General features: G+C 40.0%; 14 protein-coding genes and 4 pseudogenes across 22 annotated transcripts; 10 read left to right on the top strand and 8 right to left on the bottom strand.

Moving 5' to 3' along the window:
- The first annotated feature begins 13,186 nt into the window (after positions 1–13,186).
- LOC105044460 (uncharacterized) lies at positions 13,187–18,798 on the top strand. The gene is given in 6 exon segments (XM_029264407.2): positions 13,187–13,711; positions 16,055–16,139; positions 16,634–17,177; positions 18,076–18,127; positions 18,130–18,352; positions 18,441–18,798. Coding segments are annotated over 5 exon segments (1,035 nt in total). The 5' UTR covers positions 13,187–13,711; positions 16,055–16,083; the 3' UTR covers positions 18,601–18,798.
- A 1,826-nt stretch (positions 18,799–20,624) lies between these two features.
- On the top strand, positions 20,625–25,109 carry LOC105044459 (small RNA-binding protein 11, chloroplastic). The gene is made up of 3 exons (XM_010922369.3): positions 20,625–20,873; positions 24,368–24,436; positions 24,556–25,109. The coding sequence occupies exons 1-3, from the start codon at positions 20,696–20,698 to the stop codon at positions 24,789–24,791; spliced, it is 483 nt and encodes a 160-aa protein (XP_010920671.1). The 5' UTR covers positions 20,625–20,695; the 3' UTR covers positions 24,792–25,109.
- A 2,191-nt stretch (positions 25,110–27,300) lies between these two features.
- On the top strand, positions 27,301–27,954 carry LOC109505833 (small ribosomal subunit protein uS8-like; annotated as a pseudogene).
- Positions 27,955–30,149: 2,195 nt separating this feature from the next.
- On the bottom strand, positions 30,150–39,030 carry LOC140857818 (uncharacterized). The gene is made up of 4 exons (XM_073257010.1): positions 38,953–39,030; positions 36,576–36,812; positions 35,703–36,401; positions 30,150–30,212 (listed from the first exon to the last, which is right to left on the bottom strand). Exons 1-4 carry the CDS (start codon positions 39,028–39,030, stop codon positions 30,150–30,152), a joined length of 1,077 nt encoding a protein of 358 aa, XP_073113111.1.
- Positions 39,031–41,149: 2,119 nt separating this feature from the next.
- LOC105044457 (actin-depolymerizing factor 7) lies at positions 41,150–42,955 on the top strand. Its single transcript, XM_010922368.2, has 3 exons — positions 41,150–41,322; positions 42,216–42,481; positions 42,564–42,955. Exons 1-3 carry the CDS (start codon positions 41,320–41,322, stop codon positions 42,712–42,714), a joined length of 420 nt encoding a protein of 139 aa, XP_010920670.1. The 5' UTR covers positions 41,150–41,319; the 3' UTR covers positions 42,715–42,955.
- A 4,876-nt stretch (positions 42,956–47,831) lies between these two features.
- LOC105044456 (pentatricopeptide repeat-containing protein ELI1, chloroplastic) lies at positions 47,832–51,222 on the bottom strand. Its single transcript, XM_029264404.2, has 2 exons — positions 48,852–51,222; positions 47,832–48,561 (listed from the first exon to the last, which is right to left on the bottom strand). Exon 1 carries the CDS (start codon positions 50,835–50,837, stop codon positions 48,957–48,959), a length of 1,881 nt encoding a protein of 626 aa, XP_029120237.1. The 5' UTR covers positions 50,838–51,222; the 3' UTR covers positions 47,832–48,561; positions 48,852–48,956.
- Positions 51,223–59,216: 7,994 nt separating this feature from the next.
- On the top strand, positions 59,217–59,989 carry LOC105044455 (histone H2B.11). The gene has a single exon (XM_010922366.3). The coding sequence runs from the start codon at positions 59,321–59,323 to the stop codon at positions 59,783–59,785; it is 465 nt and encodes a 154-aa protein (XP_010920668.1). The 5' UTR covers positions 59,217–59,320; the 3' UTR covers positions 59,786–59,989.
- A 137-nt stretch (positions 59,990–60,126) lies between these two features.
- LOC114914184 (uncharacterized) lies at positions 60,127–67,752 on the top strand. Its single transcript, XM_073257153.1, has 4 exons — positions 60,127–61,806; positions 62,722–62,801; positions 65,624–65,769; positions 65,963–67,752. Exon 4 carries the CDS (start codon positions 67,231–67,233, stop codon positions 67,606–67,608), a length of 378 nt encoding a protein of 125 aa, XP_073113254.1. The 5' UTR covers positions 60,127–61,806; positions 62,722–62,801; positions 65,624–65,769; positions 65,963–67,230; the 3' UTR covers positions 67,609–67,752.
- Positions 67,753–67,875: 123 nt separating this feature from the next.
- Positions 67,876–75,429, bottom strand: LOC105044453 (short-chain dehydrogenase TIC 32 B, chloroplastic). The gene is made up of 8 exons (XM_010922364.4): positions 75,039–75,429; positions 71,625–71,856; positions 71,349–71,428; positions 70,976–71,129; positions 70,714–70,792; positions 69,986–70,070; positions 69,843–69,889; positions 67,876–68,250 (listed from the first exon to the last, which is right to left on the bottom strand). Exons 1-8 carry the CDS (start codon positions 75,154–75,156, stop codon positions 68,080–68,082), a joined length of 966 nt encoding a protein of 321 aa, XP_010920666.1. The 5' UTR covers positions 75,157–75,429; the 3' UTR covers positions 67,876–68,079.
- A 43,484-nt stretch (positions 75,430–118,913) lies between these two features.
- Positions 118,914–126,153, top strand: LOC105044452 (probable ADP-ribosylation factor GTPase-activating protein AGD6). The gene is given in 4 exon segments (XM_010922363.4): positions 118,914–119,990; positions 123,300–123,389; positions 125,446–125,485; positions 125,488–126,153. Coding segments are annotated over 4 exon segments (1,395 nt in total). The 5' UTR covers positions 118,914–119,156; the 3' UTR covers positions 125,919–126,153.
- A 4,511-nt stretch (positions 126,154–130,664) lies between these two features.
- Positions 130,665–136,979, bottom strand: LOC105037277 (cation/H(+) antiporter 20). Its single transcript, XM_073257151.1, is given in 5 exon segments — positions 130,665–131,299; positions 131,393–131,976; positions 131,979–132,324; positions 135,600–136,619; positions 136,709–136,979. Coding segments are annotated over 5 exon segments (2,511 nt in total). The 5' UTR covers positions 136,889–136,979; the 3' UTR covers positions 130,665–130,918.
- A 12,862-nt stretch (positions 136,980–149,841) lies between these two features.
- On the top strand, positions 149,842–162,343 carry LOC105044451 (THO complex subunit 4B-like; annotated as a pseudogene).
- A 582-nt stretch (positions 162,344–162,925) lies between these two features.
- LOC105044450 (uncharacterized) lies at positions 162,926–176,544 on the bottom strand. Of its 8 annotated transcripts, XM_073257149.1 has the most exons (13): positions 176,127–176,544; positions 175,815–175,899; positions 175,109–175,203; positions 172,613–172,709; positions 168,238–168,320; positions 166,209–166,254; positions 166,044–166,100; positions 165,868–165,922; positions 165,680–165,780; positions 165,524–165,587; positions 165,236–165,369; positions 163,578–163,777; positions 162,926–163,300 (listed from the first exon to the last, which is right to left on the bottom strand). In XM_073257149.1, the coding sequence occupies exons 2-13, from the start codon at positions 175,827–175,829 to the stop codon at positions 163,210–163,212; spliced, it is 1,038 nt and encodes a 345-aa protein (XP_073113250.1). In that variant the 5' UTR covers positions 175,830–175,899; positions 176,127–176,544; the 3' UTR covers positions 162,926–163,209. The 8 variants fall into 8 exon arrangements, 6 of the variants coding, with proteins under 6 accessions (XP_073113250.1, XP_010920659.1, XP_073113249.1 ...); XR_831907.4 differs by lacking the exon at positions 175,109–175,203 and having other exon boundaries at positions 163,440–163,777; positions 172,613–172,809; positions 176,127–176,529; XM_010922357.4 differs by lacking the exon at positions 175,109–175,203 and having other exon boundaries at positions 172,613–172,809; positions 176,127–176,528.
- Positions 176,545–182,913: 6,369 nt separating this feature from the next.
- LOC105044449 (uncharacterized) lies at positions 182,914–206,778 on the bottom strand. Of its 2 annotated transcripts, XM_010922352.4 has the most exons (19): positions 206,345–206,778; positions 202,123–202,202; positions 200,460–200,510; positions 199,811–200,344; positions 199,417–199,671; positions 198,658–198,723; positions 195,039–195,218; positions 192,247–192,298; positions 191,867–192,154; positions 190,281–190,391; positions 187,859–188,050; positions 187,097–187,372; positions 185,623–186,237; positions 184,512–185,020; positions 184,364–184,424; positions 184,193–184,261; positions 183,831–184,068; positions 183,429–183,599; positions 182,914–183,330 (listed from the first exon to the last, which is right to left on the bottom strand). In XM_010922352.4, exons 1-17 carry the CDS (start codon positions 206,585–206,587, stop codon positions 183,982–183,984), a joined length of 3,669 nt encoding a protein of 1,222 aa, XP_010920654.1. In that variant the 5' UTR covers positions 206,588–206,778; the 3' UTR covers positions 182,914–183,330; positions 183,429–183,599; positions 183,831–183,981. The 2 variants fall into 2 exon arrangements, with proteins under 2 accessions (XP_010920654.1, XP_010920657.1); XM_010922355.4 differs by lacking the exon at positions 182,914–183,330 and having other exon boundaries at positions 183,470–183,611.
- Positions 206,779–211,742: 4,964 nt separating this feature from the next.
- LOC105044448 (serine carboxypeptidase-like) lies at positions 211,743–220,467 on the bottom strand. The gene is given in 10 exon segments (XM_010922350.3): positions 211,743–212,160; positions 212,484–212,617; positions 215,466–215,724; positions 215,809–215,897; positions 216,469–216,619; positions 216,886–217,029; positions 217,130–217,249; positions 218,252–218,385; positions 218,388–218,419; positions 220,070–220,467. Coding segments are annotated over 10 exon segments (1,569 nt in total). The 5' UTR covers positions 220,453–220,467; the 3' UTR covers positions 211,743–212,037.
- A 4,556-nt stretch (positions 220,468–225,023) lies between these two features.
- Positions 225,024–228,113, top strand: LOC140857816 (uncharacterized; annotated as a pseudogene).
- Positions 228,114–229,033: 920 nt separating this feature from the next.
- LOC140857815 (uncharacterized) lies at positions 229,034–230,052 on the top strand (annotated as a pseudogene).
- A 6,027-nt stretch (positions 230,053–236,079) lies between these two features.
- On the bottom strand, positions 236,080–240,010 carry LOC105044447 (ACT domain-containing protein ACR9). The gene is made up of 6 exons (XM_010922349.4): positions 239,691–240,010; positions 238,846–239,061; positions 238,649–238,754; positions 237,659–238,001; positions 236,506–236,790; positions 236,080–236,409 (listed from the first exon to the last, which is right to left on the bottom strand). Exons 1-6 carry the CDS (start codon positions 239,842–239,844, stop codon positions 236,263–236,265), a joined length of 1,251 nt encoding a protein of 416 aa, XP_010920651.1. The 5' UTR covers positions 239,845–240,010; the 3' UTR covers positions 236,080–236,262.
- Between the last annotated feature and the right edge of the window lie 48,348 nt (positions 240,011–288,358).

Here is a 288,358-nt window from a genome sequence, read left to right as displayed (position 1 = left end):
CGACTCTCAACTGATCGTGGGGCAGGTCAAAGACGAATTCGAGGCACGAGATTCGACCATGTTAAATATCTTCAGAAAGTGAAGGACCTCGTAGCGCGCCTCAGGTATTTCAAAATTTCCCACATCCCTAGGTCAGAGAACGCCCGTGCCGACGCACTCTCCAGACTGGCGACTTCGGCCTTCGCTCTTTGGGTCGGACGTTCGTGGAGAACCTCGAGCAGTCGAGTATCGACAGGGTCGAGGAAATACAGCAGCTGGCAGCTGAACTAAGCTGGATGGATCCGATTGTCCGGTTCCTAACTGACGGAATCTGCCCTGAAGATCCCACGGAGGCCAAGTGGCTCCGATGGTCGGCCTCCCAATATGTTATCATGGACGGCCGACTCTACAAAAGGTCGTTCTCCCTCCCCTTGCTTAAATGCTTGGGACCGACCGACGCAGACTATGCCTCCGAGAAGTGCACGAGGGGATCTGCGGGAATCACTTGGGGGGCAAGTCTCTAGCCTACAAAGTCCTGCGACAGGGTTACTACTGGCCCACCATGAGGAAGGACGCGGCTGAGTTGGTCCGGAGGTGCGAACCCTGTCAGAAGTACGCCAACGTGCAGCACCAACCGGCCGGCCAAATCGCTCCCATCGTCGCTCTATGGCCCTTCGCCCAGTGGGGGGTCGACATTCTCGGTCTTTCCCTCCAGCATCAGGTCAGAAAAAATTCATAGTTGTCGCAATCGACTACTTCACCAAGTGGGTGGAGGCCGAACCCCTGGCGCAGATTACCGAGCGAAAGATGGAGGACTTTGTCCAAAAATCCATCATCTTCAGGTTCGGGTTGCCGCATACTATCATCACCGACAATGGCGGCAATTCGACAACCAAGACTTCAGAGATTTCTGTGCAAGATTTCACATCACGCACCGACTGACTTCGGTCGGGCATCCACAGTCCAACGGCGAAGTCGAGGTGACCAACCGGACCTTACTCCACGGACTCAAAACCGACTAAATGAAGCCAAAGGCCTCTGGGTCGACGAGCTAGGCTCCGTCCTGTGAGCTTACCGGATGACCCCCCGCATTCCGACCGGGGAGTCGCCTTTCAGCTTGGCCTATGGGACGGAGGCGATGATCCCACTCGAGATTGGACTGCCGTCTACAAGGGTCGAGCGGTATCAAGAGCGGACAACTCCGATTGTCGGAGGGCCGACCTAGACCTCCTCCCCGAACTGCGAAACGAGGCTCAACTTCGCATGCTTTTTACCGACAGAGGTAGCCCGGTACTACAATGCAAAGTCAGACCAAAGCTTTTCAGGCCTGGTGACTTAGTCCTGAGAAAGGCAGAGGTCTCGAAGCCCCTGGACCAAGGGAAGTTGGCTCCAAACTGGGAAGGGCCCTACACGGTCGCAGATACCTATGGTCCGAGGGCCTACCGACTGGAGACTCTGGAGGGAAACCTATTCTCCGGACGTGGAACGCCGACAATCTGAAGTTGTATCACCAATGAACTTTGTACCTGTCCAGTCGGAATACAAATCCAGTTTGAAATCTTGGAGTTTTAACTCTTGACTAATGATCGACGCTCACCAAGGTCGAGCCCCGACATGCCGACTCGACTTGGTATCGCCTGAAACCGACGACCCCATCGTCGGTGACGCATCGGACTCTTGCGAGGACCGATATATCTACATGGACGGGGGTCACACTCCTTCGACCTCCGACGACACATCGGACTCTTACGAGGACCGACACATCCATATTGACGGGAGTTGACACTCCTTCTACGGTCGAACTTTCGGGCCAGACCATCGGCTAACATGCCGATCGAGCCCCGACCAAAGAAAGGTGGAATGCCTGCGCGACCGCCGTCGCGACTCCCGACCGAGCTACGGCCGGTCGAAGGATATTCGGCTTGCCACCGTCTATCGCACAATGCGACCTCAGTCGCATTCATGATTCACCGACCGGGCTACGGCCGGTCGGAAGATATTCGGCTTACCATCGTATATCGTGAGGGCAGTACAGATACCGACACAAGGGTATCGGGGTCCGACTTATCGGTGCTCCCTCGACTAAATGCGCCGGACGACATTCGACTGAACGCGTCGGAAGAGACCCGACTACCGAACCTTTATCACGGTCGGTCGGCTTCCAACCCAACAAATGCGCTCGACTCACGGTGGGGGAAAGAACGCCCGACTGACGACCTTGACTATCAAAGGCCGATCAAAAGTCGGGACTTGTCCTACCTTCGTGGCGGCACGAGTTGTCAAACGTCCTAACCGACCTATATGAGTTAGCGACTTACGAAGGCATTCTACAACACATAAGAGAAAGAAAAACAAGCAGAGAAAAAAGGTTCAAGTCCATTACTGATTTCATTCAAGATCAAAATAGACCTTACAAAGATAGGCCGAAGCCCGATTACAAGCCGGAGCAAAAAGCAAAAAGGAAAATCAAAGCCGACTAATCATCGGAGTCGGCCTCTTCCACTGGAAAGCGATGGGGGATAGTCGGCGGATCCGCTCTGACTTCAGCAGTCGGGGCCGACTGATCTTCGGTAGCCGGCTCTGCATCTTCTTCGGCTTCCGCCCTGGTGGAAAGGCCTTCCGACACTGGTTCGGCCGTCTCCTCCGCAGCTGGGGCCTCCGACTCTGGCAGAATACGCTGCTGAGATCAAGTTCGCGTACAGACCTCGAACGGCTTCCCGAGCATCCTCGTACCCGACCCGATACGAGAGGAAGCCGCTCTCCAGAAGTTCTTCTCGGTACTCTTCCGAGTCCCGAAAGTCTTCGACGGCCCGACCCAGGGCCTCCTTCGCCGACTCAGCCTCGGCCTTTGCGATCTCCGCGTCGGCCTGGGCGATGGTTAAGCCTTCTTCGACCTTGGCGAGGTTTCCGAGACTTACTCGGAGTTGCTCGCGGTCGGTCTCCAGCTCCTTAGCGAAGCTGTCTCGCTCATGCCGAAGCCGGCGAATGGTCCGGACTTCTTCTTCGCGTCGTCCCTGGCCGACTGCAGCTCCGACTCCGACGATGCCAAGGCTCCCTTGAGTCGGGAGACCTCCTCCGTAAGTCGGGAGACCTCCCCCTCAAGTCGGCCCTCCCGGATCGGTCGACTGTTGCAGCTGGTCGACCAAGATGACTTTGTCGGCTTCAAGGCCCGCGACCTTGTCTCTCCAGGCCGCACGCATGTCGCCGAACTTTCTGTATCCGACCTCTAACTCGGATATGTTGAAGACCAGCTGTACAGAATAAAAATCGACCGTTAAGGACCAAACTTACGGAAGCTGCATTAAAAAGCAAGGGAAAGGGGAGCTTACCCGAATCATCATCGGATAAAATGAAGACAGCATGTCAGACACACGCTGGTTCTTCATTGCATCGATGTTGGCAGGAAGGAGGAGCGCTGGCACAATTTCATGGCCAAGTCGTGGTTGGCCAGGCCCGACGCACCTTCGGGAAGTGGGAAGTCGGTCGATCCTCCGCCAGCCAACCGACCTTCGTCGCCCGACGCCATGGGGGCCTTGCCTCGATCGGACGACCAAGCCCTGACATCGGAGATCGACGGCAGGCTTGAGCCCGATCGAGTCTCCGCCGACGGTGCGGTGGCAGCAGGCGCCGGTCGCTCGGGTCCGCGAGCCTCCTCCCGATCGTCATCCGCCTGCTGGGCGGTCGGTGCGCCGTCTACGGACTCAGCAGCCCATCTTTCAGGCGAAACGGCGCCCTCGCCCGACGGTCCCTCGGACGGGACTTTGACGAGCACTGTCAGTGCTGACAGTGCAATGACCGGCTCCGCCTCCGACCCAGTCGGTTCGCTCGGCGAAGCCGCACGGGGCCTCTTGGGAGGCTGCGACGGCCCGGCGCCTTGCGCCGGCCTCTTCCTCACGGCGTACTGACGTACGTCGGCTGCCGTCAGTCGTGTCCTCGGCGGCATATCTGAAAAGGACGGTAGATGGTCAGTGCCGAAAAGAAAAAACAAAAAGAAGAAAGAGGGGTAAGGAAAATGAAAAACCGACCTAAATGGGGGATCGGGCTAAGGCCGGCGTCGTACAGGGCCTGCTCGGTGACAAGCTCGCTCTGCTTCGGCATCGAGATGTCCTTCAGCCGGTGAAAGTCCTCCCGATCTTCAGCCTCCACCCGACTGTTCTCGTTCGGCTCGGTTCGGGGATTCTCCCAACGGACGGGAAACCCCAAGAAGCGGAAGACGACGCAAAGAAGAACTGGTTCTTCCATCCGTGAATGGACGATGGAAGACCAGTAATGAAGGAGAGCCTTTCCGAGGAACAAAGTACCACCACCCTCGGGCTTTAGGATGGGGTCGGAGGATGAAGAAGACTCGGAAAAGAAAGATCCGAGGTTCGGTCGGCAAAAGCCGACACAGGAGTGCAAAGCTGACTATCAGCCGAACCGAGTTCAGCGCGAGTTGTGCCGGGCACAGCCCGTAATAGTCGAGGATATTTCGGACGAACTCCAGAACCGGGAAGCGAAGGTCGGCCTGGAGGTCCTCCAAGTAGAAGGCCACCTGGCCCTCGGGCGGGCTGTTGACCTGACCGTCGGCGCCAGGGGCGAACAGCCGAAACTGCTCCGGGATGCGGTACTGCTCCCGGAGCCGATCGACGTTCGCCCCGAAGTGAAGAAACCTCCACCTCCGGGGTCGATCGAGTATCGTCGGTCGGCTCTCCCGACCGACCACCTCGTGGAGACGTCCTGGCCATGGGTCCAGACGAATGGCAGAAAAAGAAGAAGAAGAAGAAGGAGACGGAGAAGACGATGGAGAAGGAACTACAAAGGAAAAGAGAAGCAGAGGAGGGTACCTGGAGCAAGGACTCACGCGGGCAGAGTCTCGACAGTGAAATGAGGAGGGTAAAAAAAAAACTAAGTGGGGACGACCCTGTATATATAGTGCCCCCGACGGTCGAGATGAAGGCACGACCAACGAGGACTCCTCAGATCCTGTCGCGTGGCGTCATCCGGGCCGTCGTCCGACGGTTCGACGCACCTGCCTTCAGATCGAGCCACGTCACCTCCATCCGCTCCAGCGAACCCGTCCCAATGGCCGCACGCCCCATGGCGTAAAGGCCGCGACGTTTCGTATCCCCGAAGTGACGGCGGGAACGGCGGTTCCCCTTCCCGATGGGATGAGATGTCTGACACCGACATGATGTCTGACACCGGCGGGACGTCCGACACCTGCAGGACGTCCGGCACCGACATGACACCTGACGCCGATGGGACGGGGCATCTGACACCGACTGGACATCTGACGCCGATGAATCGCTCGGCATTCATGAGACGCCTGACATCGTATCAACCCGTGGTACGGTCGGAATTTGGCATACGACAAATTCACTCCTTTTCGTCCGGCATTGCTGCCCAAATGAAGGCATCGGTCAGCGCACCGTCCGACTTAGGAGTGGAGGGAGGCAACTGTTGGAGAATACCGACCGACCCCGCCCGTACCGACTTATAATCGGACCGACGGCCGACCGACTGACCGACCGACCGACCCGACCGACCGTCCGACCAACCGAACGCCATCACCGGCCAATTAACGGCCCTTAACCGACTGAGGATGTATCGGTCGGGCATACTTTTCTCATTCTCCCGACCGACTGAACCTGAAAGTCTGATGGCCGACTCTCACAACACGCCCGGCTGGCCTTCGGAGGAACCCCAATCTCCATCCGATGCCACACAGCTGGCCACCGACCTAGGGTCGGTCGACTCTTCCGATCGCCGTACGACTGCCACAAACTGTCAGCCCTGACAACGGCATGCGGCACTGCCGCCTAGGGGCATTGTCAACCCTAGTGATTTGACAGTCCCACGGCGATGTGACACTTTTACGGCGACTTTGACAGTCTACAGTGAGTTGACAATTTCTCAATTGTTCGCGCTATTAATGACGGCGCCATACCACGCTCCACTATATAAATGGGGAAGGCAACAGTGCAGGGGACTTCGACCTCGACTTCGACTTCGAAACCACAGGCTTGCTCCCCCTCTCTCTCTCTCGATTGAGCTCTCTGTCCTCATTTCACTGTTGTCCAGTCACCTCTCTGACTTGACCGTCGGAGGGTCCTCGCCGGAGCCGCCTCCGGTCAGTGTGGACTTCCCTTTTTGCAGGTGCTCGTTTCCCGACGATCAGGCGACGAGGGGATTGGCCGCAACAGTAAGCAAAAAGGCATGATATAATAACATGATCGGAATCTTCACCATATTAGTATAGAGATCACAATAAAGCATATTGTCAGCAATAATGCCCCTTTGATTGAGAGAAAGTTTGCAAGGTAAATAATTCCGTAATAGTTTCCAAAGAAAGCATTTCACTCTCATTTGAACTGAAAGTTTCCAAATCCATTGAAAATTTTGTGGGTCATGATTAATAGAATTTTGTGCTGAGATTACTGTAGCAATATCTGGTACAAAAACTTTAGAAGAGGCTATATGAAACCAAGTAAGCTGATCAGGTCATGGATGCAAGAGAATCGGTATTTGCATGATGGCACATATCATATCAGCATTAAAGCAAGTTGCGAGGGCCTGAACATCCCATTTATGATCAGTAGATATGAAATCAACAACTTGAAGAGAAGCTCAGTCAATTTCAGCATTCACAAAAGTAAGAGATCTAGATAGTGACACATTTGAGAGCTAGGGATCATGAAACACATTGACAGAGGTGCTGGTGCTCACCATCCAAATTAAGTTTTGTTGCAGCTAGGCTCCAATGGTGCTAATTTTAGACCAATTAATCGAAGATCTGTGATAGCCCATCCAAGTGCTTATAAATTTGTACTTTGAGGAGACTAATTGGGCCTAAAGTGAGGTAAGATGAAGGATGAGATTAATAGCAATTTTTTCTATTAGGACCAATTGTCTAATGCGCAAGGATTGCAAACCAAGGCCACCTCTATTTTTAGGTTTACAAATCTTGCCCGAAGAGAGAAGGTGGAGAGCTCGTTGTTAGATGCATGGCCCTATACGAAGGCATGAAATTTTTTTTTCCAAGAATTAAGAACAGAAATAGGCACATGGATGGAGGCCATGGTATATAGAGGAATGGATGCTAGAACGAAGTGAAGGAGGGTAGTTCTGCCTGCAAAAGAAAGAGATTTTCATTTTCATGCAACAATTTTGCTCTCCAAATTTCTTATTAGGTAGCCAAAATCAGTTGAAGATAGAAGAGAAGCAGATAAAAGGATCCCTAAATAGTTCTAAACTCCTCTTTTAACCCCAACCTAAAAAGGTGAAGAATCTGATCTTTAATAGCTAAGGCAACTGAAGGGCTAAAATATATATGAGATTTGGACAAGTTGATAGCTTGGTCAAAAATAGAGCAATAAGTATCAACAATGAATTTTAAAGTGATAGCATCTCGAACTATGGCTCTCATAACAAGAAGACAATCATCAGCATAAAAAATGTGAGAAATATAGGACCTTGAGTCTTTGGTTGATATGTTCGAAAAAATTTGGCTTGGATAGTACTGTGAATATAAGACGATAATAATTTAGAGCAAAGAATAAATAAATATGGTGAAAGGGAACAATCTTGTCAAAGCCCACATATAAAAGAAAATCATTATGTCGAAGAGCTATTTATGAGAAGAGCAAGCAGAGGATGCATGATGCAAGCAAGAACCTAGAAAATAAACTTACTATGGACATTAAAGCTTTGAGGAGTTTAACCAGAAAATTCCATTGAACCCTGTCAAATACCTTTTCCATATCAAGTTTAAGAAGCATAAGGCAACATTTGGGTGGAGTATAGTGTAGGGACTATACTATATCTTGAGCCAATAAAGTATTATCAATAATGCTTCGACTTGGTACAAAGGTAGCCTAGGAGGAAGAAATAAAATGATGTGTAACCTTGGACAACCGGATTGCGAGAATTTTAGCAGCAATTTTATATATAGTGTTGCATAGACTAATAGGCCGAAAGTCATTAGCAGCCCGAAGATTAGAAATTTTTGTAAGTAGGGCTATACGATTTTGAAAAAAATGAATGATGGCAGCAATAGCTTTGAATTTAATGAGATCTCAAAAAATTTGAAAAAGAATGACTGAAATCCATCTAGTCTAAGTGTCTTATCCAAGTGCAGAGAGAAGACAGCATACTCAATTTCATCAGATGTAATGTCAGAAATTAAGATATCATTTAGAGAAGTTGTGAGAGAATGAGACATATGAGAGATATCTAACTCCTCAACTTGCAAATGGAGACCCAACGATCTATAAAATGATGAAGAAGTAGGTTTCGGATATCATCCGATCGATTGAAGATGTAAAATCAAGTTTTGATGATGCCTTAAAATAGTGGATCGATGGAAATAGTTGGTATTTGCATCACCATCCTTGAACCAAGTAATTCTAAACTTTTGCTTCCAGAAAATATCTTGCATACATAAATTTTTGTGAAAGGCCCTCAACAAAGAAAGTAATGAAAGATGTTGGTGTAGAGGTAGACCACCTTGTTTGGCCTCAAGGTCTTGAAGGGAAAGGATACGAGAGTAGATGTGATCTGCAGTGCGGAGGACATTGTCAATCTTCTTTTATTCCAATGACCAATATGCTTTCAAACATTTTATAATAGTAAAGAAAGATGGTCTATAGGAGGACCAACAAAGTCAGAGTGCCTAGCTTATTTGACTATATCTCGGATGTCATCACAAAAAGTCAGAATTTTTCAAATCTGAATGATGGTTTTCGATGCTGCTGCTTATGAGTGACAGTGAAAAGGAGAGGACAGTAGTCTGAAGCAAATTTAGCCAAATGAGCTATCTAAGACTTAAGATAAAGACCATACCAAGTATTAGTTCAAACACCTAATCAAACCTTTCCCAAATCCTCGCCAGCCCAAGTTGGTTGTTACACCAGATATGCTTAGGCCCTTCAAAACCAAGATCAATAAGATCGGTTTCACATATGACTAATTTAAATTCCTTAATGTCCTGATTTGCTTTGAAGGGTTTGCCTCTCCTTTTATCTTCAGTAGAAAGAATAACGTTAAAATCACCAATAAAAAGAAGGGGAAGATAAACTTGAAGAGCTTTAACAATTAGATCTCATATGATATGTCTTTGAATACTACTAGTACTAGCATAGACAACAACAATGATCCATGAGGAGTCTTGGGTAGGAGTAATAAGACCAAAGTAGATTTGTCTATCAACATGAAAACAAAAAAAATCTGATCCAAAGATTTTTTCCATGCAACAATAATTCCTCCTGGGAGGCCAATGGATGGCATCATGTACACATTCCAACATTCCAAGAGGGGCCCAAAATACGATTAATGCATGGTAAGGCCTGAAGAGTGAGCCTAGTCTCAACAATAGCCCAAATCATAAGATCATGGTGCATAATTAAGGACTTTACATTTTGAGCAAAAGAGGGTTTCACTGCACCTTTGTAGTTTTAGAAGAGAATATTCATTAAGGAGTAAGGAAAGAGGAGGAGAATTTACTCTCTCCAACTTTCATCAGAAGACATAATAGCTTCTTATAAGGATAAGCCCTTTTTTAAATGTCCAAAAACATGAAGCACTTAAGGAGTAGATGAACCTGAGGATCTATCTTTAGTGGAAGGCACAGTCAATTGATGATGAAGATCATGTAAATAAGTTTGCTGAGCATAGGCAGAAGCAAAAATATTTTGACGACGAAGATCATGTAAATAAGGTTGCTTATGATATGTTGCTATTAGTGGGCTTAAAAAGACTTTATATATAAGCATTATATGCTCAAGCACAAAGTAGATGTAAGGCTCGAAATCAATTATATATTGTTAACAACCCTGAAGAAATAAGGATGGTGATGTTAATTAAATCTTGGACATATTTGGTCGAGGAGAGTTGAACTTAAGAATGGCAATGAGAATGAATGAATATTATTCTATTTGTTTGATTGAAGGAAATTCCATTCCTTTATAGAATTTGATTTTAGAAGAAAATAAAGATTGTTCAAATCTTCCAAAACCTAATCTCTATTCTTTCTAGTATTCAAATTCTATTTTGATTTAGATTTAGATCACAAACCAAATACTTAGGAGATATGACCATTCCAATTCAGATTCTGACCACAATCCAAACATGCCCCTTATAATTTTTATATGCAATAAAGTATCAATCTATTAAAAAAAAATTACCTTCATCTTTTTTTTTTTTGCTGATTTATCTGGTAGATCAACAGCAAAATAAAAAGGCATAAGTAATCTTTTTTTTGGGGGGGTTGATTCATCTAATAGATCGACAGTACAACAAAAAGGCATAAATATTTTCTTGAATAAGATACTAGATAACTATAATATTATTCTTTTTAGATTTCAGGCTTCTCTCCTCCGCATGAAATATTATTTGGATTGATTTATATAATGTCAGTTCATCTTTATCGGGTTCTACATTATACTAAATTATTTGCAGTCGTGCTTTTTTTTTTAGATTAAACATACGGGTCTAACGTGGAATCATTCACAATGTCTTTGTTTATCCTTTTCTTTTTATCAACTTTTACGACTCATTTGGTTTGAGAAAAAATAGAGGAGAAAAGAGGCAATTTCTAAGAAGTGAAGAGGGTTCTCTTGTTTAGTTGGAGTTTTAAGAGGAGAGAGAATAAAAAAAACTCTTTCAATGAAAAATTACTTCTTACATTTCATGAAAAGTAAAAATCTATAGAGAAGGTAGATTTTAGAACTTTCCATGGGATGGAAAGTGATGGTGCTTTTTTGTTTTCCAAAATATTCTTTTAAAATCTATGACTAAGATTTTACAAAATATCATAAATAGTTAAGATGAAATATTGAATAGCGATAGTATAATATTATATTAATATTTATATAAATATAAAAAAATATATAATATTATATTATTAAGATATTAATAAATTTATTTATATTAAAATATTAATATTATTTCAACATAATATAATATATATTAATATTATATGAATATAATAACATATTAATATTATTTTTATAACACATTAATATTATTTTTATATTAATATAAATATAATATTATTATTTATATAACATTTAGGAGCAAAAATATATAGTATTATATGGGTATAATAGTTATTCTATATAGGCTTTTCCATAAAATGGGCACTTTATAAGTTACTCTTCAATAAGTTAGTTTTTCATGATGAATCAAATATATCAAAATTTTATTTTTAAGAAATAATTTTTTAATAAAAAAATTTTTTTCATGAACTAAACAAATTTTATAGGATTGAGCTTTCATATGGTTTGTTTGTTTTTATTGCGGTTCAACAGCAACTGCTATCTTGTTACAATTGGACTAATATTTTGGACACCAAATTCAAAATCCAAAATTTAGCGGAACCCACAAACTCAAAATCCCTCCTTAGCACATTTCATAACAACTTTCTAAAATTTCTTCAACTAAAAGGATTTAACATTTTTTGATCAATATATTATACAGATTTTAGGTTCAGCAGAATGCAGAACAGTGATTTGAAGCATTCTTTGGAGATTTGCCGGTCCGGATGGTGACTTGGGCTCCTTGCCGGCCTTCTCCAACTTTGAGGGCAACAGCACCAAGTTAATGCTTGGAAGAACCTCTCCATCGGCAATGATCAGCCTAGCTAGCAGCTTCCCTGGCTCCTTTAAGTAAATCATGTATCTTTTTACTTAAAGATTTGTATCAAATACTAGTAGATATGTATTTAAAAAAATTTACAGTATATATCAAAAAGTCGATGAGTGCGTATTACTTTACCATATAGTATATATTGATGAATATAATATTTTAAAAATTATATATGAATTTAATTAGAGATATATATTAGATTGCTAGATGGCTAATTTATTAATATATATTATCTGATTATGTATTATGTATTGATGAATTTTATATTTTAAAAATTATGTATTAATTTATTTGAAAATATATATTGATTTGTTGGATGATTGATTTATTTAGTATGTATCATTTCACCGTATAATATGTATCAATAAAAAATATATTATAAAAATAAAAAATATCATATTTTTTTATTTTTAATTATAAAATTAATAATTTTATTAATAATATTTTAATTTATATATATATATTTTAAAAATTAGTATCAGAAGAAATGTACTAAAATAGGAAACGCTCCTGTATGTTATTCAATAGTGCTCGCGCAATATGATTTTTGTTCTAACAAGCGGGCGGGAGAGCAGCGAGAGTTTTGAAGCGATCAATGTTTAATTAATATAGGCTGACATGGCTGATCTACATGAGCAGCCACATAAGCACGTAATGGGAACGTGCAAGAGGCGTTCGTCGAGCATAGCACTACTGAAGCAGTAATTATTGTCTAGGCCACGTCCAGATAAACCATCCAAATCCCACGGTGGATAACACGCCATATTAACCCTTGTATGCACGAATTCCCGATTTCACGTTAGCCACCATGCACGTGCCGAGATTTGTGCTGATCATGGGCGTGGTCCAGCAATAATTCTCGAAGGAAACGAGTAAGTGGCGTTCGTAAGCATGGCGCCACTCAAGCAAACGGCAACAGTTCTTCTCTCTCGACTCTCGTGCTTTTTTTCACTCACCGCCGGTCTTCACCTATTTAGGTCACGCGCGATTGCTTGGTGAAACCCTTCCACACCGACGCGCGTCATCATCTGCAGACGTTGACCTTGGCGCCTTATACCCGCAACGCAGGTGGGCCCGGCAATTAGTTGCACGTCAATGTCATCACTTGCTCACATCTCCTTTTGTCCTCGCGACCGTAACATGCTATACCCTATATATTTTTTTTGATAAAAACATGCTATACCCTCTATAGCCGAGCTCACGCTATCCGAGTCGCCAAAAGCGCTAGCCTGGGTATCCCGGGTCGTTTGCAGCGCGACAAAATATCCAAGCACTGACATTTCTCAGCTATAAAATACTTTTATGCGGACGTTGACTTGATGTATGCGAGAACACATCCAAAACTCCCGTTATTCTGCAGTTCTCACCGACGGTAGATCGAATGTCCGTATAAAAAATTATGTGGTTCATACGCTCCTGCGAGTTATCCCTCTATCATCTTTTTTTTGGTAAAAAGTTATTCTTCTATCATCATCCAGCAAAAACCGACCGTCGAGAGCCACGTGTCGGTCTCTATAAGGCCACTGAACCGGCACTTGCCGGTCGTCTCGTCCGAGATTCCCCTCCTTTCATAAACCCTATTCCTCTTCTCCGCCGCTATCCGCTTTCTTCTCTCCGTTCTGCCAGTCGGAAGCGCTCTCGATCGCTTTTCTTTTCCCCCAAATTCTCGATCTGTTCTCCTCTCTCTTTTTTTTTTGGGTGATTTGGAGCAGGGGAGCATCGGATCAGGGCTTGTTGGATCTTCTGACAAGGTTTCTGCTCTGCGAGCATCGACCATGCCTACGATGCTCGGGGAGTTCCTCCAGCGGCTTGCAACCCTGATCCCCTCAGCCACCTCCTTCCATGGCGGTTCTTGCTCTCATCGCCTGAAAAATCTCGAGAAGTGGAGTCGGCGTGGTAATTTGAGTCAGCAATAGCTTCTAGGAATGGCGGTACGGTTCTCTAGGTTTCCCCCCCCTTTTTCTCTCAGTTTTCTTCTCCAACGTCTAGAAATCTCTGGATCGATCTTGGGATTAGATCTTGGTGGTGAGGTTTGAGTCCGAGGAGTGTCTGGTTTGGATCTGGTTCCTTTCTTCAGCTGTCGGGAGGAGAGCGCGAAGTTTGGCGTGAGGTAATTGTCGATCTCTTTTTTATTTTCTATTTCCTCTCTTCCGGTTCCCGGTGTGCATTCTTATCTTCTTTTTATTCTGCATCATTATTCTGTTCTCTGTTTTCAATGTTCTGCTTTACGAGGTTTATTTTCTTAGGAAGGGTTCACTTTTGTCGGTTGTTGAATTCAATAACCTTCTTTCAATCTCTTTTTCTTTCTTTCTTCTGTTAACAAAGAAAATGTCTGATTACTGTTAAGGTCTAATTTGGCGCAGCATTGACTGTTGTTAATTTTGTTATACGTAGGTTTCCATTTTTAATTTCTCTTTTTCCATGCCTTTTGACCTCTTAAATCAGATATTTCTTTCAAGTAATCTGAGCTACATGGGACTCATGGTTTGTGCATTTTTTAGATTATCGGGGATCAATATACTTGATTGTTCATTGTTCTGCTATCAACAACTAGCATTCATATCGAAGATTTCTAAATTTAGATATTACCAAGAAGCGGTCCAATGTGGGGCAATTGTTTGTTCACATGCTAAATGACGTAGAACGGACATGTACATAACTTGATTTTTATTATATTTTTTGATGATCTGAAGTCCTCCTCCTTTTGATGTTTGTTTACACTTAATTCTTTACTTCTCAGATGGTCAGTTTAACGTAGTTTTTGAATGCAATAAGTTCATTCGGTAAGAGTCCTACAAGTGTGAAATGCACTCACCTGCATTATATGCTGTATCTCTTTTAAACAGCCACATTCTTCTCTTATGTAGATATTTTATTTTCTAATAATAGATGATTGCCCTTATTTATTTTTCTTTGTTTATTTGTCACAATCTTTAGACTGTCGATGCTTAGACCTATCTGAAACTGTGAAGATACTTGTGCATGAAATCTGAAACCTTCTCCTTTGCTGCCATCTCTAAAAACTATTATGATTCAGCTTTCCAAACATAGAAAACCAATGATCTCCACTACCATGGCCCACTTTTGCATGTTGCTGTGTCATCAATTTGCATTCTGTTTTGGGTTGTACATATTCATATATGTACATTATTCCTACATTATCAAATATGATATGTGCATGCATGTATGTATATATGCATCTAAATACTCCAGAGCATATATATTGTCCAAAAAAAGTGGATCTCGAGCTTGTGTTTGTATGAGTGTCCAGCAAGAGCTGTTTAATTTGTTAGAGGCATTGTGCAACTTGTCTTGTGGGTGCACAATATCAATCTCATGAACCTCGTACCACCAGTGGCATGCTAATATGTGAATACATTATATAAAGGCATCAACGGAGTAACAAACATACCCATTTCTGAAAATATACAAGCAAACATTGCTGGGCAATATTGCTTAGACATTTCAACTATTGTATTCATTTGTTCATTCATTAGCTTAAAGTGCTACCTCTCAAACTCCTGACACATTGATAACATGGTATACCGAGACACCACCACAACCTTTTACTTAAATAGTAGTTTGTTTAAGGCGGCCTCTGTTTTTTTAGATTTGTTCTGTGGGATTTTTTTTCAACCGATCCTATAAATTCGTGACTCTTTATCTGAACTGTTTACAAAGGACTAGTGCTTTGCTAGGATGAATGCAGCACAGCAAATTTGTTGTCTGAAAGATCTTTAATTCCAGTTGCTTGTATTTAAGGCAAACCTGCTTCAAACATGACCACCGCTTTTATCATGCAATAATGTTATCATTAGAAGCTTTGCTACATTTCTTTAAATTAAATATAGATGGCAAGTTTACTTGCAAGCATAAAAACAATAGCAGACATAAGATTGGAACTGTATGTCATATGTGATTTAGTGAATGTAAATTTTGTTGGTACAATTAATAATACTTTAGTGTCCTCTAGTTCTAGTCTTCTACTATTTTCTTTGTGGGACTAGTTATTGTATTTTATTCCACTCTCTGACTGGATCTCTTCACTGCCCCTAATATACACATCATGCATGCATACTGTAATTAGCATATGCCTGTGTGTTATTCAATGTTCTCTGTAACCACTGTCTATCTGCATGACATGCATACATAATAACATGTGCTTTCAGGTATGAGTTAACATTTTCTATCCAGAAAAGGACAGCATTACTTATGTAATGTCCTTTAGCTTCGATCTTCTACTGTTTCTTTTGAGGGCCAATGATTACTTTTCCATCTCCTATTTGAATTGCCTATACTTGGTCGGTCTATCACCATTTGATTTTTGTTTGATAGTAATTGAACTTAGAAGTTATTTACTACTTATAACTGTATTTTGCCATGTATCATTCTACCTAGCATGATCTGCTTCATGAATGTTGAGGTAATAAAATCTTGTATGGTCTTCCAATAGGAATTGTATCATCTAGTACGGACCACCCTATGCAGAGTCCTATGAGTGCGAGAAGGTTGAACTGGTCTCTTCAACAGGAAGCATGGTTATAACACTTCAAGATTTGTTTAAATCATTTATGTGTTTTATAGCATTTGATTAAGCTTCTAACAGTTTATCATCATTATTGCCTATCTAAATTTGTCATTCTTGTAGAATTTTTTTCTGTTATTGCATAACTATTTTTGCCATTTGGGTTATCATTTGTATCTGGATCTTTCCTGTTCTGATGCTGCAAGCTTTGTTGTTAATGCCGATGTACTTGATTTTCTTGCTGATGATTTTCTTCCTTTATTTGCTTCATCCTTCACAACTTGTGGATTAACAGTTTCTGAAGTTTATTAAAAGGGTTATTCGTGAATTGATCGTCTTTTATATGTAACAGGAATTGATGTATTTATGGTATTCACATTGTCGTGAGAATCATATTAGATGATTTTTTGTGCAATTTTTTTTTTTTAAAAAAAATATCTTTGGCTTACTATCATGCTACTTTGAATAAATAAGATGGATCAATTTTTAACATAAATGCTCTGACAGTTCTCATTACAATAGCATCTGGATGGACGGTTCCACTCCTTGCGCTAATGTGGTTTCTGGAGATATTGGTTGTGGGACATATGTATATAGCCTTACCTGTGAGAAATCACATGTAGAACTTAAAAAGTGTGCATGTTGCAATATGAGAGAAACTGCTAAGATCACACATCAGGAGGCTCTTGACATTTCTACTGTTAGCGAGGAAGATCATTGTGTAGTGCAGGAGGCTGCCTTTGCTCCCAGTGCATTCCTGCATGTTCCAAATCTTGATGGAGGACTATCTGGCCCTAATGCAACTTCTGATCAAGATAAAGCACTCGATTCAAAGGAAATCAAAAGCTGCCAAGAGTCCTGCCATTCTGTTTCGTTTGATGCAATCAAATACAAAAGCTTGAGCAAATGTGCAACATTTCCTTGCTCGTTGGAGATACCATTGGTTACTTTGTCAATCAAGGAAAATAACAAGGAATCGAGCATAGAAGTACAAGGCCTATGTTGTTCCACATTCGAGAGTCCTGCTTATGCACGTTCAATGTCTCTGCCTGTATGTTACTCTTATCTAATTACTTTTTATTTATTTAATTGGTAACTACAATAATGTAGGTGTACTTGGTGCTCTCCGTCATATGATTCACCTGTCATTCTTGACATACTGGTTGATTTCTAGTTTTATGAGCAGTGCAAGAGAGGTCAAAAATTCATAAGATACCGACAAATATGTCAAGAATAATATGAATGAATTCATATTCAGTTGACTTTTATATCTGTTATGGAACAAATTCATGGCTAAATGGTAAGAAAAAAGTAATTTTTGTCTTTTATGTTAGGAACTGCATATAACTCCTCCAGAAGATAATCTATGCATACAACCTCCATGACCTTTTCATATTGTATCCTAGACACCATCTATATGTTTGCTCCATGCTCCATTGTCGGTGTATGTGTGTGTGTGTTGAGATAGATCTTGTGTGTTTTGGGGAAATCTTCGCATTTGCGAATTGCAGATAATACAGAATTATGCCAGTACTCCAGTACTGAGTTTTTCTGTCTTCGCTACTTTCCTTTCTGTGTATTTTTATTTGTTTAATTACATTTTGACATTCTCTCTCTCTTCTCTCCTCTCTCTCTATCTGTGTGTGTATGTGTGTCATCAATAATGTCTAGTGAAGTCACTCTGCAAAAATGGATTTGTGAAGTGCCAATTGGGTTATCTATGCATAATCGTGTGCATTTTCTATTGTCGAGTCACAGTGTATCATGTGATTTATTATTATTCATAATTTCCATAAATATTAAAATCAGGTAAATCCTGTACAAAGCATTTGTGCATCAAAAAGTTGTCCATGGTTTTAATCTTGAAAGGCAGCATACGTGCAAGGTGTCCTTTGGAAATTTCAGATTTGTTATTCCAAATTTATTGATGACGCTGACGTTTGTTTCAGAGTTCTTTGAAGCTTGTTTCTGCCATCAAGGGAGGTCGTGCACAAAATGGGATATCCCCACAACGAAGCCACATGTGAAATGGGCGCCTGAGGTATATGATCCACCTGCCACATCCATGTCGCACACCGTAAAGAAGAGCCATCAACAACGTCCCAAGGCCAAAAAAAAGAACCACAAGAACAAGCACAAGGTCAAGTCCTCTCGAGGAGGTGGTACTGAAAGGAAACATGCAAATCGCTGCAGTACTAGCAATGCGTCCGAGCCTTTGGATCGGAGGTTTCTTTCCAGCTTTGTTTCTTTAGATGGCATTATGTCCCCGCCGTGCATCTGAATTATGATTTCGAACAGTCTTTGTATTCTTCAGGTTACCAGCTGCTGGAGAAAGGTTATTGTCGGATGGATGTGGCAATACTAATGCGGAAGTCTTAGAGTATGCAGTTAGCACTTGCGAATCTAAGTGCAGAAGCAGCTTCCTGAGGGAGGCAATTGCTAAAGTGCATCTTTCTACAGCTGAAGCCTCTTGAATAGACTTAATTTTGGCAATGTGGACGAACTATCAACTTGTTCATTGTAGATAAATAATGCATGATAAAAATCGTTTGTGTACCTGATAGTTTTGCCGTGATCGTGAGAAGTTGCTATCTGGAAGGTTATTAGTGGCTTGAAGACGGTAAAACTGTATATACCCACAAAAAAAAAAAAAAAAAAAAAAAAACAGTAAAGCTGCAGTGATGTTTCATGCTTTCAAATTTAGAAACTGAACAATGCGTTGTTGTTTTCGGATGTTTGATAGATGATGGATTTTTGTTAAGCGGATGTTTGATAGATGATGGATTTTTGTTTAGCTGGATGACCGGTAGTTCAGGAGCTTTTAGTTGCCACCTGTAATGCATTGTGTGTTATATATCCTCACGCCTTTTTATTACTGCCGACGCACCTGTTACATAATTATCGGTGGGCCGGGGAAGATGACCCCCTCCCATTGTAATTACGCTGGATGTGTTGCTTGTAACTGGAAGGTTGTGACCGCTGATAACAGCCTACATAATGCACACCAGGTCCAGTTTCTTCTACTTTCCTTCTGCCTGCTGGAAGTCCGCTATGGGAAAGCTTGTACATAGGATAATAGGAGTGTCAGGCGTCACCCATCAGCAGTCGCTGATGGGCTAGTCTGAGATAATGACATATCCATGCTTTTTTTTAGGGTCATTCACATGATCTATACCACCGCCGTGCTGTTGTACAAGTCAGGGAATTCCTCTTCTGCCCAGGCAAGAGGCAGGATAGCGGTCAGACAACCACATCTACCTGGTTGCTCCCTCTCCATCGCCATAATCTAGGGTCCGTTTGGACGAATAAGCTTCAAAATCTTATAGGAAACATAGGTTTAGATCAATAAAATCACTTAAATGAGGTTTAACCCAGTCCGTTTTTATAAATATAAAAGCCATGGTGCTGCTCTGAATATTATAGGGAAAAAAAGATCTCAGTTGAGACTTATTTATAAAGACCGGTCTCGGTTTTATTTAAATGAGAAATTTTTTATACACTGCATACGTTGTTAAAAAAATATCGTTCTATATATATAGTCACTGTTTTTCAACATGTATATAATATTTATAATTTTATTTTTATATTTAAAATTTTGAATGATAAAATATTTTTTTTAAAAAAAATTATGACGATCATATTATGACATTCTACAGTTAAATTAGGATTTTTATTTATAATTTGGCTATAGGATGTTACAAAAAGAGAATCGTCATTTAAAAATTTTATAAATTTTTAATGACAAAATATTTTTTTTGTATGATTTTTATAAAAAAATTATGATTTTTTGTATGTAAAAACTTATAATTTGATTACAGGATATCGCAGGATGTTATAATTTTTTTAAAATTGAAGGGATATTTTTATCATTTAAAATTTTAAATAAAAAAATAAAATTATAGATATTAATTATATTATTAAATATATATTAAAAAATAATAGTTATATCTTACATATTTTAAGATAGTTGGATGATATTTTATATTATTTTATTAGACCATATACGGTGCATAAACGTTTTCTCTATTGAAATAGGTGTACTGGTCCAAATTTATAGATCCATGGGATTTTGATCCAGCCATCCTAACAGATCCAAATATCTGCCGTTCTATCACTTCATTTGTTTGGGCCGGTACTCAATTAACTTTTCCCTAACTGATCTGGGGATGGTAGTGATCAGAGCCGTCCATTCTTTTTCCCGGAAACAGTCGGCTGGGTTCGGGTTGTATTTTTGGCGCGAAAGCATGATTGATCTTCTTTTTGTGCGATGCCGGCCGTTGGATCGCGTCCCACTTTCATCTCAAAGGACTCCGAACTCCCCATTCATCCATTAGCACAGACCTCCAATCGAACGTTGTGAGATCCAACGGTGGGTTCGCACTAAAGCTACAATCCCTGTACGCAGTCGGCCCACGTCGGTCGGTGTCGGCTGCACAAGATGAGCATCTCTCTCACCGGATGGTGACCATACCGAAACCGGTGTACCTTACCATATTCGATAATTCGAAGAAGGGGCTGGAGCCTAGGGTTTTAGCAGCTTAGCTCCTCTTTCTCCGCCTCCACTCTGCCATGGCGCTCTCCTCCTCGCTTGGACTTCGCCGCCTCCTCCTGAGGGCATCGCCTTCCTCTCTTCCTCAGTGGAAGCGGTCCTTCTCTCCCGTCCGTCAAAGCTCCTCCTTTCCTTCGGACGACGATGCCGCCGGCGGCAACCTTCCTCCCCTCACTACCCCCAAGCTCTTCGTTAGCGGTGAGCTTTAGGGTTTCTCTCTCTTACCGTATTTCTTGTGATTGCGTCCCGAAAATCTTTTATTTCCGTGAGTTCGCATCATTCGTTTCGAGAAAACATCGGGCATTCCTTGTGTTCTTCAGATTAAATAAGATTTACATCTTTGTTTGCGGATTTTTTTTCTGCTTATATTCTGGTTCTTGTTAAAGTTATCGCCTTTAGTTTGTTAAGCATTTTGATTCTTCGCTGTAGTGGTGGATTTTGGATTTTAATTTGCAAAGAGTGGTTAGGGTCTCTCACCATGTTTCATATCCCACTTTTTGGGGTCTAGAATCTTTGTTTCTGACCGAGGATAGTCATAGCAATACATATAGTAGTTGCTTCTCAGCTTCTCTTCGTGAACTATTACACTTGCTTACTCGATTTTTCTTTCTTATAAATGGATGCTATTTTTATTGGCATGACCTTTTCCAGGCCTCGTACCTCTCTCATGGGCATAACTGCGTTTTGAGCTATTGATACTAGTGATATTATATGGCGTTATTCTTTTGCTTTGTTGTTGGTGGCATTCGAATTTTTGAACCAATTTAAGGAACTTGATATGTCAGGACATAAAGGATACAACAGTTATCAGAAAAACTAAATGAGGCAAAAGTCTGATGGGAGAAAAAAGTGGCAAACTTGTACGTCATGAAGCAACAGAAAAGAATAGAAAGAAAATCTTGTTGCTTGGATGTGGCGTCTTTGCATCTTGTGAGCTTTAGTTTCAAATTTAAAAGCAAAAAGAATCAGGGAAAAGGTTGAACTATTTCTACAGTATTTCTATGATTAAAATGTTGAAATTTTGGTTTACTTAGGAAACTGCGCTATTAAGTTGCATTAAAACTTTGGAAACTGGGATACCAAGTTGCATCTGCAGCAGAAAACAATAATATCACCAGGTTGCAATAAATAAATAAATAAATAAATATTTTTTTGGCAGCCATTAGAAGTAGATGATGAGTGATCTTGTCAAGATAATTAAAACATTTTAACAAACAACTTTATACAAACTTTTAGAGCATTTGTTATATTTGAAGGGTAGATGAATTTCTTGACACTGGAAAACCTTATAACACAACTGCATGTGGTGCTGCCCCAACAATAGCAATTGTCTCTCAATTTGGGGGAGAAAAGAAATTTAGGCATACCCATGCTGGTCTTCTATAAGATTTAAGTTTATACCTATGGGAAAAAAAAAAGAGACTGAGGAAGCATAATATCTCACAGGTGTTTGCTTGTGAATAGCGTTATGTTCTGCAAGCTAATGCATATGCTCTCCATTCGAATGTGATAAACAAGTTATAATAGTAAAAACAAGAATTACTTTTCTGAAAACCAGATTGCATGTATCTGAGGCAGAAGTTTGCAGTATGCTGGATTTACTGGGCAATCCCGTAAATTATGTCAGAGCAAATCTTTTGAGAATGATGGAGACAAAATCATTGAGGGGAAGGCACTGAAGCTCAATTATTAGATCATCTTTTGTTGTATTTAGGGAAAAAATGATTCATACAGGAAGCTGATTTTGTTGGGATGCTTTGGTTGAAGGAAGAGGAAAGACCAATATTCTTAATTGCTTTGGAGTAGTTCATGCTGGATAACTTGTTGCAGGCCTGTGGAAGGGTTGCTAGCATCAGTTTTGTTGTGCATTCATGGCCATGTACTGTTGGATGCTTAAGATGATAATATAGTATTGCCCATTGAAAATGGGATACGCGAAGTCATCCAACATTATGTCATTATATGCTCATCTTGATTGTGTATGTTAATTAGAATTAGAGGTGTATTCCCACCTTCTTTCCAAAAGAAAGCAAAATTGCTATGCCACTTATCTTTATCATATATCTATATCACATATAGTTGTCAGGCTGTAAACAAGATCCTTTTATTGGAGCATCTTATCATATTGATGGAGTTATTGTCAAGATGGAGGCATGCGAACACTAATTGAGGGTTTGCAATCAGCATAAAAAATATCAGTGTATTGAAATCTTGAGCATGCTTTGAAAGTGTTTGAGTCGGTTGACTATAGCATGTTCAAGTCTTGCAAGAGAAGAACAGAAATTTCCTTCTTTTCACTAAGTTCGAAGGGGGACTTGGATTCAAAAGGCTGGAATCTCTTAAGGGGTGCTATGTATTAACTTATTCTTAAATTTGAGAATTGTTAGGAGAATTTTATCTTGACTTGATCTCATGTCCTAATCAATTGGATTGGACTCTGTCCAATATTTCTGCTTAAAAAAAAAAAAAACTTGATGTCATGTCCTAATGAATTGGACTGGTCTCTATCCATCTTTCTGCTTAAAAAAAACTTGATCTTCATGTATAATGGTCCAGTCTAGGTTAATAAATACAAAACAGAGATCCAATGTCGTAATATTTCATTGGAAAATCATTCTTCATTCCTATTTTTTTTTTGCATTGACTTCTTTATTTCACTTTGTTGTTTGGTTTTCTCTGAGCTTGCAATGACAACATTTAGTTTAAAGGTTCTTCTTCATTTGATGTGCTTCTAGCGGGAAACAACAAATTGGACCTGATACCTCTTATGGGACAGCAACATCAACTTTAATGAAAATGCTCTTATTTGCTCCATACCACTATGTTTGTTACCCAGTTTCTATTGTTTTCATTAGAATCATAGCAATTTCTTTGGATCTTAGAAGTAGCATGTATGTCTTTTGCCGACAACTCATATGGTTTAATATTTTAAGTATTTGCAACATTTAAAACTTGAAAGATTGCTGGAATCCATTGGTTGTTGCAATTAAGAACTAACATCATCAGGAGCAAAGGGGAAAAGTTCTGACATAATCAATTGGCTTTCAGCAGACCACTTTGCTTCTAATAATTAGATGGAAAACCTTTCAAGTTTGGGACTATATGAATGATGCTAGCTTTCCTCTCAAGTTTCAATGTTTGCTCAAGATAGATGAATGCTTGTTCAAAGTGCACAATCTTTTCTCCCCTGGCATGCGATGAACTCAAACTTCTATGATCCCCTTCAAGTGCTTGCAATTGGGACCATCCTGTTAAATAATTGTGCCTTTGAGATGTCTAGAGAAAAGAAAAATATAAACTCTATATAAGATCCATTGTAACTGTTATGTAGCCCACTTTCCATGCTTTATATTGATTGTCACCTAACAGATGCAAATACTCGCTCCAAATCTACAGGGCAGATTAGTTTGGACTTCATGCTCTAAATAGTTGCATTTTCGTCATTTGACTAATGGAGCTTCACGAAGCAAGCGGTTTTGATTTCTCTCTTAGATCATGAAATCATTTCAATCTAATTTTTTCAGCAATAGCTAAGCAATGTAATGATAGCCATGAAGTCAATTAGAAATTCTTCTTAATATGAGAATAAGCATTCTTGTGCCTATGCAAGGTCTCACATGTATTCTGCAACATATGCAATAAATCCAACATAATATTCCACTTGCTTTAATAACTTCTTCCATGTGATACAGGGCTTTCAAGGTTAACAACAGACGAAAAACTGAGAGAAGCATTTTCTCCTTATGGCCAGCTTCTTGAAGGTACATCAATTTCTAAGCCGCAGCATGCTTATATGCTTCAATTCTCTTTTTTCTTGTACACAGGAACCTGAAAGTATTAGCAACATGGCTATCCTTTTTTTTTTTCTTTTTTTTTTCAGCAAAGGTTATTACCGATAGGGTATCAGGGAGGTCCAAGGGCTTTGCTTTTGTCAGGTATGCTACCATAGAAGAGGCTGACAAAGCACGGCATGGGATGAATGCTAAATTTCTGGATGGATGGGTTATTTTTGTTGATCCTGCTAAACCGAGAGAACCAAAACCACCACGTCCAGCGGCACCGGAGCCTTCCGAAACTGGTATAAGGACTAATAAAACAATTGGATGGTGTGGATGATTACGTCTGCATTCTCAAATTACAGTAGTTTTTTGCAAGGAGAGATGGAAAACAATTTTTTTTAAAAAAAAAATAGTGAAGGCATTATTAAGATACTGATGGACCGTTGGAGCATTGAAATTTCAGCATCATTTGACTGGGATTGATGACTCTTGAAATCTCTTTCTTTGTATTTTTAATTCAAATTGATTGTGTTGTAGTATTTGTAAGTGGAACTTCTAGGGGTTGCATTTACCTTTAACTCCTTGTTCAGCCTCGTGCTAAAAATTGGAGCTTTTTTTTTTCCCCCGCAAACAAATTGGATCCATATTTGCTGACTGGGACGTGTGTATTGGTGGTGATGCTTGAAACAAGAGTGCAAAATAAAAAAAAAGAACTGCATTCGTCGGAATATGCAAGACTTTTTGGAGACAGATGATTTGGATCAAGTTACTAATTATAATTTTTTACTAATATTTAATCTTAAAACATTTGATGTCACTGTAGAAATTCAGTTCCTTGCCAAGCTATTAATTTTATGGAACCAAATTTGGATAAAGTCCTATAATTTTCTCATAGGGGTCGTTTGGTTGTAGGTAATTTGGTATGGAAAAATGATTTGTATGTTAAATTATTATATTTAATATATATATAAAAAAAAGAGAGATGATAATAAAAATTGATGGGTCTAATACTTATTTTTCGAAGAGAAAATGTAAAATAAATATCATGATATTTGATAAATTTTGAAATGATAATAATTTATATTTCATAAAAATATCTCAATAAAATTGTATATGTAATTATTATATTTATTCTCATATCTTTATAAATTTAATCAATAAAAATTTTTATAAAAAAATTAAGATAGAAATGATATCATATAAAGGATTATATAATTATAGTCATTATATAAAAATTTATTGAAGATGATAATATTATTTTTATATTAAAAAATTAATTTTATGTCCAAAAATATATTTATAATTTTGATCATATCTTTACATAGATTTATCTCTAATCAAACGTAATAATCTTTTTTTAATATCATTTTTTAGGATAATTTTGCTATCAATCAAATATAATAAAAATTATTTTCTTTCATAATTATTTTTAAATAAATAGTTTTTAAGAATAAATAAATTATTCTATAATCTGACGTATTCTAATCAAACGGATCCTTGGTAATTTGTCTTCAAATGTTTAGTATCATCAGAAAAATAAGTTGCTAAACAAGCCAATAAACTCATGGAACTAATCATTTGAGTGATAACGCAAGCTCTCATCTATTTATATAAATATGATATGGTCTACTTCATTTAATTAGGAGAAAATAGGAAAGGCAAGATTCTGTAGGTTCTATACATTTGACATCCATGATTTATCCAGGCAATTGATCCATTGTTCTAGCAATGCGAACTTGTATTCTCAGTGCCTGGACTGGTTCTTGAGAGACTGACTATATCTGCTGGTTCCTGCTCCAAGATGTCAAGTAACGCTCACTTGGATCTGGTTTGAAGAGCCAACAAGCTTCCTTGATGAGCACCTAACAGGTGGCAAATATATTAAGGAGTTATGCTCATAGGTGAGGATATCATTTATCTAACAATGAGAAATGATGAACCCTCATTGAGATGTGATATAAGAATTAAAGTATTCCATCCGTGCTTCAGATTCATGAACAGTCGATCCTGGTTGTTTATTACAAAAAACAGCTTGCCCACCCTGTCAGAGTACCAGCTTTCCTGTGACTGTGCTGCTATAGCATCCATGAACATTGGCAGCAGAAAACAATATTATTCATCTTTTTTTTTTTCTCTCCGTGTTTTCTATTACTAAATCCTATTCATTTTTTGCTTGCAGTACACTAAATAGCTATAAAGTCATGACCTTTTGATTGCAGCCCCTTACAGCTCATGCCACCATGGTCATTCCTAACGTGACCACTACAAGATTGCTTATGTAGCTAATCTTTTGTCCCTATGCTCTTCTCACACTCCCTAAGAACTATTCTAATATGTCGTGCATGGTTCTGTGTAAAGATGGTAGCATCAAATGAAAATTGAGCGGTAGAGTTCGTTTTACTTTTTCAGCCACATTCTACAAATAAAAAAGCGGTTCTTGTTTATGATCCCTGCTTGGATTTTCATCAATAGTTAAAATCATTTGTGAATTAGAAGCGATTGGCAGATCATTCTATTTTCAGCCTATTGGTAACCGTGCAAATATTACAGTCTTGATAATAGGTTTCATATTTGCAGCTGTCATGCCTCCTTTCCCCGCTCCTTTTAAAATTTATCCATCTGCTCCATACGCATTTGAGCATAAATGGTACTGGTGAGAGGTATATTTCCTGCACATTAGTTGTAGAGTTGCATTTGTATTGAAGAATGACCAAGATAAATGCTAGAAGTTCACTTCTTGCTGCTTCTACTTTTCAGAGGAGAAAACATCGTGCTATCTTCTTCCACTATAGTTCTTGATAAATAGAATGTCATCAGGACATCAGTTGCCAGTGCTTGCAGAGAAAATGGTGAGAGTTAGCGTTCTGAATGATGCCCCTAAAATCATGTACAATGTGGGAGGCGGGGAAAGCGGCGAGTAATGATTACGCCATCCTCCAAACCTCTTCGTCACGCAGAAACATGGTTACCTTTTTACCATTCATCATCTATCTTATGCCTTTTTATTTCTTCTTTGAAAGAAATCAAGACCACATGAACCAGTGAACGGTGCATACTAGAGGTCGATCCAAGGAAAGTTTGGGTGGGGGAAGGTGACTACCTGATAACCTTTGAATTCCCCTGTTTATCCATGCAGGTTATATTTCTACTATGTTGATGATTATAGGGCTTGTGAAATAGTGATTAAATTAAATGGAATTGAACAAATGTGGTGTCATCAGTCCTCGCTTCAATGCTGGTGTGAAGAAAACTGAACCCGGGACACCAAGGCTGCTCCCTTCAAGACAGCTTAGTTACAAGTACCCAGATTACAATTTCAGAAATGATTTCCAGGAGGATGTTTAAGCTTCATACGCATTCCCGTGTTTCAATATGCACGGATTGGTCATATTGTTCAAACGACTTCTACGGGCATTATGGGTCATGAGGATGCCAGGTGAAAGAATGTTTGGGGTAAAGTCCTAGGTTTCTTTTATCAGATCAAGTTTTCACCAATTTAGACTTTTATGATTGTTAATGTCTAAGAAAGTACTTGATTGTTCCTGCTGAGTTTTTTCTCTCCTGCACCTCAAAACCTTTGAGGGATTTTGATTATTTGTGTTCATCATGGATTTAATTTCCTAACTTCAACAGAGGCATCCCCCCTATATATCAGAATTATTTGCTATCTATTTTTACTTTAGTTCCTTTTATAAGGCTACAATTTGTTGATTCTAAATCGTGAGCCACCTGGGCATGACCCCACTGATTTACTTCTTGTCAATATGAACGGATGGCAGGTTCAATGCAGATGGAACTGTGATGCCAGCAAACTGATGTACTTCAGAAGTTGGATTGTAAAATCTCTCCTAGTTTTTTCAAGAACAGCTATACTGAGTTGTCTTAAGACTTTAAAATGATTAGAAGTTTTTTTTATTTTCCCCCACTTTTCCTTTATTTTCAACATGGTTGATTGTATGAAAAATTTATTAGCTACAACTTTCTTTTAGAAAAGTTGGAAGGTAGGGAAAACTATTGGCAAGATATGAAGATGGCTCTAGCTGTTATGTCTGAAACATGGCTTAGAGATAGTTGGACAAGCGAATCACTCTTTCTATCATGATGCATACCACCACTTCAGTTTTTGCACCTCATGTCCAGGCTGTGGTAGCTAAACCAATTGCCATTACACTAAATTAAAGAGTCTGTCTTGGAATCGGGAAACCATATGAGCGCTTGGCAAGTGAACCTTCCCTCTCCCTGGGTCTCCATTTCATCTTTATAACCAGCCACATCCTCTTGCGGGTTATTGCGGCTCTGCTATCGGATTGTGTAGATCAAATCATAAAGCATATTTTTTGGGAGATGGAACACGGCTGATTGGATAGCTGTTTTTGTTGCGGAGCATTCAGGATCATTTTTTTGGGCCAACATGTTCCTAATCTGTTTAAAGATATTTTATTTTCTAATTATTTTGAATATATCGGTGCTAGAAGAGTTTGAATAATCTATCTTAGAGAGAGAGAGAGAGAGGACTAGCTCTAACATGCTGTCGGCTCTGATATGTTGAAGCGGCTTTTGCAAGATCTATAAGTCAGTATCTTTTGTTCTAAGAAATGTTGTTCGAATTTTTACAGCATGTTAGAAGTGGACCGGTGGCCTTTATTGGAGAGCTACAACAATTGAATGCCCGTGCACGCTTGGACCGGAAGCATGCAGCACCGAACCATCCGTTACGAGCAAAAACATGATTAAGTAATTAACATACAAAATCGCCGAGTCTTGGTCGACCTGGACGAGTGTTCAAGTCCAAGGCATGGTTAGTACTTAGTCGTTGTTTACCTTCTTGTTTCTCCGTATGGTGGCAACATGGTTTCCTACAAGAGATATGCTAACGAGGTCTGTGCTCATGCTTACGTGAATCTCATTCAAATGATAGAAATGTTTTCTTACCTAATGATACTACAAAAATTACCTCATAATCATGAAGCATAGAAAATAAAATATCTATTTGATTCAGTTCAAATTTCCTTTTTTTTTTTTGGTAAAAGAGCATCTTATGCTATATTATCATTAGTGTAATGCTGTTACAGATACATATTGATATAGTACCCAAAATAAGCAGATCATTACAAAGGATTGAATCAATAATATATATAAACATAAGCCACCATTCAGATAGACAGAAAGCAGTATGTAACAAGGCTGCATATTCTCATAGACCTGAAACAAGAGATAGCCAAACTGTTGTGGAGGTAAAGGATGACGATTGCCAAACTCCAAAAGATGATTGCTTGAACAGTAATTATTGAGGACGTATAAGAAGATCTTCAGAAATAAGCCTTCTGAGAATCTGTTCATATACGAGCAAGCAACTAACTGAGGTGCCATATATGCAAAGTATGATTAGAAGAGTCTCCCTACTTCTGATAATGTAGCAGTGTTCATAAAATGACGGAACAATTAGTCTTGAAGTATAACTTGTATGATGACAGAGCACAGCATTAAAGTTAGTCCCGTTAATTAAGTTGAATAGAGGAACCTCAAGTTTAAAGCTAGCATAGTAATCAGGTTCTGAGATGCTCAATGAAAATAACCAAAAGCTCATAATATATTGAGAGTCCAAAAACAAAAACCCACAAGTATGAAGAATCCATGCAAGAAGAAAATATGTATCTTCCCAGAAACTGCAAATCTCAGTATGTTGTGTTTTAAACTAAGTGAAAGTATGGAATAGGAGGACCATAACAAGAGATAAACAAGGATTTACCAATGAAACCTACAACAAAACCCAAAAGAGGTTAGTAATAAACTTTCCTATTTTCATGTTTCTCTTTTGCTTTTTTATTTCCTTTTCTTGTTTCTTTTTTTTCTTCTATGCTTTTCATTTTTTTTTTTTCCTTTTCTCCTTTTTGTCTTTGCAATTATATGTGGTATAGACCAACAAAAATCCTTCTTAACTACTCAGTGGCAGGAGTCTGTACAAGGTAGATACCACTATGAAGTTCATATAATGACAGAATGATCATACATGAAGCATAGCTTGCATGAAAATAGAACGCAGCTTTAAATTTAGTCCTATAGAACAAAACAAGACGTGAACATGGATAGATGACCTCTGAAGAAAATCCATAAAACCTCCAGATATGAAATGAAGATAATACTCTTAACTATATGATGCCCAATAGTACCTGAATTCTGGAATTTGTATATGTCATTTAACAGAACAACAGTAATCAGTGCTGAACAATGATGAAATGGCTGATGTAAGGTGATAAATGTGAAGCTCGATACAAACGCCAAGACTGTTGAAGGAGACAGTCGAACAGCAACAATGAGAAACATGATATTATACCATAATAAGAGCTGATATTCCCATGTGTTGAGTGTATTGAAAAGTAGTCACCAACAATCCGATGTATGTAATATGTCATGATAGAAATATGTAGAAGTATACATAGGTCCTTGTGAACTAAGAATAAAGCAGCAAACATCAAGTACAAGATGATTGGAAGACTTCCTGTAGCGACTTTGTTAAATATAATGCAAGAAGGTTCAAACAATCTCCTTTGAAGAACATGGAACATTGGAGTAAAACTTTGAAGATCACCCAGCAGCAAAAATTTAATAACATGAATGATAAATTTCATAGTGCAAATAAGTAGCAATAAAGTATCATAAGCATCAGATAATACCTGCACATATAGAAGAACAAAGGTTAGATATTTCTTTTTCTCTTATCTCTCTACTTTTGACTTTTCCTTTTTTTCTTTTTAAATTATCCTTTTCCACTCAATTTCTTTTGATCCTCTCATTTTTTTTACCTCTATGCATCATTGTTTTAGATAATCCTATTTTTTCCCTTGTTCCTTCTTTCTCTCTTTTTCTTCTATTTGTTTTCTTCAATGATTTCTTTTGACAAAAATACATGAAACCATCAATAAACATCCAGTCCATATACAGCTCAAGATTAAACAGAGAAAGTAAGATCAAATATGAAAAGATAGAGAGATCGCCACAAGCAATATGATGGTCCAAGCACCCAGGTGCCATCCAAACACTCTTTTGAATATAGTAGAAGAACACATCTATTAGATTTTCATCCTTCAATCCTTTTCTGGAGAATGAATTATATTTGTTCGTCTGAAGTGAAGTTCAAATTCCTTTAAAGCTTGCATTGTCTCTTAAAATGCTCGCAGCCTCATGTTAAGTTACAATGTGGATGCGAGCTAAATTGTTGCCCCTTCGTAGTCTCCCATTTTCAAATGAGAAGGCACCAATTGTAATTTTTCTTTGTATAAAATCAAATCAAATATCTACTTATTTTTTAAAAAATAAAATAAATTATAAAAATATTTTTGAGATTTATATTCATTACACCTACACTTCATAGTTTATAAAATTTATGTTTACACCAATTATAATAATAATGTTAGCAAAATCATTTATCTTATGTGAAAAAGTTGACTTTGCTCTTGAATGGAAAAAAAAAGCATATATTTTTATGTTTAGATGATTGATATATCACTTAATATTTATTTTTTTATTTTAGATTGTTTTGATATGATATTTCTATCTCATTTATGATTAGTGGTTTGATTAACATCTATTATAAATTCTTGAATAAAAATAAACCTCGGGATGACTTTGGTTATTATAAATTGTTGGATATAACTGTTGTTGCGGCCAATCCCCTCGTCGCCTAGTCGTCGGGAACGAGCGCCTGCAAAAAAAAGTCCACATTGACCGGAGCAGCTCCGGCGGGGATCTTCCGACGGTCAAGTCAGGGAGGAGACTGGGCAACAGTGAAATGAAGACAGAGAGCTCAATCGAGAGAGAGAGAGAGAGGGAGCAAACCTGAGAGTTTTCTGGCCCCCCTAGCACTGTTGCCTTCCCCGATATATATAGTGGAGCACGGTATGGCGCCGTCATTAATGGCACGGACAATTGGAGAATTGTGAATTCACTGTAGAATGTTAGAGTCGTCGTAAAGATGTCAACTCACCATTGGGCCGTCAAATCACTAGGGTTGACCATGCCATAGGCGGGATAATGCCGCTAGGCAGTAGCGCCGCATGCCGTTGTCAGGACTGACAGCCTCTGGCGATAGTACGGTGCCTGGAGGAGCCGTTCGACCTTGGGTCGGTGGCCAGCCGAGGGGCATCGGGTAGAGCTTCGGACTCCTCCTACGGTCAGTCGGGCACGTCGGGGGAGTCGGGCACGTCGTGGGAGTCGGGCACCGGACCCCCTGGTGCAGTTTGTCGGTAGGGCAGAAAGGGTCTGCCCGACCGACGTACCTTCGGTCGGTCGATCGGTCGGTCGGTCGGTCAGTCAGTCGGTCGGTCGGTCGATCGACCGGTCAGTCGGTCGGTCGATCGGTTGGTCGGTCGGTATACCCCAACAGTTGCCCCCCCACTCCTGAGCCTGACATCGCATTAGCCCGCGTCACCACGCAAGCGAAAGGAGTGGATTCCTTGCTGCGTCCTGGACCGAGTTTGCCGATCTCACCGACAGATGGTCCGGTCAGGTCGACGTCAGACGTCCCGTTATTCGATGATGGGACTTCAAACAATCTGGTGCCAGGCGATCGGGTGCCGGACGACTCGGTGTCAGGCGGTCGGGTGCCGGACGATTCGGTGTCAGGCGGTCGGGTGCCGGACGACTCGGTGTCAGGCGGTCGGGTGCCGGACGACTTCCGTGGCTCCGACCGGTACCGAGAGGAGCTATTGGAGTCCGGCTTCGCGTCGTACCGGGTGGGGTACGAGGATGGTCGGGATGCAGTCCAAGCCCTGTACCCAGAGCTGGACCTCAGCGGCATCGTCCCACCGGGGGTCGAGGACCAGGCTACTGAAGAGATGGCCGACCCGTCGTCGGGAGGCGTCGCCGTGGCGGGAGAGGCCATCCAGGAACAGATGGCCGTGACTTCTGGCCAGGCCGCGACCCGTGATCCGGTGCCGACCGCCAGTCCATCGCTGATCGACGATCCTGTTTCGGCCATCGATCCAGTGCCGATCGCGGTGGACACACCGTTCATCCCCGAGCTTCCGTCAGTCGAGAAGATTGACTCGGAAGGATGATCGTGGCCTCGTCCTCTTTTATCGTTTTTGTTTTTCTTAGCACACTTGTAACCGGACTTCGGCCCGATTTTGTAACTGAATGAACTTAAGAACTTTTTAGTTTCTCTTTCGACTTCCTTTTCCTGTCTGCTGGGATGTGCTTGTAATCGCGGGGTCATAAGGTCGAAGGGAGCAGTCTCGGCGTGCCGCATTAGGACACCCAATCATCACCCCGGGTCGTTAGTTGAGATAGTCGGTGGTTCAGTGTGTGATAAGCAAGATGAACCCCGACCACTGATCGCCCATTTCAGGACCTAGACCGAACATCCGTCGTTAGGCCGTGAACCGAATGCCAGAGTCAAACGTACGTCGTCCTGGCGTGGGTTGGGGGTCGACCGACTTTAAGGCACGAGTGCGCCGAGTCGGCCGCACTGGCGGAGTCGAAGGTCGTTTGTGGGGAAGAAAGTCGACCGACTTTTGGGCGCATCCCGATGACCCGAATGTCGTCCGATTGATCGGTCAGACCGCGTCTGCTATATTGTCGCACGCAGTCGATGCGTCTGGTCGGGAAGGCGATGGTAAGTCGAGTTCCCCTCACCCAGACTTTGGTCGGGCGGTTGTGTGGCGCCGTGTGACAATCGGCGGTAAGCCGAATATCTCCCGACCGTCCGTATCTCGGTCGGTGAGTCATGAATGCGACAGTGATCGCTTCGCATGATAGACGATGGTAAGCCGAATATCCTTCGACCGGCCATAGCTCAGTCGGTAAGTCGTGACGTCGGCCGCGTAGGCGTTACGCCTTTCTTTGGTCGAGGCTCAGCCGGCAGGTTAGCCGATCGTTTAGCCCGAAAGTTTGACCGTAGAAGGGGTGCTAACTCCCGTTGTTGTGGGCGATTCGGCCCTCGTGAGCGTCCGATGTGTCGTCGGCGATCGGGCCGTCGGTTCCACGTGGACATTAAGTCCGAGCCGGGATATCGAAACTCGACCTTTTTGGCGAGCGCCGATCGTCAGTCGAAGAGTGAAAATTTCGAACCTTGGAACCGATTTTGCATTCCAAATGAATAGGTACAAAGCTCATTGGTGATACAACTTCAAATTATCGGCATTCCAGGTCGGGGAATGGGTTTCCCTTCCAAAGTTTCCAGTCGGTAAGCCCTTGGCCCGTAGGTGTCCGTCACCATGTAGGGCCCTTCCCAGTTCGGAGCCAGCTTCCCTCGGTCTAGGGGCTTCGAGACTTCTGCCTTTCTCAGGACTAAGTCCCCAGGCCTGAAAAGCTTTGGCTTGACCTTGGCATTGTAATACCGGGCTATCCTCTGTCGGTATGAAGCCATGCGAAGTTGAGCCTGGTTTCGTAGCTCGGGGAGGAGGTCTAGGTCGGCTCTCCGGCAATCAGAGTTGTCCGACTCTTGATACCGCTCGACCCTGGTGAATGGCAGCCCAATCTCGAGTGGTATCATCGCCTCCGTCCCGTAGGCTAAGCTGAAAGGCGACTCCCCGGTCGGAACGCGGGGGGTCGTCCGGTAAGCCCACAGAACGGAGCCCAGCTCGTGGACCCAGAGGCCTTTGGCTTCATTTAGTCGGGTTTTGAGCTCGTGTAGTATGGTCCGGTTAGTCACCTCGACTTCGCCATTGGACTGTGGGTGCCCGACTGAAGTCAGTCGGTGCGTGATGTGAAATCTCGCGCAGAAGTCTCTGAAGTCTTGGTTGTCGAATTGTCGCCCATTGTCGGTGATAATGGTATGCGGCAATCCGAACCTGAAGATGATGGATTTTTGGACGAAGTCCTCCATCTTTCGTTCGGTAATCTGCGTCAGGGGCTCGGCCTCCACCCACTTGGTGAAGTAGTCGATGGCGACGACTATGAACTTTCTTTGGCCTGATGCTGGAGGGAAAGGACCGAGAATGTCGACCCCCCACTGAGCGAAGGGCCACGGAGCAACAATAGGGGTGATCTGGCTGGCTGGTCGGTGTTGTACGTTGGCGTACTTCTGGCATGGTTCACACCTCCGGACCAACTCAGTCGCGTCCTTCCTCATGGTGGGCCAATAGTAACCCTGCCGCAGGACCTTGTAGGCTAAGGATTTGCCCCCCAAGTGACTCCCGCAGATTCCTTCGTGCACTTCTCGGAGAGCATAATCTGCGTCGGTCGGTCCCAAACACCTGAGTAAGGAAAGGGAGAACGACCTTTTGTACAGTCGGTCGTTGATCATTACGTACTGGGAAGCCACCCACCGGAGTCGTTTGGCTTTCGCAGGGTCTTCGGGGACAGATCCATCGGTCAGGTACTGAGTGATCGGGTCCATCCAGCTCTGCCCTGCCGCTAATTGTAGTACTTCCTCGACCTCATCGATGCTCGGCCGCTCAAGATTTTGCACGAAGGTCCAGCCCAAGGCGCCATAGTCGGACGTCGCGAGCCTGGAGAGCGCGTCGGCCCGAGCATTTTCCGCCCTGGGGATGTGGGAGATCCCGAAGTACCCGAAAGGCACCACGAGATCTTTCACCTTTTGGTGGTATTTGGCCATGGTCGGATCTCGTGTTTCGAACTCGTCTTTGGTCTGTCCGACGATCAGTTGGGAGTCGGAGAAGACTTTGAGACGATCTATCCCGAGCTCCAGTGCTAATTTCAACCCCGCGACGAGTGCCTCGTACTCGGCCTGATTGTTGGAGGCCTTAAAGTCGAATCGGAGGGCGTGTTCAGTGACCACCCCCACCGAGTTGGTGACCAGGAAACCGGCCCCGCTCCCTCGAGCGTTGGAAGCCCCATCGATGTGCAATACCCAGGCCGGATCGGGGTCACAGTCGGAGGTCCCGACCTCCACGGGGTCCCCCTCCTCCGATGGCAGGTCGGTCGTCGGACATTCGGCGATGAAGTCGGCCAGACCCTGAGCTTTGAGGGCGGGTCGTGGCCGGTACTGGATGTCGAATTCGCCCAGTCTCACAGCCCATTTCGCCAGCCGTCCTGATGTGTCAGGGCGGTGCAAGATGGCCCTCAGGGGCTGGTCGGTGAGGACCACAATGGCGTGTGCTTGGAAGTACGGACGGAGTCGCTGTACCGAAATGACTAGAGCAAAAATCATTTTCTCTACCTTTGAGTACCGAGTCTCAGCTTCGTGGAGCACCTTGCTGACATAATATATTGGTTGATGAACCCGGTTCTCGTTCTCCCGGACGAGCACAGAACTAACCGCCTCCGGGGAAGTGGCCAAGTAGAGGTACAGGACCTCCCCGACCTCCGGTCTCACAAGGAGTGGCGGAGAGGTGAGGTACTTCTTCAGTTCCTCGAAAGCCTGCCGGCACTCGTCCGACCAAGAGAATTGCTTGGCCTGCCGCAAGGTTTTGAAGAACGGGAGGCATCTTTCAGCCGACCGAGAGATGAACCGACTGAGGGCGATGATTTTTCCATTCAGCTGCTGGACTTCCTTCTTGATGTCCGGGTGCCGCATGTCGATGATGGCCTTGATTTTCTCGAGGTTGGCCTCGATTCCTCGTTGCGAGACGAAGAATCCGAGGAACTTCCCCGAGGTTGCTCTGAAGGCGCACTTGGTCGGGTTCAGCTTCATCCGGTGTCGTCATAGAGCGCGGAAAGTTTCTTCAAGATCCCGGACATGATCCGAAATTCGCGCACTTTTTACCAGCATATCGTCGACATATACTTCCATGTTGCACCCGATTTGGTCTTTGAAGACCTTGTTGACGAGTCATTGGTAGGTGGCACCGGTATTTTTCAGCCCGAAGGGCATTACTCGGTAGCAGTAGAGGCCCTTGGGGGTCACAAAGGCAGTGTGCTCCTCGTCCTCAGGCACCATCCGGATCTGATTGTATCCGACGAAGGCATCTATGAAGCTGAGCAGTCGAAATCCGGACGTCGCGTCCACCAGTTGGTCGATCTTTGGAAGTGGAAAGCTGTCCTTCGGACAGGCCCGATTCAAGTCGGTGTAATCGATACAAATCCTCCACTTTCCGTTGGCCTTCTTGACCATGACAACATTGGCGAGCCACTCAGGATATGCAGCTTCTCTGATGAAGCCCGCCTCGAGTAGCTTGTCCACTTCTTCGTCAATGGCCTTCTGTCTTTCGGGAGCAAAAGACCTTTTCTTCTGCCTCACCGGCCTCACCGTCGGGTCGACGTTGAGTCGGTGCGTTATCGTCTCCAGGGGGATGCCTGACATATCTGCCGCCGACCAAGCAAATATGTCGGCGTTGGCCTTCAGCAGCTTCGCCAACCGTCGTCGTTCTGGGTCGGGTAGCTGAGACCCGACCCATACCTGTCGGTCGAGATTTTTCGCTATCAAGATGGGAACGAGCTGTTCGGCCGGTGAACCCCGTTCTTCCTCCTCCCGTTGGTCCAGTTTGTCGATCGTCAGGGAGCCCTTCAGCTCATCGCTTTGGGCGGAGATCTGGAAGCATCGACGGGCGAGCTGTTGATCTTCGCGCATCTCCCCGACTCTGTTTTTGGTCGGAAATCGAACCAGAAGGTGGTACGTCGAAATGATCGCTTTCAAAGCGTTCAGTCCGGGCCTTCCAAGTATGACATTGTAGGTCGAAGGCACCTGGACGATCGTGAAAGTCAAATGGACCGTACTTTACCGTGGTTCGATGCCGATCGTCCCGGGCAGGGTGACTTCCCCTTCTGTTGTGACAACGTCGCCGGCGAAGCCTACCAAGGGCGTAGAGACCCTCTTGAGTCGGTCGATTGATAGTCGCATCCGGGAGAAAGTCGAGTAAAACAAAACGTTCGTTGAACTTCCATTATCCACAAAAATTCTTTTTATATCATAGTTTGCTATTGTCGCCGAGACAACAACAGCGTCGTTGTGGGGAGTTTGGATGCCCCGAACATCTTCCCTGGTGAAGGTGATTACGTTGTCCGGGCGCGGCCTCTTCGTCGGTTCCCCTTCAGCAGACGTCCCCAGGCCAAGTCGTTTGGAAATTATATTGATGACCCCGGTCGTGGGCTGATTAGTCATCGCTTCTTCAGTCGGCTGGGGTTGTCGGTCGGCAACGGGTTGAGTCGGCGGGTTCCTCCAGAATTTATCGAGATATCCTCGGCGGATGAGAGCTTCGATCTCATCCTTAAGCTGGATGCATTGCTCGGTATTGTGGCCGTGGCCCCGGTGGAATCGGCAGTACTTCCATCGATCGAGGCCTTTTGCCTTCAGAGGCGGAGGCCGTCGCAGGTATTGTTCCCCCTCGATCTCCATCAAAATCTACGCACGGGGAGCAGAGAGAGGAGTGTAGGAGTCATACCTGGGGCGTGTCGGCCTTGGAGTCTGCCGTCGGGGTGACTTCTGGTTCCGTCGCGGAGGCGAGACCCGACCGCCGGTCGGGGGCCTGTTAGGTTCGGCGGTGTCCCGACCCTTCCTCCGCTTTTCCTTCGGGCCCTTGAACTCGGTCGAGCACCGGTCAGAGACTCCTTCGTCCGTGCGCATGTACTTGTGCGCGCGCTCCAATAGTTCGGCATACGTTCGGGGGAGGGGTTTTGTCTAGGGAGTAAGTGAATCGGGATACCCTCAGTCCCCGTTTCATGGCCGAGATGGCCATGTCCTCATTGAGGTCCCGAACCTCGAGCGTGGCCACGTTGAATCGCATCACAAAGTGTCGGAGCATCTCGTTTTCTCCCTGTTTGAGGGAGAAAAGGCTGTCCGACGTTCGCAGCGGCTTCCGACTGGTGCTGAAGTGGGCCACGAAAGAGTGCTCGAGCTGCCTGAAGGAGTGGATACTTCCCGATCGAAGATCGGAGTACCAGGCCCTGGCAGCTTTGCGGAGAGTGGCGGGGAAGCCGATGCAAAAGAGAGCGTCGGTTGCCTCGTGAATCGTCATGAGAGCTTTGTAGCTCTTCAGGTGATCGATTGAGTCGGTGGAGCCGTCGTAGGGCTCCACGTGCGGCATCTTGAACCGACTGGGGATCGGTTCGTCAAGAATGAGTCGGAAAAGAGGTTGGGCGGTCTGGAAGTCAACGTCATTTGAAGACTTCTGCCCGTCCACCTGCAACTGTGCGAGCCGACGGTCGATTTTCTCGAACCTGCGTTCGTAGTCATCGATCCGTCGGTGCTGGGAGACCCCAGGAGTGGAGTCTCCGGAAGAGTCTGAGAGAGAGGCGGACGGCGTTCGCGGTCGCTTCTCCTTCCTTGCTCGTTCTAGCTAGGAGGGAGAAAGCTGTTGGGACCGATGGGCATCGCACCGCGGCCGCCCCTCCTCCTCTCTGTGGGAGCGCTGTGGCAGGCGCTCCCGCGGGGGCGACGGAGATCGACGCGGGCCCCGGCGGCTGCTCCTGGAGGGCATCGGACGCGCCGCCGGTTGCCCGGCGGGTGATGGCGGCAGCCGGACCGGCTGTTGCTGGAGGCTTTTGACCGCGTCCGTCAGCACGGTCATTTGCCGCACGATCGCCGCGATTTGCGCCTCCGTGGTCACCGTGGGGTGTGGAGAACTGGGTTCTGCCGCGGAGGGTGGAGGAGAGGCCTCTTCCTTACGGGAAGAGCGCCTCGCCGACCCGGTGACCCTTGATCGTTGGGCTCTTGTCTTTGTCATCTCGAATTCCATGGGGACAAAGTATCGTTACGCTGCCTGCTGAACCCTCCCCTACCTGGCGTGCCAATCTGTTGCGGCCAATCCCCTCGTCGCCTAGTCACCGGGAACGAGCGCCTGCAAAAGAAAGTCCACACTGACCGGAGGCAGCTCCGGTGGGGACCCTCCGACGGTCAAGTCAGGGAGGAGACTGGGCAACAGTGAAATGAAGACAGAGAGCTCAATCGAGAGAGAGAGAGAGAGAGAGGGAGCAAGCCTGAGGTTTTCTGGCCTCCCTAGCACTGTTGCCTTCCCCGATATATATAGTGGAGCACGGTATGGCGCTGCCATTAATGGCGCGGACAATTGGAGAATTGTCAATTCACTGTAGAATGTCAGAGTCGCCGTAAAGATGTCAACTCGCCGTGGGGCCGTCAAATCACTAGGGTTGACCATGCCATAGGCGGGATAATGCCGCTAGGCGGTAGCGCCGCATGCCGTTGTCAGGACTGACAGCCTCTGGCGGTAGTACGGCGCCTGGAGGAGCCGTCCGACCTTGGGTTGGTGGCCAGCCGAGAAGCGCCGGATAGAGCTTCGGACTCCTCCTACGGTCAGTCGGGCACGTCGGGAGAGTCGGGCACGTCGCGGGAGTCGGGCACCGGATCCCCTGGTGCAGTCGGTCGGTAGGGCAGAAAGGATCTGCCCGACCGACGTACCTTCGGTTGGTCGATCGATCGGTCGGCTGGTCAGTCGGTCGGTCGATCGGTTGGTCGGTCGGTATACCCCAACAACTGTAATTCATCTTTTATTTAGATGAGATTTTACTAATTTATTTAAATAAATTATATATATATATATATATATATATATATATATATATATATATATATATATATATATATATATATATATATATATATATATATATATTAGAAAATAACAAAGTTCACCGATGATGCTCTCGACTTGTCTGCTCCCACCGCGGCGCCGTCCACCGCGAAATGATGGCACCAATTGTAATTAACTCAATAACCGCAGGTGTTTGATCTTAAAAAGCAACGCCATTTAACAGTTCCCCCCGCAACGTAGCGAATCTGGATTGGACGTTGCTTTGCCGCGGGCCCGCGAGCGATTACCGTGACGCTATAAATCAAGACCCAACCGACCGTCGTCGTCCTCGTCTCATCTTGGACGCCCGCCCCGAGCCCCTGATTTCGGAGCCTATTTTCCTCTTTGGGAGCCCTAGATTCTCTCCAGATTTCCCTCGCTTTCCTTCCCGTCGCGTCCCTCCGTCCGCGGTTCTCGCTCCGATCACCGCCGCCGAAAATGGTATTTTCCCTTTCTACCCTCTCCTTTCCTCTCTCTCGGACGCTAGGGTTTGAGTGATTTTCTGCCTTTTTTAGAAATTTTTTTTCTGGAATTTTTTTCGCGATAGAGGAGACATCTGTGATCGATTGTCCGAAATTAGACGATTTGCTTCGAATCGATATGCATTTATCGCAATTTTCTTTCGTCGCCGGTGGCGGATCCGATTTGCTTGAGCTGGGATTTATGGTTAGACATAATCTCATTAAATTTCCAGGGAAGTGGTTGTTGGGGGTTGGCAAGTGTCTGATTAATGTGTCTTCTGTTAAGTATCGTGCTATCTGGTTAAAAATGTGTCTAATTTTCGGTAGATCTTTTCAGCGTATGATGAGAGTGAAGGATTCTTCGGTTTTATGGATGCACTACTTGAGTTCTTTTGGAAGGGAAAAAGGGTTAGTCTCCGATCGATTTCAAATTACGATGACATTGTGGTATATAAACTACTGCCACATGTGTAAGTCTAGATAGAGTTGTTTGGAGATCAGTGTCCTAAGCTCTACATCCTTGTCTGTTTCTCTTCAAAAAGAAACCAGATCTTTCTAACTTCTTTAATATTCTTTTCTTAGTGTTTTTTTTTTTTTTTTGGCTGATAAGCTTCTTTAATTTTCGTAAATGCTAGTGGATGATCATCTCTTGAATCTCTTTTCTTTTTCCTTTTTTTTAATAACCCATTCTATGTGGCGTTATAATGCTCAAGCTCCTGTTTGTCGTCAATCTTTTCAGAGATACAGAGTGCACAACTCTTTATGCGCAAGTGTCTGTTGATGCTTGCAGTCAGTTTGGCTTCTTTCACATAGTAAGATTTGTCTGGCCAATAATATTATGACATATTATTTATATTTCGTGTAAAATTTCAGGCCAATGCAGCATCAGGCATGGCTGTGAATGATGATTGTAAGCTGAAGTTTTTGGAATTAAAGGCAAAGAGAACTTACCGTTTCATAATTTTCAAGATTGAGGAGAAGCTGAAGCAGATCATTGTGGAGAAGGTTGGTGAGCCCACTTTGAGCTATGAGGATTTCACCGCCAGCCTTCCGGCAGATGAATGCAGATATGCAATTTATGACTTTGATTTTGTGACTGAAGAGAACTGCCAAAAAAGCAAGATCTTTTTCATCGCCTGGTAATTTTTTATATTTTTTTAACTAAACATTAGACTTTTATGTCATAGATTACAGTTCTCTTTTTCTCGCTTTAATGTGAAGGTCTCCTGACACCTCAAGAGTGAGAAGTAAGATGCTTTATGCCAGCTCCAAGGATAGATTCAAGAGGGAGCTTGATGGCATCCAGGTGGAATTGCAAGCAACTGATCCTACTGAGATGGGCCTTGATGTTATAAGAGGCCGTGCAAATTAAGTATGTGCTACATGGTTGTGCGGTGGGGATATACTCCCTGCAGTCCGGTTGCTTTATTGTATATGTTTATAGTTCCATGGGGTGGTGAATTCACTAGATATCATATGCGCTTGTTTATAGTTCCGTGCAAATTTGCTTTCATGGGTATATCATATGATTTGTTGTTTGTTGAACCAGTGACAAGTGTCTTCTTGTAGGTTGACATCTACAGGCTAATGATATGCGATAGTTTGTGGGGTTAGACTGGTAGAACTCTGTAATGGATACTTGACCGATCTAGTGTTTTTTCATTTGGACTATGGGTGTGCTTTGATTTAGTGCCTTAAGACTGTTTGTGTGGGTGGGTGGGGGGGAGGAGTGGGGGGTTTGTTTGCTGTTTGATGCTCCTATTTTTGTCATTGTTCTACCAATTTATTTTCTTGTATCTAGTGGATTGGCTTGTATTTGCTGTGGAATTGCAAGATATTGTTATTATAGGGGAATTTTTAAGTGTCTTTTTTCATGTGCTATGTGTAACAGGATGATAGTAATGATCTCTTAGATATGTTCAAAAGATATCATGTTTTAGATGGTGCAGGGCCACTTGCTTTTCGATATTTTTGGGACTTTATCCTTGATTTGTGCCGGTATGCATTCATTCCTGTATGTTCAGCTTGCATCATTATGGAATTAGAGAGGATTAATGCACTTAGCAGTTGGCTTTTTAAGGTTTTCATTTTTCTCTTTAACTTGATGCAATTCAGTCCACATGTTAGATGATTGTGGTGGAGAAATGATTTCAAGGTTGATGTTTTGTCACCTAGGAATCATGAATTTAGAGAAGTTGACATCCAAATCAGCTCAATAGAAGAGATAAGAAGATATACTGGAATGGTTGAGATTCTATAGAAGGATGTTCTGAGAAGTTATAGTTGACAGCATGCTATTCAATATGTGGAAGGGTTTGAATTTTGGATAGAGGAGACTGGAAAAAAATCTGAATGGGATTCTCAAGGAGGTCCCTCAGCAATGCAAGTTTAATCTTGGACATTAATAAATATCAGATTTAGAATAAAAAAAATTTGGCAACAAGGTTCGCCGTTTTGGTGCTAGATCTTGTACTGGCACCATCCTTTTATAATGTCGGTATGTGGTACAGACGTACCCAGTGTTTGTATGGTACGAGACTATATACCGGTTTGGTACTTGATACAATATGCCCAGTATGGTATGGTGTAGATTATTATGGTGTACCTTATTTGGCAACAATTATCTCAACTTGCATATATGGAATGCTGGCATAATCTTATTTTTATGTAGAAGCTGATTAAGGTTGATGCCATTTGACTAAACGTTGCCTTGTTATATGTGAATTCAGATAGAATTGTATCAAGTAGTTATGTGCCTTTAAGGTAGATTTACAGTTGTGAAGCTATTATGGCAAAACAATTGATGTCTGCTTGCCATCATTTTTATACAATGCCAGGAATGTTTTTGGTAGCCAAGAAGCGTGTATGGCATCTTTCCAAACAAAATATAGATAAGGACGATGTTACTTGCATTTCACTCTCTCCGTCAAGCTTCACAACTCTTTTGTCTTTTGTATCATGTGATCCTTTCAACAGGAAGAGTGATTAGGTGTTAGCTAAAAGGAGCTTTTTGGTGTCCCGAGTTTTTCTAAAACATACCATCCCGAATCATGATTTTCTGTCCAACAGGTTTTATGAAAAAGAGGGGGACACCTGTTTTTGATAAAACTCATTTTTCAGGTTTTATGATGTTGATTTGGCATCACAGGTTTTATGAAAGACTGCCAAACGACCATTTCTGTAAAGCTTATTCATTTGGAATTTTGTGTAAACATGGATCGCTAAGACTTGTTATCCTAAAGATGATCAACTAGGGAATTTGGAAGTAAAATATACAATTATTTGATGATAAGGGGCTTACCGGTGGATAGGACTGGTAGACAAGCCAAACATCTTATTCTTTGAAAGAGATGATGTAAAGCTTCTTGTGACTTTAGTACATCAAGCAATGATTGATCAAATTGTGCTTTGATGGTATTTTGATTATTATGGATGTATTGGAAGTGAAACATTTGATGATACATACGCTTATAGTTTTAAATAGAATGTATACTTTTTCCTAGAGATCATTTCATCAATAATGTCTGGATGGAAATTTCCATGGACATCATGAATTGGCATTGCAAGAAAATGCAACAAAAACTGTGCAATAACCCTGGTGAAATTAGTGACATCATGTATTAAGGGACCAATTTTACGTGTTACCCGGTGTTCCATAGTGGTAGACAGTGGAGTTGAACACTGTATTCCCTCATGACTGGGATTGTGAGTTCTTGCAACTATTGTTGCCCTGTAATATGATGTAATTTTGTTATATTGTATTATAATGCCGATGCTATAATTATACTATCATATGAATTGCTTTGTTGGGTGGAAGCTTTTGTGTTTCCTGGGTACCTCATGCAGTTCTTTATCTTTGGCAAAGCTTTGGCTTTTATGATTCCCTGGTTAAGTTGTTTTGTTTACAGAATCTATGTTTCAAATGAAAATGTTCTGTCATGGCTTTGTTTGTTCTTGGTAATGATGAGAATCATTTGTGGGGAGCAATTATTCTGCCGGAATATTTGCCAAAAAGGAAAAAAGAATGAAGGCCTAGCATTTGTTATACTGGAAAAGAAGTTCTGAGGCATTTTGAAAGGGTGTGCTTTTCCACTAGAATTGGTTCTCAGGATTGGAAAAGTTTGCAGGGTGTTATTCTTTATGGATATGTGGTGCTAGAAAGTTGCTTTAATTAACAGGTTCTGGAAGCTATTCTTTATTGGCTTTGATGGTGATGCTGCAGTCTTCTTTTAAATAAATAAATAAACAAACAAAATGATGTAATTTGAACGAAGATATCCAAAGGCCTCTATATTCTGGAAAGGACTTCCTTTTTTATTTGGAACTGAACTATTGTATGTATTTTTGTGGAGACTCTTTCAAGGTGATACAATTTGGAGATTGGAAAAAGATAGGATTGTTTACTATTAAAATTCCTTTCTTCTATGTATTTGTATCGAGCATCAGGACCTTGGATTTATTCCTATGCAATGATAAGGAAATTGTTTGAAAGATGATGATTAATTTTCTGACAGGCAGTAATGCACGGTTGCTAGTAGATGTGCTGTTCCGTAAGTTGGCATTTTACTCGGTACAGATGGCTTTGGCTTGATCTGTAGGTTCTAGAGTTTCATTACCTGAAAGGATTTATGTTATTATTTGCTTTAGAAGGCTTCTGGAGTAGGGAACATGCAGCTTCTCTGCAATAACTTCAGAACTAGGGAAGATATGGTGTTAGCTACTAGGTTCTCGGTTGGTTCGATAGTTGAGTGCATTGGGAAAATGAGTGTTCTTTTGCTGAAAGTAATGCAGCATTTCCTAACTTTAATTAAGTTTGATGGCAACCTTTTGGAATAGCAGATGCAAATGCATAGTTGGATTGATTATTGTGAAGAGACACCCTTTTTTGGTATTTCTTCAGGAGAAGAAATTCGCTTATATTAGTCTAAGCATCTCATTATATAGTGAATTTTTCTCCTAAAACCCTTAGCCTGTATGCTAGTTTACTTTATTTAGTTTTTATTTTGATGTCATGTGGCTCTAACCGTTAGATTGAAATTATCATGTTGAGGAATGACAGTGAGCCAATAAAGTTCAGTGACCAAGCTAGATGCTGAAGAGGAAGCCGATCATCCTTGAAGAACTGTAGAGCGGTCGGGACAAGATACTTTCAGGAGAACTGTTGATTGAATGCTATGACGCTAAAAACTGCTTGTTGTGAATGACAGGTCTTGATCCGAATGACAAAATGTATGATCATAACTTTATGACAAAATTCAGAAGACATTCCACAGGATGGTTCATTAAGTGAGAGTGGTGGCCAGGCAATTTGATCTGATGGAACTCAGATTTTCATAGTTTGATTTGCTAAGAAGTTACACATTCTGATTTAATTAGCGTTGTGAGCTGAGAGTTTTGCTTTTCTTGAAATTGTTGTAGAGAATAGGAAATTTGGTGTTGCTTGTATTGTGGAGCAAGTAGACAGTTGAAAATGCTCAAAGACTTGTTTTGCTTCATAGACCAAGAAGTGTCCATACTTCAGTGGATTACTGGAGAAAATGATGCTGAAAGTGTTCAATGCATACCTAGAATGCTCACTGTACATTGTCACTTGATCTTCCGTATCGAGTGGATGACTGCACTTCTGATGCTACTGTGTATTTTGCCTGAAGTGGTGATGACAATGAAGAATGTTTCTTTGCATTTTTTTTTTTCTTTTTCGTGTAATGAAGGTTTGCAATTCATAAATCTGCTCGCTCATCTATAAAGGTGGATGTGCAGAATTAAGTTTGGCTTTGGCATGTACTGGCTGGACGTTTTCCAGGGCCTTTCTGAAGAAATTTATCTTGCACGATCCTCTTAGAAAGTTGACATCATGCAGCTGGTGGTGGTCTTGAAATTTGTGCTATTGTTGATCAGAATTTATCAGGGTTTTGAGCAGTACGTGGTCTGGAGCATGGGTTATGAATGAGCTTAGATCTAAATTCTAGGAATATAGTTTGATTCGTTTGCTGCTTTGTTTATCTTATGATTCCAATAGTAGAGGTTAGCTTATGAGCAGTTGAAATTGTTACGATTCAAATTTCCATGGGCTGCCGTTCTCCAGAACTGCAGTCAGTATACGCTTTGTCATTTGCTGCCCATTTTAGGTACATGACATTTTTAATTGTATTGTACTGTATATTATGTTTTACTATATGTTATCTTATTGTATGTATATTGTAAGATAATATTGTATTGTACTATTATTATATTATATACTATTTTATTATAATATATTATATTATAGTATTAAGATGATATTATATTATATTATGCTATATTTTAATTACATTATAATATAATATAATAATAATGTGATAATATGATAATAATTTAATAATGTCAATGAAGGTAATCCAAACATGACAATTGCAGTGTAATAACACTCTCTCTAGATTAAACAACCAAAAACAAAAATTGCAGATATAATTTTCAGATACGAGCAAACAAAATTGATACTTGCAAATGTAACATTTTGAATTGTAGCTGCATCTAGAAATTCAGGCAACCAAACAATTCCTTAGCCTCAAAGCCTGCACAACTTCACCCTTCATTGATGGTTTGATGATGATCCAAATATAGTTTCAAATTTATCACATGATTGTCCAGCTTCAAAAAGCAACATCAAAGGTAGCTCTAAACTACAGCATCTGGCAAATGATATACATACCATAAACCCGACTCTTAATAGTTAGCAGAAGGTACTCATCAAAAAAAGGATAGTTGGCAGAAGGTTGGAGGGTAGTCAGTAATGATTATGATATGATCATAATTTCTTAGAGTCCAACCACCAAATTGCCTGCACTGTCATAGATTCTTATAAAATCAATCAAATAGGTAAGTATGCTCTGTTACCCATTCCCGTTGCTTTATGTGCTATCGCTGCTCCATTGCTTAGGCAATTCTCTCCCCGTTGCTACGCCGCCTCCGTTGGGGATCATTCTTGGGATCCCGACTTACAGAAGTTTCCTTCCTGAGTTCAGATTTTAAAGGTGCCATTCGAAAGAAATTCCTGAACTCCTCGAGTAGGGAATAAATTCCTCATTCATACATCTCAGCCCTACGAAAGAGAGCAGGGTGAAAGGCTGGACCGCTGCAACATTTTGTGCCCAAGTTGATGCTTGGGCTTAAGTACACTGCTTGTTGGATTGAATGGAGAACCTTCCCCCCAAAGTCGATCGAGCCTACTCGTAAAGCACTATCGAGAGGCCATACAGAATAAATATATCAATGAAAAAAAAAAAAAAGAATTACACAATAATGACCATATGTTCATCAATGAACAAATCAGTTCTCATTTTTTCAGTGGATATGATAATTAAACCTTTAACCTTCATTTTCTTTTTCTCAGTATCATTCTGAGATGACAGGATCACATTTTTCCATGGAAAGAAAGGCTCACATGTGCTTATTGATGTGTCATAAAATGCTGCATCCAACCTGAATTGAACATACATCATCTGATAAAAAATTTAAGAGATGGTGTACCTGAAAGTGGCCCAGAATGATGTTTCCAAGGATGATGTTTTGCATATGCCACAGGGCAAGGTAACCTCCTACCCTGCTCATCGCATCCAATACAATGATCTTTCATCACCAATAGTCTTTACAGGAACACCTCCCCTCACTGAAATGATGGAAACGGCTGCGATCACGCAAGACAATCTCCCGCTCAACAATTTTTGAGACAAACTTCATGGCTTCATGACAATCATTACAAACTCGCAAATTCTTCACAACTCGAATTGTGGCTCCCGCCTTCGTGCTGATGAGTCCGAATGCCACAGCCAACTTCTCACTATGCATTGAGAGTGCATCCTCCTTTTCTTCCTCATCAATACTCTGAGACACAACAGTTGTATCTGGGATATACCCGGCCAGCTTCATCCTCAAATTCAATGCATTGATCATGGAATAAATTTTTTCAGACTGGGGATGAGACCGATCTCCCATAAAGAATTCATACACTCTGTTATCCACCTCAATCCAACTGCAACCAGGCATCTTCACCACCCGTTTCTCTCTCATCCTTAGCCGACATTTTGCTGCATCCTCCAACCTACCGATTGAAGAATAGACATATGCTAGATAAACATAGCTACCAGAGTGTCCAGGATCTAACTCAAGTATATGCTGAACTACTCTCTCCCCTCTCCATATATCACCATAGATCCGACAACCACCCAGCAATGCACCCCATACTATAACATTTGGTGGCACCCGCATTGAATTGATCAAGTTCTCGGCTTCATCAAGTCGTCCGGCACGGCTGAGAAGATCTACCACACAACCATAGTGCTCAACCTTTGGATCAATCCCAAACTCATCACTCATCCGATTGAAATATTTCAACCCCTCATCCACCATACCAGCATGAGTGCAGGCTGATAAAATGCCCATGAAAGTGATGTCATTCGGCTTTATCCCACATTGTAGCATTCCATGAAATCCAGAGATTGCCTCCTCTACGTGGCCATGCATGGCTGACCCACAAATTATTATACTCCATGAGATCACATCCCTCTCTTTCATTTTTTCGAACACTCTTCTAGCCTCACCAATGCACCCGCACTTCGCGTACATGTCGGAAAGAGCATTCCCCAAGAAGAGGCCTAGCTCCATCGACCTCCGCTTGATGAACCCATCAATCCACCTCCCCAAATCGAGGGCACCCAGGTGGGCGCAGGCGGAGAGGACGCTCACGAGGGTGACATCGTTGGGCGGTGCACAACCTGACCGCAGCATCTTGCGGAAAAGCTCAATGGACTCCAAGAACTTCTCATTCTGCGTGCACCCGGCAATCATGGCATTCCAACAGACCACATTCCTTTCTGACATGTGATCGAAGAGTTCACGGGCGGTGGCCACATCGCCAGACCGGGCATGACCAGCTATCATGGCGGACCAGGAGACCATGCTCCTCTCGGGCATCCGATCGAACACCTCTCTCGCGGCGGTGATATCACCGCAGGAGGAGTAGCCAGAGATCAGAGTGTTCCATGAGACGACGTCCCGCCCAGGCATTTCGTCAAACAGGCGGCGAGCGACAGCGGGGCAGCCGAACTTGAAGTACATGTCGACGAGGGAGTTGTGGACGAAGAGGTTGGCATCGAGACCTCGCTTGAGGACGAAGGCGTGAGACATCTCACCGTCGGGGACGGCGGTGAGGCCCGCACAGGCCTTGAGGACGGAGGTGAAGGTGAACTCGTCGGGGAGGGGGTGGCGGGAGGCAAGGAGGAGGTTAAAGTAGCGCAGAGCGAGGGGCCAGAGGTGGTGGAGGGCGAGGGTGCGGAGGAGGGAGTTCCAGACGAATAGGTTTGGGTCGGGAATGAGCGAGAAGACGAGGGCGGCGTAGCGGGGTTTGGCGCGGGCGGCGGAGGCAGAGATGAGCTTGACGGCGACGAGGTTTGGGTCGACGGTAGGGGGAGGGGGGTCGGTGATGAGGCGACAGTGGACTTGCAGGAGCTGCCGCATCGTGAGTTCGGTGGCACATCGTAGCAGTAGTGTGGTAGCGTCGTGGCGGAGGCGATGGGTTTGAAGTGCCACGTTGCCAGGTTGGGTGATGGCTGAGACGGAGACGGCGGCCGCAGAGACGGAGGTGGTGGTGCTTCTACCTCCTGGCGGGGCTCAATTCATACAAATTTCCACCCAAAAAATTCAAACAAATTTCAACTGCGACGCTGGCAGAGATATTCCCATTTCATCTCTTTAGGACCGTTGAATGATTAGGCTGAAAATCCTATTGATCGATCCGTGCGACCGGCCAGTGATCGATAAAATAATAAAATTACGAACTAGATCTATATATATAAATATTTTAAACTAATTTTATAGCAAATCGATCCAAATTTTATAGGAGGGAAAAAAAAAGCTACTGAGATGTATGAGTTAATGGTATCAACAATTGCACAACCAAGTAGCCATGGGATGACAGACATCCTGTATCGTATACATTTAGATTACAAGAAGTCATAATATTTCGAATGTGGAAATTTCTAAGCCAGTTTTTTTTTTTTTTTTTTGTTCCACCCTATTATTTCGAATGTGGAAATTTCTCAGCCAAATTTTTCGTCCTACTCTATTATCTCTTTGCCTGCATTATGTGATGATGGATCTGCATGTCTTAGTACATCCTATGATGACTCTTATTTTCTTTTTCTAAGCATAATGCAATCTTTTATTTGGAAGGTTATTGCATGAATCACTGTCTGCATTCGCTGATTTATTATTTGGCTGGACACAGAATTCCATCATTTCCGCTGGCTGCATTATGCAATGGACAATTTTGTAATTCCAAGATGCTCTTGTGCTGACCATTCTTCTCTTTAAGTTTTAATGCAGCCCTTTAATCGAGATCATATGATGCAGTCTATAACACGATGATTATTGGAGAAGAGAGATAAAAAACGTACGAAATAATGAAATACGGAGAAAACAAAAAAAAGCACTCTTTTCTTACGAGTTTAGTCCAATAATCTCTCAAAAAATTAGATTACAATGACGGTCAAAAATTTTATTTATAATATAAAAATTTTAAATTAATTAAAAAAAATTAAAAAAAAATAAAATATGAAATAAATCAAAAAAATAGACTCTATGTCAGACTAGAACTCTCGCATACTCCTGTAAGTTTGTCAAACGATTGAATTAGACTCTAAAATTCGCAGTAATGGCGAAGCACCAATCTCTTAGAGCTCGAAAAGAGTTTTTTGGAATGGAGTTAACTTAAGGATTCTGATATCGGATGATAAAGTTGTAGCCGTTCTAGCTCAACAGTGTCAGAACCTTGCAGGAATCGATACTATTAGGATATCCCAGATTAAGATACCTCGAATTAGGTGCTATCTTCATGATTGCCAATCCAAATACCGAGTTGAAGTACATGGGGCTAAACTATTTACATCCAATCTGATGTGCAACCCATCTGACACGTGAGCTTCTTTCGTTACCTTGGTCAGCTAGTTTCTAATCGCTATGACATCTGCATCATCCTTTTCTGGCTGAAAAAAACTCATTCTCGAGTTAGGAACCTTCTCATCTAATGAATCACCTGCATAAGTAAATACTTCATGTTGAATGCATCAGAGATTCGAAAACAGCATGGTAATTTCAACTTATAGGCATTGTAATTGATTTTCTTGAGTATCTCGAAAGGTTCCATCTTGCGTCGGCTCAGCTTGTTATATTCTTCCATCGAATATCAATCCTTGGTTAAAACAATCTACACATAGTCGTCGACTTCAAAAGTTACCTTCTTTCTATGCTTGTCCGCAGCCTCTTTGTACTTGGTATTGTTAGCTTCAATCTGTTCTTTTACTGATTGATGAATAGCTTGAATATCTGTAGGCAAATCTTTAGTTTTTGCACTGGATCATCCTTTGAAATTAGTGGGGGTTAAGTATAAAACACTATTCGAGTTCAGTCTATAGACAATTTGAAATGGACTGTAGCCTATAGTCCTGTTCACTGAATGGTTGAATGCGAACTCAGCCTGTACTAAGGCCAAATCCCATTGCTTCGGACACTCGCCAGCAAGACTCCTCAATAAATTTTTGAAGCTCATGTTAATGGACTCGGTCTGACCATCTGTTTGAGGATGATAAGTTGAACTGAACTGCAAAGTGGTTCCCAAACTCCTCCATAGGCTCCTCCAAAAGTGGCTCATAAACTTTGTGTCTCAATCAAATGTAATGAATTTGGATACTCCATGGTGTCGTACAATCTCTTTGAAAAATAATTGAGCAATGCTTGAAGCATCTATGGTCTTCCTACAGACGATGAAGTGAGCCATCTTTGATAATCTATCTACCACGACCAGCATTGAATCACATTGTCTCTGAGTCATAGGTGGACCCAAAATGAAATCCATGCTGATCTATTCCCATAGACGATCTGGGACAGGCAAAGGGGTGTATAATCCTGCATTCATCGCTGTTCCCTTCGATACTTGGCAGACTCGACAACAATCCACAAATTTGGTGACATCACGCTTTAATTTTGGCCAATAGAATTTACTTTGAATCAGCATGAGAGTCTTGTCTCTGTCAAAGTGTTCTTCATTATGAAGGTCTTGTACAATCTTCTCTAATAAAGAGCAATAGGGAACACAAAGCTGCACACCTCGAAACAAAAATCCATCATGCAACTGATAATCAGTTTGGATATGAGAATGTATCTCCTATAGAATTCGGCCAAAGTCAAGGTCACTTGCATAGTGATCCTTCAAGGTGTCAAATCCAATCACCTCTACACGAAGAACTCCTAGCAGCTCGACTGTCCGGCTTAATACATTTGCCATTCGATTCTGAGCATCAAATTTGTGCTTCAGAATAAAGTGAAACTCTTGCAAGTAGTTCACCCATTTGATATGCCTGTGGCTCAGCTTTTCTTGTCCATTGATATACTTCAAGGCTTCATGATCAGTGTACAAGATAAACTCCACATCATAAGTTGAATAATTCAACTTGGATCCAGACAACTTTTTGCTGTGGAAGTAAACAGGCCGCCCCTCTTGACTTAGAACTTCACCGACTCCTATGGAAGATGCATCACACTCCACCTTGAAAATCTTAGTGAGATCAGGAAAGGCAAGGACATCAGCAAAGGTGATCTTCAGTTTAATTTCTTCAAAAGCAGCCTATGCTTCGGGAGTCCACTAAAATCGCTTTTCTCTCATACTATCAGTCACCGGAGATATCACCAAAGAAAAACCATGGATGAATTTGTGGTAGAAGGATGCCAGGCCATGAAAATTTAAGACTTCAAAGATGTTGCGCGGTACCGGCCAATTCTACATAGCTTGAATTTTGAATGGATCAGCCCGCAGCCCTTCAGAGGAGACGATATAGTCCAAAAAAGTCAGGCTATCCATCACAAAGCTGTACTTTTTGAGATTGGCGAATAACTTCTCTCTCCTTAGTGTGCTAAGAGCCTCCACGAGATGCTGCAAGTGATCTTCTAAAGCAGGGCTGTATATAAGTATATCATCAAAGTAAACCACAATGAATTTACCAATGTATAGTTGCAGCACATGGTTTATCAGCCTCATGAAGATACTCGATGCATTGAAAAGTTCGAATGGCATCACTAGCCACTCATACAGACCCTTCCTTATCTTGAAGGCTATCTTCCACTCGCTCCAGATTTGATGCGCAACTGATGGTAGCCGCTTTTCAAGTTGATTTTGTTGAACACTTTGGTCCCAGCAAGTTGATCAAGCATATCATCCAATCTCGAAATCAGATATTGATATTTGATAGTGATCCAATTGATGGCTCGGCTGTCTATGCACATGTATCACGAATCATCCTTCTTTGAAACTAGTAGAGCATGTACTACACACAAACTCATGCTCAGACGGATGTATCCCTTGTCCAATAGCTCTTGAACCTGCCACTGCAACTCCCCATGTTCAGCTGGGCTTATGTGGTATGCTAGCTTGTTTGGTAGACTCATCTTAGGAACAAAATCGATGTAGTGTTAAATATCTCGTTCTGGTGGCAACCCTGCAGGCAAATCTTTAAGGAACATATCAGCAAATTTTTGGAGTATAGGACGTACCAGAGATGGGATGTCATGCTCAGCTAACTCATCCTTCTCTACCATCGCTAATAGATAGCCGACCTCTATTACCTCCTTTAAATAGGTGTGCTTCATCAGAAGGTTGATGCTGCTCTCTACCTTTAGTTTGGATAAGTCTTCTTCCTTCATCGATGCCAGAGTGATATTCTGATTATTCTTTCAAAATGTATAGGTGTTCCATCGGCCATTATGGGTAACACAATGATCATACTGCCATGGTCTTCCAATAAGCAGATGACATGTATCCATGGCTACTACATCACATCATACATTGTTGAAGTACTTTTGTTCGATGGAAAAGGATACAAGACAATGACCATCGACAACAACTTCGCTTTCTTTTTTGAACCATGATAGTTTGTATGACTGAGGCTATTTTTCTGTCAAAAGATTCAGCTTCTTGATGGCCTCTTGAGAGATGACATTTTCACAGCTTCTATCATCTATGATGATTTTGCAGACCCTCTTCTCAATGGTGCAGTAGATATAAAAAATATTGATCCATCTTCAGTCTTCTTTTCTCTCTCTTTTGGGAGCAAGTAGGTTCTTTCGAATAACTAGAGCCTCTTCGCTATCGTCAAACAGCAAGAAGTCATCCTCTTCATTATCCATTTCATCATAAATAGGCTCTTGTTCTTTCTCAGATGGTTCTCTTTCTTCAATTAGCAGCTACTTCCTGGATCGTCCAACGGGCTTTTTATAATTATTCTACATGTGTCCAATTTCACCATAATTGTAACACCATAGATTCGATGATCCAATCGGGGTTGGATTTGAGGTTCTTGTATCAGCAAAACGAACAGGAGGGTTAGTAGTATTGCACCGCATAACCCTTTGGTTTTCCATCGCTTGATTGTTTCATTGGATGGATTAGATCTGGGCACAGATCAGCACCGCAGCTACTCCTCAGCAACAACAATATGGTGGTACTCTTCTTTGATTGTTCACAGGATATGGAGCTTCAAAGCATCCTGAATCTGCAGTCATACTCCCTCCAAGAACCTCACCACCATCTGTTCCTCGTTTTCTGTAAGGTCGTTCCTAGCCATGAGTTGGTAAAACTCTTTCATATAATCATCCACAGATCTAGGACCTTGTCGCAGGTTCTGTAGGTGCTGATACAAGAATTGCATGTAGTTGAAAGATAAAAACTGCTCTCTCAATGCTTTCTTCATCGTCTTTCAGTTCTGAATTTTTGGTTTGCTCCCGTGCTTCTTGGTTTTCTTCAACTATTGCCACCATGTGGAAGCTCGACCTATCAATTTTAAGGCAACAAGTTTTATTTTTTTATCATCAGGTACCTTCTTATACTCGAAGATGTGCTCAATCTGATCTAGCCAATCAAAGAACACCTCTATATGCAGACCATCTGAATATTCAGGTAGATCTACTCTTATGGAATCAAACCAGTGGATTGATCGTTCGAATAAGTCACCACGACCTTCTCGCCGGCGTGTGGGAAGACCCCTGTAAAAGGGGTTTTCGAAATCTGAAAGCTCTCCTTCAAATTTGCAATCATCAGGTTTCGCCTCAGATCTCTCGCATCCTCAATTTCTAACTGCGTAAGGTGCGCAGTCAGATCTGATACTTGTCTCCTCAAATCTTCGCACTCCAACATTAGGTCCGTTCCCGTTGCATGATTTTTTCATGGACTGCTGCTTAATTCACAGGTTGGTCCTTCTTGCGATCACCACCCGTCATTTGAACTACAAAAAAGAATCAGCGCTCACGGATCTGAAGGCTCCGATACCAACTGATACAGCCTATAGCGTAACGATCGCTGGGGAAGCAGGATGAAAGGTGCACGAAATAATGAAAGACAGAAAAAAGAAGAAGGCACTCTCTTCTCATGAGTTTTAATTCAATAATCTTCCAATAAAAAATGGTTACAATGATGGCTAAGAGCCTTATTTATAGTGTAAAAATCCTAAGTCAACTAAAAGAAAGAATTCGAAAGAACATAAAATATAAAATAAATAAAAAAAATATATTCCATTTCAGACTAGGACTCTTGCATGCCCTTGTAGGCTTGTCAAACGATTGAATTAGGCTCTGAAATTTGTAGTGACGGTGAAGCACCAACCTTGTAGAGCTCGAAAAGAACTTTTCGAAATAGAATCAACTTAAAAATTCTAACATCAAATGATAAAGTTATGACCGTTCTAGCTCGATAGTGTCAGAATCCTATAGGAATTGGTGCTATCAGGATATCTCGGATTAGGATATCTCGGATTAGGTGCTATCTTTGTGGTTGGCAACCCAAATACCGAGCTGAAGTATACAGGGTTGAATTATTTGCATCCATTCTGATGTGCGGTCCATTTGATACGTAAGGTTCCTTCGTTATCTCTGTCAATCAATTTCTGATCGCTATGACGTCTCACCTCTCAATTTATCATTAATTAAGGTACATATTTTTGTCCTCTTTATTTTTTATATTGCTTATAATTAAAACTATCTCTTCTATCTATTTTCTTTTATTCTTTTTCTTTGTTACTGTTGTATATATTCTGCATTGAACAAATTTGATGTCCTATAGAGCTCATTGCTCCTATCAATCTTTTTTATTTAAAAAAATAATATTTCATGAATATGATATTTTTAAATATAATAAATTTGATTTTTTTGACTACTTATTTCTATCTATGGGAGCTTATTCATCAACTTTTATTGCAATAATTGACGGTCTAGCCTGCCATAACCGTTGACTATCGGAATTCAACTATATCGCATGGAATTCTCTTTCCGTTTTGATCCAGGAACATAGCTTGTTGCATGAAAAAATAAATTTATATCGTTTGATGGAAGGCTCATACTTGTTAATGCTATTCTTTCATTTCTTTTGATTTACTTCATATTTATTTATAAAATGTCCACATAAATTATCAAGAAGTTGGATAGAATAAGAAGATGCTTCCTTTGGAAGGGGTCGATCTCGACGAATGATACCTGTTGCAAGGTCTCTTGAGATAAGGTATGCCTTCCTAAAAAAGAAGGTGGGCTTCAGATCAAGGATTTAAGATCTTTCAATTTATCACTTTTAGCCAAATGGGATTAAAAATTTTTAAAAGATAATCTGGTTGATGGAAAAAAATTGTGGCTAGAGTTAGTCCAATTTAGCGCTAATCTATTACTATAGATTCCTAACTTAGATCGGCTTGATTAGAGATAGACGGCGATTGTAGGGTAGCGATAGCGGTACCTGTAAGATAAGTCCTTGGTCAGAGTTGGCTCCGAGTCCACCGGGGACATATAGATACTTAAGTAAAAAGTCTGAAATAGATAGAAAGGAGTGAGCGTGTATTAGAAGAGAAGGGATTGCATACCTTGAGGATTTCAATAGGTTTTTATTCATAGGTGGAGATTGAAAAGTTGTGAGAAGGAAGGAGATTAGGTGGTTAGCCTTGCTTTATTAGACGAAATATATTTGTTATCTTCTATTTTATCTGAAGAAATAGTTTATTATCTTTTATTTTATTATTTTTTTCTTATTCATTTACAATAGATTGTCATGTAGATTCTAAAATTTTTCCAACCAATATAAATTGAATAAAAACATCAAGTACAATATTTTTTTTGTAGTATCAACTTGGTTTGATTATCATCAAAATTATATCAGGCCCAACTTTAATGTGTATCGACTTTAATTGAAAAAAAAAATTTCTATCTATATTATGATCTTTATTTTTTATCCAACGAATAGATAAGAGCAATAACCGAAGGTCCATTATTTGGAGTTATCATGTTATCTTGTTTCGATCCTGGCAGACTAGAACGAGTATGTCGGACCAATCTCCGTTGTTTAATTGCGGATTATCTTCAGAACATCATACATCCTTAAGGTAAGCAGGGTCAGTTACGTTACGTTACGTTACGTTAGAAGTAACGGGTCGCTGGGTTTGATACCACGGCACGGAGCAGCCTGGCTTCGGATTTCCTCGTGAATCGTGACTGCTTTCGGTCGATTCGCGGTTTCGCCATTCTACTGCGTAAAGTCGGCAAGAGTTTTCTTTCCCGCCCGTGCCAGGCGGCTTCCCTCCAACCGGGATTTGCTTGGACCAACGCCACCTCATCGATCCGAACCAATCCCCCCCGCCGCCACCCACGAGGAAACAGAAGAAAGGCCATCGAATAGTAAGGAAACTATTGCAAGCCGTCGATCTCATGCAAGCACTCGACGGCTAAGATCACGCACAGCTCATCGATCCGGAACCCTCACTCCCGTCCAATCAAAACCGATTGCCTCCATCTATAAATATGAAATCCCCCCTTGTTCTTTTCCTCCATCCGGTGACTGGTTCCCCTTTTCCCTCTCCTAAAGACCAATCCCCCGCTCGCTCCTCCCCTCCTCGGACCCTCCCCTAACCTCGATTCCGATGGCACCCAAGGCCGAGAAGAAGCCGGCGGAGAAGAAGCCTGCTTCGGAGAAGCCGGGGGAGGACAAAGAGAAGAAGACGGTGGCCGAGAAGGCCCCTGCCGAGAAGAAGCCCAAGGCCGAGAAGCGTCTCCCATCGAAGGAGGGGGCCGCTGGCGACAAGAAGAAGAGGAAGAAAGCGAAGAAGAGCAGCGAGACGTACAAGATCTACATCTTCAAGGTGTTGAAGCAGGTCCACCCGGACATCGGGATCTCCAGCAAGGCTATGGGCATCATGAATTCCTTCATCAACGATATCTTTGAGAAGCTCGCCCAGGAGGCTTCTCGCCTCGCCCGCTACAACAAGAAGCCAACCATCACCTCCCGGGAGATTCAGACCTCCGTCCGCCTCGTCCTCCCCGGCGAGCTCGCCAAGCACGCCGTCTCCGAGGGTACCAAGGCCGTCACCAAGTTCACTAGTTCTTGAATGATCTTTGTTTGGGTCTGCTGGCTTCGTCTGGATCCTATCTGGGAATTTAGGGTTATGCTTGGGTGCTTCTTTGCCCCTTCTGCCTTCTTTTTTTTTTTGTTATCCTTTATATCTTTTCCTTTTTTATTTTGTTTGAAGTTGAATAGTCTGATGTAAAATTCCTATCTCTGATCTGGAAATTTGAAGTTAGATCTTCTTAGACGTTCCATCTTGAATTTGTCTGATTTACTTCTTTGATTTATGTGGCTTAATACCTTTTTGGTATCTGGACAAATTCTGGTAATGGGGAGGGACACACACACACACACACACACACACATACATGAGATCAAGATGTATTATGTTTTTTAAAAGAAAATTTCCCCAATTTCTTCTTTTTCATTTTTTACCTGATGTCATTTCTGGCATTTTGATGCTCATCTTGATGTTAGTGTCCTGTCTTTATGCGAAGATGTTGTGTCAACTTCAGCTGGGGTCTAATGCTTCAATCCTGTCTTTCAGTCTGTTTCCCTGGATGAATTAATTCTTGAATGGTGGACTAGTGCACCAAGATTTTCAAGCATTTTAGATAAAATGCCTGTGTAGATTAAAAAAAGAAAAACACGAAATTGTTTCTTAGAGACATACGAACAATAGTCCGTGGGTGCACTCAGTCTGACATTGTTTTGAATTCATGTGCCAGATCTTTGAATTCGATTTGATGGCTTTGCCCCTTTGTTACTATAGTCTGACAATGCTGAATCTATGCGATATAGTGTTGCTCGAATGGTATATGCATTAATCAGTATGCCAGGAGTAATACAGTATTGATAGTTTTTACTATTTTACTAAATATATAAAGCTATAATGTGTATTGTTCTGGTGATTGATGGGAACTGAGAAAATTTGATTGTCATTTTCAATTTTGCTAAGATGGTTTCCAAGCGATATGATGAAACTATGCAGAATAGACCTATAAATAGCTCTGCCTTCTTGAACATCAGGAAATGACTTGCTGTCTTTGCAAAAGTTGAGTTCTGCTTGAGATAAATTAATTAGTTAAGTGACAGATGATGTTCAGTTATATGGAAGACATTTCATCTCTAACCTTTATTCATTGCATACACAAATTATTAACATATTTTGTCTCCTCATTTTACTATAATGCTTGATATGTGTGGAAATTGTTTCTGACTCTTGTTCTTATCCTTAGTAGATATAATAATCTTCATCTTTAATGAATGTCTGCTTCTTTCAATTCTGGGGTTTCCCTTTATTGCAGGTGTATTGTGGAGCCAGCTTCTATTTATTTTCGGCAGGTGGGCATGACTATAAATTCATTTTTTCTGAGTATTTTCAGATAAAGTTTTTGCTCTTTCCTTCTCAAGAGATTGATGGATGTCGAAACTTGATGGTATTTGAGGGAATATATCTGCTTGTGGTTGTGATAGGTAGCCAGTAGCTTAAAAGCAAAAGTAATTGGCTACTCAATGGGTTAATTTTGTGTTATTGCAGGTATCATTGTTATTCTGTTTTCACCTAAGTGTTTTACCTGTTGAAATATCTTTAACAATTAAATATTTAACTATAAATGGATATGAATAATGTATATTCATTACTGATCTAGTTGGACCTTGATTTTGAATTTTTAGCATTCCAATTTTTTGTGTTTACAATAATCCCTTTAAAAGTATAAAGTAAAACTTCTAGGTAATTCTCTATTGCTATATTCAGATTCTAAGGCCAATCATGAATTAGATGCAAGGACATCTTCCATTTGCTGCTTTGGGAGCATGGCGTTTTTCAGTTATCTGGCATGTTATGGGTGCACTAGGTTTTTGGTTATGTGCTTGTCTATGTGTCTGTTTCTCCTTCAAGCGGTGATTGATTTTTGAAGGATGAAACCTTTTAATGTCAGCAGGAGTCAACCTGCATGGGAGGAAGTACTTTCTTGTAGAACTTTAAGGAGGCAATGTTGGAGGCCATTGGTGCACAGCAGATTGGATACTTCATATTGTTATTTGCTACGAGATATTAGAGTAAGTGCTTGCCACCATACAAGGAAAAAAAAAATATTCCTATTCTATGTTATTCTTTGGGTGTCATGCCTGTGCATATGGTCTAGTCATTTGGGGTGGGTCTATTTTTAACAGAGTTCTGTAATTGATTGGCATGTACGTGCAAGTATCTACTTAAATGAATACTTGTTGCTTATGGTAAAGTGTCACGGCATGTGCTTGTTGATGGAGGCTCACTGTAAAATCATGATTTGTGCACAGTAGCTTAGTGCTGATGTAGAGTCTAGACAGTGTTGATCTAATTTACTTAGCTGGCTAGTGTCTGCTTAATTTCTTTAGTGGTTGGCGCTTTCTTGTTTCTTTGCCTCTTTTGCTAAAATAGAGCACTTCCTTACACTTATAAATGTGGATCACATGCATATTCTCAGATATGACCACCAAAGTTCCAGGACATGCTGATGGTTCGTGTAGATTTTATACAGACACAAACTCACCCTAGCAATGACAATATACTCCTATCCTCTGTTATTGTTCTTTTGAGAATGTCGGGGATGATGGAAGGTTTAGTAGATAGCTTCAATGAAGATTGTCCTGTTACTCTATTATCACTTTATCTTTTCTGATGTTTATACTAACTAGACGTGCTGTATTCTAGTGGTCGATACTGGTGGTAGTGGTACCAATCTTGTGTTGCTCTACATCAGTACTTTATTTCCTAGCTGAATGATCTGATAATGGGAAAAATTCATGCACTTAGAAAATTGTTGGTACTACTTCTATGTGTAGCTGGTTTTGGTATTATCCTCATGCGGAAAACTGATTTGAGACCCAGCAAATTCTCATATTTCAACATACTATACTGTTTTGTCATATAGTCTCAGGAGCGTTTGAAGAATTTTATATTTCTATAAACTGAAACCTTCATTTTATTTTCAGCTTCTTTTGCACATCCTCACTTCACTGCAGAAAGGAGGAGGGTTTTTGCAGGGGAACCCTCGCTGAATGAATCATCTTGTGTAGGTGTATTCTTTTGCAAGTGATATCGTTTTGCTTTCTTATCTACCAAAAATATAAAATGGAAAATGATTTCAGTATGCGCAAATATTCTACAAATGCCATCTCGTTCTACAGCTCTTTAGGTTGAATTAATTTCAAATGAAGTACAATGTGCATGGATCGACTCTCATAGTGTTTATTAGTGCTATCATCTGTTCAGAAATCATAAATCTCTTCTATTTGGGGGATCTTGTTGGTAAAAGTTATGTAGCTTTTAATCAATGGCGCGTTGTTGCACTAGATCAACTTATCTTTTTTTCCTACAGGATTGTTTCATTGATGGATATTAATGGGGACAATTATATATTCTATGTTATAGGAACCATATGTCAAGTTTACTGATCTGAAGACTGGCTTCTTCTGTTCAAAACATCTAGGGTGCAAGTACTTGACATTTCTGAATATGCTCTATGGTGGTAAGAATTTGAAAAGATTGAGAAAATGAAAGATCCTCAAATTATATTTGAAACTGGAAGTAGAGAATGTGATAACATTAACAAGCAATAAATAGGATGGATAACATTAACAAGCAATAAATAGGATGGATTGTTTTGTTGAACTTCATCAAGTAAATTCTTGGATATTTCACATGATGGTTAGAAGGTGATTGCAATGGTTGAATATGGAGAAAGAATTCCTAGGAAGAACATGTTGGAGATGCTTCTATATCTTGGTGGCATGACATGGGGATAGAATTACTAAATTTATGTGTTGTGATTTGATAATTATTCTCAAATTTAACGGGTTACGCTTCCCTCAAAGGGTCGAGGTTGCAAAGCAATTTCTTCCCCGTCTTTAACTAAGAACTGCTCAGAGCGAAGAAGCATATACCAACCCCCCCACGGAAGAACTTTTAACAGGATGGGCTTTGAGTGCAATGCTTTTGAAGTTATTCTATAAAGAAGTGAAAGATAGGGAGTTGCATTAGAATTACACATGAACTTGTTCCTGGGGTCGTTTAGTTCCTACCATATGTTCTATGGGACTTGGATATGATTAACATATATTCTTGTATGCATTTTCTATATACATTATATTACGATACGTGATTTGTCCAACATTCTCGACTTGCGATTTGGTTTAATTGGTGGCCTGATTTGCTTGTCACATGGTTGAGATCGTATAGCGGCTGAACTATATTTCTTATGAAATCTGGAGAGCAATGGAATAATAAGTTGAGATTTGGTCTGTAAGGACTGAGGGACGATCAAGTGAAGATTTTGGCTGGTGTATTAACCTTGTTCAAGAATAGGTTTGTAAAAGATTTTGCCAGTATCTCGATTATCAGTCACATGCGTGTCATTGATGCTGCAGATCGCACTTCAAAAAGCCTGGTAAGCTGGCTTTCGAAGGTTCATTTTATTTCATGACTATGATGAATGTAATGGTGGGGGGGGGGGGTGTGGTTGTTGAGAGGAGGGGGGCGCACCGGACGTAAGGTCAAACTATGTAATCGTTATTTTCATGTTAATCTGTTCTTATTTATAATGATACGGTCAGGTGCTTATGGTTGGAGCTTCATTCAACGACACTTTGCTGGATGCTCAATTCTGCCTCATTATTCTGGGATTTGACACTGCATATGAGCGGTGCAATGGTAATGTTACGTGATACACTGCCGTGCTGGCTGCTCTTATGAAGGGATGGTTCAATATATTGGGAGGCCTAAAGCTGAATACTAAAACCAGGGGTGGAAGTTGGATCAGACACAATTTTATTTTTTTCATCACATCGTTGCATCTCGACTCGAGAAAGAAAAAAAAAAAAAACCGTCGTGTGGAGATTCAAAATTCTTCCGTCTTCTTTTCCATCGTCCAACCATCGAAAGCCTGGAATCTTTTTACCATCGGAAGTTTGAAATTCCGCTTCCGTCGGAGACGCCCTTCAAGTTTGGAATGTTCGTTGTCGAAGATCGGATGACGTCTCTCAAGTTAGATCGTTACTATCGGATGGATCCATATCCTCTCTATTGATGATGGTACCTTCGATGGTCTCTTTGTCGGTGTCATCCTCATTCATCTCGAGGTCTCTCTGCAAGCTCTTCGACGACCTCACCACTCGAATCGATGATTTTTTCACTTGTGGCTCCCATTTCATCATTTTTCGTCTCCCGTCTTGTCGTTTTCGTCTCTGGCATTATTTATCTTCTTGCGGATGGATGGCTGGATGCGGTGGAGATGGCAAGGGAGCTCGAGGATCTAAAATAAATATGGGTCTAAAGTCCTTGCTTTGGTGGTCTTATCCTTAAGCCGGTCTTGCTGTCATGGAACCATTAAAGCGTGAGAAAAATGTACTCTTTTCAATAATAGCCGGCACCATTGTTATTGGGCCTAACTTATACAGTAGATTGAGAGAAGCCTCTGATCAAATTATATAAGAATAATTTTTATTTTGCATGTCGTGCTCTGATCCTACCTACATAGTTCATTATAATCATTGTTTAAGTGTGAATTTGATCAATAATAAATAAAAAAAATATATATTTTTTTAAATTTTAATCATTAAATTTTTATGTGTTCTTGAATTGCTTCCGTGATTTCTTTTAACACAGGCACACTTGGTCTGCTCTATTTTTGAGGTTGCAATTTAATATTTCAGTTGAAGTGGCAATTCTGAGACATTAATTATAGGTCGTGCATATCATAAATCTTGATGTTGCTCTTTATCTCCCGATGCCGACTGAACTGCAAATGAACTTATGGCCGTGAACTTGCTTTTTTCGGACCGCTAGTTTTTTTTTGTCGGAATTTGGTGAAGATCCACCCTGTAATATCTCGTGCAGGTGAAGCAGATAAATTTCCAGAATGGATCTGGAGTGTGAAAGGCCAGGTAGGAGGACAGAAACCACTATTATATTACAGATCCTCGTAATGATGTTGGTCGCCCGTCTTCATGCTGCAGCAGCTGAATTCTTATTTCTCGAGCTATGTGAGTCACTTTTTTTTTTTTTTTGTGTTTTATTTTCTTTTTCTAATTTCAGAATTTGTACTCATAGCATAAGGCGTTGTTTTCATTGATGCTAGGATTTGGATGCTTTTAATAGAGCTGGCTTCTTATTATAACTCCGTATTAATTAGTCGTATGTCAACCTTTGGTAATTTAATTTTGATTTTTGGAGAAGGCAATAACTTTTCCAGATCAATCAGATGGTGAAGTAACAAGAGGGATTATGAGAAGCGATATGCTACGGAGAGTCTTGGTGCTGAAGGAGTGTGGTGAAATGGTTGTTCAACCAGAGGTTTATCGTCCCATGCATTCTCGGAGACCCGGTGTGCTTGCGTATGATGCTATTATTGGTCAGAGATTGCTGAAAGCTATGTTTGATGGCATGGATCAGCTGAGCCAGTTATTGGGTTCCCAGGTCTAGTGGGATGGGCCATTGTTTTTATAGGAGTCTGCTACATGTGGCTTGTAATTCTCCTTTCATCAGCACATTAAGCATACCAAGGACCACGAGACACACTCTTAGGACATGGACGAAGAATTTCGTTTCAGTGTGATTGGGCGTGACACCTCGTGGGTCATGTTAATCACGCCAGAGTTACAGTGGCATCTTTTGCAGGATTCTGTATGGCAGCTCTTTGGTCTCTAATATTTTTCCTGGGTAATGATATAAACGTGCAAGGCTATCTTCCTGGTTCGTCCAAGTAATCATGAACTAGCTGTCTACTTTCTCTAATGCAAAACCTGTACAATTTAGTTACACATGTTGGTAGTTGCGACACTTCAGTGACATGGATAAAATTGGCAGGTGGATCATCCTGAAGACTGAAGTTTGGCTGAATGGACCATGCTTAATCTGTCAGAATGGTCAATGCTTTTAACATCAACTGAGCGTGGTGAAGTAGCTTGTGACAATGATTAGGCCATATCTAATTTTTCTCAGAGAAAAAAAGGAAAAAGAAAAAAAAATAGCTGATATGGCCGGAGACTCCTTTATTCTCATTGGCCGAGTATTAGCAATTTGCAGTTGGCTATCCGACAATGTTCAGTCCATAAATTGATCTGATCCTGGATGATCTTCTAACGTCGGATCACCAAGTCTTATAATTTATAAAGCAGACCTGGCTGGTGTCCTGGATGTACATTTTCTTTGTTTTAATATTTTTAATATAGATTTATGATTTGACCCGAGATCAAGGTGGGAGGGTCGCGTGGCGCAACTGAACCAACGACCATGAGGAGTCGTTGAGACGTACTCGTCGAGTGCCTCCGGTCACCTACTCTTTCAATCCTTAATTTAAACCTGTTTCTCCCCTCTCCTGTATCCTTGAAGAAAATTAGTTGGAGCTTCCCTTTTCAAAGGTCTACGGTGCCGTGTCCCCCCCCATATGTATATGTATCATCTCTCTCTCTGCCTCATTCGCTATCAAACTCCAGCTTCCATCCATGGCCCTGTCCTTCCTCGCTATGAATCTCTGGGAGATGGTCGTCCGTTGCAGTCCGACGTTCATCTACATGGCCACGTGGACGGCGCTCATAACCGTGACGGTGGCGGTGGCGGCTTTCTCTCCGGAGTTGGCGTTCGTATGGGCGGTGTCGCCGTCGTCGTCCTTCGCGCTGGGTTGCGGGGGCGTCGGTGGCGCCGTGAGGCTCCCACTGGAAGGGCCACCAGGGGAGGTGGTGTGCGTGCCCGTCCACCTGTTCGGCCGCTCCAAGGCCGATTTCATAATCCCTCCACTCTTCGCCGCCTTGGTCGTCGCCAGCTCCATTTGCTTCACCTGGGCTGTCGGGCTGTGGGAGGCCGAAGAAGAGACGCTCAGCTAGCACAATCAACAATCCAAATGAAGCGGTTCTAGAACGGTTTCTTTTTTTGGATTCAAGTGATGTATGTAGCGAGGGATGGACTGGGAGAGAAGCGCGCGCGAATAGGCGAATTCTATTTTCGTTGATTCATATGGCTTAATGCCTGTTTATACCTAATGTCTTTCCATGGCTCTTTTAGCAAACAGTGTACCGGTCTTTTTTTTTTTTTTTTACCAATACTCGTTCCAGGGAATCAGCAGGAGCATGTGGATGCAAACTGGGTGCAGATTCAGGAAACAAATGGCACATTTTTATTTTTATTTTTTCCAAGCGCAAAGTGGCACAGTTTCGCCAGGAAATTAAGCCAATAGTACAACAATATTCGATATTTATGCTGACTTGCAAAAGCATATAGATCGTCCGGCCAACAGCCCAACACCATATTAGCAAGAGAGTGATGTAATATTTACATTGGTAGCTCTTAGTCTGATCTTACTTGGATGCTGATTTAACCAGCTTTTCGCTGAAGTCCCAGAGCCTCCTGCCCAAGGTTTCTTCTCTGGCCATTTCACCGGGCTTCTCCTCATTGCAGTCAAGGAAGTACTTTCCTGTCACACCCTTGAGACTCGGATGTAATGCAGCATAGCATGTAGTAGCTGCTCCCTGCAAACAAGTACCATTCATGAATGCCATATAATGCTGCCATTCATCTTCTTATTCAAATCAAAAAAAAAAATTCAAAGAATAAATTGTAACCAGAAAATCTTCTACTTGAGGGAGGCCATGGGCATAAAAAATTCAGTAACGTTTCAAATTGAACATTTCAGGTTTGACCGGTGGTCTATATTGGTTGAATACTGCCATCTCTATGATTGTAAGCTATACAATGGGAGGAAAGCTCATGTAGAGATATGCCAACCTTTGCCAACATCTTATTGCAACCACTCAAGGCTCACACTGATATAGAACAATGCTTCATTTAAATGCAAATTATTATTGATACTTGAGAGGCAAACAATTTAGGGGCCATTTGGTATTGCTTTTGTTCTCCCTTTTTTTTGTTCTCCAAAATCCAAGAAAATTTGACCTAGACTGAATGGGTGGGTTATGAAACCATTTTATTTGTTAAATTGCGCGTAAAACCTAAGAGCTTTTTATCAGCCCATGTTATTGCTTTTTTAAAGAAATGGCAGAAGTTTGCAAATGCTATCTCCAACATAAATCTCCATGATATATTGTGCAGGTGAACGAAAAAATAAAAACAGTATCAAACAGTCCCCTTGTCAGATTTTTAGTACATGCAAGAGATCTCAGTAGGGGAAGTCACTGATTAGATATTGGTAATGAAACAAACAAATATTAAAACTCCTTACCAAATCCACTTGGGGTTAGATATGTGAGGCCTTATGTGGAAAAAACAAAGTTCGCCATAGAGAGAAATGCCTTCAAATCATCTTCATTGCTCACTTTTAGCTTTGCTGTGTTCCTATTAACTTGCACTCAGGTCAGTTCTCAATGGGGCATTATCAGGCCAATAATGCAAATAACCAAAGTATCCTTATGATGTACTTCTCAAGCTATCCTCTTCTAGTTCCACTTCTAACCTTCTTTGCTATACTTGTTTGTTATCCCTCATAACTAACAAATTCACCTCAATATATTAACTCCATTATGCTCATCTTACATTCATGTGGACCTGTGCATTGTCAAACATTCTTACCACAAAATAGACTTTTGTCTGACAAAGTTTGTTGTAAAATTGAACACATTTCATCATCTATGTAATTTAATGAGAAAATTTCCAGTATATAGAATCTATTTCATCAACAAAATGAAATCCATAAAACTAGAATTTGGTGAGTGAAAGTTATGCATGTACCAGAAGTAACATGATATCTTTACTGTAGATATATGAATGTGATATTTAATGCTCAATGAGAAGCTTTTTCTAAAACCGCTCCTAAAAGTAAATCAATACTGCATTTCCACATATTTATGGATCTGAGTGTTCAGCAGCTGCGGCTGCAATGTACTCAATAAGAGATAAACTACTAAAGCTGAAAATCTAGAGGTGAACAAATTCAATTTCCATTTCAAATAATCTTTGAAATAGATGGTGAGAGAGAGAGAGAGAGAGAGAGCGCGCTTAAGGATGATGTGGATCAAATTGAATTTTATCTACAAATTTATTTATTAATGTCATGGGAAAGAACACTTTCTCGTGTCATTAGACTAGTGTACAATTGGTTGCATACCTGTGGTACACTCTTCCAAAATATGTAAGTGAATAATCTTAGAACACCTGGAAGACAACAACCAGTGTCAGGCAAAAAAACAAGGGTTATTCATGCTTAAACAAGTGGTTGCTTTATGAAGTATGATAAACTAATCAACATACTCATCAAAAGAAAAGAATGTCTCCACAGAGCTGTCACGATCAATCCCGGATGGACAGAATTTACAGTAATATTTGCACCTTCTTCCTGTCATGCAAAATGTGGAGATTTGTCTAGCATCTTCATGGAGGTCTGACAAAACTTATGCTAATGGACACCTGGGATGCAGATCAAAGGCAGAACATGCATTCCATATATGCAGCCAATATAATACACACATATGGTAAAATCATGGGGAGATAATGCCTAGATTTTTCCTTGATAAGGACAATATTTGTCAAACAGAGCACCCTGAAACGCACTATATGCCTAATCTGCACAGGCATTGAGCACTCATCCCAGCATTTACACACATTAGAGGCATGCTATATTATATTCAATCAATGAGAAATTGAACCAAACCACCCTCTCTGCATTGCACCATGTCTCATTGAGTCGCTCATCTACAGAGGTCTGTAGTAAAATCACATGAAGAACCAAAATTTCATATATCAAAAACCTTTCACGAGAAGAAATTAGTTATGGATTATGGAAATTCGCTTCTGTAGTGCACAACAGAATCTCATGCCTTGGTGGCATGGTAGTTTACTGCAATAATCATCATCCCTCTGTTGTGCATTTCTTCATATAATATGAATACAAGGGTCACAAAACAGAGAATGCACTGCAAAAACTGATTGAAATGCAGAGAAAGCCGAGTAGATGTTATTGGAAAAAGAAGCATTAGTACCTGCAAGCGTCTTGATAGCTCATTGGCATGCAATATATTTGCCAGTTTCGATTGACCATATGCTCTTTTATCAGAATATCTGATAACATAGGGGATAAGCAGAACAGTTAAGTGGATACACTTAAAAACTATTGTTTACTCCATCAAATATGCAGGTACTGCAATAAAATAGTCTAAGATATTAATTTGATTCCTCACATACTGCTAAATACAAAACAACTAAAGTATAAGCCACAACTAACAGATTTAAGCACTGACATACCCATTATTGTCATTGAGATTATCAAACTGTATTCCTTCATCATATGAACGAAGGTGTGCAATAGATGAGAGATTAACAATGCGACCTTCGATCCCCGTCTTCCTTTCTGTGTTTTTCATTTTCTCAAGAAGAAGGTTTGTCAACAAAAAGTGACCTGATGGAAAGAAATTGATCAATCCAACAAACATCAACCATTCAGGGAAATACAGCTATAGGAGGTTACCCATTAGAATGCAACAAAAATTACGATCTCCACAAAATTGCAAAGATAAGTTTTTTTAGAAAAAACAAGCTGATGGTTACTCCTAGGACGCTCAGTTTGTTTTACTAAAAGCAGATATCGTAGAATCAGATCTGGGTAATGTATGATTACCAAGATGATTGGTGGCAAAATGCATCTCTATTCCATCCTCTGAAAGTTGGTACGGACAGAACATGACACCAGCATTGTTTCTGAAATATAGAATAAGAGTGTCAAATTTTAGTTCAATGCAGATCTTAAAAAAAGTACCATGAATCATCAATGCTCAAAGACATCAAACTCTCTCCTCCAATAATTATGTAAAGACATGGTTGAATGGAAAAAAAAAAAACAATGATCTAGTTCAATGGAAACGCATTTTCATGTGATAAGGACAACAGACATTACATTAAGATGTTAAGAGGAAGATCCATCGATATGAATTTATCTACAAAGGCTCGTACAGACTTTAATGAGCTAAGATCAAGCTTCAAAACATCCACCCTGGCTGCTGGATTGCTTTCGAGGATGAGCTCTTTTGTATCATTTGCAGCCTCCATGTTCCTTGCAGCAATGATGACATGGGCTCCACGAAGTGCCAAGACTCTTGCAGTCTCTGCACCAATCCCACTTGCTCCTCCTGGATCATATATAGATACACATATAATATCAATACAGACAGTAAAAGAAAACCTATGATCTCGCTTTAAGGCATATAATCATTATACGTAAGTATTAGTAGCCATTCAAATAAGCTACTTTAAGACTTATTTTCTCAAACCATCATCTAAAAAGTATATTTCCCAAGATAAGCACAAGATAGTTGGCACCAAATTAAAGTCTAGTGGTGTAAGAGCAAAGAAGTGTTTATGGCTGCGTCCAAAACAATTATCATCGTCATGATGAATTTACAGTCATTCATCTGACCATGTCCCATAATATGAGCCTACATGATATAGTTCAAGAAGTTATTCAGAAACTAGAAAGTTGCACCAATATCTAATAATTATTCACATCAAGCAAAAAAAGCAATTATTTGGTGGGCCAACAAGGGCAAGTAACAAATTAGTTGTCAAAACCATTATTGCAAGAGGCTCCTCATCCAACCAAATTTGATCAACAAGCAGGTCTTAACCATTTAACAGACATAAGCTCTCTTCTGGCTAGGGAAAATTACAGATAGAACTAGTGGAGGCTAGGGGTGCAAATGAGCCGAGCAGCTCGCAAGCTGCTCAAGCTCAACTCAGCTCGATGAGCAAAATACTCGGCTTGAGGGCTCGGGAGCCTAGTCTAGTATATATATTTTAATAATATTATATTTATTTATACGATATATTATTAATTTAATATTTTAATATAATATTATGTTATATTTTGTTTTACCATATTTTTTAATTATAACTAGGGCTCGAATTTGAGCTCAAACTCAACCTCCAGTATGGCTCTATTAATATTTAAGTCGAGTTGAGTTCAATTTTGAGCCCAACTATTTTGAATCGAGTCAAGCTCGACCTTTAACTACTGGACTTGGCTTGACTCAATTTACCCCTAGTGGAGGCCTTAATGATGATCAAGAAAATACAACATAAGATGTTAGCTGACCGCAATTACCAAAACTTCAAACACATATCGATTGAAAATCCTAAATATTTTTCCACCAGTTGAATAATACAAACAAACTAAGAAGATAAAGTGTGAAGAAACTTAAAGATCAAAAGCAAACACATCAAAACATTCTAAAACTTAGGGTTTGTTTAGTTCGAGTATGTCAGATCTAATAATTCTATGAAATTATTTATTTGAAAAAATTAATTGCTTGGAAAAATAATTTTTATCATGTTTGGTAGGTGGAGAAATTACTCCAAAAAATATTATCGAAAAAAGATTACCATGTTAGGTTGGAGGCCATCTTATTATAGGAATTTTGCCAAATTTTTAATAATAACCTTGAATCAATAGTTCGAGTAATAATTTTTTTCTCAGTCCATTTTTTGGCCATTTATAGCCCACTTAAATAAACAATATTAATATTAGCTATTTCAAAAATTGAATTATATTTACATGAATAAATAAATATTTTTAAATTAATTATATATATTAAAAATATATTTCTTATTATAAATAAATTTTAGTATGCTTTGGTACATAAATAAATAAATAAATTATTAATAAATGCTAGGTTAGATTTATTGATAATTAATAAATATTTATTAATTATTAATTAATATTTATTAATAAATATGTTAATATATTAAATATTTTATTATCTATAAATATTATTAACCAATATATTAATAATTTTATAACGTATTAATATAATCTTGACATAACTAGTATTAATTATATAACATCATTAATACAGTATTAGTATAATATGAGTGATGGAATTTTCACCAAGAAATGGCAATTTCATATCACCTTCACTTGGTAATTCAGCATAAGAAAATAAATACCACCCTCTGGTGTTATTTGTTTTACCTTTCTGTCATAAAAATAATTGTGGATTCATTATTTATTTTACCATCCCTCTTATCTATTTTTTCATGCCAAATATGATAATATGATTGGATTTATCTTTCCATACCAAATTACACCCAACCAAATAAGCCCTCACAGTAAATCCCAAAACATAGCTTGTTGAAAAGGTGAAGATACCAAAGCAGTAATGAAATGCTACAGGAAAAAAAGACAAAATAATAACAATAATAATTCCTAAGAAGTCATTTCATGACGAAGTTATTGTAATCCGCCCAATTGCTAGCTAGCACCATATGCCTTTTATATTTACGGTTACTCAGTGAGTTACTCCGAAACTACTACAAATACTGCTGTTATTTAATAATCATTTGCTCAGCAAGCAAGAAAAGTAACCAAACAAGTGGCCAAACCCATTTTCTGCCACAGGCTAATTAAGCCAACCAATTCGACCAATAAGCAGGTTTTTAATGCATCACAAATCCTAAAACCTCCCCGTTGAAGACCAGCAACAAAGAACCAATGAGGCCTTGATGATGGTTGGTAAGAGTAAAACCAGAAAATTAAAGCAATGAATCATATGGCTTCAAGTCCGTAGAAGCAGCAAGCCCGTAAAGTGACCCAGTTGTGGTGGCTGGGTGTGTTTAAATTCAGAAAGTACAATTCTTCATAGCTATGGCAATGTATTAACGGGGAAAAAGTCAAGAAAACACCATCTGTTAAACAACAAGAAAAATAATAGGATGATAAAAGTAAACGAAACTAAACGATAAAAAATAAAAAAATAACGTACAGGCCCAACAGAGACTTTGTTTAAAAAGTGGAGTCTCCAAAAGCAGTAGAAAAATTGTACTTAAAGAAAAGACAGCAAATGACAGAACTATCCCCAGACGACGACGATACACAAGCATGGAGATTTGGCGAACCACGTAACTTTCCCAGTAAAAACAAAACAGAAACATTTTCCCTTAGATTCTGTCTATTCTGTACTTTCCTTTTGTTTTCTTTATGAAAGCGACTGGCTTGCGGAAAAAATAACAGACTCAATGATAGTTGGGAAAAAAAAAAACGGTACATGAATTTCCCTTCATAACCGAAACAAGAGCGATGACCAAAATCCAGAAAGAATCCATATCAAGAATCCATGAGAACAACATGCCAAGAACTCTCATAGTGATCTTAAGGGTATTAAACCCAAAAAAAAATTAAAAGAGCCCAATGACTGAGCTAAAAAACCACCCACAAAAAAAAAAAAAAAAAAGAAGTAAAAAAATCCCCATCATCTTTCAAGAATTCGGAAGAGAAAGAGAACAAGAAAGAAAGGAAGAGAGAAAAGAATGAAGAGACCAGTGACGATGGCAGTGAGATTGCTGGCGTCGATGCCGTCTGTGACCTGCTCCGCTGTGGAAGCGGATCCGAATCCACTAGGCCCCGGCCACCCCGTCACCAGCGAGAAGATGCCCATCTCTATATCTCGCAACCAAGAGAACAGAAGCGAGTGCGAGACAAAGCCCACTTCCAATCAAGTATCCTGGCGCCCCTTTATAAGGTAAAGAAAAGAAAGGCAAAAGAGAGAGGGGGAGGAGGTGGAGCGCAGAAGAAGAACTGGAGAAGTAATTTATGGTTGGGAATCTGATGGCTATCTGGTTTAAAACGGAGAGGTCGTGGGGGTGGGGGGAAAGAATTAATGCGCGACGGTGGGAGCTTGATGGGTGAGAGAAGGTTGCGTCGTAAGGACCAGGCAACGCGAAGGTTAAGGCTTTAAACCGGTCAAGAAAATTTCCCGAGTTTTATTAATTATTATTACTTGATAGATAGATTTGGTTAGTGTTTGTTGAACGACGTCTATCTATGAAAAGGGCTGGAGGTTTATGAAAAGGACTCGAGGTTTATCTTGTGGCGGCCAAATTCTTCGTGCATCACGAATAGTATAGAAAATCTGACGTGGAGTACACCATCTTATTTGAATGATTCACGTAATAATCATTTTTCAATGTACATTTCATATTTATAATTAATTTTTTTATTTAAAAATTTTATATAATAAAAATATTTTTATTTTTTTAAAAATTATAATATTTTATATTCATATTATGACATTTTGTGTGTAGAAAATCATAAATTTTATTCACTAAATATCATAATATAACTCAGGATGTCATATATGCACAGAATGTTATAATTTTTTTCAAAGAACAGGAGTATTTTTGTCATTCAAAATTTTCATACGAAAAAATAAAGCTGCAGACATTAAGTGTGCATTGAAAAGTGGTTGGACAAAAATATTCAATTCATATTATAATATCTTAGATCATATTATGATATTCTGGATCATATTATGTCATAGATATTAAATATATATTGAAAAATAATGACTATGTGGATCAAATGGATAAGATGGTATGTTTCATATTGAATTTTCTCTTCCTGAGAATGAGAGTTGCCTCTGGCACACGATGGGGCTTCCAGACTAGGGACCATTATGGTCCCCGATACATGAGCCCTTGCCAAGGATCCAAATCTTTAAAGCCCACCATGTTCGGCAGGTGGGCCTCAAGTGGACGTTTCCCATGTAGTTATGGATGGATCTAAACGGTGCTTAAATTGAATTGGGTGAGGAACCCTTCGTTAGGATTTGCAAGTAAATATCACTCTAAAATTTTTTTATCAAAAAAAAAAAATTCATTCTCAAATTAAAAGATTAGGTGGCGCTTTCACCTCCCTTACCATCCAAAAAAAAAAAAAAAAAAAAGGTTTTGCCATCATCAACCCGTCAATCATCATTATTATTTTCCTTTGCTCCTTTATAGGATTTTCTGGCTGTAGCACGTAGGAAGATTGTTTCTTTACTCATGAACTTAACTTTTACATGACATTTAAATATGCATCTGGTCTGATGATAAAAAGACTATAAAAATGTGGCACGATCAGATCCGTCCAACTCATGATTTATGTGGCAGTTTATATATGTCCAAAGACTCTTCAAGGCATTTTGGTCAAAGCCCTTTAATCAACCTAAGCGATGGAACGAGTAGATTAGAAGTGGCCGACCGTTGGAGTTAAAATCTTTTAGCTCGGCTTGGTAGTTTGGCAATCACTTCATCCGATGTGCATGAGGTCTTGATAATTTTGTTACATGCCAGGTGATTGTGGCACATTCTTGGATTATTATGCTATGTTAGCAGATTGTTAAAATAGGACCTTGAGTTTGTTGGGGTTTGATTCATTGAAGAATCAAGATTCTAATTATAAATAGACCCAGAGATCCTCCATAAATGGTAATGAATCAATCAATCCTCAATCCTTCCAGAGCATCTATAATACCGGTATTATTGCAACTATCCTCCTGATTCCTTATTCTGCCTTATTTCCCACTAAAAACCTTCTTTGACTTAAGCGTCAAAGGCCCAGCTGGCGTCAAGTTGACAATTTTAAGATCAAAGATTAGCAACTAGATCAAGGTCTTGCAAGGACAAATGATTGAAACAGGAGATAATTTTGAGATATGGATAAATCTTTGTTCACCAAGAAAATTATAGAGAACACCCCACCAAAGGAGTTTAAAATATCTTAATTTAAGCCCTGTGATGGTACCAAAGATCCGATGCCTTGGAAACCATGATATGTCGGACTTTCTTGGCCATGATTAGAAAAGCATCTCGACTCTAGTAGTTGAGCCTTCGACCAGACTCGATTCGCTCTTTCAACTAGATTGCCAATTTGTCCACCAGTAAAAGATGAAGAAAAGCATCGACCAATTTATTTGCCATCAAATAGAAGAAAGATGAGTCCTTCCGAAACTATATTAGCTAGTTCAATATCGAGGCATTAGAGGACCACGAGCTGGATCACTCCATCATGATGTTGTGATGATAATGGGCTAAAAAGATCTTCTCTTTAAAGAAGAGGCCCCTAAAGGACTTAGCCAAGCTCTTGACTCGAGTAAACAAGCGCATTAGTTGAGGAGATCGTTACTATCTGAAAGAAAGTCATGGGAAAAGATAGCAACAGCGTGAAAAGCATGAGGAGAAGAATGAACCGAGAAAGAGATATAATTGAGAAGAGTAGAGCACCATGGAACTTGGAGTCTGCATTGGAGGATAGAGGAGTACACTCTATCTAAACTCACTAAGGATCCAAATCTTCATGGAGGTCTAAGATCAAGGCTACGTGCACTACCCCAAAATATGAGGAATTTTTTTGAGAAGAGGAATACAAGTATTGTTAATTCCATAAAGGTCATGAGAATAGCATAGAGGAGTGTATATAGCTAAAAGAGGAGATCGAGATTTTTATCCAACAAGGGCATCTCGGCCGACACGTTGATGGGAGGAATGCTAGTCAGGGCAAGAGAACCCCTGAAAGCTAAGACGAAAATGGATTGCTTGATGGGATAATTGTTGCTGTTTCTAGAGGATGTGACGATAAATGACTATGATGATGAGGCACAATCAGATTCAGCTAGCTCATGATCTATGTGACGGCCTAAGCATATCCAAAAATTTTTTAAGACATTTTGGTCAGAACCCTTCAGTTAACCTAGAGGATGGGATTAATAGATCAAAAGTGGTTAACCTTCAGAGCTGAAGCCTCTTAGCTCAGCCTGACAGCTAGACAATCATCCTAAGCTAAACAAGACCTTCCAATAGTAGGGACAACTCAATCCTTTTGCCCAAATACACACAAGGTCTCGATAATTCCGCTACATGCCAAATGGTTGTGGCATATATCTAGGTTGTTACACCATATCAACATGTTGATATTGTACAATTCAGCCTTTGTTAGGATACGATCTACCGAAGATTTGAGATCTTAACTATAAATAGGCTTGGAACCTCTCCATAAAAGATAATTAATTAATCAATCCTCAATCCCTCTAGAGCATCTCTAACATCAGCATTATTGCAACTATCCTCTTGATTCCATCTTTTTCCGTACTTCTTACCAAAGATTCTTTTTAACTTAAGTAGCTCGGTTGGAGCCAATCCAGTGAGCTCTCTAACCTTCTCTTGTTGCTCTATAGATCAACCATGGTGGTCTGCATTGGCATCCCAGGATTGGGGGCAACAAACACCCATGTGTCTATATATATAGGAGGCTCCTATAAACACTGCACCATGCATAACCAATGACCGCACAGAGCCTACACCAATTTTGGTCCTATAATCAAATTTACATGTTGATAGAAAATTTTCATCTCACATGCAATACAAGTGTAGGAACACTGAATAAAGGTGACCTTGATTAATTGTCCTAGTTTCTTATTCATTTTTAAAAAATAAATCCCTCAATTGACCGTCTATTTGCCTTATTTGTGATGAAAACTCTTTAACTATTCTCAGTCTTCTATTGTCACTCCAAAGCTGGAAAGGAACAAAGTGACAATAGCAAAGGTAATATTGTGACCATCACGTCATAACTTCTTGAGTTTTACTACGATGCTCCAGAAGATATTTATTAATTTTTTTTATTTTTTTAATATATTTTTGATCATTAGATTAAGTATGGATCATTTATATTTCAATTGGATGAGAGGTTCATGTACATGACTGGTGTAGTAAATATTTTAAAGATAAAAAATTTTTCTTTTTTTTCTTAAAATTATCTCGTCTGAGTCACTGAAAGTTGAGGAGCGAGAGGGGATGGCAGTGGGCGGTGTGGTGCGGAGAAGCAACGAGCGGTGGTGGCACGGGAAGGTGCAGGGGGAGGGAGGGCGGAGTAGTAGAGGGACGACCACCATCGGGGGAGGGGAGAGGGGGAGTGCAGGGGTGGCAGGGGCACAGTGGACGAGGGAGGGGAGCACGGTGGTGGAGCCATGAGGAGAGGGGAGCACCAACAAAGACTTGGGGGCTGCAGGAGGAGGGCGAGCGCAGGACGCATTGTGGTGGAGAAGACGAGAGAAAGGGTGGGTCGCAGTACTAGCACCGATGAGGGAGAGAGGGGAGGGAAGACAGTCAGGGGGCATGAGGCGTGCATGGGGTTGCTGGTGCAAGGCGCACTATGGTGGAGAAGATGGCGAACGACGGGGAGGGGGGAGCGTGGTGCCGGGGTGCGGGGAGGGGGTGGCGTGAGGCACGCTACGATGGAGGAGACTCGAGGGAGGGATGGAGCGGCACGAGCACAGGAGAGGGTGGGGGAAGAGGGGGTTTTGTGGCGGCATGAGTATCGATGAGCGGAGGGAAGACCGTTGGAAAGGAGGCCGGCACAAGCAGGTGAGGCAGTGGAGGCCAGGCTGGCACAAACGTCGGTGAGGGGAGGAAAGATTGTCGATCGGGAACGGGGGGTTGGGAGGCGTGGCGCGGAGGTCGGACGAATAGAAGGAGAAAGCAGATATCTAAAATATTTTTTATAATAAAATATAATAATGGAGCATCGTAGCAAAATCTTTGCTTTTTCTATTGTGCAGGAATATCATGTACTCGGCATTTTAGATTTGAGACCACAAGTGAGGAATTCGATAAGGATTAGGAGGCATAAAAGTACTCGGAATTTTAGATTTGGGACCACAAGTGAGGAACTCGACAAGAATTAGGTGGCATAAAAGTTGGCCATGATAGCATTACGCATGGTATATTGTCGTTGAATTAAGAATAAACCTTTCGTGGGACCACAAAGGTTCATGTGGTAGGTTGCCGACTCTTATCACCTTATCATTCTCTTTTTTTCTTTTTTTATTACATGCTGTTCATTCTAAGAAGTATTATAGAAAATATATGAAATAATATATATATATATATATATATATATATATATATATATATATAATGGAACCACAGGAAAAATAAAATTACAAAAAAATAAACTAATTAAAAAAAAATTGTATTGAAGAGTAAGCTTAAGATGGAAAAATGGTGAAATAGACTCAAAAAAAACTTACTTGTAATTTAGATGCCAATCAAAATATATATATATTATATATATATATATATTAAAATATTTTTTTCTATGATGTGTGTGATATAATTAAATATGATGTGATAAAAATAAAATAAATAGAATCTAGATCGGGAGGCGGATAAACCACTGCTCTAAAGGAGATTTCAGCTCCTTCTCGTGCGAAGATCTAAGCTGCACATCCTCCTCCAAAGTACAATCTGGAAGCCAAGCACTCCAACATCCGTCGGTGGTACGATCTCGAACGAACATCGATCAATTTCATCCTTAGCTCAATCAACAAAATGAACGAAAGAGAGAGAGAGCATGAAGAGAGAATTTTTGAAGATAGGAGAGAATTTTTTGAAGATAGGAAGACTCTTGATATTTTTTTTCATTCGAAAATTGAGAAAGGAGGGCACCTTTTATAGGCACAGACGACCGCAGAAGCTCCATGTGCGAGAACGGCATGCGGAACTGCCGTCTGCGTGCGGAGAATTCACAAAACGGCTGCACGGAACGTTGCCGTGCAATCCTCTCATAGAACGATCGAACAGTGGAATGTTCATATGCACTCGATGTGGATGTCCACGCATGTTCGACATTCCATGCGAGAGGAGGAGATTTAAAACTCCAGAAAGATTCCAAAAAGCCAACAATCCCCCACAAGTTTCAAAACTCACAAAATATTTAAATTCAGTAAATATTTAAAAACTTTGATTGGGCTTTTACTGTGCTTAGTACAAATACTTTCTAAATTTGAACTTATATTTAGTATAAAATATACACAGTATGAAGATAATTTGATCAAATGTGGGTTAGCGCTATTTAGGCCATACACTTATCTTGATTTTTATGAGAGTTACTAGGGATTCGTCCTAATCCCATAGTCGACACCTCATGACTACTCCCACTAAGATAGATCCTTCAAGGGTACGTGGAACGGAATCGTACCTTGCTGAATTTTTAGCCTTGGATCTATTAAGAGCTACGCTCAGCCTAACCGTTACATATAGAGTATTACACCATAGGGATAGGTTGGAGACAGAATAAAAAAAAAATGGTGCTCCCAGACGTTACCTCAGAGGTCGTTTTTCTTTAAACCTGGACCTTGGAATCTTCAATAGCAAAGGTAGAGGTCCACTCTAGTGACTAATATACGGGCTTAAGCCCCGTCTCCCTCGATGTCTCAAATACCAAAGTCTTTGAAAGATTTTTGATTAAAAAATCAGATAAATTATTCTTTGATCTTATAAATTGAAGTGATATCATATTTTTCATTTTATTTCTCACAGTTTTATATCTGATCAGAATATGATTGTTCATCTTTTAATTTGATGTCGGCTGATTTAACAGATCTATTAGAGCTCTACAATCATAATTTATTAGTACTACAGATATTTTGAATGGAAGAATTTCAATATCATTAATTAAATCTTTTAGCCACTGTGCTTCAGTGCAAATGGTGTCAAAAGCAGTTAATTCAGACTTTAACATGCTTCTTATTATTGTTTGTTTACATGAACCCCAAGATACTGCATCTCCTCCAAACATGAAGAGATAACCTATGATAGACTTAACATCTAAATTATCTGTCATCTAGTTAGTATCACTATATCCTTCTAGTATTTCTGGATAACCGGAGAACAAGAAAGAGTAATCTAGAGTTTCCTTCAGATATCTAAAGACTCTTTCAAGGACTTTCTAATATTCTTCACTAGGATTGCTAGAATACTGACTTAGCTTGTCTACTGCATAAGCTATATCAGTACAGGTTCTATTTGCTGCATGTAACAGTGATCCTATCCTTTGGGAATACTCTAACTATCTTATAGGTTCTCCTAAATTCTTAGTTAAATGTGAACTATGATCATATGGGGTAGAGATAGGATTTAGATCAAAATATTTAAATTTTTTAAATATTTTTTTTATTGAATGTGTTAGGTTTATGGCTATTTCATTATTTATTCTTTTAAGTTTCATTCCTAAGATTATATCAGCTTCTCCTAAATCTTTCATATAAAAATTATTTGACAAATAATCTTTAGTTTTTTGTATTATTTTTAGTGATGTTCCAAATAATAGAATATCATCTACATACAAGCATAAAATGATAAAATTTGAGTTATTTCTTTTATAATACACACATTTATCATGTTTGTTAATCCTAAAGTTATTACCTAAGATAATTTCATCAAATTTAACATGCCATTGTCTAGGAGCTAATTTTAATCCATAAAGTGATTTAATTAATTTACATATCTTATATTCTTATCCTTTGACTATAAAACCTTGAGGTTGGTTAATATAATTTTTTTTTTCTAATTCTCCATTTAAGAATGCAGTTTTTATATCCATTTGATGAATCATTAATTTATGAACTGATGCTAATACTACCAAGATTTTTAAGGTGGTTATCCTAACTATAGGAGTATAGGTATCAAAATAATCTATATCTTTTTTTTGGCTGTATCCTTTAGCTACAAACCTAGTTTTATATCTTTCTACTGTTCCATCTGGTCTTAATTTCTTTTTGAAAATCTATTTAGTTTCTATTGCTTTATTTTCAGGAGATAAATCTGATAAAATCTAAATTTTATTCTCTAGAATTGATTGAATTTTACTATTTATAACTTTCTTCCAATATGATGAATCTGATGATGATATAGCTTCATCATATGTGCAAAGATCACCCTCTATAAGATATGTAAAGAATTTTTCTCCAAAATTCTTTTCAGTTCTGATCCTTTTACTTCTTCTTAATTTAGTTTCAATTTCAAGTTCTAAATCCATAGATCTAGAAGAAGATGGTTCACATTCTAGAGATCTTAAAATTTTAGTTTTAAAAAGAAATATATCTTCAAAGAAAGAAGCATCTCTAGCTTCTAGGACTGAATTATAACTTATATCACTAATATCTGATTTAATCACTAAGAACCTATAGGCATTACTATTTTGGACATAGTCAATAAGACTGCATCTATAGTTTTAGATCCTAGCTTTCTCTTTTTGGATTCAGAAATATTCATTTTAGTTAGACACCTCCATACCTTGAGAAAATTTAAGTTAGGAGCTCTACCTTTTCAAAATTCATAAGGGGTCTTACCACTATCCTTAATAGAAATTCTATTTAGGATGAAGCAAGAAGATAGAAGAGCTTCTCCCCATAAGTTCTTAGGTAGACCTAAGCTAATCAACATAGCGTTCACCATATCCAAAAAGATATGATTTTTATGCTTAGCCACACTATTGGACTGTGGAGAGTAAGGAGCAGTTACTTCATGAATTATTCCATGTTCTTGATAGAACAGAAAAAAATTATTTGAATTATACTCCCATCCTCTATCAGTCTTAAAAATCTTAATTTTCTTTTCTTGTTGAGTTTCTACCTCACTCTTATAAATTTTGAATTTATTAAAGGTTTCATCCTTAGATTTCATTAGGTATTAGTAGCAGTATCTCGAATAATCATCTATAAAGATTATTATATACCTATTGCCACCATGGATTGCAGTTTTGAAAGAGTCACATATATCACTATGTATCAATTTTAAGATTGAAGAATTTCTTTCAATTGATTTGAATGATTTTCTTGATTGTTTAGATTCAGCACATATTTCATATTTAGATATATCTAAGATTGATTTGGGAATTAGCTTTAAATCTATTATATGTTTGATTTTTCTTAAGTATACATGACTTAATCTATCATGCCATAAATTTTGATTAGATTTATTCACAAAATAAACTTGATTCTCATTTTATTAATAAAATAATTTATTATATTTAATTTGAATAAGTCTTCACTTACATATCTTCTTCCTATGAAAGTATTATTCTTAGTTATTACAGTTTTATTACAATCAAGGATAATTTTATATCCCTTCTGAACAGCTGAGACCCACTGACTAGGTTCTTCCTAAGGTCTGGAACATACAATACATCCGTCAAGGTGAGAACTTTTTCAAAAGTCATCTTCAAATTAATTCGTCCTTGTCCTTTGATCCTGACGGCTGTATTGTTTCCAAAGATTACACCTTCTTTGCTTGAGTTTTGAATAGTAGTGAAGCAGAAGCGGTCAAAATAAATATGAATATTAGCTTCTGAATTCAACCACCAATCAAGATTAGAGGAAGTAATATTAACTTCAGTGTTAAAGCTTACTAATCTAAAGGTGGTATCTTCTGGACCTTCAACTACATGAGCTTGAGGTCCTAAGGAATCAGAAGATTTGCGAAAGGGCTCCTTTCTGTGACAACAATCTCTCACAAGATTATTAGTCCTTCTGCATACAAAGCAAAATTTATTATTTGGACCTTGGGTAGGTTTGATGGATTTAGTGTTATTGACCTTGAAATTTTTTTCTTTAGGCTTGAACTTATTTGAGTAGGATCGATTAAGATGGTTTATCTGGTATTGTTGGTTTGATTGAAAATTAGATTTTTGATTTGGATTTGGTAAGGGTTAGGTTAGCTTGAACATCTGAAACTCTGGTTTGTTGGATTTTGGACCTATGTTGGTCTTTTCTCCTAATTAAATTGAGAAATTGAGTTAGGATTAGTTCTCCTTGCTTGTGGAACTGATCTTTAGCAAAGCCATCCCAAGAAAGAGGCAATTTATCAAGAAGGCTCGAGACCTTAAATTCTTCAGAGAGAGATGTTCCATTGGTTTGAGGCTTCCTAAGATATTCTTGAAATTGATGAAATTGATCATTTATAAGTTTATCATCTACCATAATATATCTAAGAAATGATGTGATTTTAAATCGCTCAACACCAACATCATCTAGGCCATACTCAAACTCTAGGTTATCCCATAATTTTTTTGCACTCTTTGTAGATAAATAAACATCATAAAGTGAATCACTAAGGACATTTAGAATTCTACCCTTACAAAGATAGTCTTCTTCAGGGGTGGTAGGAGAGGTTGAACTAGAGGAGGCGGAGGATTGATCAATAATTGACCAGAGCCCCAAAGTGGTTAGCCAAAATTTTATTTGGCTTTGCCACCTCTTAAAGTTGGCTCCATAAAACTTATCGGGTTTAAGACTAAAGGTTTCATTTCTAAGAGTAGCCATTTGGTCCAAATAAGGTTCAGAGAGAAAAATTGGTATTAAAAAAAAATTATTAGTTTTTTTTAAACTAGTGGGCTTAATAAGTTTTATTAAGGTTGAGCATGCAGCAATACAAGTTCTGAGGGATCTTTAATTAATTTGTACAATATAAAACTATAAAAAATAATGCTGGTCAATTAAAAATAATATATAAATATATAAAAAATATAAGTCCTAAATATATACAAACAATTATATTAAATATGCATGTACTACAAAAATATTTTTCAGAATCTCCTTTAGACTGTTATAGAAAATATATGAAATAATATATATATATATATATATATATATATATATATATATATATATATAATGTAACCATAGGAAAAATGAAATTACAGAAAAATAAACTAATTAAAAAAAATTATATTGAAGAGTAAGCTTAAGATGAAAAAATGGTAAAATAGGCTCAAAAAAAATTTATTTGTAATTTAGATGTCAATCAAAAAAAAAAAATATATATATTAAAATATTTTTTTTGTGATGTGTGTTATACAATTAAATATAATGTGATAAAAATAAAATAAATAGAACCTAGATCGGAAGGCGGATAAACTATTGCCCTAAAGGAGATTCCGACCCCTTTTCGTACGAAGATCTGAGCCGCACACCCTCTTCCAAAGTATAATCTGGAAGCCAAGCACTCCAACATCCGTCGGTAGCACGATCTCGAATGGATGCCGATCAACTTCGTCCTCGACCCAATCAACAAAATAAACGAAAGAAAGAGAGCACGAAGAGAGAGAATTTTTGAAGATAGGAGAAAATTTTTTAAAGATAGAAAGACTCTCGATATTTTTTTCATTCAGAAACTAAGAAAAGGAGAGCGCCTTTATAGATGCAGACAACCGCGGAAGCTCTATGTACGAGAATGATATATGGAACTATCGTCCACATACGGAGAGTTCGTGAAATGATAGTGGAACGGCCGCACGGAACGTTACCGCGTGATCCTCTCATAGAACGGCCAAACGGTGGAATGTCCACGCACATTTTACATGGATGTCTATGCACATTCGACATTCGATGTGAGAGAAGAAGTTTTGAAACTCCGAAAAGGTCCCGAAAAGTCAACAAGAAGTTTTATTGCTAGCTTGTTGTTTGGCAGTGACAAGTGACAAAGATGGTGCAACTAAAAGACCAAACAGGGTATAATAGTTATCAAATGAGCATAAAATTTATAAAGACAATTACAAATACTGAAAAGGATCTGCATTCAGACTGAGTTTTTAAACTGCAAGGGAAGGTAAAGTGCAGTTCATGGACACGTGAAAATGAACATCTACGCATAAGTTCTTTTATTTTATTTTTCTAAATCCTTATGAAACCTCCCTATATCTATATGCTTGTTTGTTCTCCTTTCCATGCAATCAAATGTCCGTTCTGGGCACATATTCTTTTTATTATGATGACACTCCTATGTTACACCTTTAAGGTTGCACGCCAGCTATTTTATTTTTGAGGGTATTCGTGCCACCTTTTTTATGAGGATTTCGTTCCGCATCATTTTGTCCTATTTCTTACACAACTTGAAGTAGGAGGGGATCATCCCGAATTGATCTTATTACTTCTCTCCTTCAGGTATTATTTCTTTGCACCTAACACAATATATTCCTTGGAAAAATCTTCCGAAGTGTACTTACGGAGTGGGAGATCATCTAATATATTCGGTGCAAGGTCTATTCACATTACGTATCTTAATTAATTACGGTCAAGGGACCATGCAACTGGCCTGGCAATGTCAGCACACTTCAAAACATATATTATGACTCGCAACTACTTGCTTTGGCTCAAGAAGTGCAATGCTTTAAATGCCAAAAAAACTATAGGGCCCTAAAAATGGTGAATAACACAGGAGAGTAATAATAGAAGGAGAGAATTAAATTTTATTTTTTTAAGAGAAAAAAAAAATCTTTTATAGAGTTTGCAGAACATCTTATAATATCTTTTATAAAGGGAACCAAACGCAACAAACGCGTATAATATCTTTTATAATAGCTTTTATAGAGTTTTCATTGGATTTGCAGTCGCAACAAGGCAAGATCCGATCTTGCAGATTTTTCCCCAAACGCGTAGGCTGGAAGTGCAGTCCAAGGGAGTACAGGAAACAAACCCATATTGGTGAAATTAAGCTCGTTGACGCTCGTGATAGTTACTGGCTACAAGTCCTGCTATTACGCACTTCATGGAGCCACCGCAGATAGTTTGAGCCACACTACATACCTACGCATATATATAATTGGTTGATGGAGACTGTGGAGCCTAATGTAAGCTCCAAGCTTACCTAGCAAAAGAAGTAGTGCAAGCTATGCAATAAAAATAAATTTACACCTATAATTTTGAAAGCAATTATGATTTTTTTAAATTAACAGCCATGATTCTAAATGTTGAAAAAGAAACTAGAAGAAGGAATAACAGCAGCTTCTCACTACCAAGAGGACCTTATTATTGCCAAGGACTCCATCAACTACCTATGCCTTCAAGACAGTCTATGAGTAATGTCTCAATTAACTAGCTACCTCATTATTAGATAGAATCTACCAAGATCGTGCAAAATTCATCATGCGAAAAAAGAGGAACTTCATTAATTTTTAATTACCAAACTAGATATATAAGGATATTTATATATATGGATGCGTTCCTCAGACCTATAGAAATACTATATATTTTCATACAGATAAAAACTTCCTATAAAAAGATAAGATTAGAAAATATTCTCTTAGGTTTTGCAAGACTCGCAAACCAATATTAAGCGTCTTTATTAGAGGAAACCAAGAACAGTTGATTAAAAATATAGAAAAATCATTTTTAATTCAATAAGATTGTGAAATGACTGTCATTTAGCATGACAGGTTTTCAATAAAACGGTCATAACCTCCTCCTCCTTGTCTCAGCTATAATTGAGGTGACTGAAGACGGGTCTCGGATGTATGAGATATATTGGAAGTGGTTTGCACTTGAAAGTCCATTTGTAGTAATAAGGGCAGTGTAACTTGACCTATTATTGTCTTATTTGCAAAATCACAACTCATCGGACACTAATAATTTTGTATCGTTCCTTCGTCAAGCCTTGGAAAGGTCTGGGAGCTGTCTACATGATCAGTGGAAGCTCTCTAGATGATCTTGTATTGTCCCTTCATCCAGCAAAGCTTTGTATTCATGACTCTCTCCTCAGTTTTAATGATATTGACCTTACATGTTTACCGTATATTGAGACGTCTTTCTAGTATAAAGCTTGTATAAAAATGTTCAGAAACTAATTAATAACTATAGTATCCGACATTTCTAGCCTACGTCAGTGACAAAATTTAAGCACTTCTCATTTTGGCCCAATATTCTTAAAAACTCCACGTCGTGGTTCACACCAATTGAATATCAAGCATGTAACTTATTAAGTTAGGCAACTATCTAGAACGAGGGAAGTAACACGCAGCCCTGTACGTTGAGCGGTGTTGTTGCTCTTGCCCCATTTACTGCGATGTTCCAGCATGACATACGTCGATCCGTCCGATTGCCGATAAAATCACCATCTACCTAAAAAAAGGCCGTGTTGATTGTATTAGCGACATGCGCTATCGGGTCAATAAAGAAATAAATCAGACTAGTTGATTGACATTGACGGCCAACAAAAATATTTTTATAATTTAAGACAAATGACAGTACTCTCATCTCATATTAATTAAAAATTTTAAAAAATATAAAAAATAGTAATTATTAACTTTATTAATATTTAAAAAATTATAAAAATATTTTTTTATTTTAATCTAATTTCATTTATATCACTTGTACACTAAAAAGTACCAAACTGACTCTTCTAATTATGGATACGTTCTGATATGATCAACTATGTATCTTCATTAACAGAATGATGTCATGCGACTATCACATGATACCAATATTTTATAAAATGATGAAAATATCTTTATCTCTCCACCCTCTCCAATTGATCCCCTCCTTCATTCTCTCTTTCTTCCTCCTTCTTCTCCTTCCTCCTTTTCCTCCTCATTCATTTCTCATCTTTTATGGTGACTCCCTTCATGCATCTTCATCTATCCCTCACCGACGACTCCTCTTCTCCCTCTGTCCATTTCTCCTTATCTATTTCTCCTCCTCATTCTCTTCCTTCAAACTTATCTATGAGCCCTTCCCCTCCACAAGTCTCTCTCCACCTCCAATCATTCTTCATCAGTGATCTATCCATCTCTCTCCTCTTTTTTCTCATCTATTTTTCTCCCATCTTCCTCCTCCAAACTGTCCATAAGCTATCCCATCCTCTCCTTTCTTCTCACTCATTTTTTTTCTCATCTTCTTCCTCCTTCAAGCCGCTTATGAGCCATCATTTTTCCTTTCCTCCCTTCCTCATCCTCTTCATCCTTTAAGTTGCCCATGAGCCATCCCTTATCTCCTCCTCCCCTTCCTCCTCAACTCCTTCTTCTGCTCCTCCTCCTCCATCCAACTCACAAAGCCTTCGATATCATCCTCCCCCTACACATCGACCTTCAATGATCCTATCCTCTCAATCTTTTTATGGTGGCTTCCTCTATCTCTATCAATCCATTCTATTTGAGTAAGGGATATTCGCATTCATTTAGAGAGAGAAAGTCAATACTGTTTGTTGGTAAGTGAATGATTGGACGATATTTGAACATATTGATAACTAGAAGGATTAATTTAATATTTTTTAAAATACGTAGATATAAATGAATTGGATTAAAAAGTTATGGTGATGTTCTTATAATTTTTTTAATATTTTATAATATATATATATAGAGAGAGAGAGAAAGAGAGGGTTCTGATGGAGCCTTTGTTCGCCGTATATAAATCTCCATCTAACGTGCATGCGAATGGCATTAAACTTGGTGTTTGTATAGTTTAAGGGACATGAAACTCTCATCCCACGTTAATTAATTAACGGAGTCTAAAATAATCTGACGGCAATTATTAACTCTATTAATATTTTATGGAAGATAAACGAATGATGATGTTAATCTCAAAAAGAAGAAAGACCTCCGTGATAAAAAAATGGAACAGGGGTGGAACTTCCGAGATGGGACATGTTCTCAAACTTTCTTATAAAACTATTTATCCATAAAAAATATTTTAAAATAGTACACCTTTTAAATACAATAGGTGGTATCGACAAATCCTCCCTCCACCATGTGACATGTCTACAAATAAGTACTCACATCCACGAAAGGATTTATGAAGGATGTTTTTTCTTTTTAGAAGAATATTTCAACTTTGAATTCTGCAAGTCTCCAAATATTTCTGTGGTTGATTTTGTTGTAATCCCCGTGTGACAATTCCAATAATATTGACAATAACAATAATATTTTAATAAAAAATATATTCAGTAAAATAATATTTTTAGAAGATTAATAATATTCAAAAATATATTGATAAAATAATTATTTATATATTAATGATATATATTATTTTTTAAATAATTATGTCCTTAATAAAAATAATATTTTAACATAAAAGATATATGCTGCATGTCGCATTTTATGCTACGATCTTTTGGTTCGTTTAGAAATCATTTTCCATGTCGTTCATCATAGGTATTTAATTTTTTTGCACTTGAACTCATGTTTTTCATTTTTTTTGGGTACAAATAAACGGTCACATCAATCTGATGTGATGTTTTCCAATCTTTGCCGAACAGCAATTAAGTCCTCCGGACTTTTGCCATCAAATTTTCAAACTACGCACCGTATCATCGGGCAGGCTTCCTTGCACGGCACTAATATTCACAACGTTCCGAGATGACATTACCTTGGGCAGCTTCCTCTTCTTAAAATGATGGGTTTGGCCGTGACTACACTACTCTCTCCTAATATTCACCCAATTGACACCCAACTCGTCCACCTAATGGGTCTCATCCAGGTACGGTGCGTTTATGAGCCACGTCGCTTGCCATATTCACCAACCGCCGCCATGTTCGGTCTTCCACTTAATTTATACGTGCACTCAGGTGCCATGGACGGTCCTTCACAAAATAATTCATATCACATGCATCCATCAAGTGTGTGTCTACATATATATATATATATATATATATATATATATATATATATATATATATATATAATATATATATATATATATATATATATATAAAGCAATTGATGGGTGGCCTGATGGTACTGGTGCTGTCTGACAGCCACCTGCTCTTATGTACCGTAACATCATTCGACGGCCTTTGGCATTGTTCCAAAGGACATGCACATGTAAACAATAAGACCGATGGATGACGTGGACTCGGCCTGCCTCCTAAAAATTGAATTTAAAAGTATTCGCTGGCAGCATAACGATTTTAGAAGATATTTGATTGAAAAAAAAATGCGGTCTAAAATTGAAGTAAAATTGAGGTGAGGATGAATGATTTTTAATTAAATAATTAAAAAAAATTATTTAAATTTTAATTTTAAGATGAAATAAGAATGATTCAATATATATAGAATTAATTTTTTTTTATAAATTTAAATTTTTATTTTTATTTTGATTTCGATTCTGAATTCATTTATGAATCAAATATTTCGAAAGATTACATCATTTCGATTTTATTTTTATATTATTTTAATTTTTATTATTATTTTAATTTTAATTATGAATCATGAAATTTTTATCGTTGGGTCTGCATTGCGGCCTCAGAAAAAATTGAGGGTTTTGAAGTACAAACTTGATTCAGTTGAAATTTGGACAGTCTGGGAAAGCCCACCCTGCCTCACCAAAGCCCACCGGCTGAACGGGCTCTCAATTAACAAAGTAGGTCCATCAAACTCTTACTGCTGCAGCCTCAGAACCGAAGATATTGATCTTCCATTTAAATCAAGAACTCTTCATACAAATTAAAGCGTACTGTTGCCGTTAGCGATAGGAGCACGAAATGTCAAAAAGGTCAGATGGAATGAAGAGTTGTGGGAGGAATAAAGATGTTTGCTAGGGTGGCCTCTCAAGGTGTGGAACCAACCTTGAAAATATGAAGTCTAATTGTTAGAGAATTTCCAGTAGAGGGCCCTCCAATGTTTGAGTCTTTCAAGTTCTAAGAGAAATAGTGGAACAGAGAGCGAGAGGGAGAGAGTTTGTAAAGAGAGTGGAGCCAAAAATAGCTCACCAATTTCCTCTATTTAAGGACTTTGGAAGAGAAAAGAGGTACTTTCTAAAAAGTGGAGGAAGAACCTTTTATTTAGTTGGAGTTTTAAGAGGAGAGCAAATGAAAAAAATATATTTCCTATAGAAAATCACTTTTTATATTTTATGAAAAATAAAATATATGGGAGAGATGGATTTTGACACTTTCCGTGATATGAAAAGTGATGGTATTTTTTTCTTAAAATACTTTTTAAAAATCTATAGCTAAAATTTAGTAAAATATCAATGGATGGTTAGGATGAAATACTGAATAGTAATATAATATTATCTTAATATTTATATAAATATAATATTAATATTTATTATATTTTAATATTATTTTAATATTTATATTAATATACTATTTATATTAATATTAATATAATATTTATATTAATATTATATTATATTCATATCTGTATTAATAAATTTATTATATTAAAATATTTATATAATATTAATATATTATTAATATATTAGTATTATATTAACACAATAAATTATTATGGTCTAATATTATATTATAATATATTAATATTAATTTATATTAATATAAATATAATATTTATATTTATATAAAGTTTATGAGTAAAAATATACGGTTTTATATCTACTAAGGATAAAATAGGTATTTTACATAGTATTATCATGAAAATAGGTGCTCATCTCAATATAAGCTACTTTATAATAAGTTATCTTTCCATAGTCAACCAAACATACCAAAATTCTATTCGTAGGAAGTAATTTTCTGAGAAGTAATTTTCTATGAAGTTACTTTTTGAAAGAAAAATTTTTCTTACGAACCAAATGAGTCCTAAAGGTGAGGGATGGTATCTGTTACTGAAATAGATGGGGAGTGCATTAACTACACAGCAATGGCTTTCATCCTATAATAACTGTATAGTGAAAAGATAATCGGTTATAATTGCTTTAAACGTGCAATGATAGTCAAGATGATATAACCGACTCTGAGATCATGGCCATAATCTTAATGAGTATTAATCACTTTTAATATATTTTTAGTTTGGCAATCACTGAGGTCAAGTACATTGGACAATACTAAGGTCAATGGTTTTGACTTATCCTGAGATTAGGTAGATAAATATCAACCATACCGCTTGCCCATCACTCTTGAGCTTGAGGTTACTTTTGACTTGGGTTTAGGGAGTGGTATTGTTGATTTGACCAAAGTCACACCAGAAAATTCTATAAGCGATATTTGAAGCACTGATTGAATTCTTCAAAGTGCCATTATTTTGGCACTATTTTTTGGATGCACGATAATAAAAATGACTTCAACGATATTTTTAAATATCATTATAAGTTAGAAAAGATGCTGTAAATATCTTTTTAGTATTTCTATATTATTTTTTTATGTACCATCTTAAAATATTATTGATAATTAATTATCAAAAAATATATTGATAAAAATTTCTATTTAGCAACAAGTAAGGAAAATTTCGAACCAATGATTTTTTTTTGTTTGAATAGCAAACTCTCAATCATCAAGGTACAACTTATCGATTTATTTTACTTACTAACATACATTCATATCATTAAATAAATATTTAATATATATTTTAATATTTTTCAAAAGATTTTTTTTATTTTTTTATAAAATAAAAAAATTTAAATTACTTAATTCTTTATGTTCTAAGTTTTCTTGTTAAAATATTTAAAAATTAACTTTTGAGCTTTACTATATTCACATATAATTTTTCACAAACTCTTTAATAATAGTTAACTTATGATTATATTTTTATGCTATAATAAAACTAATAATATTTTTGATGCAAAAATTGTTAATATTCTTATATTATATTTTTATCTTAAATATTTTTTATTCTTAATATTTTAATACAAAACCAATTGAACCAATGACCTATATATAGTAATACTAAGAATATATGTATTACTGTGTACAATAATATATTTGATAGGATTGACGCAATCAAACCAAACTTTATATAAAAATTAATAATTTAAGATTTAACGGCAATCTTTCAAAATCTAATACATTATGATATTATTTACTGATATATTAATTAGGCTTAATTATTTTAAAAATCTTAAATATTTTAGGAGTTTTCATTTTTATGCTAAACTTTAATTTCTTGCAATCAAATTATCAAATTTTTAAAATATTGTAATTTCTCCCTAACTACTATTTCCATCAAAAGATTGTGATAGAAATAGTCACGTGACATCCTATGGCACATAGTGGAAGCTAATATTGCATGAAACTAGCTGATATGAAATCTTAAACTTCTTTTTCTCTAATTTCCTTCTCTTTTGACTAAGATTTAAACTCTTTTTCTTTTTTCCTCCTTTTTTAACCGAGGTTTAAACTTTTTTTCCATCTTTTCCTTCTCTTATAGCTAAGATTTCTATTTTCTATTTTTCTCTATTTTCTGCCACCACTATCTTCTCCAAAACCTCCATCATTTGTACATCATTTTCTAGATGTTTAGGGAGAAAACAAACATATGCATAGACTTAGCATAGTTAAAAGAGTTTTATAACTTCAACATGCTATTATGTAAGAGGGATTTATCTTTTTAGAACATACTCTATGAAAATGATTTATTTTTCAAAGGTCATAAGGGGCAGTGGTGGTGGCAGTAAATATGGTCTTGGTGGTGGTGGTGGTCATGATGGGGGCTTTGGAGTTAGTGACGGTAGAGGTATCGATAGTAGTATAGAAAATGGAGAACTTTTTGAGAAGATAGTGATAAAGAATAAAGGATGAAGTGGAAAGTGGAAACCTAAGCTAAAAAAAAGAAAAAAAAAATTAATAAAGATTCCACATCAGTTATTTCATACCACATCAATTTCTATTTTATGTCATATGATAGTATGTGATTATTTCTATAATGACGTTAGATGGAAGTAGCAACTAGAGAGAAATTATAATATTTTAAAATTTTGATAATTTGATTGCAACGAATCGAAGTTCAGAATAAAAATAAAAATCTTCAAAAAATTTAAGATTTTTAATATAATTAAGCCTATTAATTAAATATTATGAAACCAGTTATAGTTTCCAATACTTCAATTTATATATATCATAAAAATATAAATTTATGATGATATTTTTAATAAAGATCGCAAATAGAAAGATATTTATGGAAAGATAACCATATTTTTATTATAATATAATAAAAATTAATAATATATAATAAAAAATATCATAAATAATCTATTATCAAAAATTATTTTTATTTTAGTGCCGATGACGGGACTACTGAAAAGATTCGAAGTGACGATCTGGAGGGGTTTGCTTTGCTGTATCATGAGCTCGAAAAAATTTAACTGAATTTTGCTACAATACTCTTTTATTATATTTTATTGTAAAAGATATTTAGGTATTTCATTTTCTTTTCCCCTCGCACCCATGTCATGCACCTCGTGCCGCCCCCACCCCCACTCTTCGATGATCGTCTCACCCACTCGCCTCCCCCCGGTGCTCATGCCGCCCTACCCCTGCCCTCCCCTCTCTCCCAACCTCCCTCCCCCCAACCAGCGCTCGTGCACCCACCCATCGGTGCTCTTGCACACCCCCCACCCCCCTGTGCTTGTGTGGCCTCACCTCGCACCGCAGCCCCACCCCCACACCCCCCGCACCCCCGTGCTCATGACGCCCCACCCCTTCCCTCCCTTCTCTCTCACCCCCACCCCCACCCCCAATCGATGCTCATACACCCCCTCCCTTCTCTCTCTCTCTCTCTCGCCCACGCCCTCACTCCAATTGATGCTCGTACACCCCCCCGCGCTTGTGCCGCCTCACCCCTTTCCTCCCCTCTCTCTCTCTCCAACACCCCCCCAACAACCGGCTTTTATGCACATGCCCACCCCCTGCCCCCCTAGTGTGCTCGTGCCGAAGCCCCACCCCCCGCCCCAACCCTCTCTTCTTTGTTCTTCCCACCACAACCCCCCACCGGCACTCGTACCACCCACCTTCCCCTCCCATAACCACGCTGTCTCCTTGCTCGTGCTGCACCCTCCCCTCGCCCCCCACCGACGCTCATGCCCCCACCAAGCTGCACCCCCTTCTCTTCCTTCTTTTTCTCCATTGCCTACCCATGGGTCCTCCACCCATCGATGCTCTCCTGCCCCTGCGGCTCAATCACCACACCCCCTCCCTTGCCCATGGCGCCTCCAGTGTGCCTCCACCATCGAATCCTCCGCCATCATCCCACCCAACTCCTCCGCCTTTCGAGATGGTGATTTTGAAAAAAAAAAAAAACCATCTTTTACTATCTCAAAATAATTTTAATTTTTGAAATATTTACTATATCAGCCATGCATATGGGTCTCTCATCTAGTTGAAATCTAGATGATCTATATTTAATCCGATAGTCAAAAATAGATAAAAAGTGAAAAATGCTAAAATATCCTTTGGAGCACCATAGCAAAATCCAATTTAATTTCATTGATATGAGAGGGTCGGTGGGAGTTATTGGAGTCTTAGGATGGGGTTAGTTGGAAGAATTGCTGGACCTCTAACTGCTTGATAAGGCTAGAAGTGGGCTCGGATTAGGCTGGCTTTGGGCTCATCCCGAAACTATTCAAGCCGGACTCGGGCAGACCTTTGGTTCGGCCCAAGCCCGAGCCCGAATATAAAGGTTAAAGCCCAAGCTCGAGCCTCTTTTTCTTTCCCGCATTCCTCTCTCCTCCTCCTCTCTCTTTCCGTCCACATCTCCACCACTGCATCCTGCCTCAGCATCGAACCTCACAACCTGCCGCATCGCCAACATCACCCGCCACAGTGAGTCTGAGGATCCCATCCTCACCCACACCAGCCACTCCGACGGCATCATATCCGGCTGCATCTCCCTCGAGATCGGTCTCTTCGACTGTCTCACCACCCTCGTCCTCGTCGATTGGAAGTAGATCTCTGGCCCCATCCCTCCAGCATCACCTCTCTTCCCCTCCTCCGCATCCTCGATGATCAAGGCTCGATCTCATCGGCAACCACCTCTCCAGTCAGATCGGTCCCCTTCCGACTGACGTCAGTCATCTCTCCCGCCTCACCATCCTCAACATCTCTGACAACTAGATCTCTCATCAGATCCCCACCTCTCTCTCCTCTCTCTCTCTTCTCTATGATGCACCTTGATCTCATCATAAAGGAGGGGTCAGCACTACGATGATCGTTAGAGAGAAACTTGCGGCAGTGAAGGATTGTTGATCTCATCGTCCAAGTAGCAGAGGTAGTGCTCGCCGAGGCTCTCATTCTGGATTCCGACGTGGTCATGAAGGATGTGGTCGTGGAGGATCTCGGATTCTTGGAGTGCCATCGATCAGCCTCGATGTGGTTGCGGCACTCGAAGGTGACCTATCAGACATCGTCAACGTCGTGGCCGGCCATCAGAATGGGTGGGTGCTCCAGTGGCAGTAGGTGGATGCAACGACGGTCATGCAGGTGCAGCTGCGGCAATCGTCGTGGGTGGCGGCCGATGGAGTGGATGTAGAGAGGATTGGTGCTGCAAAGGGTGGATTTGAGCTTAGGCTCAGATCTATTTTTTTTTGAAATAATTGGGTCTAAGCTCGGACTAAGTCCTAAAAACTTTTTTCGTGCCGGGCTCAGGTAGAGGTATGGCCCTGTCCAGTTCCAACCCTACTAGTTAATGTAGGACATTATGATATTAGAAGCTTAAATGAATAGATCCACCAGTCTACGGCAAGTCCAAAGATCGAACGCAGGAAGGAGGGCCCAGAATCTTGCAGTGAACAGTTCATTAAAAATCGGAGAGCTCGGGTTCTCTACTGTGCACCGCACGGTGCACAGTGCACCATCCATCATGCGATAGACGGCTGCGTGCGGATGCACGTCCGTTGTGTATGGCCTTGCACGGCCGTCTATCACGTGATGAATGGGGCATACTGTGGTGCATAGTAGAAGATCCGCATGAAAAATCTGATGGCCGATCAGCCCATCAACTACCCCTGCGAATGTTGACGCATTTGCTCTTCACCATTGTGAAGTTCATTTGTCTCTTCCGCAGTGGACCATAGAATATATTTGTGGTTGCTCGGGATTTCTTTTTTTTTTTTACACAGAAAACAAAAGGACTATGATTTAGAAACTGAAGCCCAACCGGGAGCCGCAGAAATAGAAGTTAGGTGGTAGTTTACCTCCCTTGTCATCCATCAATAGTGACAACAACAAGAACAAGAACTTCATCCGGTTTCAGAACTTCATGTTTTGTTAATCAAAAACTATCACCCACAGCTTGCATTTGTTGAGAGACTTCCTCCCTAGCCAGCATCACAAGAGCTTTGAGCCGAGATTTGAATTTACTTCGAGGGCCATCTCCTACCCAGGCCTGTAGACGTTCAGATATTTCGACTGAATCAAGAAAAAAGAAATGAACTTGTTGGGGGATACCCACCGACCGACCGACCGACTGTCGGAGGGCCCGACCGACTAACGGCCCGACCGACCGACTGGTGGCCCGATCGACCAACGGCCCGACCGACTGGCGGCCCAACCGACTCCGACTGGCCGACAGACCGACCGATCGTCGGTCGGGGCGACCGACTGACGGATGCCATCACCGGCTAATTACCGGCTCCCGACCGACTGAGGATACGTCGGGCGCACCTTTTCCCGACCGACCGAATCCAGAGGTCCGATGGCCGACTCACGGAGAGCTCGCCGACCAACGGAGGGGCCCGACGCCACTCTGCTGGCCACCGACCTAGGGTCGGCCGACTCCTCCGATCGCCGTATGGCCGCCAGACCTTGTCAGCTCTGACAGCGACATGCGGCACGGCTTCCTAGGGGCATTGTCCCGCCGAGGGCATTGTCAACCCTGGAGATTTGACAGCCGCACGGCGACGTGACGTTTTCACGGCGACTCTGACCGCCCACAGTGAGTTGACAGTTCCTCACTTGTCCGCGCCATTAATGACGGCGCCATACCGTGCTCCACTATATAAACGGGGAAGGCAACAGTGCAAAGGATCGATCCGCTCCGTCTCTCCCAAAAATGCAGGCTCGCTCTTCCCTCTCTCTCTCTCTCGAGCTCTCCGTCTACATTTCACTGTTGCCCAGTCACCTCTCTGACTTGACCGTCGGAGGGTCCCCGTCGGAGCCGCCTCCGATCAGTGGACTTCTCGTTTTTGCAGGTGCACGAGCACGCTTCCCGACGGTCGGACGACGAGGCGATTGGCCGCAACAGATTGGCATGCCAGGTAGGGGACAGCATGACAAAGACAAGAGCTCAACGATCGAGAGTCACTGGGTCGGCAAGGCGCTCTTCCCGCCGGGAAGAGGCCTCCCCGCCATCACCGGCGGCGGAGCCCAGTTCTCCGCACCCCGCAGTGACCACGGAGGCGCAGATTGCGGCCATCATACGGCAGATGACCGTACTGACCGACGCAGTCAAGAGCCTCCAGCAGCAACCGGCGGCCCGACCTATGCCTTCCAGAAGCAGCCGCCGACGACCGCGTCGATCCCTGTCGCCTCCAGGCGAGCACCCCCAACAGCGCTCCCACGGAGAAGAGGAGGGACGGCCATGGCGCGACGACCGACGGTCCCAGCGGCCCTCTCCCTCCCCGTTGGAACGGGCAAGGAAGAAGAAACGGCCGCGCACACCGTCGGCCTCCCTCTCAGAATCCTCCGGAGACTCCACTCCTGGGGTCTCCCAGCATCGACGAGCGGACGACTACGAGCGACGGTTCGAGGAAATCGACCGTCGACTCGCCCAGTTGTAGATGGACGGCCAGAAGTCTTCGAACGACGTCGACTTCCAGACCGCCCAACCTCTCTCCCGACTGGTCCTCGACGAGCCGATTCCCAGTCGGTTCAAAATGCCGCACGTGGAGCCATACGACGGCTCCACCGACCCAGTCGACCACCTCGAGAGCTATAAAGCTTTCATGACGATTCAAGGGGCAACCAATGCTCTTCTTTGCATTGGCTTCCCCGCCACACTCCGCAAAGCTGCCAGGGCTTGGTACTTCGGTCTCCGATCGGGAAGTATCCATTCCTTCGGACAGCTCGAGCACTCGTTCGTGGCCCATTTCAGCACCAACCGAAAGCCACCGCGAACGTCGGACAGCCTTTTCTCCCTCAAGCAGGGGGAAAACGAGACGCTCCGACACTTCGTGGTGCGATTCAACGCGGCCACGCTCGAGGTCCGGGACCTCAACGAAGACATGGCTGTTTCAGCCATGAAGCGGGGCTTGAGGGCATCCCGATTCACTTATTCTCTGGACAAGACCCTCCCCCGGACTTATGCCGAGCTACTGGAGCGCGCATACAAGTATATGCGCGCGAACGAAAGAGCGTCCGACCGACGCTTGGCCGAGCCCAGAGGCCCGAAAGAGAAGCGGAGAAAAGGTCGGGAGCCCGCCGAACCAAGCAGACCCCCGACCATTAGTCGGGTCTCGCCACCCCGACAAATCCAAAAATCACCCCGGCAACAGACTCCGAGGCCGGTATGCCCCAGGTACGACTCCTACACTCCTCTCTCCGCTCTCCGTGCGCAGATCTTGATGGAGATCGAGGGAGAGGAATACCTGCGACGGCCTCCACCTCTGAAGGCAAAAGGCCTCGACCGTCGGAAGTACTGCCGGTTCCATCGAAGCCACGGCCACGACACCGAGCGATGCATCCAGTTGAAGGATGAGATTGAAAATCTCATCCGTCGGGGGTACCTCGGCAAATTTCGGAAGGGTCCGCCGACCCAACCAGTTGCCGATCGATGCCCCCAACCGACTGAAGAGGCGGCAACCAACTAGCCGACGGCCGGAGTCATCAACATGATCTCCAAGCGGCTGGGCCCGGGGATGTCTGCAGGAGGGGAGCCGACGAAAAGGCCACGCCCGGATGACGTAATCACCTTCACAGAAGACGACGTTCGGGACATCCAAACTCCCCACGACGACGCTGTTGTTGTGTCGGCGACAATAGCCAATTATGATGTAAAATAAATTTTTATTGATAATGAAAGTTCGACAAATGTTTTGTTTTACTCGACCTTCTCCCGAATGCGACTGTCAACTGATCGACTCAAGAGGGTCCCTGTGCCCTTGATCGGCTTTGCCGGAGACGCCATCACGACAGAGGAAGAAATCACCCTGTCCGTGACGGTCGGTGCCAAACCACGGCAAAGCACGGTCTCCCTAACTTTCACGGTCGTCTGAGTTTCTTCGGCCTACAACGCCATACTTGGACGACCCGGATTGAACGCCCTCAAGGCGATTGTCTCGACGTACCATTTTCTTGTTCGGTTCCCGACCAAAAACGAAATCGAGAAGATGCGCGGAGATCAACAGCTCGCCCGACGATGCTTCCAAATCTCCGCTCAAAGCGATGAGTCAAAGGGCTCTCTGACGATCGACAAGCTGGACCAACGGGAGGAGGAAGAACGGGGTTCGCCGGCCGAGCAGCTCGAGGCGATCTCGATAGGAGAAAATCCCGACAGGAAAGTTTGGGTCGGGTCTCAATTGTCCGACACCGAACGACGCCGACTGGCGGAGCTGCTGACGGCCAACACCGACATATTTGCTTGGTCGGCAGCAGATATGTCGGGCATCCCTCCAGAAACAATAACTCACCGACTCAACATCGACCCGACGATGAAGCCGGTGAGGCAGAAGAAAAGGTCCTTCGCCCCAGAGAGGTAGAGGGCCATCGACGAAGAAGTAGACAAGCTACTCGAAGCAGGCTTCATTCGGGAATCCACGTATCCCGATTGGCTCGCCAACGTTGTCATGGTTAAGAAAGCCAACGGAAAGTAGAGGATCTGCATCGACTATACCGACCTCAACAGAGCCTGCCCAAAAGATAGCTTCTCACTTCCGAAGATCGACCAGCTGGTGGATGCGACGTCCGAATTTTGACTGCTCAGCTTCATGGATGCCTTCGCCGGGTACAACCAGATCCGGATGGTGCCTGAGGATGAGGAGCACACCGCGTTCGTGACTCCCAAGGGTCTCTACTGTTATCGGGTGATGCCCTTCAGACTGAAGAACGCCGGCGCCACCTACCAGCGACTCGTCAATAAGGTCTTCAAAGACCAGATCGGGCGCAACATAGAAGTGTACGTGGACGACATGCTTGTGAAAAGCATGCAGATCCCGAACCACGTTCAGGATCTCGAGGAGACCTTTCGCACCCTTCGACGACACCGAATGAAGCTCAACCCGATCAAATGTGCTTTCGGGGTGGCCTCAAGGAAGTTCCTCGGATTCCTCATTTCGCAGAGAGGGATCGAGGCCAACCCTGAGAAAATAAAGGCGATCCTCGGCATGCGCCATCCGAACACCAAGAAGGAGGTCCAACAGCTGAACGGAAAAATTGTCGCTCTTAGCCGATTCATTTTCCGATCAGCTGAAAGGTGCCTCTCATTCTTCAAGACTTTGCGTCAGACGAACGGTTTCTCTTGGTCGGATGAGTGTGAACAGGCCTTCAAAGACCTGAAAAAGTACTTGGCTTCTCCGCCGCTGCTCGTAAAGCCGCAGGTCGGGGAGACCTTGTATCTCTACTTGGCCATATCTTCCGAGGCGATCAGTTCGGTGCTCGTTCGGGAAAATGAGTGCCGAACTCATCAGCCCATCTACTACACCAGCAAGGTGCTCCACGGGGCCGAAGCAAGGTATTCTGAGATGGAAAAGATGATTTTCGCCCTGACCGTCTCCGCGCAACGGCTCCGACCATACTTCCAGGCCCATGCCATAGTGGTGCTCTCCAACCAGCCCCTGAGGGCAATTTTGCACCGACCGGACACGTCCGGTCGACTAGCCAAGTGGACGATGAAGCTCAGCGAGTTCGACATTCAGTACCGATCGAGGCCTGCCCTGAAGGCTCAGGTCTTGGCCGACTTCATCGTCGAGTGCACGACGACCGACCTATGGTCGGGAGCTGAAGACCCAGGACGAGATGCGGTCTCTGAGCCAGACCCGATCTCCACCTGGGTACTCCACATCGACGGGGCCTCGAACGCTCGGGGAAGCGGGGCCGGGCTCCTGCTCACGAATTCAGAGGGGGTGGTCACCGAATACGCCTTCCGGTTCGACTTCAAGGCCTCCAACAATCAAGCCGAATACGAGGCGCTCCTCGCTGGCTTGAGGATGGCGAAGGAGCTGGGCATCGACAGCCTCCGGGCATTCTCCGACTCTCAGCTGATCGTGGGACAGGTCAAGGGCGAGTTCGAGGCGCGAGATCCGACCATGGTCAAGTACCTTCAAAAAGTGAAGGACCTCGTGGCGCACCTCGAGTATTTCGAGATCTCTCACATCCCCAGGTCGGAGAACGCCCGTGCCAACGCACTCTCCAGATTGGCAACATCGGCCTACGACTCTTTGGGTCGGACGTTCGTGGAGAACCTCCAGCAGCCGAGCATCGATCGGATCGAAGAAGTGCAATAGTTAACGTCCGAACCAAGTTGGATGGACCCGATCGTCCGATACCTGACCGACCGGAGCAGCCCCGAAGATCCCACGGAGGCCAAGCGACTCCGATGGTCGGCCTCACAATATGTGATCATGGACGGACGACTCTACAAAAGATCATTCTCCCTTCCCCTGCTTAGGTGTTTGGGACCGACCGACGCCGACTACGCTCTCCGAGAGGTTCACGAAGGGATTTGCGGGAACCACTTGGGGGGCAAGTCCCTAGCCTTCAAGGTCCTGCGACAAGGCTACTACTGGCCGACCATGAAGAAGGATGCGGCAGAGTTGGTCCGGAGGTGCGAGCCATGCCAAAAGTATGCCAATATTCAACACCGACCGGCCAGCCAAATTGCCCCAATCGTCGCTCCATGGCCCTTCGCCCAATGGGGGGTCGACATTCTCGGTCCATTCCCACCAGCGTCGGGCCAGAGGAAGTTCATCGTCGTCGCCATCGACTACTTCACGAAGTGGGTCGAGGCCGAGCCCTTGGCGCAAATCACCGAGCGAAAGATGGAGGACTTTATCCAGAAATCCATCATCTTCAGGTTCGGATTGCCGCACACTATCATCACCGACAACGGACGGCAATTCGACAACCAGGACTTCAGAGACTTCTGCGCCAGGTTCAACATCAGGCACCGACTGACTTCAGTCGGGCACCCACAGTCCAACGGCGAGGTCGAGGTGACCAACCGAACCTTGCTCCACGGACTCAAGACCCGACTGAATGAAGCCAAAGGTCTCTGGGTCGACGAGCTGGGCTCCGTTCTGTGGGCTTACCGAACGACCCCCCGCATCTCGACCGGGGAGTCGCCGTTCAGCTTGGCCTACGGGACAGAGGCTATGATCCCGCTCGAGATTGGCCTGCCATCTTCAAGGGTCGAGCAGTACCAGGAGCCGGACAACTCTGAGGGTCGGAGGGCCGACCTGGACCTCCTCCCCGAACTACGAGACGAGGCTCAAATCCGAATGGCTTCGTACCGACAGAGGGTCGCCCGGTACTACAATGCCAAGGTCAGACCGAAGCTCTTCAGGCCCGGTGACTTGGTCTTGAGGAAGGCGGAGGTCTCGAAGCCCTTTGATCAGGGGAAGTTGGCTCCAAACTGGGAAGGACCCTACAAGGTTGCAGACACCTACGGGCCAAGAGCCTATCGGCTAGAGACCCTCGAAGGGAGGCCAATTCTCCGGACCTGGAACGCCGACAACCTGAAGCTGTATTGCCAGTGAATTCTGTAATTCAGTAGTCGGAATACAAATTCAGTTTTGAAATCTCGGAGTCTTAACTCTTCGACTAACGATCGGCGCTTGCCAAAGCCCCAACGTATTATCGTGGACTTAGTATCCACCTAAAATCGACGCATCTACAAGAACGGGAGTTGACACTCCTTCGACAATCAATGATGAATCGGACCCTTACCAGGACCGATGTATTCGTATCAACGGGAGTAGCACTCCTTCGACTTTCGATGACACATCGGACCCTTACAAGGACCGATGCATCTACAATGACGGGAGCTGGCGCTCCTTCTACGGTCGAACTCTCGGGCCAGACCATCGGCTAACATGCTGATCGGGCCCCGACCAAAGACAGGCTAAAAGCCCACGCGACTGTCGTCGCGATTTCCGACCAGGCTACGGCCGGTCGAGGGATATTCGGCTTGCCACCGTCTATCGCACGACGTGACCTTAGTCGCATCCACGACTTACCGATCGACCTACGACCGACTGAACGACATTCGGCTTGCTACCGTATGTCGGAAGACACAGAACCCGACGCAAGAGCATGGGGACCGACTTACTATCGTTTCCCCGACACTGCGCCGGACGATGGCCGACTAAACGCATCTATGGAAGCCCGACTACCGAACCTTTACCAGGTTCGGTCGGCTCCCGACTCAACAGAGGCACCCGACTGACGACTTCGACTATTGGAAGCCGACCCAAAGTCGGGACTTACTCTTCCTCCGAAGCTGCACAAGTTGTTGAAGTCCTGCCGACTTACGTGAGTTAGCGACTTACTTAAGTTAGCGACTAACGTTCGACATCGCAGAAGTGTTCGGCATTACAAACAAAAGCAGAAAGGGGAAGTTTCATTCATTATTGAAAGAAAATTACAAAGTCGGGTCGAAGCCCGATTACATGTACTTTTTCAGAAAACAAAAAAAGTAAAGACAGTCGGCAGAGCCCGATCATCTGTCCTAGTCGATTTCCTCGACCGACGGAGGATCGGGGATGATCGGCGTGTCGGCCATAAGTGCTGCTGGGTCGGCGGCTGAAGAAGGTGCTTCGGTAGGTGATGGGATATCGGTCGGCGCCACCTGCTCCGGGACGGCCTCCTCCGCTATGACGACGCCTCCCGAAGGCTGGTCGGCCATATCCTCGGTTCCTTCCTCCTCGGCTAGCGGCGGGACGACGCGGCTGACATCCAACTTCGGGTACAAGGCATGGACGGCGTCCCGACCGTCCTCGAACCCGACCCGATATGAGGCGAAGCCCGACTCGAGCATCTCCTCCCGGAATTGGTCGGAGGCCCGGAAGTCCTCCACCGCCCGATCGGCCGACTCCCTCGCCGACCTTGCCTCGTCCTCAGCACGGGCGAGCACCTGCCTCGCCGACTCCGCCTCAACCTTCGCCATTTCGACGTCGATCTGGGCGATGGACAGCTCCTCTTCGGCTTCAGCGAGCTTCTCCAGGCTGACCCGAAGTTGCTCGCGTTCCCCTTGAAGTTCGGCGGTGGCACTGTCCCGTTCGCGTCGAAGACGACGCACGGCCCGACCCTTGTGCCTGGCCTCCTTCTTGGCCGACCGAAGTTCGGACCCAAGCCAGGAGACCTCGTCAACTAACTTGGCCTCCCGGTCGGCCGATTGTTGAAGTTGGTCGGCCAACATTGCCCTCTCAGCTTCGGCCGCTGCCGACCTCTCCTTGAAGGCTGCCCGGACGTTGCCGAACCTTCGATACCCGGCCTCCAGTTCGGACATCGTGAAGATCAGCTGCCGATGAAAAAGCTTCGTCAGGATCACATAACAAGGAAAATTTTCTAAGGGGAAGAAAAGACGATGCGAAGCTTACCTCCACCATGGTCGGGTAGAACCGCGACAACATCTCGGTCACCTGCCGAGATCGCAGCACCTCTACGTCGGCTGGGAGGAGGATCCCTTGGCACAACCTCCTCGCAAGGTTGTGGTCGGCCAACGCCGACGCACCCTCGGGGTAGTATGCGCAGGGAGGCACTGAGCGGCTCCCCGATCTATCCTCCTCCGCGGGCTCCATCGGGGCTTTCCCCCGATCGACTGCCCCAATCGACGGGACCGGCAGCGAGGGGACGCTGGAGTTCGACCCGGCGCCCCCCATTGCGCCAACGAACGCCGCCGGACGATGTTCGGTTTCCCGAACGTCATCCGGCTCCACCCGCATCAGCGAAGCCGCCGATGTTCCCTCGGCCGCCTCCTCGGCCGGCCTCTCCTCAGTGTGGACCGTCGGAGCGGCGAGGGCTATTACCGGCTCCGACTGGTCGGTCGCCGATGCCTCGACGGTCGGCGGAGCTGGAGCTGGTTTCTTCGGAGGGCGCGAAGGGCCGGCCCCCGATGCTGGCCTCTTCCTTGTGGCGAACCGCCGAATCTCAGCATCCGTCGGCCGCATCCTTGGTGGTGTCCCTGCAATACCGACAAGAATATTAGAGATCGGACCAAGAGCCGAACAAAAAGAAAGGCCGGGGGATCGGGCGATACCTATTCGGGGGACCAGACTCAAGCCGGCATCATAGAGAGCTTGTTCGGTGACAAGCTCCCTCTGTTTCGGGACCGACATATCTTTCAGTCAGTGGAAGTCCTCCCGATCGTCCGCCTCCACCCGACTGTTGTCGTTGGCCTCGGTTCGGGGCACACCCCAGCGGGAAGGAAAGCCCCAAGGAGAAGAGGAGGAAACAAAGAAAAACTGGTTCTTCCACCCATGAATGGACGATGGAAGATCAGTTATGAAGGCAAGACCCTTCCGGGGGTTGAAGAGCCACCACCCTCGGGCTTTAGGGTGGGGTCGGAGCACAAAGAATGCCCGGAAGAGTGAAACGCGGGGGTTGGTCGGCAAGAGCTGACACAACAGCGTGAAGAAAATGATTAAACGAACAGAGTTCGGTGCCAGTTACGCCGGACAGAGTCCGTAATAATCTAGTAGATTTCGGACGAACTCCGGAATCGGAAGCCGAAGACCTGCGCGAAGGTCTTCAACATATAGCGCCAGATCGTCAGGCGGAGGGTTGTTAACCCGACCGCCGGCCCCTGGAGCGGAGAGCCGAAACTACTTCGGGATGCGATATTGCTCCCGAAGCCGATCGACATTCAGCCCCGAAAGCGAGGAGGCCTCATCTTCCGGAGCCGATCGGGAGTCGTCGGTCGGGTTCCCCGATCGAGCTCCCTGAGTCGGATTCCTGGTCATTGTGCCGGAACCGAATGAAGAAGGAAGAGAAGAGGAAGAAGAAGAAGAAGAAGAGGGGACCACGAACCAGATGGATCCCTCCGGAAGCAAGAGAGCTCTGCCCGCGACGACTGAGAAATCGCCCGGACAGAGTTTCCCCAGCGAAATGGCAAATGTGGGGCATGGGTCCGGAAGGTCCTATATATATAGGGCCGACCGACGGCCGAGATGCTTCCGCTCCAACCGAAGACCCGCAGATGCTCGACGCGTGGCGGCCGCCGGTTGGCGGAAGATTCGGCGCGCTTCATCCCGGGACGGCCGCACCACCCACATTAAATGCAGGAGGCGCCGGCCAACTACCCTCGACATGCGGCACGCGGGGCGCGGCTCCGCATTCATGCGCCCGCGCCGATTCACGTTCCCGATGGGACGCCTGACAGCGGCCCACTCTCCCGCGATCGGTGCCGAATAACCGGTCGTCTGACGCCGTATCGTCCGGCGCCCGATCTTCTGACACCGACGTAACGCCTGACGACGACAAGACGTGACGTCTGACACCTGACGCCGATGTGACTTCTGACATCGACTAGACGTCCGGATCGCTTGGCATTTATGAGGCGTATGACATCGGATCAGCCGGCGGTACGGTCGGATCTACGCATGCGACAATTTTACTCCCAGTCGTCCGGGGTTGCTGCCCGAATGAAAGCATCGGCCAGCTCACCACCCGACTTAGGAGTGGAGGGGGGCAACTGTTGGGGGATACCCACCGACCGACCGACCGACTGTCGGAGGGCCCGACCGACCGACTGGTGGCCCGATCGACCAATGACCCGACCGACTGGCGGCCCGGCCGACTTCGACTGACCGACAGACCGACCGATCGTCGGTCGGGGCGACCGACTGACGGATGCCATCACCGGCTAATTACCAGCTCCCGACCGACTGAGGATACGTCGGGCGCACCTTTCCCCGACCGACCGAACCCAGAGGTCCGATGGCCGACTCACGGAGAGCTCGTCGACCAACGGAGGGGCCCGACGCCACTCTGCTGGCCACCGACCTAGGGTCGGCCGACTCCTCCGATCGCCGTACGGCCACCAGACCTTGTCAGTTCTGACAGTGACATGCGGCACGGCTTCCTAGGGGCATTATCCCACCGAGGGCATTGTCAACCCTGGAGATTTGACAGCCGCACGACGACGTGATGTTTTCACGGCGACTCTGATCGCCCACAGTGAGTTGACAGTTCCTCACTTGTCCGCGCCATTAATGACGGTGCCATACCGTGCTCCACTATATAAACCAGAGAAGGCAACAGTGCAAAGGATCGATCCACTCCGTCTCTCTCAAAAATGCAGGCTCGCTCCTCCCTCTCTCTCTCTCTCTCTCTCGAGCTCTCCGTCTACATTTCACTGTTGTCCAGTCACCTCTCTGACTTGATCGTCGGAGGGTCTCCGTCGGAGCCGCCTCCGGTCAGTGGACTTCTCATTTTTGCAGGTGCACGAGCACGCTTCCCGGCGGTCGGACGACGAGGCGATTGGCCGCAACAGAACTAAAGAAAAATAGGCAACTTGACTATCCTAAGCAACAAGCCTTGACCAATCTATTTGGATCCGCTTGATTAATTCTTCTTCAAAAGCACAGCAGATCGGATTGGTAAATAAAAGAGAAAAGGATTTTGCATCCTTTGAACCTTCCAACACGGATTTCTTCCACCCTTGGGGAGTGAAGTCCAGAACAGAGGCAACCGTTATCTTCTCTAGTTTTCGCCTACTTTAGTACTAGGGCTTTAGGAGGGATGGTGCTGGAGGAAAGGCGATCAACCGTAGGACGATGTAGAGTGTATTATCTTGTCCGATTGGTATACGTAGTCACCACTTTAATATTTAGAAGTTAGTTTTTTTATTTAAAAATTTTGGATGATGAAAATTTCTGTCTTTTAAAAAATTTATAACATTCTGCTGGGACAATCGGATTTGCTCCCCCCGATTTTATGCCGGCTCCTATATTCGAGATTGGTCTTTGTTCCATACCTATATAAGAAGAACCAAGAGATCCCAAGAGGAGAGGCTCTGGAAAAAAAGAAACTTTTAGAATTCAGCTCTCATGAGAGTCATCTGGCCGAAAAAGAGTCATTATGGTTGAACCAGAGTCATCTGACCAAAGCAGAATTATCATGGCTGAACTTGAGTCATCATGGCCGACTGAACATCTTCATGACCGATTGATCATCTTCATGTCATGGCTGATCGATCATCTTCATATCATAGCCGACTGATCGTTTTCATGATCGACTGACAATCTTTATGTCATGGCCGACCAACCATCTTCATGTCATGGTCGACTGACCATCTTCATATCATGGCCAATTGATCTACATAGCCGACTGACCATCTTTATGTCATGACCGACTGACCGTCTTAATGACCAACTGACCATCTTTATGACCGACCAATCATTTTCATATCATGACCGATGGACCGTCTTCATGGCCGACTGACCGTCTTCATGTCATGACCGACTGATCATCTTCATGATCGACTATCAAACAACCGATTGCCAAATATATAAATACGATACTATAATCATGGATAATAACTACGTGCCACAATCATTAGTGGGTATAAACTGCCCACTAACTTTGATTATGGCCTAATAATCAGGGTAACTACCTCTTAGTGCCATAAAAAGTGAGATCATGTGCTCGACAGTTACACCTGAATCACTTATAAAAAAGAGATAAATGAACAGTATTGGTAAGACATTTCTGGACTGATATTCTATCTTTCTAAAAATTTTATCTACTGTTTACCACTCCCCACTGACTTAAGCATCGGAGGGTCCCCACCAGATACAACTCCGATCAGTGCGGACTTCTTTTGCAGGTGCTTTTTTCCGACAACAAACGTAACAGGGATTGGCCGTAACAGATTGGCACGCCAGAAAGGGGCAGAAAATCCAATCATCATGGCAAAAATCCAGTTATTATGGTGAAAATGAGAGCCCAGAATGTTTCCACCAACTCCATCTAGCAATTTTTTCATCGAAAAAATCCTCCACCTCCACCGACAGAACCCTGTTCTTCATGTCCAGTCATCACCGTGGATGCTTAGTAATTTGCTGCCTTTGTACAGCAAGTAAAGATGTTGACAAAAGCGGTCCACATCTTCAAGTAACAATAAACACAGCCACAATCGATGATGGCGCAACCTCGAGGCAGTCTCATCGGTGGGATGGGCCACACCACTCAGCCTATCACTCTCAATGCACCGATCGCCACCTATTCCCCTCTCTCCTGAAAAAAATTGATAAGAGAAAATGATGATGTTCTTTTTGTTCTCATCCAACAAAGATTTTACTCCGGAGTGTTCTTTTCAAGAGGATTTCCAATGCATGAACAACTACGAGTGGAAGCTCCAGGAGTTAGACCATCAAATTAAAAAGCCAATAAATGACTAAGCAATGAGACTTCGGGGGGCAGACATTTGAAAAGCTTCTCCAAACAACAATTTGGAAAGTTCCTCCAAATAATGACTATATTTCTCTATAATGGAACGGCTTACGATCATATTCCGAATCAACGGAACAATTTACAACAACATTCCTCTACAGCAGAATATTGCTGACTCTACTTCGATAGGATGAAACATGTTGACTCAACTATGATCGATCAGAACTACATGCCGATTCGACTACGATCGGACGAAACAATACGGTGATTCGACTACGATCAGATGGAACAAAATACCGACTCGACTACGGTCGGATGGAACAATATGCCGACTCGACTACGATCGGACAGAACAACATACCGACTTGACTACGATCGGACAGAATAAGATGCCGACTCGACTACGGTCGAACAAAACAACATGCCGACTCTACTACGGTCGGACGGAACAACATACCGACTCGACTACGGTCGAACGAAATAACATACTGATTCGACTATGATCAGACAGAACAATGTGCTGACTCGACTACGGTCGGACGGAACGTGTCGATTCGACTACGATCGGACGGAATAACGTACCGACTCGATTACGTTCGGTCGGAACAATATACCGACTCAAATATAATCGGTTGGAATAATATGTCGATTTGATTACGGTCGATTAGAACAACATGCCGACTCAACTACGGTCGGACAGAACAACATGCCGACTCGACTACGGTTAGACAGAACAACATACCGACTCGACTACGATCAGATAAAATAATATACCGACTCGACTACGGTCGGATGGAACAACATGCCGACTCGATTTCGATCAGGTGGAATAATATGCCAACTCGACTACAGTCGGATGGAACAGTATGTCGACTCGACTACGGTCGGACGAAAGAATATGTCGAGAGGAAGAATATGCCAACTCAACTCTGATCAGTCAGAAAATATTCAATAATTATCTATGATAAATGATGATCATATTCAAAGAGACAACACAGAAAAAAAATTTTCACTACGAACTGGAGGCCACAAAATCAGACTAAGGTCTGGAAACAAAAGAAATTTTTTTTTCACTATCAATTGAAATAACCATAGAATCGGGACTCGAAGTCATGGCAGAAGATATGCTGACTCCGATCGTCCAACGCGTCAAGCCACCTTGGACTTGAAAGTGGGGGCAATTGTTGGGACAATCAGATTTGCTCCCCCCGATTCCATGTCGGTTCTCACATTCGAGATCGACTTTTGTTCCATACCTATGTTAGAAGAGCCAAGAGATCCCAAGAGGAGAGGCTCTGGAAAGGAAGAAACTTTCAGAATTACGCTCGAGAGTCATCTGATCGAAACAGAGTCATCTGGCCCAAGCAGAATCGTTATGGCTGAACCAGAGTCATCTGACCAAAGCAGAGTCATCATGGCTGAACTTAAATCATCATAGCTGAAGCAACATCTTCATGGCCAACTGACCATCTTTCTGATCGACTGACCATCTTCATATCATGGCCGATCGATCATTTTCATGTCGTGGCCGACCGACCATCTTCATGTTATAGCCGACTGACCATTTTCATGACCGATCGACCATCTTTATGTCATGACCGACCAACCATCTTCATGTCATGGCCAATTGATCGTCTTCATGGCTGACTAACCATCTTCATGTCATAGCCGACTGACCGTCTTTATGACCGATTGACCGTCTTCATGTCATGACCGACTTACCATCTTCATAACCGATTATCAAATGACCGACTGCAAAATATATAAATATGATACTATAATCATGGGTAATAACTACATGCCACCATCATTAGTGGGCATAAACTGCTCACTAACTCCATGATTATGGCCCGATAATCGGGATAAATACCCATTAATGCCATAAAAAATGGGACCACATGCTCGACGGTTATACTTGAATCACTTAAAAAATGAAGGTAAATAAATAGCATTGGTAAGACACCTCTGGACTGATATTCTGCCTTTCTAAAAATTCTATTTGCTGTTCACCACTCCCCATTGACTTAAACATCGGAGGATCCCTGTCGGACACAACTCCGATTAGTGCGGACTTCTTTTGCAAGTGCTCTTCTCCGGCAACGGGTGCAATAGAGGATTGGCTGCAACAAATTCATTATTGCGGACAAGGGCCACAGTCAGTTGAGACGAACCTCAGCCCCAAAGAATCGAGGCGGACCTCGACCCCTATCTGGCACGTCATTATTGCAGACAAGGGCTCGATCCATCGCATGAGATATTGTCTGCTCTAGCCTGTGGGCCTCACGATTTTGTCCTTTAAAAAATGCCTCACGTGGAAAGAATTTTTTTCTCTTTATAAACGAAAGTCCCCCTTGACTCACAACTGATGTAGAACTATTGGTGCCCTCCACATTATTAAAACCACAACACATTTTATGTCTATATTATGGCATCATGCGTCTATAACATGCACAGGATGTCATAATTTTTTTCTAAAGAATAGGCGTATTTTTGTCATTCAAAATTTTTAAACGAAAAAGCCGACCTGCAAGCATTAATTACACATTGGAAAGTAGTTGAACAAAAATAACCCTCTTATATTATGAAATCCGAGACCATATTATAACATCGTGGGCTACATTATGCTACAAGATGTCATAATTTTTTTTAAAAGATGGATATTTTTATCATATAAAATTTTTAAACAAAAAAATCGGCCTACAGATATTAAATATGTATTGGAAAGTGATAACTATGTGGACCAATTGGATGAGATGATATACTATATATCGGATTTCTTACACCGCCTGTAGTATATAAAGAAATTCTTATTGATGAGAACTGTAATATGAAATTTACTGCACGAGTATATAAAACCCATACAAAAAAATGGGCCAATAAACAAGGGCCCATAGATAAAAAATGCAGCTCCCAACCTGCATAGATGAGACATAAAAGAGGCAATTGAAGACCAGAAACCTACGTGTTTACAAAATATGAAAGTAGATATGATACAGGCTTGAACACTATAACTGATGTTAGGACAATTGGACCTACTTCCCTCCCGATTCAATGATAGCTCCCTCGATTTGTGGTCGGTCAACTCGACTTAGTGTCGAGAATAGATGATGGATCATCAAAACGGGACCTTCAAAAGAGTTACTCATTCGGCGATAGCATCTATAGAGTTCGTCATCTGACTTTCTATCGACATCGCGAAACACAGATAACCGACTATCAATAGATAAGCTGATTGCCTATCGATAACTCTTGATCGTCTTCCTAGGCAGCAACCCATCTCGACGACTCGATTGATTGTATAATCGACGGCCAGTCGATTTATCAGAACTATCGATCGATAGCCAGTCGGTATACCAAAAGCACCGACATACAGTCGGTATATCTAGATTATCGACATCCAGTCAGTATCAGAATCTACAATTATGATATTACAATCGTAGATAACGACTTCAGACTACGATTGTTAGTGGGCACAAATCGCCCACTAACTTCATGATTATGGTTTGATAATAGGGGTTAACTATTCTGTCGTGTCATAATAAGCGGGGTTCCATGTGTAAGACAGTTACACCTGAAATATCTATAAAAAAAAGTTAGGGGGCAATAGTGGTAAGAGGCTTTTTGATTGGGCTAAACTTTGCCGATTTCTATATTAAATCTACTGTTCACCATTTTCTGCTGTCCTAGACATTGGAGAGTCTCCGTCGGACATAGCTTCAATTAATGTAGGCTTATTTTGCTGATCGCTTGTCATCGAACTCAAGCACATTCGGGAATTGACTGCAACAACTGATATATACGAGGCAAACAAAGCAATCCTCTTCAAGATATGAAAATAATAAACCTAGGACCTGAAGTATAGGTGATTACGTAATAAGTATGGTAGTAGACGGCAGCAAGCAACTTCAAAGATGCAGAGCCATATATGGATAGTCCAAACAGCCTGTAAGGTGCAGAACCATATAGCGGTAATCCAATAATAAGAGCCATTGAAAGGGATAGCCATTAACGATAGCGGGCTTGTGGGGGATGACCAGTCGGTGAACCTCTTGGACAACTTGTGAATTGTCAATTTGTCACTGTGCTGATGGCCGATATTCATCGGCATTGACATGGATGAGTCGAGGAGGATATCTTTGATCTCCTCCATTCAGATGGTAGAGGATGAGATTAGGAGGAGATGATCCAGCTCTCTGGGATGGCATTGGCTAAGCGAGTGCAGTCTCCGTTGATTCATGGGTTGGACTAAAACAATCAGTTGGGATAAATGTATATTTATAAAAATATAGAAAACTAAAAAAATTCTTTGTTCACCGCATGCGGTGTGTGAATTGACTCGTGTGGGCCGGCAAAAAAAATTTTTTTACCCATGCGCTACTTTTTCCCATGCGTGAGCCAATCATCGCACGTGATGCATGCGTTTTGCACCGCACGTGGTGCATGCTTGAATCCAACAGAAAAAAAAAAAGCCCAACAGATCTCTTCATTTTTCTCTTTTGAATTTGGGCCAGCCCACTCCAATTTATCTTTGGGTATTTATAAAGATGGATCTAATCTACTCTGATTTAGCTGGTTGTGTTGATCCATCTCATGAATTTCATAAAAGTTTGAGCCCAAAAATTCAAATAAATTCTAAATTGACTGAGCGGGTGGGTTTGGGTTCAACCCATTCCCGGAAACGAACCTACCAGCGGTGAAGTTTTATGACTGGGGAGCTGCCACAACCACTCAGATGCACGCTCTCAAAAGTAGGTAGGGTGGATTTGCGAGAAAATCCCACGTGTATTCATGATCCATGCCAAGTGACAATTAGGAAGCTGGTGGTGTGATAATGGAACAGACTGGATTCTCTATTCCTGTACTTTTTGGCCTGCGGATCTGGACACGAATGCAAAAAATACCATATGCCATTGGGAAGAAAAAGTCAAGGAAAAAAATTAGAAAAGATAAATTCGAGGGACAACCGATATGGACTTAAAAATGGACTTTGCTTGGGCTTAGGTCACATGCAGTCCAATCGGGTCTCATGCTGTCGGTCTCCCTGGCACTTCGTCACCCAACAAAGCCCACCTGTCGCGACCAACAAGTGGCCATCTCACGGCCCACCCACACTGACTGCCGCCCAGCGACCGCATCATTTCTCCGGAAGATTATTGGTCTATTCAACCATATTGATTTTGAACATCTAATGAAATATTATCAAATCAGTAATTCAAAATTTAAAAATCTTGTTTCGTTGAAAAATAAGAATTTTTAAATTTTATTGGATGGTATAGTGATATTTTATTAAATGGTGTAAAATTCATGTTGTAAAACCGGCCTAACCAATACTTTCTCCATTTCTCTGCTCCAAGGAAAAAATTATCGGTTGTGTCAGGTCCACTATATCAATTTTGGACGATCAACCACGACTCGACATGTAGGGAGGAAAAGAAAATCATCGAGGAATCCATCGTGATTTCCTATTCTCGGATGCAAATCGCGATTTCAGATTTCCATTGAGGTGTCCCCCTCCTCCACCGCCACCTCGCCATCCTCTACCTCCATCAGGACCCCCGCCTTCCCCTTCTCACCACACACTCCCCTCGGTTCCTCGGCGTCTCCACCCCTGCTGCCTGTCTAACCTAGGCCGTTGAGGCTGCCTCACAGGATGTCGTCATTGGCATCCTGGACATTGCCATCTGACCGGAGCCCCATCTTCTCCTCTGCCCCCCACTCTTCCCCATGTCCCCTCTCGTTGGCATGGTGCCTACAAGGCTGGCATCGACTTCTCTGCATCCCCCTACAACCGAATTCTCATTGGTACCAGGAGCTTCTTCTAATGCTTTCAAACGGCTACCACCGTGGACGGCCGCACCAGTGGGAGGCCTTTGGAGTATGCCTCCCCTCTCGACCACGACGGCACAGGACCCACATGACATCCACCACTACTGGCTTCACCATCACCACGCCAACCTGTTGCGGTATGCCGGCGGTGCTGCCCAGGGCAAGGCCACCGGTGCTCGCATTGCCACCTACAAGATCTGCTAAGCCTTCGACTACTTCGGCACTGACATCCTTGTTGGCATAGATGCCGCCCTCGCTGACAATGAGAATGATGTTCTCGCAGTCATCAAAGAGATCTAAATCGACTGAGGGGAAGGAGATGATGGGGAGGCGTCACCAAGGGACATCTTCGCCCTCCAAGGCGGTGATCGATGGTGCAACTGCCGAATCAGGCAAGGACGAGACGAGAGGAGAGGGTAGATGGATTGAGGAGGCCGGTGATCTGAAAGATAAGGTGAGGGATGCTGTGATCGGCGGTGAGGGACATAGTCTAGTGGAAGAGGGCATCTAAGACAAGGGTGGTGAGGTTCTAGCAGCTGTCGGGGAGGCCAAAGTCAGCGGCGAGAATTGATTAGCCTTGACGCCATGTTCGGTGGCGTCGTGGCGATGCGGGCGGTATCCAACCGCAACCAAAATCACGATTGATTCAACTAATCATGATTTCTTTTCAATTGCATTGGTGATTTTCTCTCTTCATCGTTAGTTGGATATATGTGCATCACTGATTGAATTGGTCTGAAAATAAAATGGTAGATGTGGTTCAACCAAAAATTTTTCGCTCCAAAAGGTCCTGTCTAATTATTTTAAGAAAAAAAATCCAACTCGACCACCTTCCATAAAGTCCCAGGGGCATTCTTGGAAACGGGTACTAATCCACGTATTCACTCCGCGATTCGAGCTGAACGTTTTTCCTACTTCTAAGTGTCCAACGCGCTTCTCGTTCCCGTGTCGGCGACCCCCAATTACCACCGTACCCCACTCCCCGTCTTTTGGCTACCCAAGTCGAGAAAAGGGTGAAAAAAGCAGGAAGAGGCGGCCGCCTCCTCAACTTCAACCCCTCAGCCTCATCTCTCTCTCTCTTTCCTTTCTTTTCCCATCTTGCCCCGAAATCGATCGAAACGATCTCCAATCCCTTGATCTCGTGGTCTTCTTGATTTCTTTCTCCTTCCCTCGTTCCAATCTTGGGGTCCATTCTATCTTGTTGGAATCGGAGATCCAGATCCTGCGGATCGGGATCGGGATCGGGATGGCGGCGACGGCGTCGCGGCGGCTTCGGGATCTCCAGGCCCAGCCAGGGAACAAGACGTGCGTGGACTGCGCTCAGAAGAACCCGCAGTGGGCCTCCGTCTCCTATGGCGTCTTCATGTGCCTCGAATGCTCCGGCAAGCACCGCGGCCTCGGGGTCCATATCAGTTTCGTCCGCTCTGTCACGATGGACTCCTGGTCCGAGATCCAGCTCAAGAAGATGGAGGCAGGCGGCAACGACCGCCTCAACGCCTTCCTCGCTCAGTACGGCGTCCCTAAGGAGACCGACATCTCCGCCAAGTACAACACCAAGGCCGCCGCCATCTACCGCGACCGGATCCAGGCCCTTGCCGAGGGCCGCCCCTGGCGGGACCCTCCCGCTGTCAAAGAAATCCTCACGACCGCCGGCGGTGGCAGCGCCTCCGGGGCGAGGAAGCCGCCGATCGGTGGTGGCTCCGGTTTCTCGGCTGCGAGCAATGGGGGATGGGATAGCTGGGACAGCGACGATTTCAGGTCGTCGTCGGACATGAGGCGGAATCAGTCGACGGGTGATTTTAGGGCTGGGGGGATCGGCGGTGGAGGCGGGAGAGGAGCGCAGCCGGCGAGATCTAGGTCGACGGAGGATATCTACACGAGGGCACAGCTGGAGGCGTCGGCCGCGAATAAGGAAAGCTTCTTTGCGAAGAGGATGGCCGAGAATGTGTCCAGGCCGGAGGGGATACCGCCGTCTCAGGGGGGAAAGTATGTGGGGTTTGGATCGACCCCTCCTCCATCTGCTCAGCGGAATAATCCACAGGGAGATGTGGTTCGAGATCCTGTTTCCGTGGTTTCTCAGGTGAAGATATATTATTGTTGTTGTTGTTGTTGTTATTTTTAATTTTTAATTTTTAATTTTTATGATATTTTTGTTTGTTTAGTCTGCATGTTCCTAGATAGCCAACTCTATGTTGCTGGAATAAGTACATTTGGTTAGACTTATTCAATATTTACCGTTGAAACTTAAATAAGCGATATATGATTTGTTAAGGATGCGTGGAAGGTCGCTGCGTATGTTCCGTGCTTTGGAAAATGTTCACTACCCGTTTTTATATTAAATAATCGGTGTAGATGTTTCAGAAAACATTGTTGGAAAGAGGTCAGACCCAAAAGTTTGAAAAGACATGTATCTATTGTGAAGGGGTTCCCTGTATGGGGGGGAACTTTTGCACCTCCCTTAGCTAGGGACGTTATGATTTTGTCATTACTCTTAACGATACTGATGGCCTTCGCCCAGAGGTTTAAGGGGAGAAAATTTTTCAAACCTCATTATTGTAAGAACATTATTGAAATGAAAACCAACCTTTTTGGGATGTAAATGAGAACCATGCCTCCGCATTATCACACGTAACTGTCCCAATGAACCCCAAGAGGCCATTCTGAGCACCCAGCACATTCTGACTATTTTGATAGTAGTATGTGTTCCTTGAACATTTTTGATGTTGGCTATTCTTTCTTATGAGACAATGGGAATCCAAGAGCTATGTTCCTCTATGTACCTTCTATAATGGGATTAAGAGGTATGGATTTTTCTTTCTTCATCTTCTTTTTAGAATGTCCTCTAAACTTTTGATAATTGTTTAACGAATTTAGTTCCAGAGATCTGTTCTGATGTTCTGTCATCAATCAGTGAGATCCAACTTTTCTTAAGATAAAGGATGAATTGTAGCCACTGCATTAACCGTTTAAGAAATATGCTCAGTCATGTAACCACCTGCTGAGAATTGTGTGAATTCAATACCTTAACATATCCAACAAATGACACATGCATGTTGATCAAAGTTTTTTTGGAGCTGCATTTTTTGGTTTCTTAGTTTAGAATAACGTAACACCTGTCTTGGATCAGGAAAAAGCAGTATGTGAGGGTTTGTTTTAATGGCTGGTGGCAGTATTATTTGATTTGTAGTTAAGGTGTTGGAGGCGTATAACATAGTAGGAGTGACAGCAAGATTTTATTGTTGGTTTATTGCCACAAATAGGTGGTTTGGGCTATCATTGAATTTGATGACAACATAGGAAAATATTAACAGGGGTCATAGTGGAAGGGTGATGGGAGGTGGTGGTGCTGGTAAACTAGAAGAGTGGTGATTTTGGCAGTTCTAGTGATGACATTTATGGTTGTCTTGGAGATGGAATTTGGCATCAAAGCTTTTGGTCTTGGTGGTGGACTAGAGATTGTTTGATTCAATGTATCGGAGGCAGGTTGAGGTTTGGGGTGTGGGCGTGTTGCGTGAGAATATGAGACAGAGAGCATTCTGTTTAGAAAAGTTCTCATTAAATTCCAATTGAAAAGACCATGGACTTATGTTGACCATAGCCTATATGATGAAGAAAAAGTTCCTTTCATTCTTGCTAATATGCAAAAATGTTACTATTTTCAGGTGACTGTCTTTTATTATTTATTATAAAACTACTCAATATTGTTGTTCTGTTGATGTATGGTGAGCTTGTAGGCTGCTAATGTGGTGCTTAGGAAGAAGGAATGAGCAAGGAAAGGAGGGGAGAGAATGAAAGAATGATGGACAAGGAGGGGAGAAGAAAGTGAACACATAAAAGGAGGAAGTGGTAGAATGCTTATGGGAGTCCAATGAAAAATAAAGGCAGGGGTGGAGTGGATTATATGACAAGGATTTGCAATGTTTATATGTGGTGTATGAGGCTGCATATGCATTTGCAGTCCCTTAACAACTACATACCCTATACGCAACACGTGTTCGGTCATATGTGGGCTGAAAAATGATTTATTGTGAGCTCTTCTATATGCAACATGGTTTGCATTGTGCTGCTACCTACGCAGCCTACTTATTATTGTATGGCTTTATATGTGAGCCTTTTAACATTGTGTGACTGCATGCTGGTCCACTCTTGTGCAGACCTATGCAAAGAGTCATGTTCAACCTAATGGTTTGGTTGGATGTAGGTTTTAATCAGGTTGGATATTTTTATATTAACAATGTCCATATGTTGCTATGTTATCATTATTGTTAGTAAGATTTAGGTACTAAGTAGCAAACACAAATTACCAGATATTATTGTCCATAAAACATATTGATATTGTTATTGCATTTAATACATGTTATTTGTTTTTTAAATATTCAAACTACCAACTGTCTATTCACCCGAACATGCAACTGGTATAATGCATTTGTGCCATGCAGTCCGCATATTGCAGCTGCCTTTTAAAATATTGAGGATTTGAGTTCATATTCTACTACTGGAATCACATAATGTGTCATTAGAAACCTCAAAAGTATGATTGATTTATAGGCATCTAAACTGTTCTAGAACAATAGTCATATTGCACAATCTTAATAAAGATGACCTGTCATATGTTGTTGACTTTTAGACTATGGTTTTAAATTTTTTCGATAGGAGTTCAGTTCAATTCTGTAAGTGTATATGTATTCAGATATGTGTATGCATATGCATTATATATTCTTACATGTGCTTATGTGTGGTTGGTTTATATTTTGTTTATTATACCTGCAGAATCACACACACACACATATTACACACAGACAACATGCGTACAATTATGCACCTACATTCTTGCATATAGATTTTATGTGCAAGTTATATGGTTAGATTTATGCACCCTCATCTAGGCATTCATGCATATATGCATGTATATTTTTAGCTACTAGTATCTGCTTTTTTTAACTAAATAAAGGGCTATTATAATTTTTGCTTTCATCTATACTTAGCCCTGTGTTTTGGTCCTAAGATAGATGCATATTATTAATCCATTTGCTACTTCTAGAACTTTCATGGCTTGATATGGGGTTTCAAAATTAGATTACAGATCTAAACAGTTCTGTTTGTACTTACCTTTGTTTAATGTCATAGGCCATTCTAAAATATTTTATAATAGTAAATTTGATCGTATTACTGTGTTCTTTTTTCTGCTAAATTGTTGTTCTTCAAGTTCTAATCGTTTATATTTACCTTAAAAGTGAAAGGTTTCTTTGCTTTCTAGGAAATTTCCATTTTCATCTGTCATGAAGCTTTTTCTTTTTTTCCTTTCCACATTGTGATGTGGTTGTCGCCGCACATCATATGCAGTATTTTAATTGCTGGTAAGTTAACTTGTTATCATTTATTTTGTTAGGGTCTTGGTCGTCTGTCCCTGTTTGCAGCTTCTGCTGCACAATCTGCTGCCAATGTTGTCCAAGCAGGCACAAAAGAGCTGACATCCAAGGTACCTTTCATTTTCTTATTGGTATTTTAGCATCTTTAACAGTCATAAATGTTCTCATATTCAGTTCAAGCATAGCTAATTCACCTCAGTGCTATACATACATGATTGTTTCCAGCCAGTGATAGTGAAGAAAACTTTGATCAGGTTCTGAATTTATACTTCTCATTTTTTTTTCCAGTTTATCATTGGTCTTTTAATATCTGAGGCTTGCTTTACAAATCAATGAGAAAATTTGATAATAAAATGAGAGCATGTCTCCTATTTTCGTTGTGTTTGCTCACAAGGGTCAGCTCTTTTAACAAGCTTGTGTGAAACAAGAACATGTTAAACATGATTTGAAGAATATCATATTATTGGTTATCACAACCCTTCTTGTTCCTTTAAATTCTGCTTTATAATTTTCTGATGTATGAGATACAATAGATATGATTTATTCATATGCCCTTTATAGCCTATCGTTTAGCCTCTGACTTTCTTAGTCATTAATTTTCAGTAGCATATTGCCATTATTATGTTTTTTGTTACATTTACATCAATTTGAAATTATTGGTATACATAATTTTTTGCATAAGACTTGGTCACCTGGCCAAACTATTTTACCACTTTATGCTAATTTCAAGTAGTAACAGCCAGCAGAGGTAAATAAATGTTCTGGGAAAGCCATATATATGAGAATAATAAGCAAATAGGAATTCATAAAGCCAACCCAGATAGATGGTTTCAACATTGCCTAAATTTCCATGGTTTTGTGATGTCATAGCTATGTTTGTATTACATGTTTTGATTACGATAGAGACCCACTTTTTAAGAATTTTTTTTTTCCTAGTTACTAGATGTCCGGTCTTTTACAAAGTGACACAAGAAGGTTATTCTTGGGAAAATTGTATACTTGTTTATCATATCTTAGTTTTTATATATGTATATGAATTAGGCAACACAAGATAGAGATATCCCAACCTATTCTGGCTATATTGAATTTAAGTTATACTCTTATAAAGGAAGAGGATGGGGAGATTTAGGTAGGTTTAGGTGAAGTGATCTGTTATGATTTGAAGATGTTCCAATTTGGAGGTGATGCTTGGGTGGGAAAGAATAGCAAAGTATACTTTGTCATCTTAATTTATTTGAAAGGGCTTGCAGTTAGTGTCTTGTATTTTGAAATCTTGTCTTCTGCTTGTTTCGTACAGGAAAGTAGATGCAATTACTTGCACCTAGCTCAATTTCATTGTTCATCTGTTTCCTTGAATCTTCCTTGTCTAAACTCTAATGTGCCTGTTAGAGTTACCTATTCGTAGTGTGCCTGTAATGAACCAATATTACCCCAGGGTATCATCAATAGTCCCAACTTCATATCAATGATATACTGAATAGAAATTATGTGCAGTTCATGATGCCTTTGTGCACCAAATGGATTAGGAAGTGCTACTGATTCTTCATCCTGACTCTTGTTAATTATTGTAAGATTGTTGGTACAGTCTTTTTCCTTAATCTTGGTATCCCTTGAAAAAGGTTTTTTGTTTGTGAAGTTCTAAAAATGTCAGAAATTGCTAGGAATCTCTAAGAATAGATATATGATGAATTTGAAAGGGAAGTTTGGTAGCATTTCTGTGCTGATGTTGGTGTTTGTGGATGTAAACTACTGATGTCATTTCCTTTGGAAGCCTTTGATGTTCCTATTATTAACTCATATCCAACAGTCATCCTCCTCTTATTCAAGCTTTAATGCTATTATTTGATTGACGACATTTTGGCTTTGAATGTGCTTTCTTTGCTAACCAAGAGTCTGTGTTTGACATCTTCAAGATGTAAATTGCTCAAGGTCTTTTCCTGTCAGGGTCAGGTAATTATCCCACCAAGTGGAAACGTGGTTAATTTATTGTTCTTCGGTAACCGATTGTTACATGCATACTTGAAAGATCTGAAAAGATTATTGTTTACAATACTCCCGTACATTCAAAAATAACATTTTAAATGGGATTATCTTTTGCATTAAGCACCTATTAAATCCTTTTATGATCCCTGTTTGATATGTTATATTGGATTCTTTAAATTACAGGTGAAGGAGGGAGGTTATGATCAGAAAGTGAATGAAACTATGGTGTAGTTGCCACAAAAACCACTGAAGTTGGGCAGAAGACATGGGGAATCATGAAAGGTGTTATGGCGATGGCATCACAAAAGGTTGAGGAGTACACCAAGGATGGGATGAACTGGAAGGGTGATGATTTGCAAAGGCAGGAAGGGGAGAGAAATGGGTATTATCAAAATTTTGGACAGGAAAACAAGGGCTGGAATTCCTCGGAAGGGAATTCCCTCAAACATTACAACGCTGCCAGCTCCTGGGATAATTGGGATGAGGAAGAAAAGAAAGAACAGCCAGGGAAAGGGACCCAAGGTAGTGAAAGCTGGGCTGGGTGGGATGACGTGAAAGATGATGGTTATGATAATTACAGTTACAGCCCGTCCAGCAAGGGTGCCAACCGGAATGGTAAATCTAGTTCTTTGTGGACGGAGGGCGGCTTTCTGTGAGGTTGGATTGCTTGTCACAACCCGTTTTTCTTTTTTTAAAATATTAAATATCAGGAAAGTTGTTTTTTTATGCTAGTTTATATTGTTGATAGCTTTGAGTTAGTGGCCAATAATTTCATTTCTTTTGTAAACAATCATCTGAATATTCGTACTTTGTACTTTATTTTTTGCAACTGGGACGGTTGACTATATGTATGATGCTTGGTTTTTTTAATACCATTTGATTACTGGAGTATATACAGTATGAGAGACATTCGAGGTCCGTTGTGGAGCTCGTAAAAGCGATAGCCTGATGCATTCTACTTCAGCTTTTCAATGGGCTATCTTGGATCCTCCTGTGCGAGGCATGTTTAAGGTGCGCCTTCATGTGTCGGCGCGCAATAATACTGCCGGACGGGCGAAGGACATCCTGCTGCTCCAGCAGACGAGCTGATAGCGGCCGATGAGGAAGCTCGGTTCGCTACGAGGACTTGTCTGATTGACGGAAAACGGAGAGTGGAAGAAGAAGTTTTTGAAAAGTGAAGAGGGATCTTTTGTTTGGTTAGAATTTCAAGAGGATAAAGATGAAAAAAAGTTTACTTCTCATATTTATAAAAATAAAAATTTATGAGAGGAGTAGATTTTGATATTTTTATGAGATGAGAAGTGTGGTATTTTTTTTAAAAATATTTTTTTGAATCAACGGTCAAGATTTTTAAAATATCAATGATAGTTAGAATAAATATTGAGTAGTGATATAATATTATATTAATATTAATATTATCTATATATTTATATAATATAATATTAATATCAATATTAATATTATAATATTATTATATTTAATATTTATACTATTAATATTTATTAATATTATTATAATATTTATATTATATGTTGATATTTATATTGATACAATATTATATTTAATATTATATTTATATCTATATTAATAAATTTATTATATTAAATATTAATATTATATTAATATATATTAGTATTATATTAATAAAATAAATTATTATAGTTTTTGTTATATTATAATATATTAATATTATATTATATTAATATAAATATAATATTTATATTTATATAAAGTTTATGAGTAAAAAATATGGTTTTATATCCATTAGAGGTATAATAGGTATTTTATATAGTTTTTTCAAGAAAATGAATGTTCAATCAAATATAAGCTATTTTATAATAATTATTTTTTCATGATCAATCAAATATATCAAAATTTTATTCTCAAGAAGTAATTTTTTGCAAATAATTTTTAAGAAGTTACTTCTTGGAAAGAAAAATTCATCCAGCGAACTAAATGAGTGCTGAATATTCTTCAATCATCTGCATTGGGCAGAGGGCGCATGAGGCAGCAGTCCATGTGGCTATATCTGTTGTCAATCAAATCAAGTCGTGGGCGGTGACTAAAGAGCTGCCTCTACATTCAACTAGTGTTGTGTTGGGCCTAGCCCATTGTGCTTGCCGAACCATGAGACTATAAGTGGTAAATTTTTTTCGATCTAGTGGGTACTGGCCGGATCGACTTAGAGTTGGAGAGAGAGAGGGGAGGAGAAGTATGGATTTTAGAAAAAATATTCGAAGCAGATTCAGATCGGATACGGATAATCATATATTCATCCTCATATATTTTTTATTTAAATTTAAAACACCTCCCTTCTCTCTCTATCATTCATGTCAAACCTATCCCCACCTCTCTCTCTCTCTCTCTCTTCTCTCTCTCTCTCGCTCGTTCACATCAAACCCTCCTCCCTCAGGCCCTGACTCTCTTTCTCTCTCTCTGTCACTTCGCTTGGTGGTCGATGGTCCTACCCCCCCCCCCCCACCCACCCCACCCCTAGAGGCAGCCGACCCCCTCCCTCCCCCCTAGGCGGCGATTCCAATGTCGAAATCCTAGCCATCGTCAAGCTTCCCTATTGGCCGCTCAAAGCCTCCTCCCAATCGAGACTCTTGAGGATAGAAAAATTAGAGGAAAAATGAGGGAAATCATAAGAAAAATCAACGAAAAACAAAGGAAAGATGGAAAGAATTAATGGATAAGACCTTTTTCCATAAAGATTGATTTTTTTTTTTTTCAATTCTTTTTCTTTTCATTTCATTCTTTTTTTGAGATTTATGGGGAAGGAGAGCACCTAGAGAGATTGGAGGGGTTCTTTAGGTTTGGTTGGGGTTTTTTCTTGAGCATTTGAGATTTTGTGTGAGTTGCAACTGTGTTAGTCTCGATTAGAAAGGAGAGCACCTAAAGAGATCGGAGGGTTTTTAGGCTTCGATTGAGGTTTTTTCTCAAGCATATAGGATTTTGTGGGAGTTGTGGCGGTGTGAGTTTGTCCCTTGAGGTCTAGAGAGCTTAAACTTGCTGGAAGCACGATATTTTGTAAGATTTGGGGATGGCCAGATGGGATCATGCACGGTGGTAGAGATGGGGAAAGGAGAAGGAGAGATCGATTTGATATACCTGATGCAATCCAATCTATCCTTGGAGCCCATATGACTCAAGATGGGTACGGATGGGTACAGATATAATTTTTTTCTATCAGGACGGATATGGATATTGATCGATTCAATCTTTATCCGATCTGTTGCCATCTCTACATAAGACTAGCTCATGGAAGTTGTCATTCATACCATGTAGCAAGAGTGAGAACCATATTTTTTTTACTTCTAACTTTCGTTCAGCCGATCTTGACAGCCGTCTCATCCATACTGAGCAGGTTAGCTGCTTGGGTGGTTGGATCATACAGGTTGACGGCTAACAGCTAATTCTAATTTAGTTCAATCTTAGTCAATTTGCTTTTAAAGGATGCTAATGGAGTAGAATGTCCTTAGGTGCTAGAGTTGCCCTACACTGGATTAGTTTCTCCTTGCAGATGATTTAGGGTGTGTTCAATATCATTTCAAGTTCGTGACAAAATGCTAGGAAGAGCTCCATTATTTGGGCAGGTTAGGTAGCATTGAGGGTTATATCTCCCAACTCTGACCCAGTCCAATTCAATCCATCTTATTTCTTTGACCCTATTTGATCCGATCTCATTTTAAACCAAATTTAGATTATGTCACGGTGGTTAGGTTTCGTTATGTTAGGTTATTATATAATATATAGGACTAGATGGGGGCAAATTTGCAATATCCAAGATTTTTTAAAAAATTAAAATTTGTTGGAACAAGTCTTCAACCATTCGTTATTTTTAATGATAAACATATATAATTAAATAAAAAATAGGAAACACAAATAAAAAATATAATAATTTTATTGTTTATATGTGGACTTGTGTTAGGATCTCATCAGGTTTAAGCTCAAATCTAACCAAACAAACTTGAGATTGAGTCAAGATTTTTGACTCTAGGCCCAATAAATCTCAAACAAGCCATACCAAACAAGCAGGTTGTGTTTCCTGGTTTACATGAAGCCCAATCCAAGTTACACTTTTAATACTAGGTGAATTATTTTATGAGATAAAATCTCATGGAACAGCTGATTTATCATGCAATTGTAATAAATTATATTTAAAATATTATATAAGTTTATCTAATGTATCATGGTGCCATTACAATATTACAAAAGCTATTACTTACACATAGAGAATACTAAATTTTAAGCCCAAAGTTGTATTGATTAGCTTAAGCTTGAATTACTTGAGTGAAAGTAGAACCACTAATCAAAGTGACGATACTTAACCGTTTAACTTGATTAACTTGGTTCGATTTGGTGTAAGTTGGGTTAAATTACCTATTTGATAAAATAATTTGATTTATGTATTAATTTTTGATTTGTTTAATAAAATAGTTGGATTTAAGTTGATAAATTTTTAATCTACAATGAAGACGACTCGACTCGCATATATTGGAGCCTGATTTGATTGCCACTCTTATCCCTAATAACTCGACTATATCGAATTTAAATATCTCCTGTAGACAATATGTTTCTATTTTTTATTATGTTCTTGATCTTATTATTTTATGATTATATGTTATTTTACTATGCCAATAGAACTTAATAAATCTAAGTGTAACCTAATGACCCCATGCAAGATAATGGCACTAACGAAAGGCATTTTACATTAATATTAGCATACATTAAGCAAATATAATTGTTAATAATATCATTAATTTCTAATATTAATTTAATAATCCTAACAAAAATTTTTTAACATGATTTAATAATATTATAATATTATATTTTGATTAAAAAATAAATAAGAACATCACTTTTTATAGTTCTATCCATCAAGATTTTAAATTTTATAGGATGGAGATTTTCGATATCTTCATGGAATGGGATGCTCCATTATCACATCTTATTCTAGCAATCATCCTGGCTATATATTCAATAGATATCTTCCATCTGTCTCCACTTTTTTTTTCTTTTTTTCTTTCTTTTCTTCCACCTTCCTTTCTCTTTTTTTTTTTTTCTTTTTCTTATCTCTTCCTTTCTTTCTTTTTTCCTTTTCTTCTTTTTTTCTATTTCTTCCTTCTTCTTTTTTTTTTTTTTTTTTGTCTCCCTTCCTTCTTTCTTTCATTTTTTTTTCTTTTCATTTTTTTTCATCTTCTTTTTTCATTTTTTTTTTTTTTCTTTTCCTACAAAAATATGTTTCAGAATCATGACCCCATCTTGATTTTATTATTTCATAGGAATGAGGCCAAAGGACTACGATATCACCGATCCCACCGAGATCAAAAATCTTGCATTAATAATATTATTAAAGGTGTCTGCATGACATATTAAATACGTATAGTTAATAGGTAATATTTAAATAAAAACAACAGATTTTAAGTTGTTAATGTTAAGAATAAGCAGAAAATTTACATCACCTTCAATTAGTGTTCGCCACTGTTCGCACATCATTTGAACAGGGACATTGCCCCTAACGAGCGCGTGTTTGAACCGACCATAAGACCAGTTGGTGTTAAAACTACAGGCAACAAGGAAGTAACTATATATGATTGATGGCAAGTGCCCTATAATGACGGTACTTCTTAGACCCACATAGATCATCCAGCCCTTAAGAGGTTTTCTGGGCGCTGCCGTCATCGACATCAACAATGGTGGCATCCCCGCCGTCAAGGACCATAGAGACGGGGGTCTCCTTCGAGTGGACCACGTCGTGCTGCTGGATCACCAGCACGGACGACACGACCCCGTGGCTGGACGACGCCAACGCGTCCCCGACGGGCCCCAGCTCCGGGTGCTCCGCCTGCCGCCCGGCCAGCTCCGCCACCATCGACGACGGGAACCGCCCCTTCCCCACCACTATCAGCTCGTAGGCCCCACTCCTCCCGATCGCCAGCACCGCCTCCAGAACATTCCCCGCTGGCCTCTCCTCATATGTCGCCGTCTCTTCCGTCCTCCTCCGGAACTCCGCCACCGCCGCCTCGTCCAGCTCCTGCCACCCAGAACAGCAAACATCAGATTCCCCACCAATTTGTTACTTGACACGTAGTCGTATATGATTAAAAAGGTAATTTGAACAAGTGACCTTTTCTTGCTCGCGGTCCATGACGGCGGTGGAGAAAGTATAGCTGTCGTCGGCGCTCTTCATCGGAGAAGGGCGCAGCATGATGTTGGGTCGATCCTCCTTGCCCTTGTTACCGTCGACGAACCTCACCGCGGTGACCCTCACGCCGGGATGCTCCGCCATCCTGCTGGCCAGCTCGAGCGCCTCCCGGTCGTCGGGACCTCCGAAGAACAGGACGCAGACGCCATGCGCCACCTCGGCCGGGCCCACCTGCTCGCCGCCTCCGAAGCCTCGGTCCACGAGGACGGCCACGGAGCACGGAGCCTCCTTCATGACCCTCTGGTTCACGGCCCGCCAGCTGGGCCCCACGTTGTCCATGTGGCCGCTGTCGTGATCACCGCCGGCAGCCCGGTGTTTGTGGAAGGGGACGACGAGGAGGGAGACGCGCTTGTCCTCGGCCACGTTGCAGACGTCCTCGTGCATCGTGGGCATGGCGGAGATGGCGGTCATGGGGCGGACCCGAACGCGGCCGAGCTGCGCGTAGGCCTCAAAGGCGACAGAGACCTGGTCGTGAGTCTCGCGGTGGAGGGGGCTGCGGAAGGGGAGCCGTTGCGGCGGGCACGGCTAACCATGAGGATGGAGGAGGAACGCTCGGTGAGCTCGACAAGGTGGAGGATGTAGAGCTTGAGGGGGGACTTCTTGGTGCCCCCGCGGATGGTCTCGATGAGGTTGATGATGGAAGGGGCATCGCGGGGGCCGCGGGCGCAGGCGAGGATGCGGAGCTCCCTGGCGTCGGCGGATTGAGGGGATGAGGAGGCCTGGAGTTTACGGCGGTTGTCGGAGTTGTTGACCGCGCGGGCGGGCTTGTAGATGGCCATGACGCTTGGGGTGGTGATGAAGGTGGTGAAGAGAGCCATTAGCACCAAAATGGCAAATGTTTCATCGTTGAGTACCTGCATGCGTGTATTAATTACCAAAGGAAACAAGACAAGGTTTAGAAATAAAGCTGGTTATCATTTGCTCAACAGACGCTGGAGATCGCTACGTAGTTGGTTACATGTTGTCCTGATGGAACATTATATTACCCTCTATTGCTATGGCATTTGCTCGAAATAAGTCAATAATTCAGGAGGAGGTGGAGGAGGAATGAGATAGAATAGGTGATGCGTATATGGTAAAGAGGCAGCACGGTGATAGGGAAATATGTATTGATGACTCGTCGAATTTTCTAAAAGGAAGATCATATATTTGGAGAGGCGTAATTTCCTTTCCAAAGCCAGTGATCTTTGAGAAATTAAAAACTTGAAAGGCAAATTGCAGGCAAGGCCAGGTTTGAAGCATGAGTGGGGAGTTGAGCTACACAGTCAGAGAGAGAGAGAGAGAGTTAGTTCTAAATGCGTCATAACAAACGAGAGGGAGACAAATAAAACTAGTAGTAGAAAGCAGACAAACATAGGTCCCAATTTCAGCATTTCAATGCCCACTCCCTATCGGATGTGGAGGTCGGAGCAGGCACGTCGGGCTAACGTTGGAAATATCTCAAACTGAATAAAAGACCGAGTCAAGATAAGTCGACACGATAAAAATAAAGAATAGAAATAAAAATAACTAAAACAACTAATATTTCTTTTAAAGAAGATAAGTTTAACCAAAATTATTAGAAGACTGCTTTGATCTGGTTCTCCCACTTTCTAGATCGTTTGCTACAAGAGAAAAAAAAGGAAACATACCTTTAGAGTCCTAAGAGGCTGGGGCTGTTATAGAGGAAATCCCCTTGTTTGGTCCCCATGTCCATTAAGGCAGAGATTATGATGGAAAGAAGTTACCCACATCTTCATCCCTTCATCTACTATATATGTCATGATGGTAATAATAGGGCTGGCCTAAATCTTTCGATGGAAAGAAGTTTTTGTTTATTGCTGAAGAACAGTAAATCTAGAGAGAGATGAATGTTTTAAAAATTAAAGATCAGTTTAGATAAATAGACTAAAAATTTCATTAAATTTATAGATTGAGCTAGTATAATTATTTAGATAATATAATTATAGTATCGGCATGCTATATCCATCAGCATTTAAGAATGATTTTGGAGTGGATCGGTCTGAAATTTATAGTTAAAAAAAAAATCTGCTGTTAAAAAGAAAAAAAAAAAAAACTGCCATATCCCCCGTGCATTGCGGTACCTCACCTCATTTACCCTGCCGTATTCTATTATCCGAAAAAAAAAAAAAAAAAACGTCCTCTTCATCATCTACCATCCGCTACCACATCCTCGAATGACTATAATATCCCGCGACTTCTCTCATCTTCCTCCGGTTACAGGCGTTCAAAGTGGCCTTCGACGGTGAGAGAAAAGACGAAGCCCGCTTGCGGTAACCGGCTCCGACTGGTTTCGCTTCGTTTTTAAAATTTATAAAATACTAAAAGCATAAGCCACATGTCGCTCCCTCCCGATGAGTACCTTGCTACATGCACTCGTGAGCACGTAGCGGCCTGATTTGGACTCGCCGCAAGGTCGTGACCATGCACGCGCTTACCTAGGGGCTAGGGATGAAGACCATGCTATAATTAGTGTAAACAAAAATAATCTAGCTCATCGAATTATCATTATGCACGTCTTTAATGATAAAGTTCCAAAATCTTAGAGGGCCTTTGCGTAAATATAAAAAATTTAAACCCTTTGTATTTGAACAAATACTTTTTAATATTTATAAATGATATTGCAGCGAACATAACATACATATTAGCAAAGAAAGCAGCAGGGGTATACACGTGAGAGGCACGTGTTAGAGGGTTTTTGCCAAAGACACTATTTTCTATGAACATGATGCAAGCGGCCTACGACCTTCCATCCTGCAATTAGTATAGCAGGATCTTTTCTAGTATAAACGGATAGTGTCGTTCTAAATGAAGCGCATGAAGGTTGGAAGTTTTGAAACTCGGCAAGATGAAGAGAGGGACGAGCGTCTGCAAAATTTATTGTTCACCACCAATTTATGGCGTTATATGGAAAGGCCGTGATAACTTTTTCTTCCCTCGAATCTGCCATCGTGCGTGGTTTTTCTCCTCCCGTAAATGCTCACATGAGCAAGCAAGGATAATCTCTGTCGGGATCTGTTATTTCTTTTACGTCGTTGAAGTCTAAATTTCAAATTCTAAACCGCCTAAACTGAAAGGAATTATAAATATAATTATAAATAAATAAAATGAATTATTAATTCCAATAAAAGGTGTTACTTCATTGCCATATTATTCATTATTTAATAATATTATTAAATATAGTTGATCTTTAACTTTCCTTGGACATATCAATAATCAAGAAAGAATTTATCATCATATTACATATTTATGCATACTTGCAATCCATATTTATCACTTTATCTCATGTTCATTATGGAATCACATAAGTAAAGATAACAACTTATGACCTGATCTTTCAATCTGATGTGTGATCCATTTATTTGATATAAATATGTTTAGATCATAAATGAATCAACTCTTTATACCTATTTATCGAATAGATTGGATTTGGATTTAAGTCTCTGGCCTATTTTAATTCATTTAATAATTAAATCGAATCATAACTTGACTCATTTAAATTGTTTAAAATTTATTTAATCTGATCTATATCACTTGTTTAATTTATTTGATGTGATCTAACCTATTTAATAAATAATTTATATGAAATGAGTTGGATTACTTGTTTAATAAATATATCGGATTCAGATATAAATTTTTGATTCATTTAATAGATTAAATTCAGATTGCAAATTTTTGATCCAATTCAGTCCCATCCAATCCATATCTGATCTGATACGATTGTCCCCCTTGCACAGAAATTGCCTCTTAATTAAATAAGGTCTCTCTCCCAAACCAATAAACTTAGGATCTCAAAAACTTATTCTTTCAACTATAAATAGAAGATTTATTGCCTTACCAAATACAAATATTTGTAGGTGATGTTATCTCATAAAAAAAAAAAAAATTATTAAATATATAATACTTTGTTACATTCCTTTTTTTATTAAATATATAATACGATTATTTTTCTTTTAGAAATTCCAAAAACAAAATATCTCATGTATCAGTATCCACTGGACTCCTAGAACTATCTGTCGTCAAATACACTAACCTAGCTCTTTGATTATAACGAGTTTAGCGCTAGCAATGCAAGATGATGATATGAAACTCCATCAAACAAATATACATTAAAAGAAAAGAAATTTACCTTCCTCTCCTTGCCGATGTTGAGAACGATAAGCTCGACCAAACCCTTGGTGTTCATGAGCACGCCAAGCGCCACCGACTCCCTCGGCGCCATGCCGCACGCCACCGCCACCAAGAACGTCCCCAGTATCTTCCCGGCGCACGCAGTGCTAATCACCAGCGCCAGCAGCCCCCACGCCTTCCCTCCCTTGATCGTCGCCACGTTCGTCTTCAACCCGCTTGACGCGAAGTAAAGCGGCAGCAATAGCCCGGAAACGAAGTCCTCGATCCTCTCTATGAGCCTCCCGGCGAACTCCCCCTCCTTCGGCACCGTCAAACCGAAAACAAACGCCCCGAAGATCGAGTGGATTCCGATGAAGTCCGTAAAGAAGCCCGATACGAGGACGCCGGCCAGGGTGAGACAGATCCACACCTCGCTCTCACCACCCTCTCCATCGGCTCTTTTGGCTACCCACGACATCGCCGGCCTCACCACCGCCATCTGCACTGCGACGAAGGCGACGCCGCACAAGAGGACCCAGAGGGAGACCAGGGGGCTCTTATGGCCGCCGGCATCGCCTCCGGAAAGAGCGACGGCGAGGGCGAGGAGGACCCAGGCGGCGACGTCGTTGAAGGCGGCGGCGGCCATGGCGATCTCGCCGACCTGGGTCGTCAAGAGCTTGAGCTCCGCGAGGATGCGAGCGAGAACGGGGAAAGCAGTGATGGAGAGAGCCACGCCCATGAAAACAAGGAAGGGACCGTAGCCAGCGGAGTCGGCGCCGGGGAGGCTGCTGCGAAGGACGAAGGCCACGCCGACGCCGCTGACGAACGGGAGTGAGATCCCAGCCGCCGCGATGAAGAACGCCCGCCGGCCGCTCCGCTGGATGGACCGGAGGTCGAGCTCCAGACCGACGAGGAACAGAAAGAAGAGGAGCCCTATGCTCGCCACCGTCTCGAGTATCGGCGTGCTCCATGACGGGAAGATGCGGTGGAGGTACGACTGGTTCCGGCCCAGAGCCGAAGGCCCCAATATAATTCCCCCCTACCACAAAAACACTTGAATTAAACTATAATACAGAATTAAATAAGGCAAGTTAAACGGTAGAGTTCAAAGAGAGATGGAGGGCATACGACAATCTCGGCGATGACTTTGGGCTGGCGGAGGGGTTTGAGGATGAAGGCGAGGGAGCGGCTTAGGATGAGGACGAGGGTAGTTTGGACGATGAGAAGGGGGAAAGCGAAGTGGAGGGGGTTGTCGCCTTGCCAGATTCCATTGGAGGAGGTCTTAATGGAGGTTATGTTAACCGCCATGAGAGCTATATTTTCTTTGGTGCTCTCCTCCTCTCCGCCACCTTTCGTTGTTTGTCTCTACCAGCAGAGGAGAGGATGGGCGGGGATTGGATATGCGAGGCCTTTATATAATGCAAGGAGGGGAAGGAAGTGGTGGAAGAAGAGGAGCGTTGGGAGGCAAGTAGGAAGAGCCGGGTGTTGAAATGAGCTGTAAATATCTCTAATTAGGAATGTAATGGTCTAATTAGAAAAAAATATATTTGTATAATTTTTATATTAATTTTTTTGATTAAGAATGCAATCGTCTAATTAGAGAGAAATATATTTATATAATTTTAAATTGAATCTCTCTGATTAGGAATGCAATTGTCTAATTAGAAGGAAATATATTTGTATAATTTTTAAATTGAGCCTATAAAATTAATAAAAAGGATCATTTTGGTCTTAGAGAAGTATTCTTCTTCCTCTGAATCCTCATCTTCACCTTCTCTTCTATTTTTTCTATTTTTCAATATGGTACGCTCTATTCGCCTCATCTCAATCCCTAAACTTCTTTAACTGCTGACCGTCCGCACCTCTTCAGATCTTTTCAAATCTTTCCCGGATCAGGCATCTCCCACACCCTGCCATCACCATCGTTGTTTCCGTCGCTGCCGCTGCCATCGCTGCTACCGTCGTTGCCGTCGATGCCACCGATATTGCTACTGCCGTCGATGCCACTGCGTATCCATCCGTGAACCACGGGATTGAGAACGGAAGCGGCTGACGCCTTTCTCATTTCTTATTAGGTGCTGGGTCTTGTTCTGAAGCAACAATGGAACATCTTTTTTGGAGTTTCTGAATATTATCGAGGTGCCTTTTATGCAAGCAGATATTCGATATTTTTTATTCATCATCTGAGTTTATCTCAGATCGTTGGTGAGAAAAATTCAAATACTTTTCCTCAGATTGTTCTTGTTTACTTGATCATTTAAGTGTTTTGTTTTGACAATGGATGATAAAAATTCTTTAACCATGGAGGATTTAGAAAAGTTAATAGTTAGGATGATGGAATCTCGTATCGTGAGTAGTGAGTTTTCAAAGATCATCCTAGAAACTAACTTGGTCAAATTGGATGGGCTGGGTACCTACTTAAGTTGGACGCAACATGTTCGTCTAATTTTAGAGTCTCACAATCTTGAGAGATTTATAAGTGGTACTGCAAAAAGGCCAGAAGGAGATGTGATAGCTATTAGACAGTGGAATTCTAATAATTCTCGAGTGGTAGCATGGCTCCTTGCCTCTGTGGTACTGAGTGTTGCTCATACGGTTGAGGCACTGACGAATGCTTATGAGTTATGGCAGGCTGTAGCCACAACTTATTCCTATAAATGTAATAATATGCATGCCCATAAGATCCAACGAGAGCTTCGGAGACTTACTCAGGGTTCCTGATCTGTAACAGAGTATGTTGGATAATTAAAAAGGTGGAATGATTTTGATTTTTATAGTCCCTTTACCCCTACTCATCCTAATGATGTTGATGTGTTCCGCAAATGGATAGAGCGTCAATGCCTTGTGGATTTTTTGGATGGACTAAATCCAGAGTTTGAGTATCGATGCTCTTCTATTCTTAGTACACAGAATGGCCAACTCTTGATGAAGCTATTTCCTTGGTTCTTAGTGAAGAAACTCGATTAGCCACTATATCTTCTTCTACAAACACAGCTATACAATCTGCACTTGTAGTACAGCCAACTACTCTTGAAAGCTCTTCTCCTATTAATTCTACTCAAGAAACTCAGTCTCGACCTCGCGGGGTTAAGATTTGTGACCATTGTCATAAGCCGAGCCACATCAAAGCTTACTGCTATGAGCTGCATGGTCGTCCAACTAGAGTCCATGGTCGTGGAGGTGGTCGTTCTGGTAGAGGTCGAGGTCAGTATAATTAGGCTCATTTTTCTTCTATGGAGGATTTATCAGTCGAAGAAATGCAACTTTTGAAAAAATTCAGATCTGGTGTAAATATTTTTGAAAGCAGCACTTCCACAGAAGATTCTTCAAAGCAACCAACCAGTTCTCTCTATCAGGATAATTTTGCCCAAATAGGTATCGATGATCAAATTCATGCTCTTAACTGTAGTAATTTTTCTCCATGGGTAGTTGACTCTGGAGCATCCAATCATATGACTGGATCCTTTAGAGATTTTGTGTCTTATATTTCCTGTTCTGGTAGTGATAAAGTTTATCTTGCTGATGGCTCTTTTACCCCTATTTCTGAGAAAGGATCTATCAAATGCACTTCTGAATTATCCTTATCATCTGTTCTACATGTCTCTAGATTTTCTATCAATCTTCTATCCATTAGTGCTATTATGAATGATCTTGATTGTGCCGTAACCTTTTTCAAAATACATTGTGTCTTTCAGGAGCCAAGGACAGGAAGGAAACTTGGGACTGGCATAATGCGTAATGGGCTCTACTATTTGGAGGGAGGAGTGTCTGGAGGCTACTCAGAAATCAGTTTGACAGTTTCATCCTCACGAAAGGAAGATCTGTTACTCCAGCACCGCAGGCTTGGTCATCTTCCATTTACTCTCTTAGCTCGTATGTTTCCAACTATTTTTGAATCATATAATAAAGAGAAGCTTGTATGTGATGCCTGTGAACTAGCTAAACACACTAGAAGTGCTTATCCAGGCTCAGGCCTGCATAGTAAAGTAATGTTTGAGGTAGTTCATTCTGATGTATGGGGACCCTGTGGGACCACCGCTATTTCTGGTCATCGGTGGTTCGTTACTTTTATTGATTGTTTTAGTCGTTGTACTTGGGTTTATCTATTGAAAAATAAGAATGAAGTGTTTCAGTCATTTAGAGATTTTCATAAAATGATTGGTACTCAATATAGAGCAACTCTTAAGATTTTTCGCTCTGATAATGGGACAGAGTATCTTAATAAAGAATTTGAGGAGTATACACATAATAATGGTATTATACATCAAATGACTTGTGTTGACACACCGGCTCAAAATGGAGTTACTGAAAGAAAGAATAGACACCTACTTGAAGTGACAAGATGTTTGATGTTTTCTATGAATGTTCCTAAGTCCTTATGGGGAGAGACAGTGTTAACTGCAGCGTATCTAATTAACCGAATACCACTTCGAACTTTGTATTATAAGACACCTCTTGAATGCCTGCAAGAAACTAATTCTTTCATAATTTCCCCCAAGGTATTTGGCTGTGTTTGTTTTGTTCGGGATCATCGACCTTCAATTGGCAAGCTTGACGCTCGTGCCCTCAAGTACATTTTTGTTGGTTATTCTTCTACTCAAAAAGGGTACAAATGTTGGTGTCCGAATGAGCAAAAGTTGTTTATCAGCATGGATGTAATATTTCGGAAGTCTGAGCCATTCTATATATCTTCTGTGTCTTCTTCCTCTCCGTCACCTCTGGAACTGGTCGAGAGGGGGAGTTCTCTGAAGGGAGTCCTATTACTGTGGATGTTGGTACAAATGGTGGATCTGATACTCAGGAAGAGTTTATTACAAATAGTGGATCTGATACTCAGAGAGAGTTTATTTCTATTAATGCTAGTTCTGACACTCAAGAAGAAGCATCTAAAACTGCATCTGAGACTCTCTCACAGCCTGCTACTTCAGTTTCATCTGATTCATCTCCTCTCTCAGAGCCTATTATGCATTCTCCAGTCTCCAGATCTTCATCTCCTGTCCTGATGGTTTCATCTTCTACGACGAATGGTAATTCTCCTGTACCTCCCATTCATTTTATATTAGATAATGATGATCTAAATGTTCCTATTGCTTTACGTAAACCTACTCGTCATGCTGGTATTCTTGCTCGACTTAAGGATTGAGTGGGGTACAAACATGACATCACTAACTTTGTATCCTATGAGTCTCTCTCTCCATCTTATCAGAGTTTTATAGCTTCTTTGTCCTCTGTCCCCATACCCAAGAACTGGAAGGTTGCTAAGAAAAATCCCAAGTGGAAAGCCGCTATGCTTGAGGAAATGCGAGCACTAGAAAAAAATAATATATGAGAACTTGTATCTTTACTAGCTGGTAAACAAACTGTGGGATGCAAATGAATTTTTACAGTTAAGCAGACACCTGAGGGTACTGTTGAACAGTACAAAGCTCGTTTAGTAGCAAAAGGATATACACAGACTTATAGCATCGACTATGATGAAACTTTTACACCTGTTGCAAAAATGAACTCTGTTAGAACCCTTATATCATATGCTGCTAACTTTGGATGGGATCTATTCCAGCTCGATGTAAAAATGCCTTTCTTTATGGAGAACTTCAGGAGGAGGTATATATGAATATTCCTCCAGATTTGCTACCGCTCAGACAGTGGGCAAAGTATGCCAGTTACGATGCTCTCTTTATGGTCTGAAGCAGTCACCTCGTGCTTGGTTCGATCACTTCCGACGAGCAATCATTCAGATGGGATATAAACAGAGCAATGCAAATCACACACTCTTCTTTCGGCACAACAAGGGTAAGATTGCTGTTTTGATTGTCTATGTTGATGATATTGTGGTCACAGGAGATAATTCTGAGAAGATAGCTCATTTGAAAGCTCAGCTGGCACAGGCATTTGAGGTGAAGGATCTTGGACATCTTCGATATTTTTTTGGGATAGAAGTTGCTTGTTCTTCAAAAGAAATTTTTCTCTTCCAAAGAAAATATATTCTAGATCTTCTTACAGAAATCGGTATGTTGGGATGTCGACCTATTGCTACTCCTATTGAACAAAATCATCGACTAATAGCCGATACTGGTGTCCCTATTGATTGAGAATGTTATCAACGATTGGTAGGACGCTTGATTTATCTATCTCATACACGGCTTGATATTGCGTTCGCCGTTAGTGTGGTAAGTCAGTTTATGCATGATCCACGTTCAGTTCATATGGATGCTGTGACACGGATACTTCGTTACCTCAAAAGCTGTCCTAGTCGTGGTTTACTTTATTCTTATCATGGCAACCTACGGGTGGAGTGTTATACAGATGCTGATTGGGCTGGATCACTTGATGACCGTCGCTCTACCTCAGGTTACTGTACTTTTGTTGAAGGTAATCTAGTCACTTGGCGAAGTAAGAAACAGAATGTAGTTGCTCGATCTACTGCTGAAGCAGAGTATCGAGCTATGGCACATGGCGTGTGCAAAATTTTATGGTTGCAGATCTTATTATTGGATCTAAGTCTTTATCAGTCATCGTCCCTTATGCTATATTGTGACAACAAGGCAGCAATCAATATTGCTAATAATCCAGTACAGTACGATCGAACGAAGCATATCGAGATCGATCGACATTTTATCAAGAAAAAGCTTAATGCCAGAATCATTTGTATGTCTTATGTGCGATTTGCTAGTCAACTAGCAGACATTTTGACCAAAGGTCTTAGTGTGCCTTCTTTTTCATTTATTCGTGACAAGATGGGTTTTTATGATATCTATAACCCATCTTGAGGGAGAGTGTTGAAATGAGCTGTAGATACCTCTGATTAGGAATGCAATCGTCTATATAGAGGAAAATATATTTGTATAATTTTAAATTGAATCTCTCTGATTAGAATGTAATCGTCTAATTAAAGAAAAATATATTTATATAATTTCTAAATTGAATCTCTCTGATTATGAATGCAATCATTTAATTAAAAAAAATATATTTATATAATTTTTAAATTAAGTCTATAAAAATTAATAAAAAAAATCTTTTGATTCTAAAAAAATATTTTTTTTTCTCTGAATCCTCGTCTTCACCTTCTCCTCTATTTTTTTCTGTTTTTCAACACCGGATTTCTTGTTCTCACGCCAAGGAGACGGAGCCCACAGCGGCAGGGAAAGCGGTGTTTTGGTCTTTCATGTATACTGTCTCGACTTTTCTCATCTTTACATGTGATCTCGGGCACGGCAACTCACAACGAAATGTCGAAGCTGTACGTGGAAGAGTCGATCGCATATTGCAGCTGGGTCAATGCAATTGTTCGAACATGTCGAGTCGTTGGTGAAATCAGTTTGCGTCGGTATATCTTTAACTAGTTTTTGGTCGTTCTTCCGTACAAGGTCCAACGACGGCCGTTAGGGCTTTGGACGAGGACTCCTCTCCTCCAGCCATGGGGCTAGGCACCATTCGGAAGCCCACCAATTTTGTCCATGTCTCGATCTTTACGATTTTGTGCATGCACCCAGGGGTCCCAGGTGCTCCCGCGGAAACACGTCGCGAGTTGTGATGTCAGGAGGAGGCATCTCTTGCCACCTCCTCCTGCCGAAGATGCTCAGCTAGCGGAACCATGCGGGCGGTGGTTATTGAGCTGCGCACCGGAGACCGAGCGCCGCGGCCGTCGGGAACACACGATTGGAGGTATTTCTGCTGTCGGTCTGATGACTTGAATAAATCACAGTTGGCGAAAAATTGCATAAAATATACGTCCTCCCTGAACTTGAGAATTTGGCACATCCAAGTAGAAGATACACGACAGTATATTATTTTATACCAATTGAGATACCAAGAACCGGTAATTCATGCATATACCATATCGATTGCTCAAAAAATGTTTGGTATATTGACAAAATGCCCATGTAAATGGACGCCTCACTAAATTTAGATCTCGAGGAGAGGCGATGACGATTTGTTAGGAATGCGTACTGCTTGTATTAATTAACAATTTTATGCATAACATAAAGACTGATAAAAAAGAAAATGAGAGTAGAAAAAAGCAGCGTGGGCTGCGTGGCGTTGCTTTAACTCGAGATAAGATAAGATAATTATCATTTGAAAGTGGTGCATTGACCGTACCGCTGAATCTTCCAGCAGGTGATGTCCATTTTCCTTTGCCCTTCATAAGGGCATCATCAGGTAAAATAAGATGCCTTTATAAAAAGACGGCAATCTTACACCACCAAATGAAGTCCTTCCATGTGACTTTGCTTTTTTTTTCCTCCCCCCCGCCCCCCGCCAACTAAAAGGGCCTAGCTAGTTCCTTCCAACTAAGATGGATTAGCAATAATTGAGGAGTTCCTCTTGGTTGAATGTGCGCCTTTTCTCAACCAAAGATGCCAGTGTTGAGGTAGAAACCCCACCAACTAAAAGTCACGCTTGTCCATCCCATTCTTAGCGCTTTAACTGAAGAATCAACAACAGAGTCCACGTCAAACACTTCAATTAAAAAGAAAAAAAAAAAAATCTACCATGCGATGGGAAAACTGAAATCCAATTGGGCAAGAAAATGATTTGATCGGATTACATAGACTTGTCTAAATGCATTTCTATCTCTTGCCCCCGATTGCTTCTCAGTCTCTCAACCAGCTCAGCCATCCTCATCATTTTGATCACCTTTGCTGTCTAATGTGTGATCTTGAGTCACGCAACAACTATCAGACATCTTGAATTGTTAACTCCTACTAAACACCGCGCGATCTTGACTTTGACATTACTTGGTTGCTAGGCTTCAAAGCAAAGGATCGTTCCAATTAGGACTAGATTATGTTTCCTTCTAAAGAGACCTGAATACGATGTGGATCTGATGGTATGGGCCCAGCTCCCGTTCCAAGAGCCAATTGGGTTCAGTCCACATCGTGCCATGCCTGTTTTAAGCCGACCAGGTGGATGTCAGGCATCCCATCGTACCAAAAGAATGCTTCAGTGCTAAACCTTGGACCAAACAAAGCTCACACCAAAAATTTGGTGTTCCATGCTATATTCACACGCATACCGGCCCCATGAATTGCACCAATTTTCCCATTCCATGTTTCTATACAGCGTGAGAGTATGGAACTTCTTTAGGTTCCATGTTTGGGCCCCGTGGCTGGGGATGGTAATGCGAGATTGGGTCAAACTGCTTTTTTTTTTTTTTTTGGAGGAGTCAAATTGCAAACTAAACACGGGACGATTACCTTCCGTCACAAGGAATTGGGGAATGCTCGTAGGCCTCTCGTGATCACATGAGAGAAAAGGGACGCCGGCACGTGATACCGTCGCGCCTTCAGGAAAGGAAAGGTTGCTTTCTTGAGGCACTGCGGCTATAGTTGCGGCTCAAAACTGGATGACCAGCCAACGCCGAGACCACCGTGACTCCAACCGCAAGTTGGAAGAATCACAGACATTTTGATGGAAAAATTGATAAGAAGTCACGGTTTAAATAGCACCATTTTATTATGATGATCATCATTTTTCCCTGGAGAGGAATTCAAAGGCACTATTTTGATTCGTCCAGGAAGCATATGGTGGATATATAGAGCCTTGGTTTAGATCAGAGTGAGTGCAAAATCTTCTAAACAGTATAAATGTAGGCTTGCAGGTGGATCCATATCAACCATAGGTTGCAGCGATTACTTGGACCGGGGCAAATCAAAGAAATCTATCCTGCTCCCCAATTGGTTGGGTTCGAAAGAAGATGCCTAAAATCCGAGTTCTTTGGGTGCCCAAAATCTATGGCAAGGAGCGTCTTTGCCAAATCTATTCATGATTAATTGGGATTTTTTTTGTTTAAAAAAAAAAGAAGAAGAAAACAGTTCTGGGATAACTCCAGGGGAGAATTGTAACAATTGCCTTGTTTTATTTGATCTCCTTTCATTTTCTCGACACAGGTCAAGACGTCAGACTTTTTCAAGTGACATCAACTGCAGCAACATAGATGCAAACACAACAAACAATTTTGATCAGATATTGCGGCATGAGCTGGTTACAAAGGTCCGAGTGCTGCTCCTTAACTGCCACAGTTGGATGATTTTGGACATCTAAAAGCTACAAAGATAGCCACAAGTAGAAAATAGTTGACGAAGTTTTATAGATGTCGACAGGGTCAATGTGATAACAGCATAAACGACATAAAATAGGAACTATAAGGGCATGCCACGTATGTTTCTGGGCATTTTGTTATATTTGCGTTTTCTTTTCTGCTGCAGAGATTTTCTGCCTGGTTCCCACAATGGTAAAATTACAAAGGTATATAAGAGGAGATGAGAACAGAGGTTGCAACAGATTTCAGTAGTGATCTCAGTGACAGCCAACTTCCATCAAATTAAGTTGACAATAAATTCTCGAGTCTTGTATGGTTATCCAATGATTTTGCCGAGCATAGGTTACACTACTTTCGGAAGATATGTATGGTTTAACTGAGTTGGCTGAAGCCTTCGTACTTAGAAAAATTCTTGAATTCCGCTCATGCCGCATTTGCCAATTAAGCACCGTTGGGAGTTGATCCCAACCTTTTCTTTGTGACGACTGGATCAAGTAACATCTCCAGGAGGTTCAGAGGGCGTGAAGATTTGGAGGCCAGTCAAGATATGATTTTAAGAAGATCACACACTTCTTCTGAAGGGACATCTAATTGAATAGATGGAATGTACGTAGTATTAACAAGTGCATCCCAAGGAGGACATCCAAAGCTCACCATTCATTCTTTCTTGCTACCAACTCACCTATACATGATGTGCTCTTTAAAGCCCTTTCTTTATAGATAAACATCATGAAAAAATTGATCAACTTTTCTATTGATCAACTTGTCCTCACACTTCTTCAGATAGATAGATCATTTTCCATGAAATAGAAGAAAAGTCTTATCCACCTAGGAGGTGGGTAAGTCATTTTCCAATCAACTCAAAAAATAACATTTTTATTTCATTCCTAAGATACCTCTAACCCAATAATAATATAATATAATATAATATAATACTATTATATATAATATAATATTATATTATTATTGAATAATAATATTATATTATTTTCATATAATATATCATATTGTATTATTATATATAATAAAAGATATTATATAAAAAATGGATAGATTTTAGCAACTTATCCATGAATCTAGTAATGCAAAAGAACATGGATAACAAATTCTTGAACCATTTTTCAATGCATAAAGAACTTGGATAAACTATTTTTCTATCTAAATATATTATTTACAAAATATTTATTACTCAAAAAAATATAGATTTTTAAATAAATTTTTTATCCTCAAAAGAACGGACCTTGAATATAAGCTACAAAAAACTTCATTCTTTTTTGGTATACCGTAGTTTTCTAAATAGCTTTGTGATGGGGATATGGAATACCGCTATTACAAATAGCTCGTATTTGTCCCTCCAACTTGACACTATGATTGGATTGTAATTTTTGTTATCTTTCAAAAGCTTGAACCCAACTAAGATCCTTAATGACTAAGTGATGTCTTTGGATGATGAGACGCATATGCAGAAAGAATGTTACATCTTATCATAATCAAAGGTAATGGTTGTGGGGTTGCGCCACCTCAGTCATGGATCTCAAAGCTCATCCTTGAAAATCCTCGGCTAACATAAATGAGCACTACCGGATCCACTAGAGGAAGCTAAGGTGAAATGGCCATACTTGTTCGGATGCTCACCGACCTCCAGATCAACTTCTAGCCGACCCTTAGGTCGGAATTCCTTCGATCATCAGGTCAACATCTCATCATCAGTGGGAACAAAGCCCGCAACTGACATCGACCTCAAGATTGAGATTCTGCCAATCACTAAAGGTAAGATTCCATAGTTTGTGCGGATACAAACCTAATCAGGGCACCACCTCGATCACGAGTCAACTCCGACCTGACAGCTTATCAGTTCATGAGGGCAGTCAATTGGAATTTCTTAATAAACTTCCAAAATGTGATCATATGGGCATAACAAACACTCACGATTAACTACCTATGGGCCCAAGTTTGACAATCCACAGGTCTAGGAATAACAAACTTTGATATCTTCTTGTATAAAAAGGTGATAAGGGAATTTAGGAAAAAAAGGCTATGGTATGCCAACCCGAGTCACCACTAGCTCTCATACTCTCTCTCTCTCTCTATCTACGCTCAAGCTTCGATTAACTTAATCATCAGAGTATCCTCTGTCGGAGGCCCCACCTCCGATGTCAGTGGGCTTCTTTTGTAGATCCGTCCAACGTCATGGCGTCTAAGTCGCCCCCCACCTTCGGCCACATCAGTACCACTGGAGCCTTGATACAACATTAATATTTAACGGTGGGTGGCACTAATAATAATTACAACATTAGTTTTATTTGTGATCGACAAGAGAAAAGAATAGATCTAGAGAATTGGTTGTGATAGCAAGGGTTACAGACGTGCTTGTTTAAAAAAAAAAAAAAACAAAAAAAACTAATGCAAAACACTAGCTAGCATCGAGAGGGGCCAATCTTGATGGGGAAAGACCAATATATGTTTAAGCTGTGAAAGTCATGAGTAGCCCAAACTTGTCAGAATGCAGAGCAACGCCAAGAATTAACCTACATTTGACATGAGAGATAATCAGAAAATAGATAGACAAAAAAATTAAGTTAGCTATCAGTGCTAACTTCTTTTATTCTTCTATGTCCTCGCAACGGTAATATACAGGGTTATGGCCCAACAATAATCGTGATAAAATGAGCTGAACACAATGGCACAAACTTCAAAGCGTGGCTTGCGACCTTTTAGTACCGGTAGAGTCCACGCAGCTCAAACCTACAATAATAAAAATTGATGGGCTTGCAGATATCAACACCTGAAATCTCTGAAAAACCAGCAATACAGAAGGCTTATTTTCATTAATCAGCTAAATAAATCAATAGATGGATGCTCACTGCTTATATTGAGTAATTTCATTTTAAGAAAAAGGTAGAGACGCTCCACCCACTTTATTTCTACTTTTTTTCCCAACTATTTTTGAAACACAATGTAGGTAGTATGTCCTTGTGGTTCATTTTACTTGCAATCCCTACCATCTAACTTTATTGAAATCAACTTCGACAGCAACAAGAAGAACAAAAGTAAAATGGTGGAGCAAGCTTTATCATTTGGGACTCTAGGTCAACACTCATTGTAGCGGATAGCTTTTTCCTTTTTGATACAACAGTCTCATTAACTAAATTAAGGGCAATATAAAAAGATTTGGTATATGGATCATACTGTATTGGAAGAGGATTTTAGAACAATTATCTCTGGATCACCATAGAACTATGGAATCAACGGCCTAATCATCTTCCACCGATGTATATTTAGAGACAAATCGAGCATCACTTCATGTGCTATGAATCATGCTTCAAGGAGGCTAACATGGCGGCTTTCTACATGGTCAATCTCAGTGATTTGAAGTTATAAGAGATTTTTTTTATTTACTGAGTTATCTTTGAGATTATTTTGATGATCAATGTAAGTAGATATATTTATTCAATAATTTTATAAAAAAATATAATATAATAATATAATAAATTATAATATATAAAAAAATTTAATGATTAAATCGGTGCTGTATATGAAGCAATCAGAGTATATTATTAATTAGTATATTAACCTGCGTGATGCGCAGGCCTCCTTCGTCTTTCTTTTTCTTCCTTACAGCCCGAGACTTCCCCACCCCATCCCGATCCAACGGTTCCCACCACGGTTGTGAGGACACCGCAGTGGATCCGGACATCGCAGTGGATCCGGACATCGATCCCCTTCAGCGCGGTGTCAATCTCTTCTTCTTCATCGTTCCAAACGAACGCTCCATTTCTGACCTTGATGACGAGTCTGTCCCCATGATCATCACTGCCATCCAGACGCTGGATCGTGTCCTCCTCCAACTCGCCGCTGGTCATATACGCATCGAGGTGCTCCAACGAGACAATCGTCTGCGAAGCCGTGATGAGGTTCCCTAATAAATCAAGTGTCGAACGGAGGCTTTCCCATTGAGAGGCCTCCGTTTATATATATATTAATATCATTAATATATATTATATATTAATTAATAAATTTTAATTGTGGTTAAATGTATTAACAAATTTTAATAATATGCACCATGAAGAAGAAAGTAATTATATTGAAAAGATAAATCCACAAAAAAACAACCAACTAAACATGACACCACCAATCGCAATGAAAACTAAAATTAACTTCGAGTATCTTTACTACGCTATTGTGTACGCCTTCGGCGAAGCGGTCTCAATTCCTCCGTCTATATACGCGTTTCTCTAAGGCGGCATTGTTCATTCTGGTTCTCACCGGGTCTTCTTCCCCACTTTACCCTCCTCTTGCTCTCCTCTTCACCCACTTCCAAACCCTAGATCGCCCAATCTCCTCCTCCGAAATCCACCAAACTCCTTTGCGAAACCCTTGCTCGCCGGTCCCATCTCCATCCTCCCTCTCTCTCTCTCTCTCTCTCTCTCTCTCTCTCTCTCTCTTCCCCCCTCTCCCCCACTTCTCCAAACCCTAGATCCCCCAATCTTTTCCTCCCAAACCCACCAAATTCCTCTGCGAAACCGTAGCTCTTCGCCCATCTCCGCTCTCCTTCTGTCCCTCTTTGGTGTCCTAGACATGAACATGCCGAGCGCCTTGGACATATCCCTGGATGACATTATCAAGAAGAACAAGAAGTCCTCCGCTGGAAAATCCCGCGGCCCGGGACGAGGATCCGGCCAGGCCCTGCTCGCCGATTATCTAACCGCTTCGGGAACCGCTCGGCTCCTTATTCCGTCGGGAAGGTACGATTAGCTTTCTCCCATCCCGGCCGGATCTCTAGATCTCCGTCGGATATAGAATCGCGGTCTTCTCCTCTTGAATCCAGGGTCTCTGAATTGATATCCGATCCAGGCTCCGACTTCGGCATGGCAGCACGATATGTACGCGAGTTTTCCGGCGCCGGCGACTAGGGCATCAGCTATAGAGACGGGGACCAGGCTCTGCATCTCCAAGTTGGACTACAGGGTCTCCAACGAGGATGTCAAGGTTATTATCTTTACGCTTTTTATTTGATTTGGTTTATTTATTAAACTTTGCGATACTTCTGTAGGTCTATAGTTCTTTTTTGTCTGTTCTTTCAAATTTTATTTTATTTTTTGGGCCAAAAAGTTCCATGTTGAATTTGAAGATATGTTCCATGATATGTTAATAGAACCTGACATCAGTTTGACAACTGACATATTGGATGGATTCTAAAGAACTCTGTTCCATAATTTTCTTTAGGGGCTCTTTTTGGATTTTTTTTTTTAAATTTACTATTTTAAACTAGGATAACGTTCCAGAAAATTTAACACCCAAGGTATACGAAAAGTTGAAAATCTTTGATTATTCGATATATATCTTAAGGGAACTCGATTCTTGACTTTTCTATCAGTGGAGTGATGAATTCAGCTATCCTAAGTTAGTAGCCGGTTGGACAGCTGCCATTTGGTACACCTTGGCCATGGATTTGGTGCACGATCTTTCTTGTTTGGTATAGCATGATCTTTCTTGTTTGGTATAGCATGTTGGATCATCTGAATGCTTCTTTGGCTTAATAGCATTGTATGTGGTATGGTCAAAATATCAATGCAGGAAGCATGTAAGAGATAAATATGTTTCTATAGTCATCATTATAAGGATAAGATATCAGGAGTCTTCAAATATAAGATTAGGGGATGGGAGGGTTTAACATCTCTTTTCTTAGGCATCCTGTGTGATGCTAATAGATGGAAGGTATCAACCTTAAGATATCACCGTCCACACAAGGTCATGCATGCAATTGTTCATGGACTGATTGTTTGAGAGTGGTGTGTGTGTGTGTGTGGAGTCTTTGTTGCCCATGAACATAGATAGGAAAATCAGAAAAAAAAAATAGAGGAACGGTAGGCAAAATTAAGAGAGATGGAGAAAGGTTCCTTGGACATTCATTGTGTTAATTTGCTGCACAGAAGTTGAGATGTATCCTAAAAAACACATTCCTATGTCAACATGGGTGGTTCTGCGAAATTAGATGTACAGTCTGGCTGCAATGCAAGCAAGCTCTTTTAGACTCATGTCATGCCATTTGGTCACCTCACCTTTCTATCCCAGCTTGACATGATATTATGTGGCATCCATGGAACAACTTTGATCTTTTCTGTATCCTGTGCATTGGGAGTGTTGCAGGTTGTATACTGGCCTGAGCATCTCCTCAACTTTTAAAGTACTTGGAAAGAGTTCTTTATTCCTCAGAAAATCTGTTGAATGCTTCTATTTTTTGATCAGATCTCTCAATCCGTCATTGTGTTTCTCTTGATGTCATGCCAAGAGAAAAAAAATCTTTTTTTTTTTTTTTTGCTTGCTTTTACTGACTAAAACTTGCCTGTTTGGTTGTCTAAAATTTTTATTAATCTGGTCCAGGAACTCTTTTCAGAGGCTGGCAATCTGAAGCGCTACTTAATTCATTACGATAGGAGTGGAAGATCCAAGGTATTTCCTTCAACTTGGTCTTGGCTTGTAGTTTTAATATTTCATTAGTTTTTCCTCATATTTTGAAAATGTTGTTCTTAAGGGAACGGCAGTTGTCTTTTCAAGGAGAGGAGATGCTTTAGCAGCTGTTAAAAGATACAACAATGTGCTGCTAGATGGCAAGCTAGAGATTGTACGAACAAACACTGCGATGCCAACTGTTGTGTTTCATGTTTCGAATGGGGGCTGTGGAGAACTCAATGACATTTTTAAAAGGTTTGAGAGTTTTGCCTTTATGAGGTGCATGCCATTTAATTAGTTCCATCATTTATTGTTGCTTATTGTTTGTGAGAGCGGTTGTTCATATTTTGTTTGACATCTACTTATTATAAGGAACTGCCTCAGTTAAGCAACCATGACATGCATCACCTTGTCGTCCTAGAAAACATTACCTTTCTACATTGCCTTCAACTAATAACAAATTTCCTTTTCTATGGTATTTTAAAATACCAAGGGGTTTTTCAATTTTTGTTTTACGTCTACTTATTATAAGCAACTGTATGACATGCATCAGCTTGTCATCTTTAAAAACATTACTTTATATATTGCCTATAACTATTAACAACTTCCTGTTTTTATGGTATTTTAAATTACCATTATGTTTTCATGATTTGAGCGCAACTTTTATGATAGGCATGAAAAATGTTACAGTATTTACATGTTTAACCTTGTTATATTCCAACTTTATTTTTTAGAGAAATATATGTCTCTCCCCTCAAGTTTTGGTGGGTAACATTTAGACACCAAAACTTGAAAAATTTTCATTTAGACCCTTGAAATTAGTTTATCACGTCAATGTAGTCCAGTCGTCCATCCCCGTTAGATTAGTGTTATCATGTGGCCATCACGTAAGAGCTAATAAACTTTTTTGTTCCCGAAATACCAAATATCCTTCTCTCTTATGCATAAAGGATCCTTTAATTATTTATTTTATTTCATCCTTGTTGACTTTGAATCTTCTAAACTATGACCCCCTCCCCCATCACCACCTCCTCCTCCTCTTGCAAATGGAGGCCCTCAACTACTCTGGCCTCTCCCACCACTATTGCCCACCCTCATTCCTCCCCAAACTCTCCTCCTTGTCTCATTGACTATCCAAGCCTTCCTTGCCTTTCCTTGAACCCAACAAGAAGCCTGCTGTCATCCTATTGCTGTTGCTGGCGCCACCATGCTAGTTATAACCCAATACCACCATGGATCCTGAGACCACATTCCTCTCTGGCATCTCTCAAACAATCCAAAAGCCTTGTAAGTCTCTTTCGAACCATACATACCAACATAGCTATTCAAGATATTCATTTAATGATTTTCTTTTCTAAATGAAAGAAATGATGGGTTGCTTTAAAATTTTCTCAAAGTAGAAGTTGGATTTCTTTGACTCTAGGGCATGCTTTTTGGAAATAGCAACTGGGCCTTTCTGTCTGTTCCATCTCTTTATACATATATAGTGGATTTTTGCACAACCCATTTCATGGTACTTTATCTCTAAGAAGAATAGCTTAATGAAGCATTTTGCAATTGCGACTTTAGCATATATGTGAAAATGCTGATGTTCCAAAACACTTTATAGGAAGGTGAGGAAGTGGATAATCAAGTGCCATTTCGTTCCAACTCCAAATCCTTGAATTCTCTTTCCGCAAATATTCATTCACCAACTAATAAAATGTGTATCTTTAACCATTGTTTACACCAACTATTTACAAATAGGCCCTTGGGACATATCCAACTTGCTTGAGGTGCTGCCCCAACCTATCAAGCATTTTGAAAATTCTTTCACTATGTGGGTGTGTTCTATTCCAACTCTAAACTTATGAAATGTATTACTTAGCTAAATCTGATTGGCCCTTTTTGGCTCATGTGCTCCTAAGCCCTTCATTTGAATCCTTGCCTTAGCCACACCATCCTGGTTGCCATCTGCCACATAGATATTTGACAAGATTAACACCAATTTGAGCAGCCAAGATGCTTACAATTGCAGCAGCATCTGGTTCCAAACCTACCTCTTCCATGTGATCTAACAAGGGTGTAACCTCCTTTGCCAGGTCCTTCTTAACATACCTTGATTTCATTATGATCCAAGTGACTAAGTTTTTAACCAACATCTTATCAAACAATAGCCTCACCATGTCCATGTCACACATCTCAGTAACCTGATACCACCATGTACCATGAGGCAACATTTCTCCCCAGCATCCTCTCAAACAATTTGAAAGCCTCATCCTTTTTCCAGCCTATGCATGCCCATCCAGTACAGTGTTCCAACTCAGCATATCCCTCTTGTACATATTGTTAAAAAGTCAGCATGGCTCCTTCAGATCCCTAACTTTTGTCAACCAACAATCATAGAATTCTAGGAGATGATATGTCTGTGGTATTGCATAAAAATTCCACCAAATATCAGCTTTACAGAAGAAGGTTTGGGATGAAAATTATATGAAGCATGAGGGGCTTTTGAACAAGGTCTTCTAGTTGGTGAAGTTAACAAGGAGTCTATGACCTTGGGGGCTTGGATTTGCTTGACATGGTGGAGTTTGGAGCACTGGTGGACGTCAGCGAACTTATGCTTGAAGGGGTAATGGCAGGAGACCCATCTAGGGGTTCAGTTGGAGCTAGTTGTGGGTCCTGGAGAGACAATGGATCTCGTTATCCATCATGGAGATGCCAAGGAGGCCACGCCCATTGCAGAAGAGGTGGAGGACTGAAGGAGGTCAAGAATGGCATGGAGGTTGGACAAATAGAGAGTGTGAGGGCAGATGAAGTGATCGGGATCGGTAATCTCTTGGTGGGTGTGATGGAGGGAATTGCAGGGCAGCAACACTAAAGCAGATGATGGAGATGACTCGGCATCGTGGAGTGGATGTGAGGAGGGCATCAAGCATGATGACAATGGAGAGAGATTAAAGACTTTTGTAAATAGCCAGCAGATAGAAGGGTGTTTTAATCTTTTAGGATTGTTTGTTATGGCATCAGGGATAGAAAATGGACTCGATTATGTCACAATAAAATAATTTGTGGGGCTAACTGAAAACTAAAGGTTTTGGTGTCTAAGTGTTTTTAGCTAAAACTTGTAAGGCCAAAATGTATTTTTCCCAATGTTCTACTGTAACTGCTATTGTGACACTAGCAGCCAATAAAAAAGTATATGAAAGTCTTATTATGGCAAGGTTTTTGAAATTTAACAAAAGGTTTAAGCATGTAATGTGAAAGAATAGCACCGTCTATCTAATTTTCTTCCATTAAAACATATTATGACCATACCTTAGGCCTAACAAACAATCAAGCTGCCAAACCTTAACCTAAATGATCAATGGATTACAATGTTTCTTTATAGGCATAATGAAGGCCTCAACCATTTGTTCCCATGTTTTCTGATTGACTAATAAATTAGTGTCCAAGATCAAAATGGTTTAGCTTCTATATATTCCAGCTTGTCATCCCCCCGTATATAACCTTGACAAGCATGTTATGCAGAGTATGTCATGATTGATGAATCATTTATATGCATAAATATTGACAAAGAACATGACATCCTTTTGTTGCTCATTTTTCAATACCATATTTTTTTAAAAAAATATTTTGGAGATATATTCAGAGGTTTTTTTACCCACCATTGGTTTTGTCATACCCACATGTTAGTTTGTGGTTTAAATATTTAAGGTTGGCTGTTAAGAGATATAGAAAGTGTATGATGTGCTTATGTTTTCATTTTTCTATAGCATTCAAATGAAAACACATTTAGACTTTAATAGTGGTTTGCCCTTTGCTAATACTTATTGAGAATTCAACCATGGGATGCAGCAAAGGAATAAATTGGTTTCCTTAATATGCTGATTTTGTCAATTACTCATTTGATAGTTATATTGACTGTCGCAGTTGCTATCTATGTAATGAGGCTGCTATTCCTAGTAACTAGGTTGACGACTGCAAGTCTTTTCATGTTCCATGCATACCAAAACCGTGTCATCCTAATATCCAGGCCCCCCAAGTATGTTATCTGATGTGTAATTTACAGGTGCATGATACTGTGTACTTACTGGAGGTAAGCTGTTTGTGCTTGTGCGCATGTATAGATAGTGTTCTATCAAGAATCCTTTCCCAAAGCCGAAATGCAAACATAAGAAAATGCATTTAAGACCAGTCAAAATTTATCTTCATGTATGGATTCATATTGTTTGGATCTTGACCTTCCTTGAAGAAACGTCATAGAAGGTAGCACATCTCCTTTTTGAATGTGCATGTGTTCATGCATTATAAGAATTAAGGTAGCCTTGGAATTCATTTCTTTTCTTTTGAATTGAACAACATATATTTGAGACAAAATGTTATAATATTTGAAGTATAAAAGTATGCATATGATTGCCTACATTTTCATTGTTTCCTATAAAGATTATGGCTCTATTTGGGATTGTTGTTGGCAGTAGAGCTTTTGGAGCTTTTGAAAGCAGAGCTTTTGAAAATAGAGTTTCTGCAAAAAGTTATTTGCTGTTTGGTAACTACATTTATAAAGTGTTTTGGAACTTTAACATATATTTGGTAACTAAAATAAAAGTGCTTTTGGTATGATAAAATGGTAATAAAAGCCATTGCATGGTATTGTATAGTGAAAAATAATATAATATAATATTATATATTATTATGTATTAAAATATTATTGTATTATATAATATTATTATCATATAATGTAATAATATAATGTAATATAATTATGATTATAATATAATTATAATGTAATATAATATATTAGTACTAAATCTAATCTAATAATAGATTATAATGTATTATTAAAATATTATTATATTATCTTATTATTATAATATAATAATAGATTATAATATATATTTATAATGTAAATATTATTATATTTTAAAATATTATTTTATTACATAATATTATTATCATATAATGTAATATTATATTATATTATAATATTATTATAATTCTGATGTAAATATGATGCAATATAATGTAATGGATTATAATCTAAGCTAGTAATAAATTATAACATAGCAGATTATATTATATTTTTATAATATAATAATATTCTATTAGTATTAAATATTGTCATATCAATTATATTTTTGTGGTATAATAATACTAAAATAGATTATATTGTATGTTTATAATATATCATAAAATTAATTTATTATTATATTATATTATATTTATAGTATAATAATAATATGATATGATATAAGATATAATTATGAGATTTGTTAGTGGATATTTTGATCATTAAAAAGTTTATTTAAATCAAAACAGCTTGCTGACATTAGCCAGAAAACACTTTCGGAGAAAGCTTCAAAATGGAGCTTTTGCCAAGAAGATCTTTCAGCTTTCTGACAAAGCCAAAACGACTTCCTAATTTTTTACCAAACATTACTGTACTATCCAAAAGTACTTTTGGAGGGTCAGAAAGTGCTTTTTGACACTCTAAAAGCTGAGCCAAATAAGACTTAAATATTTCAAAAATTGAAGCCTTTTTTTTTCCTTATTTCAAGATGTTATCAATTTACACTTAGCATATATTATCGTTGTGAGATTGAAAAATTGCTTACACGTGGAGATGTGGAATTGGACATCTTACCTGTAGTCTAATTTTAATGCTTCTAAGCTTACAATGCTATACCAATAACATATTGATGATGAGCACATGGTACATCACATAAAGTTACCTTCTCTTAATGAGGATTGCAATCATCAATTAAGGTTTTTAAAATCTCTGTGTCACACCAATCTAAGTAGGTCATGCAATATCAATGTAAACATATAATCGTTTTATTTTAGCCAAGTTGGAAAGTGAAGAGGGATTTGAGTGAATTGATATTACTCTGATATCTTGGTGAATGTCGAAACATTTACCAATATATGGTAAAAACATGATAGAAATCATATAAAGGGTTTGTTTCAATGATTGGGCTGAAAATCCTCTAGAATTTGCAGGTTGGGCCAGTATAACCAGCAAAATCATAGGATTACAGGTTGGGCTAGGCTTATATTCAAAAAAAAAAAAAATTTGGATCTTTTTCCTCCCTATGGGATTCAGTTTGCCCCACTCGAAAGCTAATCCTGGATATTTATGAATATTGGCCTAGCATAGCCTGTAATTCTATAATTTTGCTGGTTGTACTGGTTCTAACCGGGAATTCTGTAGGATTTTCAGCCCAATCATCCAAATAAGCCCTAAGAAGCTTGAAATCCCCAAATCATGGGAGGTTAAGGAGGGAGGAAGGAGGAAGAAGAAGTCACATATAGAACCCATTCATTCGATGGCTGCCATTGTAGGGTAATAAAAGCATCTTAGTAGCATCATTCTCAATTGCAGGAATCTTCTACCATGGGTAATGTAGTCGCTTCAAAAAATTATTGGAATCTTGTACCTGTGCCCTCTTCTGTAGCCTCTTCCTTGAAGATGAAATACTTGCTTCCCCACACCAATATTTGCTTTGATTCTGGCAACTAATGTATGATCCATGAGTTTAATGGCCTTAAGATCATGGTGAACATGAACTGCAACATTTTTTGAAGAGGCCCTCGATGACACTGCAATGGAGTCCTAGGGCGCTGTAGCGGTGACTTTGACATCTTCGGTAGTTGGGTTAGATATTGGTCTCTTATCCCTCTTCCAATGCCAAGAAAGTTCTTGGGCAGACTTTTCTCTAAGGTTAGGGTTCAGTTTAGTGAGGATGGTGATTTTTATGTTATTCTATTTTATTATTGTTATTATTATTTGGGTGGGTGTTTTGAAGGTTGTAGATGATCCCAATCCTTCAAAATGCAATTGAAATGTTTGTCATTTCATAAGGAACAGAAACCAATCTTGGTGGGGATACCGATATCATACTAGCCAATATATAGAGATATATAGGCTTACATCAGGAAGGCTAATACTGGCCGATATTGCTGTTGTATTGGTGAGCGGCTGATACCAATGCGAACTGTTACCTTGGCTGGGACAAAAACTTTATGTCCAACTGCATGTGTACATATTTACCACCTTCTCACATTACATGCCTTTTTTTATTGTTGAAGCAAGTTTTTGATATTTTGAATAGGTTTGGTTAAAGATACTCAGAATCTTAAAAATTTGACATTGGTCAAAACAAGATTAGATGGCAAAATATAAACATGTTTTCATTAATTAAATCTTTGCTGAAGATTTGAATAGGGAGGTTCCATGATGTGTCCATCAGGGATTTGTGGTTCTTCGATATGTTTGGTAGGCAGTGAAGCACATCTTGATCAATATTGAAAGGTGAAGAGGATTACATGGAACAAATGCTTGTACTCTTGTAAGGGAAGAGGAAAGGTGTAAAGATTCACAACTAAACTTCCTCTTGAGAGACATTATTTTGGACAGATAGATTATATTCTGCTAGCAAATTCATCTGTCAATTGATTTTCTTCAGCCTTTAAAATCTAGGAAATGAATATATGGTACTACTGGTTTGGTTTAATCTCCCATCTCAGAACCGTCTTTTCTATTTCTTCAAACAATGCTGTCCCAAATTTCACAGTGTAGCAATCCCCGTTTCTGACTGTCGCGGTTATGTGCTTGCTATGGCAATGAAAGGCTTATCGATCTTAGAAGCAGGATAGCTACATTTTGAAGTCAAACTCGTTCCTGATCACCATTCAATACTCCCTATCCACATTCCCTGTGCCACTCTTACCATTTCTTGTGCAATTTGGTCTTTGAACAAAAAAAGAACCTTATGTCTCTGCAATTAAATTTCACCACTGCACATGATTCTACTGCTAGTTTTTAGGATACTCACCAGTTGGTTTTTTGCAGGGAATTTACCTATAATTGCATTTCATACTTCTAGATATTTGAGTGATGTGAAACTAATTCGCTAGTAAAACGTCAAGCTTTTGACCATGTTTTGGGCCTTCCATTATTTACTCTTCATTTTGTCTGAATTGTTTTGGCATTAGTCTCATCCAATTGATCACTTCATGCCTAGGGCAAAGTTTTTAATCATAATTGTTTATTTTATATGACATTTTTTGTTTATGAAAAGTAAAGTTTCAATACAGTGAGGTTATTTTACTTTAAACTGGAAAATAGTATGGATAGAAAGGCAGGTTGTATTCTCTTTCTGTAGGAATTCTTAAAGACACTTGGAATCTTGATCTTGTGTGATAAATCGGTGTCAGTGAGTTAATTAAGAAACAAAAATGGGCAGCGAGAAATCCTTAACCAACATACTGTATCTACTTCATTTAGTTTTCGAGTATCCCTTGCAAAAAACAGCATATAGAGGTTGAGGTCCATAGTGTGTTTTATCATTTGACTGTGATGTTGAATAATCATGGCATGACATTTGCAGTAATATGATTTTGTTGTGACATTAGACCAATACACCTTGAAAACATCTTTTTGGTGATCTTTGGAGGAAATTCTTGGCATCTGGTAAATGCTGATCCATCACCTTACGAGATTCCTAAGTATACTAAGATATCCAAAGTGATTGTGTTTTGCTTCCTTTCTTAGTTGGAATTTTTTCAAGCCTAGCATTGGATCAATTCTGCCATCTTGTTTCTCACTTAATAAATTTTCTACTGAATTTTGTTTATCCCTTAAATTTTAACTTTTGCTTGTATTGGCATGATAATGTAACAGTGCACCGGGAAGTGGCTCCACAGGATGGCCAAGAGGTGGTGACTGTGGAAGGTGGAGGGGCCATGGCCAAGGTAAAGGCCGCAATGAACCATTATCTGCTGCAGAGCTTGATGCTGATCTGGAGAAGTACCATTCAGAAGCCATGCAAATTAATTGAAATCTAGTATCTGGATTTATGTGCTCCAGTTGCTTGCGCAATGCTGCTCAATAGTTTTCTGTATTTCTGCTACTCTGTATGGAAGGGAAACCACTCTAAAACTTAATGCTTGGTTTATGGGGCTTAGGTTTTCTTATTATTACTGTTCCTTTTGATTTCAGCATGCCACCTGGATTAAGTGGACATCTGGTGACTGCCCTCGAGGATCAGTTCATTTGGCTGGTCTAGTTTTTCTCTCTCTTTCACTAATGCATCCTGCATCAGTAGTGCAAGCTGTTCAAGTCAGCTGCAGAAGGGAAACTGCAGTACTTGAGCATATGCAATCTTAGTTTCTCACTCTGAATTGTTGGACAGTCCAAACTGGTTGAAGGTGTTTCTTATTTCTTAATTATCTATTTGCCTAATGCTGTGTAATGTTACTGAATTATGCACTTGATAAATGATTGTTGCCTTGTAAATCTTTTTTTTCTCTTTTCACTTTTTCTCTCTTGAGCACTGAAACTTTCTTTTAGCATAATAATATTAACATGCCATGCAATTGCAGCCTAAAAAGTCGTTTGCATTGTTTTGCAGGTGGTTAATGACCAATGTCTACCTCTAGTGTTTTGGGTTCTCTTTCAGGCATCTACTTAGTTGATGGGATGTCAGGTTCCTTCACCCAGCTAAACCAAAAATTATCTGCGGGCCACTTCTGATTTGTTTCCAGGTAGCATGTGTGTCCATGAATATTGAAAATACTTACAATGGTACATCAGATATCTTTGGAATCGTGCATCAACTGAAGGCAGGTTGATGCCTGTGGTTGTGGACTGACAGGGCATGGGGTATCAGAAAGTGTCTAAACCAAAAATTATCTGGGGCTGCTGTTGATGTCCAAAGTGTCAGTACCTGTGAATTTTGGAAATATGCATATGATGGTACATCATATATCATTAGAATTGTACAACTGGAAGCAGGTTCGGGCTTGTGCATCAAGGTACCTGAACCAAATGTGTGGACTGCTGTTGATTTCCAGCTGTATCAGTGCCCATGAATTTTGAAAACATGCATGATGGTGCATTGGGCACATCATTAAAATTGTGTCAACTGAAAGCAGACTGTTGCTTGTGGTCTCCGGTTACGCCGAGCTTACGGTGTCAAAGGTGCATAAACCTTGTTTGTTGAAGAATTAACTCAATGGTATTATACCCGCATGGAGATGCTCGCTGGTTTTTGTATCTATGCTGCGCTTTGAATTTTTGATTTTTTAGACTATATAGCAGTTTACAAGGTATTTGCTGCTTTAATGGACCTGGTATAGGGCCACATGATGAGACCAACTGGATGGAACTTGGGAATTGTTATACCTTCTGTGGTAGCCTACTATTAAGTTGGAAGCCTCTCAAATGTTTGATGACTCATATTGGTTTACTTGACGAAGTGAGATAAAATCCATCTCATTTGCATGAACCGTGAGTTATCATTTTGGAAGATATGGAATGTTGCAGGCTGGCCTTCAGAAAGCAACGAAAAAAAGGACGTAGAAACCAGGAGCGGTTCTATGCTTGCTTTAGAGAATCGTTTGCTCTTGGTTGATATGAACGTGCTTTGCAACTGATCTCTTGATGGAAACAGAATTGAAATGCCGTTCCATGTGACTCTCTTTTCAGTCATAAGTTTTATCTATTTATTTCTTTACTCTTGTGGCAGAGCTGATCTAGTTTGACCACACGGTCGCCAGGCAAATGATGCTAGCGAGCTTTGGATGCACCTATCATTTGAACGTATATGGTTGACTTATGAAAACAAATGACCAGCAAAACTGGGCTAGATATTGTGGCATATCAGAATATGACGCTTTACCGTTACCTATGACCTGCACAGCTTAATACAAAGATAAGATTATGCCAACTGTTTTGCCGAGGTACAAGAAAAAGCTTTACTTTTGGCTGCGTTTCTTCAATCATAGTTTGGGAAAAAACTAAAGTTGCAATAGGGCTGTACATCACTCTTGTTTCATGCAAGTATCCCAGTTTAATATGGTAAGTCTCGTAAAGCAAATAGCTGCTGCATTATCAATTTAGCATTGACCTGTCAAGAAAATTTAACAAGTACCTCAACAAACAAGGGAACGATCAGCCGTTATGATGCTTGGCAAACGTGTGAGCACATCAAGCAAAATCCACAATACAACATTGGGTAATACAGATACCCTCCCAACATAATTCCAACTCTCCGGTTCTATATATTCTGCTATGCATTCTTAGATCTCCTCATGCTTTCCCAACTAGAAAGAATCAACCGCAAAATATAATACATAATAGTTCTGACACACGTCATAATGAAATTCCAGCAAGATGAGGGCCAACACCAAGGATAAAGCAGTCGGAAGAAAAGGCTAATAACATGCCGCGGGTACCGTCCAACCTGTCACCCAAAAAAGTCACCAAATCACAAGTAAATACCAACAAAGGGAGAAAAAAAAAATCAATACCAAAAAAAAAGGGATTCTATCGTGCAGATTTTAACCATATCTTCACAAAATGCAAACGTATTCCAACCTTACATATGCATTAATGGTCAAGTTAGCTGACATATTACGTCTTCCAACATTTGACGCAACTTCTACGAAGTTGAATGATAATCTCACATCGGTGATCTGAAATATAATCTACTACATCTATACTCCCAGAGCATATCACACCTGCATGCCTGATTCATAGGATTTCTGGCAAATGACATTTGGATTGCCGCAACAGCCACGCAAAATCCGCAACGCGCCATTATTTCAGTCCAAAAACAGAGTTTATTTTGGTGCCTCCTGGTTTTTTTGTTTCTTATATCTTCATGAAAGTGTTCTGTTCTGGCTTCTTGTAACTTGAAGTCAGTCAAGCTGCAGAAGGGCTGCGGAGAATCAAAGGGGCAGAAAGGAAGTAGGGTACAATTGGGCACAAACATCACATTCCTAGATCCCATTAGTCCACTCAAAGAATCTTGTATCCCTAAATTTGCTGAGACTCCAGAATCCACATTAACTACTTGTTTTGGCCATTGCCAGCAACGTGTACAACGATGTGATATAGACATCCAGCTAGGCCCCACAAGAACTAGGCATCCAACTAGCTCTCTCAAAGAACATGTATGCAACAAAGACACACCTGACAAGAAACTTACAAAAATGCACGTAGAAAACATTTTTGGTGATATCGAATTGGAAAATAGAAGCAAACAAGAATCGTTGGCAATTTTATATATTTTAAGATTGCTAAAATACTGACTAACGCAAAGACTGCTAGTTATTAGCAAGACTATGTCTATGAGCTTGGCAGAACACACTTGACGCACCACAAGCATCCACCTATCATGCGCCACATAATTATTGTATATACCATGATTTTAACAATTTACACCTCACTGCAAGCGTTCAATTTCTATGTATGTGCACAGATGTGTTAATTTTTATCAGGGAAACAAATTGAGGACTGTAAATTCAATACAAGCATCTGGGTTTCATGCATGTGTGCAAAAATTAAGTCACCAAGTAACTACTACAGAATGACAAGGTGCATCTTTCCAGCAAGGATTTAGATCATTGACACTTTAAATGGAAATGTCAAATCTCTATTATGTTTCCGATCATCATTTAATTATCAATAAGCATTCTAAAAAATCATCATTTGAGTTTATATATATATATAATAGTAGTTTAGGGCTCAAATTCAAGCTTGAACTCAAGCTTGAGGGTATGGTTTGGTTGATATTCAAGTCAAGTCGAGCCGTTCTCAAGTTTTGCTCTTTTCTTATCGAGCCGAACTCAAGCTTCGGATATGAAGGCTCGATAGATCTCGAGTTGAGTTTCGAGCCCAAGTATTTTGAATCGAGTCAACCTCGAGCTTTAAGTTACTCAGCTTGACTCGCTCAATTGCACTCCTAGCAGACGTTAGTTCACTAAAACCCGTTCAATTCTCTCAGAAATTGAGATTAAACAAACTTCCAGAATTGATTCCATTATGCTCAATTGCTTAGCTACCAATGCACCCTTTTGGTGCACATTACATTCATTATCATAAATTGCTACACATAACATATTTTTTACAAGATATTACCGAAAAGCTGGCTGTTTGTTCTAGTTAATCAAAGTTCATGGAATAAATGGTACCATAACATAGGACAGGATACGGCTCATTCACAAAATGATAGGCACAAAAATTGTAAAGATGATATGATAAACAACATGGAAATCATGCCAAAACAAGCTATACAGACCCACTGGTGGATGATTAACTATGTAATACTTTATAGATTCTTCAGCATCTATCCAAATCTCCTATTTGTGTACAAATAAGGTACAAGGAAACTTACAGGGAAAAGAAAATCCAGTATATCCCAGGCCGCATGACGCACAGCTCTTGTTGGATACATAGGACCCCCAGGAGATGTGAAGCTGTATAGGCATGACTTCAATCTTGTGCTTGTACTCATCCTCAGTTCTAATCCTACAAAATTTAGTTGCCATTGAATTTAAAAAGTAAATATTACTGAAAGAGTGAGCTGATTTAACTTCAAATTAAATAAAGGTTGGTTTAAATTCAAAAATCATTTTTTTGATTATGGCATAAGTAGTGTATCAAATCTTGGGCTAATTACAACCTTGTAGGGCACTCATGTGAGAAAGGTAATGCAGAAGCACTGGCTCCACTTTCAGCTTCTGAAGCTGTCAATGTAAACAATGCAGGTACAATTGATATTATCATTAGCACCAGAAAATCGTGTGGCTATGGCTATTCATCTTGCAAAAGCATATACCTGATCTGTAAGCTCAATAACAAATATGTCTGCTGGACCACCAACAAAAAAAGAATTTGGAAATGTAGGAAACTGCTGTAGAAAAATTTCAAGAAAGTCACCTGCATGTCACAACAACATCACAGAACATCACAGGATGGATGCAGTAGTTTAATTCAGAGGGTGATGGAAAGCTAATAATTCCACACCTAAGTTGTAAAAAAATAAGAATCTGGATATGAGTAAAAACAGGTCTCGACGGGCCTGAAAGAAATAATAAAACAAAGGTGAATCAGAAACTGAACCGGGACTTGCAAGCTTACAGGACAATATGAAAGACTGATCATATAAAATGACTACATAAGTTGGAAAAAGGAAAATGAACCTGCAAAGAAATTTTATTGCTCCGTTCTGGGACCAGTGCAACCTCTTCAAGAAGATACTGGTTAAAGAGATGGATTTACCGGATAAGTTCACAAAATATGACACAATCGAATAAAGGGAAACAAAGAATAAAATAAGTGGTTACAGGTAACAATATATATCTTACATGGAACAATGATAAAAATCGCCTTGTATTTGTTTGTATATCAATCCTGCCAACAGACGTAACGAAATGATCTAACTCCTCTTTCAAAAAGCCATAAGACCAAACAAATTAATATAAGCAAAGCAATTTTATTTTATGAAGAGTTACTTCAACCGTAGTTTCAGACTAGGTGATCTAGTGCACCATTTGAACCTGTTGATCATGAAAATTGGACCAAGGTTGAATTAGAGGAGTCATGAACCAAATTGCTTGGTTATGACTAGGTCCATTCCGAGGTCAAAGATCAAACATGTTTCATACTATGCATGAACAACTTCATCGAGGGACCAGATGAATAGTGGCAAAATTAATTGCTCAGTAAAATTAATTTCCACAAAATCTTGAAGACCGCCATCACAAATTACTCTCACGAAGCCCACTGCAAGAATCGTGAGTACCGTCAGCATGGCCATGCATGATGAATAGGCTAATTGTGATGACTCAGAAGTGTATAATTCACCAGTAGATGTCTTACTGAACCAATCTGTCTTGACCTGTACCATTATAATATTAATGGGACGGTTTTACGCTGGTTTTGACTATCTGAAACAACATTTATGTATGTTCTGAAGCTTCCCTCATTCCTTCCATACCTCCTTTCTCTTTGGATTTTTAGTGTGCCAATGAAACTAAGTTATTGTACTAACAGAAATTCAAGCAGATGAATAGAGGCATTCTTCGTTTCCCTCACGTTTATTGGATTTGCCGAAAACTCCACTACAGTTTGTTACATTTCCTTTCCAATCCATATTTCTACATGCTAAATGAAGAATCTCCTCATTCATGGCTGGTCTCAGTTGGCTTATTTGATGGATGTGTCAATATTTAGTAGCCAACCTTCACATAACCCAAAATTTATTTAAAATATTAAACTCTCAACATCAGACTTTTTGCTGCTGAAAACAATGAGAAATATTTTATTTTTGTACAAGGTATAATCACTTTCAATAAATTATGCATCACTTACTAACAAATGTACATCTCAGTCTATTAAGTGTTTCAGACGAGTATTATACTTTGGGTAGTAAATTACTATGCATATTTTATTAACATAAGTAATTCAAGAAAGCATTATCATAAATAAACAAGTTACTACAAGTGAGCAAACAGTGGTCTCCCCTCTCTTGGAGCTTGTTCAATATTGATGTCTATCAGTGACCATTCTTGGATACATGCACGCATACATATACGTCTACATATGTGTGTGTATATATAGCAAGGCACACACACACACACAGAGAGAGAGAGAGAGAGAGAGAGAGGACACCCTTTTGCCTACCATTTTTCTAAGTAGAATAAAATTCCAAATCAGGACATACCTGAAATTTCTTCTTTTATGACAGCCAAAACAATAAGAGAGTAAAGAAGGGGACAAATAAGGATTAGGATAGAAGAGGCAAAAAGTACAAAGCGAAAGGACATAAGAGCTGAGGAGAAGTCCATGAAGAAGCCACTTCATCCAACATAATCCACAAATTTTAAAGAATTCGATGTCTCAAAATCTATCCTAATAGAACCTATATCTAGTAAAGGACATGTAGATAGGACTTGAACCCACTAGAGATTGTTTTGGTTTGTTTTGGCAAAAAATGGTCCTGAAAATTAGTATGAAAATTTCAAGAAATCCTAAACTGAAACCAAATGTAAAAAATTCAAAGATAACATCTCTCTTTCTCTCTCTCTAAAAATTTTTATATCTCAATCATCACATTCTTAAACACCATGTAACACATTGTTGATTTCCAACTTAGTATAGCACAAAAGATTGATAGATTTCATGCATGCTTATCTTAGCATGACAATGTGCATTTGGCGAGTCTTTTGCACTTTTATAAATTTCACTTTATTCCCTAAGGGAATGGGGTTCCTAGTCCAATATTTGCTCCTCTCAAATTCCTAACATATTAATCATAGGCCATACATCATAAGCAGTTAAATCAAAGTAATCAAAGGATAGTTACTACAAAAAAAAATGACTTCCGACACATACCAGAAAACATTTCTAGCACCTTGAACAAGTGCAGATCCATAACGTAGCAAGGCTTCAGTATTTTCAATAGGAACTTCAAACAACTGCAAAGAGTACCAATGTAAAGCAGCTAGGTCAACTAAAAATATATATGTGCAGAAAACAACCTTTTGATCACATACAATTATAAAATACTGAACTTAGATGACCTAAAGTGCTTCAACTTGTTTTTCAAATTAAGGATGCTATAGAAAATATATGTTGCATTTGGTTTTCTTAGAAATAAAATTAACCCGTGTCATGTTTCCCTTCAACCACCTCTATGCTCCTCTAACTGAACCAAAGCAGAGTATGTAAACATGCCAATATTTTTATGTACTTTTGTTCTTAATTTTTCTTTTTTTTTTTTTGATAAAAATGGGCCCCGTTGGCATTGCTGTAGGCAATAGAGCACTTGTTTGCAAAGCTTTGGGCGGTAGAGTTTTCGCTAGTAGAGCTTTTAATAAAATATTGCTTACTGTTTGGTAATTACAGGATTTTAACATCTGTTTGGTAACCGAGCTGAGAAAGTGTTTTAGTATCAGGAAATAATAACAATAGACATTATATAGTGCCTTCAATCATCTAATTGTTTGTACTATCAAAACTGCTAAAGCATTCGTAATTTATAAACTTTGATATTTAACCTAAATAACGTGATCAGTAATAAAATTTTAAATTTATTATAAAAGATAATAATACTTTTATTATATTATTATATTATATTAATAATAAAATGATATTATTTTTTCATCATAATAGTACTACATTGTAATATTATTATAGTATAACAATATTATATATTGTAATATGATTATTATAGCAGAATAATAATGATGATATTATATTATACTATATTATAGATATTAAAATGGAAAAATAATGATGATAATAGTGGTGCAATATTATTATATTGCACCATTAAAAACTATTATTATAAAGTATTGTTAACTTATAAATTATTTCAAAATTAATCTTTTAAAAAATTTTATTGCCAAATGACTTCCCGAGCTTTTGCCCAACAGCTACAAATTGGAGCTTTTCCATAATAGACTTTTTTTCAATTTTTTGAGGAGCCAAAAAGCTATTACAAAATTTTTACCAAACACCTCAAAATCACCCAAAATAGCTGCCAAGAAGCATTTTTCAGCCCTCCAAAACCAACGCCAAATGGGCCCTTTGCATTTATCTTGTTTCATTAAGCAATAAGCCATCATCTTTTAGCCTGAATTAAGTCATCTTTCTGATCTGGTATCTTTGAGCTAAGATTAGCCCTCTATTTTGCATTATCTTGATTATGACCCATACTCATTCCCTGTCCTGCTGGTTTTCTTGGTCCCTCCTCATTCCTTGAGGAAGAACAGCCTCCTCAATGCATCATCTGATCATCCAAGGCATACTAAGTCCCACCTTCTATATAACATTCAAGATCCATTCTTTTATTACTATTATTTGAAATAACACATCAAATCACATCCCTGATTTGTAGAATCACTTGGATATCTTGTCTCTTTAGGGAAATTACTTTAGTTGTGACTAATTGTCTCATAAGAACTCCTTGTCATCAAAATGCCAATATCTCCTCTTTCATGCTATTTCTAACGGCTGGTGATTTATACTCAGAAGCCCTTGTCAGCCAATTCAAGATTCTTACAGCTTCAAGTATCCCAACTTCTTACACATTAGCTTCTTTTCTGTGGTTCTCAAATTTCCTTGTTTGCAGCTCTTTCCCTGTGACTTGGCCATAGAGCATTTCTTGATAGCTCACACTATCCTCCAAATTCCTATCACCATCAACTTGCAACATCACATTGTCACACAACGTCCAATCTAGTAGTCTGGCTGAGTGCTAACTGTATTAAAAAACATGCTTTTGTCGATCAATTTATCCCCAAACTATTCAACTCATTGCTAGCAGCATCATGACCTTTTTTTTCCTACAGTCTCACATTACCAAGATAACCAATATTTTCTGCTACACTCTTAAGGCCTGATTCTCAGATAGGACATATAGATACGAGTATGACCAACAGAACAAATCTGAAAAAATTAAATATAAATAGTGGAACTGTTAATAATAGCATAATATTTTGACCAATGTTGCTATATTCTATACAGTGAATATAATTTTTTGGGTTAGTTTGTTGTGATATTCTAATGTTCTACAATGTCTCTCTCACACTCAGGTCTCACATGATGGACGAAGGTTCAACAACTATTATTTACCTTATCAGGTCATCGATCTGACTGTTGAATGACCGAATCTGCTAGTAACCCATCTAGTCCCATTATTTGTATCGGCCATGGTCACTCTTGATACGTCACCTTTGTAAGGCTAGCCCCACATATCACCAGTTTATTTTTGGGTTGCCTTACTAGCTGCATGTTGTTTCATTAAATATTGATGATGCCTTGCAAAAACCCCTAGCAGTTTTCATGTGTGTTACTTTGTTTTGCATTGGAACAAACACAACATCTACACATTGAACATCGCTCCTCATTTGTGCCTGTCCATCTATTAGCATCATTTCAATTTATCTTTTGATGACCCAGCCACCTTGCACATCTCCAACCCAAGAATTCCTGTATATTTATTGTTATATTATGGTTTCCATTAGATAATTTTTATATGCTGCATACAGTCATGCATATGCACAAGCATACGTGATAGAGCACATGCACATATATGATTCATTAATAACTTAAAGGAGGAAGCCAAGACAGCTAGCTTCACCATTATGATTTTGCATATGGCATCTAGCCTTGTAGAATCAGCAATATAGTTACTATTCTAATGGAAATAGAGACAAAATGAAACCACAAACCATCAAAATGTGGAACTTCAATTTGTGAATCATCTCAAACTTAGACATGTTCATACATGTTCAGATACGACACATATAAACATGCATTTTGGCACACACGAGGATGCACATACATGACATGTAGATAGTTTTTATCTATATTCTATTGATGGATTGGTTCTTTCAACATGATTTTGGGTTCATAATTCAAAAACCACTAATTGTCGATGAACTTGATTCGATAGTGTAGGATTAGAAACTAATTTTTAAATATTAATAAAAAATTTAACTTTAATTAGGATAGCTAACTCTTAGAATTTACAAAATACAAAACAAATAAATCAAAACCTTTTGATCCATGAGCAAAGGAAGTACTACATGTGATTAGATTTAAAATTTATGTATTAGCCAGTTTATATTATATTTGGCATCAAAATAAGGTCACTTGAGAGATAATAGGAACTCTATTTTTTTTTTCCTTCTAACCGACTTCTCTTCACCTTCCCAATTTCTCAAATAAAATCCAAAAATCTTGTCTCCTTGGATAAATAATCCCACTTATGGAGGCCTCCTAACAGGCATGTAGTTTAGAGTCTTAATAATCAAATACTCCCAGATTAAAATACACCAGCTAAGATTGAACTCCGAATTGTGTTGAATTGTATTGTGAATTAGGTACAAATTGTAATGATTTGCAAGTTGCCAGCACAACCAGCGAGTCAGGTAAGCTTGGACTTTAGAATGCACAAAGTCAACATAATGCCAAATGAGTTCAAACCCATCTCACCAGTTACTATAGCAAGCCTTATCAGGAAAATAGTCCAGATATTAATCAAGATTCTTTATCTTTTTAATATATTACAACTTTAAAAAACTTGGCTGAAACAGGTACCAGCTTAAACAGGTACCAACTAAATCTTGAAATACACCCTTTAAAGATAGCTTCTTGGTGATCTAGTGTATATCTGAATCTTATAAATGCACCTTATACTATGGCATACCATAGCATGAGATTTTTCGTCGTTCTTATAAATTTTCTGTCAATATATAGTTGGGTTTACTCTCTAATTATTATATACACAAGCTTTAAAACATATTTTTATTCCGTGAATGTTGGATGCAGTTGTGAACAGTTTTTAATGATACCACAAGCAATCATAACTACATCAAGATCTCAAAAATTCAATCAAGAGAACATCTAAATTTGTACATGCTTGCCAGTTTTAGAGGGCTAGAAGAAAGCTTCAAAAAGAAATGAGGATTACAGAATGATAATGCTACATAATTGGTATGTAATATGCAACACAAACTACAAATAGGTAAGTTACAACTAACCCAAAAAGAGCATGACAAATTAGTTTTTTTATCTTTGCAATGTATACAAACTGGCTACAAGGACTAGAATAATCATCCAGATAAATGGTAATACCTTTTTAACAGCATCTTAAAAATATATTGTATTAGCTTACTGCAATAAAGGACTTACTGCGATAAAGGATTTATAAAAATGCAAAAGAAACCAAGCAAAGGCTTTCTACAAATGCAAGACATACCCACTTGTGGAATAGAAGGGCAAATATATGTGACACAAAAGACTGGCTCCAAAGTTGAACAATCAAATCAAGAATGTGCTTCCCATCTTCAGGAACCCTAACATAGTGATCAGCAAGAACTTCATAAAAACACAGGCAGTTATCCATTCTATCTTCTGCTTTGGCAATTCCATCTTCATTCCTACTGACAATTATGTCTGTTTTCAATGACATTATGGAAAAATTAAAACACTTGCACAATTCTAGATGCATTGTTCATTCAAAAAAAAAAAAAAGAGGCACTTTGATTAAAAATGATTTTCTATAAAATATCCATCTTACAGGCAAATGTAGTGAATCTAGTGATGGGTTAGAATTGCATTTGCATGAGCAAATTTGTGCAGACATGAATATGCACATGAGGACAAACAAACAACATTTTTCAAATCCCAGGAAATATAGCATATCCAATGTACACTTGCCATTGGAAGTGCATACAGGAACATGAATCCATGCGTGTGTGAACATGCACATGAGGAAAAACCAACAATACTTTTCAAACCCCAGGAATAAAACATGTCTAATGCACACTTGCCATTGGAAATGCATATAGAAACATGAATCCAAAAGCCAAAGCTGATATTCTACATAAGCTACTGCAACCATAATAAATTTTGTTTAAGCCCTCTTTTCGCATCTGACCAATAAATCTGATGAATCATCATCAAGTCCTACCACAAAGCATTTATTTTCTTCATTATATAAATGCTTTAACAATTTTTTTTTTGTGTCTTGCTTTTCGATTTCTCATGCATGGAATCTTGCTTTTCGATTTCTCATGCATGTTCCCTTGTATCAGGAGTCCAATATCAGTAAAAGAGTTCTGAGATCCTGTTTTTGACATAAAGAAAAGTTTACTTTCCAAAGTGAGGCACATGATATTGTGGGTTGGATGTGAATTGCATAGCTTCAGAACATCTGACTCTTAACATAGTGACAACAGTGGCTGATAGTGTATTTGTACCTACTTGTCAAAGTTTAACAGATGCTCGACGCCCATGTTTTGAGAACATTTGCTATCTATATCTCCAATGTTCATATAACAGGATGAATTTGCAATTTATTTTCTAAACAAAAGGATCCAATTCACAATCTTTATTACTCAAGCCAGATTTAGAAATACCTTTCGTCACCAGAGTCAGATTTAGAAACACCTTAACTAAAGAAGTGTTTAGAAAGCAGGTGCCATTTCAAGATACCAGCAATATTCTGAAGTGGGTACTCTACCTAGATAGAAGATTCTGGATAATAAGTTCACAATTGAAACAACAATTTATTGAGCTTTACTGTAACAAGGTCTTGATGCTTTATCTTCCTGACAGCTATTTGTTTTCCAGATTGCGGCAAGAACTAGGTTTTGCATTTGACAGTCAGATTATTTGTATTTTAAATGATTAATGATGTAACTGAAGACCCTCTTGTACATATTGTTTTGTGCTTAAGCAGCCTCCAGCTAGCTTTACTTCTCCTGTAACCTTTTTTTTTTTTTTTTCCTTTGGCATTTAGACATTTCTGTTTCCGTAAATCGTGGCTAAAGAAATTGCGATAGATTGATATTTAAACCTTACAAAACAGAACAAGCTTTGGAAAAATATGCAGGACCCAGTCAACAACCAAGAGCACACAAGGTACATGTACAAAAGCACAAGCATTACCATTATAAGCAATGAACCTGCATTACCTCCTGTGTGGTTCATGGAACTCATAACACCTAGGCTGCCTCTGCCTAGATTATGACTTACTTATAAGATTAAGCTCCCAAGCTTATGGTTGCTAGCTTAGGTGCATGTGCAACACCCATGGGGTAATCAATTAGTTGATAACGACCTTCAGTTATACGTACATAAAGTATATATTGTGCATGTGTTATGCAATTCTTTTTTCTTTTAAAGGGTCTGACCTGGCGTATCACTCACATTACCATCCATGAGTCATTTATTAAAAAAAGAAAATTTTCTCAAATTGTCATGAACCATATCGTAGAAAGAAATAAGAAGTTGACCTCCACTTCCAGAGTGCCAGAACTCCACCAATGTCTCCTATTCCTTCATGCATTTGTATATATTCCTGTGTCCCATGGCCATCATGCATTACATTCAACAAGATAGTTATCATGTCTCCTACCTTCTATCTAGATTCCCTAGTACAACCTCTTTTACCAGCATGCTTTCTCTTATGGCTCATTTGGCTTATAGGGTCTGTTTTCTTTCCCTGGGTTCTCAAGATAAATGGTCGTGCTTGTTAATCAATGTCAATACTTCCTATTTGTTGGACGAAAATGGTAAAGATATGTTTTAATGATCTGAATAAGATAGTTTAATGCTTGCCCTTTTAGCATGAAGTGGTTAACTTTTGGAAAAGTTATTCAGTAGACTAAAGTCTGAGAGCTCAAAACTGAAAAAGAGAAAGCTTTGGAGGCCCCCTGTTATGTGCACATGAAATGTTCATCAGGCTCACCATTGCTGATTTGGCAACTCCATAACCAACCTCCCATGTTTGGAGACAGGAGTTGCGCCAATCCCCTCTTGCCACATAGCAAGTGGATTGTTTGTCTGCACATAAAGGAAGACACGTAGCATTACTCCCCAGAAAAAAAATAATAACAAAAATAAAAATCCTTCGACCTAGGTTTATCTATGAACTAACGCTGGGCACGAACAACATGGAAAAGCATAGGACTTCAGCCACGTCTTGAGAAATGCCCTCATAATCCAAGTTTTTGACGTCTTCTTCCTATGGGATTTCTACAAATGATACCATGCGAGTCCATAGCGGTAACTTTTGGACTAGTAATTCAGCAGACTGAGGTCTAAGAGCTCATAACTGAAAAGATACCTAACAAACTAGGCTCGTCCACAAACTAGTACTACACAAGAACATGATGGAAAAGCATATAACAAAAATCCATAAGCTGGTTTATCAAGGCTTCATCTAAGCAGTTTCATGAAATTGGAGTCCAAGTAAGGCCAAAAAGTCAAAAACACAACGATGCAGCATATCTTGTCCCCATCCAACCAAAGTTTAGTTACTCTCAAGGTTCCGTTTATCATATATCTTTAGATCAAGAAGAAAACGTGAAGGAAAAAAATAAAGTACATGAAAATGAGAAACCATTCAGATTTGAGACATTCACATGGACATGCTACAAGCTGCAAAGCCGTACCTCGAGCTCGATCATCTATCTCCAAAGCTATATCAGCAAGCAACTGCTGTAACAGGTCAACTCTCTGCGATGGACAGTTCAGTGCCTGCAACGACAGACAGAAACAACTCCTCGCCATCAGCTTCTTGATCTTTATAGAAGTTTAAACAGTTAAAACAAGAATGGACGCGATACAAAAAGTGCAAGCAGAGCCCATCCCTCAGAGAAACAAAGAAACCATCGACTCAGGGTTTCAAGAATCGAATTGTTATCATCAGAAACCAAAACACGAAAATGGCAAACAGGGCTTCCAGTCAGACATCAAGATCTCACCCGCTGAAGCTTTCTCTCGATCTCTTGGGTAAGCGCGGTAAGATAAGCCGATCTCCGATTCGCCGAACCCTGGTTCATTCTCCCGGACGCCCGAATGGAAGAGCATTTGAGAAGCAACAGAGAACCCTAACCCTAATCTCCCACTGCCTCTCGTCTTCGCGGTCGGTGATCCAAGGTAGGATTCGAAAGAGATCGCACAAGAAATGCTCAGAGAATTCGAAACCCTAGCTAGATTGGGGGAAAAAGAGAGAGGAGCCGTCCGGATTTTCTCGAAGCCGTTCGGAGAAGAAGTCCATTAACCGATTCTTGGATTCGGTTACACGGAACGACCCCCTTCGCTTTTCCCACCTCCCTTCCCCCTTTATTTATTGGAGCACAGTGGATATACGCGTCAGCTCAAATCCGAGGGCCGACAGGGGGAGAGGGATATGGATAACGGACGGAATATTTTTAAATAACCAAAGAATCGCAATAAAATAACAAATTTGCCACATTCCCTGTGCATAGGCTACGCCAGTGTTTTCCAGAGTTGAGACTTGCGAGGGAAGGGTGGCATCTATTCCGCGGTAGTGGCGGGGCCGCGGGGGAGCTCTTTCTCTTCCGGAACGTCACCGTTATGGTGCCGTGAGTGACACGTGTCTCCGATGGGTGGGCCGTGAGTGACACGTGCCTTCGATTGGGACAAGCTGTCGTGCATAGACGCCGTAGAATGACCGCGTGTCATGTTCGATAAAGACATTTTTGCCTCATCTAGATGATGAAGTCATGATGATGGGTAGGTTCGCATTTTATTGGACCAGGGTTAAGATAACGAGCCAGAATACCATTTTGATTCTATTTCTGAGCGGCAGTTTGGAAAAAATTAGAACGAGCAGACATGCAGTGATGCACCTTCCTCCTATCTTATATCTACACTTTATATATTATTGAGACAAACCGATTGATCTTCAAATATCGATCAATCTCTAATCAAATTCGATCAACATCCGACTATGTCCACCAAACAGACGGACGATCATGAAAGCAACTACTGACTGAGTTTCGACCAAGCAAGCCGACCGACCATTTTCATAGCCAACTCACTATGGCCAACTTACCATCTTCATGGCCGACTCACCATGACCGACCGACCGTCTTCATGGTCGACTCACCGTGGCCGACCGATCATCTTCATGGCCGACTCACCATGACCGACCGACCGTCTTCATGGCCGACCGACCATCTTCATGACCGACTCATCATGGCCGATTACCATCTTCATGGCTGACTCACCATGGTCCGACTTATCATCTTCATGGCCGACTGACTATCTTCATGACCGACTGTCAAATGACCGACTGCCAAATATATAAACACGATACCATAACCATCACAAACGGTTATTAGTCGTATATCGCGATATAATTAGTGAAGATTAACAATCCACATGTAATTATGGCCCGATGATTTAGCACCATAAAATGCGGAATCATGTCCGACGGTTACAATAATCTCATCTATAAAAAAGAGTAAGACAACAACATCGATAAGCTACTTTTGGCCTAAGCTCTGCTCCTCAAATCATTCAAACTTATTGTTGCCCAGTCTCCCTCTCTGACTTAAGCATCGGAAGATCTCCATCGGAGGCAACTTCGATCAGATGGATTTTATTTTGCAGGTGCTCGTTCCCGACGAACAGACGATGAGGAAATTAGCCGCAACAGATTGGCGCGCTAGGTAGGGGGAGAAAACAACTCGCAATGACAAAAACTAGAGCTCAACGATCAACAGCAATCAGATCAGCGAGACACTCTTCCCGTCGGGAAGAGGCTCCTCCCCTCCCTCCGGTAGTAGAGTCCAGTTCTCCGTGCTCCGTGCTCACCACGGACGTCCAGATTGCTGCAATCATGCAGCAAATGAATGTTCTCACGAAGGCGGTCAAAAGCCTCCAGCAACAGCAGACCTAGCCACTACAGCCGCCGATGGAGCCACTGATGACGCATTCAGTGCCTTCCAGGCACAGCCACCATCATCCGTGACAATCTCCATCTCCTTCACCAGAGCAGCCGTCTCGGCTCTCTCATCGAGATAAGTAGCGGCACTCACTGCGCTCTCGATGCATCACCCATCATTCACGGCGTTCCTATCTTTCTCAGTTAGATCGACCAAGGAAGAAAAAGTGATCGTGAACACCGTCTGCTTCTCCCTCTAATTCATTGGGAGGTTCAACCCCTAGAGTCTCCCACCACCAGCGGCTCGACGACTATGAACGTAAGTTCGAGGGAATCGACCGCTAACTTGCCCAACTTCAGATAGACGGTCAGAAGTCTTCGAATGACTTCGATTTTCATGTCGCTCAATCTCTCTCTCGATATCTCTTGGATGAACCAATCCCAACTTAGTTCAAGATGCCGCATGTGGAGCCCTATGACGATTATACCGACCCAATTGATCACCTTAAGAACTACAAGGCTCTTATGACGATCCAGGGGGGCAACCGACGTCCTCCTATGCATCGGCTTTCCGACTATACTTCGGAAGGCTGCTCGGGCCTGGTACTTCGATCGGGAAGCATTCATTCTTTCGGGCAGCTGAAATATCCCTTCATGGCCCACTTCAGCACTAGTCGAAGGCCACCACGAACCTCAGATAGTCTCTTCTCGATCAAGCAGGAAAAGACCGAAACACTCTGAGATTTCGTGGCCCAATTCACGTACTCTTTGGATAAGACCCTCCCCTGTACTTATGCCAAACTTCTAGAGTGTGCATACAAGTATATGCATGCGGATGATGAAGCTTCTGACCGACGCCAAACAGAATGTAAGGGTCAGAAGATGAAGAAACAGAAGAAGAGAGAAGCTCCGATCGAATCAAGTTGGCCACCTTCCAATGAGTGAGCTTCGCCTCGACGATGGAGTCCAAGACCGAACTACGATAGGTATGGCTCCTATACTCCTCTCTCTGCTCCTCGTACGCAGATCCTCCTAGAGATCGAAAGAGCAGAATATCTACGACAACCTCCATCGATGAAAGCAACACCGAGAAGCCACGATCAGAAGAAATACTGTTAGTTCCATCGTGATCATGGTCACGATACAGAACAATACATCCAACTTAGGGATGAGATAGAGGCTCTGAAGGATACTTGAGGGATAACTCCCGAAGAAGAGTCGGCGAAACGACAACAACTCAATGTAATAACTTTCTTGGAAAAGGATGTTCGGAGAATTCAAACTCCTCATGACGATGTTGTTGTTGTTCTGACAATTAGCTAATAAAAACATGATAGATATTTTGTTCTACTCGACTTCTTTCCGAATGTAACTACTCAGAGAATTCAATATATTGCATCACTCTTTAAGTTCAGCCGACTATTAAATGATGAGTAGTCAATTCCTATCAACATCAATATTTTGGCTTTCACTGTAAAAGCCAGAAGATCGACTATCTCGACTTCGAATATACTTCAGCTTTCATTGTAAAAGTCAGAAGATCGATTATCTCGACATTGACTATATTTCGATTTTCACTGTAAAAGCCAGAAGATCGACTATCTCGACATCGACTATATTTCGACTTTCACTGTAAAAATCAGAAGATCGACTATTTCGACACCGAACATGTTTCATCTTTTACTGTAAAAGCCAAATAATCGACTTTATCTCGGTACAGAATATATTTCGCTTTCACTATAAAAGCCAAAAAATTGACTATCTTGGTGCAGAATATATTTCGACTTTCACTGTAAAAGTTAGAAAACCGACCTATCAACTACAACTGGAGGCCAGTGCCGGCGACGCAGACTTTCTACACAAAAGTCGTGCTGCCCTCATAGTCGGCTGTCCATCGAAGCAGCTGGCTAAGTTACTGACTTAGCATCAGCTAAGAAAGGCAAAATGCCAAGATGACCAAGGTCAGATTGGAATCATACTGACTCAGCCACGGCCAGTCGAGGGATATTCAATTTGCCACCATTTATCATAACAATACGATGTATAAGCCCGACCAAGGTCCGGACAATGGATATTCGACTTGCCATCGTTATCCTAACTAAATACGTCGAAAACTATACGACTAGCAGATTTCGAAGTCTGCGAAATAGTCGGATCTACAATCTACAAATCAGAATTAAAACGCATGACGCCAGTTCGTCTTCCCGATATAACGGCTGGCGTCGGCTCACCTTCGCAAATGACGCCTGACACCAGATCTCCCTGCTGATACAACAACTTGAGGATGACAAAGTGAATGATCGATAGTATTTTAGAGAATATGGCGGTAGAGTCAAGACTCGACATAACAGATAACAACTCCTTTCATCCAAAGCAACTGACCACGTGGCTACGCACGTGACAACTCACCATTGGACTCAGGAGTGGGGGGACAACTGTTGGGACAAACCGACTGACCTCCAAATATCGATCAATCTCCAGCCAAATCCGACCAACACCCGACTCTGTCCACCAAACAGACGGACAATCCTGAAAGTGACTACCGACTGAGTTTCGACCAAGCAAGCCGACCGACCATCTTCATGGCTGACTCACTGTAGCCGACCGACCGTCTTCATGGCCGACTCACCATGGCCGACCAATTGTCTTCATGGCCGATCGATCATCTTCATGATCGACTTACCATGGCCGACTCACCATGGCCCAACTTACCATCTTCATGACCGACTTACTATCTTCATGACCGACTGTCAACGACCGACTGTCAAATATATAAACACGATACCATAACTATCACAGGCAGTTATTAGTCGTATATCGCGGTGCAATTAGTGGGGATTAACAATTCACATGCAATTATGGCCCAATGATTTAGCATCATAAAATACGAGACCACGTCCGACGGTTATAACAATCTCATCTATAAAAGAAGGTAAGGCAACAGCATCGGTAAGCCACTTTTGGTTTAAATTCTGCTACTCAAATCATTCAAATTTACTGTTGTCCAGTCTTCCTCTCTGACTTTAAGCATCAAAGGATCCCATCGAAGATAATTCCAGTCAGTGTGGACTTCGTTTTGCAGGTGCTCATTTCTGACGAACAGACGATGAAAAAATTGACCGCAACATATATATATTCTAAGATATAGAAGAAAAAATTATGCATCAATGACATCAGATCAATAGCTGTCTCACAAACAACTGTGTCTTTTGCAGGTATTCCCCTGATTAGCGATAACAATCTAATGGCTTGTAAAATATAAAACTTACACAACTATTATCTGCTCCAAGTATTTAAGGAATATAAGAAACACCATTTATCAATTTTCTTTTCATGGTTATGTACTTACCAGTCTTCCAGAGGGCCTCAATCAAGATCGACAAAATCTGTAAATGAAATCAACAACTTATCCTGCTCATTGTCCCCCTTTGAATGTATTTTCCTTCCATTTTGTCTCCTATTATCTTAGAGTATCCAAACAAACTAAAATGCACAAAAATTATCTAAGACATCTAAGTTAAAATAAAAAAAGCACCCAGCCATCATAAAATTTATCAAAAACATCCGAGTTAAAACACAAGCACGCAACCATCCAACTACAATGCTGCATCTAATTTACATGGGTCTTTCTTTTTATTTATTGGAAAGCATTCAGGTAGTTAAGTAATAGTTTCATATACATTATTATATTTCATATTTTACTCCCTATTTGCTAAGTTTTTTCTCGTTGATAAAAATAAATAATTAATTTTAGATATTTTCAGAGCTTTATTGTTCAAAAATATTTATAAATATGAGTAACTTCTATGACTATATTTATTTGTAATTTTCTACATACTCTCTAAAAAAATAGATAATTCATTATTTTTCATAATTATTTTTTTATTCTACAACCAAAGAGTACTGACAATATTTGATAAAAAATTATTAATATTTGATAAAAATTATTAATATTTTTTACTCTAAACAATTTTAATTTTAATATTTTAATACAAATTTAGTTGAACTAATATCTTAAATTCTTGATCAGATCAAACTTCATGCAGATTTAACAAGTATGACTTAATCTTTAATTATCTTGTATTTCATGCAATCAATATAATAAATTATGTTACTGTTATTTATAATTATATAATTAATATTAATTTTCATCATTGAATTCTACTAAAAATTCAATTTACATCCACATAGTATATAACTTATTTGGATCGATAAAAAATATGGAGAAAACTAATATATGACTAACATCTCTATCCACTCATGACAAATATGGATATCTTAATATCCTATTGGTAATGACAATTTTTTAAAACAAATATAGATATTAATTTTGATATTCATTTAACAGCCACATCCATATTTATATTTATAAAAAGTATTAGTACAAGTATAGATACATTAGTACTGAATTTGTTTTCATCCCTACCTCAACCAGACCATCCAAGCACAACGTCTGCGCCCATGGCACCTTACTTTTGGATGTAATCCAATTAACTTCAGATTGGACTTGGTCCAACCACGACGACCAGGGCGCAGCTCCAAACTCTAAACATAGTACCTACCGGATTCACAGGTCAAGAACCGGACTGGTTCAGACCAATTTGCACCGCAATTTCCAAGTATGGGCAAGCCTTGGCTTGACCTAGACTGGCGTTCCTGTTCGTGTCATGCATACACAAATATTGCTGGGCAAACCTGTTAGCACACACGAAGTACCGCTGTCGACTTGGACGTAGGTTTGCTCAGGTATATATATATAGGCCACACAAAAACTGCTGCAATTATTTAAAATAACCCTTAATATTCAAACAAGAGCCCAACAAAGTAAATAAAAGCAGACTGTTACCAAAAAAAAGTAAATAAAAGCAGACGGACTTATTATTTTATATGGAGCAAAACTTTGCACTACACGATTTTACAACACTAGAAAATCCTACAATGACACAAACAATACAAACAAAATGAAGAAATGTAACATAAACTAACCAAAATTCTGACGCACCTCAAACATTTACACTTAGGATCCAGAACAATAGGTCAAAAATAGACAAGCTGCCTCCAAATAGAAATTACATTCAAACGTTATACAAGATCAGAGATTCTTCTCACGATGTTGTTCTTCTACCGAAACACACCAAATTTTTATTACCCAAGGATGCCTCACAAAAAACCTGCATGAACCTCGGAACTACAGATACAATTACAAAATTTAATGGCCAAAAAGTTGTTTCCATGTTGCGGAACCCCATCTTCAAATGCTGGTGGCTATTTATCTGCAACGAGAGAAATGAATAGCTACTTTCCTATGAATATTTTACCTCTATATAAACGAGCGGTAGGATTACAGATCCATTGGAGACAACAGTTTTACCTGAATGGTGAACAAGAAAATGCCCCTTTTCTGATGGTGACTGGCAGAAGAAAAATAATTTAAATCAATTAAATGAAAAAAGTAACCTCAAAAGGTCCCCTGTACATCACATGCCTCTGCAGTTGAAATTTTTCCCGGTAAAATGCTAAATTACAAGATTTGTTCAAACACCTGCAAACAAAACTGCCAGAAAATTCATCAGTAACTACCCAGAAGGAACTACTACAGAAATCTGAGAAAAAAAGTGTCTACATTGATTATGCCCGGTAACCTTATCAATACAGTTGCTTGAACTAGCAGCTGTCTATTACATGTGATGATCATTAACACGTCTTTCATATGCAAAATCACTTTCAATTTAATTACAAGAACATTTTCAGATAAAATTAAAGATCAGATTACCTCATGGTATTACTGGTGCTGAGTTCAGTCCAGATATTTCAACTTGGATCTTTTAGAAACACCAATAGGGTAAAGAGCATCAAGTCCCACCAGACATTCCTCAATGGTTGATGTCTGTTGATACAACCAAATTTGATATAATCTTCTAACTTTATAATTTAGTTCCAAGATCATTTGATAGCTGTAATATTCCACGCATTTGGAGGTAAGGATTCTCCAGAAGTTTTTCATTGTTGCACTATTTTTTTCAAGAGAAAGAAAGATGTTAGCACACGTGTTTATTATTTCAAACAAGAAGCATATGTACAAATATATATATCTCTTTACAAATGAGTTCAAGCAACATGTGAAAGAGCTACAACCTGTTGTGCTTTAATAATGAGGCTTTGAAGCATGCGTTGGTAACTCTCAGGCTCCTCTGTCATCATTCTCTGCGAACCAAAGCAGAAACAGTAAGTATCATACAGGTGATTACATAAAATTGGTTAAACAGTTAGGATAGGAGATCGTTGTGAGAGAAGGAGAAGGCATACTTTCAACAGAAAAGCAGCAGAATAATATGCTACCCTTGAGTCTGTATCATCTAAAAGTCCTCTGTCAACATCGAAAAAGTACATTAATGTTAGGCATATCCAAAAGACTGGTAAAGCATAACGTACAACATGGGTGGGCAAAAGCTACCTGAAAAACTCTTTGCCTTCAACTTCAAGAAAAGCTTCTTGATCAGCAGTGCATTTACCAATTAAAAGTAAAAGAAGAGCAGCCCGTATATCTGATGTAGCACCAGGAAGATTCCCTCTTCCTTTGCTGCCAACAGCAACGCCTAGTGCAATATCATCAGTTGCTGCACCAGCAAGTTGTATTAAGGGCCAGTAGAACAATGATGTTGGAACACGAGCCACTAGCTGCATAGGTGCTATAGCTTGTCCTCGCAAAAGCAATGCTGCCGTTGATGCTGTCTCACATGTTGGAGTGTCTCGACCAGTGCCCTGACTGGTGCTAAAATTTCGTGGCAGCTCATCTTTGCAATCATTATTCTGAAGTGTTTCTTGTGACACACGAGCTTCCCTGTCTTTGCGAATTTCAGTTGTACAACCAAAAAGATAGCTGAGGCTTTTAAGATTCCCAGAAGGCATTTCATTTGCAGTTTGAAGCCTCAGACATAATTGAGAAAATAACATGTCACACATCTGCACATGAGTTTAAATCAGAGAAGAGAAACACTGAAGAAAGAATGAAGTCTACAGAAATGTTTTGATACACCTCTTAGAAAGTCCTTGAACTCAGAAACATTTGGTCAAACAAATTTGAAGAGAAATACTGTCCTACAATAAACATATTGAGGTTTAAAATCTAGAGCGTAATTACCTAGTGCTTGAAGATAGAATAAGTCATTTTAAACAAATTATACTCAACAATGATAATAAATACAAACAGAAGTACACAGAAAAAATCTAGCATATTAGAAGTCCCAATCAAATCAGCAGTAAATATCCAGCTTGACAAAAAGGATGAGCTCTCTGATACAACTGTAAAATCAGGAAGCAAAGAATGCAAACCAGCTTAATACCCATCATCAGCATATCCTTGTTACACCAGGATTTTAATCACTGGTTTTGGTGAAGACATTGCTAAAGCATAAAGAGCAATAAATTAAAATCACCTATACTTCTAAAACAAGTTCTAAGAAGAGATTGTTGCAAGTAATCTTTAAAATGATCAAGACAGATCTACATTAAAAAATCTGACAGCAAATGTCATTAAGGTTTAGAAGTAAAACATGACAAATTACCTTCAAGATGTTGATATAGTCGGTCTCATTAATTTGAACCACCAGTGATAAAGCAGTGCTCATTATGTCTATAACTGCATTTGCTTTGTCCAGACGGTTTTCACTACAATCAACACCTTCATGATTTACATGCTGCATCTCGCTTTCATCAAGCAATAATTTGCATCGCATGAGAAGTTTCTCCAAAACATAAAGAAAGCCCCACCTAATAAAGTTGTGTTTTGACTTCAAAAGCCCACACATTATAGAGATAGGCAGTGGAACTTCTGGATCAGTTGAATCTTGATTGCCAGTGACACCAATTTGTTGCTGCAATTTTTTAATGTTTGACCATATACTCCTATCATTATCCTCACTAATTTCTGACAGAAGCAAATCAACTAGCCATATATACCCATGATGGCGATAAGCAGATCTATCTGAGTGAAGAAGTGAGTGTAAGGTAGCCCAAGAAAGTCTAGCTTTTGTACCGATATCAGTTTCTCCAAGTCCATTCTCAATACTCTTAACGGACTTGTAAGATTTTGTTATTCGAATCATATACGAAAATTCATTATCCAATCTGGTGAATGTGCTTATAGTTGCATCAAGTTTCCTTGTGATCTTCTCCAAGAGCTACACATAAGAAAAGGATCCAATAGATTATATCAATTACACGAGAAGAAATAAAAAAGTGCAAATTAGTTTTTTGCATCATCATATCTTTTACCTGATTCACATGCTAAAAATAGACCATTAGTGCCGCATGAAACTTCTGGTTACACAAGTGAACACAGAACAAAGTATTTTTTTAAGAAAAGGAATCACATGATCGGTTACAATAATAATGATTAACAACCAAGTGTAATGGAAGGGTCTCATCCATTATCATTTTCAACTGTGTAATGTAATTCTTGCACCTTTTTGGATAACTACGGATTTTTGTAGGGCAAGAACTAAAACTCAAATTTCTTAATGTTCAGATAACAGCGGTGGCAGTGATTGGTGATCCCATGGTAACACTGGAACAAAACATGAATCAAAAGTGGACACCCATTAGAGTATTTGATAGATAGTATTTACAAGTAAACAGAGTTAAAATTAAATTGCAATAGCTCTTAGACTGCCTCCTGAGTTCTGACCAAGTGATCCTCTCATTGCATGGGTGGCTTTGAGTAAGCTTGTCAGCATCTTTGTTCAGACTCAAGGCTCATGGAAGATCAAGGATTGCTATCTAGCATATGGCAAGTACAGAAATACAAGAGCCATAAATCACATTTACAAATTGAGTAACTTGCTAAAATAAACACTAGAACCAGCTCTAATTCCCAATTTTTGAACATCTAGCATCAACAGCCTATGGACAAGCAAACTCAACTAGAATTTTATTTTGCTCATCCATACATGTTATTTTGGATTGTTTGTTCATATATTTCCAAATGCATTCCATGCTTTGAATAATAAGATATAATAATATTCACGGGAAGAAAATTACCAAATTTTGGCGTTCATAGTTCGGTGAGTTTGATAAGGCTGCAGAGATAGAACTTTTCAAAATCTCTCCAATGCCTTCCACGCCATGCTTAACAGCAATATAAAAGGCTTCAGGTGCATCAGCAAGCGTAAGCATGGAAGCAACAGGTTGAATCTCATCATAGGCATAGGCAGAATTTCCACCAGCCAAACAAGATTCATTTATCTGATGTACAACATAGTCAAACAGAACTAGAAATAAATCACGCTTTTCTTCCCTTGAGTTGGCCCGTGAGTACTGCAAAGTAAAATGAGATAAGTTTCCTACCAGGACAACTATAGGTAAATCTTAAACTGAGAAATTAACATCATTATTTTACAGAACAGACCCTTCAAAAATATACTTAAAGAAAGAAAGGTTAGGCCACAGGAGGAAAAAATAATGCAGTAAACCATAAAAGTATTGAAGATAATTATGACTTATTTCCCCAAAAGTTACCAAGGCACCAGTATTATGACTAAATTTTAAGTTAACAGAACTTTCGAACTGTGAAGGAATTTTTTTTGGCTAGAAACTGTTCAGGAATTTCAATGTTGCCAAAATCATGACTTGATTTTATAAAGCATCTCTCAACATCAATTCTCTATATTTAACTCAAATGTTTCACTCTAAAACACTAGTCAATTATCAAACAAGAAAATCTAACCCAATTGAATTATGAACCTTTCGTAAGTATCACGAAATACAGGTAACTGTTTGAAAGATGAATAATTTAGAGCATACCTCAAGACATATGAAGTCAATTCCGCCAAGATGATCAACTTGTTCAGCAAAAAATGTTGGAGCATCGGAAGCAGCTTGAATAGCTCCATTTGAAGTTTTATAGAACATGTTTGCCAACATGCAGATGAGCTTGCAATGAACTACTTCTGCCCACGAATGTTCATCACTGATCTCTACAAGGGTCTTAATAACCTGTAAGTGAAAGCATACAACAGAAAGGCATAGATAGATGAGGGATACTCCTAAACAAAAATGTAACTATTCACCAGGCAGAGATAGTTCAATGCACCATGAGAGGATACTGGGAAGAAAGACTTCTTTAGATGCTTGGATCAAAACCTAGTCTCAAGCCCTAAATCAAATCTAAACCATAGCGCACCCAACTGCATGTTGTATTTTAAACTACTCACATGGAGTGGTAACTCCGTTCTTTACAAAATGCACATGGATTGTCCATCACATATATTAATCCTTCAACCATTCCCCATCTTCCCCCTATGATTCCAATTCTCAGCATATATAGTTGATCAATAGCATATGATTACTGGTGGAAAAGCATATAATGCATTCATAAAAAGTGAGTGATAAAAGGGTGAGCATTGGTACAACAGTAAGGTTGCTCTATTGTAACTTGGAGGTCGCGGGTTTAAAACACGGAAACATCCTCTCTACACGCGGTGCTAAAGCTGCATGTGACTCTCCCCAGACATTGCAATGGGAGAGACTCATGCATTGGGCCACGCCTTTTTTCATATAAAGTGAGGCATGGTTTATCAGCTAGATACAAACTTTTAGAGTGCAACATATTCATGACAAACAAATGGGGTCGCATGGAATATTTCATAAAACAGAAAGTGAATCATAACATGATAATACTCTACATGTACAATAGTAGCATATGGACTGGTTGAGTTTGGCAAAATTGAGATGGTAAGGTATATCCATAGTAAATCTAGTGAAATGTAATAAGATAATGTGCATTCAAGAAAGCCAGAGCAGAGATAATGCAAGATGAAGTGGTAAACACAAACATCTCAAAAATGTGGAACAAATTCTAGAGACAGCCTAGTTTTGGGGAAAGGAAAGCATATACAGGAATGGTAAGAAAATGTTTGAAATATTCTATGACATTTGACAAGTGCATGGCAATGAACGGCAAGACAATCCATAAAGCAAAAACATACAAGGTGTGATTGGAGGGCTGCTCATTGTGCATTGTAGACCAACTTAGTTGTATGTATTCAAGCTCATTTTTTGAGCTGCTTGGATTTGTCATTTCTCAGGTCAAGCCCAAGGTTAGACCAGAATCTGTCAGTGAACGACTGTTTAGGCTCATTTCATTTATAAGCATTAAAAGGAGTTCCTCACAGAGCTCGTTCTGGGTTGAATGAAACGGTTATAAAGCCAAGTCCATGCTGTACATGAACTGCATGATTCGCTTGCAGCCTTACATGCTGGCATGATGTGATGACTTCATATTTGAATATGCCAAATCCAAGCAGATCAATGGAATACCTTTGGACATTTATAATGTGAATCTATGGTTAATCAAGTTAGAAAAGGCCAAGAAGTTATATCCTAGTCAAATTAAGTATTTAAATTGATAAAGAATTGTCAAATTTTGTCATAGAGTTAATGTTTGCAAATCTATCTTAATTTAAGTCATGCTCAAGGATTTAGGTCCCAACGGGACGTCTCGCGGGACACTGGAATGGGGTACCATCCCATGTATCGGGACAAGACGTCCCATTAGCGTCCCAGCATCCAGATCAAAATACCTTGGGACATCCTCTGCCCCAAGTGTCGGGACAGAGCGGGATGGCGGCGCATCCCGTTCCATGAAAAAAATAGGACAGCCCTATCCCACAGGATTTAAAACCTTGATCATGCTTACTTCGCAACCTACTTCGAAGTTTTCCCTCTAATGTATTCTCCACACACCTTGTTCTCTCCAATTGTTGACAAATTAGCCCATTTCAACTTCCACTGCTATAAAGAGTTCTGCCCTGACCATATTAAGTCCTGAAACCTGAGTGACAGTATTTGCAGGTTATAGCACGATCATCTCATCACAAGCATTGTCCCAGTCAATATTTGAATCTGTTCATTGTGGATGCAAGAACTACTTCTTGCAAGGGAAAATGAATGTGCACCATATTTCCTTCCTTCTCAAGTAAGTGCTTTTCTATTCCACTATAAGAGAAACCTAAAACTGATGTGAAGTGCTTTGCCGACTAGACTTGCTGACCTAACAATAAGCATAGGAATGCAATTGGCTGGATCAAATGTTCTAGAACACATTTTGCATATCTAACCGTACTTTGAAAGAAATTATCATAGCCTCTAGGCAAAAGATATGACAGCAAACTAATGTAATATTTGAAATTTAAAAAAAACAAAAGTAGAAAGCTTGGCATCTCACCCTTATGTCAAGACCTTCCAACCTGCTCCTTAATATTTTTCCTCTATCACAAACAAAGTAAAATAGACAACTTAGAGCAGATGCCCATACAATTTCTTCCCTTTCTTCTGTCTGCAAATATTCAATTGGACATATTACAAAATCCAAAACAAAACAATGTTAGTTAACAAGCTAGATAAAGCAGACCATGAAACATCAAAAGGAACAGAAGAGCAAGAAACAATGACACGATCTATCCAAAAGTTTCTCTAGTAAAAAGGAAGCAATTCACATAAAAAAACAGAAATCTTTTAGGCAATTCATGACACTTTATCTGTCAATCAAGATTCTATTCCATCTCCTAAAGCATTGTTGGTAACACAATGTGCAAAGTTCTGCAGAAAGTATTACTTACAATCTCATAAGAAAGTTCCCCTAAAACTTCCAGATGTGCTAGTTTCTTTTTTTTTCTTTCTTAAAAGAAAAGCATGAATAGCAGCCAACAAGACAAAAATTACTAAAATAGAAGAAAACAGATTGTGAAACACTTAGTGTCAGAAAACAAGTAAATTTAGCCTTGCAGAAAGATTTAAGGTCATTGTTGTAAGCATGAGCAAAATCCTTAAAGCCGCTAAAATAAGCATAGAACTCAGGCAATTAGCTATGCACTGACCTTGCATTGCCAAGGTTACCTTTCTAAAACAGATTGGTGAAGAAGAGAGAAGAAAAAAGTGGAGAGAGGGAGAAGATAAAGGGTTAAAAATATGATTTTCTTCTCTGTTATAAGAGGAACAACATTTATTAAGAAAAATAAAGAACTACACCATCCACTAACCACTTCTTGTCAAAAATTACAACTCAGCACCTCATGCCAAAGCTTCTCTTGGGTCACTCTTCTCTCTACACCATCACCTACCAATCACAATGACCCTAGTGTACTATTGATTCATTGGAAAATAAAGATTCCTTCTCTGTGCCAACTTTGGCCACAGGACTATATGTAAAGATGGCTATTCACCCTCCTAATCAAGGAGTTCAACCAGGGACCTATCTATTTAAGATTGTGATCCATGATTCCCCATTACTAGGATGCCATTTGGATTTCATTGCAAATGGGGACTGAAAAAGAGGAGAGAGAGTGGGCATGAGAAAAAGAGTGTCTTGAATAAATCTTAGATGAAATTGATGGAGACTTCTATTGAAGCTAAATGCAGGAGGGAGGGGTCCACACACATTTTGGAGTTCTACTTGTCAAGATGGCAGATTGGTGAAAATTATTCATGCTTTTGTCAACATCCCAGATACCCAACACATAGCTTTAGTTATTTGTTCTGTTTTAACTTTTAAGAGTAGGGGCACTCTTGGAACTAAAGTGTAAATGCTGGGAAATATTTCACATGCATGATAAGCAATATTGTCCATGTGCATGTGCATGTACATGTGTGTGTATACTTGTGGATGTATCTATGTGTGATGATCGAAGCGAGGGTCATGTATCAGCTGCAGCAATTCTTAGACGATGCAATGGAAAAAAAAAAAAGAAAAAAAAAAATCATAGATGGAATGGAGACAAGTTCAACAATCCTCCAAAGGATCATAACTAACACCTGAACAAGAAGGTGAAGAATCTCAAATAATATGGCCAAAAGCCATGACTCAAAATTATCAACAGCTGAAGCCATCCTCCGCTGCATGTTGGACTCTGTATCCATCTTTCCCTGTGTCCCCGGTTGTTCTTCAATAGTCAAAGAAGGCTCTTGTAAAGGTTTAGCTTCATCAATTGGTGGAGGATCTTCGTGTAACATAGGCTCCAGTAATTGTGCATGGACACCAAGATTTAGAATTAAATCAAAAGCCCGGATCCTAGAAGCAACTCTCTGAGAGCTAAGCATACCCTGAAAGATATTAAAAAAATAAAAATAAAAATTACAAAAATCAGGAAATCCATCTACATTTTCCCTCAAGGAAGTCATAAACCGAAGCATACCTCTAGCATATAAAGAGTGAGAGGAGAAGCAATTCCAGGATCCATCACATACCTGCAAAAGGAGATTATATTCATATTTAACTCATCCTAATGATACAAGGAAACACAAAGGAGATTAAAAACAAAGAAAGGTTGGTGCAGATGGAATGCTTGTTAACTGTCTTGAGTCTTGCATGGGCTTTGCAAGTAGCAAGATTCATAAAGCTAACAACTTGTTCAAGAATAAATATTATGAAATATTAGATCATCCATTCAATTTTTTTCAGTAACTTGCCTTATTACTAGTTTCAGTGGCAAATAAAATGCCCACTGTTGGAAAAAATAAATGGATAAGCATCAGTAAAACAGGTATGTGCATGAATGTGCCACATAAGTATTGGCTTTCGAGGAACAAGAGCAGATGAAAATCATGGGAATATAAGAAAACTAGGATTACAACAACTTCCTATAAGGCTAGAAAAGTTCTAATTAAGGCTGAAAACAGAAAAGTTGGAGGTGATATTTGAAATAGAGGCTATGGTGGTGGTGAGAGGAGTCATATAAAATTTATTGGTTTTTATATAAAAAAGAATTCTGCTAGATTGAGGAAGGTCGAACTGGATAGAAGTTTGAAAGTTGATGAGAAAGACTATCAGGTATCTATTTTATCCTATGCTCATTTTTAGGATAAGTTAATTGGAAATGTGCGTCCAGAGAATGAAACAAAAAGATTAGCACTGTACGAGAATTGAAGAGAGTAAAAATACTGCATGGTTCGAGTGTTACTAATTGTTGATTTATAATACAAAAATGGATGCTATCCATTCAATAGTGGTGATTTTTCTATCACAAGTGATCTACAAATTGACCAATGATTATGAGTGCAGTCCTCTTGATGCAAATTAAAATATCAGAAATCATGGTAGTTGAGGGTCACAAAGTCTTGAGATAAATATAATGCAGAAAAGTAAAAATAATATTTGATTATAGCAAGTCAGTGGCTTTTATATAGGCGCAACACCACAAAATTTCTGTTACAAATCTCAACTAGTTTAGTCACCATAATAATTAAATTCAAATATAGTGTAGTAAAGGATAAAACTAAGAGATTGGGTCATTTTAGAATAGGTTTTTGGCATTGAGCCTGATTTAGCTGTCTTAGGTTAGCTTAGTGTTGGTTGGGAAACATCATCACTGTTGGTAGTTCCTTGACCGTTGATGATGCCTATTACCTCTTTACAGCAATGATAAACATGACCCAAGGATACAAAGTCATCACCAGCTCAACTAATGGCTTTTATTTTGAAATGAAGGTTGCCACATGAATGTCCTACTCATGAAGTCAGCATATATAAGCTGCTGGGGCAAGAGACTCCATCAAGAACATGGACATTCGAAATTGTTACGTCAGAAAGCAATCGATAGTATTTAAAATTGATTAGGTATCCCACCAAGTAATGCAGGCATGGTTAAGGTCAAGCTTGCCTATAAATATGCCCAGCAAGCACGTGATTTTAAGATAAGCATGCTCGTTTGAGGATCTTCTTGAGCTCAGTGAAAAATTCCTACTCTGCTTCAGCAACTGGACATCCCTTACCTCTTTGAAGATGTAAGCTAATACATTAATGAAAAATAATTTTATTAGCACTAAACAACCAGGATAAGAACTGGCTCTACAGCATTTTCAGATGGACAAGATTCTTTAGGTTAACAAAGCAAACCTGAACAGAAAGCATTTAACTTGTTGCCTTTTTATCATATATCAGGCTTGCTCATGAATATTTTAAGGCCCTCTTCCTCTGATGAAAGCTAAGCTCAGCAATTAATTAGGTGCACTTACCTCAGCTTCTATAAAACAGGGTGTTAGACTCTACAAAGAGCTTGTTCTCGTTATCAGTGCATAATACAAGGAATTGATCTAACCTTGTTTGAAGATGAGGCCATGAATGACTACATGCAGTATACCACAAAATTCATGTGCCTTGCAGATCCACTCTTTACCAATTCTCTTGCAAATGCAAGCACATCACTGGTTCCAGAATCTTCACACAACACATAATTTCACTAGTCTTGTTATCGGTATAGAACATTTCATCCATCGGTCAAGTTCATTATCGAACTAATTTATAAGAATTTTTTGTGGAAGCTTGATAAAGGAGATGAAAATCAGGGTGCTTTCATTGGTGGAGCACACACCAATAACAGAGAGATGCTAAGGCAATCATTTGAATGATTGATGACTATATGTCATGTAACATGATCTCACATTGATGTACGAAAAGTTTAGGTTCAAATATGCAATTTAGAAGATTTTGAGAAAATGGGATGTCGAAAATTTTATGATATTATAGAGAAATTAAAAAAAAAAAGTGTTAATGTGACATGACGATAAGCTTACAAATGGGATGTCAAAAGAATTAGAATATGTTCTCACATTTACACTAAGCAAATGACCATTTTAAGAAGTTCAAATGAATTTGAAAGAAAACCAGTTGAAAATGTTGGTGATGTATTCTAGAATTGTCAAATGGTCATTAAATTTTACAACCATATATGACCAATCTACTGCAAACAAAATGTCTTAGGTGCTTTATCAGACAATCATACCATCAGCAACAATGTGGATGATCTAGAAGAAGCATCAGATTTTAAATAAGAAAACACTCAGGAGTCAACTACCATATGATAATAGGCAACAGATTTGTACAATAGAGACCTTCAGTATTGCATTAGTGGAACTTAACATGATGAAAACATATAAACAAGTCAAACATTAATTCATCTAGCAAGCCCAAAGATCTATTTGAGCATACATGTCAATAACAAGCTTGATGAGCACACTGACAGCAACATCCGTGGCCGGCTGCCCACTCTGCTTAGTTAATTGCGGTGAGGCATTCAACTGATTCGCATATGGTGAAGAGGACTCTGAGCAAACTTCAGCTATCACTTCACAAATTTCAGCAGGATTCAGCCTCAAAGGTTGCTGCTCACTGGTACACGTTAAGTTGATAATAAGAGAGAGAGCAAGAAATTAAGCACATAACAGTTTCCAAATACAAGATGCCAGTTTGCCACACACACGTGCGCACGCATACACACAGTGGACAAAAAGCATGAATACCTCTATGGAGATGCATATATCTGATATTTATCAAGACATTTAACTGATGCAGCAGAGCTTCTTCATCCAATAACAAGGTCATAGTAAATCCAAATACTAAGTTCATGCCAAAAACCTACTCAACCCAAATTTCTGGCAGACAATACGACCCACCCTTTTCCTATGCTGATTCAAGAATTCTACTTGTTACTTTGTGCTGCCCACCAGGTAACTATAGCAAAAGGATGGAAGTCCCACTTCTACCTTCCTCCACCAGGAAAGATCATTTTCCATGTTTTCAGTACTACCTATTACCCAACCTTGGCCAAGGGGAAGACAAAAGGTGCCAAACAAGTTCAACCATAAACAAGAATAGCAGTCATTTTCAGTCAATACTCATCTGCATGCGGTAAGGTTGTGGAGTGTGACGACTTCCCTGTTAAACAAACTTTAAACCTGAAATGTTTCAATCTTTATAATTCGGCCATGGTCATTGAACCCCTCATTAAAGGGATACAAAGGATGGTTTAGGTCTTCTGGGAAGTAGAATTTTAGTTTCCACTATGGGCATGCCTGCAACCTTTGAGGTTTTTAAGGTGCCTCTTTTCAATTCATTGTTGTGTATATAATGGTGAACACGAATGTTAGAAGTTCAAAATGAGTTGCAGGCGGGATGTAGAATATGCCCTGACATCATCATTAGAAAGTTGCACATAAAAAACTTCACAATGAAGCCTCTATTGGCCTTTCACCTCTGATTCTTTCATTCTCTGCACTAGAGAAAAGGGGTGCTGAGTAGATGAGAATAATTGAACTCCCAAACAATTATTACAATGTTACAGAATCCTATGCACCTAAGGGTGGCAAGCAGGTCGGATATAGGTTAGGTCAAAAATTTGTCAACCCAAATCTGACCTATTTATTAAACATGTCAAAAATCCAGATCCAAAACCCAACCTTTCTATTGAATAGGTAATCTGATCCGACCTACATAACCCATTTACTAAAGCTGGTCAAATCAGGTTAAACAAGATAAACAGGCTAAGTGGGTTTTGAATGCGTTAAATGGGTTTAAACGGTTTAAATAGGTTAAGCAGGTAAAGTTAACCTATGCAGCCCCCTATTTTTACCTTTGTTTTGTTTAGCCTCTAAATCCACTTACCAAGTAAACAATAACCCACTTGGTCTCAAATTTACTTCCTTCCAACTCCTACAGTGTCTACCATAATCTTCCCTTCCCTATCTCGCCCTAGTTAACAAGAAGTCTGCTCTCACTTATCCTAGAACTTCTAATGATGGAAAAAAAATTGGAAATGGAGTCAATCCATTTTTCTCATAATCAGATATTTGCTAGGAAATGTGAAGTGCAAGGGAAACTAGCAAGAAACTTCCAAGGACCACCACCAATGAACTACTTCTCAATGATTTCTAGAGGTTTTTATGGAGTTTCTCCCAGATCTCCATTTGTTTTTACATGGCACTTCCCTCTACCTGCTTCGGTAACTCTTCTAACCACCGTTCACCATACTTGACCATGTTGCCCATACCAAGCATATCATGCTATAATGGTAGCAAACCAATACGCAGTATGAGGGGGGACCAAGTATTGGTACCATGAACTGACTCATACCAACACTGTACCAGGCTACCAACATGGCACAAGTACAGTAGCAAAACCGATACTGCAAACAATGCTTTCATTGCCATTTCCTGCATTCTTTTGCATCAGGGCAACTATGTTGTCATCCCTGCCCATTCACAAAAATTAGTTTATCCATAGTAAAGCAAGGCACAATAAACTATCTTATAGGAGTTTGCTTTTCGATCAACATTGACCTATTATTGGACCTTCCTATCACAATGTCTGCTCGAATTTTATTTCATTTCAATTAATAGTAGTTAGCTCAACTACCTATTTAGAAAACTCTATCTCACATCCAACAACTTCCCTATATCCTCCACTTTCCACATCCACATTAATAATTAAATTATTATTCACACTAATTTGGGGAGTTAGGAACAAGCAAAGCAACCTGAGGAAAAATCAAGTTACATAAATGCCTCAAATTAGCACCCAAAAAAAGAAAAAAATCAAGTACCATAAGCAAATTACTAGTTCGTAATAGGGAACACTGCCTTTTTCAACCAAAAAACAGCCAAAGGATTTGCTTTACAAGCTAGACAACACCTTATTGAAAATTGTAATGTATGGTACAGACATGAACAGGGGTCAACATATTTCCAACCCTTATGGTTAAGGATAAGCTTCTGAAAAATAGTAAAACAAGTATTTAAGAGAGTAGCTTTTTAATTAAAAATCCATTCGATCCATATGGGCAGGCTTCGCCAGGGGTGCAAAGCACCGCTCATCCTCGATGAGCCCGCGGGCATGCTGGAACAGTGCGGCAGCCACATTGCAGCAGCAGCAGCTCCCCCTACAACCCCAGTGAGGTATCCGCCCAAAACCAATGGACTCAAACCATCCTCATGGGGACCACCTCAGCCATTCCAGTGCTTCATGCTTAGAATCATTTAAGGGCAGGTAGGTTATCATGTATAAAAGATTTGATGATAAATGAAGGGACTTTAACCTTGTCGCCATGGCCTTCAACATAACCCTATAAACATATTTCAACAAGTTAATCAACCAATAATTCACAACACACTTGGTGCCCTCAGGTAAGCTTTTATTTTGCACTGAAGTTTCTTCTTATTCTTTCTTTAACTCAAGTCATTGCAATGATTCATGCAACTTATATAATATTCTGACAGATCATATGTTCCCTTAGTTCAATATAAATCCAATTATATTTACATATGGTCACCAATTTCAATATATTCAGTGTCTCCTTTCAACACTCAATATGTTATGAAGAAATCATAGTCACAAAAACTCCAGTTTAATGAATTTTTCCCATTTACTCCTGAAAATTCTAGTGAAAAGTTAATTTTAACTCATGGAAAGAGTCCCTTTAGAAGTTCTAGAAACCACTGAGCATTCATGAATTTATAAAAAACCAAATATTATCTTAAGCTTCATTGAAATGTTGATCACTTGCCCATTTACTGAGATGTGTCGATATTCTTAATATTTTCTGTTCTTTTCTTGTCCTACAAATAAATATCTTTTTTCTTCTTGCAACATATAAACTTCTGTCCTTGCAAAAAAAAAAAAAAAAAAAAAATCAGAATCCTGACCTTGTTATCATCCAAACAATCATGATCACACAGAGAGTTCCATATTTAAATGCACACAAATGACCTACTTACTTGATTATTACTATTGTAACAGGAGATCTATGAGATTGCAGAGAGCTTTGGTTTAATACCTGTAGTGTTTGTACTGAAAAAGACGACGGGCTCGGGGATGGAATGTGCTTGCTGATACTTCCTTCCTACAGGAGAGAAATATATCAGTTACATGCACATATTCTAATCAATAATTTTGAAGTTGACAAAAAAAAAAAAAAAAGAAATTAGCTTAAACCATGCACTCCCACATGGCTGGGCAAATCAACAATTCTTAGCACAGTAGTGTGATCTGATGGTCCTTTTTTTCTAGAAAAGTAAAAGTGTAATATCATAAATGCTCCTACAATATTGTGAACAGGCATGTAATTGTCCTTTTGAAAGGAAAACCAGATGAACACCCTTGAAGAATTAGGGTTAGGACATCTTTAGTGAGGGCCACAAGGTTGGGTGGTAGGCCTCCATAAAAGCAGAAGTTTTGGGTGTTAAACCTGACCTACATCATTGATGACTGGTCAGCTTTCATGTTGATTTAGTATTGCTCCTGGAAGAATCCTACTGATATTTTGAACATTTAATTTTTTTGTCGTACTGCTGGTGGCATCCTTTCAAAAAGCTTACATCATATTTTACCAAAATTGATTCAAACAGTACATCTAAGATCTACAATCTTGATGCTTACATGAGAATGCAAGCAACTTAGGCCTTGTAACTGCAAATGAGTTGCAAACATGGGAATAACGCATCCAGCTATGCAAACAGCAACAAAGTGACGGAAACAACCAGAAACCAAAAAAATTAAACCAGTATTTAACGGTACTAGCAAAGAAGCACATTACCAAACTTGATGAGGTCCTGGTTTCATGCGCTTCGATGCAGTTATAGCTTTTAGATGGCTATGAGATGATGCAAAATTAGTAGCTGCAGTAGCTGTCGAAGGTTGCAACAGGTCAATATCAGGTAAATCTTGTGTTACAGAGTATTTCCACGGCTTTTCCTTCATTTTCGCCTCCATGTCCCCCACCAGAAGAGCTGCAGCACCAACCTCTAGGAAACTATGAGTATGGGCATCTTGGGGCATCATAAGACCATCACTGGGTCAAAAGATATTCCTGTGAGTTTCTCACATTTTCCCAAATTTATGCTACTCAACCAAAGCTGAACTTAAAGAAATATCAAAACAGTCTCATATGATGTTACTTTGCACATAGATAAGCAGCACCTGTGATTTACCTTTCTCTTGTGAAAAATATTTGGTCTTCTCTATCCCCAGGCCATCGCCATTTGACGAGGTCAACGAATATATACTTATTATTCTCTCCTCCATCAACTTTCTCTAGACTTGAGAATCCTGAAGCAGATGGACTAGAACATTCTCTTGACTCAAGAGAGTCCCTATTGCTAATAGCTTCTGGACTTAGTTGAGAAGTAAATGATCTACTTAACAAAGATGATAGAGTTGGAAGAGATTGCTTTGCAGAAGTTGAGGCACCAGATTGTGCTAGTGGTTGGAATGACAGTTTTGGAATATGCCGTGCCACCAGAGAACGAACATAATGCAGGGACTTTACAAGTGAAGCAGAATGAAAATCGGACACTGGCAAGGAAGGGACAATAGCATTTGATGCTGCTACTGATATTCCGGAATGTTGACTTAGTGATTTGGACCACAATGATACTCTTCGATTGGTCACAGATTCACACTCGGCAATTGAGTTTGCACAGAAAAGATCAATCTGCCTCAAAGTCTGCACCTTTGGTACATACCTATTACAGAAAATTCAAGACAATAACTCTGGTTACATATATTACTTCTGCATTAGCAATGAAACAAAATCAACTGAATGTCATGGAATGCCAAAAAATAACCCAATTAACTTACCGAAGAAGATATCGTTTTAATAATGCCACGCACCTTGGCACTACGGCTGGGCTGGTTCAAGCAAAACAAGTATTAGAAAAAATAGTGAATAGTTGATAGTGTTCTAATTATCTTTCATATTTTCCTTTTTCAGATAAATATGACACGATAAACCCTACAAGTTAAACATGGCCAATCATCGCATCTTTCAATTTGAAAGCATTTTCTCGTTAGATCCAAATAAAAAGTGATAGGTCCCAAACTAGAATAGTCAGTCCCATATAATAATAGCAACCATTGTTCGCGAACCGTCCCGAACTGGATGGTTCGGGACGTTCCAAACCGTACCAGTGGCAAACCGGGATAGTTCGGATAGGTAAATCGAAACACCCAATGGGGAGAGAGAAAGAGAGGAATGGAAGAGAGAGGAGGGGAGGAGAAGATGGGACGACGCCGTCCGAAGCCAGCAATGGCCCGTTGATGCTACCAGAGGACCCCGGAGGCCTCTGCAGCTTGGTATCGTCCGATAGGACATTTAAATGAGAGAGAGAAAGGGAAGCAACGGTATTGGAGGGACGTACAACCAACAGAGAGGCTGCCAAGAGTGCTGGGCAGTTGCTATGGCCGTCGGATGGTGTAATCGACGCCCGCAGTGCCGAGGCATTGATTATGCCGTTCGACGGCCACGACAGCCAGCCAGTGGCCCTCCAATGGCTTTCCCTCCCTCCTTTTCTTTCTTTCCTCCCCTTTCTTTCTCTTTTCCTCCTCTCCGGTTCCCTTTTTCTCCCCTATGTCAGTTCGCGCCGATCCGATTTGGTATGGACCTGTACCAGCTCGTAACGCCGGCTGACCGGCACGGATGGCGGTTCCGATTCCAACTTCCTTGATAGGAACTCGAACAAACAAACATATTATATACCAATAATTACATAAGAGAATCAAAACATTAACATACATTACATAAATATGAGATGATCAAATGTAAAACTGTGCAAACCCTTTAGGCAATCAAAATATAAAACATTGCTGTCAATTTCCACATAAAATTGATTTTTAAATGCAGGATTTCATTTGGTTAAAACATCGTGAATATGTGTGAAGGGCCTTAAATCAAACTCAGACAAGGGAACAAGAGCCTGAACAATTCAGAAAAGGATAAAATAAGGTCCAATCAGCAGCAAAATGAGAATATTCATTTGATGGATAATCATTTTGTTATAGATTTAGCATTACATCATCAGTCTCTCTTTCTTGCTGATTCAGTTTCACGAAAAGATATGTCATGAAAGCTCCTTTTCCCATTTCAAGATATTCCTAAAGATGCACTTCACAAAAGGATCCAGACATTACCTTCATTTATTAGATTTTGAAGAGAACACTTAAGTGATGATGCAGATTCTAATGTTCTTATCTTTTCAAAATACAACCATTTTGCTCTTTTGTATCAATGCAGTTGTTGACAATGAGGATTTTGGTAGACATAACAAAATACAGAAAAGAGATGATAGATTTCTGAGCACATAAAAGAATGCTTCTTCGGAATTAGCTTACAGAGCAATATTGTGAGCAGTGATTTGAAAAAGAAACAAAGATCAGCTTGAGAGCATAAAGACCATGATCGGAACCAATAAGTTTCAGTACCTTGGAAAAAAAAGAAAAAAGAAAACCCTATATATGAAAGTACCTGCGATCTCTCTCTGCAAGTGTATGTTCTATTAGTACACTGTAAGCCATATCAGTGGTTGATGGGGAGGCTATATAATCCTGCCAACATATAATCACTTCAATATCAAACACAAAGAAAACTTTATACATGTTTCCTTCCAGAGCCAACAAATCAATTCATTGAACAAATGAGAAGGCAAATCCAAACCGATGTGGTGAGGCTTGTGGAATAATTATTATAATATAACAATAATAACAACAACAATAAATAATAATGAGGTAATTTTTAGAATTAACAAATTTGGTGACTGAATGCATTCAACGTATTTATCACAGATGGAATGCTGGCATTAACTGCAGCACTTCAAACTGTTACAAGCTAACTGGAGGGCTATCAGTAACCAAATGGGGTGGCATGTGGCTAGAATTATTGGGAGGACTTTGAGATTAATAAGATGTACAAATATAAAAGAAAAAGGATATTGTGGTGGTAGTCGGGTATTAGTGTGTAGACGGGTGGTTGGTGGTGGAAGAAAGATGAAAACAAACAATCATTGAAATGAGAAAGAATACAGTAACAGCAAGTTATGGCCTGCGAAGCTCCAATATTGTGCAAGAGCAACATTACAACATAGTCTTATTAGTGAGGTGCGTATCCATTCTAAAATATACCTAAAACCCAAAGGGAAGCATTGTGATGCTTGGCACTCTTGCAACTCCATGTCATGTCAATCAAAGATGCCATGCTCTAGTTATACCTGTAATACCAGTATGAAACCAGCATACTGTTGTAGGGTGCAAACATATTTAATCATCATTACACAAGCATACTAACTGTCAATTAAACATTGATCTGTTCAATGTACAAAGCATCAAACATATTTAAGCAGTTTATTTAATCAAATTGTTAATCTTATCTATCAGAGCTAACAAGCAGATTCTAATTTTTTCGCAATTTCACTCCTGGCCCTGTCAAATACACTCTCCAGCAATTCCATATGAAAAAACATATACACCCAGAACTCAAAATACATGTGCATTCCCTATAGAAAAATTATGTCCATTTAACTTCACTTAAACACACAGCTTATGTATGTCTGATGGAGCTGGGGGCAAAAGTGCCTAAAATTTCAAAACTAGGTCATTCTAGCCAAGATATAGAAGCAGTCCAAATATGCAAAGAGGCAAATAAAGTGGGCCATTTCTAAAAACTTCATTTCTACCATCATTTCGCATCACCAAAAACTTAAAAGGACATGACTTTATGGTGTTTTGTTCAGAAGCAAGGCCAGAGCAGGTTTTTAAAATTTGAAAGAGGGTAGAAATAACAATTTTGGTCAAACCTGTTTATTCCTAGAATGACATTTTGATTCCAATTTATATGGTGCTTCTGGATATTCCAAGTAGCTGGAAAAATCAACCCCCCCCCCCCCCCCCAAACAGAAAAAAAAGCACTGTGTTTTGGCACGTTTAGGAGTCAATGTGAATGGGTTCTCAAGACTGATGTTCTGCACTAGTTTTTTCCATTCTTAGAGATAAAAGAAGCCCACTTAAATGGAAAATCTCGCAACTATATTAGAGGGAGCTGACTCTAAAGCATACACTTTAATGCCATATTTAACTCCTAAATATATGAATTGACCATTATATATTACAGATGCTCTTTCTATCCTTAAGTGACATAACCCTATATTAAAAAAAGGAAAGAATTGACAACAGTCATTTTCAGTCCGAGTGTGTGTGCCTATCCATCAGATTTCATCCCTAGATCTCATTGAGAAGTGAAGGACTGCAGAAATAGGCTCATGAAGTAATTCCCTTTATATGTTTGATGTTTCACAGCAGGTCACCAGTGTAAAATTTGACAGGTGAATTGTGATCAACTTGGTTTAAAAGAACAAGCATATAAATTGAAAGGATTAGCTCTTGCAAACTTAGTCAAAGCTGTAATTGGCTTCATCAATGCCCAAGAACATTGATTTAGTACAGAAGGTTACATAAATTAAAACTGTAATAGAGACATTGTCAAAGGAAATTCCAGCCAGGCAAAGAATCTCAACTTAGTAATTGTCATGTTAAATATCACAGAAGAAGTGTGACAAGCCCCTTTTGATTTGAATTTGATAAGCAGTGGAGAGAATGTACTATTATCATTGGGACATAAGCACATAAAAGCACAAGGAGTCACATTATGCCTGTGAGTCTGAGCGAGATGCAAGGTTAAAAAAAAAAAGGAGGAAAAACACTAAAAATATGATTGATAACATAATAGGATGGAAAGGTTGAGATTTTATCAATCAATGCTACTCTAGATCCCACAAGAATGATTGGCCAACTGTATGCAATGGATCTGCCAGAAAAAAAAAAAAAAGACAGCATAAAAGAGGGAAGAAACCAACAATGGTGGTTATAATCAGAGATGTGACTATGCATGAATCTCACAAGATGCTCAAGGATACAAAGCAATGAGTCAGCTATAGGACACAATGTGGAAAACAATGTAAATAAAAAAGTGGAACCTCAGAAGGTTTTTCTGTGAGTTACATGCCAAGTTCACATGTAAGTTCACATGGTATAATGAGTAGCTACATGAAGATATGACACATGGCAAGCAGCATACAGTCAATGTCATCTTGCAATGGAACCATAAAATGGCAGAGCAAATAACTAAATGCATATATAGAATGGTAACCCCAATAATGATATGCTATGAACTTATAGGCCAGAAACACTAGCTGACTACAAGACGAAAAGTGGCTAGCAACTTCAGCAAGTAGCAAGAGGACTACCAAAATATTTATGAATCACAAAGTTGACACCACATGCATGTAAAGACAAGAACTTCAAGCAAGCAACATTCACCTAAGAATATCAGCTAGGCAAGGGAAAGATGACAAGTTGGATAGTTGGATCTAATAGCAAGAACTGACAAAATTAATTACAAGAAGATCAAAGTCTCCGGGTTACAAATGGTCCCAGCTTTTCAAAAAGAGCCTCACTCAAACCAATTGGGAAACAGCCTAACTGAAACCAATTTTAAAACCTGAACTAAAGGCTTGGCTCTTAAATAAGCCAAGCCTCAGCACTAAAGGCTTACAAAAGCAAATAAAAGTTCAGCTCAACATCATAAGAAGCTAACTCTAAATTGCCTCTTCATTCAATCTCAACTCTAATCCTTACAAGCCAAGCTAGAATACCTTCTTTTAAGATTAGCTCAAGCTTCATTAACCCTTTCATGCAGCAAACACATCTGAATAGCCTACCACTTGGCTTGGCTAAGCTCATTTGCACACCCAGTTGCTACAAAAGATGACATCCATCATGACTGCAACTGTAACGGTAGAAAGAACTATACATCTGAGATATATGGGAAGAAAAGAAATCTTAAGTCACAGAGCTGATCCATGAAGATTACAACAAAATCGGAAAAACAAAAGTTACTCAAAAGCATGGAAAATAGTAGGCTAGCCCAATAGCCATTCTCAGCCACGCTGCATCTGTTTCAGCTAAACACAAACTAGTTTTCTTTTTGGAGTTAATTCATTAATATTTTAAGGTCCTACATTTTTTGTGCTTCTTTTCTTTCAACCAAACATAAACAAGTCAATCCTATGGTGCACAAGATGAAGGCTGAAAAGATGATGATTGCTTGGAAAGTATGACCAACAACTATGGTTAAAGTAGAGATCAGTGGCCAATAAAGTATCTCAAAATCCTAAAATCAGCGGATGACTAACTCTACCCAGCCTGCCAGCTATTAAATGTGCTACAATTAACTACAAAGTTCCATCGGCTAATAATAATTCTGGCAAAGTGAATATAGTCGTAACAAGTAATTAAGGAAATAGAGATAAGCGTACAAATAGGTGCAATCAACAGCTAAAAATTACAGTTCAAGGTTAGTGATGGCTTCTCCTATTAGACTTACCCTAAGAGACCTCACCATCAATACCAGTAGAAACGGAAATTTTGAGCAACAGACGGAGGAGAAACCAAGAACAAAGAGCAAAGAAACAACCATAGCTCCACACTGCATCCGAGGAATCAAATCCTATAAAGTGAATCTGACAGATTCCAGCCCAATTTCCCGAATCCAACCCCACTTACAATACAAAAGATGGACGTAGAACCGCGCACAATTAACCCTCGATAGAATCCAAATCTGAGATCAAAACGCCCAAGAACCAAGAACAAGGAAAGCAAGAGAGCAATAGAGAGAAAACAAGAACAGGAGAGCTCACCCGGAGAGTCCTGGCGGCCTCGGAGGCGACGGCAGAAGGGTTCCCATGGAGAAGGTTCGAAGTTGAGGGAGAGAGGCAGTCGGCGACGGCCCGCCGGAGCGGCTCCGGCGGCTTCTTGGCGGCCGGTGACGATCTCTGCTGCCGCCCGGACGGCGTCCCATAGAGCCTCGCGCCCGCCGGGCTCCGCGATGGGCTATAGCTGAGCGCCCTCTTCGGCGCCCCCACCGGCTCCTCCGCCGGCATTCTATCCCTCACTTCTCTCTCCTCTCACTACCCGAGATCACTCCCTCTCCCCCCTTTTATATAGCTCGCTCTCTCTTTCTTTTTATCTGTCTCTTTCTTTCCTTTTTTTGCGATAGAATCTCTCTATTTCTGCTCCGCTTGCTCCACATTTGAACCCGTCATCTCTCCCTTCATACTCTCGGTCTCTTCTCTCAGTCGAGGAAGAGCGATTTGGGGAAACGAAAGAGGAAAAAATGATCGAGGGATTTGGGGGGAGAGATTCGTTGGAGTTTCGAGAGGGCAAAAAGAGAAGCTTTCGAATCCTCGTTTCGATTTGTCCGTGGATCGTCGTCCGGAGGCACCCACAAAGAAACCCTAGAAATGGAATGCCGTGTGTCTCTCACGACAAATGACTAGGGTGCTGTTTTTAGGTAGGCAATGTGGGTGTCACTAGGAGTCGGGTATATTTTGAGAGGATTATAGCTGGCAATGCTTCCTGGGGCCCACCAGCTGGTCTTCTTTTTAAATTAATTAACCAACACAACGCAGACTTCGCTGGTATCCAAATTCGAATGAGGTTATCAGTTTCCAAAATACAAACGGACGATGCACGGAGAGACCCCATGGAGTTACATGCTAAAAAGGAGAGTGTATTTGTCTCAGCACTTTCTGTTTTACTGCTTGGAAGTTCTCTGTGAACAATTTGGCACAAGACGAAGGATTTTTCTCCTATTTCCACCGTGTAATGGACTTGCGATGACCTCTCAGCGATGCTGAAGTCCGTTAGTAGTGGAAAAGGTGGAAATTTAGAAACTTTACTGCTATGGTAGATGTTGGGAGCAATCGATAATTTGATGTAGGGCACCTGTTGACTTAAACTACTTAACAACAGATAATTCGATAGAATTTCTTATATAAGGTAATTAGCTGTTCTATTTAACAAAAGATAGAGTTCTTATGGGATGCGAGCTCTTTTTTTTTTTTTTTTTTTTGGTGACATGTTGTATCAACTACCTAATTGCAGTTAATGAATGAGTTAAACAATCAATACATTCTCGTCATCACAGGTTTTTTTTTTTTTTTTTGGCATAGTCTGCAAATCATAAAGTTAATTGATGGTAGATGAAAAACTTGGATGTTAAATTACTAAAGAGAGAATTCACTATAAAATTCTAGACGACTGACATATAACTCTATTTTTGCTAGATTTTCATTGATTATATAGTGTGTGTATCTATATATATATATATATATATATATATATATATATATATATATATATATATATATCCTTTTCACATGAGATGTCTATTTTGCGGCAGCATTGATCTTAAGAATCAAATTTGTAATAATAAATTTGTTGTAATTGGTAACCATGAATATAAGAAGCTTGCCACATATAAAGATTGGAAAATGAGCTACAACATGCAATTGAGAAGAGAAAAGGAGATAAAAGTTAGCATGACTTTAGAAGCTTTATCATTGCATTGCAATACTTGCTGGTTTTTTCATTTATAAAATATGGCTGGGGTTCTGATTCTTTTCAATTTGCGATTGAGTTGGAAGGATTCAGCTTGATCAATCGCCATTACATACTACCAATTGAGAACCAGAACTCTCCAATTAAACCAAAGAATCGCAATAGTTAAAAACACTAAGGATATAACTTTTAAAAAAATGTGATTATTTACTTTTGATATTTAAATTTATCATATATTGTATTGCCTCTTCACCCATATATTCTCATGCAAGGTTTTCTGTCACTCTCTCCCTCTCTCCCATTATGCATGTATGGCAATGTATAAATTACATCAAATGGCTTCTAAGCTTGATTCATTCAAGCAGAGATCAAATAGTGGTAATGTTTGTGCTGAAGTTGGATCTTATTTTATACTCTTTTGTCGATATAAAATATAGAGTTATGAATCTTAAATGAATGTTATATTAGTTTTGGAGACCATTTTGTTATGTTGCATAGATAAACAAGTAGTAGTTGAATATCAAGCACCGTGCATCATGCAGATGATTTTCTCGATCTTAAGTTTTATATACAAGAAACTTGATGATGCTAGATTTTAAAGCAAACATGGATATGTAAATGATAGTTGGGCTATAAGTGCCAACTAATTTAGCCGATAGATTTTTTTATAAGTTGTTATTGATGGCTTGTATATGACTTCCACTAATATTATTTTAAGATACCATTTGATAACCTAAATAAAATAACTAAGATGATCTTTATCCCAAGATAATTTAATTTTGATGGTATAAGTTCATAATATTTAGTTTGTTATATTTCAGCGATTCAAGATCACCAGGTATTCATAATTAACTTATTTGATATTCAACAAGAATCTAAGTAATCATATAATCCCAAAACTATCCTTAATATATTCCCATAAAAATATATTTATTAATTATATAAAAATATATTAATTATTATTATAGAATTAATATTTTCATTTAGACTTATAATATATTAATATCTTAATACTCATATTTATTTTGATTAGAAAAAATAAGACACATGGAAGTAATATATCAAATAATTTCCTAATATAAATATAAATTAAAATAATATATTTTCATTATAATTTAGAAATATAATTAAACTAGTAATATGATGATAATATGATTACTAATATATTATAATACATTAATGATATTTTGATTTTTTTTTTTGGTTGGATTGAGGACTATTTTTGCGGACAGATCAAAAACTACACATCCAAGAAGATGGTGGCTGTATCGGCAGCCCTGTGTCCCTAGAGAATGCTGATAGTCAAATATCAGGGTCAACTCTGGAGGACTGTTCGTCTCCTTTCTTTAGTGCTGTATCATTTCCGCCTTATAGTACTGTGCTACTTCCTCCTCATAGGAATCATGATTAGGAGCTCTCCAAAGTCAGAACATTAAAATGAGATATATTGGGATGCCGAGCGATGAGTAAAGGCCAGCAATAGCGGTTGCCATCAGTGATCCTCCTAGATTCATCAGCAAGAGCCAAATCAATAACCATGGCGGAAGCCCCAGAACCTCCAAGAACTCATTTGGTTAACGAGAAGTAAAGAGAAGAAGAGGTAATTTCTGAGAAGTAGAGAAGAAGTCTCTTATTTGGTTAGAGTTTCAAGAAAAGAAAAAGTGAAAAAAAAAATTTTCATAGGAGGCCACTTCCCATATTTCATAGAAAATAGAAATTCATGGATAAAGTCGATTTTGGCATTTTTCATGGGATAGAAAGTGGTGGTATTTTTTTCTTTCTCAAAATATTATTTTAAGATTTATGACTAAGATTTTGTAAAATATTAATGAACGACTAGGATGAAATACTGAATAATGATATAATATTATATTAATATTATCTTAATATTTATATAAATATAATATTAATATTAATATTAATATTATAATATTTATTATATTTTAATATTAAATATTAATATATTTTTTTATTAATATTAATATAATACGTGTATTGATATATTAATATAATATTATATTTAATATTATATTTATATTTATATTAATAAATTAATTATATTAAAATATTAATATTATATTAATATTTATGTAAAGTTTAGGGGTAAAAGAATATGATTTTATATCTACTAAAGATATAATAGATATTTTATGTAATTTTTTTAGAAAAATAGATAGTCAACCAACTATAAGTTGTTCTATAAAAAATTATTTTTTTATGATTAAATAAATATATTAAAATTTTATTTTCAAAAAATAATTTCAAATAATTTTTTAAAAAATTATTTTATGAATTTTTTTTATAAATTATTAAAAAATTATTATTATTATTATTATTATTTTCTATGACCCAAAGATGAATCGATGATGCCCGACTTCCAACAAAAACCATGGCCAGACTTCAAGTTAAATAGATAGAAATGCAATCGTTCAGCAAGCAAAGGAGTTAAAATATGGATGCTGATCCACTTGACAGCTGTATATCTCGATGACTACCGAAATATCAAATAAAAGACTCCCTCCATTACTTTTTTTAATATGAAATCAGGTATCATCTGCCCGAAGCTGCTTGCACCCAGAATGTTCCGGTCATTATCTGCTATAGTTAAATGGTCAACAGGAAAAATGTCAACAATCATTTCCAATGCGAACAAGATAACAATTAACAACTATTCAAATTCACATTAATATCACGGTGGTATCAAGTCTACTTAGATCTAGGTACCTCCCAATCTGACTCAAACCGATCAGGATGTTCCAACCGGTCGTTAACCCAGATCCTAACTATCCAAGATCTGGGTCTTATTTGGTTTGGGTCTCCAGTAAAAGATGGGTCGAGTGGTGATCAAGCCTAGGTTGGATTAGAAAAGGATTGTGATCAGGTTCAATCTCTACTTGTACCAGTATTAAAACCTCAAAACTATGCAAAGTATGAAATTACAATCAACAAATTTTATAACAAAACTGAAAAAACATAAGGATAAAATGATATATAATATATATTGGATAAATTATTAGATCAAATTCAGTTGGGTCTATAAAAATCACAGCCATATTTCCACATAACAAATAATCAGATTGGATCATATCTGGTTTATAAGCTTTTAGTAGATACAATCCTGGACTCCAAAAATTACCTAGATCTATCTTTTAACCCTTACCCGATCCGCAGTTCAATGGGTGCAAAACCCCAAATCTAAGATGCGGACTGCAGATCTTTGTCATGGCAGCCGCAATTTACCTAATGGACTTCGGTAATTTTATAACAAGCGTTGTTATGTTATTTCTTCTATTTTGCTCAGGTACCAGCAATTATTTTGTAATATTGGCTGGAGGAGGCCTAATTGATACAGGCACGAAACAGCTCACGGATGCGCGATTCTGAAAGCGGTACACAGAGCCACCAAATCCATGAATAACGCATACAGCCTTCATTTGTTCTGCTTCTACTCCGCTTGTCACACTGCTACGTCTTCGTAGTGATGATAAGAACGTATCAGCCGATCAAACATTGCATTCATTGCGTAACTAATGTTCAGTAGGCACGATATAAAAGAGACGTACTCTTACGGCTTCTCTCCGATCGAGGTACACTGGGATTTTGTTTCATTCCATTTCACTTCAATCAGCGGATGGGGCAGAGAAGCTGGTAACACAAACATCCACATTTCTAGGTGGAAAGAATGATACGCGGACGTAGGTAGAACAGCACGCAATTTGTTCACAAACAAGTAGAACGCATACAAATCTACAGAGCTATAGTTTAGATACACAAACCCTTATATAAGTATACATATATTGGTTTGGCCAGATAAACATCTCTGAAATGTGGTTTTGAAAGTATTGAATTTGAGACTTGCCTTTTTACAACTATGTTCATCAACATGTACAACATAGGACCAGGTTTTGAGTTAAAAACTATATTGATATGCAAAGCAGCTTCTTGGAAACCTGATGCTTTACGAGTATTGTTTGAAATTCTTGTATTTCCACTACATGTCAGCAACTGCAGCGACGTTCCATCCTTCGCTCAAATTTCCTTTCAACCATCGGTTCAGCATTTCCAATGCTGCCCTAGGCTGATCCATTGGAACCATGTGACCAGCGTCATGTACCTACACAAGGAACTCGCCAGACCATCAATGCTCAGCTGAAGCTACCACTAAGTTCCACACAGGTATTACATCACTAAGTTCCACACAGGACCATCAATACAGCAGTTAGACGTGAGCAAAATTAGAGAAAACTCTTTGATGGATAGGACAACCCATTAAGTGCTTTTCAAGTTCAGCCTCACTACTCTATTCGTGCCACTTTCAATCCCAATAAAAACAAAGCATTACAAACTTTACCAAAGAACCCCGGATCAAAGAAGCCAATTGAAGATGTAGAGAAGGAAACATAAATAATGAAGAGACGTATCTTTAGGATTACTCACCTTGAGGAAACTCAGAGGTCCATATGACTTTAACCGTCCTGCTTCCTTGCCATCAACAACAAATGGTAACATTGGAACTTCAGCAAATATCTGATGACCTGACCACTCCATTGAGTTAACCCATCTAAAATTCCCTGTACAAAAGGAATTCACCAGTTAGTCATTTAAGAGTCTGGCTGTAGAGCACCCATCTATTCACCATCACCGCTCAGTTCACCAGTCTGATGTGGCAGTCGTGGATGGCGTACATAAGCAGGTGGGTGACAGTCGGGTCTGGTTACTGCTCACCGATCACCAAGTTCCACGTAGAACCAGTGAACTGAGCAGTCATAGGATGGATGACCTTTAGCATCTTTCTTCATCTAAATACATATCAATTTATTCATATATAATATAATGGCGATGCTATGAGTCAACTATTTCTTTTATACAACTCTGCACAAGTGATCATAGAAAGAAATTAGATAAAAACCATTTATTGTCAGAGAATCATCAGGCTCCCCCTACAAAAGCAACACCTCCCACTGTTAGATGTGATCTCTCAAGATAACTGGCAAGAAATTTCCAGACCAGTAATTCACTCTGTCTAGTCCCCTCCACAGGCCAGTCCACTTCTCATCCATTTTCCCTCTCATGTAAAAGATATCCTCCTATCAAAGACTTGATTCAGAAGCACTAAGTCCTCGAGTATAGGAGAGAACATTGCCCTTTCATGAAGCATGTCTTTGCTCTTAATTATAATTCTCTTTTTATTGCTTAAAAAAATGTATTTCTTTTGTTTCTTTTGTGATCAATTCATTCTTATAAGTCCAACCACAAAGAAATGAAAGAGAAAACACCTACCTATTCTGCCCTACCTTATTTTTCCTTCATGAGGGAAAAACTAGAGGTGGAGACACGTTCCTAAACAACAGTAATCTTCTTTGTCTGAGCAGAATACAATTATTTAGGTAACTATGAAGAAATAACTGGTTCAGCAAACTCAGCTATAAATGTTATTCTGGGCTTCTTCTCTAATGATATTCTTTAAGGTAGTGTTTGGATGCCCTAATTCTGGGTGGAATAAGGGCTTATTCCACCTCATTCGCCCAACAGGTGAAAAAGACGTGGTGGGCCACCCTGCTTTAGTAATTTCGGTCAACCCTCCCTTATTCCCATCTACCCTAGTTTAGCTATTCTATGGTGGACCATGAAATAGGTTATTCTAGATCTTTAATAAGCATTAATTGCACCTTATTCTAGGTATATGGAATAACAGAGCATTAATTGCACCTTATTTCCGATGGAATAGTAGATTTCCAACAAACAGAAATCTGAAATAATAAGGGTGAATAGCTATTCTCTGAGAATTCATATTCTTATTTCAGGAATAAGAAAAGGGTATCCAAACACTACCTAAATTGCTATCAAAAGAATAATTCAACTTCTAAAAATCAATAACCCATAGCCTTATTAGAGTATCATACCAATCCAACTTCAATAAATGGGTGGGATGTAATCGAATGTCTCGACTCGTGCTCTTATGATTAACATACTCTCACCAAATCACCATCAACTACAAGACCATTGTTATGAGTTCTAGGACATGGTCTATAACACCTTCGACTACTTCAACAAGCCAATTCAACTTGTTTTGCAAACAAATTACATTTCATCAACCCCAAAAAAAGTATTAAAAAAACAATTTGCATTGATGCTCCCTAGCATATGTAGGTGAATTGCTCCAACCCCTTTTGAATTTTATTCCTTTTTCTAGGAGCAGTTTGCGAAGGTGGCAAGTGACAGAATTCCAAAAAATAGGGTTTATCCATGCAGCTATCTCCAGCAAAGCAGAAAAAAGATATCAAGAATGGCATACTCATGAAAAAAGGAGTGTCTAAACCTTTCACATTAATTATAAACATTTATCCCCCTTCCATACTCCCAAAAAGAATATCACATCATTTTATTCCACCAAAAATGAAACACTTATAAAATCAGATCTGATCATTCAGCCTGGAATTGACATTTTCTCTTATGGATTGCATTTGTTTCTGCAATCAAATCAAAACTATCTCTTAAATAGCCACAGAAAGCCCCCCTCGATTTTTGGATATTCCACTAGCTTCATGTACAAAGGTCATGTGTTGCACCATCAAACTCATATTCGTGCATGTACCTATACACAAATAGAAGCTTGACAGTGGAAACCATATCACAAATAGGGCATCCTAGTGCATGAGGCTTCTGCAATTGCAGGGTCTGGGGAGGATCAGATGTATTCAGCCTTACACCCATGTGCAAAGAGACTGTGGAAAGTAGAAACCATATCATATATCAAAAAAGGCATATCCTATCATTATGTATAATTACATACCAATGCAGCCTTACAGTGATGATCATGTATGATGTGGATGAATATTTGAATAAGTTTTGAAATCATTACTATGTACTATAACAATTATTTAAGAGCAATGCTTTAGCATACATAGATTTAACATTCAGAACGGAAATTACCCAACAAGAAAAGAACTTTAAGGAAGGCAATTAGGGATACTGAAAGTAGGTTAAAATTGATGCAGAGATAAAACAAATCAGTTAGTACATAGCACCCTCCTAAAAAGAAGAGGCATTAATCAGTAAACATACAAACTTGGTCAAAATCTGAAAGATCAAGTACAACAGCACCAAAGGCGATTGTCATCATACAAAAAGGGAAAAAAGAAAAAATCCAATATAATAAACAACCAACCAACTTTAATTAAAATGTGTCAAAATATGCTTCTTTTTCCTTTTTTCCCCTAATAACGGGGCTAAAGCCTAACACTATCTCCTAAAATCTTGGCTATTGTCATGAGCTCCCACAGGAAAATAATAAAAAAGCCAGTTAATGCATTCAGTGCATATGAATAAGCTGTAAATAAATCAATCTGATGCGGACATATAATCCTGCATAAGAAGTCATCCATGATATTGGACATTCAGCCTAAAGCATGAACTTACCTAACCAGTTGCATATGAGGTCATATTCACCAGCATACACCAGTAGTCTGATACCGTCATCAATCAGAGTAGGAATACCCACTTCCAAATTCTTCATCCAGTCAGTAATCATGGCTTCATAAACAAGAGGACTACATGACACAAATTTCTTCTCACCAACACCAAGCGCATCCCGCACGGACTTCTGGTTTAGGAATTTCTCCATGTTCGAGAAGTCGTAGCAAAGGCTTCCCTCACATTTTTTTCGAATATCATAATACTGAAGAAAAGGGCTAATGTTAGAAATAGGGATACGAAGAAAAATGATGGCAAATAACCTATTTTAGATAACGAAGGTAGTTACATTCATATCTCCAGCAAGTAGCATAATGGAAGTAAAGATGGAGTTGCAAACAACATAAGAAGCCAGGCAACCTATTACCCCTGAAGGACCTGCCAAATAACACTTCAGTTTAGTCAAACATTAGTCATGTAAACACCAAACTTTTGATATTCAAAAGGCAAAACAAACTTAGGTATGCCCTGCAGTCGAGCTACATAGTTGGGCATCCAAAATGATGATCTATAACCTTCATCATCATCAACATCCAAAATGCCTAAAATCAACATGACACAAGGCATAACTAAGTTACTTGCAGCCAGGAAATACAAAGATGTTCAATGCAGATATACATACATATGCACATAGATACACTCGTTTATGCATGAATGGATGCATGCATAAACCATACATACATGAGTTAGTATGATTCTCTCTAAAAGGATAAGATATGCCATCCTCCCACTGTTCCTGTCTTTATGTTTCATAATAATATTCTTTTCTGATTTTCTTATTTGAAGAAATATTCTCTTGAAAGTCTGCCCAAATCTGAGAGAAATAGTATATATCTCTTGAGAGGTGCATACTATTGTGCATATCACATGCACATACAATATATGTGTGTGTATGAACAATGACAAATGCAGAACTTGATTAACATGATATCATAAAAGGAGTGTTTACCACAAAGTTTTACTCCAAGTTCACAAAGGGGGTATATCTTGCTGATGCTTTTGTAGGCACTTTCTCCAATGATACCCATGTCAAGTGCATAATCGGCATATGCACCATACTGGATTTCAGGATCCGTGAGCCCATTACCAATAGCAAAACCCTACAGAAATTATAGTCCACAAAGCTGATTAATTCTTCGATTTTTTTTATTTCACAAGGGACTATTGATGCAAATGCAACAGTAATCAATTTATGTTTTTTGGAAAAAAAAATTACAGCCAGTAATTAACCTCTGATGTTTAAGATAGTTACAGGCAGCAATGCATCTGCTGATATGCTAAACTACCATACAAGATGGTGAGATATGCTATCAGAATGTTTTATCTATAAGTACACATGATAATGTAGATAGCTTTTCCGAGTAACCTTTAGATTTAATTGAAGGCCCTGCTTCTCTTTGTTTCCTCTATAAACTCTTGCAGCTGCAGCAGGAATATAGTGTCCCGCATATGATTCACCAGTTATATAGAACTCATTCTTCAAGTATTTTGGGTGCTCTCTAAAAAATGCCTACAGTTGATTGATCAAGAGGAGAGAGAGATATCAGAGCCAAGTGTTTATAAACATTATAAGAAATTGAAGCAATCCAAGTAGTCAAACCTAATTTTACCTGCAAAAAATCATATAGATCATTGCTTACACCCTTTTCGCTATAGCGAAGGTCCCGTAAATCTGTACTATAACTAAAGCCGGTTCCTGTGGGTTGGTCGACAAAAATAAGGTTTGACACCTGAAGAAAATATGAGACATTAAAAAAAAAAAATCTATCTTAGATAAATGATAGGAATGTAAATAGCAGCACTTGAATCTTGGTCACAAGACAGATACAGTGACATATTTTGTCGCAAACAGTTTACAGCAGAGACATGAATATTAAAAAAAAGAAAAGAAAAAGAGATAGTTGGACTAAAAAATGTTAAAAAAAGATGTAGCAGAAGCAAAAGAAGGTGTAAGAACTGCTTAACGGGCACTAGAAACAGCTTTAAAGCATTACTCTGATAGGGTTGTTATAGATGCACATATTGTTTATTTGAGAAGGGTACCTTCTTATGAAGGGAACTTTTTAAAGAACATATGTTAAATTAGAGTTAAACCAAGATAGAGCACTATGTGTGAGGTTAAGTATGCAAACAGCATGGAAGAACAAGAGATTCCATAAATGAATATCTTCCGCTGCTTTGACCAAATGTGCCAAGAATTCTTTAAGCTTTGGTTTCATAAAATAACACTGTTTAAGCTATTCTTTTCTCTGCCTTCTCTAGCACTGTCATTCTAGCTGGTATAAGATTTCATGTGCATGGATGTTCCGGGATGTTAGCCTAATGTTCCCCATCTAGTGTTTTGGATGCCTAAAAGAGAGTCAAACTTCAATCACAGAGTTAAATGTATGACTTCTATTTTGATTCAAATAAAGTACGTTTCTGCCAGGCTTTTACCTTCCCCAACCCCCCCCCCCCCCCCCACAAAAAAAAAAAAAAAAAAGTCATGTCAGCGTTCCGTTGTTTTTCAAAGCAAAAATAGCAATTAACATATCTTACTGATAGAAGTACTACCTCCCAACCTAATATGTTTAAAGAAGTATGATTTATGCAAGATAACTTTGCCTTCTGAATACTGGGGCTGATCAGAATTTCAAGAAATAAGCATCAAATAGAAATACATATCACAATGCCCCTGATGCAACAAATAACATAAGAATTTAAGTAATTACAAAATGGATATAGAATAATACCTTGTCCCACCCATAGTCATTCCAGATAAGCGACATGTTATCTGCAATTTTAAATGGACCATTTTCATAGAAAAGGGCCAACTCACTGCTGCAACCAGGACCTCCAGTCAGCCAAATAACAACTGGATCACTATTTTGCCTCGGGATTCAAAGAAGAAATAGAACATCCTGCAAGCATCAAGAAGCTTAATCAGAATCAAAATGTTGCTAATCTATGCTAGAGATCTAGGGAGCACGATATTCATCAGTATGCAAATACATAACTTGTGGAAAATCACACCTATTCTAAATTTTTTAAGCATGGATAGATTCTGAAACCAGTTGAATGCAGATCCTGGGCATTATAAGCTGTACGTTAGGCTATCTATCCAGTGAGCTAGCATATGGTATTCCAAATACAATTTATCGCTAGCCAATGCTGTTAAACCAAAGATTTCAAAGCAAAGGGTTTCTGGGGAAGCTAACCAAAGATTTTTTTTGATTTTTTACGAAGAAAGTATACTAGAATTTTACAGATTATAAATATGACCTCATCGAGAGTTAAGAATTTTTATTTTTGGTATCTCGGAGCAAGGAAATGAACCTTAACAACAAGCTTTATAGATAAACATATAATCCATCGAATTTGGGAATTGCTACAACCAATTCCTAAGTCCAACCGAGCTCTTGAAATTAATGTCAAATTCCTGACCAAGGCAACTAAAGATGTAACAGGGACCCACCATTAACATCGGAAGGTCAATTAGAGCAAGCAAGGAGATCTATTTTATTGGTTATGCATGCAAAACCAGAAATCTCAGGACTAATCAATTAATTGGCCTCCAACCATCTTTTACCCACCCGCCCAACCCCACCCCAAACAAGCCCACCCCACCCACCCCAAACAACAACAACACACACCATAAAAAAAAAAAAAAAAAAGAGGTTAAGAGTAAGAGTACAACATTGCTGTCGGTTAGCGCATCCAATAAATACAGACAATAAATAAAATCATTTTCTTGGTTGTAATTTTTGTAGGATAAACTAGTGAAAACTCTCCGTTTAAGTTTAAACTTAAAAGTAATTCCTAATTGAGTTTTACTTAAAAACAGCTTTCCAATTGGCATAAATGATCAAATTACCTCTGCAGTTATAAACCAACATTAAAACAACACTGTGATATTAGAAAATAGTACTGTCTTATTATAAAATAATACTGTCTTATTGTAAAATAATACTACTTTATTATGATGTAAGGATATTACAAAACAATACTTCCTTATTATAATACAATACTACTTTATTATAAAATAGTACTGTTTTATTATAATATAACACTATTATATAATAGTACTGCTGTATTATAAAACAATACTGTGATATTAGAAAATAATTAAACCTTATTATAAATCAATACTGCGTTATGTATTATAAAACAATACTACGATATTAGAAGATAGTATTATCTTATTAATAAATCAGTACTGTATTATTATAAAATAATACAGTCTTGTTGTATAATCGTACGAGGGTATAAAGATCTAACGGTCATTTCAGTTAGAAATGGGGAGTTGCTTTTAATTTATATTTGAAACTTTTAATTTAAACTCAAGTGAGGAGCTGCTTTTAATTTGAAATATAAAATGAGAATTTTTGCCTAGTTTACTAATTTTTGTATGGAAGAAATCGACAAAAATCCCTTTTTTTTATTTTATCAAAGGATCTCAACTCATCTTTTGAGAGGAGAAAATACGCTATTTATCCATTTTTCCTCCAAAATTACAAAAGAAGGCGATAGCACGAATAGCGAGAAGAAGAAAGATGAGAGTGGATTAGTACTTGGCGGCATGAGTGTGTTCAAGGCGATAGTATCCAGCATGATGCCCTAGCTGCTCTATCGGTATCTCCGATCCGGACTCTCCGAGTATCTCGAGATTAAGCCTCTTCTCCACGAGGCGAGGGCTCGAAAAGTCGTCTCCCTTCTGCTCCCCCTCGATCTCTTGGATTACCGGCTGAAGGTTGAGATCCCTGATGAGGTCTTCCGCGAATCGGAACGGGCTCCGAGGGTATGCCCGCCGAGGGCTACGCCTAGGGTTCACAGAGGAAGGGAGGAGGAGGAGGAGGAGGAGGACGAGAGCAAGCGGAGTGAAGCTTCGAGAATCCATTTCCGTTACCAACGGAATGGCGGAAGGAGTGGATCCATTAAATGGACTGCCTGACATCAACAGTGGACCAAAATAACAGCCGCTGCGTATCGATGTAACGGCGTCGGAGTCAGAATCCGATATTGATTGGTATTTTTTTTTTTGATAAGAGAAGAAATAGAAATAGTAGTAATATTAATTGAAAAACAGTAAAAATTTACAATATATGATACGGTGGAAAAAAAAAAAAAAAAAAACAGGCCTATACATTGAAGCACGATCCGTAGATAAAAGTGCATGTACAATAAAGACCCAAAGCTACAACAAAATTGAAGTTAGTAGATAATCATCAAGCTTATATGATTCACAAAACAAGTAGACCAAAGCATCCTGGAGTACAAGATGTGATCAGCTAAACAGGAAATGAATAGCCCAGCAACATAGTAAATAGGTAGTACTTTGGAAGCATAATAAATTCCAAGAGATGGTGATTTAGAAGTGAGCAATATATAAGTATTTGCAACAAGATGAGAACACAGCAACATCCATTGAACTTTAGATCTTTAAAAGGATAAAGCCTGTTGATGCAATTGACAGAAGACAATAAGATAATGGAAAGGATCATGTGCAAATAGAGAACCAATCCTACTATTAACCATTGAGGAGCCCAGTGTTGCCGCAACAATATGAGCCATTCAAAGATAAAAACAACAGCAAATAACAAAGAAACATTTTTGAATTATGATAGCCCGAACCCTGAAGCTTGAAAGCAAAAGCCATGTGATAACATAGCCATATTCTTGAACACCCATAGGAAGTATAGTGTTCTCCGGCAACTAAAGCATAATTGAGAAATCCAGCAGGTGAAACATTGATTGATAATTTCAGTTAGGATATTGTACTAATAAATATACATAGTCTAATATTGAACATGTCAAAAAACGCATGTTGCCGAAATTAGTTCAAAAAGAGTTGAAATGATATGTTTTTGCGTATAACTCCAGACCATATCTAATATATATATATATATTGCAATGGAGGCCTTTGTGCCTTCATTCTTCGTGCGCGTCTCTCTCTCTCTCTCTCTCTATATATATATATATGATTTATTTATTATGTTATGTATATGAAAATGACAAATAATATTTTAGTATATATTTTTTAAAATAAATAATATTTATGATTGTACTTATATCAAATCTATATATGATATTTTTTTATTTAATAATTTTATTTAAAAAAATATGGTCATGTACTATGATCTCTACCATCATCTTTTTTTGTTCGCCTGTCAGGATGCGTAAAACCTGATGTTATGATTATTTTTGTACGACCCCTTACTAGTTTAAAATGGCAAATGCGTCCTCATTTCTACGGATGAGAAGGTTTGAAATCCCAGCACTGGTTAAAACTCTCATAACCCCCTACATAAGTTCAAAATTAGAAAGTATTTCTTGCGTGGTGGGTTTGGTTTGGATTATCCCCGCAGAGGACGTGTGGTGATTCAGTAGAATTAATTTGATGAATGAGATAAATGAGAATTATATAGAAGTTATTATTTCAGCGGTGGCTCGATTTGAACTATGGAGGGACTAGTTAAAAGGAAATGATGATTATATTTAAACAACCTCTGTATGAATTTGGAATCACAAATCAGCTTTCTATTTGTTGCTTCAAGTTGAACTAGCCCGGGCAATCTGAAACAAACACAATCAATGTATATTTGGGCTACTCTTCACACACTTGTTATGGCGTACCTAGGGATTAATTAAAACTAAGAGCATGATTTATTGCTGAAGTCTCCTTGCTAAGTTAAAATTAGTAATAATTCATTCCGATGTCTCAGTTTAACCTAATTCCTGGCATGCAAACCATGGTCATTTACATGTAAACCCGATTTAAGATTGAAAGAACAAACAATTAAATATGGATGCAAAGCCCAGCTGAACTTTCTGGAAGTCAAAACCAGTCAACAGCCTATCAGTTTCGTCACTCTATTCACAATATGATATCAAGTTCAGCTACCTTTGGAAATGCTCAGCATCCACCCACGAGAAATTTATAGACCTCCCGTAGTTTATGAGGTCTCATGTGTCACTGACTTCAACCTTCAGCAAACTTATAGAAGCAACAAATCATTTGCGTTTAATTCGAACCCCAAACTTTGGAGCATCAGCAAAAAGCGATTTAAAGTTCCAATTGCTCAGTGAGAAGATGCACATCCCAAGCAGTTTTCGAGCAAGCATGATATCATAAAAATACATGGGGCCTTCCCTTTCCAGACAACTCAACCAGGTTGGCAACAAAAGTTCAGTGTTCGCGCGGCATTTTACAATCATCGCTCTCGATGGGCAGAGCATCTCCATCCCCATGTGGAAACATAGGTTTGCTGCTTCCCATGATCCACAATACCCTTTCCATCAGTTTGTTAGATCATAAGGTCCCCGTTGCAGTGACCTTCCATCCGACAGAAATTGCCCGTCAGCTATCCAAATTAAAGGGACACAAGCAATGCATGGGAAACAAAATGACCTGGATTGAAGAGATGTGTGGTTCACAACCGAAATCAAAATGGAAATAGAAATCAGAATGGCTTGGAATTGGAATCGGAATGATCAAATCTTCCAAAGCGTTTGATTTGTGATCAGAATCGGAATCGAAATTAGAATGAAAAATTGAATCCATAGAGGAGAGTAGGGATTGAGTTATATATAGATTGAGCCATTTCTATTCCACTTCAAAATCGAAAAAGAGAATTGAAATAAGACTCCTCCCAATCAAATAGTTAGAATGAAAATCATCCATTCCGATTTCGATTCCGAACCCCCACTCCTCCCAACCAAACATCCTCTGAATGTCTTTACAATCTAGATGACATGCATGAATAATTGCAGAGAATCGATTTAGAGATTATAGATACAAGACTATAATCACAATCATCTAGCCTCTTTCCAACTACTTGGACATGGACTGTTTTCATAATTATTGACATGTTTCCATGACTGGCTGTCAAACTGAAGTCAACCGTATGCATCTTTTTCATCCAAGCTTCAGACTGGCTATGGTGGTGTTGTTTGTTACGGATACAACACCATACCATGTTAATTGATGACATCCAAGGTTGGCATGATAAAACAGAATAGTACATCTGAGATTTCAAGCAATAGAAAGCCAGACTAAGCAAGCAGGGACGAGTTGGATCTCATTGTCCACTAATATAGGAAAAACAATCTTACAAGACTCGGCAAAAGTCAAAGAAATGAAGAAGTTTCTTTTAAAACATATATCCAACCACATGTTTTGGGGAAAGAACCAACATTATGCCATCCTCAAGAGTTGGCAGCCTTGCTGTATGTGATTTTTTTTTTTTTTGTTAGAGCTCAGCTTTCTTTCACTTTTTCTTGTACGAGGCTTGCATCAAAATTAAAAAAGAAAAAACCATCATCTCTTTGTACTGGAGTTGAGATTATGATTCTTGCTCAAGCATATTCCATACGAGAGAAGACGAGAAAACTTGAAACATAATTTCATATGATTTGAAAAGTTGACTTCAACTTTGTAAGAAATTTTTGGTATAAAAATGGTATGAACCTGTAAATACATAAAAGAAGTCCTTTTTTTTATTTATTTATGAATAGGAGGATGGGCCATTCTAAGAGGGTGTTTGGTTGGAGGGAGTGGGAGTTAAAATCGGAATGGGTGACTACATTCCAACCATTTGTTAGGAAGAGTTCTATTCCGATTCCGATTCCAGAGTGAAATGAGAATGGCTCAATCTATATAGAACTCAATCCCTACTCTCTTTTATAGATTTAAATTTTTATTTCAATTTCGATTCCGATTTCGGTCACGAACCAATGTTTCGGAAGATTTAACCATTCTGATTCTGATTTCAAGCCATTCCGATTTTCATTCACTACAGTAAAAGGGGGAATTAACCACCATTTTTTACCGACGCTTTTTGAAAGCATCGTGTTTTCAACGACACTTAAAAGGTCGTAAAATTTCAGCATTGTCAACGCCGACGCTTTTAGCAAAAGCATCGTTAAATAAAGAAAATACCGATGCTTTTTTGCGTCATTATTTGACGACGCTAAAAAGCATCGTTAGGTTCGCTTAATTCGACCGCCATTCTCCGTATCCTAATCTATCTGCTGTCGCCCCTCCCACCCATTCCTCCATTCCCCCATGCCCTAATCCCCTCCCGGCCCCCATCTCCGCCGATTCTCCACCGCCGGCGCCCGCACCGCCGTCCGCCACTCTCCTCTGCTGCCGCATCCATCTAAGCCGCACCCGCACCGTCCACGCTGTACGCCATCCACTCTCCTGAAGCCACCCCACCGGCCCTCCTCCCCTCCACCCTCCCGGCGGCCATCTTCGCAGGCCCAAAAGACCCCCCCGGTTCCCTCCCGACCCGACCGCATCCCACCATCCCCTCCCTGACGCCGTACCCACGCCCCCCCCCCCCCGGCCCGGCCACCGACCCAGTCGACAGGTGGCCCCCTGTCCTCCCTCCCCGGCCTCCGACACCCATCCCCGACACCGCACCCCACTGCCCCCCTGGCCCGACCACCAACCCAGTCGACAGGTGGCCCCCCTGTCCTCCCTCCCCGGCCTCCGACACCCATCCCCGGCCCTCCCAACGGGCCATGCTCCTTGGCCCCCTTGCTCCCCGACCGCACCGCCTCCCTTCCAGCTACCGGTGCTCCTCCACCCCCTCACTCTCCGACCTTTGGTATATAATTTATTTTTTTTAAATATATTTTGGATAAATTAAAATAGATAAAATATATATTAATTATTGACTGTCATATTTTTTTTATTGAATGCAGGTATTTGACGAAAATAATATCGTCAGTATTTTCTCGTATTATTGTCCACTATAAGTAATTCATTTCTCTAATAATATTTTATTTTTTAGATTGAAAGATTATTCTTGTGTATGGCATTATTTGGAAGTGTACGTAGTAGTTAAAGGATTTAGATAATATTTTAATTATTTTTATTAATTATTTCTAGATTTAATTGTGATGTCTTAGCTTTTGATGGCTAGACTGACTTTGGGAAAAGAGATTGTTTGTTTTATTGTATATGAGAATTTTGAATGACTTGGTTAGGATGCATGCTAATCCTAAGGATTTATTTTGTTGATTTTTTATTATTTGGTTGCCATCGAATAATTATCTAATTTAGTTATTAAAAATTTATGACATAGTATACAATATTTAATTAACATGCACGAGACTTGGGTCTCGGCCTTGCGCGCTCGGGTCTTTGGTCCCAGTTGGCACCGAAGGCATCCAGCCCTACGCGCTTAGGCCGATGAAAGATGCCAGGCAATATTAATTATGAATTAATTTTAAAAAAAATTACATTGCATAGAATCATAGACCTGTCTTTTGATTAATGTACATATTCTATTGTATCTGTACATTTATTTATTTTTGTACGGATAAAAAAATTATGTACATTGGTCAATTGATTATCCAGTATGGACAGTTTGGAAAATATGAGTAATTCTATAGGTCATTACAATAATCAAATGGTATGCTGAGGGTTCGAAAAAAATTTCGGACGGTATTTTTCTTTTGTTCTCCTATATGGGAGAACTAAGAAAAAATACTGTCGAAATTTTTTTTGGCTCTTGTTGCATATCATTTAATTACTGTAATTGACCTATAGAATTAATGCATTTTCTGAATGGGATAGGACCTTCTTTACCTATTAGTTGATGATAGCAAGTATTTACTATGTAAACCATATCATATCTAGATATATTTTTGAGTCTTCAAGTTATATAATGAACTACAATAGCTGTTAGTTTTTTGAATTTTATGAAATGACTGATATGTTTTACTCATTGCATTAATATAGATTGTATAATTTTTCTTATTTTTAGATAAGTTGCAAGTTCGATCATTTTTATCCTACAATGGACAAAAGTTGGATAAATAAACCAAGAAATAGTAAAAAATATTTAGATAGAGTTCATGACTTCATGAAATTTGGTATGGAGAAAAATAGTTTGAATGGAAAGATTTTATGTCCATGTCGGAAATGTGTAAATAGTTCTTCTTTAGATCCACAAATTGTTGAAGAATATTTGGTATAGAATGGTTTTTTAAGAGGTTATACCGACTGAATTTTTCATGGAGAATCTATGTTGCCATCATCATGTAACCAACCCCTGACTCATTTTGGATCCACTAGCCTACAAGAAAATTCTCCAAGAGATGATGATATAAAGGGTTTGATCATAGATACTTTTGGACTTGGTGTTCAAAATTTAGAAGAATCCAGTAGTATACAAGAAACAGTTAGGATGTTTGATGAATGTACACATACGGAACGTATGCATGTTGAGGAGCCTATACATACATCTAATGATGAGATAGCTCATTATCACACTTTAATGAAAGATGTAGATGAAGAATTATATCCGGATTGTACGAAATTTTTTAAGATTTTTTTTCTTGTACATTTATTCCATTTAAAATATTTGAATGGATGGTCTGGGAAGAGTTTTACTATGCTGCTCAAGTTATTAAAGGATGCATTTTCAGAAAGCACTCGTTTACCACCATCGTATTATGAAGCCAAGAAATTAGTAAAGGAATTGGATCTTGGATACGAAAAGATTCATAGTTGTTCGAAAAATTGTATGTTATATCGGAGTGAAAATGCTAATCAAGAGTCATGCAATGTATGTGGATCTTCAAAATGGATAACACAAAAAGAAGATCGAGATGATGTACTGAATGAATTGGATGCAACGCGGAGTAAAAAAAACCGACGAAGGTATTGTGTTACTTTCCTCTTATACCTAGATTGAAAAGGATTTATGCATCATCAAAAATAGCTTCATCAATGAGATGGCATGATGAAGGACGTACAAAGGATGAAATATTGAGACATCCAGCAGATAGTCTTCAATGAAAAGCATTTGATGATAGGCATCCTGATTTTGCCTCTGATGTTCGCAGTGTTAGGTTTGGCTTAGCTTCTGATGGCTTCAATCTATTTTGGACTCTGAGTTCTACCTACAGCACTTGGTCAGTCATTTTGATACCTTACAATTTGTCACTATGGATGTGCATGAAACAATCATCACTTATCTTGTCAATGATTATTCCAAGAGATAAGGGTCCAGGCAATGATATTGATATTTTTCTACAGCCTTTAATAGAGGAATTGAAATAGTTGTGGAAGGATATTGATGCATTTGATGCTTCCAACGGCCAAACATTTAAACTACAGGCAGCTTTGTTATGGACTATTAATGATTTTCAAGCATATACCAATTTATCTGGTTGGAGTACAAAGGGATGGATCGCATGTCCTTGTTGTGGAGATTCAACACATTCAATTTGGTTAAAACATGGAGGTAAATTTTGTTACATGGGACATCGTCGATGGTTGGAAGCAAATCATCCGTCTTGATTTCAGAAAGATTTGTTTGATGGTACTATAGAATTGGGATGTGCCCCTATTCCACCTTCTAGAATTGATGTTCATAGACAAATGGATGGCATCAATTACAGCTATGGTAAGACTCAAAGTCTTCTAAAAAAAGAGGAAGGGATGATGTTGAAAGCTCAATGCACGAAGAATTATCAGAGGAAGTCAGTATCAGTACTATAGAAGCAGAGGTGTTTCAAGATCCAGACAATTATTTCGAGGATGAAAATGAGGAAGACACACAGATAGCATCTACACAACAGCCCAGTAAATATTTATGAAAAAAATGAAGTATCTTTTTTGACTTACCTTATTAGAAACATAATCTTATTCGGCACAATCTTAACGTTATGCATATAGAGAAGAATGTTTGTGATAATTTACTTGAAATATTTTTAAACCTTGATGGAAAGAGCAAAGATAACATGAAGACGCGTCTTGATTTAAAAAAAATGGGTATCCGACAAGAGCTTCATCTTAAAATGCTTGCTAATGATAGAATTTATGTGCTTTCTGCATGTTACACAATGTCTGCTCGAGAAAAAGATAATTTTTTGGGAGTTTTGAAAAGTATCAAGGTACCTGATGGATATGCATCAAATATTTTACGATGTGTGCATCTAAAGGATCGAAAACTTTCAAATCTTAAAAGTCATGATGGTCACATATTGATGCAAGATATCTTTTCAATAGCTTTAAGATCGTCATTGCCGAAACAAGTTGTTGCAATTGTACTTCGATTATCGTCATTTTTTAAGGCATTATGTTCAAAAGTTATTGATCCTCGAAAACTTGATCAGTTAGAGTCTGATATTGCAATTATACTTTGTCAGATAGAAAATATTTTTCTTTCTGAATTTTTTACTATTATGGTACATCTGCTCATTCACCTAGCTTCAGAAGTTAAAGTTGGTAGACCGGTACATTATAGATAGATGTATCCTATTGAAATGTATTATTGCAAATCTTAAATCTTTTGATAATTTTATTAGAAACAACATCATACTGATATTTTAATAAATATTTAATTCTTGAAGGTATCTTGTGCGTATTAAAGATTATGTATGAAATAGAGCCTATCCCAAGGACTCGATTGCTGAAGGATATATTGCTGATGAATGTTTGACATTTTGTTCAAGATATCTTCAAGGTGTAGAGACTATTTTTAGTCGACCTCAACGGCATAATGACTTTGTGGAGAATGCAAAACTGTATAAGTTCTCAACTGCTGAAAAATTCTTGGGAAGAGCTAAAAGTATTGTACTTGATCAAAAATTCTTAGCACAAGCACATCGTTATGTGTTACTTTATAGTGACATAATATCTGACCATCGTAGGTTAGTATATTTAAGACATAACATCAAGATTTAAATTTTATATTAGATATAATATTCTAAATGATATATTTATATTTTATGCAGTGAATTTTTAATTTATCAGAGACGAGCCTATCATAACATTCGTCCTAATGCAAGGATTGAACAGCGATGGTTGGTCGAGTTATTCCCTATATGGCTTTTGAATCAGGTGTGATTTATATTTAATTATTGAATATATTAATTTTTGATACATATTTAATATCAGATAACTCAATAGCACTTCATATCATTTTTTTTTGTATCAAAGATGATGGAGACAAATAATTCAGATGAACTAATAGCTCTTGCTCGAGGACCTAACAAGATTGTGAATAGATATAATGGTTTCATAATTAATGGTTTTAAATTTTATACTAGAGAACGGAAGAAATTTAGAAAAACACAGAATAGCGGTATTATGGTGGAAGCGAATGGAAAATCCTATTATGGTGCATTTAAAGATATCTATGAGTTGGATTATTATGAAAAATTTAAAGTAGTATTATTTAGATGTGATTGGGTAGACATAAACTCATCAAGAGATTTGAAACAAGATGCAAATGGATTTACACTTGTAAATTTTTCAAGGTTGATACACACTGGTGTGTTATTGAGGGATGATCCATTCATTTTTTCATCTCAAGCTCGTCAAGTATTTTATGTACAAGACGCAAAAGATAAAAATTAGTTTATTGTCATTAAAACAAAATCTAGAGACTTATATGATATGAGAAACCAAATAGAGGATGATGACGATGGCACTTATACACAATATATGCCCTACAATTTTGTGCCAGCTGATGATTTAAATGTTACGACAATGTCGGTTAGGACAGAATTTGAAGGAAACACTACTGCTTGATTGTTACTAGTAATAATTATTTATGATGTATATAATTTACATTAATTATTGTATTATTTTACTCCATATATTAACTGATTATATCTTTTATTTATATAAATGCTAAGTGACATCATGCATCGCAGGGGACGATATGCTGGTGTGTAGTTTCAGTTTTCGCTGACAGAGGCCGGTACGTCTTCTTCAGCACAGCAGTCTGAGACCAGTTCAACTACACAGCATTTTGAGTCCTATCCTTCTTCATCATCAGCACAGCACGATCCTTCTGTTCATCAGCCAGATGATGAGATACATGTGCAGGGTATATATTGTCTTTCATGTAAATTTTTTTATTTCATTTTATGTATATTTATGATATCATTACTTTTATGTATTTTTTGCAGACGAATCCGGGAGAGTACGCCCCAGACGCGGACCCACAGTAGTACGAGATGTGTGGTAGATACGTGAGGGCGAGAGAATTATTGTGGAGTGCAATCAGCTAGGTCAGCCAATTAAGAAAGCTATCTGTTTATTGACTTTATTTTTGGAGACTGTTGCTCGGAGGCCTCAGCTATGTCCGTTAGGCTATGCAAAATGGAATGACATGCTTCCAACATACAAAGTTGAGCTCCTCCGAGTTATAGAGGTAATAAATTGATGTTCATACTGTATATTAATTGTTAATTACTTATATAATTTATTTCATTTAACTTTTTTTTTTATAGAGCAAGTTTGTTCTCCCTCCATCCACTCATGATTTTGTAACGAAGTCTCTCAACCGCAAATGGAAAGAATATAGAGCACAATTGAAGAGGGACTATATGAGATAGGGTATGACAGAGGAGGAGGTTGCTAGGAATTATCCTCCTGATGTACCCCCTCATCAGTGGATGGAGTTGGTTCATTATTGATTCTCCGAGAAGGCACAGATATATTATCTGCTTATTATCTTTTCTTTTAAATATTTTATAAAAATATTGATTTATATTGTATATTATATATTATACATATAACAAGTTCTTTACTTTATTTTACAGACTTATTCTGCTATTGGTAGAGCTACACGAGCAGCTCAGTCTGTTCCTCATACATCGGAGTCGAAGAGTTATGCACGACTCCGACAGGAGTTTGTATGTTCCTTAAACTTTCATAATTAACTTCTAATTTTTATGTTGAAACATTTATATAACTAATATCATTATGTATCGTGGACCATATCTGTATCATGATACTCATATATTTTTTTAAATTGTTATAACTGTTTGCTTAAAATTGAAATTATTTGTGTAGGTGGATAAGCATGGGAGGGAACCCGGTAAAGTGAAGTTTTACCGGATGACTCATACTCATCAGGATGGTACTTTTATTCGAGATGAGTCGAGAGATTTATATGTACGGCATTATTAATATTTTATTTTTCACAATGATTTTAATTTAATTTTATTAGCTATTAATATATAACTCTTATTTTCAAAATAAATACAGGAGAGGGCTACATCTCTCATTGCGGAGCGTGACGACGAGTCCGCAGCATCTACGCAGCAGAGCCGTATCGAGGTCGAGGTGTTCACAGAGTTGATGGGACCAGAGTGCTACGATCGAGTGAGGGGTTATGGAGTAGGAGTCACCCCCACTCAGTTATCTGAGGTTAGTAGATATACGCAGCATGCTGCAGTAGATGCTCAGGATTCACGCGTTTGCAGACTCGAGGCGGAGATATAGGAGATTAGACAGAATCGTGCCGTTGAGATGGAGGAGATGCGACAGAGCCACGCCGAGATGCAGGCCATGAGGGGACAGATTGATCGGCTTATATTTTTATTAGAGATGTATGGCCCATCTCAGGTAAACACATATTATTAAATATATATTTTTGTATTAATTTAATGATTTATATATTTTTATTTATAGATATGCAAATCAAGCTTTTCATATATTTCTTGTAGGCTCCAGGCACATCAGGCACCCGTCAAGACGGCAGTACGTCACGTGGAGACAGCGACGACCATCCGCCTGCAGATTGACATCATTTTATTTTTATTGTAGTCTTATATTTTCTGTATGCTTTTAATCAGGTTGAACTCTTGATTGTAATGGACGATTAGTACTTTGTTTTTATTTATATAAAACAATGTCTTTTGGTTTGGTTAAATTTGCCATTAAAATTTGCTTTTAGTGTGAATGATGGTGATTGTATAGGTTTATGTTTGAATAATTGATATAATTTTATACAGGAATGTATGTATTCTTTTTTTTTTATATATAAAATCTGTATAATTTTTTTTTTCTGTTAAAAAAATTAACGACGCTTATAAATGTCGTTAATAGACTGATTAACGAAGCTTATAAGCGTCGCTAGTGACTTAACTGCCGACGCTTTGAAAAGCGTCTTGATAGGGTGGAGGACGCGTTGTCATTAACGACACTAAAAAGTACCGGTAAAATTTAATTTTACGATGTTTTAAAGTGTCGTTAGAAAATATTACGACGCTTTTAAAAAGCATCGGTGCTTTTCGTCTCCACTCTTACATAGGCGACGCTTTCGCGATGCTTTTTGAAGCGTCGTAAAGCTTATTTCCGATGCTTATTAGCATTATAAAATATTTTTTATAGCATCATCTTTTATCATTTTTATTATAATAATTCTCATTCTAATTTTGATTATGAACCAAACACTTGACATAGTATCTTACGTAAGTGGTTACTTGCCAGGAAAGGCAACAAGATTACGAGATTGAGGTGAAGGCCAAACGGAGGGTGACATGGCGGGCCAGGTTAATTTCTACGCTGGAAACATGGTCAGTTCGAGACCAGAATGATTATAGAGATTTGAGATGAAGGAAGTTAGGCCGAGTTGCTGTTGGGAACTGGCTTATCCGTTGACCGAACATCTACAGCTCAACGTGCATGCCTTGAGCAAGCATTCAGATACGAGAAGTCGTGGAGAGGATGATGTCGCGGGACCTAGAGATTGTCGTCTCTACCCTTCCTTCATAGAATGCGGTCTACTCCTGAAGCGTGCTGCATTTTGTGTGATGATTCCGGATGTGGCTTGGAATTCAAATACTCTACCGTTCCTTTCCTTCCATATTATGCACCAAGATAGTACAGAGAACCAGCAGTCCCACGTCGTTATTCTGTCTGTTTTGGATCCTTGATCTCCAAGAAATCGAGACCTCCACGACATTTTGAGGAAGGCCTGGGAGAGATCGCAGGTTTAGATGTTACTGCCAAATCAACACTGCAAATGGGCAAGTTAACAAATGGTGATCCATGGTTTTTTCCACTTCGCCACAGTTTGGGCATGATGTAGGTGCGGACTAGTTCCTTTTCCTCGTACATATTTTCTACCGTCAGGATTTTTTCATTGTAGCTTACCCAGTTGAAGAGCTTAATTTTTTTCTGGGATCGGGGGCTTCTAATCAATGGTGGCAAACTGGTACTTCTCCATGGCCTAGGAACTGATAATAGGCTTTGACAAACAACTTTTGATTTGATGCCCATTTCCAAAATGCTTCGTCTTCAGCTATTGTCAGTATCAAGGGTTGAATGATGTTTTGAAAGTGGCTCATTTCTCCTTTGCCTTGGGCAGTCAGGCAGTGTACCCACTGATTGCTGTTGGTAATGCTTTCCATGAAGGTGGCAATTGAAGCTTCTGTTTTATCATTTAGACTGAAGAGGGTTGGGAAGAGCCTGCTTAGAGGAACCTGTGGTAACCAATGGTCATGCCAAATGACGATTTGATCAACTTTTTGCTGACTGAAGGAAGTGATTTCGAAGAACCAGTTGCCGGTTTTCATGATGCCCCTTCAGGAAGGTGAAGCTTTTGTACTCACATCTTCTGCACCCTGGCTTGGTGTCTTCTTTGTGAAATAGAGATCAAGAATGAGTTTCTGCCAAAGCCTTTTTGGTTCGTTGTGATACCGCCACCACTATTTGGTCAGAAGATAAGAGTGATTCAAGAGTTTAATGTTAATAATGCTCAGCCCACCATATAGTTTAGATCTGCATACTTTATCCCATATAACGAGGCTGTGGGCCCCATCATACTTTTTAATTTGCTCGCCACAAGAATCTTCTTCTCGTAGCTTCCATCTTTTCTACGATGGATGAAGGAATATCAAATGTGGACATCGAATATATGGGAGTGACACCCAAGACCACAGTGACGAGAGCCAATCTCCTAGGACAGCAAGCAACCTTTCCAAGCCTCTAATTTCTTTTCTACCGAAGACCCAGTCAGCTCTTCATGGTTTATTGTGACGCAGGGAAAATCCCAAATATTTCATAGGCAACGTTGATTGAGAGCATCTATCTTCGAGTAAGATAAGCATCTGTTTTGATCCAATCCTATTCTAATGATTGAGCTTTTTATGAAGTTAATCTTGGAACCACATGCCAGCTCAAAGGGGTAGATAACCAACTTATGATTTTGATGTGGTGTTTTAAAGCCTTGCTGAATATAACGGTGTCGTCTGCATATTGGAGGCACTATCCATCAAAATAAATTGATATATCTTCAAAAGAATATATCAAGTAAGATTGCCTAATCGATCCTCTACAATTCTTAAGAAAGTTATTTATTAAATATTCAAATCAATACTTTGAAATTAATCTAAGATCAACTGTACCGACCATGTTGATATCCTAGTTTCTGTGGCATTGAAGAATCTCTCTCTGCGATGATGATTTTCAACTTTTTAATGCAGATCAATCAAGATCCCTCGGTTAGGGGAACGGCAGGGATTTCATGTTTTAAAACCCCTGATTTCAGACGAGCTGAAGAAATTCACCTGGTATGCAAATTCTCATATGAATCTGGTCAGTTCTAATATTCCAGCGTTACACTGGTCAAGCCAAAGTATCACCACAATAAGAACCGGCGTAACACTATGCGGAAAGAAGGGAAAAGAAACCAACTAGGACGAGAAGATAGACAGCATGGTAGAGCCCAGCCTTGGCACCCGTCAGCCGTCCGTGATCGCGAGCGAACCAGCACATGCCTGCCAGACAAAACTCGCATTCACAGAAGGCGGCAAGACGACAAAACTTGCTAAAGAAAACTATATCTTCTAGTGGGCCCGAACCAAATAATAATTCCGCTGGTGGCGACAAGATCGAAAGGTGTTAAAGAAATCAGAAGCCACGTCAGGAGAGGGACGCACATTAATCAAGTACAAGGACCGGATTACGTCGCCGCCAGCAACATCGTTGCCGCTGTGGCTCGCCGATTCGTTGCTCCACACATCAGTTCCCAGGCTTTATTAATCCAGTCAAAAAAGACAAGCTGCTTTCTTGTCACATGGACGCACAAGTGGAGCAATGGGACTAGGCGGCCCCCACGTTTTGGTCGCCTTTCTCTTCACTCGCTAAACAAGCCTTGATCGATCGATGATGCGTAGGTGGCATGCTTACCTTCTGTTTGGCTAGTGACTGGTTGTACAAAACCAAAGCCCCGGCTTTGTCTCCAACAAAAAGACCTCAACAACCACCCGGGGTTCGGTTATTTTTCACTGAAAAATTCAATTCCTCTTCACCTACACGATAATACAACACAACAAGCTAAAGTAATCCTAGTTTTTTTGGTAAGAAAGTAATCCTTGTTTATTTGGTGAGGGTGTGTACAATACTGTTTCAGTCACTTGTGCAACACCAATCCAAGCATGTTTGTTCGAAAGCGAAGTTGATGAAGGATGAAGATGATGATGGCAGTAACCGGCAGGATTCCAAGATTAAGGGAATTTGGAGGGAGCTGAGATAGGATCGCAGAAAGATAGAGATGGCTAAGAAGCAATTGAATCTGACAAGACAAAAAGCTTCTCACCTACCTAGAAATCAAGGTTAAGATCTCCGAAGCCAGTTACAAGAATCTACAGTCAGACGAAATTCTTTACATGTCGGAAAAACAAAACAGCAAGACAGGTTCATGGTAAACTCTAGTTTCCAATATGTCCATATAATTCCAAAGTGTCACAGCAGCAAGTAAGAACAATCTGGTCATTGGTAAGAAAGATAAAGTATGAAAAGCTCCCATGCAACAAGAAATTAAATTCATAAAAATACTTTATCATAGCATTTTGCTATAATAACTATTATATGATGAGTGTGCTGTACAGCAGAAGACTGGGCCGTTTACAACCACCACTAGCCGTACAAGATGCATAGAAGAAAATCTAAAAGATTTTTGGGATTTAAAGCCCAGCTGAACTTTCTGAAAGTCATTCTTGCTTACCAACCCATCAATGTTCTCCTCACTCTATCGACAATCTGACTTCTAGCTCTGCTATTTGCCAGTGGAAATCGTCTGGTTTCATCCAAGAGAAATCTGTACACCTCCCACTGCCTATCGGATGTGGTGTGCCTACAGATTTCAGCCTGCAAATAAATCAGAGAAACAATGATCCATCTGGGTTTTGAACTCCTTATTTCCAGATAATCAGCAAAAACCGAATCAAAGTTGCAATATCTTACTGAGAAAATGCAGATACCGAGCACTTTTAGAGCAAGCGTGACATCATAAAATACACGAGGCCTTCCCTTTCCAGACAACTCAACCGGGTTCGCAACAAGGAGTTCAGTGTCAGGACCACGGTTCACAATCATCACTCGTAATGGATGAAGCATCTCCAACTTTAAACGGGAACACAGTGCTTCCTGCTTCTCGGGATCCACAACCTTCTTTCCATCAGTTTGCTGGATAAAAAGATCCACCTCACGGTAGCCTTTCTGGTCCGACAGAAATCGCCCATAAGCTATCTAAAATAAAGGATGAAAAGAAATGTATCAGAAGCAAATTGACCTGGCTGCAGTATATATACAGATTAAATGTCAAGAATAATTGTAATTGATCCATACGGCTAGAACACTGTGGCTTCCAATTTAACATTCTAACACGATATAATAATAATAGAACAGAATATTTCAAGACTTTCCAGCAGTGGTAAGCTAGAATGAGTAACTGCAGACAATGCAGACCTGAATGTCAATTGACAAAGGAGAACTGCTGCAAGACCCAGCCAAAGTAAAAAAAGTTACAAGATTCAACAAACAGGCAAGAAATCAGCAAATCACGTTTAAATTGTATAACGTCAGACAAGGCCAGCTACAAACCCAGTCTATACAAACACAAATAGCATACTTTTGAAATATGAACTGTCAGACAAACGCATTGGACTGACAAGTATTGTATGTTTTATGTCTTCATTAGATTGTGGCATACCAGATCTTAACCCATTCACTTATTTGGCACATTTTTGAAGGATTTATACATCTTCATTTCATTACTTATCTTTGAATCTATACAAAAACCCCTCTCTCTCCCCCAAAAAAAAAAGAAGGTAGAAATTGAATTGGTTGGCAGGTGCTGGGCAACAACTGTCCTGCTCGAGCCTGGCATTACTCACGTGTCTATGTTGGCATCATTAAAAAAAAAAGAAAAAAAAAAAAAAGGAAGAACAGTTTGTCCATTGTACCCCTTCCTAATAGACATCATGGAAATAAATATCATATTGTTGACCAATTCGGCAAAATTTTCTGACACCCTCCTGAAGCATGCACATTGTAACATGGAGATCATCAAGCTAAGTTTACAAGTGCCTATAGAAAATGAAGAATTTTGGACTACCTGACTGTTGCTATCCTTCAAGGTCCTCACAATGTCATAAAGGAGCCCCTTCTGATCAACACAGTGAATCTGGAGCAAAGTGTGGGCAGGGCTCAACGAATTGTCAATGTTTACATTAGCCTTCTTCAGCTTTTTCATATCTGGACTAAGTGCCTGTGAACAGACTTCGATATCTGAAAGCTCTGAGCTAAATAATTCTTCAGCAACTGCAGGTGGAAGAGAAGAAACTCCATGTTGAAAATCTTCAGCTAATTGGATCTCACAGCTGATGCATGACTCTCCCAGAACAGAATTCAGTCTTTCACACGTCTCATCCTGTCTCTTTTTAGAGTGCAAGAGCTCCCTAAGAACAATACAAGGAGTCAGATCACAAAAAAATGGAGTGCTGCCAACTGATGCTAATAGTATTTGAGATATAATATTCTAAATGAACTCTTGTCCATCAATCAAGAAATCAATGTGGAAACCAGTCGTACAATGAGAGAATAAAAATAAGCCCAGAGCTATCTGTCATCTCTTTTTTGCTGTGAAAAACTGTTGTATTAAACCTTCATGACGAAAGTAGTCTTTTATAAGAATCCATAACAAAAAAGTCACCAAATAAACAATCATTACATCATATATTCAAACAATCAAACGGCAAACCCGAACTAATGATTGGTAGACCCATTGCCAAAAAAACCAGTTTTAAATAATCTCTACAAGTGTGACAAGGTATAATAGGCCAGCCTTTATGATTAATTACTATTAAATGGCACAGACAATGAATCCATAGACAATCTGACTCTGCACCAGATTACAATTGGCAGATTTAACTTGTAAAGTAACTAGAGGCAAAATAATAATAATAAAAAAAAGTTCAATCATAGAAATTAAAGGCCATAAGTTTCCACGCATGAGGCAAGGAACTAGAAAAGAATATGCGAAAAATGAATCATAGATGAACTAAGAAAAAGATTGATAAGCTAAAACCAATAGATCCATACTCACATTCCATCTGTAATGAAGAAGAGGTCCATGACTCTACCATCAGGGGTTGTCGACACCTTAACTCTATGAAGCAAAAGCTCAAGTTCACAAAGAACATGAGTGACATCTGCATCAAATTGTACAAATCCATCGTACCAGCTGACAAGAACTCAACTGTCCAATCTGAAATGCCGCTAAAAATGACAGAATTTAATTACCATGTAGTAATCCTTTCCGATCGACGGAGAACAGCTTCAGAAGGTACACCTGAGAAGCTGTTGGCTGATTCGCCAAGTCAAAGTAGAATGCTATGGAGCAGGATGGGCACACAGATAGCAGCCTGTCCTTCAAGCTCGTCCACTGGATGTTAATGGAGGCAAAGTATGGAACGACCCAGAACACTAAGTAGCACCACTGTCCATCCCTCGAGATATCTTCACCAACATCGCATAAACAGTACAGATTAGAATTACTGAATCACTCAATCTAACCAAACAGCCAAGATTAACGATTTGAACTGCATTTATACGGAAAAATAAAGCATAAAAAGGAAGTCAAGTTATTTTCCAATCCCAGATGGAAGTCGCAAGGCTTTGTCTTTCAGGGAACAAAAAGAGAGAACACATCTAACAAATAATTTGATCAAAACCAGTAACAAGGATTGATTTCGATAAAAGATCTCAACTCGTGAAAAAAGGAACCCAACCCTAATATTTAGAAGTTTAGAATTAAAATAAAGAAAAATCATGCATGGAGAATTGGTCAAGTGGGATGCCGCCGTTGCCGTCTTTGATCCCTATTTTATCACTCATTATTATTGTTTCCCTAAGATTTTTAACGCATATCTGATAAACAGAATGATTGAAAAAACAAACGCAAGAAGGGAATCGAAACAAAAATTTCTCAGCAAAACTAAACCCTCAGAGATGTCTCAAGGAGCTTGAATCAATGAGGATAGAGGACAGCAATTTTTTTAAGAAAAATAAGGCACTTGTCTTCTTAAAAAATAAAAATAAGGGCACTACAGAAGAACCGACGAGACGATTCCAGGAATACCTCTTACCTGCTCGGGTAATGCTGAGACCGAACTCGAGAATAATCCGGCAGAGATCACAGCTGAGGCCGGTCTGGTCGGGGCAATTGACGGTAATCACGCTCGGTTCTCCATCTCCCTTTCCCAACTTTACCACCACCACGTCCTCGCTCGCCACCCCCATCCCCAAACCGTCGACACCGATCCCACGTCCCCGACGCCCCCACTATATCCAACGCCTCCCGCGACGGGGAAGGGAATATTCCCTCTAGATTCCCCTTCCCTTCCGGCCACCGTATAAAACTCTGCCTCTCTCTCCCTCTCTCTCTGTCTCTCCCTCCTCAATCTGTACTGGCTCTCGCCTCCCTCGGTGCGCTGTATATACCATGTACCGTAGTGGCGCCCGCCGCCTAGACGCCTAGGGCACGTCAGCGTGGATTACGTCGCCTTGGTTTCCACGTTGCAGAGAGTTACTTGTCCGTCAGGCTCGTGTGGGACCCAATCGAAAGGGCACTCGTTTGGGTGGTGGAGAGCTTCCTGTTACCTAGCCTCCACGTTGGGAATTCTTATACGTTTGATTTCAATCGGACGGTGTAAATGAAAATAATATCGGCCGACATGATGTGGTAAGCAGTGAACGTGTCAAGGTAGGGATCCTGTGGTTGCAAGTGACAGGAATATTCGTATAATCTCGGCCATACGATAGATGATTGATGGATGGATGGATGGGTCAGAGAGTTAGCTTTTCAGTTGGATGGCCGCCTGGTCTGGTCCGGCGTCCTCATCCAGAGACAATTGTTCCTCTTATGTGGACCGCTCTGATCAAGATAGGTGGCTCGTGATGTCTGTTAGCGATGGTGGGGCAATCGACCACCGTATCGACCATGGTCCACAGAGATTGGCAGAGAGCGGTATATACGTGTCCGGGACCACAGGACACATTATTTAGCTTCTAATCATGTCCGAGTTCTCGCGGAATATAATATTTGATCTTTTCGTGATGGAATACATTTTGTTTGGGTTAGCCACTTGCTCGGAGCCCATCTATTTGTACGTCCCACTTTAGATATCCAGCTTGTGTTTCCTCGGGTTTATTGAGTAGGGCCATCATGGCTGCTAGTTTTAGCCTTGCAAGTTGCTGCTCATATCCATTCGGGCTAGTCTTTCAGGTTAAACTAAAGCCAATGAAATTGATGGCGCTTGGCATCTTCCCTTATAATTAGTTAGCATTATTTAGCTTATTTTCAGAGAACGGAACATTATTTTCTTGGGTGAAAAAATAGAACATTACTCAATTACCGGAATGTGAATGTGAATGTATTGGCCCAAGGTGTGCCATGCTTGATGGGCGATTCTTTTTATCACAATTTCATGTAAAATAATGTTTGAATTGTAGGGACAGAGCCCAACTTCATGGTCCATAGTTTTATTATATAATTATATTATATACTGATGATTGATGTCAATTCAAACATACATAGATGGATTGCAATTAAAGAATTATTAGCCAACATTTATACTCATCATCAAGCTACTCCTGAGATGCTCAATCCTATCAACGTGACACCATCTCGACTTCATGGAAGAGAATCATGTAGTTTCAAGTGGGTATTTGATGGGGGGAATATTACGTCCAACCTCAATCTACGACGAGAAGAAGTAAGATCAGGGCAGCCGACCTAGTCACCTCAGCAACGGGCAACTTAAAGTAACGATGGTGCCAGCCTGCGATACTCGATAGTAGTTATCTCTCTAATCTTTATCCGACCATTGTCTCGTAAATAAGACGTCTGAAATTGTTGGACAGCTCGATTGACCACTACAACTCATCTGGACCATGTGTTAAAAGTGGGGCATGATCACCGCTTGTGCGGTTTCTGCGAAGATGGCCACCGCTTATCTTAGAAACGATCGCTGACTCCTTTTATAAATAAAGGAAGGCAAGAGGCCCCCAGGCAAGTGTTAAGTCCCCTCTCTCTCTCTCTCTCATTCTCTTTTATTTTTTTCCACTATTTTTTGATTCTTGATCGACTTGAGCATTAAAGGGACCTCATTGAAAAATTTTGATGAGAAACTTCATTCATAGGTATTAGGAATAATTTAGAATGGATCAATAATGTATGAAGACTTAAGCCCATTATAACCCATTAGGTCCATGTTAGCATCCTTTAAGCTGCCTAATTATTGTGGTCGGTCCGATTCATAGTCGGTAAATATCTATTCCGACCTTTGGTCGAAAGATCGGCTGATCGACCTCCAGACACATCTGATTCTTATTTGGCAGGTACTAACTGGTCATAGCTGTCGTTCCTATCTAAGCGTAAGCGTCTGATTTGGAAAATCATGCCGTTATATCCTTTGATCCAGAAAATCTAGTCAGTATAACTGTCTGATTCGGAGAATCACGACAAAATAATTACGTCAGATTCGATCGGTCAGTCTTCCAAAAACGGTTACACAACCGTCTCCTCTATAAATATCCAAACCCCGAGTATGCAGATAAGTAATCCATGTTCATTGAACTCAAAACTCTATTTCTTTATTTGTGCATTTTGATTTGAACATCGGAAGGTCCTCACCGGAGTACCATTCTCCAGTTCGAACTTTTTTGTAGGTTGTTCCAGCATTGCATTCTTTTATTTTTCAGCGTTAATCAAAACCAACCGTAATAGTAGGTTTAGCCGTTCATCTTGGGGCCGTGACCACTCCACCAACTTCAATTCAATTTGGCTCAACCGACCTCAATCTCATCCTAGAGGTTAGCAGCAACAAATATTATTAATGAAACACTTGCAATATAATATCCAGTTGGTCACACATGATGTATTATCGGGGCATGGTCGAAGCATTAGAACCAGTATGGTTAGAGAGGATCCACGTTATGGAATTATGTGGTTTCAACTATTTTTCCTTGCTTCTATTACTTGACAGCCTGCAAACCCATCTTGCCTTGATCCATTTGCGTGACCCCTAGGCAGTAATTTATGGTCGGGCCCTGAGAGTCATACCATCATGGGAATAGCAGTCTTGTGAATGGAGACATTGTTTGTTGGAATAAAAGAAGAGGGTTAAGCCCGGTGATCTTCATCTTCTTTTAAGACTTTTTTTTTTGTAGGTAAAAAATTTATTAAAAAATTTATATTTTTTTGAATAAATATTTTTTAAATAATATTTAGATAAAAAAATAATTTATATATATTTTTTATACATTGAACAATGACTCAAAAATTTATTATCCATATTCTTTTGCATTACTAATTTTTTGGATAAGTTGCTAAAATCTATCCATATTTCTCATAATATTTTTTATTATATAAATATTATTATATATAATAGTATAATATATATAATATAATATAATATAATATAATATTATTTTTATATATTATTATATTATATTAATATCTTATATTATTATAATATTATATTATTATATATAATAATATAGTATATCATATTATAATAATATATTATAATATCTAATATAAATATTATTATATATTATATTATATTATGTTATATTATTATTATGATATATTATATTATTATATTATATTGTTATTATTATTATAAGGTTAAGGGTATATTAGGAATGAATTAAAAATATTGCTTTTACGGTTGATGGAAAAATGATTTAGTAACCCCCTAGTTGGATTAGATTTTATTCCATTTCACGGACAAATACTATACAGAAAAAATAATTTATTTATCTTAAAAAATGTGAGAATATGGATAAATTGATCAATGAGAAAGTTGATCAACTTTTTCATTATATTTACCGACAAAAGAATAGGCCCTTATTGGCAAAATGGGCACGAAAACTCTTAAAAGATCTCGACACTCTTTGGAGCTTCCAAGTTACGAACACCTCCCACCCGAAAAAGAAGGGATTCAATATATGACTTAAAAGATCATTTGCGAAGCTATCCATATTTGGAGAGACTGTGATTTTGAGAGGATGCTTGGGTGGATCCTATTCCATTTGCATCTCTCTTTGATGAGCTCTTTTAAAGAGCAATGAAACCTAGTGTATCAATGTCCTCCCAGTGGAATTGGAAGAAACTAAAGTGGTGTATCAAGCTATATACAGGTCTTACATTTGGGTGTTGCATGTTGTGCCATACTCAGGGCCACTGCAGCGATATCACTTGTTGCTATATTTGTTCAAGGATGTGCCATATGTTATTTCACCTCATCTCTTTAATTGATGTAGCAGCTTTCCGCTCACTTGGATTCATCTTCAGAATACTGCGTGCCAGTCATATTGTTTCATCTCTTATGATCTCAGGTGCCCAAATTTCACTTTTCAGATGGCAGGGAGTTCTTAGTATGTGGCTAGTATATCTATTTGCTTACAGGATGTATTGTGCTGAGGACATTTTATCCATAATTGGTAAGAAGGATAATATGACAAGGGATTTTTTAAGCAGCAAACAGAAGCATTCTTCCTTGATCAATAGTCATTTCTGCGCAATTGCTGAGAAGTTCAATGCTATCATGAGTTGAGGTTACTCTAATGTTCTGATTGAGCTATATACCTCCAACATTTTGGGGTCTCTTTCAGCTAAAGTTGGGCCTTTCTCTGTTTGGCATGAGAATGGGACTATCTTTTTCATTTGTATCCTTGACCTTCATCACATACTTTGGTTTTATGTAGCAATTGCTTGCTCTTATGCCATACACTTACAGTGACCTGCTACTATTTTGTTCTTGGGTGGACTGCTATGGCCCCTTCTTAACATAACAATGTTCAGCCACTTGGATTCCCTTTTGCACAACTCCTTTACTAAGTATTACTTTTTATTATGTTATCTGTTACTCTTGCTACATGAGCTCATGACCCAGTATTTGCTTCACAAAGGATGTAATATTTTGTGCAACCTTGTAATACCTTTACAACATCATGGAATTCCATTTGGGGACAGCACAGACACCAGCTCTAGTTCTCAATTGGTCGCCTGTATATCTAGTCTCAAGAAAGATTCTTCGGGCTTCTTGTCTGCCATACATAATGTCTATTATGTTCCTAATCGTCCACTTAGCGACTGTACTCTTTCTAGTTTTATCATGTATCTTTTGTCTACGTTCTTAACCATGCTATTACTGTTATCCCTTGCTTTTGTTCCTCATATGGGCTACCATAGAACCCCGGCAGCCTGCTTTTGTTTCCCTGTACTCTTCTTCTTTTGTTTGCTAGTATAAATAAAGCTTAGGCAGTTCTACCGGAAAAAAAAAAGAGGCTATATGGTCCTCTCTCTCTCTCTCTCTCTGTGAATCTAGACAGTTGCAGAATTATATGCAAACCCTAGAGTTTATAAGACCCTTCACAATTGCGGATGTGCCAGTTTGGAAGTTGACATCTAATGGTAATTACTCGGTTGGCTCCTTCTACAAGTTCGTCAATCAGCAAGGCATGCTTTGGCTATTCTATAAATGCATTTAGAAATCGGCAATGCTGCAGAGAATCAAACTTCATATGGTTGGCCCCCCGAAAACAAATTGCACTGGGGAGGTTTTTGGAAAGAAAAGATTGGGGAAGTGGGATCAGGCTGCCTTCTCTGTGGCTCAAGGAGCGAGACCATCTCTCATCTACTGGTAAAGTGTTCCCTTGCCAAAAGCCCGTGGTTCCTCTACAACTACAACTAAAAAATCAATGGGTGGCCGAGAGACTTGCAAAATCTTTGGAAAAATCAAAAGATCTTTGTTGAAGGAATGGGATCAACTTTGTTTGTCGAATTGTTGGCACATTTGCTTGGAAAAGGAACACCCGCATTTTTCTTCACACTTCTTCTATTCACTCAACTCTACTTCAAGCTCCATATGCCTATAGTCGTCTATGGGATAACACGAGCAGTGGAAAGACCAAAGGTGGCCACCTAAGGGTCAGAGCTCTCCTTGAGCCCCTTCTTCCGTGGCAAGAGTCCAATTTGCTTGGGATTGGATCCCTTTATCCTCTATTTGCACGAATATCAGTCTTCTGTTTCTCTGTTTGACCGATACCTGAGTTCCCTTTTCCCTGCTTTTCTGAAACTCTGCTCACCATATCTCTGTATGCAAGTTAACCTTGTACAAATTCTCTTTTCAATAAAAAGTTGAGGGAAGCTTTTCTCTTCCTCTATATAGCCTCCAAAAACCGAATTCAGTGCATCGAGTAATATGATCAATCTTATGTACTTACATCAAAAATAAGATATCATCAATCCTATGTGGCCCTTTTTTATTTTTAGAATTAGGGGGACAAAAGCCACCCAATTTTATTGGAAGTATTAGAGTAATTACAAGACCTATTTGCAAATAGCGCAGCACGGCAATCTTATGCGGCTCTTATCACATCAAACCGAATGGTACAATTCATTTTTGGCCATCAATCTATATATATATATATATATATATATATATATAAACAATTGAGAAGGGCCAGCTCCTGACCTCTTGCAAGGGCAAAGAGATGCTGCTCTCTAGGTTAAGATCGAGAGCCACGACATGCAGAAAGCGACGAGGAACGTATTAGTATTTTTTTGGAGATTTGGACCATTTGGTGGAGGATGGGGACGTTCGGAGCACCATTTCCACCGCACCCTGAAGACAGATTTGGACATTAACATGTGGTCATCTAATAAGCCGTAACTTGTGGTTGTGTCGGTTCATGGAGGCAAGAGTTTTGTTTTTCAATTATTTGTTACTGTATATTACCCCCCTTTTTTTTCTGAGTAATGTGCATCACATTTATTTTCTCATGTGATGTTGGAATCCTCTAGCAGCCAGATGCATGACGTCGTCCTCCTTGTGACTTTTTAATCATAATCCTTTATTTTAGAGAGACTAGAAGGAAAGATAAAAAACGTGGGGCACCCTTATTGACATATGATGGGGCATTCACTAAGAGAACGACCTCATGCAAGTGCAACGTGTATGTCGGATTGATTCCAAAATTATTTTGGCTGTCCAAATCTGTGTACATGATGACATAGATTTCAGACAACGAGATCTCTATGGGGTTCTACATGATATGATGTTCGTGGGATGGATGTGATGCATATTTTGAAATCTCTCACATATTAATCTCCAATATGTCGATGAAGTCATGAAATGCTCTTTGGAAAGAGAATAATAATTTTGTTATCAAGTTCTTCATATTCAAGCATTGTGATTGAAATAATTTATCTCTGTGGATGCACTGGTTCTCATCTCCCTCGAAATCATTATATAAAGGCCTGAGCGGAGGAGGAAGGATTGTTCGGCAAAGAAGAGAATATACGGTATACGTAATTGAAGCACTATTTACTGCATGACATTATTTTTGTAGGGCAACTGTAAACTAGCAGGGGCTTAGAAAAACCATCATAAATTTTTTGAAAAAATCAAGTTCAAGCCCACAAACTTTTGCTTACAGGATGTCTTTGTTAGGATGACTTATTTTCATATAATGTTAATTTAGCAAGGGCTCCAATAACTTAGAAACCTACCAAAATTTATCCTAATCTAGGCACCAAAGGCCCGATCCATGCTAATTGCTGATGTTGTGCATGATAAATTGCTGAGGTAAGATTGATGTAGCTCATTGTGTGAAGAATAAATATAACAAATATCAGTACAGTTACAATTTAGATGTTTTTCATTGGATATGAGATCAGATAAAAAAGAGTAAAATTACGTTAGAATATTCCAATAAAATATTGAGCAACTATTTTTGATCCTTAGAATTTATGTATGTCAAAGTTAGATGAAAGTTTAGTTAGAGACAGACCGGCCGAGAAACTTTTGAGGGCAATCGGTGGCTTTTATCCAACTTTTCTTTAATTTAAAATTCTTGAACTTGTGTAGCGATGGAGCAACCTTTCAAATGAAATGAGTCGCATATTCAAATACATGTATCCAAGGAGCTAAAGAGTTATGAGTGAGATTCAAATGCTTCCAAGGTAGCAGAATTAGCTCATTTTGAATTTGGATAACTCTAATAGATAACGTATCCACTAAATCATAGATTATCAATTATTCATTAATTTTTGGGCCAATATATATTCGATCGACAATTGTTTGGAGAATAATAATATCTAGTGATGCTACCCAAGTTAACCTATTCTCAACATAATTCATCAAAATCTCTTTACACATGCAAGGATAAGCTAATAATCTTTGAGACAAGGAGCTGCCTTCCTTTAGTTTGCTTTACTTTTTTTTAAGTGCATATAATCTATAAAACAAAATAAAATATTAGGGGCATAAATGAGCCAAACACAAGTTGAAGTAATAATCTCAATGGTCTTCTGATGTTATAGTTGGGACACATGCTATTCTATATAATCTATATTAGTCCATATAAGTATAATAAATCATTATAAAAGGATTGGATTACTATATATATATATATATATATATATAACACAATAATAATAAAATAATATATATTATATATAAACTATTTATATATTGATATTTCGAGCAGCAGCTCGAGCAAGCTGAGTCTAGCTCTAGGTTGGCTCGTTTCTTATGCAAGCTAGTGGAAGTTGAACCAAATTTTGGATCGAATATGAGCTAGCTCGTGAGCACTTTGCTCATTTGCTGGCCCTGTCCATGAACATAGTGGATGGTTCTAGGAAGGGGTCCGGTTGGATTTGTTTGATCCAGTTGTCCCCATACTGGGGCTCGTCTGGTCACTCTGGGCCAAGTACGAAACCGGGCCTGCCACTTTAGAACATTCATGATCAAGTTCTCGTCCGGCCCAAACACTCCTATGCAGCATTAAATTGGCTCGTTGAGAAGCTGCTGGAAGTCGGACCGCGCTGTAGAGGACGCCGCCAAGAAGTCCCGCTTCGCCAAGGACTAAATCTAACTTCCATTTTTCTTGGATTATTTTCCCTGTTTCTTCTGTTATCTTTAGTTTATTGGATATTTCGACACACAATGTCTTGGAATATGGATGACTTAGACTATTTAACTGCTGCTTATAGATCATATTTCTTCTAAATGTCGGTTTTCTATGGTTCTTGTTAAATTTATATTAGTCCTGCGGGGGACGAGGTTCTTCGTAGACTTATACGGATAAATTCTAAAATTTATGATTCTAGCTGCTGTGATTGTTCTTCGTCCACCAACTTCAACTAAGGTCAGACTTGCAGGACGTTTCATTGCGGAACTGCGGTTGTTTGGCGGTGAGCCACAAGGTTGTGGATCATCAATAAAGAACAGATCTTAAATGAGCGAGAGGTTGTGGAGGAATTTTATTTCAATATTTCCTGTCTTGACGCTCTCTAGATTGATTAGCAGGAGGTGATAAAATTTCAACATTTCTATGTGTGGCTTTTTAACCTCACGCTCATCCTGCACGTATCCACTTTTATTTTTTTTTTTGACGTGAACAAGAGGTAGCAGAGCTACCCCATTTTATTAGAATAAGAGCTCAGAATTTACAGGTACAGGTTAAAAGAGCAACAAATTCTGCTTAAAATCTAATACAAAAAGAAGATTTATGGACAATAACAAAACTCATATCCCATCCAAAGAAGAAGTTTTATCGGCAAAACAAAACTCGTATCTCACTCCAAGAAAAAGCTTAGGGAATGGGATGCATAGCGAGAGACTGCAACATATTTCATAAATTTTGATGTTGCACCTGAAATTTAGTAGAATCCAGATGTCTCCAATCAAAAAAAGATTGGAGATTGAGAATATTGAATTCTTCTTATTTAGGAAGATGCGGGCACCCAACAAACAACTGCAAAAAGTTGATGCCCTATCTTTTTTGCCAACTTACTTTTGTTCTTTCCTCTCCAGTATGTTCAAAGATCAAGAAAGTTTACTAATATTCTTTTAAGATTCAGCTGTAATTTTATGGTTGTCCAAATACTCTTTGCGAATAAATAGTGAAAGAAAAGGTGATTAATGGACTCAAAATTGGCACCACAAAAATAGTAAGCGGTACTAATATTCCAATTCTTCTTAGCAAGTACTGTATTGATGTGTAATCTGTTCTTGGTTGCCAATTATAAAAATATTTTAATTTTTTTTGGACTCAATATTTTCTAAATTGCATTTTGGAAAGGACATCTCAAGCCACCAAAATATAGGAACTTGTAAAAGGAATCAACAGTAAAATGATCATTGTGTGCAAACTTTCAAATAAGAACATCTCTAATACGAAATATGAAATGATACCATAAAAGAGAGAAGGTCGTATAACAATTGAAGCTGATATGACTCATCCCTTGTCAAAGTCGATATGCACATATTCACTTAAAACTTGATTCCTAAAGAAATTGCCGAGCATTTCAAACCACCCTGGATCCATTGTCTTGTCATGTTCCAACAAGTTAAAGAATATAACGCACCACAGACACAAATGTGCTCGTTTATCTTCTGCCCTTTTTGCTCATATATCCGAGAAATGACTGTCATATTTAGATCAAGTTCACAAATTTTGATCTGCCCGCCTTCTGTAGAGAAATAATATTTCTTTCTTGATTGTATTGCTTTCATTTGTCAAAACCTCACTCTTATCTTGTCCAAGTTCATTAGAGCGCTTGATGCCTGATTCCGACATCCTTGACTCACCATTTCATGTGAAGGGGAGTAATGAACGTGATTCCTGAGCATCTCCATATTCTCTTGTCATGGAAAACCTTAATTGTTTCATGTCCTTTGATTTCCTACATAATGCTGATCAAAATTTCATGTAAGAAAACAAAGCAGAAATCATTTAGGCTTTGAGATCTATTTTCACCCACTTCAAATGCCATAACTTCAGCCATTTATTAAAGCCAAAGTTTGACCATTATCATCAGCAAAAAAAAAAAAAAAAAAGGGTGAAGAATCTCATTCTTGCTGCTTCTTTGGGTTCTTCTCATTCGGTTTCAATTTTTCATGCATTTTTCTACTGCTAGGGTACATTACATGTTTTTATTGCCTGCTTTTGATTTCTCAATTCTCTAAATTTTCCTCCAGTTAATCTGCTCCTTCTTAAGCAAGCTTGTGCATCTTCCCTTGGATCTGTTTAGTCCTCACCTTCCATAAGCATCATTGTTTTGTTGTTTTAGTTCAAAATAATGTATCAGAAATGATGTTCTCGTTTATATTTTATCTCAAGCAAATTGGCCATGACAGAAAGTTATTGCCTAAGTTGATCAACGCAAGAAATAGTGATAGTTTGGACTAATTGATATAACACTTCTATCTCATTTAAATGGTGCTCTGTAGGCACCCATCTTTCTTGATTATGGTTTGATTCGATTGTATTGCCCGATGATTAATGTAATAATCTAGGATCTTATCCAAAAAGATCAATCGGAAGATATTATTTGGATTTTTTGGCTCTGAATAAGTATCCAAAATCTTTTTGGATAATCAATGTGTGACTAAACATACGTCTGCATAGGCCCTTACATATTTTTCTGTTTAAATCCTGATATTCTCACCAAGCTAAGATTCCAAATCCATGCATCCATTCATAAACATCACGATAGGCTCAAGGTCAGCTCTTGATCAGTTCTAATAAATTTGTGCTGCAGTATTTTGTAGTTCATATAGACTATGGGCAATATTAGCTCTGATGCCATTTGTAACAATCCATGATCTTTTCAAAAAAAAAAAAATAGTTGGAAGGTATTATTCGAGCTCTTTAATCTCGTATAAATATTTCAAATTTTTTCAATGAATAATGGATGAGGGGCTCAATATATATCTGCATGCGTCCTCACAATTAACCTCTTGATGGAAATTTAACAAGTAGAGAAACCAAGCAAAATATGTGAAAGATGCAGCGAACAAATCAAACACAGAAACACCAAGATTTACGTGGAAAACCTCCTCAATATGAGGAGTAAAAACCACGGCCCGACACCCACAACTTCCACTATAATCAAATAATGGGAATACACAAGATTCCTCTCTAGTTATCAACAACCAGAGGCATACATCAACTTCTCAACACAATAAATCATCAAGAATCAATATTCTTGGCAGCCACAAACATCTAATGATGCAACAAGTGAAGTTGAGAAGATATTACCAGAAAATAGAAAAATTCTGAAGAAAACGGCAAGCAGAAACCAAAGAAAAAGGACTCCAATTCCGATCTCCACCGTCCAGATTGAAGAACCAGGTGTCGAGAATATGCAGACCAAATTTTAGTTTGATCCAACGGTGAACGAATTCCCGGCAACCACTTTTGCGAAGGCTGCACAAAAAAATCTGAAAGAGGAACGATCTCTCTTTTTGCCGTCTTATGTTTCTGATCTTCAAAAACTCTTTTTCTCCGTGGGTGCTCTCCAAAATTACCTTTTTTAAACACTAGGGTTTCTTTTGGAGCAAAATAAAAATGAGTCATCAATATGGGTTTTGACCCATATAGGCTTTGGGCCATTCTCCACATAGGAGAGACCCAACCCAACAAATCTCCCCCTCTCGACTATGTGGAGAGGGTCGTCATCCCAGCAATATGACGACAAGCTTTGATCTTCTCTGATGATAATGCCTTTGTCAACATATCCGAACCATTATGATCAGTGGATACTCTCTCAAGTAGTAACAACTTAGCATTCAATACATCTCTAATCCAATGGTACCTCACATCAATATGTTTCGATCTCGAGTGAAAAGTAGAGTTCTTAGCAAGGTGAATAGCACTTTGACTATCACAGAATAGGACATATCGATCTTGCTTGAAGCCTAGTTCCTGAAGAAATTTCTTCATCCATAGCAACTCCTTGCAAGCTTCAGTAGCTGCAATAAATTCTGCCTCTGTGGTAGAAAGTGCAACACATTTTTGCAATCTTGATTGCCAAGCCACAGCTCCCCCTGAAAAAGTGATCAAGTAGCCTGAGGTAGACTTGCGAGAATCAACATCCCCAGCCATGTCTGCATCTGTGTAACCAACTAACACAGGTTTCTCACTTCCAAAACAAAGACTCAGACTAGAAGTACTCCGCAAATATCTCATAATCCACTTCACCGCATTCCAATGGTCTCTCCCTGGATTTGAAAGAAAACGGCTTACCATGCCAACTGCATGAGCTATGTCTGGCCTCGTACATACCATTGCATACATCAAACTACCTACTGCTGAACTATAAGGCACACTTTGCATATCTTCTTTTTCTTCATCAGTAGAAGGACTTTGTTTACTACTCAATCTAGTAGCAATAGAGAAAGGAGAGCTAACCGCTTTGGCTTGATCCATTTTGAATCTTTGAAGAACCTTTTCAATGTATTTTTCTTGTGATAAATACAGTTTCTTTTAGTTCTTTCCCTAGTGATCCTCATGCCAAGAATTTGCTTAGCAGGCCCTAAGTCTTTCATGGCAAAGAACTTGCACAACTGTTTCTTCAGGCCATCAATTCTAGAAGCATTCCTACCAACAATTAACATGTCATCAACATAGAGTAAAAGAATAATAAAATCAGCATCAGAGAATTTTTGCACAAAAACACAATGATCAGTGGTAGTTTTTGTGTAGCCTTGCTCCCCCATAACTGACTCAAATTTTTTGTACCATTGTCTGGGTGCTTGCTTCAAACCATAAAGACTTTTGTTAACTTGCATACAAAATCTTCTTTTCCTTTTACTCTAAAACCCTCAGGCTGTTCCATGTAGATCTCCTCCTCCAAATCACCATGGAGAAAAGCAGTTTTTACATCCATTGCTCAATCTCCAAATCAAGACTAGCAGCTAAGCCAAGAACAACCCGAATAGATGACATTTTCACAACAGGAGAAAATATTTCTTCAAAATCAATTCCTTTTCTCTGACTGAATCCTTTAACCACCAATCTGGCTTTGTACCGTGGATGAGAGTTATGTTCTTCATGTTTAACTCTATAAACCCACTTATTTTTTAGAGCCTTCTTGTCTTTAGGCAATTTCACTAGCCCATATGTATTATTCTCATGCAAGGAATTCATTTCATCTTGCATGGCCTCAATCCACTCCTTTTTCTGCTCACTATCTACAGCCTCTTCAAAACTCTCAGGTTCTCCTCCATCAGTCAATAAGACATATTCATCAGTGGAATACCTAGTAGATGGCTGTCGTATTCTAGTAGATTTTCTGAGTGGCATTGTTGGAGAGGTTTCTATCACTGCTGGCTGATCATGATCATTATCATCTGTCTCATTGTTTACAGGCTCATCTGCATTTTGTTCAAGGACTGGTGTGGAAGGACTATCTCTAAATCAATCAAATTATCAGTGTATTGTGGCACTGATTTCTCAGTCTTGTCAATATCCTGTATTGTCTGGTTCTCTATAAACACAGCATCACGACTTCTAATGAGTTTCTTGCCAATAGGATCATAAAATCTATAACCAAACTCATCCTGACCATAACCCACAAAAATACACTGTTTTGTCTTCACATCGAGCTTGGATCTCTCATCTTTGGGAATATGCACAAATGCCTTGCATCCAAAGACCCGCAAATGATTATAAAAAACATCCTTGCCTGTCCAAACTCTGTTGGGTACATCAAACTGCAAAGGAACACATGGTGAGAGATTTAATACATGAACAACAGTGTTTAAAGCTTCTCCCCAAAAGGATCTAGGTAACTTTGCTTGTGAAAGCAAACATCTGACTCTTTCAATCAATGTTCTGTTCATTCTCTCAGCCAACCCATTCAACTGTGGTGTCTTTGGTGGTGTTTTCTGATGCCGAATACCTTGCTGTTTGCAATATTCATCAAATGGCCCTGAATATTCACCCCCATTATCTGTACGGATACATTTCAATTTTTTTCCTGTCTCTCTCTCAACTGAAGCTTGAAACTGTTTGAAGACATCTAATACTTGATCTTTATGCTTCAAAGTATAAGCCCACAACTTTCTTGAATGGTCATCAATGAAAGTAGCAAAGTAAAGTGAACCACCAAGTGTACTTGTCTTCATAGGACCGCACAAGTCAGAATGCACCAAGTCAAGTATGTTCTGCTGTCTAGAAGAAGGATGTGACTTGAAAGACACTCTATTCTGTTTTCCTGCTAAGCAGTGAGAACACTTCTGCAAATGTATACTCATCATACCAGATAATAGATTCTTCTTGACCAATAAAGCATTCCCTTCTCACTCATATGACTAAGTCTTTGATGCCACAACTCTGTTTCACTCATATTCTCTACTGCATTAACAACATCTTTGGAGAGCCTTGCGTGCAACAAATACAAAGTGGAAGACTTCTTGCCTCTAGCCACAACCATAGCACCTTTGGTGAGTTTCCACTGGCCATTGGAGAAAATATTACAAAAACCATCATCATCCAGTTTACTTGCTGAAATCAAATTCAAACGGATGTCTGGAACATGCTTCACATGCTTGAGAACTAATCTGGTACCATTGTTTGTCTCTAAGCAAACATCTCCAATGCCAATAACTTTAGCAACACCGTCATTACCCATCTTCACAACCCCAAAGTCACCGGCCGTGTAAGATGTAAAGAACTCCTTTCGAGAAGTAATATGTGTCGAAGCACCACTATCAATCACCCAACTAGTTTCGTCATATGCTAAGTTGACAATATCACTGTCATAAACAAGAAGAAAATCTTCGGTAGTGGTGGCAACTCGTCCTTCATTGTTGTTATCATCATTATTTTTTTCTTTATCTTTATTATTTTTGTTCTCTCGCTTTAACTGTCTGCAAAATCTTTTGATGTGCCCTTTCTTACCACAATGATAGCACTCAATATTTGCAAACTTATTTCTGGACTTGCTTCTGCTACCTTCTTTATTCTTCGGCCCACGGCTCTTACTTCTCCCCCTGGTCTCAGCAACTAGAACATCTGACTGTGAAGAGGAATATTGTGACTTTCTTCTCATCTCTTCATTCAAAACACTACTTTTAGCCATATCCATTGTGATCACACCATTAGGAGCTGAGTTAGATAACGACGTTCTAAACGTCTCCCATGAGTCCGGTAGTGTACCAAGAAGCCATAAGCCCTGCACTTCCTCATCAAATCTAATACCCATAGCAGCTAGTTGATTTATGATTCCCTGAAAGGTGTTCAGATGATCTGTCATGGGGGTATTATCTCTATATTTCAAAGCCATCATCTGCTTGATTAAATACAGCTTATTATTTCCAGTCCTCCCTGCATATAACTGCTCAAGCTTAGTCCACAAAGTTCGTGCATGTGTCTCTCCAATAATGTGGTTCAATACATTATCATCAACCCACTGTCTGATGTATCCACATACTTGTCTATGTATCAAGTTCCACTCTTCATCAGTTTTATCAACAGGTTTTTCAGAAGCAAAAACAGGTAAGTGGTATCCTTTCACATAAAGAACATCCTCCATTTTTGATTTCCAAACAGCATAATTAGATCCATTCAAATTGATCATTCTACTTGAATTAACTTCCATTGTTCGACACAGGACAACAAATCAACGAACCTGGCTCTGATACCACTTTGATGGAAATTTAACAAGTAGAGAAACCAAACAAAATATGTGAAAGATGCAGCGAACAAATCAAACACAGAAACACCAAGATTTACGTGGAAAACCTCCTCAATATGAGGAGTAAAAACCACGGCCCGACACCCACAACTTCCACTATAATCAAATAATGGGAATACACAAGATTCCTCTCTAGTTATCAACAACCAGAGGCATACATCAACTTCTCAACACAATAAATCATCAAGAATCAATATTCTTGGCAGCCACAAACATCTAATGATGCAACAAGTGAAGTTGAGAAGATATTACCAGAAAATAGAAAAATTCTGAAGAAAACGGCAAGCAGAAACCAAAGAAAAAAGACTCCAATTCCGATCTCCACCGTCCAGATTGAAGAACCAGGTGTCGAGAATATGCAGACCAAATTTCAGTTTGATCCAACGGTGAACGAATTCCCGGCAACCACTTTTGTGAAGGCTGCACAAAAAAATCTGAAAAAGGAACGATCTCTCTTTTTGCCGTCTTTTGTTTCTGATCTTCAAAACCTCTTTTTCTCCGTGGGTGCTCTCCAAAATTACCTTTTTTAAACACTAGGGTTTCTTTTGGAGCAAAATAAAAATGAGTCATCAATATGGGTTTTGACCCATATAGGCTTTGGGCCATTCTCCACCTAGGAGAGACCCAACCCAACACCAAGCAGACTGCATAATTTGTGATTGAGGCATTCATTGTGCCAGGGGACTGCCGGAGGGAAAGAGATGAAGTTTGGACTCAGCATATGGAATTTGAGGGTTTCCTCTAAATGGAACTGTGAGAGGAGTGGAAAAGATATGTGAGCGGTCGGTGGTCGCTAGCTTGCTTACTCCTGGGTAGGAAAGATTATCCCATGGAGGCAGATATCACCAGCTTGGCTTTCTGTTCCTCTGGGCCAGCTCCTGTCCATGACGCTGTGAAATAATCAGTGCTTCTAAATTCGTGTAGAAAGCCGGAATGCTTATCCAGAAAGAGTCTATTGTATCTCTCAGAACAGCCCACAACAATTCAGCAACCATCTATGCATCATCATACTAGTGGTTTTAGATCAAGCTGAACGAGTAAAGAAGGGAAATGCTAAGGTAACACTCGCCAGAAGTTTCAGTCCACCCATTTAATTTCCTATTGGATCATGTCCACCTTCCTGACTAAATCGTTCGGTCCTCAAATGTGTACTAAAGCATTGCGCGACAAATAATCATGCAATGCTGTATCATGACGGCATTGACAAGTTCAAGTTGATTAGTACAAACCACCTGGTTGAGTGGCGATCTGTGATGTCAATGATTGCACATTGATTAATACAAAATTAAATACAACGGGTATTTGCAGCTTCTTAGACCAATCCATTTTGATATAATGAAGTTTTCACTTAGTTTTCTTGTCTTTTCTAATTGGATATTGGAAGCATATTTGGAATGCCCATTTTATCACCAAGATCCTTTCACATGAGATTTTCCAGACCATTTTATGCTTGCCTTTCGCCTAGTTCGATGATAACTCCAACAGTCCCGAGTTTTTCATGGAATGGACATATCAGTATATGGAACAGTGGATGTTCCTTGCCTCAGATATCCCCGTAAACAACAATTGCCTTGATCTAATTAATGCGTCCTTTTGGAAACGAAACAGTGTTTTAAGATGGCCCACCCACAACTCGAAACCCAGCCACTGTTATCAACACAAGAAATATGGCATGCACTATGGTTTGCACCACTGAAGGGGACAACATTCTCTCATGTAGAACACCGAGAACAGACCTTGGTCACCAATCGTTGCACTTGTTACTGCAACCTTTATTTTTTCTTTGAGAAAATTACTAGAAGGAGAACTTGAACAGCATGTAATGTCTGTAAACCTTCCCAAGATTCACAATCTGGTACGGAAATTTCGGATGGTTCACAACATCTGAAAACCCTTGTTTCTCGAGGCGCAGAGCAGCATGCTGACCATAAAGAAAGCCACCCTTCCCATTGATTGCCTTCAAAAAGTTTTTTTTTTTTTTTTTGATGGAAATGGAAGTAGTCAGAGGCTACCACCGGCCTTATATTCGTAACAGAAATTTACAAGAGCAAAATAAAGGAGAAAGAAAATATGTAAAAAGCTTCTTCCCACAGTATACTTTCTACCCTTATCCTCTAGTCAATACAACAAAACAGAAACCTTCCATGCCACCTTATCTCAAGGAAGGAGCTAAGCTTGCCAAATTGTTCCACAGCAGTACATAATCATCAGGCTGTTTTTGGAGAAGGCATTTCCAGCTTCTAAAGTTAATGAGGATCTTAAGAAGAGTAGAATAAATAGAGGAAGACCGGTTTAAAAAAATTCTAGAGTTCCGCTCCCTCCAAATCCCATTACAAACAGCTGCTAGCAATTGATGATCCCTAGTAGAATGCAACAGATGATGTTTGTTCCTGAATCTTCATTTTGACCAAAGATCCCACAGACTTGAAGGCCATCCCTTCAATCTTAGTTGAGTTTGGATCGAGAACCACAGAGAGCACAAGTCACATTCCCTTACCAACCTTTTTGGCTAATACATCTCTAGTGTGAAGCTTGTTGCAAAGTGCTAACCACAAGAAAAAATGAGTCTTCTCCGAAATAGCAACTCTCCAAATACACTACTATAGAATAGGCTTATGACAGTGCTTACTATGGCAGCAGTTCAAAAACTGCTACCATAGCAAGTATAGCAGCAGTTATTCATAACCGCTGCCATATGTTGGACATATGACAGCAGTTATATAAGTAACCGCTGTAATAGGCGATCTATGGCAGTGGTTAAATGTAACCGTGACCGTAGTCCCGATCTATGGCAGTGGTTACAAATAATCGCTGTAAGAGATTTTAGATATTACAACAGTTGACTAATCACGATTATAGGTTGGAGATATAGCAACAGTTACAAATAACGACCGCCATAGATTGGATCTATGGTAGCGGTTATGTGTAATCGCTTCTATAGGTTCGACATATGGCAGCGGTTATTATTAACCACTACCATAACTGATATGGCAGCGGTTACGTAACTGTTGCTAAAAATGTATAGCAGCGGTTTCACGAAACCGCTGCTATATCGACTAAATATAAACTTTTTTCATATTTTTTTCTGACAATAGTATAATTTTAAAATTTAAAGCACATCTTCACTGTTCATTATCTAAATAATTATCGTTAGAGTGTAGCCACAAAAGACCGCCTCGATCCGATAGCTCTACCTATGTCGATCAATAAAATTTGATTTCAACGGTCACGAACGATCGCATAATGATCTGATAGATATAGATTACCGATGGATTCAAAAATTTACAACAATGATTTTAGTGATATTTGTAGCATACTATCAAAATTTTATTTCAATCGGACATCATTATCATGGTCAATTTATCACGAGATGATTTCGACCGTCAAATGAAAAAGAGTGATGAAAAGGTCAAACGGTGTCCGATTATAAGATGATTTTTTAGATAAATGATCTTTGTTACTATTTTAATTATTTATACGATGGTGATCATAAAATTCAAACCGTGCCTACATAAGCCGTCCACGTTATGCAGATCTTACAAAAGCTCAAGCATAATTACTTAAGGACTTTAAGAATGAGTATCAAGAGACATAATTTTAGATCGTTCATATATGAGCAATTTGAATTTTATGATCATCATGATATAAATAATTAAAATAGTAACAAAGATTATTTATCTAAAAAATTATCTCATAATCGAACGTCATTTGGCCTTTTGATCACTCATTGCTCATTTAACGATCAAAATCATTCCATGCTAAATTGACCATGATAATGATGTCCGATTGAAGTAAAATTTTGAAAGTATGCTACAAACATCATCAAAATTATAATTGCAAGTTTTTAAACCCATCAGTGGTCTCTATCTAGTAGATCAACATGCGGCCATTCGTGACCATCGAAATCGAATTTTATTGATCGACATAGCTAGGGCTATCGAATCGAGACAGTATTTTGTGACCATACTCTAATGATAATTACTTAGATAATGAACAGTGAAGATGGACTTTAAATTTTAAAATTACAACATATTCAAAGAAAAATATAAAATTTATATTCTATTTATGGCAGCGGTTAAGAGACATAATTTTGGATCGTTCATATATGAGCAATTTGAATTTTATGATCATCATGATATAAATAATTAAAATAGTAACAAAGATTATTTATCTAAAAAATTATCTCATAATCGAACGTCATTTGGCCTTTTGATCACTCATTGCTCATTTAACGATCAAAATCATTCCATGCTAAATTGACCATGATAATGATGTCCGATTGAAGTAAAATTTTGAAAGTATGCTACAAACATCATCAAAATTATAATTGCAAGTTTCTAAACCCATCAGTGGTCTCTATCTAGTAGATCAACATGCGGCCATTCGTGACCATCGAAATCGAATTTTATTGATCGACATAGCTAGGGCTATCGAATCGAGACAGTATTTTGTGACCATACTCTAATGATAATTACTTAGATAATGAACAGTGAAGATGGACTTTAAATTTTAAAATTACAACATATTCAAAGAAAAATATAAAATTTATATTCTATTTATGGCAGCGGTTAAGAGACATAATTTTGGATCGTTCATATATGAGCAATTTGAATTTTACGATCATCATGATATAAATAATTAAAATAGTAATAAAGATTATTTATCTAAAAAATTATCTCATAATCGAACGTCATTTGGCCTTTTGATCACTCATTGCTCATTTAACGATCAAAATCATCCCATGCTAAATTGACCATGATAATGATGTCCGATTGAAGTAAAATTTTGAAAGTATGCTACAAACATCATCAAAATTATCATTGCAAGTTTTTAAACCCATCAGTGGTCTCTATCTAGTAGATCAACATGCGGCCATTCGTGACCATCGAAATCGAATTTTATTGATCGACATAGCTAGGGCTATCGAATCGAGATGGTATTTTGTGACCATACTCTAATGATAATTACTTAGATAATGAACAGTGAAGATGGACTTTAAATTTTAAAATTACAACATATTCAAAGAAAAATATAAAATTTATATTCTACCTATGGCAGCGGTTATTCATAATTGCTGCCATATATACCTTGTAGCGGTTATGCATAACCGCTGCCATAGGTCGCGTATGGCAGCTATTATGCATAACCGTTGCAATAGGGGTGGCATATGGTAGTAGTTTTTAAAATTGCTGCCATAGGTTAGATCTTTTTCGGCCAGCCAAGCCCCCCCTTTTTCATTTCCCACTGCCGCCTCCTCCCTCTAGCACCGCCGCTGGCTCCCTCTTCCCCGATCTCCCTCAGCCCCATGCCCCGCCTCCCTCTTCCCTGACCTCCCTCAGCCCCACCTCCCTCTTCTCCTCTAGCACCGTCGTCGGCTCCCTCTTCCTCGATCTCCCTCAGCCCCACGTCCCACCTCCCTCTTCCCCGACCCCACCTCTCTCTTCCCTCGACCCCGCCTCCCTTGGCCCCGGCCTTCCTCGGCCCTGCCTCCCTCTTCCCTGGCCCCACCTCCCTCTTCCCTTGGCCCCGCCTCCCTCGACCTCGGCTTTCCCCAACGTCACCTCCTTGTTCCCCGGCCCCGCCTCCCTCTTCCCTCGACCCCATCGTCGGCCCCCTTCGGCCCCGCGCCCCACCTCCCTCGACCCCGGCCCCCTTTGGCCCCAGCCCCCTTTGGCCCTACGGCGCACCCTGTCGCTGCCCCTCTTCCTTTAGCACCGCTGTCGGTGACCCCTGCAGCTCTGTGTGACCCTCCTCCCCGCAGCTGCAGGTATGACTTTTATTTTATTTCATTTCATGTCATATTTTTTTATAATTATATTTATAATTATGTCATAATAATATTTAATAATAATTATGTCATCATAATATTTAAAAAAAATCTCCGTCAGTGGGTTCTAGGCTTTGCCGGCAGCTGTGGATCGTGCCGTCGGGTTTTGGGCGTGTCGATGGATTCTGGACCATGCCAGCGAATTTTGAGCCATCAGGTTCTAGGCCAAGCCGACAGGTTCTAGGCTGTGCTGGCAGGTTCTGGGTCATGTCGATGGATTTTGGGTCGTACCTGTGGGTTCCAAGTCATCGGGTCTGGGTCGGGCCGGTGGGTTTTGAGTCGGGCCGGCTGGTTCTGGGCCATCAGGTTCTGGACCGTACCGATGGGTTTTGGACTGTGTCGGTGGGTTCTAGGCCGTCAGGTTCTGGACTGTGTTGGTGGGTTCTGGGCCATCGGGTTCTGTAACGTGCCGGCGGGTTTTGGACCATGCCAATTTATGAAAAGTATTTTTTTTTTATAAAGAGGCTATGATGATTCAGATGAAAAATGATTAATTCTTTACATGATTTTAGTGATATTTCTCTCTTATTTTTTCTCTTCTTCTATAAATATTTTAACAATTTCGAATGGCAAGGTGATGTTGGATGGCCTGCGGCTGTTTAGCGAGCAACCATTCATAGTCAATTTGGTTTACTGAAAGTAACGTTGCAATACATAATTAAATAGTGAATCTGAGCCTTCTTTTTACTTTAGAATTAATGTAATTCTTGTTGTGAAATTTATTGCATAAAATTTTTTGGGTTACTGTTTAGTCCCTGTTGCTTTTGCTTGTTGCATTGCATAATGATAGACCCATCAATTGATTTGTATATATAATCTACGGCATCCATATATTTATATATTTTTATACGGATAGAAGAATTATATACAATGATCAATTGATTATCCAATTTGGATAGTTTAGGAATTACAAATAATTTTATAGGTAATTATAGTAATCAAACAGTATGTTGAGGGTTCGAAAAAAATTTTGAACAGTATTTTTCTTTTGTTCTTCCTACACGGGAGAACTAAGAAAAAAAATTATCGAATTTTTTTCAATCTCTGTTGCATATCGTTTGATTACTGTAATGAACCTATAAAATTATTGTAATTCTCGAATGGGATAGGACTTATCTTTACCTATTAGTTGATGATAGGATGCATTTATTATATATAAAAAAATATTTAATATATTTTTATTCCTTCAAATATTTATTTATAATCCTTTGATGTTAATGATGTTTAATGCAAATAATATTTTTTGTTTACAATGCATTGGTATCTGAAAATGATATTTAATATAAATAATATTTTTTGTTTACCTATGTAATGATCCCATGATTCTGGGCCATGCCAGCAGGTTCTGGGCCGTACCGGTGGGTTCTGAGCCATTGAGTTCTGAACCATGCCAGTGGATTATAGGTCGTGCCACTTTATGGTGGGTTCTAGGCCATGCATAGAACCATAGATCCATCTTTTGATTAATGTATATATTCTATAGTATCTGTATATTTATATATTTTTATATGGATGGGAGAATTATGTATATTAGTTAATTAATTATTCAGTTTAGATAGTTTAAAAATTATAATTAATTTATAGATAATTATCTTGATGTTATTGTGTTGTGTCTCCACACATGATTTAATTACAGTATCATCATTTTTATAATGGATAAGGGGTGGATGAAGTTGAGTAGACTCTTGTCAGAATATGAGGCTGGACTTCAAAATTTTTTGATTTTGCTATAGAGAAATTCAGGGATCATGGACTTATCCAATGTCCTTGTAAGATGTTTATGGGTAGGCCTTAACTACCTTATCAAGATGTAAATGATCACCTCACTATTTATGGCTTTAAACCTGACTATAAAATTTGTTGGAATCAACATATTGAGGGTAGGCTGCAAGAAGACGATCAACATGATGGGGGAGTGGAACAAATGGTTCATGATATATTTTCATTTATTGACCACAATGATGGTGCATCTACATCCATGCCTGATCTTATGGTTGGTGGAATGACAAACAGTGAGGATGTGGAGAAGATCCGTAAGTTAATAGAGGACGATAATATTTTGTTGTATCCCGGATGTGAAAAGATGGCAAAGCTTGAGTTTTTATTCTGATTGCATCATGCAAAATACTCCAATGGGTTCACTAATAATGGAGTGAACTGCATATTAGAGTTTTTGAGGGATATTCTTCCAAACAATGTACAAATCTCAAAGAATAATTATGAGACATCGAAGATTATTGAACAGTTGGACTTTACTTACAATAAGACACATGCATATCCTAATGACTACATGCTCTATTGGAAGGGGGATACCAACTGAAATGAGGGTACGAGGTGCGGTATATCAAGATGGAAACAGAACAAAGATGGCATATCGATCCGTATTCCTCAAAAATTGATGTGGCACTTTTCTTTAATATCGAGACTGCAAAAGTTATTTATGTCGGCAACGACATTGAAGAACATGAGATGGCATGAAGAGGAGCAAACAATAGATGATGCATTGAGGCATCCAGCTGAGAGAGAGGCATGACAAAAATTTAATGAAATACATCCTGACGTACAAGAGATACGCAATATGAGGTTGGACTTGTCATATGATGGTTTCAATCCATTCAAGCATATGCATACTAACCATAGTGTATGGCCAATGTTTGCTCATGTTTACAACCTCCCACCATGGATATGCTCATCCCTAGACTGATGAAAGTAGAGAATGACATTGATGTCTATTTATAGCCTCTTATTGTTGAACTAAAATAGTTATGGATCGTTCAAAGTGTTCCAACTTTTGATGCTTTGATAAATGAGTCATTCTCCATGCGCGTGATGCTTACGTGGACAATAAATAACTTTCCAGCTTATGCCCTAATATCAGGTTGGAGTACGAAAGGTGAGCTAGCATGTCTGATTTGTAAAAAAAATATTTGATCTAAAAGATTGATACATCGGAGGAGCTTTAGCTTTATGGGACATCGACGTTTCCTTCGTCGAAACCATCCATATAGAAGGGATGCACGCTTCTTTGATGGTACTGTTGAAGAAGGTGAGGCACATAGCCAGATGTTTAGAAGTAAAGTATTGAGAGAGTTGGATGGTCTCAATGTTGATTTTGAAAAAGATGATCCGATTGATAGTAAGAAGAGAAAACATCGATCAAAGGTAGATGACAAACACTTTAATTGAAGAAAAAAAATATATATATATATTGATTTGTATATTGAGAGATAAACTTATTGCACCACTGCTTAAATGTCATGCATATTAAAAAGAACGTGTGTGAGCTCCAATTGAAAATGATCTTGAACATCAAATATAAGACCAAGAATGACTTGAATTTTTGATTTGACTTAAAAAAATATAGTATTAGGAGATCACTCCATCCGGAGCCGATAGGAGGAGAACAGTGGAGGCTTCCTCATGCATACTATATTATGAATGCCTTCGAACGATTTACATTTCTTCATGTGTTGGAGAATATAAAGGTCCCAGATGGGTACTCAAGCAACATATCAAAGCATATGAATTGTAAGGATGTCAGACTTAATGGATTGAAAACTTATGATTACCATACATTGATGCAGGAGTTGATCCCAATAGCTACTCACCGTGTGTTACCAAAAAATATGAGAATGGCTGTTATTTGTCTTTGCACTTTTACAGAGATATTTGTGCGAAGAGGTTACTTAAGAAAGATGTGAAGAAAATGAAGGCAAGGGCGGTGACTATATTATGTGATCTGGAGAAGATATTTCTATCATCATTTTTTACATTTATGATGCATCTCACCGTGCACCTTACAGGGAAAGTTGCACTTCAAGGCTCAGTGTTCTGTCAATGGATGTACCCCACCGAGAGAAAATTCAAACGTTGAAATCTTATGTAAAAAATATGAATCTCCCGAAAAGATCCATAGCAGAAGGCTATTTGGGTCAAGAGTGTATAGATTTTTATACCATATACTTAAACAAGCTCAAGATACGTCACAACCGATCAATAAGGAATCAGGATGATCAAAATGAGCTATTTGAGCCTGCATTTGAGTCCACTCCACAGCCAGATGGACTTCTCACTTCATACCCCTCACTGATTTGAGCTTTGAGAAAAGAGATAATGCGCACCACTATGTGCTGTTCAATTATGTTGTTATTGAGTTGTATATAAAGTGAGTCACTTTGTCTTATTTATTTTTCATTACTTAGAAGAAAATATCCCATTACACCTAAATTTGTTCTTTATGCATATAGCAAACACAAGAAAGTCATAAGAGTAAAATACGATGCTCTAAGTATGCAAAAAAAAGAGAAAATATATAGCAAAGAGTTTTCTGAGTGGTTCAAAGATCATGTAAGCGAGTACATATTTTTGTTTTGTACATCTTATTTGAACATGTTTACTAATTAGGTATCATCTTCTTAGGTGTGAAAATTACCACTCAGTGATGTGAGCCCTAAAGTACGTACTCTTTCAATGAGACCTAATCGTACTGTGTGTGAGTACCAACAGCTCATCATGAACTACTACAGGTTCAATATTCACAACCGATCCATAAATATGGCAACACAAAATAGTGGTATGATGTTGAGTGCACCACTAGATGTTATGCTAGCTCTAGGAATTCACAGCCTTGTATGGAGGATCTAAACTATTATAGGGTTGTAGAGAAGATAGTTATCTTGAACTACTATTCTAAAGGGAGGGCTGCATTAATGAAATGCGATTGGTTTGACACCTTATCTCCGTCAAGGATGAAGACTAATGAATGCGATTTTTTACTCTCGTCAACATGCAATGCCATCTCCGCACTGAAGAACCATATATACTTGTGTCCCAAAGCTAGTCAAGTCTTCTACGTTAGTGATCTTTTGGAGCCTCGATGAGGTGTTGTTGTGAGGATGGTGCCTAGACATATCTTTGATGATATCGAGGTTGATGATGATGTTGGATCATATATACAAAGTGTTTCTTTAGGATAAAACTTATCTGATGTTGTCAGATCTCAGATACATTTGTCAAGGGCGATGGTGATGTCCATATTGTAGATGCCACTAGACGAAGAGTTCAACATCTTGGTATAAATGTTAGTATTTATTTATTGATGCTCTACTAATATTATTATTCAACAACATATTACATTGGTTAATGTTTGTTGGTGCAAAAATCCGCTTGCACCGGAGAAGCTGGAGTCGGGGGAGTCGAGATCGCCGTCGGGACCTGCAAAAGAAGTCTAAACCGGAGGTGGGGTTGCTCCGGCAAGATCCTCCGACGCTCAAGTCAGTTCTCTGCCTCAACAAGAATGGAGTGCTCGAACAGAAATTTTAGCAGAGTTTCTAGGTGAAAATGAGAGCTTAGAGCTTATAGAATAACGTATCTGGGGTTTCTTTTTTATAGACAGAGGGGGCAACAAATTGATAGTGACGCCTGTAACCATCCGGTCGTGGGCCGCCCAGAGTCAGGAGGAATTTATTACGGAGGGTAGTGGAGCGGGATCGTGGCTATTGCCGTGGCTCGCCACGTGGAATCAGTTATGGGGAGTGGGGCGGTGTCCACTGTCGTGACTCGTCAGGGAGTGGTGGAATCGCACAGAATCTGCCGCAGGGAGTGGAGCAGGATCGTGGCCGTTAATACGGCCTGTCAGGGAGTAATAGAGCTACGCAGGGTCCACCGCAGGGAGTGGAGCAGAATCATGGCTGTTAATACGGCTTGTCAGGGGGTCCAGACTTGTCGGCCGAAGTTCGGTTGGAGTCGGTAGCGAGGTCCGGCACCCATAGGAGTTTGGGCGAGGTCTTCCCGCAATCGGAATAGAAGATGGAGTCTGACTCTCGTGGAAGTCTGGACGCAGTCTACTTGTAGTTGGGGTCGTAGGCAGAGTCCGGCTCCCGTAGGAGTCCGGGCGGAGTCTTCCTGCAATTGAAATCAAAGGCGAAGTCCGGCTCTTGTAGGAGTTCGAACAAGGCTTACCAGCAGTTGAAGTTGAGGACGGAGCCCGGCTCCTGTAAGGGTCCGGGCGGAGTCTTCCTTGCGGTAGAAGTTAGGTGCGAAGTCCGACTCCCGTAGAAGTCCGGACGGAGCTTACCAGCAGTTGAAGTTGAGGATGGAGCCCGGCTCCCGTAAGGGTCCGGACGGAGTCTTCCTTGCGGTAGAAGTTTGGTGCGAAGTCCGGCTTCTGTAGGAGTCCAGACGGAGCTTACCAGCAGTTGAAGTTGGTGACGGAGCCCAGCTCCCGTAGGAGTCCGGGCGGAGTCTTCCTTGCAGTAGAAGTTGTCGACGGAGCCCGGCTCCCGTAGGAATCCGGGCGGAGTCTTCCTTGCGGTAGAAGTTGTGGATGGAGCCCGGCTCCCATAGGAGTCCGGGCGGAGTCTTCCTTGCGGTAGAAGTTGTGGATGGAGCCCGACTCCCGTAGGAGTCCGGGTGGAGTCTTCCTTGCAGTAGAAGTTGTGGACGGAGCCCGGCTCCCGTAGGAGTCCGGGCGGAGTCTTCCTTACAGTTGAAGTTGGTGACGGAGTCCGGCTCCCGTAGGAGTCCGGGCGGAGCTACGGGAGTTCACCAACAGTAGTCGAAAGTCGGAAGAGACTTGCGAGGGTCGATCCTGCCAAGAACTTCGGCAGAGAGTATTTTATACCCAACACCAGTCCCCCTACTTTCGAGTTTGAATTTCGAATGAAAGAAGTACAGAGAGGTTGGCACAGCCGAAGTTCTCCCCCTAACGTCCGTGCGCAACCGTCCTCGGATATGTCGGCATTTAATGCGCGCATGTCGGAGCTCTTTTTCTTATTAGGACGACCCGAAGAGTCTTTTCGAAACTCCCACCGGGACGTGATCCCAAGCATCGCGCCATGAAAGTTTGTGAACAGTCAACCCTCAGTAGCGGCGAGTGGGGCATGCGGGACACGTGGTGAGCACCGGTTGGTCTGGGGACACTCGCCACCATAATTGCGCTAAGATCCGCTGCCTATTTAAACCCTCCACCCTTCCTCCGGGGCTTTACTTCGCCTGAAGGACGATATCTTTCTTTCGTCTGAGAGCTTAGCCACTCAGCCACTCCATCGGTGCCCCTGCCAACTCCGAGCATCCTCCACGCCGGTCTTTGCCGTCTCTCTGCCGTCTCCAGCCCCCCGATTCCTCTCTAAGGGATTCCCCCGCCAGGGCCTCCGCCCCGGAGGCCATCCTCAAGAGGATGCCACGGGCTTGGAGGAGGGCAAGGAGGAGAACAGCAGTCTGCGAGTTCTCCGGTCATCGAGCGGCCGCTGAAGGTTCCCATCGCTTCAAAGGGAGCTCGAGGGAGAATTCCTTCAACAACAGGGGTTTAATAACGGGGACAGCCGGTGAAGGCGTTCTGCCTGAGAATTTCGGAGTAGCAAGATGGAGTGACACCGGTCAAGAGGGTAGAGCTGTCGTCACAAGCTGTGACGGGATCCTTGATGTCGTCGAGGTCGAGGGACCAGAAGCAGTCGGCACCGACGGTGGGGCAGTAAAACTTATTGCGGGGACGGTCGAAGTAGCGCATGCCGACCTTGCCGGAACACTTAGGACGGTGGTTGTCATGGAGCATTCGGTGATGGCGCATATCTCTGGCGCCATTGCTGCCTCCGGGGTAACTCCGGTTCTTCTTGAAACGGGTCTTCGTCGCCGCTGCCGTTGCCCTTACAGCCCCCTGGAATCTACCCCATCCTTTTCCCCCTAAGGTTGGGATTTTGGAGGTCGAGCGGAACAAGGCGGGGGCGAGAGCCGATAGGTTTGTCACACGCATTGGAAAATGCGGCTGGGAAGGACAGAAGCGGGAAGAGAAGTTTGCAGCTTGAAGTGGCCTCCGGTGTATCCCTTCCAAGCTGTGTGCTCGAGCTTTGTAATAATGTATTCTTTTTCGGCCCTCCGGGTCTTGTAACGTACATCTTGTTAGTCGAAAAATGAGGAGGTGATTTTATTATCTTGTCCGTACTTTACGTCGAATCGTTGTCTGCCGAACTTTTTCCTTTACCATCGTTATTGTTGTATTCCCTTCCCCTCCTCTCTCTTTCTTTTTTTTTTTTTTTTTGACGTCGTCCTTAGGTTACCGGTGGTTGCCACACCGGCTCACCTTTTAGTTATCCCCTTCCTTCAACCTCAATGGCTCTATAATGCATACGAGAAGGTAATTTTCCACTACCTTTTTTCTCATGTGTTGAATTATCATTTGCCGAGCTTCTTTTCGGCCCTTGTGTCGTTCGGAGGTATCCGGTTGCCATCGTATCGACCCATCTTTTTCGTCCGTGGCCACAGAGTCGTCAGGGGCCATTCGAGTTTGGTGCCCCCATCAGGGCTCGAGCTCGGAGGTCTGAGCTTCTGTCACCCTGAAAAAGTTGTCTTACCTTGGGTTTGTGTTGAAAGCTTCCTTGAAAGCTGGGGTTCTTGATGAGAGTCCCAGTCCTTGTCGAGACAGAGTTCTCTGCATCTTGGACGCTGTTTGTTTTTCATTCGTCGTTGACGTGACCCATCGTCTTCCTTTTTTCTTTTTCGCTTGGAATTTTTTCTCCGCTCTTGAGGAGGCTACGGGAGTTCAGCTCCCGTAGGCGAAGTCGGGACGTAGTTCGGCTCCCGTGGGAGTCCGGTGCGAAGTCCGGCTCCCGTAGGAGTCCGGACGGAGCTTACCAGGAGTTGAAGTTGGTGATGGAGCCCAGCTCCCGTAGGAGCCCGGACGGAGTCTTCCTTGCAGTAGAAGTTATGGACGGAGCCCGGCTCCCGTAGGAGTCCGGGCGGAGTTTTATTGCGAGGGGGCCACTGGGGAAAGTCTCCCCCTTTTTCTCTTCTGGTCTTTGAACGACCGAGCTTTTAATTGACGCCGGGATGAGGTTCTTCTCCCATTCCTGTCGTAACAGGTTTCAGCTCTGGTTAGGACGAGGTCCTCCTCTTGTCTCTAGCACGGCCGTGGGCGTACATATGGGCGTTGCTGGGCCCTTCCCACCTTTCGGCCTAAAGAGAGCCGGGCCTTCGACTTTGCTCGAGTTAGGGCGAGGTTCTCCTTTCGTCCCTAACAGGGCTGTGGGGGCGCGTATGGGCGTTGTAGGGCCTCTCCCTCCATCCGGTCTAAAAGAAATCGAGCCTTCGACTTTGCTCAAGTTAGGGTGAGGTTCTCCTCCTATCCCTAACAGGGCTGTGGGGGCACGTATGGGCGTTGTAGGGCCTCTTCCCCCATCCGATCTAAAGGAAACCGGACCTTCGACTTTGCTCAAGTTAGGGCGAGGTTCTCCTCCTGTCCCTAACAAGGCTGTGGGGGCACGTATGGGCGTTGTAGGGCCTCTCCCCCCATCCGGTCTAAAGGGAACCGGGCCTTCGACTTTGCTCGAGTTAGGGCGAGGTTCTCCTCCTGTCCCTGACAGGGCTGTGGGGGCGCGTATGGGCGTTGTAGGGCCTCTTCCTCCATCCGGTCTAAAGGAAATCGGACCTTCGACTTTGCTCGAGTTAGGGCGAGGTTCTCCTCCTGTCCCTAACAGGGCTGTGGGGGCGCGTATGGGCGTTGTAGGGCCTCTCCCCCATCCGGTCTAAAGGGAACCGGGCCTTCGACTTTGCCGAGACGAGATTTCCTTCTCGCTTCCGAGACAATTTGTTTGGGTTGTCCTGTGGATGTAGGATAGTGCCAAAGACATGTAGATATACAACTTTTAGTTAAAATGAAGTTATTGGTAATACATTCGTAAGTTCTCCGAGCTCCATGGTCGTGGGAGGTCGGCTCCTCCGAGCTCCTTAAGATAATAAGTTTCGGACCGAACTACTTCTTTGACCTCATACGGGCCTTTCCAGTTAGGGGCGAGCTTCCCTCGATCCTGAGGCTGCGAGACAGCGGCTCGTCGAAGCACTAAATCTCCTGCTCTAAAGACTTTGTTCTTGACCCGGACGTTGTAGTATCGAGCGACTTTCTATCTGTAGGCTGCCATTCGAACCTGAGCTATCTCCCATCTTTCTTCCAGCAGGTCGAGGTTGGCTTTAAGACTTCGCGAATTTTGATGTTCGTCGAATGCTACGACTCGCGCCGACGAGAGTTTAAGCTCAATTGGGATGACGGCCTCCGTACCGAAGGCCAACGCAAAGGGGGTTTCCCCTGTGGGCAGCCTCTGGGTAGTTCGATACGCCCACAGCACATGATAAAGTTCGTCCGCCCAAGTTTCCTTCGCCTTTTCGAGCCTTGTCTTGATCCCCTGCAAAAGGGTTCTGTTAGTCACCTCAGCTTCGCCGTTCGCCTGAGGATGGGCTACCGATGTGAAGTTGTGAGAGATATTTAGATCTTCACAGAATTCGATAAATTTTGCTCCCACGAATTGCCGTCCATTATCAGTGATTAGGATCCTAGGCAGACCGAACCTACACACGATCGACTTCCAGATGAAATCTTGCACCTTTGCTTCTGTGATTTTTGCTAGTGGTTCAGCTTCAACCCATTTGGTGAAGTAGTCGATCGCTACAAGGAGGAACTTCCTCTGCCCAGACGCCATAGGAAAGGGGCCAAGGATGTCCATCCCCCACTGCGCAAAAGGCCATGGGGCACTCAAGGGTGTGAGCTCGGTGGCGGGCTGTCTCTGGACGTTAGCATATCTCTGGCATCGATCGCACTTTCTGACATATTCGATCGAATCATGATGCATTGTCGGCCAGTAATACCCTTGGCAGAGCAACTTGTGGGATAAAGATCTAGCCCCCAAATGGTTTCCGCAGATTCCTTCATGCACTTCCCACAAGGCGTAGTCAGCCTCCGAAGGCCGGAGGCATTTTAAGAAGGGCAAGGAGTATGATCTCTTGTACAATTTATCCTCATAAAGGATGTACCGGGAGGCTTGGTTTCGGAGCTTCCGAGCTTCTTTCGCATCCTGGGGGAGAACTCCATCTCTGAGATAGATTATCAGGGGGTCGACCCAGCTGGGCTCGTGGTCAATTTTCATCACGGGCCGCGACTCTTCTGTACTCGGATGCTTTAGAACTTCAAAGAGAACACCCTTGGGCAGCTCGATCGGAGCTAGCATTGCCAGCTTGGAGAGAAGATCAGCCCTGGTATTTTCCAACCTTGGGATCTGTTTGATGTTGAAGCTGCTAAATGTGGGGACGAGCTCCTTTACCCTTTCAAGGTATTTGGCCATACTGTCCTCCCGCGCTTCGTAACTTCCGCTGACTTGTCCCACTACTAGTTGAGAGTCGCTGTGGATCCGGAGCTGGTCTATTCCCAGCTCTTTGGCGACCCTTAGTCCTGCAATCAGAGCTTCATATTCCACTCCATTGTTTGTTGCGGGGAACTCAAAACGCAGAGCGTACTCCGCAATGATTCCCTCCGGACTGACCAAGATTAGGCCTGCACCCGCGTCTGACATGTTGGAAGACCCGTCCACATAGAGGGCCCAAAAGCGATCAGAGGGATCCGCTTCTTCTTTGAGGGAGTTCGGTCAGGACTTCAAGTCATCGATTTCGCTTTGTTCAGGTTCAGCCTCCTTTGGGATAGTACACTCCACTATGAAATCTGTCAGTATTTGGGCCTTCACTGCTGGCCTGGGTCGATAGTTGATGTCGAATTCTGTGAGCTCGATCGCCCACTTTGCCATCCTCCCAGAGGTGTCCGCCCGATGCAAAATCGCTTTGATCGGTTGATCAGTGAGCAGCGTCACGGTGTGCCCTTGAAAGTAGGGCCGGAGCCTCCGTACTGCAATCAACAAGGCGTAAATTAGTTTTTCTAATTTGGTGTACCTGATCTCGGCGTCCCTCAAAGTGCGGCTGACGTAGTAGATTGGCCGTTGGACTTTCGCTTCTTCTTTGACAAGGATGGCCGCGAGAGCCATGGGAGAGACCGTCAGGTATAAAAATAGTTCCTTCCTAGGCTCCGGCTTTGCCAACAGCGGGGGTGAGCCGAGGTAGCTCCTTAGTTCCTCGAACGTCTGTTGGCACTCAGAGGTCCAACAGAAGTTCTTGGGCTACTTGAGGGTTTGAAAGAAGGGTAAGCACCGTTCGGCCGACCTTGCGACGAAGCGATTCAGGGCCGCTATCCTCCCCGTGAGGCGCTGAACCTCTTTTATCGACTTTGGGGCGGCCATCTCCTGGATGGCATGAATTTTCTCTGGATTGGCCTCGATCCCGCACCCCGACACCATGAAGCCCAGGAACTTTTCCGAGGTTACCCCAAAAGCACATTTAGTTGGATTCAGCTTCATTCTATATTTCCGGAGAGCGTCGAAGGTCTCCTCGAGGTCGGTGACGTGATCTCTGAAAGATTTATTTTTTACGAGCATATCGTCCACGTAGACCTCCATGTTACGACCGATCTGCTCCTTGAAGATTTTGTTCACCAACCGTTGGTAGGTTGCGTTCGCATTTTTGAGGCCGAAAGGCATGACCCTGTAACAGTAAAGGCCACGATTAGTGATGAAAGCGGTCTTTTCTTTATCTTCCGACGCCATTCTGATTTGATTATAGCCGGAGAACGCATCCATGAAGGTGAGGAGCTCATGGCCCAAGGTCGCGTCCACCAGTTGATTGATTCTGGGAAGGAGGTAGCTGTCCTTTGGACAGGCCTTATTCAGCTTTTTGAAGTCTATGCACATTCTTCACTTGCCATTTGCTTTTTTGACTAGGATAATATTGGAAATCCAATTAGGATAATTGACTTTCTTCATGAATCCGGCTTTAAGGAGCTTGTCCACTTCCTCGGCTATCGCCTTCTGCCTCTCCGGTGCATGACCTCGGATTTTTTCTTTCATCGGTCGATGCTTTGGATCGACGGCCAGGCGATGCTCCATGACTTCCGTGTCAATCCCTGGCATATCTGCTGGAACCCAAGCGAAAACATCCGCATTTCTTCGTAGAAAATCAATGAGACGCGTCCGCACCTCCTCCTCCAGGTTGGAGCCGATCATCGCTACATGCTCCACGTTCCCGTCATTCAAAGAGATTGGTACCAGATTTTCAATTGGGGTGCCCCTCTCTTCGGTGAGGTCATCGCGAGCATCCAATCCATCAATGGGACAGGGGTCAGATTGGTCGCTTTTTTGCAAGGCTATGCTGTAGCAGTGCCTGGCCAGGGCTTGGTCTCCCCGGACCTCTCCGATCCCCTAGCTGGTGGAGAATTTCAACTTCAAATGGTAGGTTGACACGATGGCTCGGAGAGCATGACAAGGACTGCCGCGAGAGCCATGGGAGAGACCGCCAGGTATAAAAATAGTTCCTCCCCAGGCTCCGGCTTTGCCAACAGCGGGGGTGAGCCGAGGTAGCTCTTTAGTTCCTCGAATGCCTGTTGGCACTCAGAGGTCCAACAGAAGTTCTTGGGCTGCTTGAGGGTTTGAAAGAAGGATAAGCACCGTTCGGCCGACCTTGCGACGAAGCGATTCAGGGCCACTATCCTCCCCGTGAGGCGCTGAACCTCTTTTATCGACTTTGGGGCGGCCATCTCCTGGATGGCGCGAATTTTCTCTGGATTGACCTCGATCCCGCGCCCCGACATCATGAAGCCCAGGAACTTTCCCGAGGTTACCCCGAAAGTATATTTAGTTGGGTTCAGCTTCATTCTATATTTTCGGAGAGCGTTGAAGGTCTCCTCGAGGTCGGTGACGTGATCTCTGAAAGATTTGCTTTTTACGAGCATATCGTCCACGTAGACCTCCATGTTACGGCCGATCTGCTCCTTGAAGATTTTGTTCACCAACCGTTGGTAGGTTGCGTCCGCATTTTTGAGGCCGAAAAGCATGACCCTGTAACAGTAAAGGCCACGATTAGTGATGAAAGCGGTCTTTTCTTCGTCTTCCGATGCCATTCTGATTTGATTATAGCCGGAGAACGCATCCATGAAGGTGAGGAGCTCATGACCCGAGGTCGCGTCCACCAGTTGATCGATTTTGGGAAGGGGGTAGCTGTCCTTTGGACAGGCCTTATTCAGCTTTTTGAAGTCTATGCACATCCTCCACTTGCCGTTTGCTTTTTTGACTAGGACAACGTTGAAAATCCAATCAGGATAATTGACTTCCTTAATGAATCTGACTTTAAGGAGCTTGTCCACTTCCTCGGCTATCGCCTTCTGCCTCTCCAGTGCATGACCTCGGATTTTTTCTTTCGTCGGTTGATGCTTTGGATCGACGGCCAGGCGATGCTCCATGACTTCCGTGTCAATCCCTGGCATGTCTGCTGGAACCCAAGCGAAAATGTCTACATTCCTCGTAGAAAATCAATGAGACGCGTCCGTACCTCCTCCTCCAGGTTGGAGCCGATCATCGCTACATGCTCCGCGTTCCCATCATTCAAAGGGATTGGTACCAGATCTTCAATTGGGGCGCCCCTCTCTTCGGTGAGGTCATCGCGAGCATCCAATCCATCAACGGGACAGGGGTCAGATTGGTCGCTTCTTTGCAAGGCTATGCTGTAGCAGTGCCTGGCCAGGGCTTGGTCTCTCCGGACCTGTTCGATCCCCTGGCTGGTGGGGAATTTCAACTTCAAATGGTAGGTTGACACGACGGCTCGGAGAGCATTGAGGTCAGATCGATCGAGGATTGCATTGTAGGCTGACGGCGCTTTCACCACCAAGAAATTTACCAGAGCCCTGGATTGCCTTGGATATCGATCTGTGACCACAGTCAAAGTTATCATTCCTTCCGTCGGAACAGCGTCGTCGGTAAACCCTACCAGAGGAGAGCTAATCGGTCTCAAATGGCCGTCAAGGATGGATATTCTTGAAAAGGCATCGTAGAACAAGATGTCGGCTGAGCTTCCATTGTCGACGAGAATGCGACGGACGTCGTAATTTGCTATATTCATGGAAACTACGACCGTGTCATTATGAGGGAATTGGACTCCCTGGGCATCTTCTTTAGTGAAGGTTATGGGCTCTTCAGTCTTTTGCCGCTTGGGGGTACGGTCGGTACGTTGGTTGCTTCCTGCCGAGATCCTCCCGAGACGGTGTCGGCGAAATCCGTCGGAGGTCGATTGTCCGACCACTCCATGCCGGCGACCATTGCCGGAGGATGCAGGGCCCGGGAAACCAGAGGCAGGATCGAGGCCCGAGATATGGCCGCGGAGACTGTGGGTAGCTGTGCGGATGCTTCGCGAGAAGACATCGGGCGAGGACCCAGTGGGGGAAAGGAGGAGCGGGTGTCGGAGAAGATGACCAGAGGTGGCCCCGTTGAGCGCTCCTTTAAGAACAAGGATACTGTGAAGACACACCCCTTCCTCTAGTGCCAATCCTGTTGGTGCAAAAATCTGCTTGCATCGGAGAAGCTGGAGTCGAGGGAGTCGAGGTCACCGTCGGGACCTGCAAAAGAAGTCTAAACCGGAGGTAGGGTTGCTCCGGCAAGATCCTCCGATGCTCAAGTTAGTTCTCTGCCTCAACAAGAATGGAGTGCTCGAACGAAAATTTTAGCAGAGTTTCTAGGTGAAAACGAGAGCTTAGAGCTTATAGAATAACGTATCTGGGATTTCCTTTTTATAGACGGAGGGGGCAACAAATTGATAGTGACGCCTGTAACCGTCCGATCGTGGGCCGCCCAGAGTCAGGAGAAATTTATTGTGGAGGGTAGTGGAGCGGGATCATGGCTATTGCCGTGGCTCGCCATGTGGAATCAGTTACGGGGAGTGGGGCGACGTCCGCTGTCGTGACTCGTCAGGGAGTGGTGGAATCGCACAGAATCCACCGCAGGGAGTGGAGCAGGATCGTGGCCGTTAATATGGCCTGTCAGGGAGTAATGGAGCTACGCAGGATCCACCGCAGGAAGTGAAACAAAATCGTGGCCGTTAATACGGCCTGTCAGGGGGTCCAGACTTATCGGCCGAAGTTCGGTTGGAGTCGGTAGCGAGGTCCGGCACCCGTAGGAGTTTGGGCGAGGTCTTCCCGCAGTCGGAATAGAAGACAGAGTCTAACTCTCGTGGAAGTTCGGACGCAGTCTACTTGTAGTTGGGGTCATAGGCGGAGTCCGGCTCCCGTAGGAGTCCGGGCGGAGTCTTCCTGCAATTAAAATCAAAGGCGAAGTCCGGCTCCTGTAGGAGTCCGGACAAGGCTTACCAGCAGTTGAAGTTGAGGACGGAGCCCGGCTCCCGTAAGGGTCCGGGCGGAGTCTTCCTTGCGGTAGAAGTTAGGTGCGAAGTCCGGCTCCCGTAGGAGTCCGGACGGAGCTTACCAGCAGTTGAAGTTGGTGACGGAGCCCGGCTCCCGTAGGAGTCCGGGCGGAGTCTTCCTTGCAGTAGAAGTTGTGGACGGAGCCCGGCTCCCGTAGGAATCCGGGCGGAGTCTTCCTTGCGGTAGAAGTTGTGGACGGAGCCCGGCTCCCGTAGGAGTCCGGGCGGAGTCTTCTTTGCGGTAGAAGTTGTGGACGGAGCCCAGCTCCCGTAGGAGTCCGGGCAGAGTCTTCCTTGCAGTAGAAGTTGTGGATGGAGTCCGGCTCCCGTAGGAGTCCGGGCGGAGTCTTCCTTGCAGTTGAAGTTGGTGATGGAGCCCGGCTCCCGTAGGAGTCCGGGCGGAGCGACGGGAGTTCACCAACAGTAGTCGAAAGTCGGAAGAGACTTGCGAGGGTCGATCCCGTCAAGAACTTCGGCCGAGGGTATTTTATACCCAACAATGTTCATTAACATTGCAGGTCACGATGGCATCGAAATTTCATCTAGCTTTCACCCCCCCCCTCGATGGGCTATGCAAAGCTCCACATCTGAGCTGCTGCTGGAGTATACTCCATCCACCTCCGCATCGGCTTTGGCTTTGGCTTCGCAGGCACCACCAGTATCTGAGCCTTCACCGACAGCTATGTGTCTGGCACATACTCCACCCACTGATCTGGCTCCACCAGTATCCACTGTAACAGCCCAGTTACTTGGGCCTGTAGCTCAGACGGCCCAACAACAAAAAAAAAATTACAGAGGAGGAGGAAGACTCCTAATCGGAGTCTTCTTCCTTTCCGTTTCCAACAAAATCGGACTCGAGGAGTCCGGCTAGGGTAGGAAATCTCTTCTATAAAGATCTCCTGTCCTCCCTTAGGATTTTACAACAAAAAATTTCGAAGAAAATCGAGGGATTTGAGAGATTTTCTCAAGAAATATGTGGGTGGTTGATCGGAAGAGAGGGGGGTCACCGGAGCTATCTTTGGACGTCGGAGCAAGGTATTCTTCTTCCCCTTTTAATCTTTCGATCATCGGTGAATTTGGAAGCCGGCGAGATGTCGATTCAGGCTCAAACAGGGACACCCTGTTCGTGTTTGTTTTTTTTTTTCTTTCCTGCCGCCGACAACAGGGATGGTGGCACTGCCACCGACATGGTAGCATCACCGTCGTCGGGACGCTACCGGGGAAGGTGGTCGGAGGTGGCTCATCTGGTCGGGTTAAAGGGAGACGCTCGGAAAGGGGGCTCGGGTTTCCTGTTTTCGAGTGTGAGGAAGAGGAGAAGAAATTTCTTCTCTCTTCTCTAAATAAAAAAAAATATATATATATATAATATATATATATACATAAAATATAATTATATATATATATACATACATATATATATATAATAAATAAATAAATAAATAAATAAAAATTAAAAATATATATATATATAATTATATATATATATACATATATATATATATACATACATATATATATATATATATAAAAGGAGAACATGGGTAAGAGTCAGATAAATCTCAATATATATAGAAAATTTATTTGGTTAAATTAATTTATTTTTGTTTGATAGGAGAACAGTCCAACGACCAGGGGGACAACGAGTAGGGCTTGATTTTCTGACTTTAAGGCTGTGAATTTGAATTCTCATTTATCGAGGTAAGAATCATTATACATGATCATCATCACATGTATATATTATTTTACTGTTAGTTTTGCATCGTTGGATTTGAGATCAATGAATTTATCATATGTAAAATATTAATATTTACTTGTGTGGTTGCGAGCATGAATATGTTTTCATCAACGCATTTGATGGCATGATTATATAGTTATGACATATTTATTTTTGAGTACACTACAAAAATTTGAATTGATTAATGGTATACGTTCATAAGATAAAATATAAAAAAAAAGAGAATATGATTTGGACTGACCTTGTCATGTGGAATAGCCAGCCAGGAGCTTATGCCTGGGACAGCCTCCACAGGTTTATGTGTGGAAGAACTTGATCCGAGAAAGATCATGAATGATTTGATCCGAGAAAGATCATTGCCACTTTGATCCGAGAAAGATCATAAATAATTCGATTCGAGGAAGATCACAGAAATCGATCCGAATAAAAGATCGTCGCATGATCCTGGTTAGTCCAAAGTCAAAAAGGAATAAAAGGTTGTCAATCCGAAGATGTGAAAGATGAAACATATAATATGAAATTCAACAATGAATGAAGATTTCACCTGATGATGTATGATGATACATATGCATATTTGTGACAATATTTCAGTTATTATATACCTATGAGTTTTCTCAATTGTATTGGTTTTAGAAATATTAATTTTATCTACTGACTTGATGTACATGTGCAGTGATTCTTACTAAGCTGGAGAAGTTCATATTTCCTTCTTATTTTTTTTTCAGACTCACAGGATGCTTAGTTGGATGGTTCGGGTGAGAGCAAATGAGAACTGAAGCTTTTAGTAATTTAGTTAGCTTAAATTCTCTGATACTAATGAACATTTGAATAATTGTATTGAACAAGTTTATATTCGATTTGAAGTTGTGACTCGGTTGATTGATTTGGTATTTAATTGATTACTTAAAATTTTGAAGTGTTAAATTTTTAGGCCTTACATGATCCTCAGGGCATTGCTCTAGGGTTGTGTGGCCGTGTCTCGTGCCCAACTCAGGTGCTGGGTTTGGGGCGTGACATCCACGTCACATGATCTCAGTAAGAGTAAATTTTTATTGTGTCAATTATTTATTTATTTATTGTTTGTATAGTTATTGCACACTCTTATATACTCGTAATGTATTTTTATTGCAAGTGCATCATTTAATAGGATATTTCGTAATCCCACACGCATGCCACATGTGTAGAACCACCAGCATCAGGTCATGATAGAGTAGATCAGGAAAGGAGGCCAGTAGAACAGACCGCATGGGAGATGCATTAATTTTTCGGAGTGCTTGTGAGGCTGTCTGACATCATTCTCGTACGTACTGCTCGTAGATTGATGATTGATGGATGCTGGTGTCAAGGATCTGGTGTAAGAGGAGATTTGAGTAAGTGTATCTTAATTATATATATGTATGTGATATATTTACTCTATGTTTGATTAGAATAATTTAATAACTGACTTCTGATAATTTTGTGCAGAGAATGTACGGCTTTTCAGATCATGAGAGGGCTCGAGATGTCCGACTGCAGAAGATTAGAAAGTTGTACCAGAACTACAAGGTCAAGCTCCACAAAGGGTGGCTAGAGTATTGTAGGGACACTGAGGAGGAGCTTGTTTCTTGGATCCAAAACTGTCCCTCGAGTCAGTGGGAGGCGATGATCAGGCATTGGAGGAGCCACGAATTTCATATTTAATTTGTAACTTATGAATTTTTTATTACACTGACAATTATATTTGATTTTAACTTATATGATTTAAATACTTTTTAGGTCGCCTCTCGTTAGAATCGGAAGAATAGGGCTGCTCAAGAGTATATGCACATTCTCGACCGTGAGTCTATGGCCAATCGTGTGTATAGAGAGGTAATGAATTCTGACCCTTAGTTTATAGGTTATTGAATTATTATTTTTTTGTATGTTGATAACAAGCTGATTGATTATTATAGCTGACGAGAGAGGGGGTGATGCCCATCTATAACACAATCTTTCGATCCATTCGTACAGATAAGAAGGGCAGGCCAATAAACGTCGTGATCAAAAAAATTTTATAAGTAATAACTAGAGTATGATTAGCATAATCAGTATTATAGCATTTCTTATGAGATTTTATTTGAATTTGCAATTACAAGAGTAGTTAGATGCACTTGCGAGTGAGGGCTTGGATACCTCTGGCCCTCATGATCATCTATCTCATGTCTTGAGATCTGAGTATTCTGAGAGAATTTATTGCAGGCCCGGACATATGCCGATGAGCTATTGGTCTGAGATGAGCATCTCCTCACACGCTTCCGGAGTCGACAGTCAGAAGCAGCTTAACGAGACCTTGACGTAGGTAGCTCAAGCTCAGGAGTGCGCATCTCAAGCTTAGGAGCGTGCATTTCAGCTACAGAGCATTATATCCGCGATGGTGATACAGCTCTCCGCTCATTTTGGAGCTGATTTTTCAAGCATTCAGGACATATTGGCTAGCGTTTCAGCTTTAGTCCCTCCAGCTCCTGCTCCAGACCCTCCAGCTCCAGCCCCTCCCGATGATGACGAGATGCTTGGAGAGGAAGATTTAGATTTAGCAGATTTTTAATTTATTTTATTTTATATTTAAAAAATATTATAATACAATTTGATCAGTAATAAAATTTAAGTATTTGAGACATATTTCTGTATTATTATTGAGTTTTATATAAAATTTTTGGTTCTTTCAAATTTTAATTTGAGCAATTATATATTTAACTGCGTTTATCAAATAAAAAAAGATAAATTTATATTTTTTTGCTGTCCAAAAGTCTATGGCAGTGGTTGCGCAACCGCTGTCGTATTCATGCCAACCGCTGCTATAATCTATGGCAATTGTTCAATAATCGCTATCATAATCTATGACAGCGGTTACAAAATCACTACCATAGAAAATGAATCTATGGCAGCGGTTATAAAATTGCTACTGGAGAAGATATAGTAGCAATTTTGTAACCACTGCTAGAGAATCTATACAGCAGTTTCTAAACCACTTCTATAGAAACTATAGTAGCGATTTAGAAACCGTTGCTTTAGATCCTATAGCAGCGGTTTATCAACCACTGCTATATACCGCTATACTGCGATAGATTCGATTTTAGCAGTGGTTTAATAACCGCTGCTATATCCGTTTATGGTAGCGATTACAGTAATTGCTACAATAACCGCTGCCATAGCCCTACGACGATGGCGACAATGGCAATGGCTGTGAAACCACTGTCGTAGGCTATGACGGTGATTTTTGAGCTATGGCAATGGTTCCAAACCGCTGTCGTAGTCATGTCCTATAATAGTAATAGTCTAATGGAAAGGACATCGAGTATCATCATTATTTAAGAAAGAGTAGAATGAATCCACCGTAAAGGACCCCGAAGATTGTAGTTTTCAAAATGGCATATATATCATCCAAGCTAGAGGGCCTAATCAGAGAGAGTACATCACATAGATCGGTAAGTAGAGCTGACTCTTTCCTAGTTAAAGGACCTCTCAGATTAATCTTCGAAGAATGGGAATGCTTGCCCCAACACGAGCTAACTGCAATTTGCTTTTTGACTGCTCTGTCGTACAAATCAGCAAAAAGAGAAAACATAGAGGTAATGAGTCAATCCAAGAGTCCTCCCAAAATCATATGTTTTGGCCATTTCCTAGCTTGAAAGAGAGAGTTTCAAAAAGCAGTGTTTTGCTTACAAACATCCTTCCTAATGGATGACAATCTTGAAAGAGATTTCATAGATCTTATGCCAAATTTGCATCTCCTGTAATACGCTAGCTCCTCGAACCTATGAGAACCATGGGTTATCAGAACTTTTAAGAAACTTCCATGCCCACTTAGTAAGTAAGGAGAGATTCATTTGCTCCAAATTCTTTATTCTCAATCCTCCTTGCTCCTTGGATTTGCAAATCTGATCCCAATTAACCAAACAGTGAACCCCACTCACAGTATCATTGCCTTTCAATAAGGAGGCTTTCCTAATCTTGCCTATCTTTTTAATAACCCATTTAGACTGCCTTCAAAAAGTTGCAAGTGTAAAATTATACACACAGCATGCATACATGTATGTATCCATGTATGAAATTTAGTTATATAAATATGTTTATTTTCCTTATAAAACTAACCAAAATTTTCATTGGTCATGAATGTGCTCAACAGGAATCACTGAATCAGAGTTCCCTACATGGAGTCCACTGATGTGTTAAACTATTTATATCGAAGCTTGCCAAATGCAGGCTTGCTCCCTATAGTGATTGTTAGTGGTGCAAATGAGTCCAAGCCAGTGAGGAGTGTGGCAATGTGTTATTATCCATTCCCAATCCTAATGGGTGAATGTTGAACTGTCTCCAGCATTACATGGCTGGTGTCTGCGATAACCGCAGGAGATGACTGGCTTTGTCTTTACGGCTTCTCGTCAAGCCTCATCATGAGCATGTAAAACCTAAATGCCCATAAATATTGTACCAGGTGGCAAATAGTTATCCCTAAGAAATATTTTGTTGACTATCAAATAATATATTAATTAATTGCTCTGAAAGCTATATAAGTGATTACAATGATGATGATGATGACGACAGGCGCGTGGAAGCCAAAAGCACAACCATTTGGCCCATTGAGCTTGCTCCAATGAAGCAATGCATGCCTGTTGAACGAACCTTCAAGAAAACTAAAGGAAAGCTTATAAGGCCGCAAATGATAGCTCGAAAGACTGTCTTTTTTGTCGGGTAACAGTATAACACCTAGAGTTCCCCCAAACACTTCAGTCCGGTTTATGCTCCCCTTCAGTGAAGAGAATGGCCTAATGAAGTGTCTGAGACAACTCCAGAGGACAACCAACTTACCTGATTAATTACACTTCTCGTCCAGCAACTTGGCACACTAAATGGTTCTTGATAGGGGCTCGGAATTTGTTGAATGACACCCAGAGTTCCCCCAAACACTTCAGTAGGGTTTGTGCTCTCCTATATTGACGAGAAGGCCTAATGAAGTGTCTGAGGGAACTCCAGGGAACAACCAACATGCTGATTACACTTCTTGTCCACTAAATGGTTCTTGATAGGGGCTCGGAATTTGTTGAGTGACACCCAGAGTTCCCCCAAACACTTCAGTAGGGTTTATGCTCTCCTATAATATTGAAGAGAACGGCCTAATGAAGTGTCTGAGGGAACTCCGGGGGACAACCAACTTGCTGACTAGTTTATCCTCGCAAAAAACTATGATGAAAGCCCCACATGATCAAAGGTTTGAGAAGCCTGCAAGGCTCTCATCCACGCTTGCCCTAGCACCTTATGCTCTACTAACTTGTGTTGGAGAGCACCACCTTTGGTCCCTATTTATAATATTTTCCCTGGACCGAGAGCGATCTGTTTATTTCACTCAAATGCTATCCATCAGTAGGGTGCACAAAGAAACAAATGGTATGCATGAGCTGGCCTGCATACATTGAACCTAGCCTCATTTTCGGCTCATGTGGAAGGAGGGGAATCCCACGTAAACGCCTTTATCTCAACCTGTCGGTAGGAATCGTTTGTGGGTCTCTCATGTCCTTTTTTTTATCTATATGTCGGTCTCTCAGAGATGCCAAGCCCTTCAAAAGAACTAGGTCTCGGAGCGAATACTCCTTATAGTCTAGTGCTCAATGTTCTTGATCCACTTGAAGTGATGCACACACATAACTTTCATCACATATTTAGAGCCGGCGGCCCAAGATCGATCAAAAGAAGATTATGATCAAATTTTATGTTGGCGTGTCACACAGATCCACGGTTGGTTTTTACGATCAGCGAAAGGTTTTGAGGGAGGGCCAGATGGACAAGTAGATGTAGAAGAGGGCTGAGAGCCCACCTCCTGACTTCATGGCTGAGGCCATTGAAGCTTATTTGGCATGCTATCTTGAGAGACATAGCCAGTAAGGATAACCACGGATGGCACTGTGACGAGTCCTTTTCCAGAATAATGCAAAAAAAAAATTTATTTATCAAAATATATCAAAATCAAACTTATTTACCAAACTAATGCAAAAGAGAAAAACGTCATTTTGAATAGCGTTTTTTTCCCCTTCCACGTCACCCCACATTTCCACGGTGGCATCGTCCAAAAAAAAAAAAAAAAAAAGGAAGAAACGCCATTTGAAATGGCGTCTTTAAAAACGCCATTTTGAATGGCATTTTTAAAAACGCCATTCAAATGGCGTTTTCAAATTTTCCCACCAAAAAAAAAAAAAAAATCGTGAAAAAATGGAAAAATTGGTTTTTTAAAATTTGAAATTAATTAATAAATTAAAATTATAATTTTGATTGAAATTAAAATATAAAGATTTGAATTTGTAATTCATTAAAAAAATTAATTTAGAATTTTTATTAAAAATATTTTTTAAAAGATGTCCAAAAAAATCTTAAGAAATAAAAAGAAAATTATCATAGAAAATTAAAAAAGAGAAATAAATATGAAAGAAATAAAAATATGAAATTTAATTGAAAACATCATTCGAAATACTTGTCCTAAAAATTTTTAAAAAATTTATAAATTTTAAAATTTTTAAAAAATAAAAAAAAAAAGAATTATAATGTAAAAATTTTAAAAAATAAAATTTTAAAGATTAATTGAAATTAAAATATTATTTCAAATTAATTTCTCAAATTAAAAATAATTAATTTAAAAAAGATTCAAAAAAATTTGAAAAATAGGCTAAAATTTTTTATAAAATATAAAGAATTGAAAAAAAATAGAATTATAATTGTAATTGAATAACAAATTTTATAATTTTTAATTTTAAGAAATAAGAATTATAATTGTAAATGAAATTAAAAATTATATTTTAAATAACTAAATTAATTTAAATATAAATTTTTAAAAATATTATAAATAAAAGAAAAAAATACGTAATAGAATATCAAAAAGATAAAAAAGAAAAAGAACTAAAATTAAAATTTAAAATTATAAAAATTATAAATTAGATTAGAAAAAATATATATAAAAGAATAAAATTAAATTAAATTAATTACAATTTTTTTTTAGGGTAATTTATAAATGTGACTTAAAAATTTAAATTTGAATTAAATTTTGATAAAAAAGAATACATTAAAAAGTTTAAAAGAATGAGGAAAAGTTAAAAAGTTAAAAAGTGAAAATTTTTAAAAAGTCACAACAAATAAGGATTATAAATTAAAAAAAAAAATTTAAAGTTTAATTGAAATAAATTTTTTTTAAATATAATTTATAAATTAAAATTTATTTAATTAAAAAAAAATTTCAAATAAAATTTAAAAATATCTTAAAAAATTTCATAGAAAGATAAAGAATTGAAAAAAAATAGAAATTGTAATTGTAATTGAAGAACAAAGTTTATAATTTTTAATTTTAGAAAGAAGAATTAAAATTGTAATTAAAAATTAAATAATATTTAAATAACTAAATTAATTTAAACATTAATATTTAAAAATATTTTAAATAAAGAAAAAAAATGGAGGAAAATTTAAAATTTAATTTGAATTAAATTTTGATCAAAAATAAATACAGTGTAAAGTTAAAAAATGAGAAAAAATATGGAAAAAATTTTGTAAATTAAACTTTAGAAAAATAATATTTTTTTAATTAAAGGTAAAGAATACGTAATAGAATGCTAAAAAAAAAGAAATGGAAGAAACTGAAATTATAATTTCAAATGATAACTATTTTAAATAAATAAAAAAAAGTATCATAAAAAAATAATAAAATAATAATAAAATAGGAATTGTAATTATTAATTTTAAAAAAATTTAATTTTAATTTAAATTAAAAATTATCATTTAAATTTTATTTTCTTTATTTAATTTAATTTATTTTTAAAAAATTACAAATACATAATTAAAGAATTAAAAAAAAAAGGGAAAATGCCATAGAGAATGGCGTTTTCCCCTCCCCAAACCCTTTTCTTCCTTCTCCCTCCTTTCCCTTCTCCTCTTCTCCTTCTCCCTTCTCTCTTCTCCTTCTCTCTCTCCTTCTCGATCTTCTCCGGCGTCTCTCCGGCGGCACGGCGGGCGAGATCTCGGCGGCGGTGAGCTCTTCCCCTCTCTCTCCTCTTCCTCTTTCTCTCTCCCTCTTCCCTCTTCTCTTTTTCTCATGCCGGCGGCGGGCCGCCGTCCCGGCGGCGGGACCCGCATCCGACGGTGGCCCCCGGCCCCTCCTCTCTCTCTTCCTCTTCTCTCTCTCTCTTTCTCTCTCTCCCTTCTCCGTGGCGCGGCCACAGACCGCCGGCCGCGCGCCGACGGCGGGTCCCGCATCCCGGCGGTGGTCCCGGCCCCTCCTCTTCTTCTCTCTCTCTCTCCCTTCTTCTTGGCCGCCGGCCACAGACTGCCGGCGGCGGGCCGCGCGTCCCGGCGGCGGGTCCCGCGTCCCGGCGGTGGCCCCCGGCCCCTCCTTTCTCTCTCTCTCTCTTCCTCTCTCTCTCTCCCTTCTCCTTGGCCGCCGGCCACAGACGGCCGGCGGCGGGCCGCGCGTCCCGACGGCGGGTCCCGCATCCCGGGGCGGGTCCCGCATCCCGACGGTGGCCCCCGGCCCCCTCCTCTCTCTTCCTCTCTCTCTCTCTCTCTCTTCCTCTCTCTCTCTCCCTTCTCCTTGGCCGCCGGCCACAGACGGCCGGCGGCGGGCCGCGCGTCCCGGCGGCGGGTCCCGCGTCCT

The sequence above is a fragment of the Elaeis guineensis genome, chromosome 5 (genome assembly GCF_000442705.2).
Source record: "Elaeis guineensis isolate ETL-2024a chromosome 5, EG11, whole genome shotgun sequence".
In the NCBI taxonomy this organism is placed as follows: Eukaryota; Viridiplantae; Streptophyta; class Magnoliopsida; order Arecales; family Arecaceae; genus Elaeis; species Elaeis guineensis.
The sequence above is the reverse complement of the archived record's forward strand: the minus strand, read 5'-3'. Positions and strand labels throughout refer to the sequence as shown.

Bases quoted from the DNA above. Each gene is read 5' to 3' on its own strand.
- LOC105044459 (XM_010922369.3), top strand. From the start codon at position 20,696: ATGGCGCTCTCCTCCTCGCTTGGACTTCGCCGCCTCCTCCTGAGGGCA. The intron at 20,874-24,367 runs GTGAGCTTTAGG...CATGTGATACAG, and splicing joins CCCCAAGCTCTTCGTTAGCG to GGCTTTCAAGGTTAACAACA. The intron at 24,437-24,555 runs GTACATCAATTT...TTTTTTTTTCAG, and splicing joins TTATGGCCAGCTTCTTGAAG to CAAAGGTTATTACCGATAGG.
- LOC140857818 (XM_073257010.1), bottom strand. From the start codon at position 39,030: ATGGCCATCTCGGCCATGAAACGGGGACTGAGGGTATCCCGATTCACT. The intron at 36,813-38,952 runs GTATGCCGAACT...ACCTTGCGGCAG, and splicing joins ACAAAACCCCTCCCCCGAAC to GCCAAGCAATTCTCTTGGTC. The intron at 36,402-36,575 runs GTAGAGAAAATG...TTCGACATCCAG, and splicing joins CTGAGACTCGGTACTCAAAG to TACCGGCCACGACCCGCCCT.
- LOC105044457 (XM_010922368.2), top strand. The intron at 42,482-42,563 runs GTAATTTTTTAT...TTTAATGTGAAG, and splicing joins AAGATCTTTTTCATCGCCTG to GTCTCCTGACACCTCAAGAG.
- LOC105044456 (XM_029264404.2), bottom strand. From the start codon at position 50,837: ATGCGGCAGCTCCTGCAAGTCCACTGTCGCCTCATCACCGACCCCCCT.
- LOC105044455 (XM_010922366.3), top strand. From the start codon at position 59,321: ATGGCACCCAAGGCCGAGAAGAAGCCGGCGGAGAAGAAGCCTGCTTCG.
- LOC114914184 (XM_073257153.1), top strand. From the start codon at position 67,231: ATGGCCCTGTCCTTCCTCGCTATGAATCTCTGGGAGATGGTCGTCCGT.
- LOC105044453 (XM_010922364.4), bottom strand. From the start codon at position 75,156: ATGGGCATCTTCTCGCTGGTGACGGGGTGGCCGGGGCCTAGTGGATTC. The intron at 71,130-71,348 runs GTAATCATACAT...TCTTTCCATCAG, and splicing joins TTTTGCCACCAATCATCTTG to GTCACTTTTTGTTGACAAAC. The intron at 70,793-70,975 runs GTATGTCAGTGC...CTATGTTATCAG, and splicing joins AATCTCAATGACAATAATGG to ATATTCTGATAAAAGAGCAT.
- LOC105044450 (XM_010922357.4), bottom strand. From the start codon at position 176,204: ATGAACCAGGGTTCGGCGAATCGGAGATCGGCTTATCTTACCGCGCTT. The intron at 165,781-165,867 runs GTGTGGAATTAT...TGTGACATGCAG, and splicing joins CTTATTTTTTTACAACTTAG to GTGACTTTCTTGAAATTTTT. The intron at 165,370-165,523 runs GTTGTAATTAGC...TAAATTTTGTAG, and splicing joins TCACATGAGTGCCCTACAAG to GATTAGAACTGAGGATGAGT.
- LOC105044449 (XM_010922352.4), bottom strand. From the start codon at position 206,587: ATGCCGGCGGAGGAGCCGGTGGGGGCGCCGAAGAGGGCGCTCAGCTAT. The intron at 185,021-185,622 runs GTAATTTGTCAT...ACTCATGTGCAG, and splicing joins ACTATATCAACATCTTGAAG to ATGTGTGACATGTTATTTTC. The intron at 184,069-184,192 runs GTTGTAGCTCTT...TGAAAAAAATAG, and splicing joins TCATTATTAAAGCACAACAG to TGCAACAATGAAAAACTTCT.
- LOC105044447 (XM_010922349.4), bottom strand. From the start codon at position 239,844: ATGGGGGTGGCGAGCGAGGACGTGGTGGTGGTAAAGTTGGGAAAGGGA. The intron at 238,002-238,648 runs GTGAGTATGGAT...TATTGTTCTTAG, and splicing joins TTCTTCATTACAGATGGAAT to GGAGCTCTTGCACTCTAAAA. The intron at 236,410-236,505 runs GTAAGATATTGC...ATTTATTTGCAG, and splicing joins TCGGTATCTGCATTTTCTCA to GCTGAAATCTGTAGGCACAC.